General features: G+C 48.8%; 1 protein-coding gene across 1 annotated transcript; it reads left to right on the plus strand.

The window, feature by feature from the left end:
- The first annotated feature begins 40,462 nt into the window (after positions 1–40,462).
- tmie (transmembrane inner ear) lies at positions 40,463–199,562 on the plus strand. The gene is made up of 5 exons (XM_038808461.1): positions 40,463–40,708; positions 97,012–97,126; positions 144,207–144,356; positions 193,774–194,094; positions 199,528–199,562. The coding sequence occupies exons 1-5, from the start codon at positions 40,592–40,594 to the stop codon at positions 199,560–199,562; spliced, it is 738 nt and encodes a 245-aa protein (XP_038664389.1). The 5' UTR covers positions 40,463–40,591.
- The last annotated feature ends 15,718 nt before the right edge of the window (positions 199,563–215,280 follow it).

The raw sequence follows: 215,280 nt of genomic DNA on the forward strand, positions 1-215,280 counted from the left end.
AACCTGAGGGTCAACAAGTCCCCTGGGCTAGATGGGATATATCCTAGGATTCTTTTGGAGGCAAGGGATGAGATTGCAGAGCCTTTGGCTTTGATCCTTGGGTCCTCACTGTCCACGGGGATAGTGCCAGAGGACTGGAGAGTGGCGAATGTTGTTCCTCTGTTCAAGAAAGGGAATAGGAGTGACCCTGGTAGTTATAGGCTGGTTAACTAAGGAGGTAACTAAGTGTGTAGATGAAGGTATAGAACATAGAACATAGAACAGTACAGCACAGAACAGGCCCTTCGGCCCTCAATGTTGTGCCGAGCCATGATCACCCTACTCAAACCCACGTATCCACCCTATACCCGTAACCCAACAACCCCCCCTTAACCTTACTTTTATTAGGACACTACGGGCAATTTAGCATGGCCAATCCACCTAACCCGCACATCTTTGGACTGTGGGAGGAAACCGGAGCACCCGGAGGAAACCCACGCACACAGGGGGAGGACGTGCAGACTCCACACAGACAGTGACCCAGCCGGGAATCGAACCTGGGACCCTGGAGCTGTGAAGCATTTATGCTAACCACCATGCTACCCTGCTGCCCCAAGGTAGAGCAGTTCATGTCGTATACATGGATTTTAGTGAGGCGTTTGATAAGGTTCCCCATGGTCGGCTCATGAAGAAAGTAAGGCAGTGTGGGATAGAGGGAAATTTGGCCAATTGGATAAGTAACTGGCTATCACATAGAAGACAGAGGGTGGTGGTAGATGGAAAATTTTCAGACTGGAGACCAGTTACCAGCGGTGTACCACAGGGATCAGTGCTGGGTCCTCTGCGATTTGTGATTTTTATAAATGATTTAGAGGAGGGGGCTGAAGGGTGGGTCAATAAATTTGCTGATGACACCAAGATTGGTGGAGTAGTGGATGAGGTGGAGGGCTGTTGTACGCTGCAAAGAGACATTGATAGGATGCAGAGCTGGGCTGAAAAATGGCAGATGGAGTTTAACCATGGTAAGTGCGGGGTGATTCATTTTGGTCGGAAAAATTTGAATGCGGATTACAGGGTCAACGGCAGGGTTCTGAGGAATGTGGAGGAACAGAGAGATCTTGGGGTTCATGTCCACAGATCTCTGAACGTTGCCATTCAAGTGGATAGAGCCGTGAAGAAGGCCTATAGTGTGTTAGCATTTATTAACAGGGGGCTTGAGTTTAAGAGCCGTGGGGTTATGCTGCAACTGTACAGGACCCTGGTGAGACCACATTTGGAGTATTGTGTGCAGTTCTGGTCATCTCATTATAGGAAGGATGTGGAAGCATTGGAAAGGGTGCAAAGGCGATTTACCAGGATGCTGCCTAGATTGGAGGGTAGGTCTTATGAGGAAAGGTTGAGGGAGCTAGGGCTTTTCTCATTGGAGCGAAGGAGGATGAGAGGCGACTTTATAGAGGTTTAAAAAATGATGAGGGCGATAGATAGAGTGGACATTCAGAGACTATTTCCTCGGGTGGATGTAGCTGTTACAAAGGGGCATAACTATAAGGTTCGGGGTGGGAGATATAGGAGGGATGTCCGAGGTAGGTTCTTTACTCAGAGAGCGGTTAGAGTGGAAAATGTACAGCCTGCTGTGATAGCGGAGTCGGACACTTTAGGAACTTTCAAGCAGTTATTGAATAGGCACATGGAGCACACCAGAATGACAGGGAGTGGGATAGCTTGATCTTGGTTTCGGACAATGCTCAGCACAACATCGAGGGCTGAAGGACCTGTTCTGTGCTGTACTGTTCTAAGTTCTATCTGTAAAAATTAGTAAGAGTCAATGTGGACTTGCCAAATTTCCTTAATTTCTTGAGGACATTTAGGCGCTGTTTTGCTTTCTTGGTCGTGGCATCGACCAGGACAGATTGTTGGTGATGTGCATACCTACGAATTTGAATCTGTCAACCATATCCACCTCGGCACCATTGATGCAGACTGGGCATAATACTTTGCTTCCTGAAGTCAATGATCAGCTCCTTAGTTTTGCTGAAGTTGCGGGAGGGATTGTTGTTTTTACCCCACTACGGCCGTGTCATCAGAAAATTTATAGATGGAGTTGGAGCTAAGTTTTGCCACGCAGTCGTCTGTACCATGAGTATAGTAGGGGGCTAAGTACACAGCCTTGCGAGACCCAGGTATTGATGACTATCGTAGAGGAAATGTTGTTTTTTATCTTTACTGATTATTGTCTATGGGTTAGGAAGTCGAGAATCCAGTTGCAGATGGGGGAGCCAAGTGCTCGGTTTTGGAGTTTTGATATGAGCTTGGCTGGGATTATGGTGTTGAAGGTGGTGTGTAGTCAATGAATAGGAGTCTGACATACGAGTCCTTGTGGCCATGGCGCTCCAGGGATGAGTGTGGGGCCAGGGAGACAGCATCTGCGGTGGACCATTTGTGGCAGTATGCAAATTGCAGTGGGTCAAAGCATTCTGGGAGTATGGAGTTCATGTGTCTCATGACTAATCTCTCGAACCACTTCAGAATGATAGATGTCATGGCCACTAGATGGCAGTCATTGAGGCACATTGCCTGGTTCATCTTTGGCACCAGTACAATCGTGGTCTTCTTGAAGCAGGTGGGAACCTCAGAATGGAGCTTTATCAATGACCATCCCTCCTTGATGAGCTCAGAATTGAGGATGCCCACTGATGATTGCACAATGTTGAGCACCATTCAGACACCTCAGACACTGAAGCAGCCCATGTCCAAGTGCAATAAGATCTGGGCAATATCCAGGCTTGGCTGACAAGTGGCAAGTAACAATCGTGCCACTCAAGTGTCAGGCAATGAGCATCTCCAAAAGAAAGAATCTGACCATCGTCTCTTGACATTACCATCACTGAATCCCCACAATTAACATACTGGGGGTTACCATTCACCAGAAACCCAACTGGGAGAGCCAATAAATACTGTTGCTGCAAGAGCAGGTCAGAGTCTAGGTTCCGTGCGATGAGTAACTCAGTTCCTGACTCATCAAAGCCCATCCGCAATCTACAAAGCACAGGTTAGGAATGTGATGGAACACCCTTCACTTGCCTGGATGAGTATAGTTCTATCAACACTCAAAATACTTCACACCGTCCAGTATCCGACTTGATCCTAGCTAAGCTCAGAGCAAAGGTCCAAAACCTAGGACTTGGCTCTCCACTCTGCAACTGGATCCTTGACTTTCTGACCAACAGACCACAATCAGTAAGAATGAACACCAACACCTCCTCCACAATAGTCCTCAATACCGGTGCCCCGCAAGGCTGCGTACTTAGCCCCCTACTCTACTCCCTGTACATACACGACTGCGTGGCAAAACTTGGTTCCAACTCCATCTACAAGTTTGCTGACGATACGACCATAGTGGGCCGGATCTCGAATAACGACGAGTCCGAATACAGGAGGGAGATACAGAACCTGATGGAGTGGTGCAGCGACAACAATTTCTCCCTCAGTGCCAGCAAAACTAAAGAGCTGGTCATCGACTTCCGGAAGCAAAATACTGTACACACCCCTGTCAGCATCAACGGGGCCAAGGTGGAGATGGTTAGCAGTTTCAAATTTCTAGGGGTGCACATCACCAAAAATCTGTCCTGGTCCACTCACGTCGACGCTATCACCAAGAACGCACAACAGCGCCTATGCTTCCTCAGGAAACTAAGGAAATTCAGCATGTCCACATTAACCCTTACCAACTTTTACAGATGCACAATAGAAAGCATCCTATCGGGCTGCATCACAGCCTGGTATGGCAACTGCTCGGCCCAGGACCGCAAGGAACTTCAGAGAGTCGTGAATACCGCCCAGTCCATCACACAAACCTGCCTCCCATCCATGGACTCCATCTACACCTCCCGCTGCCGGGGGAAAGCGGGCAGCATAATCAAGGATCCCTCCCACCCGGCTTACTCACTTTTCCAACTTCTTCCATCGGGCAGGAGATTCAGAAGTCTGAGAACACGCACGAACAGACTCAAAAACAGCTTCTTCTCCACTGTCACCAGACTCCTAAATGACCCTCTTATTGACTGACCTCATTAACACTGCACCCTGTATGCTTCAACCGATGCCAATGCTTATGTAGTTACATTGTATACCTTGTGTTGCCCTATTATGTATTCTCATGTATTTTCTTGTATTTTCTTGAATTTTGTTTAATTCCCTTTTCTTCCATGTACTGAATGATCTGTTGAGCTGCTTGCAGAAAAATACTTTTCACTGTACCTCGGTACACGTGACAATAAACAAATCCAATCCAATCCAATCCAATTGCTAGTCATACCTTCACAAACATTCACCCTTCCATCACCAACGCGCTGTGGCAACATTGTGTACCATCTGCAAGACACACCGTAGGGCACCAAGGTTCCTTAGGCAGCACCTTCCAAACCCATGATTACTACCTTCTAGAAGGACAAGGGCGGCAGATACATGGGAACACCACCACCTAGAAGTTCACCTCCAAGTCACTCTCCATCCTGAATTGCAAATACATCACTGTTCCTTCACTGACTCTGGATCAAAACCTTGGAACCCTCTCCCTAACAGCCTTGTGGGTGTACCTACACCATATGGACTGCAATTATTCAAGAAGGCAGAAAACCACCTCTTTCTCAAGGACAATTAGTGATGGACAATCAAAGCTGATTTTGTCAACGAAGCCCACATCCGAATAAAAACAAAGTACTTATATGGCTAGTCCAGTTCACTTTCTGGTCAATGATAACCCCCATGATCATTCAACAAAAAGGAAGGATAACTTTGGACATCTTAGGACTTCCAATATCTGTAATGATAAGAAAGTTAGCATTAAGGCACTTTACCTGAATGCTCGTAGCATTTGTAACAAAGTAGACAAACTAATGGCACAGATCATCGTGAATGATTATGATGTGGTAGGCATCACAGAGACATGGCTGCAGGGGGTTCAGGACTGGCAGTTAAACATCCAAGGATATACAACCTATCGAAAAGACAGAGAGGTGGGCCGAGGGGGTGGGGTTGCCTTGTTAGTTAAGAACAAAATTAAATCTATGGCACTAAACGACATAGGGTCGGATGATGTGGAGTCTGTGTGGGTAGAATTGAGGAACCTCAAAGGCAAAAAAACCATAATGGGAGTTATGTACAGACCTCCTAACAGTGGTCAGGACCAGGGGCGCAACATGTACCGGGAAATAGAAAAGGCATGTCAGAAAGGCAAGGTCACGGTGATCATGGGGGACTTCAATATGCAGGTGGATTGGGTAAATAACGTAGCCAGTGGATCCAAAGAAAAGGAATTCATGGAATGCTTACAAGATGGCTTTTTGGAACAGCTTGTCATGGAGCCCACAAGGGAGCAGGCTATTCTGGACCTAGTGCTATGTAATGAACCAGACTTTATAAAAGATCTTAAAGTAAGGGAACACTTAGGAAGCAGCGATCATAATATGGTTGAGTTCAGTCTGCAGTTTGAAAGAGAGAAGGCAAAATCGGATGTAATGGTGTTACAGTTAAATAAAGGTAATTACGAGGGCATGAGAGAGGAACTGGCGAAAATCGACTGGAAGCAGACCCTAGTGGGGAAGACAGTAGAGCAAAAATGGCAGGAGTTTGTATGCATAATTGAGGACACTGTACAGAGGTTCATCCCCAAGAAAAGAAAGATTATCCGGGGAGGGATTAGACAGCCATGGCTGACAAAGGAGGTCAGGAAATGTATCAAAGAAAAAGAGAGATCCTATAAAGTGGCCAAAAGCACTGGGAAATCAGAAGATTGGGAAGGCTACAAAAACAAACAGAGGTTAACAAAGAGACAAATAAGGAAGGAGAGGATCAAATATGAAGGCAGGCTAGCCAGTAATATAAGAAATGATAGTAAAAGTTTCTTTCAATACATAAGAAACAAACGACAGGCCAAAGTAGACATTGGGCCAATTCAAACTGATTCCGGAAGGCTAGTGATGGGAGACGAGGAAATGGCTGGAGAACTTAATAAGTACTTTGCGTCTGTCTTCACAGTGGAAGACATGAGTAATATCCCAAAAATTATAGAGGGTCAGTGGGCTGAGTTGAGTATGGTTGCCATTACAAAAGAGATGGTGCTAAAAAAGCTAAAAGGCCTTAAAATTGACAAATCTCCTGGCCCCGATGGGCTACACCCTAGAGTTCTGAGAGAGGTGGCTGAAGAAATAGCGGAAGCGTTGGTTGAGATCTTTCAAAAATCACTGGAGTCAGGGAAAGTCCCGGACGATTGGAAGATCGCTGTTGTAACCCCCTTGTTCAAGAAAGGATCAAGACAAAAGATGGAAAATTATAGGCCAATTAGCCTAACCTCGGTTGTTGGTAAAATTCTAGAATCGATCGTTAAGGATGAGATTTCTAAATTCTTGGAAGAGCAGGGTCGGATTAGAACAAGTCAACATGGATTTAGTAAGGGGAGGTCGTGCCTGACGAACCTGTTAGAATTCTTTGAGGAGGTGACAAGTAGGTTAGACCAGGGAAACCCAGTGGATGTGGTCTATCTGGATTTCCAAAAGGCCTTTGATAAGGTGCCACACAGGAGGCTGCTGAGTAAGGTGAGGGCCCATGGTGTTCAAGGTGAGCTACTGGCATGGGTTGAGGATTGGCTGTCTGACAGAAGGCAGAGAGTTGGGATAAAAGGTTCTTTTTCAGAATGGCAGCCGGTGACCAGCGGTGTCCCACAGGGTTCAGTGTTGGGGCCGCAGCTGTTCACCATATATATTAATGATCTGGATGAAGGGACTGGGGGCATTCTAGTGAAGTTTGCCGATGATACGAAGTTAGGTGGTCAGGCAGGTAGTGCTGAGGAAGTGGGGAGGCTGCAGAAGGATCTAGACAGTTTGGGAGAGTGGTGCAGGAAATGGCTGATGCAATTCAACGTGAGAAAATGTGAGGTCTTGCACTTTGGAAAAAAGAATCCAAGCATAGACTACTTTCTAAACGGTGAGAAAATTCATAATGCCAAAGTACAAAGGGATCTGGGAGTGCTAGTCAAGGATTCCCTAAAGGTAAACATGCAGGTTGAATCTGTGATTAAGAAAGCGAATGCAATGTTGTCATTTATCTCAAGAGGGTTGGAATATAAAAGCAGCGATGTGCTACTGAGCCTTTGTAAGGCTCTGGTTAGGCCCCATTTGGAGTACTGTGTCCAGTTTTGGGCCCCACATCTCAGGAAGGACATACTGGCACTGGAGCGTGTCCAGCGGAGATTCACACGGATGATCCCTGGAATGGCGGGTCTAACATATGATGAACGGCTGAGGATCCTGGGATTGTATTCATTGGAGTTTAGAAGGTTAAGGGGAGATCTAATAGAAACTTACAAGATAATACATGGCTTAGAAAGGGTGGACGCAAAGAAACTGTTTCCGTTAGGCGAGGAGACGAGGACCCGTGGGCACAGCCTTAGAATTAGAGGGGGTAAATTCAGAACAGAAATGCGGAGACATTTCTTCAGCCAGAGAGTGGTGGGCCTGTGGAATTCATTGCCGCGGAGTGCAGTGGAGGCCGGGACGCTAAATGGCTTCAAGGCAGAGATAGATAAATTCTTGATGTCACGAGGAATTAAGGGCTACGGGGAGAATGCTGGCAGGTGGAGTTGAAATGCCCATCAGCCATGATTGAATGGCGGAGTGGACTCGATGGGCCGAATGGCCTTACTTCCACTCCTATGTCTTATGGTCTTATGGTCTTATGATGTTGACAGTGGGGAATTCAGTGATGGTAATGCCATTGAATGTCAAAGCTCGATGGTTGGATTCACTCTTGTTGGAGTTGGTGTTTGCCTCTGTCAGAGTCCTTCCTGATACTCCCTTTGTTCTCATTTCTTTTCTTTTATTATTTTGGTCTGTGGATCCATAATCAGGATGTGCCTTTAAGCAGAAGATACTAAGTTGAAGGAGTTTGCTTGCCACGAGATTTCATGTTTCGGAGAGAAGAAGCCAAACTCTTCGGCCCCGGGTGTATCTTAGAAACCGGTTGTGGAGGGAGTCAGTTGAATTGGGGAACTGGCAACCAGTGAGTTGGCCTGGGACAGTATTCAGCTTGACAACGGTCAATGATTGGTTCCTACGTGATGCTTTCTGAGAGAACGTAGCAGAAGTGTTTAGACCTTGGAAGTGAAAGGAATTCTCTCTCGAAGAACTGCTGATTGCTGTGAAAGCAGTGGGTGCCTGGAACATCTTTTGCTATAAACCTGAAGTGATGCTGAGCCTACAGAGAAAGTAGACAGCCTTGCCAACGAAAACCATCTCAAGCCTAGAAAGAAGAAGTACCAAAATAAAGGCCTGAACTTCAGAAAGATATTGACTGGAAATCATCTCTGTGCATCAACAAATCTTATTCTTTTAGTTTTATTGATAATTCCTTTCCTTTTTCACCACCCTTTCCCCACTGTGCTGTTTTTCTGAGTAGAAAGTGGGGCAAGTGGCAACACAGTAAACAGTGGTTAGCACTGTTGCTTCACAGCGCAAAGATCCCAGGTTTAATTCCCAGCTTGGACCATTGTCTGTGCGGAGTGTGCACGTTCTCCCTGTGTCTGCGTGGGTTACCTCAGGGTGCTCCGGTTTCCCCCCACAAGTCCCGAAAGATGTGCTGTTAGGTAATTTGGACATTCTGAATTCTCCCTCCGTGTACTCAACAGGCGACAGAATGTGGGGACTAGGGTCTTTTCACAGTCACTTTATTCCACTGTTAATGTAAGCCTACTTGTGACAATAATAAATATTCTTAACAATTAGATAGGAAGGGGCATGTTGGGGTATAGAATAGAGTGGTAGATAGGTACACTTTCCCTTCATTTAATTATAACACCATACACAATAAATATATGTTTTAAAGTTACCTGATTCCTGACACATGTACGGTGGGAATGCTACTTTTCACTTGCCAGTCCAAGTCTGAATGCTGTACAGGTCTCGCTGCATCTGGACACGGACTGTTTCAGTATCTGAGGAGTCGGGAATGGTGCTGAACACTGTGGTATGATCAGCGAACATCCCCACTTCCGACCTTATGATGGGGGGAGAAGACGATTGATGAAGCAGCAAAAGATGTTTGGATATCCGCACTACCCTGAAGAACTTCTGTGGCCGTATCCTGGAATTGAGATTATTGATCTCCATCAGCCACAACCATCTTCCTCTGTGTTATGTATGCACTCTGGACAGCGGCCAGTTCAAACAGCACTCATTTGTCCTGATATCACCTTTCTATAAACAGAAATCGGACCTGGAATACCTGACCATGAAGTGCCGCCTGTACTTCCTTCCACGTGAGTTCACTTCAGCCATTATCACAGTGCTCTACATCTCTTCCCAGGCAGAAGTGAAGAAGGCGCTGGACGAACTGTACAGAGTTATAAACAATAATGAAACAGAACACCCGGAGGCCTTGTTCATCGTAGCCAGGGACTTCAACAAGACCAACCTAAAGAGTGTACATCCAAAATTCCACCAGCATATCTCCTGTCGCGCGAGGGACGACAACACTCTCGATCACTGCTACACGAGAATCAAGGAAGCCAACTGATCCATCTCCCGACCGCACTTCGGAAAATCGGACCATAAGACGGTGCTCCTTGTCCCGGCATAGAAGCAGAAACTTAAGGGGGAGAATCCAGCTAAGAAGGCCGTGCAGTGCTGGTCCGAGGAAACAGAAGAGCTCCTACGTGACTGCTTGGAGTCAGTAGACTGGTCCATATTTAAGAACTCAGCGACCAACCCAAACGAGTATGCCACCACCGTCACAGACTTCATCAGCAAATTAGTGGACGACTGCGTGCCAAAGAAAGTAATACATATGTTGCCCAACAGGAAACTATGGCTTAATTGGGAGAATGACTCCCTACTGAAGGACAGGTCTGAGGCGTTCAAGTCAGGCGACCCTGACCTATACAAGAAATCCTGGAGCTGTGAAGCAATTGTGCTAAACACCATGGTACCGTGCTGACCTACTGTACCTCTCCCTACTCTGTTCCGAGGTCCCCACCTGCTTCAAGAAGACCACCATCATACTGGTGCCAAAGAAGAACCAGGCAACGTGCCTCAATGACTACTGTCCGGTGGCCCTAACATCAGTCGTAATTAAGTGCTTCACGAAACTGAAGCACATCACCTCCATACTCCCAAAACGCCTTGATCCACTGTCAGAACCGGTCCACAGCAGATGCCATGTCCCTGGCCCTACACTCATCCCTGGAGCACCTCAACAACAAGGACTCCTACATCAGACTCCTATTTATTGACTACAGCTCCACCTTCAACACCATAATTCCAAACAAGCTCATATCAAAGTTTCAGAGCCTAGGGCTTGGCTTCTCACTCTGCAACTGCATCCTCAACTTTCTGACCCATAGACCAAAATCTGTACGAATAAACAACTCTAATGAGTTGTTTCATTGTCCACCACCATTTATGACTGGATTTGGCAGGACCGCAGACTTTGGCGGGATTCTCCATTTGACGTTGATGCAGGGTTCGTAGATTTTCATGACAGCAAAACTGACGCCGAACCTGGATCGATTCAGCAACTGTTAAGGGGCTAGCACTGGCGCCACGTGGAACACAATCGGTTCCAACGAAAAATGAATTGACACTCGGGAGGCTGACAAGCTGCAGCCACATGGACATATTTCACTCCCCACACACACCATTCCAGCCAACAAGATGGCACTGGTATGCTACAGTGCGCCCATACGGCTGATGGGACGGCTGGGGCTAGAGGATACCTAGGAGGGTGGCCTGGGGGACACCCATACGACCTGTGGCCCTACGTTCACATTGGGCAGTTTGCAGCGTGCATAGCTGTATGGCTGCCTTGTCGGCTGCAGCAATCGTGTTCCGTGCCTGTCCACCCCATCCCACAGTCCACCTCCTGACCAACCCCCCAGCCCTGGCAAAAGCTTCCCTGGCCAGCGGCACACTGTCAGCACGCTATGGCAATGTTGGACACTTTCCTTACCCCCTCTCCCTCCGTCAGCAGCCACAGCGCCGGTTTCACAATTCCTAAAAGCACAAGTGAACCTTGCCATCAGGAACTTGGCCCATCAGAGATGGAGGATCGCAGAGGCCGCAGAGAATACCAGGTCAGGCTCACTAATGACAGACAAAGGCGTTTACTGTACATGCGTTCTGGACCGCATTGATGCCGCTATCAAGGTGACGAAGAATTGTGAGTTGGTATCAAATCGGCGGCAGCTGTGATTTGGGCGTCGGAACCTATTCTCCGCCCAATCGCATTTCCCAATTTCGCCGTCAGCCAACTAAGAGCTATAGAATCATAGAATTTACAGTGCAGAAGGAGGCCATTCGGCCCATCGAGTCTGCACCGGCTCTTGGAATGAACGCCCCACGTAAGCCCACATCTCCATCCTAACATCGTAGCCCAGTAACCCTGCCTAATCTTTATTGGACACTATGGGCAATTTAGCATGGTCAATCCACCTAACCTGCACATCGTTGTACTGTGGGAGGAAACCACAGCACCCGGAGGAAACCCACGCACACACGGGGAGAACATGCAGACTCCACACAGACAGTGACCCAAGCCAAGAATCAACCTGGGACCTTGGAGCTGTGAAGCAACAATGCTAACCACTGTGTTATCATCCCGCCCCAGATCTGTTGGTTGTGGGCTCACTTTGCTCTGTCTATCGCATGATGCTTCTGCTACATAGCATGCAAGCTGTCCTGTGATGTGGCTCCGCCAGGTTGACACATAATTTTTAGGTATGTCTGAAACTGTTACATTTGTAACATGTTACATTTTACAATATTGCATATTGTATCTTCTCCATTTTTCACCCATGAGTGAATAGAGAATGGGGTTTCTTTCCTCTGTTAGGGGAACTGTAAAATGGCCCCTTAATAAGGTCAACTTCTAAACATGTCAAATGTTTTGAAATTGAATTATTTTTGGTGGGAGAGTGGGGGAGAACCACTGCACAGTATTGAGGCCTGACGTCAACTAACTCACCAGAATTCTATGTTATACAAAGAACAATGCACATTGGATGTAAAGTACCATTAACCTAAGGTGACCCACGATAATTGGCGGATTTTGAGAAGCATCTGGACCTTTCCAAATTGTTTATCTCCTGAACTGCCACTTTCTTTTTGCCTAAAAATAGGATTGGTATATTTTAACCCAACATTTACTGAGAAGGACTTCCTGTGGTTTGAATTTTGTGCCAAGTGGTGAGGGAGGAGGGAGGGTGGGATGATTAAATTGCAGGTCAGCTGAACATCTATATTTGAACTATGTTTTAATTTTCAGCTTCAATGTACAGAAAGCAACAGATGATTTTTGGGGTGGGGATGATTGTCCCTGGATACTTCATGTTCTCAAGTGCCTTCGAAGTGGCCAAAATCAATTCTCACACAAGATAATACCTTGGTCATAGAGCTAAAGCTTGGCTCGAAACGGGAACCTATTATGCCACTCAAATTGCCTTCCAGCACTTGTTAAGGAGGCTATATGGCATTTTACTCCATAACTCTTGTCATAACTCTCCTCACAGAGACCAGCTAATTGGGAATAAACAGGCTCGATCGAAAGGCCACGCTGCACCAGAAAATCAGCGCACTGAGGCACAATATGGCCGCTAGTAGCCGGGAGATCCCGCTCTAACTCGATCCCGCCCATAATGGCATTTTTCCATATTTGGCAAATTTTCATATTAGAGCAAGACAGCTGGTCTCACGCTAGTATGTAGCTTACTGAGGTACCTGAGGCATTGGGATCTGTCCCCTTTGCCTTGGAGACTTCGGGCGAGCTCCGTATCTAGTCTTCACAAATGGGGACCACATGGAATGGCCCTCTTGGGGGTTTCCCAAAGGTTTGGAGGCTCCCAGGTGCATGCTTTTTTCGCAGGGTGGTATCCTGGCACTGCTAAGTGCTACCTGGGCAATGCCAAGATGCCACGCTGGCATTTTCTGCGTGTGTGTGATCAGGCCGGGGGTGCCTTGCGTGGGTGTTAGGGAGAGGTGCAGGGCCACCCAGGGACCCCTCATAGCGAGTTGGGGCTTTGGGAGAGTCAGAGGTCATGTCAGGGACTCCAGAGATCGGGACAACATTTTAAAATCAGGTCCTGCTCCCTTGCTACACTGAGGCGTTCTAGCAAGCGGAACTTCTCAGTACAGAAAACAGAACTATGTATGAACTCGGATGTACTTTCGCCACTGAGGCCCCTTAACTAACCTAAGAGGCGTTTGATAGAGTTGTGTTTCTCGGCGCTGTGAGAACCGGAAAACACACATGGAGGAGTGGGGGGGTTTAGCACAGTGGGCTAAACAGCTGGCTTGTAATACAGAAGCAGCAGTGCGGGTTTAATTCCCGTACTGGCCTCCCTGAACAGGCGCCGGAATGTGGTGACTAGGGGCTTTTCACAGTAACTTCATTGAAGCCTACTTGTGACAATAAGCAATTATTATTATTATTAAACATGCTGGATGTGGGACTTTGTTCCCATTTAGTTAAATCGCAACCCAGATTATTGCTGAGGTGTTTGAATGCAATTTAAAGGTGCACCACCTTTTACTGGTCACGCGGCTGGAGGTTTGAAGAGAGCTGTTGAAAGACATTGGGAGACTTTCCGAGACACTGTATCAAAGCATCACCTCTAGCAGGAAGCTAATGAAAAAGAAATCTTCCAACACTTGTGACTTCTGGAATGTGAAAGTAATGGACAGAACTCGAGCAACATTTGTTCTGGAAATTCTCTGAGGACTTCACCAAAAAGGTAAGTTCTGTCCATTACTTTCACATTCTAGAAGACACAAGTTTTGGAGGATTTCTTTTTCATTATCTTCTTGCTAGTGGTCCCCTTTAATGTGCAGGAGCAATGGAAGGAGGACACGAGGCCAGGCAGAGCAGTACCAGTTATTGCAGGAGAGAGGGACAGGAAGACGAGGTGGACATTTTCCATCAGTTGGGTACAGGATATTCAAATGGTCCTTAATCTATCCTGAAATATCCCACTGTGGGTCAGCCAACACACTCATAATACCTTAAGTGGAAGTGGGCACGAGGAGCCCATATTTCTTTCCAAAAATTGGCCTAAATAGCACTTCAATGCTAAACCTGTATAATAATCTTAATAATAACAGAAGGTGCTTGTTTTAGTATCTCCAAGCAAATTCAAATTATGATCATCATCAGTTAGCACCAAAATTGTGTGCTAAAGTTAGATTTTCATCCCTTCACTTGTAAGACCACATCAAATGTTATTTGCCAAGCAAGCGAGGTCCCAGAGGGAGACGTGTCTTGCTAATCAGAACCCTTAGAACATAGAACATAGAACATTACAGCGCAGTACAGGCCCTTAGGCCCTCGATGTTGCGCCAACCTGTGAAACCCCTCTAAAGTCCACCTACACTATTCCCTTATCGTCCATATGTCTATCCAATGACCATTTGACTGCGTTTAGTGTTGGCGAGTCCACTATTGTTGCAGGCAGGCCATTCCACGCCCTTACTACTCTCTGAGTAAAGAACCTACCCCGGACATCTGTCCTATATCTATCTCCCCTCAATTTAAAGCTATGTCCCCTCGTGCGAGACATCATCATCCGAGGAAAAAGGCTCTCACTGTCCACCCTATCTAATCCTCTGATCATCTTGCATGCCTCAATTAAGTCACCTCTTAACCTTCTTCTCTCTAATGAAAACAGCCTTTCCTCCTAAGATCTTCCCTCCATACCAGACAACATCCTGGTAAATCTCCTCTGCACCCTTTCCAATGCTTCCACATCCTTCCTATAATACGGCGACCAGAACTGCACGCAATTCTCCAAATGCGGCCGCACCAGAGTTTTGTACAACATGACCTCATGGCTCCGAAACTCAATTCCTTGACCAATAAAAGCTAACACAATGTACGCCTTCTTAACAACCCTCTCAACCTGGGTGGCAACTTTCAGGGATCTATGTACATGGACACCGAGATCTCTCTGCTCATCCACACTACCAAGAATCTTACCATTAGCCCAGTACTCCGTCTTCCTGTTATTCCTTCCAAAATGAATCACCTCACACTTTTAGATTTAGATTTAGAACAGTACAGCACAGAACAGGCCCTTCGGCCCTCGATATTGTGCCGAGCAATGATCACCCTACTGAAGCCAACGTATCCACCCTATCCCAGTAACCCCCCCCCCCCATTAACCTTATTTTTTTTTAGGACACTAAGGGCAATTTAGCATGGCCAATCCACCTAACCCGCACATCTTTGGACTGTGGGAGGAAACCGGAGCACCCGGAGGAAACCCACGCACACACGGGGAAGACGTGCAGACTCCGCACAGACAGTGATCCAGCCGGGAACTGAACCTGGGACCCTGGAGCTGCATTCTGAATGTTTTCTGCATTAAACTCCATTTGCCACCTGTCAGCCCAGCTCTGCAGCTTATCTATGTCCCTCTATAACTTGTAACATCCTTCTGCACTGTCCACAACTCCACCGACTTTAGTGTCATCTGCAAATTTACTCACCCATCCTTCTACACCCTCCTCCAGGTCATTTATAAAAATGACAAACAACAGTGACCCCAAAACAGATCCTTGAGGTACACCACTAATAACTGGACTCCAGTCTGAACATTTCCCATCAACCACCACCCTTTGTCTTCTTCCAGTTAGCCAATTTCTGATCCAAACTGCTAAATCACCCTGAATCCCATGCCTCTGTATTTTCTGCAATAGCCTACCGTGGGGAACCTTATCAAACGCTTTACTAAAATCCATATACACCACATCAACTGCTTTACCCTCATCCACCTGTTTGGTCACCTTCTCAATTAAGTCAATAAGGTTTGTGAGGCACAACCTACCCTTCAAAAAACTATGTTGACTATCTCTAATCAAATTATTCCTTTCCAGATGATTATACATCCTATCTCTGATAAACCTTTCCAAGACTTTTCCCACAACAGAAGTAAGGCTCACTGGTCTATAGTTACCGTGGTTGTCTCTACTCCCCTTCTTGAACAAGGGGACAACATTTGCTATCCTCCAGTCTTCCGGCACTATTCCTGTCGACAAAGGTGACTTAAAGATCAAAGCCAAAGGCTCAGCAATCTCCTCCCTAACTTCCTAGAGAATCCTAGGTTAAATCCCATCCGGCCCAGGGGACTTATTTGTAGTTTGAAAACAAAGAGGAAAAACTGTTGATCCCAGAAGCATCTAGTAACATTTTAGGATTGTAAAAATGTAAACATTATTAACAAGAAGAAAAAAAATGAAGCACATAAGAATACAATTGCATCATTAAAACAGTCTTACAGAACATCCGAAAAATGCATTTGGTCAGAATATACAATTATTACCTTCTTGGTAGCATCTCCCTCACAGATTTTAGCTATAAAAATCCAGTAATGTTACCAAAGACAAAAACTACTGTTACCGTAATAAAGATTTCCCACGTGACTCCTAAAACACTTCCACTCAGCTGTGGAAATCCAAGATGACTTTTTTGGCATGGCTGTATGCCTGTTACAACTTCCACACCTTCCCCCAACACAGAGCTGATCTTAGGACCTCTCCCCAACAGCCACCATAACTCAGCTCAAACTCTTTCCTAAATATCCTTTTCTCCTTTCAGCTCTGATTCCATTGCCCTCAGGCACCTCTCTAAACTCAAATTTTCCAAATATTTCATATTTTCCTCTTGCCTTTCCTTTTGGGTCGATAACATTTTGGTAACCTTTCCCTGTTTAATTATGAAACTTTTGTATGTTTTAAAAGTCCCTTGTCATTTCCAAACACCCCGTTGAAATTTAACAGCTGAACATTTAACAGCTGAAAACCCAAGTCCCCAACTATCTTCTAATGAAAATTCTAAAACCAAATTATTTACTTATAAATCCAATCTCACCATAGCCTCTCATTACAAATGCATGCCCCGAGGCCTTCCCCGTTATCTCTCAGCCCTTACAGATGTTAAACGTATTCGATGCTGTGGTATGAAGAGGCAAAAGTTCTGCTCCTTTTTCATCAAACCACTTTTATTCGTTCCAACTGACTCTACACAGAACTCTGCACATCACCGGATCCAGAGGCCACCTGAAGCCCCTTTACATATCAGTGTCAATCATTGAACACTTAACATAAATGAGACAATCATTGAACACTTAACATAAATGAGACAACTAATTGCAATGTCTCTTAACCCACTACTTAACAGTCTCCCCTTCCTTGGAGAAAAAAAACAATTAGGTGAAAACAAAATTTCAAGAAACTAAAATTTCAAGAAACTAAAACACACACGTGATTCCCCCCTTCTTTTTTTTTCTCAGTAGAAGAAAAACAGCATTCACAGAAACAGGCGCCCTTCATTCACAATATCCAAAAGTTTCTGTGAACTAGCCCCTCTTTTCATAAAACAGTCTGATAGTTGATAGCTACTGTCAACCCATTTAATTTTTGTTTTTTTCCCTCTGTCCAACATCTGCTTCAAACTTGCGATGTCTATCCGTAACCTCTTTTCATTGACACTTTTTGTAGAGTGCACATTTTCCCACAGGGATTTATTGTCAATGTGACAGTCAATAGGTATATTAGCCAAATCCCCTAATCCCAAAATTTCTGTCAATATATGACTTAAATAAAAGGCCATATCCACCGCTTCCACTAAGCTTAATGTCTCAGCAGCCAAAGTGCTTTTGACCACTCTCCTTATTTTCTTTGTTTCCCACACAAGAGGGCAACATTTACCATTGTTCCCTAAAAGGAAAATTATAAAACCTCCTGCTCTTGAAACTCCATCACATAAATTTGCATAGGAAGCATCACTATAAACTATGAGTTTCAAATGCCTAAGATAACTTAAAACCGGGAACTTCAAAACACACTCCTGCATTTTTAGTTTGGCCAACACTTTATTTGCTCTTATTATGTCTTCCACTTTGGGATCATTCATATTTGTACTCAACTCTAAGACATCAAAACTCACGTCCGGTCTAGTCTGTCTTCCTAACCAGTTCAGTTGCCCAATTAAACTTCGCAGTTGCTCTTTTTTTATCTTCAAAACCATTGCGTCTTTTTGTGAAACCCGGCCACGACTAATTGCTATTGGGCTGATGCTTTCCAAATAAGATTGCTGATATAAAGTTACCCCTAACGTAGTCTGCTCGATTTCCAGTCCAATATATTTAAAAGCACCGGAAGCCTGACTTCCAACCCTGAATTCTTTTCTCAAACCAGAGATTACAATAGCTTCAAAATCACTAGTCCCACCCCACAAAAAATCATCGACATGCATCATAAAGATGCCAGCAAGATTTCCTCTATAGTGCCAGTAAAACATTGCAGGATCTGCTTTCAACTGGCAACAGCCTAACTTTAACAAGACTGACCTTACCGAAAAGTACCACACTCTAGATGTGTCATTTAATCCATATACACATTTGTTCAACTTCCAGAGTACCCCTTCTGTGTTAGCTGCTTCTTTAGGAGGACGGAGAAAAATGTCTCTCTGGAGCTGATGCCCCTGCAAAAAGGCAGCTTTTATATCTATAGATTTGCATTCCATGCCTTTCTGGCTAATAGAGCCAAGAAGATCTTTAAAATAACCTTTCCTGCTGTAGGCAAATCTACCCTTAAGTCCTGATCTAACTTTTCTTCAAATCCCCTTTCCACAAGCCTGGCCTTTACCTTATATGTTACATCTGGAAGAACCTTTTCTGTACAAATCCATCTGTGGGATAGTTTTTTTTGTCCCCTTTCCGGTACTTCCGTGTATACCCCAAATTCACTCCAACTATGCAATTATTGCTGTTTAGCATCTCTGATAACTTTTTCATCTAATTTATTTGAAGCCACCAAAATCTCACGTGCATGTGGGCTTCTACTTCTATTAGTATTCGTAGTCTTACTCCTGTTCCGAGATCTTGATAAACTACGTCCCCTCTCCTGCCTGGTATCTCGTTCTGTACTGCTACTGCTTGATCTTTCTCTTCTGTAGCGGGATGTCCTTTCAATAGTTCTCGACATTTTCCTGCGAACCTGTTCATTATCTGATGTACTATCTGAACTGGCACTGCGTTTCTGTGCCCTCCATTTTTGAACTTCGTTTTCCCAATCCATTGTCTTAACTTCTTCCCCTGAATGCTGTACATTCAACCAATATTTATACTTTCCAGTGGCCTTCCCTGTTCTACTAATAACAGTTGCATCCTTCCATTGACTAGACCCTTCTGGCAAGTATGTCACTTTTGTACCAACTTTTGGCAGTTGCCCTTTCGGAAAAATGGCCTGATCTAATTTATCAGAAGTGTCGTCTTCCTCTACAGAAACCCTGCCTATATCAGTTAACTGGTCCTCATAGTTCTGTAACACATGCATACCAAATGCTCTGGTTCCTCGTCTTGTCTGTCTGCTCTGTCTAAATTTGAAAATTTGTAATCGGTACCCATTATCCTTGATGAATGTACCCTAACAGTTTGATTACAATGTTGCAAAATAAATGTTTGTCATCTATGCCTATGATCTTCCCTAGGCATTTCCATTCATTAGAATTGTCTCTCTTATAGTATACCATTTCTCTTTGTTGAAAAACGGCATCTGGTGGCCGGCCATTATGTCTTAAAGCTCTGCAAATTCTTTCAGAGACTTCTGCTTCCAAAAAAGCTTTTCTACTGCTATGCAACGCGTTTAAATGTTCAGCAAAACCTGAGCTAATCGTAGTCCCTTCCCAAGCTAGAGGCTGGTCATCCAAAATGGAGGGAATTTTAGGATTTCTACCAAACACTAATTGATAAGGACTATAGCCCCCAACCATCTGCAATGAATACTTTGCATGTACCGCCCATGCTAAAGCTGAATTTAGCGTGCAGTTTGGTCGATCTCCCAAAATTTTCCGAAGCATGTCATCGATAACAGCATGATTTCTTTTGCAGACACCATTACTAAACGGGCTTTCGGCAGCCGTGTTCATAACCCTGATATTCATGTTTTCACACATATCCCTAAACTCATTATTAGCAAATTCTCCCCCATTGTCCGTAAGGATTTTGCTGGTGGACCCATTCCTGTCCCGATCCATTTTTCCACAATTTTGTCCAAAATTACTCTCTTTTCTTTACTTCGTACAATCGTTGATTGACTAAATCTGGTAGCTAAATCTACAAAATGCTAAATAAATATATTATTTGCTTTATCCCATATCTTAAGGTCCATGGCCACAATGTCATTAAAATCCCTGGCCAAAGGTAGGGTTACTATCGGTCGTGCTAGTGTCCTTCTGTACTTCCTGCAAACTTCACAGCGATCACTAACCTGTCCTATCAGCTTAGAATAGTCATCATCCCTTACCCCTGCATCCTTTAATAAATTTTTCAGCCTCCGAGGAGACGGATGTGCAAATTGCCTATGCAGTTTTACTACGATAAGCTTTTTACCAGCTAAAGTCGCATTATCAACTGTCATTAATACATCCTTAACCACTCTACTTGAAACATTATATGTCAATAATGGAATACAATAATGTCCCGACTGTGTAAATTGTAACTCCAGTGTCTTTCCAAAAACTGTTGCCTTATCCTGTTCCATATCCAGCTTCATGTGTGCTTTCTTCATCGACGGTCTGCTCAGAAGAAAAGGTATCTCACTTGATACAACATCCGTGCTAATAAAATTATTCACTCCAGCAATATTGCAAGAGATCACCACTCTTTTCAGCGACTTCAGAGTATTATCATCCCCAAACCTGAAACTTGTGGAACCTTTAAATTCCTTAACCTTGTTACGATTTTCAGCATCCAAGGAGTCCAGATAACATTTTAACCAATCGATCCCACACACAGTAGATGTGCAGCCACTGTCCAATACAGCACAGTTGAAGGATTCTGCAACCAACACCCTCATTACCGGCATAAAACAGCTTGTTAATAGGACAATGCCTTCTTTCTGGTCACTATCTTTTTCCTCTTCTGACTCTTCCGTGTCATGTGTCGCTTCAATACTCTATCACAACGAGTTGGACAGTTGAAAGCATAATGATATTGAGACTCACATCGAAAACATCGATTTATCATGCCCCGTGCATTTCTGAGGTTCATCCTCCTACTGTAGGTTCTAACTAGGTTTCTGTCTTCATAATTTCCTTGTCTCGGTCTCCTTTTATAGTCTTGAGGCCTGTTCGTAGCCATACGATTTCGCCATCCTGTTAGTAGTGTATCTTCCATATTCTGCCTTATTGCAGGCTGACCTATTTGGGTCATCAGAGCCATTGGAATCGAATGTTTACCCAGAAATTGTTTTAAAGCTGTTGTCATCTGTTCGAATAAGGTATCGTCATCTGTAAACTGAACTCCTGTCAAAACCAGGAGCCTATCCATGTTGCTCACTCTAGCACAGTCAAGTAATTTAAAGGCCAACACAGACTGTGGAAATTCCAGCCTGTGTTTCTGCAGTGTTTTATATAGTCTGCCAAATTCCATTATATAGTCTTCCATAGATAAATCCTCCATTTTCCAGAACTTATCAAAATCCGACCATGCTTCATACGCACTTAACAAGTCATCTTTCTTATAAATCTTATCCATATAAAGTAATAAAGTCACCAGACCTTCTTCTGAGTCTAACTCTTCCACCTCCAGCTCAGAAAGCACTTTGTTTCGGATTTTACTGCCATACGGTAAAGAAAGAGCCAATGCCATACCTTGCTTTCTCTTTCCTAAAGCAGTCACCTTAGTCCACATAACTACCGCACTTCTCCATTGGTCGTATGATTCCTTTCAGAAAATAAGGGAGGATAGTCATATCCAGCCATCTTTGTCCTGGGTTCAGCCATATATCCCTTTTTCTTTACTCCTCGGTTTGATTTGGAAAAATTGTATCTTTCAACCCTTCACATTTACACAGCAACCATCCTCTGCTACCAATTGTTAGACGTATTCAATGCTGTGGTATGAAGAGGCATAAGTTCTGCTCCTTTTTCATCAAACCACTTTTATTCGTTCCAACTGACTCTGCACAGAACTCTGCACATCACCTGATCCAGAGGCCACCTGAAGCCCATTTACGTATCAGTGTCAATCATTGAACACTTAACATAAATGAGACAATCATTGAACACTTAACATAAATGAGACAACTAATTGCAATGTCTCTTAACCCATTACTTAACAACAGACACACTCTGCGGGATTCTTCCCTAACCGGTGGGGCAGGTTGTACCGGTGCCGAGGAGTGGCGTGAACCACTCCAGCGTCGGGCTGCCCAGAAGGTGCAGAATTTTCCACACCTTCAGGGGCTAGGCCAGCGGGGATGGCTCTGTGCCAACCGGCGCTGAAGGGCTGAGCGCCGTGCCAACCGGCGCCGAAGGGCCTCCGCCAGCCGGCGCGAGTTGGTGCATGTGCGGGAGCGCCAGTGTGTGCTAGCGTGATCCCAGCGCATGCGCAAGGGAGTCTTTTCCGCGCCAGCCATGGTGGACCGTTACAGCTGTCAGCGCAGAGGGAAAGAGTGCCCCACGACACAGGCCCACTCGCGGATCGATGGGCCCTTATCGTGGGCCGGGCCACCGTGGGAAAACCCCCCCTGGGCCAGATCCCCGTGTGCCCCCCCCACCCCGAGAACTCCGCAGGCCCCCCGCAGAGCCAGGTCCCGCCAGTAAAGACCTTGTTTGATTTATTCGGCGGGACTGGCAGAATATGGGCGGCCACTCGGCCCATCATGGAGCGGAGTATCGGCGGGGGGGGCCACTGCCAATGTCCCCTGACCGGCGCGACGCGATTCCCACCCCCGTCGACAAACTGTCACTGGAGAATCCGGCAGCTGGCATCAGGGCGGCGGGGCGGGATTCACACCGCCCTCCGGCAATTCTCCGGCCCGCCGGGGGGGTCGGAGAATCCCGCCCACTGTCTCTATTAACCTTTCCTCAGTTTAATTAATCATGGACACACATATACAGACACACATATTTCTTTGCACCTTCGCATCATCACGCACAGTGGTTATCACTGTTGCTTCATAACACCAAGGACCCAGGTTCGATTCCCGGTTTGGGTCACTGTCTGTGCGGAGTCTGCACGTTCTCCCTGTATCTACATGGGTTTCCTCCGGGTGCTCCGGTTTCCTCCCACAAAGTCCCGAAAGACGTGCTTGTTAGATGTATTGGACATTCTGAATTCCCCATCAGTGTACCCAGACTGGTGCTGGAGTGTGGGAACTTCATTGCAGTGTTAATGTAAGCCTATTTGTGACACTAATAAAGATTATTATTATTATTATAAGAAACTTCAACTTTTGATATATTTTTCACCCCGCTAAAGGACTATGTAGCTGAAAAATTAATAATTATTTTCAGCAGCACAAAGATGCTGCACGGATAATCATTTTTAATAATATAAATGGGACTGAATGAAGATCATCTTCATATCCTGAAGTGTGAGATTTGAAACTGTAGTGTGCCATAAGCAGATTTCTGAAATGAGCCAGATATTACACGACAGCAGAAAAATCTTTGCGCAAAAAGAGACTGGCATTCTTTGGTAATTATAATTGCCTAGTGGCAGCCTTCTTTTAAGATGCCTCAGCCTGTTTTGAGGCGTTAAAATGAATCAGGTCCAAATACTGGAGCACCAATTCCAGAGGTTCACCACAAACCAGCAATGATTAGACTTGGTAAGCCATCATTTCTAAAGCAGCCCAAAAAAACCCTGCACCCTGCCTGACAGTAACGCATTTAATCATAGGCTGGGCCTCTGCTCGCTTGGGACAACTTTCCAAATGCGTCCTTGATTTTCAGAAAGGAACACTAATTTGCTGGATCAGCTACACATTAAATGTCCATGACACTTTTTTCAAAGAAGAACAGCAGAAATGTCCTGGCCAACAATTCTTCCTCATCCCAAATTATCAGACTAACCAGATATTCATCTCATTTGCTGTTTGTGTAACCTTGCTGTGCACAAAATGACCTCCCACAATTATCTGCAAAGCAGCAGTGACTGCACTGACAGGTCATAAGATCATAGAATTTACAGTGCAGAAGGAGGCCATTCGACCCATCGAGTCTTCACCGGCTCTTTGAAAGAGCACTCTATCCAAGCTCACACCTCCACCCTATCCCCATAACCCAGTAACCCCACCCAACACTAAGGGCAATTTTGAACACTAAGGGGCAATTTGGCATGGACAATCCACCTAACCTGCACATCTTTGGACTGTGGGAGGAAACCCACGCAGACACGGGAAGAATGCGCAGACTCCGCACAGACAGTGACCCAAGCCGGGAATCGAACCTGGGACCCTGGAGCTGTGAAGCAATTGTGCTAACCACTGTGCTACTGTGCTACCCGGTAGGTCATTCATGAGGTGCTAGCTCGTGCTTAGGTGCTATGTAAATGCAAGTCCGACAGTGTAAAATCGGCACATTGTTGTTTTAAAGATGCGTATTTCAGACCAAAGTTTTTATGAACTGTTTAGAATTCAATCCCAGCTTTCTTTAGGAAACAGAAAGACACAGAGACTTGAGTATCGGCCGGCAGTCCAGTGAAGTACTGAGGAAGCACTGCACTTCTGGAGGTGCTCATTTTTGGATGAGGCATTAAATCTGTGACCCATCTGCCCGAACAGATGATCCTATGACATCAAGCACCTATTTACTCTAATCCCATTTTCCAGCATTTGGTCCGTTGCCTTGTATGCAATGATGTTTCAAATGCTCATCTAAATACTTCTTAAATATTGTGAGGGTTTTTGCCTGGGACCCAGCACCGATCCCTGTGGAACACTACTGTCACAAAAACAACCTTCGACCATCACTCTCTATCTCCTGTCACTAAACCAATTTTGGATCCAATTTGCCAAATTGCCCTGGATCCCATGGGCTCTTACCAACTTGACAAGCTTCCCACACAAGGCCCGGAGCTGGATTCTCTGATTTTGAGGCTAAGTGCTGATGCTGGCGTGGGAACAGTGGTGTTTAACAACAGCAAAAACGGTGCAACAGGTGCACCGATTCAGCAACTCTAAATGGGCTCGCACCATCGCCACATGGAACACAACCGCTTTGAAGTAAAACGGCGACGGATTCGCCGGGTCCGTGATTGCTGCACAAAGGAATGATCCTTTCCCCCACACACCATCCCAGTCAACAAGATGGCTGGAAAGAGAGCAGCGCCACAGTTCAGGGATGCCGAGCTGGACACCTTCCTGGACGCCGTGGAAGAGAGAAGGATGACCTTGTACCACGGCCCGGGAGGAAGGCCGTCAGGCACCGTTGTTCGCTGTGCCAGGTTGCAGGTGGCAGAGGTGGTCAGCGCTGTTGGCTACATCGTCTGGACTGGCATCCACTGCAGGAAGAAACTGCACAACCTCCTCAGGGCGCCAGGGTGAGTAGGCAGCGCTCTGCCCCTGGTACCAACTGCACTCCTCCAACACACACAAGGCCCGGAACCCCCCCCCCCCCCCCCCCAGGGGATGGCCGAACCCCCATACTGCCCCACATGCCGACACCCATGCCAGCCGCAATGGCTGCACCCTGATGCCACCATATACCCAACCCCAGGGGTGGATGCGTTGGAACGTCTAACAGTGCCGTTGTTTGTGTGCACCCGCCCAACCCCAAGAAAAGGCTGCGCACAACCGCCGGGAACGGGAGAAGACTGGAGGGGGGGTCACCAGACCTGCGTTCCCTCACCATGCCCGAGCAGAGGGCACTGGACGTGGTCGGTAGCCCGGAGGAAAGGGAGGTCGCCAACGCGAAGGTCGGCAGCAGACGAGCAAGTGAGACCCCCCCTGGGCAGCACGGTGGCGCAGTGGGCTAGCACTGCGGACTCACGGCGCTGAGGTCCCAGGTTCGATCCCGGGCCTGGGTCACTGTCCGTGTGGAGTTTGCAAATTCTCCCCGTGTTTGCGCGGGCTTCGCTCCACAACCCAAAGATGTGCAGGCTAGGTGGATTGGCCACACTAAATTGCTACTTAATTGGAAAAAATGAATTGGGTACTCTAAATTTTTTTTAAAAGTGAGACCCCCCTGCTTGGTTCCGGATCCCCACGAACCCCCCTCACCCCCCCCCCCCCCCCACACCCGCTCATCCCCCCACACCTCACAATCCACCCCCTTACCCCCCCACCACCCCTGCATTCCCCCCACCCACCCCTCACCGCTCATTCTTCACCCCTTCTCCCCACCCCCAACTCCCTACCCCCCATGCCCCCAGTCCTGCTGTCTAACCATACATGTTGTCTTGTGTCTGACAGGACCTTCCAGAGATGGGCCCGGTCCATTCAGAGACCTCTCCGCCCAGCCAGTGGCAGAGCCATTGCCCCCAGGCGGCCAAACACTGACAGGGAGAGCAAACGCTCTGCCCAAGACTCAGGAGACCCTGGAGGTTCAGGTCGGAGGAGGACACTGACTTTCAGTCACAATTGTGTCCAACACCCTGCGTCATCTCAGAGACTTATCACATTGGTTGGACACATTAGTGAAGAGGCTCCTGGGACACTATCTGGTGCACACCACACAGTCAGTCCAGCACAGCAGGTGGAGGTAGGAGCAGCCGAGGGGCCGGACAGTCAGCCCCAGGAACCAGCTGCCGCCCAAACGGGTCCTGGGCTCCTGGAAAATCATAGCTGGGATCTGGGTCGAGAGCAGGGGTCGTCTCGGTCATGCGTTCCACCCAGGATGACACCGCATGGGTGGCGTCCGCAGTGGAGGCAATGGGGGCGACAGTGTCGGATATGGGTCAGTGTGTGCAAGACCTGGGGCATTCTGTGCAGTCGGGGGTCATGGCCCAGGATAGGGCTGTCCTCTCACAGGCAGCCATGTGCTCGAGCCATCTGGACATCGCAGCGGCGCTCTTCAGCGTGGCCATGCTGAGAGCGTCGATGGGCATTGCCCAGATGCTGGCCAGCGTGGTATAGACTCAGGAGGAACAAAGAATAAAGAACAAAGCAAAGTACAGCACAGGAACAGGCCCTTCAGCCCTCCAAGCCCACGCCGACCATGCTGCACGTCTAAACTAAAACCTTCTTCACTTCCTGGGTCCGTATCCCTCTATTCCGATCCTATTCATGTATTTGTCAAGATGCCCCTTAAATATCACTAGTTCCTGCTTCCACCACCTCCTCCGGTAGCGAATTCCAGGCACCCACTACCCTCTGTGTAAAAAACTTGCCTCGTATATCTCTAAACCTTATCCCTCGCACCTTAAACCTATGCCCCCCAGTAATTTACCCCTCTACCCTTGGAAAAAGCCGCTGACTATCCACTCTGTCTATGCCCCCCAGAGCAACGTCATCCACACCCAGAGCGATGTGGCCCGGACACTGGCTGATGTGGCACAGACCTTCAATGTGGTGGCACAGTCCCAGACGGAGAAGGGCCGCTCCCCATGCTCCACGACCGCGAACAAGCAGACCCTTGTTGAGACCAGAACGGGCCTCCAGCACTGGCAACGCCAGGTGGCGAGCCTCAGGGGGCGGCCCTACTCGCACCCCATCCCATGGAGTATCCCAGGGCCATCGGGCACCCCGAGGGAGGAGAAGGTGCTGGGGCCCATGCCTGAACAGTGCAGCACTTCGGACTCCCCCCCCCCCCCACCTTTTATCCCTGGTGCATCTGGTGGGCAGCGGGCAGAACAGGGCGGCACCACGCCACACGGGACACCTAATCAGCAGCCAGGCCCATCCAGGCTGGATCGCCCCAGGAGACGTGTGCCATGTCGCAGGGCAGGAGTCACAGAAGGCCATCTCTACTTTTGCTGTACCGTCTGGGGAACCACCTGGGTGTAGTGTCAGGGCCCTTAAGGCCAGAAAGTTAGACACCAGTTAAGTTGGCATGGGTGCAGGGCACAGTTAAATTATAGGGGCGAGGGCACAGACTGTATATATGTGTTCACAATAAACACGTTAACACCATTCAAACCTGCCTTGGTGCTCCGTCTGATGGGTATAGGGGTGGGGTGGTCAGTGCTGGCCAGTGGGAGTGGGGGTGGGGGACTAGTGAAGGCCCCGTAGGTGGACCGTGCTCCCCCCACACCCCACCTCCCGCCCCAACCGTCCCCAGCTCCCCGACCGCAGGGACTCGACGGGACCGTGTGATGGACTGGCCAGCTCGCATGCAGGGATCACCCAGGTGGAAGGTGCTACTGTGGGCATGAGTCAGACATTGTAGAAGGCAAATTTACCTATTCACCCTATAGTGCCTTACCCCATTTCCTTGTTGCTTCTCTGACCAACTTCTCTATCAACCGCCTTCCGATGTTTCCTATCAAAATTCATTCTGGCACTGACTTCTGCTGGGACACAAGGCCATGTGTGTTTTCAGCTGTCTGGTAACAGTAACCATTCTTCAGTAACCACTCTTCGTATCTGAGACAAAATCACAAGTGTCAGCTTACATCAGTTCCTGGCATTTTATTGATCATAGATCATAGAATTTACAGGGCAGAAGGAGGCCATTCGACCCATCGAGTCTGCACCGGCTCTTGGAAAGAGCACCCTACCCAAGGTCAACACCTCACCCCATCCCCATAACCCAGTAACCCCACCCAACACTAAGGGCAATTTTGGACACTAAGGGCAATTTATCATGGCCAATCCACCTAACCTGCACATCTTTGGACTGTGGGAGGAAACTGGAGCACCCGGAGGAAACCCACGCACACACGGGGAGGATGTGCAGACTCCACACAGACAGTGACCCAAGCCGGAATCGAACCTGGGACCCTGGAGCTGTGAAGCCATTGTGCTATCCACAATGCTACCGTGCTGCCCTGAGTTAATAGATAGATAGAGAAATACAGCACAGAACAGGCCCTTCGGCCCACGATGTTGCGCCGAACTTTTGTCCTAGGTTAATCATAGAATTTTGGACAATTTGTCATGGCCAATCCACCCAACCTGCACATCTTTGGACTGTGGGAGGAAACCGGAGTACCCGGAGGAAACCCACGCAGTCACGGGGAGGATGTGCAGACTCCACACAGACAGTGACCCAAGTCGAAATCGAACTTGGGACCCTGGAGCTGTGAAGCAATTGTGCTATCCACAATGCTACCGTGCTGCCCTTAAGAAGTTAACCTACACTCCCTTATTCTACCCTAATCCAAGTACCTATCCAATAGCCGTTTGAAGGTCCATAAATTTTCCGACTCAACTACTACCACAGGCAGTGCATTCCATGCCCCCACTACTCTCTGGGTAAAGAACCTACCTCTGACATCCCCTCTATATCTTCCACCATTTATCTTAAATTTATGTCCCCTTGTAATGGTGTGTTCCACCCGGGGAAAAAGTCTCTGACTATCTACTCTATCTATTCCCCTGATCATCTTATAAACCTCTATCAAGTCGCCCCTCATCCTTCTCCGTTCCAATGAGAAAAGGCCCAGCACCCTCAATCTTTCCTCGTATGACCTACTCTCCATTCCAGGCAACATCCTGGTAAATCTCCTCTGCACCTTTTCCAAAGCTTCCACATCCTTCCTAAAATGAGGTGACCAGAACTGCACACAGTACTCCAAATGTGGCCTGACCAAGGTTTTGTACAGCTGCATCATCACCTCACGGCTCTTAAATTCAATCCCTCTGCTAATGAACGCTAGCACACCATAGGCCTTCTTCACAGCTCTATCCATATCTAAAGGTTATGAAAGCCGCTGTACAAATTCTTTCGAGCTTTTCCAGTGTACATCACAGCCAAGCCTGATCCTATTGAAAATTACTCTCTAGGAAGCCAATTATATACTTTTCATATTCATATTAATTACTGGAATGTGAGCAGCACTGGCAATTCTGATATTTCTAGTTGCTCTGAGGTGGTGGTGGTGTGCCTGCGCCTTGAACCAGATGGTGAAAATATTCCCACAATGTTGTTAGTGAGGGAGTTCCAGAATGTTGGCTCAATGACACTGATATGGCAATTCAAGTCCAATTCAGGATGGTGTGTGACTGAGAGACGTATTGCACAAGTACAGCTGCCGACATTGAGACACACGCAGGGGTCATCCAGTACCAGATGGGAAGTAAACATTGCCTTTTATCTGCAGTGCACCATACAGGAGGTTACATTAAGATACACGTGCAAAGTATCAAATGGGACTGAATTGTCCTAGTTTACCATTCCAATTTTGTACAGTGTACCTTTCAGGGTGTGTTATAAAATGCAGCCAAGACGAACATTGTGGAAAAGTTAAAGGCTGGATAGTCAGAAGCTTTTTCCCAGGGAGGAAGAGTTAATTACTAGGGGGCATACGTTCAAGGTGCGAGGGGCAAGGTTTAAAGGAGATGTACGGGGCAAGTCTTTTACACAGAGGATGGTGGGAGCCTGGAACTCGCTGCCGGGGGAGGTGGTGGAAGCAGATACGATAGTGACTTTTAAGGGGCGTCTTGACAAATACATGAATAGACTGGGAATAAAGGGATATGGTCCCCGGAAGGGGATGGGTTTTAGTTCAGACGGGCAGCAATGTCGGTGCAGGCTTGGAGGGCCGAAGGGCCTGTTCCTGTGCTGTATTTTCTTTTTTGTTTGTTCTATACCCTGCCAGCGCATGTAACCCTTGCTAGTCACACAGAAAGCAAATTAATAGCGAGAGCACAGATCAGGCACCAGATTGGTATCAGTTCACTGGTTCTGCTGCACATATACTTAGACCAAGGGCAGGATTCTCTGCTTCTGAGACTAAGGGCTGGATTCCCCGATTGCCGACGCCAAAATCACATTCGGCGATTGGCCGGAGAGTCTGTTTTGACAGCGAAATGGGGAATGCCGCCGTTTTTCAGATGCACTGCCCCCTCAAAAACAGCATCATCGGTGAATACGCCGCACGCCGTTGGGATGGCCTCAGGACGTCACCGGAGGCTCCCCCCCGATGCTCTGCCCCCGATAGGCCTACTTCCTGACGGCGTGGGGCACGTGAGCTCACAGTTTCAGGGACCTCGCATGGCAGCTGCTGAATGCGTCCAGTGCCGCCACAGCTGGGGAGGGGGGGGGGCTGTTCCGCTGGCCGTGGGGGGCTTTGGCGGGAGCTAGGGGGATTGGCGGGGGGTGGCGAGGGGTGTTACAGGGGGGCACTATCTGGCAGGCCAGGTCTGCACGCGGCCGTGCCATGGTGTACGGCGCGACCGCTGCAGGTCACCGCCGTGCCAAGATGTGGCCATAAACCCGGCAATTCTCCGTCCGTATCTGCAGGTAAAGCCGGGGCGTAGCGCAGCTGCTAGCCCCCCACCAAGCGGAGCATCGGTGCGGGGATGCCACCGACATTTTGTTCGGGAGACGAGACACATGCTCCGGACATAGCCTGAAAATCGTAGAATCCAGCCCGAAACTTTGACGCCGATGCAGACTTCGTGGACTATCACAACAGTAATACTGCAGCCACACCTGGACTAATTCCGCTACTGTAACAGAGCCAGCCCCGGCGCCGCGTGAAACACGATCGATTCTAATGTAAAACGGTGTTGGATTCGCCAGTTTCGCGATTGACACTCAGGCTGACAAACTGCAGTCGCATATACACACTTCACTCCCCACACACACCATCCCAGCCAATAAGCTGGCAGCTATACACGTGGCCCCAAGACTCACCAACTGAGCTGGAGACCCCCCTTGGACATGGTGAAGGAGCCGCGGATGACCCTGTAACCCGGGACGGGAAGGAGGCAACCAGCCGTCGCCGTTCTCTATGTCTAAGCGCAGATGGCAGAGGCTGTCAGCACCATGGGCAACACTGGACCGGCCAACAGTGCCGAAGAAAACTGCATGATCACAGGTTAAGTGGGCAACACTGTGCCTCTGGCACTAACCCTTGTCCCACACTCCCGTAACACTACCACCCCACTGTGGTAAACACCATTAGTGATATATTGTATGTATTACGGCACTGCCTGCATGTTAAAGGTACTACGGTAAATCCCTGCCTGCTGGATCCTCCCAGCAGGAGGTGTATAAAAGTGTATGCTCTCCTGCGCTGCTCCCATTCTGGTTCCAGCTGCAGGAGGCACAACATCTTGTGCAATAAAGCCTCGATTGTTTCACCATTCTCGGCTCGAGGTAATTGACGGTACATCACCCCGCCCCCCCACCCTCCCCCCCCAACAGAGAGGGCGGCACAACCCCCACCCTTCACCACATGCCAGCACCCATACTGGCTGCCATGGCCGGGTGCCCTGGCCACTGAGGCTACCAGCTACCCACTCCCTAGGCTGCATGGATCACACTGTCTAATATTATTGTTTTATGTTTCCGCCCCCCCCCCCCAAGGAAAAGGCCGCCCACAACCGCAGGGAGCGGGAGAAGACAGGAACCTGCGATCCCTAACCATGGCAGATTGGAGGGCCCTGGATGTGGTCAGCGGCCTGGAGGAACGGGAGGTCGCCGAGGTGGAGTTCAGCCACGGGCGAGGAAGTGAGACCCCAATAAGTTGCGGTTCCCCGTGACACCCGTGTCAGCCCCCTCACCCCTACAGCACCCTCACCCCCCCCACCACCCACACCCCCACACCACCCTCACCGTACACCACCCCCTCACCAACCCCCACCCACATGCTCACCCTTAAGGCTGCCCGGCCCGCAGTCTAATCATGCGTCTTGTTTTATGCCTTGCAGGAGCTGCTGGTGATGGGGCGGGTATATCTGGCATCCCCCACCCTCAGCCAGTGCTACAGCCGAAGCCCCCATGAGCTGAACAGCGACGAGAGCAGCACGGATGGCAGCCCTCCGCCCGAGATTCAGGAGACCTCGGAGCTCAAGTCAGATGATGACACGGATTTCCCGTCACAGCCATCTCCAACAACCCCCACCAACCCAGAAGCACTCACATCGGTTGGGCACTTTAGTGAAGAGGCTCCTGGGACACTATCTGGAGATCACCATACAGTTAACCCGGTACAGCAGGTGGAGGTAGGAACTCCAAAGTGGGAGAACGGTTGAAGGGCAGACCGACCCCGGAGACCAGCTGCCGTCCAGACAGATTTAGGGTTTCTGGAGCAGACAGTCCAATCAATTGTGCAGATCCAGCCGCAGAGCCAGGGACTATACAAGGGGTGTCAGCGAGCATCTGGCACCTGCAGGTGCAGTTGGAGGGGTCCAACCATGTCAGGCAGCAGGAGGTGGTGCCGAACATGCGTGCCATCCAGGCCAACACCGCACGGGTGGCGTCCGCGGTGGAGGCATTGGGGGCGACGGATTCGGCTATGGCTCAGCATGTCCATGGCCTCAGGCAATCTGCGCAGGTGCTGGCTGAGGCCCAGGGCAGGGCTGCCGCCTCCCAGGCAACCAGGTACCACAGCACCCTGAACATCGCAGCAGCGCCCCTGAGCTTGGCCCAGTCACAGCAGACCATGGATAGGAACGTCGGCAGCATTTTCCGGACGCTGGCTGACATGGCGCAGACACAGAGGGAGGTGGCCCAGTCCCAGAGGGAGATGGCGCTGTCACTAGCTGATGTGACACAAACCCATAAGGTGGTCGCATAGTCACAGCGTGATTCAGTGGAGTCCCAGACGGAGATGGTCCCCTCTCTGTGTCCCATGGCTGCGAGCATGTGGACCTTGGCTGAGACCAGAGTGGGCCTCCAGGACTGGCAGGTGGCAGGGGAGCCTCAGGGGATAGCTCCCCTCACACCCCCATCCCATGGAGTAGCTTTGGGGCCATCAGGCACCCGGAGGGAGGATGAGGTGATGGGGCCCATGCCGGTGATTCCTGCAGGGAGGTCCCGGAACACCGCAGCATCCCGGACTCCCCCCCCCCCCCCCCCTCCTTCTGTCCCTGGTGCAACTGCCATGCAGCGGGCAGAACAGGACAGGACCTTGTCAGTTGAGACACTCGAGCAGCAGCCGGGCCCATCCAGGCCCGGTCGCCCCAGAAGACGCCCGCCAACAGGGACCCAGGTACCAGGGCGGGAATCACAGCAGGCCTCCTCCACTCCTGCTGTACAGTCTGGGGACCGATCTAGTCATAGCGTTAGGGCCCGTAAGGCCAAAAAGTTTGACATCAGTTAAGTTGGCATGGGTGCAGAGCACAGTTTAGTTATAGGGGTTAGGGCACATATATATATGCATTTGTGCATATTAAACACCTGGTACCAGTTACAACCTGCCTTAGTGCTCTGTCAGATGGGTGTAAGGGGTTGGCTCATCTTGGGCTGGCCAGAGACGGGATGCGGGGAGGGAATGGGCAGACGTTGTGGGTGGCCTGGGCTCCCCAACCTCCCCCTGACCCTCCCCACCACCCACACCCCAGCAATCCGATGGAACCATGTGATTGAATGGCCAGCTCACATTCAGGGATCACCCAGGTGGATGGTGGATAGTGCTACCATGGGCAGGAGTTAGACATTGTCATAGATGCAGAGCACCAGAGCTCAGCGCAGAGTGGGTTGACATCATTCCCCATCCCATGGACCAGACCCGCTGTTACTGCCAACCCAGGGCCTGCACCCTGTCATGCGGCAGGTATGTATCACGGTGGGAGTTTCAGGCGCGGGAGTGGCCGGCGGAGAAGTGAGGGAGTGTTGTGGAGGACGCAGCAGGCCACCACAACACAGGCGCGACCCTCTCAGCTTCATACTGGAGGACCCATACAGAGTGGTCCAGGCATCTCAACCGCATCTTCAGGAGGTCAAAGCACTATTCAATCATGCACCTGGTTGCTGTATGGTTGTTGTTGTAGCGGGTCTCCGCTGTATTGTTGTTGTTGTAGCGGGTCTCCGCTTCGGTCTGTGGACTCTGGATTGGAGTCATCACCCATGACCACAGTGTATAACCCTTGTCACCCAGGAGCCCACCCCCCAGCAGGGGTGGGGGGGGAGGGGACATCTCAAACATGTCAGGAATTGTCGAGTGTGCAAGGATGAAGACATTGTGCACACTGCCCGGGTATTGGCCGCAGACGTGCATGATGCGCAGCTGATGGTCACATATCAGCTGCACGTTCATCGAGTGGAACCCCTTTCGGGCTGTGAAGGTCAGCCTGCCATCTGCAGGTGCTCGTAGGGCGACATGCATCCTGTCGATCACGGCCTGAACCCAGGGCATTCTGTTGATGGCGGCGAACCCTGCTGCCTGGGCATCCTGGTGGCCTTGGTCCCCATTGAAATTGGTGTATTGAGCCGCCTGGGCAGACAGTGTCTCTGTTACAGTGCAGATGGACCTGTGCACTGAGGTCTGTGAGATCCCGGACAGGTCCCTACTCGGCCTTTGTCTTTTTTATGAACATGAGCTGATATCACTTTGTATTGCTACCGATATGGAACTGTGACATTTCCTTGTTGTTTAAAGTTTTGTATCATATGTGGAATGTTAAATAGTGATTTTCAAATCTTTGTTACTGTTGACTATTTAATAAACAAAATATTCCCAAGTGGATTCCTGTGGGTAGACGTGCCAGATCGTAGGCGGGTGTTGCTGCCTGGCACCCCAATTAGACCGTGGGCACTTTGCCTGAACCCGGGAGGCATCAACATCACAGGGGCGGCTGCCAACAATCAAACAACAAGAGCTGGGCCTCAGTACTCAGGGCATCCCTGCGACCGGAGAGTGGGCAGGTGGATCGGGGAGGGGACCTGAGCTCGGTCCAAATTATGTTCCCGGCAGGAGTCTGGGGTCCGGTGCCCAGGCGCCCCCGCTGTGCTGGGGATGCATGTGCAGGGTGGGTCCCACCAGCAAAACTGGCTTGGTGGGTGGCACTCTGAGAGAAGGCAGGAAGCGTAAGGGTGGGAGAAACTTGGGGGTTTGAAGGCCCCAGAGTGGAAGCCGTAGCCAATTGTCAGTCTTTCACCCTCTCCCATTCCTTACAGATATCACATTATGGAAGATATTGTAGACTCCGCAGCAGCTCCCCTCACTGGCAGACCAGGAGGCCAGATGCCAGAGAAGGCAGCAGCACCAACAGTGGCCCAAGGTGACAGCCCATATGCAGGGGCTCACCCCACGCCCAGAGGACCCGGCTGCCCACCAGGCCAGGGAGGGGCCCAGATGGGAAGTTGGCAATGACCTGAGGTGCACAAGCGTCGTTGTTTGAAGAGATGTTGGACAGCATGTGCCGCAGGAGATTCCGCCTCAACAACGGGATGGTGTGGCACCTGTGCCATGTCCTTCCTTCAAGCATGTCGCTTTGCGTGCACCGGACAGTCCGGGAGCACTCTTCATTAACAGGAAGTGGTTCCATTCTCTGAATATTCAACTAGTGTGCGACCACCACCTCAAGCTCATGCACGTGTGTGCACGCTTCCCAGAGGTGTGCATGACAGCTGCATCCTGGGGCAGTCGGAGATCTTTGGCGTCTTCGCGAGACACCCCAGGGTGACCAGTTGGCTCTGGTGTTTAAGGGATCCTGGATAATGGCACCAGTATAGAGGCCTGAGATTGATGCAGTGACCCGATATACTGAGGCCCATGTGGCCACCAGGGGCTGTCATTGAATGATGCATCAGACTGCTTAAAATGCCAGACCTGCTCTGGTGGTGCCCCGTAGTACACCCCGGAGGGCCACCCACTTTGTGGTCGTCTGCTGTGCGCTCAACAACCTGGTACAGCAACCTGGACATGCTGGAGGTGGGGGAGGAGGAAAATACGACCTCGTCAGAGGAGGACAAGGTTGAGCCAGACCAGGAAGTGCTGGAGGACGAGCCCGGGAAGGACCCAGCTGGAGGCTGGAGGGCAGGTGCGACGGGGAAGTTCCGGCATGTCTGCAACGCCAGGGAGGCTCTCACCCTCGCCCACTTCTCATAGGACGTGGCTGCATCAGTCATCTCACTCCCTGTCCCCTTCCTATTCATTGAGAATAGGGAGGGCAACTGGGAGAGGGGGGTGCAGGCTGGCCCGCAGTGTAGAATATCACGACAGAGGCTTCACATGTCAGCAATCTCATATCTGCTTCGCTCTCTGTCCTCTGCCGCTATGTCTAGGTCTGTCCCCAGGATGCACATCAGAGGTGGAGGCAGCCTGCTGCTTACTGTGCCCTGTGGCACCCCTGGCATGCACCCTCTGGAGGGCCTGGGGCTGGAGCACCCCGGCTGACTTGCTGCTGGCATATGCTTCACCGTGTGACCCTGTTCCGCACGCTGACCCTAAGACGTGCTGTTGTCAGGCGGGGGTGTCTCGGGAGAGCTGGTGACCGCTGTCGTCTCCCTGAAGGGGGCCTCTGGGTTGGCCTCCAGCGCTCCCTCTTCCTAGTCAGTGCCCGTAGGCCTCTGTGGGTCACCTTGGGACGGAGGGGCAGCTGGATTGAGCTGCGGAGGCCCTGCATCATCCACTTCTGCCAGCCCTGGTGGCTCCCCGTTGTCTGTACCATGGTGTCGATGCCCTCAGCAATGGCCACCTGACACTGGGACATGCTCCGAGGTGCCTCGGTAAGGTCCAACTGAGACTGAGACACAGTCCTCAGAGACTGGAATACACTCCGCAATACCTTGGCAGGTTCACCTGCATCAAGGACACATCCCCCAGTGACCGGGATATGCAGTCAGGGGCTCAGCCATGATCGCCATTGGCTGAGCAATGCCTTGGACACCACCACTCATGCTGCTGATGTCTTGACCTCGGTGCCATGCATTGCTGGTGTCATCTCTTGCTCCCATAGTCTTTGGGATTCCACCATAGCTATGGACCTGCTAGACATCTCACGGCCTCTCCCAAGCTTCTACATCAGCTCCGGGATAACCCGGTCCAGAGGCTTGACATCTGACTGGGAGCCAGCATGGTCCTGGACTCCAGCAGACCTCCAACTTCTTAGCGTGGCCCAGTCACAGCAGGCCATGGCTAGTAGCTTCGGCAGCATTGCCCAGGCGCTGGCCAACATGGCACAGACACAGAGGGAGGTAGCCCAGTTCCAGAGGGCGATGGCACAGTCACTAGCTGATGTGACACAAACCCAAAAGGTGGTGGCACAGTCAATGGGTGATATGGCGCAGTCCCAAACGGAGATGGTCCACTCCCTGTGCTCCATGCGAGTGTGCAAAACCTGGTCTAGACCAGAGCGGGCCTCCAGGACTGGCAACACCAGGTAGCAGGGGAGCCTCAGGGGTCAGTTCCTTTTGCAACCTCGACCCATGGAGCAGCCCAGGAACATTGGGCACCCTGAGGGAGGGAGGAGGTGATGGGACCCGTGATGGTGACTCCTGCAGAGGAAGTGTCAAAACACCACAGTGCCGCGGACTACCCCTTTCCTGTCCCTGGAACATCTGATGAGTAGCAGGTAGAACAGGGCAGCACCACACCAGCTGGGACACCCGAGCAGCAGCCAGGCCCATTATGGCCCGGTTGCCTCAGAAGACGGCCGACAACAGGGACCCAGATCGCAGGGTGGGAATCAGAGTAGGCAGCCTCCACTCCCAATGTACCATCGGGGGATCCACCTAGGCGTAGTGGTCGGGCTCGTAAGGCCAGAAAGTTAGACACCACTTAAGTCGGCACACATGCAATGCACAGTTTACTTATAGGGGCTAGGCACAAATCTGCATATACGTTGTCACATTAAACACCTGTTCACACTGTTACAACCTGCCCCGGTGCTCTGTAAGATGGGTGTGAGGGGTGGGCTGGACAGGGCTGGCTGCAGGAGGGGGGAGGGGTGAATGGGCAGACATTGTGGGTGGCCTGGGCTGCCCACACTCCCCTTCCCACACTGTCCCCACCACCGTCACCCCAGGGATGCGTTAGGACTGTGTGATGGAATGGCCAGCTCGCATGCGCCCAGGTGGATGGCAGGAAGTGCTACTGTGGGCAGGAGTCAGATGTTGCCAAACGATATGGAGCACCAGAGCTGATCGCAGAGTGGGTTGTCATCTTCCTCCATCCCATGGACCAGACCTGGTGCTACTGCCAACCCAGGGCCCACACCCTGTAGTACAACAGGTTGAAGTAGGAATACGCGAGGGGGCGGACGGTCGGAGGGCAGGCCAACCCCAGGGACTAGCTACTGTCCAGACGGATTTCGGGTATCACGGAGGGGTTGCTTGTGAGGGGGTGTCTGGAAGTGGGGGTTTGTGGGCTGGGGTGCGGTGTTTGTGCCCCTAGCCAGTTTCCCTCCCCGACCACTGTGGTGAATGTATAACATATAAATCCACACTGTATATCACTGTGTCCCTGTGGGCTCCATCTGTGTTGCCCTTGGCTCCGCCCACAACTGGAAGTGTAAAGTGCTGCGGTCCTGCGAGCCTGTTTCTCTCTTCACAGATGCTGCCAAGCCTGCTGAGTTGATCCAGCATTTTCAGTTTTTATTTCAGCTTTCCAGAATCTACGGTATCTCTTTTCTCAGGAAGGATTATAACGGCCTTGGAGATTGTATATTACAGATTCACCAGAATTAGACGAGGGCCTTGAGTTAAAATATTTAAGTCGCTACAGTCCCAAAGGCCATAGACTGCTTTTCTCTTTGAAGGGGAGCTGACTGGTGGTGATTGAATCTGGGGACCACCTCAGGAGTGAAGCAAGATTGAGAAGGCTGAGGACAACCTGAATAAACTTGGTTCATATGCCCTTGAATTTAGAAGATTTAGGGGTTAGTCCAACAAAGGTGTTTAAAGCACTAAAATAATTTATTGGGGGTAGATTTAGAGAAACGGTACGGCAGCACAATGGTTGGCACTGTTGTTTCACAGCGCCAGGGATTCAGGTTCAATTCCTGACTTGGGCCACTGTCCGTGCAGAGTCTGCACATTCTCCCTGTGTCCACGTGGGTTTCCTCCGGGTGCTCCGGCTTCCTCCCACAGTCCAAAGATGTGTGAGTTAGGTCGATTGGTCACGCTGAATTGCCCCGTAGTGTCCAAATGTTAGGTGGGGGTGCTGGGTTACGGGGATAGGGTGGAGGTGTGGGCTTAGGTAGGGTGTTCTTTCAGGGGCCGTTGTAGACTCGATGGGCTGAATGGCCTCTTTCTGCACTGCAAATTCTTTGACTATGACGAAACTATTTCCTCTGCTGAGGAAAGGACAAATGGAAAAATCTTAAAATTCGAGCTACCTTATTCGGGAGCAAAATCACGGTGCACATATCCACACAATGCATCGTGTAAAACTGAAATACATCGACAAAGAGGATGTCAGTGCTGAATCATTTGAAATTTTCAAGAGAGGTCCATTTTTTAAGGAGTATGGAAAAAACACAGGTAACCTAGTTAAGGTAAGAATTGGCCATGATACAATTGAATGGCAGGACAGGCTGGAGGGGCTAAATAGTCTATCCCTGTCCCTAAATTTCTCTGACCCGAGAGGAACCCGGGCCCACTGTGAAATATTTCTTGTAATGCGGCTGTGTGTATTGTACAATTGTAAAATGCAAGTGAATGTAAAATGTTTTCAGCCATTAAGCAGAGAAAATTGAAACACGTTTGTGTTGAGAGTAAAGATTCCTGCCCCATTCGCCGGTGCTCATGACTTCCTTAACTTGTGTTTGTGTCCAGCCTGTGTGTAAAAGGAGACCCATTTAATTAATTAATGGTTTCCCCCAGGGTGCAGTGCAGGCCCTGTGTACCGTGAAACAAAAAAAAAAGGCAGCTGGTTCAGGGGCAGATGTGAAGTCTGTCAACCCAGCTTCTGCTCATCAATCACTCAGCTCTGTGTCCAGTGTGTGTGCCTGTTTGTAGATGCACAGGCATTGTGACCGCCTCGGAGCCAAGGACAGCGTATGAGGGGATGGCGTGTTTTGAGGACCAGCGTTCTTGCCTTTCAGCCCTCAGTATAACCAGCTCCGTCACCGCCCTGCTTTCTCTCTTTATCGCAGCCGCATCTTCCCAGTTCCTGGATCCAGACGTGAGTTACGCATTTGTTTTCCCTTGTCTGTTCCTCACTGACACCCTATCTTCCTCGTCATTGTAGTATTGAGCTGTCTTGGTTACCACAGGCAGTGCTGTGACTGCTTCAGGAGGCCTGATCCTCTGTTTCCTCTTGCTTCATTCACTTCTTCCTGACACAGTTGCCGGATGTTGCATCGCCAGGAGATTTATTTCTCTCTCTGTTTTCAGTATCTTCCTCAGTGCTTTGGAAGCATGTTACACTCAGCAGCTTGTTAAACATTTCCTTGTGCCACAGGGGAAAGTTTTACAATAGGGCTTTTGTGATGGTCCTTTAATCGGTCGGCAATCAGAAAACATTACTGGGATGAAAGGAGAGGAAACGGGATAGGGGTTGGGTGAAAGGTTATCACAGACATGGAGAGACAATGAGACTGGATTTTCTGTATCGGACCGAGATCACATCTCATCCTGACATCAGGGCACTGAGCCAGCATCGCTTCGGGAATAGTCATCCGACTACCATTTCTGCAGTAATGACCAATTAATGGTCAGAGGGTGTGCTTGCTGCTCAATTAAAGATGCAGGGAGGATTTTCCGAACTGGAATGTCAGTGACGGCAGAGAGTGCAACCGGAGACCCAATACGCCTTTTACGGCGGGGAGATTTCCCGTTGACATTGTCGCTGCCCTCTCCAATGACATAATGGGGTCACCACCATGAAAGGTTGGGAATCCCATTACCATACATCTAAATTACATTAGCGGGCTTACCCGCTGTATTATCCCTTAGGTTTCACGCCCACCCTTGCTGGCGTGACGGCACATCGGCCGGGTTTATAGGTCTGCACAAACAGGGATCTAGCCAGGAGTTCACAGGTAAGTACCGCACCAAGGAGGAGAGGGTCATGCCCAGGTAGTACCCTGGCACTGCCCCCGGGGCAGTGTCAGCGCGCAGTGACAGAAGAAAGTGTCCAGGCAGTGTCAGGGGGCAGTGCGCAGGCTATACTGGGTGGCAGAGCCAGTAGGTGCTTCCATTGGGGAGGGTGGGTTGGTGTTCCTTGGGGGGTGGGGGAGGGAGCTGGAGGGATTCCGATTTCCATTGGAAGTGGGGAATGTGGTGGTATGTTTATGAGCACTGCCATTGGTGCAGAGCACTGGCTTCCCATTGGCTCTGGCTGGTCATGTGCCTCCCGTCCGATTGGTTGGGACTAGTCATGTGACTGCTCTCCAATTGGTCGAGAGGCAAGTAGGCCCCGCCTCCGAGGCGGGGTATAAGTACCCAGAGTTCCTGGCGGTCGGCCATTCTCTGTAGTCGACCACCGGGCTAATAACTAGCTGATTAAAGCCACAGTTCGGACCCTAATTGTGCCTTGAGTCGAATTGATGGTACATCAGGGGTGGAATTTTTTTTTATTTAGATTTTTTCAAACGGCACCCTGACCTGTTAGGGGCCAAGGTTGCTGGTGGGACGGGCTCATTCAGAACTCGCTCTGCCAGCATGATGCTGTGAGTCACGGCCCTTCAATTATTGTTTTTCAAAGTGCTTGAAATGTTAGCACAATAAGCCGACATGGTGGGCTTCCCTCAGCCTTTCCCGTCCGAGGTAAGACTTTGGGTGATTTTGAGCTGGCCTAAACACCCGCGAGAGTGAGGAAAGGAGATTCTCACTGATGAGATCTTGTTTCCCATTTTTCCCCACCCCTCGCCGGTGAAGTAACATTTCGGACGGGAATCTGGTTACAATTTATTTTAATACATTTACATACCATTATGTCCTCTGTGTTTGTGACGGGGTGCTGGAGAGGGCTTATATCAGCGCTGATCAGGAAACCCTTTAATGTTGGCACCTCAATCTCTGTGGAACCAGCCTCCAACAGGCCCCACCCCGCCAGAGTGACACGTAAACCACACACTCAACGCCAGAAAACCTGGCCTGAAAACTCGGCTGGGCATTTGAAGGCATACACGGCAATTTTCAGTCAAACCTGACACTAACAAATACTGGTAAAATTCCGCCCTTTGAAAAAGAAATCATAAATTTCCGCCTGCTGTGGGGGCTCCTGGATCTGGAAGGCAAATAGGCAATGACACACTGGTCGTCCCACTAGCCGCGGAAGTAGGAGCTGTTGATTCCTATAAATACATGACCAAAAAAGGGAGCGAGCCACTTCAAAATGGAGGCACACTCTGAAAACCATCAAAATTGAAAAAATCCACAGCTTCCTGGCTGTGATCAAGTAAGGGCCAAATCTTTCTGTTAGATGACCAGCAGCTGTGGCCTGACAGTAATGGGAGGTATGAGGATGGTTGGTGGGTGGCTAGAATGGGATTAAGAGTTACGCCCCTCCCCAGCCTGTCAGGAGGCTGCCTTGTTTATGTTTCTATTGCTCTTGGGGATAAGGGGATCAAGTGATATGGGGGGAAGGCGGGATCAGGATGTTTAATTTGATGATCAGCCATGATCATAATGAATGGCGGAGCAGGCTCAAAGGGCCGAATGGTTTCCTTCTGCTCCTATTTTCAATGTATGTTTCTTTGTCACTGGCTGTGGTTCAGTTGCAGCATGGAACCCACCTGCTGACTGAAAAATTCCAGTCGTTGTCAAAAGACGTGCAACGGAGTGCTTTTACTGGGTTAATTCTACCTGCCGCTTTCGATGGAACAGCCAATTTGCCCCAAATTGGGTGACTGCTTCGTGGAACATCTCCGCCCAATCCGCCAGCCTGAAACCAAACTTCTGGTTGCTTCCAATTTTGTTCTCAGGCTCACGTTTCTGTCCATGGCCTACTGCACTGTTCCAAGGAAGCTCAACGCAAGCTAGAGGAACACCACCTAATCTTCTGATTCGTGACTTTACAGCCTTCTGGCCTCAACATTGAATTAAAAATTTAAGATAATGAACTCAGTCCGCCCATTACAATTCTGATTTTTTTCCCCCCATGTGATAGTTTTTAATGTTGCCGCCTTTGGACAGAGCTATTCATTATTTTGCCATTCACACCCACTCTGGACGAATGCTTTTATTTCTTCATTACAGCCATTACACTCCCTTTGCCTTTTGCTCCATACTTTTGTCATTGAATCTCTCCTGCCCTGTACACCCCAGACACCCCCCCCCCCCCCCCCCCCTTCCCCCACCTCCCAACTCTGGCCTTATTCAAAATTGCTCCAGGTCAGAACCCTGCCAGTCATCCAGCATGCCGACTGGCGACAGGAAATTCCGACCTACCCGCATTCCCCCTGTCCAACCCCCCATCAGGCATCAGAAAACCAGCCCTTGATCACTGAGACTACCAGAAAAAAAAATTTTTAAAAAAAAATCCAGGGCCGATGGGAAGAGAATAAGGTTAAGAGGATAACCTCGTAGAGGCGTTTAAAAAAATAAAAGCATCTGATAGAACAAGTAAGAAATTTTCCACTGGCAGGAGGATCAATAACAAGAGGACACATTTTTAAGGGAATTGGCAAAAGAATGAGAGGGTACATGAGGGTAATTATATTTTACGAACCGAGTTGTTATGACTTGTAATGCACAGCCTTAAAATATGTTAGAAACAGGTCTGATAGTTATTTTCAAAAGGGAATTGGATGGGGACTGGGTCTAATTGGATGGTTCTTTCAAAAAGACAGCACAGGCTTGGAAGGCTAAATGGCCCCCTTCAGTGTTGTGGGATTCTGTGATTTTATGTCACAGGATAAGACACCACTGCTGTTTTGATGACTAATTCAAAGCTGATAGCTATGGTCCACCTTGTGGTGATATGCCTGTGAATAGTTTTACACATAGTTAGTAATGCGACCTCCAACCAGCTGGTGGTGTCAGACATCGGTCACATGACGTGAGTGATTCGGCAGTTGGTAGTAAGGCATACAACAGGACAGTCACACATCGGGTAACTCCAGGAGAGTTCACCAAACTTACATAGTAACTTTGTCTGTATAGTAATCTGTTTATTGTCTTTCCACATGTTCATCAATAAATCATCATTCTAGTTAAACAACTAGATGTTCTGTGTATTTCATTGCAATGGTAAGATCACAGAACACAACATGGTACCAGGAGTGCAAAACATTTAAAGGTAACAGCAGTAATCTAACGCCATCGATGATCCGTGACCAAAGAGTGTTTAGGATATCGAATTCTAAACTCCGTGAGAGATTGTTACGGGTAGATGACCTGAAATTGGAAAAATGCTATGAAGATCTGCCACGTGAGTGAGCTGACTGCACAGCAAATCTGTACACTCAGTTTGAAACATTTTGGCACCAACAAGGAAGAAGACGCCACGCCATCAGCAGTTCAATAAAAACATGGGGCGGGTTTCTCCCCTACCCGGCGGGGCGAGGGGTCCCGAGTGGTGCCAATCACTCCAGCGTCGGGCCTCCCCAAAGGTGCTGAATTCTCTGCACCCTTGGTGGCTAGGCCCACGCTGGAGCGGTTGGCACCATGTCGACTGGCGCCAAAACCTGCACCAGCGGCCTTTGACGCCCGCCGCCCGGCACCAGGGCTGGCCGAAAGGCCTTTGCCGGTTCATGCACGCGCCGGTGGTGACGTCAGCGGCAGCTGCCGCTGACGTCACCACCGGCGCATGCACGCTGGGGGATTCTCTTCCGCCTCTGCCATGGTGGCGGCAGTGGCGGCAGCGGAAGAAAAAGAGTCCCCACGGCGGGCCCCGATCGCGGGCCTGACCACCGTGGGGGCGCCCTCCGGTGTCCGATCACCCCGCGCCCCCCCCCCCAGGACCCCATGGGCCCGCTCGCGCCGCCGATCCTGCCGCCACCAGAGGTGGTTCAAACCTCCGCGGCGGGAGAGGCCTCCCAGCAGCGGGACTTCGGCCCATCGCGGGGGCTCGCCGATCGGCGGGGGGGTGATTCCCGCCCCCTCCAATTCCCGGGTGGCGGAGAATTTCTGCCACGGCGGGGGCGGGATTTTCGGCGGCTCCGGGCGATTCTCCGACCCTGCGTGGGGTCGGTGAATTTCGCCCCTGGTCTCAGTGTGGGCAGCCATTTTAAGCAGCTGAACGAGTCCGTCATTTTATGCTAGAAATGTGACAATCGACTTGGCCCACAACAATGTCCAGCATATGGAAAAGTATGTTCCAAGTGTGGCCGTACAAATAATTTTGTGAAACAATGCTTTTCGCGTCCGACAGTGGAACAAATAAGATCAGGCTATGCAGTTGATGAGATTCCCGCCTCTGGAACAACAGTTCTTCATTGATCTAATTTAAACCAAGGGCACGATGAGTCCGTCCGTGAAAAGTGATGAAGTTTTACTGCAAAGTTGTGACGACAATAATGACAAACTGATGCCATCGGTAACAGATGGACAACTCTAGTGTTGCTGAACAACACATTGATAAAATGCGAATTCAACATGGGAACGAGGGCCAGCCTCCTCAGCCTATCCTATTTGCATGGACTGCAGGTTAAACCGACAGTTATCAATTAACCGAGACTGCCGATACAGTACAGGGGGAAGGAGATTGAGACACTGGGTGCATGTGAACTTGAATTGTGGGTGCACGACAGAACTCACATAATACCATTTTTCAGTGTGGCATATAAAGTGAGTCCATCATAGGAGCAGATGCGTCTGAGGCCCTGAATTTAGTTGAGTGGCTGTGTGTTCCAAACAGCGAGTGGCCAGACGATTACTGCAACGCTCAATGAGATATGGCGCAGTTGTTCGATGAGAAACAAGTGAAAGTTCAGGAGGAGGTCGGCAAATCAGATAAAGAAATAGAAGAGCCAATGGAGATTCCAGACTTCTGGGCCAGGATTCTCCCCTACCTGGCGGGGCGGGGGGTCCCGGCGTACCGGAATGGTGACGGGCCTCCCCAAGGGTGCGGAATTCTCCGCACCTCTAGGGGCTAGGCCTATGTCGGAGTGGCTCCCGCTCCGCCGACTGGCGCCAACGGCCTTTGGCATCACGCTGACCGGCATCGGGGCTGGTCGCAAGGCCTTCGCCGGTCGGCGCACATGCGCAATCCCGGTGCAATCGCGGTGGAGGGGGTCTCTTCCGCCTCGGCCATGTGGAGGCCGTGGCGGCGGCAGAAGAAAAAGAGTGCCCCCACGGCACAGGCCCGCCCGCCGATCGTTGGGCCCTGATCGCGGGCCAGGCCACTGTGGGGTCACCCCCTGGGGTCAGATCGACCCCCCCAGGACCCCAGGGCCCGCTCGCGCCACCTCATAGCATTTGCTCATTACCGCTGAGAGAAATCTGTGTGTAAGGCTGCCTCATGTTCATAATCTAGGTTAGTGAGCCCCCTTTAGGTATTGTCAAGTACTGACACTGGTAAAGCCACAGAAGGAATTCAGAGACTTGGAACTCTGGCTGGAATTCTCCGGCTGTTGGGATTCTCTTTTCCTGCCCGTGAGTTTCCTGACGGTGTGGGGTGACTTTAATGAGCATTCCCATTGACAAGCGATAGGAAGAGAGAGAATCTCGTCGCCAGCGAGCATCATGCTGCTGAGAAACACGTGGCTGGGGAACCAGAGAATCCCATAACTCTGGGTGCAACTTCCCTCAAAGATTTCTCAGTGTGATCTCTGGTGGGATACGTAGTGTGATTCCCATCGGGTGGGTCACCGTGAAGCCGATCGTATTCTACCCACACTGAAACATTTTTTGGTCAGGGGGCGTGTTTTGCACCGGCATTGAGAGGGGCAGAGTCTAAACAAACCGGCAAGACTGGCTTCACGGAGAACGGAATACCATTTTTAAAGGGCACCCCGATCACAAAATGCAGTTAACCCCCTCTCCACTCCAAGGAGATTATGACGTCCTGCAAACAAGAGGAACACTCCCAAGCCTTGACCACAGAGGGGCAACCTGCCCCCACCACTAAATGTTCGGGGCACAAACTCTCCACGCCACGCAGGCATCAGGGTGACCTACCCCTCTTCCAGCCTCCTCTGCTACCCCTCCCCCACGAGGATCATTGGCATCAACCCCATCACCCCCCCCCCCCCCCCCCCCCCCCCACCTACCCCTCAGTATTTCTGGCATGTGGGCCCTCCCAATAGGTCCAATCTGGCAATGCCAACCAGGCCCCCTGGGAATTAGCACTGCCAGTGTGCCAGGGCCATTAACAGGACACTGCCCTGACCACCAGGGGGCTACTTTGAGCAATGAGCCCCTGGCGTGGTCAACACGTCTGGTCTCCGTTTGAGGAGGCCAGTAGTGATTCGCGCCAGCTCTATGTTGTGCCGGCGGGTGGGGGAATTACAGGAGCCGGGAGGATCTGCCTGAAAACAGATCCTGCCACTTTAAATGATGAGGATGTAAACCAGATTACGGAGGTATTTTTCCACCTTGTTGCACTCGGCGATGGCCCTGTTGTGCCGATTGCCAAAATGTGCATGAGTCACCTGACCCACAGCGCACAACATGACCTGGATCATGCCCTCGCTCAGTATGATTCAGATAATCATATTTAAATCATACTGAGGGCAGGACCTGAAAGGGCCCCAATGTTCACAAGGATAGATGGATGTGAGCAGGGTCATTCAGGAGTCTGGTAACAGCGAGGAAGAATCTGTTTTTGAACCCTGTTAGTACGTATTCTCAGACTTTTCTATCTCCAGCCCGATTGAAGAGGTTGGAAGAGAGAACGAAGAGGGAGGGGTTTCTGATTATGCGGCCCACTTTCCCAAGGCAGCTGCCATGGGAATTAGTACTGCCAGTGTGCCAAGGCAGTGTCCTGTTAATGACCCTGGCACACTGGCAGTACTAATTCCCAGGGGGCCTGGTTGGCATTTGCAGATTGGAAGGCGTGTTTGTGTGATGGCCTGGGCTGTGTTCACAGCTCTCTGTAGTTTCTTACGGCCTTGAGTCGAGTAGTTGCCATACCAGGCTGAGATGCAGCCAGATAGGATGCTTTCTATTGTGCATGTATGTAAAAATTGGTTAGAAACCAATGTGGACATGCCAAATTTCCTTGGTTTCCTGAGGATCATAGCGTTGATCTGGGTGGACCAGGACATTTTGTTGGTGATGTGCACTCCTAGGAATTTGAAGCTGTCAACCATCTCCACCTCTGCACCATTGCTGTATACAGGGGTATGTTTGATATTTTGCTTCCTGAGGTCATTGACCAGCTCCTTAGTTTTGCTGACTTTGATGGAGAAATTGTTGTCGTTACACCATGCCACTAGGTTCTCTATCTCCCTCCTGTAATCTGACTCATCATTATTTGAGATCTGACCCACTACAGTCGTGTCATCAGCAAACTTGTAGATGGAGCTGGAGCCACATTTTGCCACGCAGTCATGTGTGTATAGGGAGTGTATACATAGGCAGCCTTGCAGGGCCTGGTATTGAGAACTATCTTGGAGGACAGCACTTAATAGCACAGACATTGACATGTGGTCCTACCTGTGTCTGAGCCAGCAGGTGTATTACTCAGGTGAGTGTTACAACAGTAACTTTTTTCACAGCCACATTCTGGACTGCTCCCCAGCTTCCAGACAGGTGTCTCTTTTCTGGGCGGCTTCCTGACATAGGGGGTTTGTGGGGGTCTCTTCATTCAGGGGTGCTCGGGGACCTCTCTTTGTTTAGATGATTTCTGGGGGGATAGCGGGGGGGGGGGGGGGGGGGGGGGGTCTAGTGGATGTGGGATAGGTAGGTCTTGCATTGTGGGGGCAGAAGGTGGCTCTCGGATGGACTTTGGGGGAAATTCCCTCAAAGAGTTACCCCCTTGGCCCACGGAGAGGTGCAAAGCGCTGGGGCCACACTGGGAAATACCTGTAGTAAATCCCGACCATGTGATTCCCGGCCCAGAGGACCGGAGAATCACACGGGCCAGGAGAATATGGTGCCTGCCCTCTAAGTGGATTTCGCTGGCAGCAGGGAGGCAGAGCATAGCGTTTGATTCGGTGCCGGTGACCTTGATTTTGTCCAAATGCATGATTTTCCGCCCAATCACGTTTCGCCTTTACGGCGTCGCAAGGCGGAGAATCCCACCGGTAGTTAGGTTTGGTGTGAATTGCATTCTATGTCAGATGGATTGGCTGAGAGCATCAGAAACTGTTCGGCACCCGGCGCAAATCCCGTTTCGGACATCTCCCAGAATTCTCCCGACAGAGTGGGATTTGTACTGGACGCAATGCAGCTGAAGAATCGCCCCTTCTAGTTTCTCTCCCTATCAGTGTTGCCAGAGCTGCTGATGTTTCCAAGCTTTCTATGTTTTCCTTTCAGATTCCAGCAGCCGCAGTATTTTGCTTTTATTTTAGCGAGCAAATTCAGATATTGCGTAGAACTGGATAACATGAGTGGTTCCCAATCTTTCTCTGTGTCCCACCTATTTTGCAGGAATTGTTCGGCAAAATTCTAGGAATATCTAAAATGGTTAAAAATGGTGGTTGGGTTGTCAATCCTTTCTCCAGTCTGGAGTCAGGCTTCCTAATTCGTATGTTTATATGTTTTTAGCGGGTGTTAGAGTTGCACTTAGCTCGACAAGTGGAGAGTATTCCACAACACACCCGCCTGATGCCTTGTTGATGGTGGGCATGCTTTGGGAAGTCAAGAGTTATTCGCTACAAAATTCCCAACCTCTGGCATTGCTTGTAGCCATAGTATTTAAGCGGCATTCCCGAACATTTTGGGTTGATATTTGAAACCTAAATAAAAAGTAACAAATTGAAACGAAGAATATGAAAGGACCATCAGATCTGGCAATTTCTCACCATAAACTTTAGGTGGAGCCACAATCCTGTTTTTGTATGATGGGAAAAGCTCACAATTGGCTTAGTTTTGCTGTTGATTCAATGGCTGCCTGAGAAGCTGAGTGGAGAAATAAAGTGCCTTTGCTAACGGATCTCAGTGGACAGAGTGATGAGATTTTTTCATGGCCTCGAACTCATGGCCATGTTCTCATTTAAGAATGACACAGTGGTTAGCACTGCTGCCTCACAGCACCAGGGACCCGGGTTGAATTCCAGCCTTGGGTCGCAGTTTGTGTGGAGTTTGCATGTGCTCCCCGTGTCTGTGTGGGTTTCCTCCGGGTGCTCTGGTCTCCTCGCACAATCCAAAGATATGCAGGTTAGGTGGATTGGCCATGCTAAATTTCCCCATAGTGTTTTAAGATGTGTAGGTTAGATTAAGAGGTTATTAGGATTGGGCCAGGGTAATGGGCATGGATGGAGAACTCTTTCAGAGGGTTGGTGCATACTCGATGGACTGAATAGCGTCCTTCTGCATTGTAGAGATTCTATGATCGTCTATCGGTTGTAGACAGTTAACTGTCTGCGAAGAAAGTCAAAGTCAAGAACCTCTACTGTTCAGTCAGTAATGAGATGTCAGGTTTTTTTCAATGCTTGTCACACCCACACAGGTATGCCTGCAGAGGAAATGGAAGGGCATTGCCTAAAACAAAAACACTGATAGGCAAAGAAGTAGGGATAGCTATTTACCTACCAACTTGAAGAGCCAAACCTGGGGCTGGATTCTCTGCCCTGCAGCGCCACATTCCTATTTCACCCCACTGGCAGGATGCTCCATTACGCCGGCTGGTCAATGGGATTTCCCATTGTGGGGCAACCCCACACCGTCGGGAAACCCCCGGGCTGCCGGCAAAATGGAGCATCCCACCGGCGGAGAATCCAGCCCCTGATCTTCACTACAGAGGCTTGACAATACTCTGACCCAAACTGATGCGCGATCAATAAGCACAGAAACAAAGGAGTAGTCCAAATCAAAGGTTTTAATCTACAAGTGTGCCCAGCAGCTTGAGTACAGAAAGAACGATGGCTGCTGGGAAACATAGGTTCTTATTCTCCGCCTCATGGGCGGAGCTACCTTCATCTCGACCAATGGGAAAGCAAGACTTGGGCCAATGGGCAGCGAGCCTTCTCCACCAATAGCAGCTCATACTCCCAGGTACCTCTAGTCATACTGCCACACAAACTAAGGCCAGAAACATGCTGTTGCAAGCAGTGAGCCACTACAAATCCATCGCCAGAAACATCCAACCTCCATTTCTTCGGTGAACCAAAAGAGAATCATCAGGCCTTTTTTTTTCTTCGGTCATGGGACCTGGGCATCGCAGGCCGTGCCAGCATGTATTGCCCATCCCTAATAGCCCTTAAGGGGACAGTTAAGAGTCAACCACATTGCTGTGGGTCTGGAGCCACTGTCCCCGGGGACTGACTGTGTGGAGTTTGCACGTTCTCCCCGTGTCTGCGTGGGTCTCACCCCCACAACCCAAAAGGATGGGCAGGTTGGGTGGATTGGCCAGGCTAAATTGCCCCTTGATTGAAAAAGTCATGAATTGGGTACTCTAAATTTACTAAAAAAAAAGGAATGGGCAATAAATACCAGCCTTGTTAGTGAAGGTCAGATCACAAGAATAAATACGTTTGCTCAAGAATCCTAACAGAGAAAGTTGAGCAAACGCAGAAAGAACTAGGCTCATCGACAAGAGCAATGAGCAGACGATGTGGTTGAGCAGAGGTGGAAGAAGCTTCCGGAAAAGGTAACTCATACCATCCTAATGAGATACAATGAAAGTTAAAAGGACAGATGCCTCCCAGTTTGTGTCAGAACAGTTTTCTCAGCACTTGACCACAACGCCTCTGGGTGAATCAACAATGGTGTTTATGTCATTCTCATTGTATTTTAGAAAGATAATAGAAGAAGAACCTGACTTCATTTGGACAACAGAGATACTTTTCTGGATGTAATTTTATATAATAAAAAAGATAATTTTGTCCTCATCTTTTGTTGGTTACAAACAGCAGCTCAGTGCTCCAATAGGACAATAGTCAGTGATGAATGGTTCAACAAATCTAGTGCCATAAACCTGTCAGATTGCTGTATAAAACTAGTTCACTGGGGGGTCATGTGATGTCAGCGTGGGTGTGGCTGCGGTTTTGTGAGTTCTGGTTCTGCTTGCCTACTAGTCATTTATTTTACCATGAGTGCACGTTTCATAATTGTCTTTTTTGGGGGATATATGTCTTGCAGTATGTCCCTGAATGATCCTGATTGGAGCTTTGCAATAAGGAACCAAGTGAAATCATAGTAAAGCCGTGATTGACCGTGGTGATCGGAGTTGGCTGGGGTCAGGCTGTAGCCATCTGAGATGGCCACCTGCAAAGAATGATGGGAATTATAGCCAGGTTTGGGACACAGACAAGCTGCAGCTTGTATCTTTGCAAACGGCAGCCCAGAAATATGTAGGAATTCACACCTGCAAATGGGCCATTCAAGGCGATTAAAATAACAATGGGATCATCAGGCCCATCGCATCATCTTCCAGACTAGGCGGCACCGAGGTCCTGCTCAGAGCCCTTCTAGTATTGGCCACTGATGCCCACCCCAAAAGTGATGTGGCAGCCTGATCAGATGTGACCAATCAGAGGGTGGAGCCCTGAGGAATTGATTGATAGTGACCCAGAAACTGCCCACAAAAGGGGCGAGGAAAACCCAAGCCAGTTAAAAGACAATGCAGCCATGATTTTTGTCTTTTTCTGGACCCGGCCTGCGCCAGCCTTTTTTGGATCCAGCATGTGCAGCCAAACTGCAGCATTATGACCAGACAGCCAAGTTCAAGACCAACGATCGCTACCTGACGGATGAGCCCAGCAGAGACAGAGCCACTTCTTCAAACCAGCCACGTGAGATCAAGATAAAGGCCTCATCCATTTGCACAGTGCCGGTCACCCTGAAGTTAAGTATATGTTATTGTAGCTGATAGGTGTAGTTTAACTTGTAGTATATTGTGCTTGCGTGTCGAAGTAACCCTTGTGTGTAAATAAACCATCTTTTGAACTGACTAACTAGTTGTGTGGTCCTTTGGTCGATATCCAGTAAAGCCTTGTGGTGGTATAATTTGATACCTGGCAACTCTAAAGAGCATCATTATTAGTTGGCAACATTGTTGGTGACTCCGGTGCCAATTGGCAACAAGGCCCAGCTTGCAGTGGCATTGTTGCTGGTGAGGAGGCTGATGCCGCGGTGGTGCTATGTGCATCGAGATGATAGCCGCCATTAAGAATGTTGTTCCAGATGAGGTATCCTTAGTAGAATGATGGAGGTGCAGGAGAGAATCGTTGTATTTTCCCTGGTAAGGGCCTGCCTTCAATTAATTGAGATCCAGCTGCAAGGTGTGTCATCTATCCTGACTGGTTCGAGAGGTAAGCTCCGGACAAGTAGTGTCCATGATTCCGATCCCTGATGAGAAGTGGGAGGTGAGATCCAAATTTAGTTTGAAAATTGGCTGCCTTGCTTTGGTAATCTTGTTCTTGAGGCTGGGTGTATCAGGTCTAATGCAGCACATCCAGTTTTCGAGGCCTGGGGGCAATTGGGCCACCTGACCGCTGGTCCTATATTATCCTTTTCTTGCTGTTCCTCGGGGGCGGGCAGTTGGAGGTAGCTGGTCGTGCTGAGTCATCATGCCCCCCCCCCTCTCCCACCTGGGTCAGCAGCATGGTGGAAGTGAAGATGTTGAGAGAACCTGAGGAATATTTGATGGACCTGTCATGGCTTTAACCTGTTTGGCCATCACAGGTGGTGTTATTAAACTTGTTCTTCAATAATTCTGGATGTAACTTCCTCTTGATTATGTTGTCAATTATTTGCTCGTCTCTGTCTCTCCTGCGAGTGTACAAGATGTGAGCACACGGGTGAGAGTCGCTTATTATCCTGTTCTAGCAAAAGCCATATTGAGTTGCTCATGTATAATGTGGTCTGTGCACAGTTTTACTCCTTTTTTCTGTTATGTGCTGTAAACTAGGTGATAGGTGGTTAGTTGGGGTGGATTTGGGTGGTATGTTTAGTTAAATCCTCATTAAGATTGAGGCTAGCCCTGTTTGTCGTTCTGGGTGAGTGTGCTTAACACTCAATTTGGCTCTGTTTCTTTATTTAGCTCTGGAGTCGCCAGGTATCATTAAGACACCGCCACATGGTCAAGGTGAAGTTCAAAGCAATAAAACCATACACCAATTAGTAAGTCCAAACAACTGAGTTTATTATAATACAATTATAATTAACTACCCATGCACACGCTAAAAGGATTAAACTTATTCCTACCACTAAATAAACTAATACTTATCTCGAAGGAACTGCTGGGTCAGGGAACAAGGCCTCTTGCTCTGCTTTGGTCTGCAGATTTCAGGTTGGTATAAGTTAAAAGGGGTCAGGAGTGCCTATCTCTGGTAGCGATCGTTGTGAGGCACTTACTTGTTGGCGGCTGCTGTCCGAACCCTCTCCTCTCTCTCATAGAACATAGAACATAGAACAGTACAGCACAGAACAGGCCCTTCGGCCCTCGATGTTGTGCCGAGCCATGATCACCCTACTCAAACCCACGTATCCACCCTATACCCGTAACCCAATAACCCCCCCCCCCCTTAACCTTACTTTTTAGGACACTACGGGCAATTTAGCATGGCCAATCCACCTAACCCGCACATCTTTGGACTGTGGGAGGAAACCGGAGCACCCGGAGGAAACCCACGCACACACGGGGAGGACGTGCAGACTCCGCACAGACAGTGACCCAGCCGGGAATCGTACCTGGGACCCTGGAGCTGTGAAGCATTTATGCTAACCACCATGCTACCGTGCTGCCCCTATCTCGTTCAAGATCTTCTTGGCAAAAGCTGGTCGAGGTGCTGCTCCACGGAGGAGTGTTGGTCAAAGAGAGAGAAGGGCTGGAGGGCTGGATCAGAAGACTGAACCATGTGTGGGACCTGTCTTTTATAGGTCCCAGGGGATCCGCGCCCCTTTGGGCGGACTCCCTTACCTGCTTGGAATCGATTGGGTCGCTTCCCAATCGATTATGTTTGAACCCCCCAATCATGGGGCAGTTCCTCGGTCACTGGGGCGGTTCTTGGGACTTATTGTTTTGGGCTTCTCTGGCGCCGAAAGGTCTGGCCTTCCATTCAATGTATCAATCTGTGTTTAACTTGTTTCCATTGTATCTGGGGATCGCCTGGTATCGCCTCATTAGTATGTTAACTGGTTTATTTTCACAGTCCTGTCTGGTTTCTGCAGCAGTCCAAATATACAAGCGCTTTGCAAGCTGCTTGCTTTACAACATGTCCATTTTCCCTGCATTCCTTGCAATCTTCCATTTTGTGTTGGGCAGTGGCCACCCCAGGTGGCTACAAGCCCCCAGTTAGAACTCGCTGTATTTGGTCTTTATTTTGTTTCTTGTTATTTTGAATTTAAGAATCTGTGCTTGTCTCCTTCGATGGCATGGGCAGATTATGTATCCTGGGGAGGATTGGGTTCTTTCCAACTTTTCCTTGAGGATGGAGTGTTTGTTTTTGGGGGGATTTTTTTTTCTGTAGAGCTTTTGGAATAGGAGGAATTGAGTAGCAGAACACATCGAGGTGGACTTTGTCAACCCTAGACTGATTCATTGAAGAGAGAGACTGTTTGCCTCTACATTGTTGGAGCCCGTCCCTCGTGTGGGGGATGTTTGATGGGGAAGGTCAGCCCCCTCCTCCAAGTTGTCTAATATGGTGGTTTCCTGAGTGTCCTCCTCATTGTGGTTGGGTTTCCCATATGGAAGCAGTGTTTGGTCTCTGTTGAAGCAGCGTTGTTGCTTCCCTTATTATCCATCTTCTGATGACGTGCAGTGTCGGCCAATGGATAATATTCCTTGGTCAGCTCGGGCGTTCTTCCCTTCGGGATTTTTTTCTTCTTCTCTTCGCCTGGGTGAGCTGTGTGCTGTTATAAATCCTTGTCTTGTCCAATGGTCTATAGGAGGTTCCTGTGGGTGGCACGGTAGTACTGTGGTGCACTGAGGTGGACCAGGGGCTGGTTTAGCACAGTGGGCTAAACAGCTGGCTTATAATGCAGAACAATCCCAGCAGCGCAGGTTCAATTACCGTACCGGTCTCCCCGAACAGGCGCCAGAATGTGGTGACTGGGGGCTTTTCACAGTAACTTCATCGAAGCCTACTTGTGACAATAAGCGATTATTATTATTATTATGTTGCTTCACAGAGGCAGGGTCACAAGTTTGATTCCTGGCTTGGGTCACTGTCTGTGCGGAGTATGCATGTTCTCCCCGTGTCTGTGTGGGTTTCCTCCGGGTGCTCCAGTTTCCTCCCACAGATCCCGAAAGACGTGGGCCGGGATTCTCCCTTTTGAGGACTAAGTCCCCAAGCCCGCCGGAAAACGGGCGAGAATTACTCCGGACTTTTTCCTCGAAAGTCCACGGTGATTCTCCGTTTTCCAGGGGGCTAGCAAGGCCCCGGCGTGTGTCCCTCAGCTCTGACTGCCGACGGGGCCCTGCTGTCCAGACCGCGCGGCCGCACATGCACATGGCAGCCGCAAGTGGGTCCGCGCATGTGCGCAGCGGCCCGCTTCGGCACGGGCGCCGCCGACATGGTGGAGACACACAACGGGGCCCGTGCGGAGTCAGGTAGGTCCCTCCCAGATCGCGATGTCCCGTCGATCGGTGGCCCCCGATCGCGGGCTTGGCCACCGCTGAGGCCCCCCCCGGAGTCAGATTCCCCCCGCCTCCCCAACAGGACCGCCACTGCGGCTGCGGGTCCGAGCTCCCGTCGGTTGGTACCAGATGTAACCCACGCCGGCGGGAGCTCGGCCGTTCGCCCACGGGGGCCTACTTCAGCAGCATGGACGCGGCGATCGCATGGGTGCGATTGGTGCCGATTCTCCGGTCGCCAGAGAATCGGCGGCCCGGCTTCGGAACGGTGTGGCGGGAATGTCCCCCCCCCCCCCCCCCCCCGGCGATTCTCCGACCCATCGCGGGCTCGGAGAATCCCGGCCATGCTATTTGGAAATTTAAACGTTCTGAATTCTCCCCCCGTGTACCCGAACAGGTGCCGGAATGTGCCCAGGGGCTTTTCACAATAACTTCATTGCAGTATTAATGTCAGCCTACTTGTGACAACAAAGATTATTAATTATTATTATATTACTATTATTATTATAACATCACTCTGGGAGTACCTCCACTGCATTCACAAGAAAGCAGATCACCACCAGCTCCTCAAGGGAAATTAGGGATGGGCAATAAATGTTGGCCTACATAGAGATTCCCACATCCCCTGGAGGAATAAAAAAAACATCTATCAAAGCTTCTTTACTCCAGTGTACACTATGGAATTCATTGGTTCTAGAAATTTTCCATGTGAAAGCAGTGTTTGGTCTCTGTTGAAGCAGCGCTGTTGCTTCCCTTATTATCCTTCTGATGACGTGCAGTGTCGGCCAATGGATAATATTCCTTGGTGTGTAAGTATGATAGCTTGGCATGAGGGGACGTTGAGGTGAGTGGAAGGGCAGAGCCTGGCATAAGGGGCATGAGAAGATATAGGGGTTGGGTGAGGGGCAGGTTGGCATGGATGGGGCATGAGGAGTGTTTGAAGGGTGAAGCGGCTCACGGCAGCAAAATGGACCTTTTTAAAAAAAAATTATTTTTATTCAAGTTTTCAAAAATTTTCACCAACACAAACACAAAGAAATAAGAACAAACCCCACCCCCCTATATACACAAATAATAAATTAACAGAAATAATTAACATGAAGGCAAATATACACACCCAATCAAGAAAAACAAACAAACCTTCACCAGCCCCCCACCCACCACAAACTCCCCCCTACCTCCTCCCCCCTGCCAGAATACCGACCTCCTTCGCCTCCTGCACATCCAGCTCCACTGCCACCCCAAATATTGCGAACCCCCAGCCCGGCTCAACCCTGGAACCAACCACCGTAGACATCGTCTCCGCGACGCCCCTCCAAAAGCCCTCCAGCGCTGGGCATGCCCAGAACATGTGGGTGTGGTTTGCTGAGCTCCCTGAGCACCTGACACACCTGTCCTCTCTCCCAATGAACCGGCTCAGCCTTGCCCCGGTCATGTGCGCCCTATGCAGCACCTTGAATTGTATTAAGCTGAGCCTCGCGCAAGAGTAGGAGGAATTCACCCTCCCCAGGGCATCCGCCCACGTCCACTCGTCGATCTCCTCACCCAACTCCTCCTCCCACTTACCCTTCAGCTCCTCCACCAAGGCCTCCTCCTCCTCCTGCATCACCTGATACGTTGCCGAGACCCCCCCTCTCTCCAACCCACATCCCCGAAAGCAGCCTGTCCTGAACCCCTCGTGGCGGCAACAGTGGGAACTCTACCACCTGCCGCCTAACAAACGCCCTTACCTGCATATATCTGAAGGTGTTCCCCGTGGGGAGGCTGAACCTCCCCTCCAACTCGCCCAGGCTCGCGAACTTCCCGTCCACAAACAGGTCCCCCATCCTTCTACTACCTGCCCTGTGCCAACTTAGAAACCCTCCGTCCATTCTCCCCGGGACAAACCGGTGGTTTCCCGTATCGGGTACCTCACCGAAGCCCCCACCTCCCCCCTATGCCGCCTCCATTGCCCCCAAATTTTGAGGGTAGCCGCCACCACCGGGCTCGTGGTATACCTCGTTGGAGGAAGCAGCAGCGGCACCGTCACCAGCGCCTCGAGGCTCGTGCCCACACAGGACGCCATTTCCAACCTCTTTCATGCCACCCCCTCCATCACCCACTTGCGTATCATCACCACATTGGTGGCCCAATAATACCCACAGAGGTTAGGCAGCGCCAACCCCCCCCTATCCCTGCTCCGCTCCAGGAACACCCTTCACATCCTCGGGGTCTTCTGCACCCGTACAAACCCCATAACGCTCCTGTTGACCCGCCTGAAAAAGGCCTTAGGGATGAGGATAGGGAGGCACTAGAACAAGAAGAAAAACCTCAGGAGCACCGTCATTTTGACTGACTGCACCCAGCCCGCCAGGGAGAGTGGCAGCACATCCACCTCTTAAACTCCTCCTCCATCTGCTCCACCAGCCTGGTGAAGCTAAGCTTATGTATGGCCCCCCCCCCACAGCTCCTAGCCACCTGTACCCCCAGGTACCTAAAACTCCTCTTCGCCTTTTTTAACAGGAGCTCACCAATCCCCCTCTCCTAGTCCCCTGGGTGCGCTACGAACAACTCACTCTTTCCCATATTGAGCTTGTACCCGGAGAAATCCCCAAACTCGCTAAAGATCCTCATCACCTCCGGCATTCCTCCCACCGGGTCCACCACATATAGCAGCAGGTCATCCGCATAAAGCAACAGCCAATGCTCCTCCACCCCCCCTCCGCACCATCCCCCTCCAGTTCCTCGACTCCCTCAGCGCCATGGCCAGGGGTTCAATCGCCAGCGCAAAGAGCGGGGGGGGGGACAGAGGACACCCCCTGCCTTGTCCCCCGGTGCAGCCGGAAATACTCTGACCACCTTCTGTTCGTAGCCACACTCGCCACCGGGGCCTCATATAGCAACCTCACCCACCTGACGAACCCCCCCCCCCAAACCCAAACCTTTTCAACACCTCCCACAGGTACCCCCATTGCACCCTATCAAAGGCCTTCTCCGCATCCATCGCTACCACTATCTCCGCCTCCCCTTCCACCGCCGGCATCATTATAACATTCAAAAGCCTCCGTACATTAGCATTCAACTGCCTCCCTTTCACAAACCCCGTCTGATCCTCATGTATGACCTGTGGCACACAGTCCTCTATCCTCATAGCCAAAATCTTTGCCAGCAACTTTGCATCTACATTTAGAAGTGAGATCGGCCTACATGTCCCACACTGTAGGGGGTCCTTGTCCCGCTTCAGGATCAAGGAGATCAGCGCCCTAGACATCGTTGGGGGCAGAGCCCCCCCTTCCCTTGCCTCGTTGAAGGTCCTTACCAACAGCGGGCCCAGCAGGTCCAAATACTTCTTGTAAAATTCAACCGGGAACCCATCTGGCCCCGGTGCCTTCCCCGTCTGCATGTTCCCTATCGCTTTAACCAGCTCCTCCAGTCCAACCGGCGTCCCCCAATCCCGCCACTGCTCCTCCTCCACTCTTGGGAACCTCAGCCGGTCTAGGAAGCGACCCATCCCTCCCTCCTCCAATGGGGGCTCAGACCGGTACATTACCTCGTAAAAGCTCCTAAAGACCCCACTGATACCCTCCGCACTTCGTACCGTGCTCCCTCTTCCATCCCTAACTCCACCGATCTCCCTAGCTGCCTCCCGCTTCCGAAGCTGATGCGCCAGCATTCGGCTCGCCATTTCTCCGAATTCATATACCGTCCCCTGCGCCCTCCTCCACAGCGCATCCACCTCCCTGGTGGTCAATAAAGCAAACTCAGCCTGGAGGCTATGCCGCTTCCTCAGCAATCCCTCCTCCTGGGCCTCCGCGTACCTCCTGTCCACCCTCACCATCTCCCCACCAACCTCTCCCTCTCTCTCCTCTCCCCCCTCTCCTTGTGTGCCCTAATGGAGATTAGCTCTCCTCCGACCAGCGCCTTCAGCGCCTCCCAGACCACCCCTACCTGCACCTCCCCATTATCATTAGTCTCCAGGTACCTCTCTATACACCTCCGGACCCGCCCGCCCACCTCTTCGTCCGTCAGCAGCCCCACCTCCTCGTCCGCCAGCAGCCCCACCTCTAAACGCCACACCGGGCGTTGGTCCCTCTCCTCCCTCAGTTCGAGGTCCACCCAATGCAGAGCGTGATCAGAAATGGCTATCGCCGAATATTCCGTGTCCTCCGCCCTCGGAATCAGCGCCCTGCTCATAACAAAAAAGTCAATCCGTGAGTAGGCCTTGTGGACATGGGAGAAGAATGAAAATTCCCTGGCCCCCCCGGCCTCGTAAACCTCCATGGGTCCACTCCTCCCATCTGGTCCATAAACCCCCTGAACACCTTAGCCGCCGCTGGCCTCCTACCCGTCCTGGACCTGGATCGATCCAGTGGCGGATCCAGCACCGTGTTGAAATCCCCCCCCCATTATCAGGCACCCTGCCTCCAAATCTGGAATACGGCCCAACACGCACCGCATGAAACCCGCATCGTCCCAATTCGGGACATATACATTGACCAACACCACCCACTCCCCCTGCAGCTTGCCGCTCACCATCACATACCTCCCGCCGCCGTCTGCCACTATATTCAATGCCTCTAAAAACACCCTCTTCCCCACCAGGATCGCCATCCCCGATTTTTTGCATCCAGCCCCGAATGAAACACTTGGCCTACCCATCCCTTCCTCAATCGAACCTGATCCGCCACCTGAAGCATGGCCACATCCGCCTTCAGCCCCTTCAGGTGCACAAACACGCGGGCCCGTTTTACCGGCCATTCACTCCCCTCACATTCCAGGTTATCAGCCGGATCAGGGGGCTATCTGCCCCCCTCCCCCGTCAACTAGCCATTACCCATCCTCAGTCCGGCACGTGCCAGCGCCCCCCGCTGAGCTCGTTCCCCACGGCAACAGACCCCCATCCCGACACCCTCTACATGCTCCAGCTCCTTCTCGGCCATTCCAGCAGCAACCCGGTACCCCTCCCCCCATTCCCCCCCCCCCCCCCAAGCCTCCCCCCCCCCCCCCCCACCCCCGCCCCCCAAGCTAGGGCCCCCTAGCTGCGTAACCCCTTCCATTTTACTTCCGTAAGTCAGCCGACTCCTGCTGACCCCGGCTGCTTCCGCCACCCCAATGACCCTCCCCAGTGCAACACAACCACCCCCCCCCCCCCCCCCACCCAGTGCTGGCCCCGCCCACTGCTCCTCCAGCACGGGAGAAATGCCCGCGCTTCCATCCTGAGCCCCCCCCCCCCCACCCAACACGCGGGAAAAGACGGGCACATGACCCAACAGGACCGCAAACCACTCCCAAACTCTCAACCAGTGAAAAAAAAAAGACATGACAAAACGCCCAAGTAAACAGATAACAGTCCCAAAAAAACGAAAAAGCAGAACAGCAAAAAGACATCATCAAATAGAACCGATAAAAGCGAAAGGATACCAAGGAGGACAAAGCCTCCGGGCTGTGTACACCATTCCCCAGCCCCCAGTCCTCAGTTCAAGTCCAGCTTCTCTGCCTGGACGAAAGCCCAGGCCTCCTCCGGAGAGTCAAAGTAAAGTTGGCGGTCTTTATAAGTGACCCAGAGGCGTGCCGGCTGCAACAGGCCAAACCTGACCCCCTTCTTGTGGAGCACTGCCTTCGTCCAATTAAAACCAGCCCTTCTATTTGCCACCTCCACACTCCAGTCCTGGTAGATCCTGACCTCTGCATTCTCCCACTTACTACTCCTCTCCTTTTTCTTCCATCTCAGCACACACTCACGGTCGACGAAGCGGTGAAAATGGACCAGCACCGCCCGAGGCGGCTAGTTTGGCTTGGGTTTCCTAAGCAACACCCGATGGGTACCCTCCAGCTCCAAGGTTCCCTAGAACGACCCCGCGCCCATTAGCGAGTTCAGCATCATAGTCACATAGGCCCCCAAATCCAAATCTTCCAGCCCCTCTGTGAGGCCTAGAATCCACAGGTTCTTCCTGCGGGAGCAGTTCTCCATCTCCTCCATCCTCGCTGACCACTTCTTGTGGAGCGCCTCGTGCGACTCCACCTTCACTGCCAGGCCCAGGAGTTTGTCCTCGCTCTCCGAGGCCTTTTGCCGAAGCTCTCGGATCTCCGCACCCTGAGCCGTCTGGGTCGCCATGAGATTATCCAGGGAGGCCTTAAGCGGTTCCAGGATCTCTGCCTTCAGCTCCCTGAAGGAGCGCTGAAGCAGCTCCTGCTGCTCCCGCGCCCACTGCTGCCACGCTGCTGATTCCCCGCCCGCCGCCATCTTGCCTTTCCTGCCTCGCACCTTTCTCTGCTCCAAAGCCGATTTTTTGACCGCTCCGCTCCTGGTCCAGGCCATCCACCGGCGGAGAATCTTAGAGGAAGTGTTCCCACACGGGGAAAAGTCCAACCAGTACCGCTGCGGGGCCTTAAAAGAGCCCAAAAGACCGAAAACAGCGGGAGCTGCCGAACGTGTGGCTTAGCTCCGCATCACCGCAACCGGAAGACTCAAAAGGAAACCCTTAACTATTAAAGGCCCACCTTATGTTATGACAATTAGACATGTGCAATCCTTGCAACCTTTGCCAATGTTCCCCACACCCCAAAAACAGTTGCAATATGGTATGAGTAAACCCTGGAAGGTCCCGGGCGGGATTCTCTGTAATCAGCGATCCGTCGGAGAATCCCTTTTTAAGACCGAATCAAGGGCGGCGCCTGTTTTTGGATGCTCCCCCCCTCCAAAATGGCGTAATTGGGGAGTATGCGTCACGCCATTGGGATGGCCTCAGGAGGTCACCTGAAGGCCTTCCCCCGATGTTCCGCCCCTGATTAGCCGAGTGCACGGTAGCCGAGGGCAGCATGGTAGCATGGTGGTTAGCATAAATGCTTCATAGCTCCAGGGTCCCAGGTTCAATTCCCGGCTGGGTCACTGTCTGTGTGGAGTCTGCACATCCTCCCCAGGTGTGCGTGGGTTTCCTCCGGGTGCTCCGGTTTCCTCCCACAGTCCAAAGATGTGCAGGTTAGGTGGATTGGCCATGCTAAATTGCCCGTAGTGTCCTAAAAAGTAAGGTTAAGGGGGGGGGTTGTTGGGTTACGGGTATAGGGTGGATACGTGGGTTTGAGTAGGGTGATCATGGCTCGGCCCAACATCGAGGGCCGAAGGGCCTGTTCTGTGCTGTACTGTTCTATGTTCTATGCACGACGGCGCGAATCACTTGTGCTCTCAGTTTTCGTCAACCTCACGTGGTGGTTGTGGACTGTGTCCAGTATCGCCACAGTCAGGGGGGAGCCGTGCTGCTGGCCGGGGCAGGCTTTGGCGAGGGCTGGGGGAAATGGTGGGGGGTGGCAAGGCTGGGTCCAGGGGGACACTATCTGGCAGGTCGGATCCACGCGCGGCCTGAGCCATGTTGTGCGGCGCGACCTCTGCGCCATTCTCCTGCCACTTTTGGCGTGGGAGCCGGGAGTTTTACCCGGTGCTGCTGCTAGACCCTCACTGGTCCCGGAATCCGTGAAGGTTTGCCGCTGATTTTGGCATCGTAAAACACCACTGTTCCCACACTGGCAACAGCACTTAGCTGCAAAATCGGAGAATCCTGTCCCAGTGTTTGATTTCTGCTCTGGACAGAGTGAGGTGAGGGGTTGGTTTCAGGACAGAGTACTAAAATTAGCTCAGTATCCTAGAGCTAATGAGGACATTCATTTGTCAGGATTCCTGCTCCAGATTGTCATCCAGTGACATTTTTGGGACATACATTTGTGTATGGATTTTCGATGAGGGCTGCATCAGATTGGAATGCAGTGTTGCGTCGGGGATCAGAAAGGTTTCTACTCTGCATTGTCAAAGGCTCACACATGAAGAATAATCATTTGACTGAGATGACAGAGGGTAACCAGATCCTATCATAAGTTACCAGGGAGCATAGATAGAAGAAATACTCGATGGAAAACGGGAGGAAAGAAATTATGTAAAACGACCGCGTGTTCAACTTTGTTTTACCTAAATGTAGACCTTGAATTAGATAACACTTTCATTACCTCAGGCCACAGCTAATTAAGTGTCACAGAGAAACATAGTTAATTAAGAATTGTAGAGAAGCCAATTTGCACGCAGCAAAGTCCACAAATAGCAATGCGATATATTGCTGGGGCAGGATAAATGGTGGCCAGGACACTGGCGAGAAATGTTCGCCTCTTCTGCAAATAGTGCTACAGAATGTTTTACATCCACTCAATGGGAAGGTTTCGATTTAATCTCTCTTCCAAACGATGTACAACATTGGTGTCAGCCTATGCTCGAGTTTCTGGAGTGTAACTAACTCACAACTGTGGTGTTCTTTGTGTTGCTTATTTCAGGATGGTTGGCGTAGTGTCCACAAAGACCACAGTATAGCTTTTACTCAATAATATTTATTGTCACAAGTAGGCATACATTAACACTGCAATGAAGTTACTGTGAAAATCCCCTAGTCGCCACATTCTGGCGCCTGTTCGGATACACAGAAGGAGAATTCAGAATGTCCAAATGACCTAACAGCACGTCTTTCGGGACTTGTGGGAAGAAACTGGAGCACCCGGAGGAAACGGCGCAGACACGGGGAGATCATGCAGACTCCACACAGAGAGTGACCCAAGCCAGGAATCGAACCGGGGACCCTGGAGCTGTAAAGCAACAGAGCAACCCAATGTGCTACAATTTTATTTGCACTATTAAAACTGGGTTCCAACACTTAGTCCATAAGAATACAGAACTGATCAATAACATCTAACTACACACATCTACTGCTAATCTCACTATTGGTATAAACTATAATCTAACCTTGCTCACACTATCTGCTCTTGTGACCTTCATTAGCTATTTTCTGAATACACTCCTCCCTAAGGTCTAGCATCACTGCCTTATATAGTTTTATATGTAGCACCCTCTAGTAGCTACTCTCGAAACTGCATTAACCCTTGTAATGCTGATAGTTATGATGATACCACAACAACCTTGTGAATCGGGAGGTGAGAGTGCTTGCATTTGAGCCAAGGCTCAAACCTTAGTTGAGTATACAAAGGATCAGCCATATTGGCCATCCATAGTTGTCCCAAGAAGGTGGTGTTGTTCCTTCCTCTTGGATCCCTAGTAGTGAAGCTGACCAAAATGGGGGGTTGATATGGGGACATGTCTGTGGGGTATAAGGAGTTTTTTGAAGCTGGGAAAGAAGTGGGAAGAGCAAAGTTGTTTTTTTAACTCTAATTGGGATGTGAGTACCGCAAGCAAAGGCCAGCCATGAATGCTGGAGCAGAGGGAGGGACAGGAATAATAGAGGGTACCAAAATTAAGAAAAGTAGAGTGTATGCTGGTTAATAGAGTGCAAAAAGCTGCAAAATAGAGAAAGGTCACAGGAAACGATTCAGGAACATAAATAGGAACTGCTAGATAAAGAATAACTGGTCACATTGAAGACATATTAATGAAAACATCAACTGCAATTTGTGATGAATAAAACAAATAGCCTCAAATACTTATCAGTGACACCTTCAAGAAGCAACAATATGAAAATAATATTTTCAGTGCAAACATCAGTCTCATCTTCGCAAAAACATGCCATAAAATATTTCTTATTGATTATCAATGTCCTGTCACACGCTATTCCTGCTCAATTTATTTGTCAGTTTATGATCAACCATTCAGTTAAATTTCTAGAGATCGCTGGAGCAGATATGGTTTTATTAAGAAACTCAGTGTCAGGGCCAAAGCACTTGAAGTAGGACATCTGGATTGCAGAGAATAGAAGTCGGATGAATCAAGGCTCAGAGAAATAGAGTTTTACAATTATGAAAGGATGGGACTTGACAGATAAAGGTAGACAATTTCCAGTAGTTGAGAGGTTAAGAAGAATGGATAAGATTAAATACAAGAGATTTAGAACAGAAGGCATGAAAATCTTTTTACACAGAGAACTTTGAGACGCTCCGGTAGTCACTTACAGCATTAGTAATTTTGACAGAAATGCTGCAAGCATCCAAAATTAGATTTTATAGATAGATGAAGGGAAAGAGGTTGAAGGGATATGGGAATATTGTGGATAAATTTGATTAGGATAACGTGTTTATGTGGAAGGCGCTGACCAATATAGTTCAATGGCCTGTTTTCATCTTGTAGCGTATCCGTATGAATTGAGTAATGATGACAGGCGAAGATCATGGGAAGACCTAACTATGTGGTCATTGGCATGATCACCGGTGATAATTCTTAATCTGCTGTTTTTTGAGCAGCTGGCGCACTGGAACTCTTGTTTTGGCGATGCTCTGCTATGTGAATATTCCTTCTATCATCTGCAATTTTCTTCAGCTATCTTGTATCTGTTTGGGTTGAACTTGTAGATCACTTCCCTGGTTGTAGTGCATCAGCTGCCTCTATCGGAAGCCTCCTGCTCCTCTTGAAGCATTGTGAAGTGCGCCACAGTCTCACTTGCTGGCACATAGGTCACCATAAAACAGCATTTTTGGCATTCTGGAATCCTCCGTACATAGCGTATGTCTGGCCCAATGGAATTGGTGTTACAAGAGATTACATACACGATTGGGTAGATTGTCTCAGTTGGCAACTTCATTGATGTAATGTACTCCTGCTGGTTGCAAATCAAAGATAGTATTGATAGAAGGGCACTAATAGTCCCTTTTGCTTTCTATACCTATATAAGAGTCCAAAGATGTGCAGGTTAGGTGGATTGGCCATGATAAACTGCCCTTAGTGTACAAAATTGTCCTTAGTGTTGGGTGGGGTTACTGGGTTATGGGGATAGGGTGGAGGTGTTAACCTTGGGTAGGGTGCTCCAGGAGCCGGTGCAAACGCGATGGGCCGAATGGCCTCCTTCTGCACTGTAAATTCTATGCAAATTCTATGTAAAGAGGGGGGTGATGGCAATTGTTCTCATACTTGAAACTTGGTAGCAACATGTGGTGAAATGGTTACATACATAGATACGTAGAAGATAGAATCAGGAGGAGGCCTTTAGGCCCTTCGAGACTGCTCCGCCATTTATCACGATCATGGCTGATCATCCAACTCAATAGCCTAATCCTGCTTTCTCCCCATAACCTTTAATCCCATTCACCCAGCTTTATCTAGCCACCTCTTGAATATATTCAATATTTTAGCATCAACTGATTCCTGTGGTAATGAATTCCACAGGCTCACCACATTTTGGGTGAAGAAATGTCTCCTCATCTCTGTCCGAAATGGTTTACCCTGAATCCTCAGACTGTGACCCTCATTCTGGACACACTCACCATCGGGAAAATCTTCCCTGCATCTACCCTCTCTAGTCCAGTTAGAATTTTATATGTCTCTATGAGATACCCCCTCATTCTTCTGAACTCCAGCGAGAAAAATCCTAACCTAGTCAATCTCTCCTCATATGACAGACAAACTTTGAGAGGCAGCCCAAAGGAGCTGTTTTCTTTGGATAGTCGATTGTCTATATTAGTGGTGGGCAATCTGTATCCCAGAGGCCACATGCAGCCCATCTGAATTCTGAGTGCGGCCCATGGGACACTTTGCTGACCGCTTCTCACACACAGGGTTGCCACATTCCGCTGATTTCCGTCTGCTTAGTTTTTTTTCCTGCTGGTGTGACTGAAGTGATGTGTATGCAAAGCAAGGGCAAGTGAATTGAGGTACATACTGATTGCACGCAACATTTACTGTGAAATCCTTTGCGTCCAAGGTGTAAATACTTATTTCGTTTTATCACTTGAAGTTGATTGTAGTTCTATCAATATATAAATGATTAAGCATTTTCTATAACTCGGTGAAATATTCAACATGTGTTACATTTATTAATTTTATTCATGGTTAATGAACAAGCCTAATTTCAAACTGGTGACCCACTGAGATGAAGGAGGGCCACTCACGCGGCCCACTCACTAGCTTAGGTTGCCCATGACTGATCTATATCCTTGTTGACAGGGGCATTATTATAATACCTATGATACCCAGATACTGTTAGATAAGATTAGATTAGATTAGATTAGACTATCTTAGATTAGACTAGATTAGATCAAATTAGATTAGGGTTTATTGTCATGTGTACCGAGGTACAGTGAAAAGTATTGTTCTGCGTATAGTCCAGGCAGACCATTCCATACATGAAAACATGGAACATACGATAAATACACGATGTAAATACATAGCCATAGACTCCGGGGGAAACATATAGAATATAGTGCTACAACTGTCGAGAAGATGTGTAGAAAGATCAGTTTAGTCCATAAGAGGGTCATTGAGGAGTCTGGTAACTTGGTGTTTGTCCTCAAACTTTTGTATCTTCTGCCCAATGGAAGAAGTTGGAAGACAGAATAACCTGGGTGGGAGGGGCCTTTGATTATGCTCCCTCCTTACCCTTTTTTAAAATAAATTTTGAGCACCCCTTCTTTTTTTTCCAATTAAGGGGCAATTTAGCGTGACCAATCTACCTACCCGGCACATCTTTGGGTTGTGGGTGAGACCCACGCAGACAAGGGGAGAATGTGCAAACGCCACATGAACAGTGACCTGGGGCCAGAATCGAACGCGGGTCCTCGGCGGCGTGAGGCAGCAATGCTAACCACTGCGCCACAGTGCTGTTCTCTGCCCGCTTTCCCAAGGCAGCGGGAGGTGTAGATAGAATCACCGGTCGGTAGTCATTGAGGCACACTGCCTGGTTCTTCTTTGGCACACTTATGATAGTGGTCTTCTCGGACCAGAATAGGGAGAGGTTAAAGACGTCCGCGAACCCACCCGCCTGTTGATCAGCGTCGGATCTGAGTGCACAAGCAGAGAGTCCGTCAGGATCTCTTGGTTTCCGGGGGTTCAGTTTCGAGAAGGCAGATCTAACTTCTGAGGCTGTGACGGTCGGTAAGGATGTGTCCGAGGCTTTTGGAGCAGTTAACATCGGTTTGTTGGCTTCCTGCTCAAAACAATCATAGAATGCATTGAATTCATCAGGGAGGGGTGTGCTACTGCTAGAGATTCTATTTGATTTTCCTTTGTAGCCCGTAATATTGTTTAAGCCTTGCCACAATTGACAAGAGGTCATATCTCCAGCTTAGTCTGGTATTGTCTCTTGGCATCTCTGTGTTTGCGGAGGTCACACCTAGATTTCTTGTGTAGGTCAAGGTCACCCATCTCAACCGTCTCAGACCTGGAGTTCAGTAGGGAGTGGATCTCCCGATTAAACCATGGTTTCCGGTTGGGGAACGCTCATACTACCTTCTTTGGCACGCAGTCCTAGACACTTACTGATGAATTCTGTGACGGTAATGGTTAACTCGTCTAAATTGGCCGCTGAGGTCTTGAATATGGACCAGTCGACTGACTCCAAGCAGTCGCACAGGAGATCTTCTGTTGCCTCAGACCGGCACTGCACAACCTTCTTAACCAGAACCTCCCGCTTAAGTTTCTGTTTATATTCAAGGAGAAGGAGCACATCTTGTGGTCTGACTTTCTGAAATGTGGTCGGGGGATGGAGCGGTAGGCACTCATAATGTTTGTGTAGCAGCAAGCAAGGATGTTAGGGCCTATGGTGGGACAGATGTGTTGGTGGAATTTTGGCAGTACACTCTTGAGGTCGGCCTAGTTGAAGTCACCGGCCACGATGAACAAGGCCTCTGGTTATTCCGTTTCACGGTTGTTTATAGCTGTGTACAATTCATCAAGCGCCTTCTTCACTTCTGATTGGGGTGCGATATAGACCGCTGTGATGATGGCAGAAGTGAACTTCCCCAAAGGTAGTATGGGTGGCACTTCACAGTCAGGTATTCCAGATCTGGGAGCAGTAGTTCATCAGGGTCGCCATGTCTGAACACCAGGAGGTGCTGATGAGGAGGCAAATGCCTCCACCCTTCGCCTTGCCCAAAGACGCTGTGCAGTCCATCTGGTGAATTGAGAGCCCTCAGGTTGTATGGCACAGTCCGGTTAGGCAGGAGTGAGCCATGTCTCTGTGAAACAGAGCATACAGCAGTTTCTCACTTCCCTCTGAGAGATGCGTCTAGCGTTAAGCTTATCCAGCTTGTTTTTGATCGTTTGAATATTTGCCAGGAGTATGCTGAGGAGAGGAGACTTGAAACCACTTTATTTTAGTCTCACCTGCAGAACACCGGTTTCCCTCACTTCCTAGATTGGGGGGGCATGTTCATGGCCCAGTCAGGCCTGGGGTTCCGCTAAGACGGGTCTTCCTTTCGGCATGTTTGGGTCCCCACGTGGGGCCTTCACTGCTTTGTGGATGGTTAGGTTGTGTTTGGGTTGCTGGCAGGGTGTTTCTGGGTCGGGTCGGGCTGGGTCACACGGTCATATCCAGCACTGCCGGTCGGGTCGGTTGCTCTTGAAATTGGTCCTCTAACTAGGCCTGATCTGGCCGATCCTTCAATCTTCCTCCTCTTCCCCTTCAGGTAGGTCTGAGTGAGCAGACCTCTCCGGGTCGAGTCGGGCTGGTTTGAGTGGCTAGATGCCGGGTCGGACCCTTCAGATGCCGGGTCAGGTACTTCAGATGCAGGGTTGTGAGTCAGGCGAGGTCGGGCCTCCACGTCAAGCCTCTTCCACTTCCAGGTTGAGGTCAGGGTCGGGTCGTCGGTCAAGTCCTGCCGGGTCAGGTCGGGCCTGGTCATGTGGGTTGATCCTCAGGAGTCAAAGAATTCCTGTAATTAAATGTAAAAGCACATGGCTAGTGATTATATAAGTGTTAGAATTTCAATTTTAAACGGTTATAAAAGATATAGGAAGAGGTTCTGTGGGAGAGAGCTCGCAAAGAGTCGCAACGCTCTGGCGCCATCTTGGAAATGATGTTCTACTGCACTGAGATTATTGCTGCCAGTACTAATCTGCAGTGGATTAGTTTTCTCAGGCTGTGATTGGTACAACACTTACGTTTTATTTTGCATTAGAGCAAGGCCAAAGACATTTGCTGTCTTGGAAAAACAGTTTACTATGAACTGAAGTGCCTCTTCTGTGTGTGTCATGCTGCAATCCTGTGGGGGACCATTAGCGTTTAAAGAAACATGAGCATTGAGCAATTAACCAACCTAACTATGCCATGAATTTAACAAACTATATTGTGTATGCAAAGAGAAATTAAACAATGCAAGAATCACAATAATGTGATAGCTTGTGAAGACATTCTATAAACTAAGTTCTACTTTTTACTTCTCCCTTATGAAATTTTGAATGTTAATTCACTTTTTCTGGGACCTCAACCATCTTTCGGCTCAGCAATCCTGCAAGTTTCTTTAAAGGCCTCTTTAACTCCTTGTCCTGATTTTGAACATGCAGACAAAGACTGCTCTTCCCCAGCTTCTGTACAGCTCTTTCTAAGCTAACCATTCAAGCTGATGCTTCCTGCCACAAGGCTCCGTGAGGACAACTGTAGATTGCACACGTGTACAAGCTGGAAGATAAAGAAAATCTTCCTGCTGTTTTTCCACCATGGAATCCAAACTGAACTGTATGCTTCTGTCAACAAACACAAGCAGTTAAAATAAACAAAGAGAGCCTTCTAATCGAGGTGCCGCCCCCAAATTACTATCTTTGGCAATGTCGCATGCTTGGGGCTGATTCAAACAGAAATGCAAATGAATTATTTTATTTTCAACACAGCTCTGATTCTGCAGCCCGCAGGAATAATTGTTATTGCTAACGGAGTTTTGCGACTTTTTCTCTAGAACCCCTGACTTTGTCAAGCTTAGAGACGGATCTTACAAATGTTCAAGCTTTTCCGCCATTAACCCTGATCTTGTAAGAAAAACACAGGCCACCTTTTAAATGTATTAAGCCCAGGCTTGTTTGAGTTGCATTTATTTCAGGAATTTTTATCAGTTTCCCAATCAGTTGCCATAAGACCAGGAGGCCAGAAGACATAGGAGCAGAATTAAGCCACTCGGCCCATCGAGTCTGCTCCGTCATTCAATCATGGCTGATATTTTATCATCCCCATTCTCCTGCCTTCTCCCTATAACCCCTGATCCCCTTATTAATCTACCATTAACATTTTAATTCCTAAAACTAAAAGTTATATTCTAAAATGTATCAACCAGAAATGTATAAAATTCTTGGACGACTGCGTGGAGTTTGCATATTCTCCCCGTGTCTGCGTGGGTTTCCACCGGGTGCTTCAGTTTCCTCCCACAGTGTAAAGATGTGCAGGTTAGATGGATTGGCCATGATAAATTGCCCCTTAGTGTCCAAAAGTTGTGCGGGTTAGGTGGGGTTACGGGGGTTGTGGTTGGGGGAGTGAGCCTGGGTAGGGTGCTCTTTCAGAGGGTCAGTAGAGACTCGATGGGCCGAATGGTCTCCTTCAGCACTGTAGGAATTCTATGGTTCTGTGGACAGCAGATTGCCTCCCCTGAAGGGCAATAGAGAACCAAATGGGTTTTTAAACTGTAGTTTCGTGATCATTATTAATGAGATTAGCATTTTATTCCATTTTTATTGACTCATTGAATATAAATTCCTCCAGCTCCCATGGTGGGATTCAAATTCATATCTCTGGAGCAGTAGCTCCGGCCCTTGGCGTGCCAATCCAATAAAATTTGTACTGTGCGATCATTCCCCAGGAGGCAATTGTCGAATTTTACACTGCCTCCAAGCACTGAGTTTTAGTTGTACAGGAACTGATCCCAGGCTATCAACCCTTCCTCTTACCACCTCTCTGCTCTCAGCCCAGATGCTGCTAAAGAGGGTAGTAGCGGGAAGCTAACGCAGGGTGATGCACTTTATAAATACAAGCTGGAAAGGTGGTGTTCGTTTTACCCATGGCTGAATTTCAGCTTTTATCCAACTCAATTCAATAAATCAGCACTCCCTATTGCATCTGTCATGGAATAGCCAATAAATTTTAATGTCAGGTTTAAATTGCCAATAATCTGTTGAGATAAAGAACATCAAAGCCGCAGCTGGACAAAGATAAGACAAACTGTGGTGACATTTTTTTTTTATTTGTTCTCCTTAATGACTTCTTGCAGCCAATATAATGTCAAAGCTTGGCTGCAGAAAGAGGATATCAGGATCATAAATAAGCATGAGAAAGACACAATCAAGATGAAATGAAAATATGTTTGGATATTAGCCCAAGTAGCTTCTCTGTTTGATCACGTGTCTTCATATGGAGGGGTAGATTACATCGTAATTATTGGATAAGAGGGGTCCATCATCAACATTGTCCTTTCTGGAGCAATTCAAAAAATTCAGCCACAGCAGTTAGAAATTACAGGGGCCAGTTGGGCATGAACTTCCCAGAAAGTGGGGCAGTCTTAGTAAGCCTTGGATGGGATTCCCTATTTGGAAGACTCCCACCAAAGGTGAAGCAATTCACTATTCCTTGTCATGCAAATTTGAACAGGCAGCCCAATAGCGAGGTCCTACGGCTGGCCACCCCCCCCCCCCCCCTCTCCCTCCCCCCCCCCCCCCCCCCCCCCCCATTGCACACTTCCCCCAAGTATGGGGCTGACCTGACGTGCCTGCCGCCAGGGACCCCCTAAATAGGCAGCCCCCCCCAGGGAACCCCGAAATGGGAAGACCCCATCAGGGACCTCCGAAACAGGGAAATCATCCACAGGGACCTCCTAAGTAGGGACCCATCCACAGGGACCGCAAAATAGGGAGATCGCCCCAGGGATTCCCTAAATAGGGAGACCCCCTCAGGAACCCCCTGAATTAGGGACCACCCCTAGGGCCCTCCTAAATAGGGGGACCCCCTACAGGGACCCCTTAACTTAAGGGAATCCCCCAGATACCCACCTAACTAAAGGACCTCCCCCAAGGACCTCCTAACTAAAGGGCCCCTTCCAGAGACTGCTTAAATAAAGGAACCTCACCCCCAGAGATACCCTAAGTAAAGGACCCCCTCTCCCCTCCCCCTCCACACACTGAAAACCCAACATAAGGGCTTCCCAGAGACCCCTCAGAAAGGGGGAATGGGACAACTCATCGCCGCCGACTCATCGCCGCCGACTCATCGCCAGCCCAACTCATCGCCAGCCAACTCATCGCCAGCCCAACTCATCACCAGCCAACTCATCGCCAGCCCAACTCATCGCCAGCCCAATAAAAACAGTACAGTCAACAGACTTCTTAACAGCGCTCAGGAGTGAATGGAATCTATTTAAACTAACAGACTTCTTAACAGCGCTCTGGAGTGAATGGAATCTATTTAAACAATTTAAACCTATAGAAAACAAAGGACATTTTAACATATTTTTCAGTAAATTGACTCTATTTAAAACGTGCCCAATATAAAAACGATTGTATTTAACCAGAGACGGACGGAAAACACAATACAAAAAACAGTAACTTACGATTAACAGCGTCTATTTCAATAGAGCCCTACAGTAAACAGTCAACTGACCAAATCTGAACCTAATCAATTTCACATTTGTCGCTCGCATGTTCCATAACCCTGGTGCTTGTCAATTTCAGCTATTCAGACAAAAAGCACAAAATTATATGTGGCAGGTGCGAATATACATATAATTATGTTGTGTAATGGACATAAGTAAGGACAAGCTTTTTTCTACAAAGCACCGTGAGTATTTCGGCAAACCTTGCAGTGTGACAGAAATCTTTATTAAATTCTACCTCTCAAACCAGAAATTTCTCATTGTATCTGATTTGTATTGGAGTGTCTGTCTCAGCCGACCAGTGGTAAAATGCAGTTTAGATGTATTTTTCCGTCCGTCTCTGGTTAAATACAATCGTTTTTATATTGGGCACTTTTTAAATAAAGTCAATTTACTGAAAAATATGTTAAAATGTCCTTTGTTTTCTATAGGTTTAAATTGTTTAAATAGATTCCATTCACTCCAGAGCGCTGTTAAGAAGTCTGTTGTCTGTACTGTTTTTATTGGGCTGGCGATGAGTTGGGCTGGCGATGAGTTGGGCTGGCGATGAGTCGGCGGCGATGAGTCGGCGGCAATGAGTTGTCCTAGACCCTCAGAAAGGATACCGCTGCCTGGAAGCTGGAGAGCAGTCCAGCCAGGGGCTGTTAAAAAAACTACTGTTGCAACACTCACCTGGAAGAACCACGGGCGCAATTCTCCGCACTCACGACGGTGCGGAGAATAGCGGGGTTCGTAAAATTTTACGGCCACGCTAGTCTGACGCCCTCCCGCTATTCTCCCCCCCCCCACGCCCGACTCCCGATACGAATCGCTGCCGCCGTTTTTTTACGGCCAGCAGCGATTCTCAGCTGGCCGATGGGCCGAAGTCCAAGCCCTTTACGGCTGTTTTTACGAACGGCAAACACACCTGGTCTGGCCGTTCGTAAAAACGGCCGTAAAGTGCCGATTTTTAAAACCATGGCACCGATTGGCACGGCAGTACCACGGCCGTGCCAAGGGTGCCATGGGCCCGCGATCGGTGGGCACCGATCGCGGGCAGCGGGTCCGATACCCGCGCACTCTTTGTCCTTCCGCCGCCCCGCTGTATCACTTCGCGGGGCGGCTGAGGGGCATCCCGGCCCGCGCATGCGCGGGTTTCGCGCAAATGCGCGATGACGTCATCCGCGCATGCACGGGTTGGAGTCTTCCAATCCGCGCATGCGCGGCTGACGTCATGTGACGCGTCAGCCGGCGCAAACTCTGGCAAGCGGGCTTAACAAAAATCGTTAAGCCCGCGATGCCGGAGTTTACGGCGGCGGCATGCTAGCCCCGACCGGGGACCAGAATCGGTTCCCGGTCGGGGAGGGGGAGGCTGGCGTCAAACCCGCCCGGATTTGACGCCAGCCTTACGATTTCTCCCTCTCTGGGAGAATCGCGCCCCACATGTCCATTACTGGAAAGAGAATAACAGTGACCTGTGTTTAAACCCCTCAGATCCTTTAACTGCAAGCAATTCATTCATTTCTCTTCATGGACTGTGATTGACAGTTTCCACAAAAAACTTTGAGCCTTGCTTCATTCTTCTTCCTTCATGAATGAGTAACTCTGTAGTGCTGTAACCACAAAGAGAGTTAAATGTTGTCAATTTCCAACTCAGCACTTCAAAATCACCCGTGCATGAAGGGAAGTGATTTGAATGCAGTTAAAGGATATGAGGGGGTTAAACACAGATCATTACTTTTTTCTTTCTTGGAATGGACACGTGATGCTTTCTGGTGAGTGTTAGAATAGTTGTTTTTTTAACTGCCCCTGTCTGGACTGCTGTCTAGCTTCCAGACAGAGATCTATTTTCTGGGGGGTCTGTGTGGAGGGGGGGGGGGGGGGGGGAGGTTCCTGTAGTTCGGTCTCTGGGAGGTCCTTTGGTTAGGGGTCTCTGAGGAGGTCTTTTAGTTAGGTGTCTCTGGGGGTGCCCTTGAGTTAGCGAATCTTTAGGGTTCCCTTTATTTAGAGGGTCTTTGTGGGGTCTTTAATTTAAGGTCTGGGGGGGCTCTGTTAAGAGAGGGTTGGACAGGTCATGCATTGTGGAACGGAAGGTGGCCCTCAGATGGAATTTGGTGTCAACTCCCTTAAGGAGTTGTCCCTTTGGCCCACCGCGAGCGCCACCACATCAGGGTTACGTTTGGAGATACCTGTCGTAAGCCCGCCCACATGATTCCCGGTCCAGTGGACTGGACAATCGCTTGGGTCCGGAGAATACGGTGCCCGGCCCATTAAGTGGATGCAAATGGGTCCTAATAACATCCTCCCGCTGGCGCGCAGGCGCGAACCCCGAACCCCAGCCAGTGGGGGCCGGAGCATAGCAGTCAGTTTGGCGCTTGGCATGAACCTCGATTTCGGCCAGATACCCGATTCTTCACCCGATCATAATTCGCATTGCCGGCGGTGTGGGGCAGAGAATCAAGCCCCTGATATCTTAATTGATAAAGAAACATTAGGAGCAGAAGATGGCAATTTGGTCCTTCGGGCCAGCTCGTCCATTCAATATGATCATGGCTGAACTTCTATCTCAATGCCGTTCAAAATGGCCCTCTGATCAGCTCACCAGCAGGAAACCGACTAAAGTGTGTCCTTGGCGGGGAGAAACTCCCTGAAGCCCAAATAAACAATAAAGTGCTGGAGAATAGCCGGGTGAATCGTGGCTCTGCCAAATGTGCCCAAAAGCAGACTTTAATTTTTGTTTGCTGAATCACACCCCATGACTTTTATAATGGACTCTAGCATCTTCCACTGTGTTGATGTCAGGCCAACCTGTCTGGGATTCTCATTTTTTCTCTCCCTCCTTTTTTAAATACTGGAGGTACATTTGCCACCCTCTAATCTGTAGGAACTGATCCAGAGTTTTGGAAGATGACCACCAATGCATCCAATATTTCCAGGTCCACTTCCTCTAATACTCTGGAATGTAGGTTATCAGGGCCATGATAATACATCAACCAGAGATCCGGATTGGATTCCAACCTTAGGTGACTGCCTGTGTGGAGTTTTCACATTCACCCTGTGTCTGCTTGGGTTTCCTCCGGATGCTCTGGTTTCCTTCCACAGTCCAAAGATGTGTAGGTTAGGTGGATTGGCCATGCTAAATTGGCCCTTAGTATCAAAAGGTTAGGTGGGGTTATGGGGATAGCATGGGGGTTTGAGCCTAAGAGGGGTGCTCTTTCTGAGGATTGGTGCAGACTTATTCAGCCAAGTGGCCTCCTTCTGGACTGTATGGATTCTATGATTAGTTGTTTGCAATCCATGGTAATTTAAGTAGCTTTTCGTCTGCACATTTTCTTCACAAAATCATCAATCGTATCATCGTCGGCAAAATCTTGAAGGATGCATTGTCAATCATCAGTATTGCTGAACTTGTCAAATGTTCCTGATTCATCATATTTTGCAGATAGTTTTTCACTCTTTTCAATACAGAGAAAAAACATTCACCGGAAGCATTTATGACAAGTATTGTTAAAAACATTTTCAAAATAGTTTCCACATTTGGAAACGTTGCCTGCAAACAATAATATACAATCGTGTACAAATTAGCTGGTGATCCCGAAGGACAAAGCTCATCATTATCAATTAAATGAATGAATTGTTTCACTTCATCTTCAAAACGATTTGTGTCTATGTCCTCCCAGTCAAATTCAATTAATCTCTAACTGCCATGGCCCATTGTAGCTTTTGTCATTCTCATTGTTACTTATGCAGGCAAAATAATTCAACAGTTTTCTTCACGTGGAGGAGGATACCCAGTCCCGGTGGCTGACAAGGTCACCGCAGCGCTGAACGTCTATGCTTTGGGATTATTCAGGGACTTGTGTGGCATGGTCTGCGTTCCATCACTCCAGGGTGATGGGGCTGTGTCGGCACTGTCAGTTGGTCAATATACAAGGCAGAGGGTGGTGATAACCGGTGGTGAGCTGAGCTCTGGCACTCCTCAATGTATGCCATAGTCTGACTCCTATCTGCCTGCTGAGTGCACGCTCACATCCTGCATGTGGTATGTTTTGGAGGGGTTGGGGGGGGGGGTTCCCGCAGGGATGTGTGAGGCAGGTCCCCACTGGTCCACCACCTGTCTGGACCCCCACACCCTTCTGGGACCTCCCCTGTCAGCTGTGTGCCAACGTCTCCTGCAGGGACACAGAGGGAGAATTTTCTCCACGTTTCATGCATCGAGGGGGGTGGGGAGGTCTATGGAGGACAGGTTTGGGCATCAACGCTGGTCATGGGTGGTGTGCGTAGGTGGCTGCCAGTGTGTGCTGGGGCACGTGGCTTTATTGTGCTGGCCGGGGGACAGGCACAGTTTCTTTGGGGGTTCCCCAGGGATGGCAGGTGCCGGGGCTGATGCCAACTCATCCGTGAGGCCCGGTGGAGGTCGTTGAGCATCTTGCAGCACTGATTGCTGGTCCTCCTTGTCACACTCCCAGAGTTGAAGGCCCCTAGCACTGCCTCCCAAGTGGCAATGGCTGTCCTGTATCTGACCCTCCGACCCCTCAGGGGAACAGAGTCTCCCATCTTGACTCCACTTCATGATCAGCAATATCTCTTCCAATTTTTCTCCATGATGTGGAGATGCCGGCGCTGGACTGGGGTGAGCACAGTAAGAAGTCTTACAACACCAGGTTAAAGTCCAACAGGTTTGTTTCAAACACGAGCTTTCGGAGCACTGCTCCTTCCTCAGGTGAATGAAGAGATATGTTCCAGAAACATATATATAGACAAAGTTAAAGATGCATGACAATGGCATGTTTGATTTTGTCTATATATATGTTTCTGGAACATATCTCTTCATTCACCTGAGGACGGACCAGTGCTCCGAAAGCTCGTGTTTGAAACAAACCTGTTGGACTTTAACCTGGTGTTGTAAGACTTCTTACTGATCTTTTCTCCAGTTAGACTACCCGTCAATGAATGATTGTTTCCCTTCACTAGGCTCAGAGAATAATTTGTAAACATAACAGTAGATCAACTTAGAGGTTTCCGAAAAAATCAACTAATTTCTCCGTTCAGTCAAGACATTTCTCTTCACCCTCAGCAAGTGGATTCATGAACACTTCTAAACTGCTTTAGGCCTCGAACCTCCAACTCTCAAATTCTCCATGTAACTTATGTTCTCTGATCTATTTATTATGAAATATTAAATCATACCCAGTGGAACAGATTTTGGCCATTAGGTAATGTCTTCAGTGTAGGTTCCTTCTCTCATTTCAGCGGCAGAACAATGAGCTTGGGCAGTATTCCCATTTCCCATTTCAGAGTCCACATCTTCTTGTTTAAGTTTTTCAGCTGATGTATTGTCTCCAGAAATCAGCAGGTCAAAGTCATCAGGCAAGTCACCAAAAGTTTGGTGGATAGTGTTTGTTGTTGAGGATGAATGTGCAGTTTGGGCACTCCTCAATACTTCAAACTTTTTGAAGTAAAGTGCCAAGCTGTTTTCTTTTTGCCTAACTTCATCCTCTGGCCTTGCCTTCAATTTTTGCATTTTTGACAGCCAGATTCATAGTATCTCTTCATATTGATTGATCTGTATTGATTTCAACGAATATGAATTTTCGGAAATGCTGGCTTCTTTGCAGTTCTCATCCCTGACCTGGGGGTCAAATCACCCCTGCAGTGTTCCCCTCGACGACCTAAGCTGGCATGTGTGCTATTGGTAGCTCACAGGCTGCCTGGCTGCTGCTGGCTACCTCGCCTAGCTTCTGCTCTCGCCCTCGCCGGTCCAGTTGCCGCCCAGCCCTCTCACTCTCAGCCCTTGCCTCTGGCCCTGGTCAAATCGCCCCGCTGGCCCTCACACCTCCCGACTGCTCACTTCTTGCTCGGGTGGCCGGACCTCGAGCCTCGATGACCACGTGTGCTCCTAGGTGACCGCCTGGCTAGCGTGCTGAGGGAGAACGTGGTGAGGTACTTTTGGGTTTTGTCAGCGTGCATATGGAAAATGATGCTGGCTGAGAATCTCCGGCCTCCCAGCCGCATGTTTCCCGGCGGCGAGAGGTGGTGCGTCATTCACTGGTGATGGAATTCTCTGCTCCTGCCATTGAAGCCACCCCACTCCACCGGGAAACCCACGATCAGGGGTGCACTGCTGGCAGGACCAGAGAATCTCTCCGCCAGCCAATAGCCGGCGAATTTAGCGAATTATTATAAAGTGCTAGCTACCTGCCAGAGCTGCAATTAAACCAACAGTTGAGACTTTGTTGGCAGGAGAGTATTGTGAACAAAGCAAAGTATATCACAATCAGTGGTTACTCGAATTTAAGACAGCAGTGATTACAAAGTGGAAGCTTTTGCACTTTAATCTCATTTAATTTTCTTTGCCTCTAGATTTTCTTCATTAAAAGCTGCAAACCCTTCACTCCTCCATTACATATCAAGTATTGGCCAAAGTGCTTAACAGCTGTATTGGCAGCGCCTGTTAGTGAGATTAATGTATATGGAAATCAGAGACAGAAAGGAGAGCAATGAAGCCAGTTATTGTCATGTGTGTTGGGACTCAGGTGTTAAGGTCTTAATCAGCAGTCAATCCATTTTTGTTATTGCGAAAGGCCAAAGTTCAGAGTTCAATATAACACCAAGACTATAAATACCATCAGAGATAAAGTAGGAAGTAGAGGTTAGACAAGGAAAAGCCCAGGAGATTTAACAGGAAGGCTAGATTGAGAAAGGATGGATTGTGAAGAAGAATGAGTTATAGCCGGTATGGTGTGATGAGTCTTTATTTCAACACAATGAGGATGAACTGGGGAAGGAAAAATGTGTGCAATGACACATTTGGAATTAAATGAAATAAGAGAGGAGAGTTAAGAAGATAACTGCTTAATATGGTGCTTTCATCTTGAAAGACCTCCCAACTGAGGCAAAAATATCATATCAAACTTTAATATGGGAAGCGGAAGAGAAGATTGAAATTTAAGCCAGGTCAGAAAGTGAAATAAAACCAGAAAATGCTGGAAACACTCAGGTGCACATGCAGTATCTGTGTGGAGCGAGAGAAACAGAGTTAACCTTTCAGGTCAATGACCTTTCTTCACATCTGGAAAAAGTTGGAAAGGGGTTGTGAGGAACTTAAATGGAGGTCTTTTTGAGGGTGGAGGGAAATAGTCACATGACAAAAGGCAAGGCAAAGGAGATGGTAATGGGACAAGTAGTAAAACGAGAGACGTATCGGAAGGAGGTGTAAAGGGAAAAGCATGATCATCACCAACAGCCCCGATCCAAAAACACTGGGGGGTAGCAGTTATGATCTGAAATTGTTCAACTCAGTATTGAACCTGGGAGGCTGTAAGGTTCCTACCTGAAAGCTGAGGGCCTGTCTCTCTAGCTCCCATCAAACTTCATTGTAATAGTGTTGAGGCTGAGGACAGGGAAGTCAGATTGGGAGTTGGGTAGAGAATTTGCTCATCATTTTAATTCTCCATTCCTGCCTTCCCTGGCACCCACAATGAAAGTAAAAACAGGCCTCAACTTTTCCTTCCACTCTCTTCATCTGATGGGAAAACCACAGCAGTTTTTCGGCTCGAAGCACTGAGCACAAAGGTTGGGGACATGGGGTGGGATTCTCCAACCCCGCCCGGTCGGAGAATTGCCGGGGGTCAGCGCGAATCCCGCCCCCACCGGCTGCCGAATTATTCGGCGCTGGAGATTTGGCAGGGGCGGGAATCGCGCCGCGCTGGCCCGCGATGGGCCGAGTGGTTGCCCGTTTTTTGCCGGTCCCGCCAACGTAAATTGAAGTAGGTCCTTACCGGCGGGACCTGGTGGCACAGGCGGCCTCTGGGGTTCTCGGGGCGGCGTAGGGGGATCTGGCCCCGGGAGGTGCCCCCACAGTGGCCTGGCCTGCGATCGGGCCACCGATCCGCGGGCGGGCCTGTTCCGTGGGGGCACTCTATTCTTCCGCACCGGCGGCTGTACCAGTCCACCATGGCCGGTGCGGAAACGAAGCCCTCTGCGCATGCGCCAACTCGCGTCGGCTGGCGGAGGCCCTTCAGCACTGGATGGCGTGGCGCCAAGCCCCTTCCCGGGGCTGGCCTAGCCCCTGAAGGTGCGGAGGAACTGCACCTTTGAAGTGGCCTGAAGCCGGAGTGGTTCACGCCGCTCCTTCCCGCCGGAGTAGCCCACCCCGCCGATTACGGCAGAATCCCGCCCATGAAAGCTGATCTGCTCATTCTAAAACACTTATGACAGATGTGCTCCGAAGAGAAAGAAAGAACTTGCATTTATGTAGCATCTTTCACTTTAGAACATTCCAAAGCTCTTGACAACCGATTCAGTATTTTTAAAGTAGTCATTGTTGTAAGGCAGGAAACATGGCAGCCAATTTCTACCCAGAAAACTTTCCATACATAACAATGCAATAAATGACCAAATTGTCTCTTTTAGTGATGTTGATTGGGGAATGAACATTGGTGAGGACAGCAGGGAGATTCCCAGGCTTCTGTTCTGAAATAGAGCACGCGATTTTCTTCATCCAATTAAGAGGGCCAGAGAGAGCTCAACATCTCATTCCTCCGACAGCACAGCACTACCTCAGCACTGCACCGGTGTCAGTCTGGCAAGACTCTGGAGTGGGGCTTTGAGCTCATAATCACCGACCTCAAGGATGAGAGTGTGACCACTGAACCAGGCTACTGACTACTCTATACTCCCTCACCGAGCTCTACTTGGATCTTTACATCTTGCTTCTCTTCAAGTGAATTGAGGAATTGGTTAAATGAAAATACCTAACCTTCTGACGTTGCAGCTAGAGGGTTAATGTGATGATAAGCAATATAATTCCCTGCAACATATAATGTTATGAGTGGAATATTTCCTGTTCGAAATCTTCAATAAAACTCCATTTTCAGATCCACCATATCAGTTTAATTTAAATCTGCATGTCGATAAGAGAGGGGTTTAAAAAAAATGTTATCAAAATTGTCAAACTGAAGCACATTTATCCACAGCAGCTGTTGTCAGCTATTAAACATTTGTTTTAGCATGTGCAGTGATTATTAAGTCAGGCAATATCTTACGCTGTGGATAAATGAAGCTCTCTGAACCCTCCTATGAATTTTGTCAGGGGACAGTCTTCAGTGATGTGAGCATTAATTAGTGTGCACTACAACTGCAGACCGGGTTCCCTGCAAGGTCCCACTTGTGCCAATTTGCTGCACAAAGGCCTTGGTCACTGCAGAAATTGTTGAGGAGTGCCCAATATTGGCATAGCGGATTGAAGTCAGGTGGGAGGGGCTGTGGGATCAGTGATGGGGAAGAGTTTTTTAATGGTGGTGTGTTGGTTCCAATACTGCTGCCATAGAGTCTCTGCTGTTATTCCTTGGCACAGTGATCTTAGTCACACAGGCTGGCGTGGTGGAAGGTGAACAGCAGGTAGATTGACAAGTTCTTGTGCAGCGACAGGCTTGAGTTTATATCAACCTTCTCCTGGACCTTCCTTGCTGCAATTTTTGCCTTCTTATGTGAGGAAGTGGGTTGTTGCTCAGGAATGGGAGCCAGGGTAGTTGCAGCTGATTGGAGGGTATCTGAAATGATATGCATTGATGCGTTGAGCTGGCTATCTACAAGACTGGTGTGGGGTGAATTTTACCATTCTGGTGTTCAGTGCTCTGCAGTCAAATAGATAATGGCAAAAGCTGAGGTCCTTAAGGTTTGTGCATCTGCACCACATGAAGAGGCAACAAGTTTGCTGCGGAGGTTGTTTCGCAATTTTGATGTTTGCTGCTGTTTTGCTCAGATGATCTTTGTATGTTAGCGTTCGGTCAAAGGTAACACTGTGATAAACAGATGTTTGTGATTCAGTCTCCTTCCATTCCATGAGATGTTGATTTCCCTCTTGGCACTGGCATGGTGGAGGTGGAAAATACTTGGGACTTTTTTCAGCTGCTGGGCTGAAGGTGCCATGTCTGGCAAGAGTTGGCCAGCTTTGCAATATCATTGTTTAGTGTTTCCTCTAGTTCAGAAAAAGTCCTAGTCCGAGAGGCACAGCAAACATTGTCAGCATTGATGAGCCTCCGAGACAGGGTTAGACACAGATCATTGTTAGAGAGTTTGATTTAAGTGATTTAAGTTGATTTGATTTTATTGTCACATGTACCGAAGTACAGTGAAAAGTATATTTCTGCGGCCAAGGGAACCTACACAGTACGTACATAGTAGACAAAAAGAATAATCAACAGAGTGCATTGACAAATGATACATCGACAAACAGTGATTGGTTACAGTGCAGAACAAGGGGCCAAACAAAGCAAATACATGAGCAAGAGCAGCATAGGGCATCGTGAATACTGCTCTGACAGGTAACAAATCAGTCCGAGGGGGAGTCATTGAGGAGTCTTGTAGCACCTGTATTAGGTGATGTAAGGTAGTACCTGTACGACAGGTTCCCTGGTAGCCCCTGCCTGCTGGTTCCGCCCACTAGGAGGAGTATAAATATGCATGTCCTCTATTCAGCAGCCATTTCGCCAGCTGCTGTGGGAGGCCACACATCTTACTGCAATAAAGCCACAGTTGTATCCAACCTTAGTCTTTGTACAATTGATCGTGCATCACAAGAACATCATAGGGCATCGTGAATAGTGTTCTTACAGGTAACAGATCAGTCCGAGGGGGAGTCATTGAGGAGTCTTGTAGCTGTGGGGAAGAAGCTATTCCTATGCCTGGATGTGCGAGTCTTCAGAATTCTGTACCTTCTGCCTGAACAGTGTTGAGACTAGAACAGATCCCTCGGGAAGCCCATTGGACTGTTTCTCCAGGCATTTGTCTCATCACCCATGTATACCCTGAACCATCTGTCTCAGAGTAATAATTCAATGGCGTCAGTAACCCATGGAAAGAGGACTCTTACGATTATGACAGAGACCAGTTGTCAGACCGTGTCATATGCTGCAGTGAAATTTAAATTGAGGCTTTTTCCAAGCCATTTTCATTGAAGGTAGTTAGGGCAAGGACCTGGTCTCATGCGCTTTGCCCTCATTTAAAGCCAATTCATTCAGCATTCAAGATTTTCTCTACCCCCTGGCTCTATTTGCTAAATTAAACATTTATCTCACCGCATTCTGTTTGCAAAGAAAAATAACCTCTATAGCCGAGAAATTTATTGGTGCTATCACCACTTTATAGATGTAAAATTATGGTGGGTGGTGTAAGATTCACATTCTGTGCTCAAATTGTGCCAGCGGCGATATTGGCAAGATCTAAAGTCTTGGGTGTCCAGGGTCTAAGTCTGAAATAGTCCATTTGATTATGCTAATTCTTGTTTCAGCAACCTTTTCATAAATTGAACGTCCCTGCAGATAGCCAGGGTGGAGTTGGCTGTGATTAGTATGGCCAGGTCTAAATGTAACTTAACTGTCAATTCTTAATGGGAACGCTGGAGAACTGTCAGCAAAAACGTATGTATAAAATGCTTACCTGAATGTAAATTTAGCAACGGTCCAAAGTCGGTTATAAGCTTCTTCTACCAAGTGCTTCCTGAGGGCCACCGGCAGTGGTGCAGCTGGATCACCAGAGAGCTGCCTGGGATGAACAATAAGCATTCCCAGCTCGTCGGACTAGTTAAAATGAGGTCCATTATCAGGCGTACTTCTTGCCTACTTGTTCTGGCACAAGGATCTTGCATTGGCCTCAGTTATTATCAGCAGGTTGGCACCATTGAATTTCAGTGGAGCCTGGAGCAATAGCTGGCTGGCACTCACATATGTGAAGGGACTGGGTGGCCGAGATATGGGATGGGAGCAAGGCCGCTGATGCCCCACCAAGAAGAACCAATATCTTCAGAAGTGGTGAAGAATATCTGAAAGGAATGGAACCCCTTTAGGCTAGGGTGACAAGCAACCTGTAGTACCGCTCAGGCTCACTGGATGGCAGGAGTGAAGCATTTTATAAAACTCACAAGATAGTTTTAAACTAATTTTTCTCCAAGATAATTGAATCATGGCCCAGGATTTCTGATCTCCGAATGGTCCTGCCCTGGAGATACACCTCGGAAGACCACACGTACTGACTACGTGGGAATTGCCAGGAAATTTGGAATTCCAATGGGTAATGACCTTGCATCTGGATCCCTTCGAAGCTTTGAGTTAAAGTTGGTGACTTGGGATGGTTCTAACTTACTAAGTGGAATAGTTACCCAGGAAATGGTAGTGAGATTGAAACCAGTTTTAACTCCTGGATATCTATACTACTGACCACCCCCTGCTCCTCACTGGACCCTTCTCTTGATTACCTCCCTCTGACACCTGACTACCCTTCTTGTCCCATCAACCCATCCTTACCCCAACTACCTTCACCCCCCAAATTTCCCTCAAACCTGACTACCCCACTTGATGCCCCTGATATACACCCAACATGCCGCCTTAATCTCCCTGACTGCTCGACTACCACCCGAGACTCCACGATCTGACTACCCCAAAACCACCAGCCCACCCTAACCCATCAATTACTTACTTACCACGCTATCCTTACACAATTACTTTTTATCCGTAGCTTTGGGACATTTAAGCTTAGCAGACTAAGGCAGCTGGTGTCGTAAAAAGGGGACGTGGTTTGACTCCTCCCCACACTCCTGCACTTTGAAAGGAGGATTCTCAGAACAGGTACAATCCACATTTCTGAGGAAGTCCAAGTGAAAATTGTGGAGCTAGGTAAGTTCAATAAGGTACCACATAAAAGGCTACTTCATAAAATAAGAACCCATGGTGTTGAGGACAGTATATTAGCATTGATAGAGGATTGGCTAATTGATAGAAGACAGAGAGTTGGGATAAGAGGAGCATTTTCAGGGTAACAATCTGTAACTAATGGAGTGTCACATGGCTCCGTGCTGGGGCCAGAATTATTTTCAATGGGCAGGATTCTCCATTTGGGAGACTATGGCTGGAATTCAACAGTTGTTGTAATTCACTTTTCCCTGTTTAAACCCCTCAAATCCTTTAGCTGCAAGCCATTCATTAATTTATCTTAATGGGCTGTGATTGACAGCTCCTGCAAACGCATCTGTGAGCCTTGCTTTATTCATTCTTGTGGTATTATGGATGAGTAACTCTAAAGTGCTGTAACCACAATGTTTACAAACATCAGCCATTTCAAAAAGAGTTAAGTGCATTCCAATCACCCTCCACACTTAAGTGACTTTGAAGTGCTGAGCTGGAAATCAACAGCACTTAACTCTGGAGTCAGTCCAGAGAAGATTCACTAGGTTGATCCTGGGCATGGAGGAATTTTCTGATGAGAAGAGGTTGAGTAGATTGGGCCTGTACTCAATGGGGTTCAGAAGAAAATGAGGTGACTTTATTGAGACATATAGGATTCTAAGGAATCTTGACAGGATAGGTGTTGAGAGGATGTTTCCTCATGTGGAAAGTTCATATGTTCCTATGTTCAAGACTGAGATAGACAGATTTTTAATCAGAAAGGGAATGAAGGATTATGGGGATAAGGTAGGAAAATGGAGCTGAGGATTATCGTATCAGATCAGTCACAATTTCATTGAATGGTGGAGCAGACGTGATGGGCCGAGTGGCCTACTTCTGCTCCTACATCTTGTAGTCTTGTGGTAAGAGACTAGGAGCAAAATGGCAGTCCAACGGTAATAATCTAGAGTGATAACCCGGTACGTCCTGATTCAGAAGGAAACCGACAAATAGTTTCTTAAAAACAAACCTGTCAAGGTTTCTCCCAGTTTTAAATCCAGCTCCTGACATATTCAGTTCAGCAAGGAAGCTATTAGTGCTCCTCTGCCTAGCCAAGCCTCAAAACATCAGAAAGTCTATCTCCTGCCTTTGACATTCAGAGACATTCCCATTATTGAACCCTCCATCAACAGCCTGGAATTACCCATTGACCAAAAACTTAAATGGACCAACCACATAAGTGCCGTGGTTACAAGCATTGGTCAGAGACTTGCTCATAACTCACATCCTGACTCTCCGAAGCTCTTCTATCACCTACAAGACACAAGTCAGGAGTATGATGGAATATTCTCCATTTGCCTTGATGGTGGAGCCCCAACAACATAACATAACAGAACAACAACATAAAAAAAAGCTCAATATCATTCAAAACAAACAGTTCTGTTGTTTAGCAACTGATCAATGTTCTTAAACAATACTACCACCAATGCACAGTGGGAGCAGTGTGTACCATCAATAAGTTGTGTTGCAGACCCCTCCATCGCCCCGACTTGGAAATACATCAAGGTGCCAAAATTCTGCACCTCCCTTCCTGACAGAAGTGGCCCACCACCACCATCTTAAGGATGATTAGGGATGGGCAATAAATGTTGCCCTCAACAGGGATGTAAGTCTCATGAATGAATTTAGAAAGAAACAGATGATGATAACAACATTGGAACCCAATCAGCAAATTACAAGAGAGCTCCAGCAGCTTGGGGCAGACATCCTGGCTGCCTGGAATCTGAAATTATAATAGGTCAAGAAAGGAGGGAGAAAGTCACACTTCTTCTTTTCGACTGCGCCTTGACCTCATTTTGGCCAAGAAGAGGGAATTAAAGTCAGAGATGTGTAGCCCACAAGTTCCAAATTTTTGATTTACCTCATCCACTTTCTTAGGTGGGAAATTTCCTGGGAGCTGCTCATGCCACATTGCCATGGTTTCACTGGTGGAGCCTCAGCAGAAATTCCTGACCTTAGCTTTTATGAAGTCATGGGCCAGGCAATGACCATCTCCAACAAGAGAGAATCTAACCTTCACCTCTTACCATTAACTGGCATTATGATCGCTGAATCCCCCACTATCAACTTCCGGGGGTTATCATTGACCAAAAACTAAACTACATTGAATTAGCTATATAATAACTGTGGCTACAAGAGCAGGTCAAAGGCTAGGAATCCTGTGGCAAGTAATTCACTTCCTGACTCCTCAAAAGCATGTTCACCATCTATAAGGAGCTGATCAGGAATGTGATTGTATATTTTCCAGTTGCCGGGGTGAGTGCAGCTCCAAAAACTCTCAGGAAGCTCGACACCATACAGTACAAAGCAGCCAATTTGACTGATACCCCATCCATAAACATTCATTCCCTCCACCACTGATACACAGTAGCAGCACTGTGTACAATCTACAAGATGCGCAGCAGGAACCCACTGAGCCTTCAAAGCACCTTCCAAATCCATGTCCACTACCATCTACAAGGACAAGATCAGCAGACACATGGAAATACCACATCTGGAAGTTCCCCACTAACCACTCACCAATCTGACTTGAAATATATCGCTATTCTTTCACCGATGTTGGATGATTAAAATCCTGGAACTGTCTCCCTGACAGCACTGTGGGTGTACCTACACCACATGGAGTCCAGCGCTTCAAGAAGGCAGCTCACCACCACCTTCCCAAGGACAATTAGGGTTAGGGCTATAAATCCTGGTCCAGCCAGTGACACCGACATCCTATGAATGAATAAAAGAAAGCATGGACTGCAACAGTCCAGGGAGAAGACCCATTACCACCTTCTCAAGATCAACTAGGAATAGGCACGGAATACTTGCTAGTGACACCCATATTCCAGAAAATGATAAATGAATAAAAGATAAAATGAATAAAAGATAAAATCTCAGTATTTGAAAAACTTCAACAAAAATAAATGGAGCAGGACAGATATGAACCCAAATGGAAATCAATTATTCAGCCTGGCTGAAATCATTATACAATTATTTGCTCATTTCTTAAGTGCTCTGGTTCAGATTGTTATTCAACAGGAATTGGCGAAAAGCATAATTAAATAATAGTCCATGTTCTGTGATTGGCAGTTCGACCACAACTCCTTTTATTCAAGTTCATGCATCTTAGAAATTCAAGTATTTAATAGCTATGATTCATTTTTCCAAATATTGCTTTCAAGAGCTACCAAAACGATCCAGTCCTGTGTCATTGTTCACAACCCTACCTGTATTTTTAAGACAGAGAAGCACATTGATAGCAGAGAAAGCAAAAGCAAAGAGAGAACGTGATAGAAAGCAAATCGAAGTGAGGAGCCAAGATAAAAACAGAACTAGAGAAAGTAGATAAGTCAGGAAGACAGCAAAAAAAATTATTAGACAAAGGGAGAATGACGAGTTGAAAAAAAGGGCAGTTGAGACCGACAGAAGAACCGACGGAGAAATAAAGAGAGACAAAAACATGAAGTGCCAGTGTTTCCAGCAGCATATATTCATAACTGTTCTAAGTCACTGATTTATGAGTGCAAGAGAGCGTGATATTGTAATTGATACTTTTAGTTTATTCCTATTTGGTAGAAGAATAGAAATGAAACTGTGGCCAAACCATGGCTTACAAGGGAAATTAGAGATAGGATTAGATTCAAAGAAGAGGCATACAAATCAGTAAGAAAAAGCAATACACCTGAGGATTGGGAACAGTTTAAAATTCAGCAAAGGCGGACCAAGGGATTGATTAAGAAGGAGAAAATACAATTTGAAAGTAAGCAAGTGGGGAACATAAAAACTGACTGTAAAAGTTTCTATAGGTATGTCAAGAGATAAAGCTTGATTAAAAACAAATTTAGGCCTCTTACGGGGGAAATGGTGGAATTCATAACGGGCAACAAAGAAATGGCTGAGGAATTAAATTCGTACTTTGCTTCTATCTTCGCAAAGGAAGACATGGACAGCCTCCCCGGACAGGCGCTGGAATGTGGCGACTAGGGGCTTTTCACAGTAACTTCATTGAAGCCTACTCGTGACAATAAGCTATTTTCATTTTTTCATGTACCGGAAGTTCTGAGAAATAAGTTTTAGTAAGGAACTGAAGGAAATTAGTATTAGTAAAGAAATGGTTTGGGGGAAATAAATTGGACTGAAGGTGGATAAATCTCCAGGGCCTGATAATCTTCATCCCAGAGTACTGAAGTAAGCGGCCCTAGAAATAGTAGATCCATTGGTGGTCATTTTTCAAAATTCTATGGACTCGGGAATGGTTCCTACAGATTGGTCGGTAGCTAATATAACCCTACTATTCAAAAAGGGAGGGAACTATAGACCAGTGAGCCTAACGTCAGTAGTATGGAAGCGGCTAAAGTCCATTTTCAAGAATTTCATAGCACAGTATTTAGAAAGCAGTGGTATAATCAGACAAAGTCAGCATGGATTTACCAAAGGGAAATCATGCTTGACAAATCGACAGGAATTCTTTGAAGATGTAACTAGTAGAGTTCACCAGGGAGAATGGATGGATGTGGTGTTTTAGACTTTCAGGAGGCTTTCGACAAGGTGTCATATTACATATTACTATGTAAAGTTAAAATGCATGGGATTGCAGGTAGAGTCTTGAGATGGATAGAAAGCTGTTTAGCAGACAGGAACAAAAAGTTGGAATAAATGGGTCTTTTTCTGATTGGCAGGCAATGACTAGTGGGGTATTGCAGGGATCTGTGCTGCAACCCCAACTGTTCACATTATATATTAATGATTTGCATGAGGGAACTAAATGTATTATCTCCAAATTTGCACTTGACACAAGTTGGGTGGGAGGGTGAGCTGTGAGGCGGATGCAGAGATGCTTCAGTGGGATTTGGACAGGCTGAGTGAGTGGACACATGCATGGCAGATGTAGGTAATATGGATAAATGTGAGTTTATCTGTTTCAGTAGCAAAAATAGGAAGACAGATTATTATTTGAATGGGTGTAAATTGAGAGAGTTAGATACTCAGTGAGACCTTGGTGCCCTCGTGCATCAGTCGCTGAAAGTAAGCAAACAGCTACAGCAGGCAGTAAAGAAGGCAATGGTATGTTGGCCTTCATAGTGAGAGGATTTAAGTATAGGAATAAGGATGTTTTATTGCAATTGTATAGGACATTGGTGAGGCCACACCTGCGGCTGCGTATGGCACTGACTGCCCACTGGTAACTTAGTGCTATGGGTCATATAGGTGCCCCCCCCCCCCCCCCAGGTCACCGCTAATACCCTCTGACCCCAGCTGACCTATCAATGGGATGGGCGTGCTCTAGCGCTACCTGTGCCATTATCCTGGCTGGGGTGAGGGTTGGCATGCGTTGGAATTGCATGGGTTCTACGTAGCGCCGGTGCTAGCCCATTAATGGGACCTGAATTGCTCCGGGACTGGTACCTCTTTTATCCACTTAGAACACTCACGATTCAGTCCCAGCGTCGGCGCTTATTCTCTCAAACACAGAACTCGCCCTGTTGCTTTTCACCATCCCCTCAACCTAACAAATCTCTTGCAAAATGCACCGCCAGTTTGGTTGCAGTACCGAAGCATATAAATGTAATTATTGCTCTCAAAATCTCAGTGAGGCGGGGCAGGAAATTACAAAGGGGCATATATCATTTTGATATGCATCAATGACCTGGACTTGTGTATAAATAGCATAGTTTGAAAAAGTATAAATGTCACAATATTCAGAAATACGGTAAATAACGAAGAAGCTAGTAACAGCCTTCAGAGATTGATAGACCAAGGAAATAGGCAGATATATTGTCATGTCATTTTAATGATATTATACCTTGAACCTATTTACTGTACAAGACACAATGAACCAATCACTTATAAGGAAATTAAGTTGTGGGTTCATTTATTAAGATGAGACAAGAGAACAGTCACACATAGGTATAAAGCTTAAAGGACTGCGTGTGTGTGCTCTGCTCAGAGCAAAAGTGAAACTGAGACTGGATCACATGGTGCATCTGCCTTCTAATGATGTCATGCTGATATGCTTTAAAGTCATCTTACAGCACAACTTGTATTATGTACTTAATGTACAGTAAGAAGTCTTACAACACCAGGTTAAAGTTCCGCACGCATAGGTGCGGCCTCAACCGGAATCTTGGATTCATGTCGCATTACATTCACCCCCCACCATCTGGCCTGGACTTGCAAAATCCTACCAACTGTCCTGTCTTGAGACAATTCACACCTCTTTAACCTGGGATTACCTCCTATCTCTGGATCTGTAATGATTTGATTACCCGCAAATGCTTGCATTCCAAGAATTGTGTGGCATCTCTGACTTTGTCTCGATAAATGTTTCTGGAACATATCTCTTCATTCACCTGAGGAAGGAGCAGTGCTCCGAAAGCTCGTATTTGAAACAAACCTGTTGGACTTTAACCTGGTGTAAGACTTCTTACTGTGCTCACCCCAGTCCAACGCCGGCATCTCCACATCACGTACTTAATGTAGTTATTAGCCCTTACCAAGTGCAATATCAGTGGAAATATTATTAACACTGAGCCACAGAAGACATCAGGATAGATGACCATAAACTTGATCAAAGGGGGAGGTTTTAAGAAGCATCTTAAAGGAGATAAATTTTAATGTAAATAAGTGCAAAATGAAATATTTTGGTAGGATGAACGTAGAGAGGCAACGTAAACAATATGGTGCAATTCTGAAGGGGGCACAGGAATCGAGAAATCTAAGGGTTTATGTATCCAAATCTCAGAAAGTAGTTGGTCCTGCTGGAAAGGTTGTTAAAAAAAAGCATCCGTAACCTTTGGCTTTTCTAATAGAAGAATAGATCAGAAAAGATGGGAGATTGCGTTAAACACACAGAAAACACTAGTTGCGTCCCATGAGGTTTGCTGTATTCACTTCTGACCATCACGCTTCAGCAAGGGTGTCAAGGTTTCCGGGAGAGTGCAGAAGAGACTTGCTAGAGTGGGATCATGGATGAAAAGCTTTGGTTATGTGGAGAGACTAGAGATGCTGGATTAGTCTCCTTAGAGCAGAGAAGGTTAACGAAGAGGAGATTTGATAAAATGTTCAAACCCTGAATGTTTTAATAGAAGAAATAAGAAGAAAATGTTTCCACTGTCAGAAGGGTTGACAAGAGGACACATAGATTTAGGGTGTTTGGCAATGAAATCCAATGCGTGTGAGGACATATGTTTTTACACAGTGAGAGGTTGAGAACTGGAATGCATAGGGTGGCGGAAACAGATTCTGTCATAACTTTCAAGAGAATTTGATAAATAATGGAAGGGAAAATAATTACAGGGCTATGAGGAAAGAAAAGGCATGTCGTACACATTGGGTAGCTCCACCAAATAGCTGACAAAGACACAGGCACAATGAGCTGAATGGCTTCACTTCTCTGTTGCATTGCTCTTTGACTCTCTAAGCAGATGAACTGAATTGAAAAAACCATGGCACACAGAGTTCAATGTGAAGAAGTGTGAGTTAATCCACTCGGGAACCTGCAAAAAATGAAAGACGATCAAAGTATTTTTTTTTACCAGGGAGAGGCTATACGAGCTGTAGATGATCAAAGGGATTTGTGTGTCCATGTATATAAATAAAGTGCACAGATGCAAAAAGTAGTCAAAAAGGATAATGGAATATAGGCCTTTATTTCTATGGGGATGGAAGTCAAAGGGGCAGGAGGTTATTCTTCAGTTTTACAGACCCTGTAAAGACCAGACCTGAAGCACTGCACTCAGTTTTAGACATGGAAGCACAGGAAAAACCTATTGGCCAAGGAGCAGGATCTCACCAGAATGATAGCAGGGTTTGGGGTTGTGAAGACATAAATTTGCATAGATTTGTCTCGCATTCATCAGTTTAGATGGTTGAGAGATGACCAGCTGTTTAAAATGATGAAGGAATTAATAATGCAGCTAGAGGAAAACTATAGGATTAGAGGGAATACGAGGAATACCTTTTCCACCCAGACAGTAGTGAGCATCTCTAATTCATTGCCTGAGGTGGTGGTTGAGGCTGAAATTCTCAACTCATTTAAAAGATACCTGGATCTGCACCTGGCTGTGGGCCAGGTGCTGAAAAATGGAATTAAAATGAGCAACTAGTTTCTTTTATCTCTTTTGGCTGGCACAGACAGGTGGGCTGGATGGCCTCTTTTTGCACCTTAACCTTTCTATGGTTCTACTTCATTTGATGGGGGAAACCAGATCAAAGGACATAATCATTAAAGCTAAGCCAGTGAGGAAAGAAATCAGGAAGCATTTTTAATAAAAATTGAGAGAAATCTGGAGCTCAATTCCACAAAAGACTGAGGATGCTATGGTAACTGAAATTCACAGAATCATTTACATTGCAGAAGGCGGCCATTTGGCCCATCGAGTCTGCACTGGCCCTTGGAAAGAGCACCCTACGTAAGCCCACATCTCCACCCTGTCCCTGTAACCCAGTAACCCCACCTAACCTTTTGTACACTAAGGGCAATATGGCATGGTCAATCCACCTAACCTGTACATCTTTGGACTGTGGGAGGAAACCGGAGCACCACGGAGGAAACCCACGCAGACACGGGGAGAAAGTGCAAACTCCACACAGACAGTCACCCGAGACTGGAATTGTACCTGGGTCCCTGGACGTGTGAGGCAGCAGTGCTAACCTAAATTATCGAGAATGAAATCGAAAGAGTTTTATGAGGAAAGAGTATCAAGGGAAATGGAACAAATTGGATAAATGGAATTGAGATACGGATCAGCCATCATTTAATTGAACAGCAGACTATGCTCGGAGGATTGAATAGTCTACCCCTGCTCCCATATTCCCAGTAAATTTGCACCATTTCATAGTCAGTGAATGCAGCTGTTGAAGTTCTTCAGAGGATGGTTTCACATGCTTTTAAACCTGCAAAAGGACCAGTGACACTCTTTTATTTTGCAGTCCACTACAATTCCTCCAAAGAAACCGGACCCTGTGACATCGGAGACTGTGGTTTTCTGGGGACTGCGACTATGGCAGGTGGTGGGAGTCTTCTCCATATTCGTCTTGGCCGTGAGTAAGTTATCGTGCCCAATTTGTTCTTGTTCTTATGGGTCCTCCAGAAATATGGTCCAGGGCTAGCTGTTTGGATATTAACTGAGGTGGGAGTCAATGCCTTTCCGTTTCTTGTTCTTCAGAAAATAAAATGTGTGAATTCTTTTGGAAGATAGTCTTCACAATGAGTGAAAGTGTGTAGTCTGCCTTACAATTAGTGAGTAGAAGTGCCTCTTAAAGTTAGACTATAGGATAAGCCTATTTGCACCATATATTTCCCTCTTTGTTTTATATTTCCCTCTTGTGGTGCGCAAGTGTAAGCTTATAGATGAAAATGGCTGTATAGATGTGTAATGCTTGATGAGACTCACTAAAAGGGAGATCACAGTTCGGAGTTTGAGGCCGATGACTGGATAGTATGCTGTATTTGCCATTCTTGAAGTTGGTTCTTAAGCAAGACTGCAATTATGACTCATATAATATTCCTCCATAGATCGAGGGCGGAATTCTCTGATTGCCGGCGCTGAAATCGCATTTGGCGATCAGCCGGAGAATCCCTTTTTATGCCGGAAACGGGGGCGGTGCCGTGTTTCGATGCTCCACCCCCTCAAAAACGGTGCACTCGAGGAGTAAGCCGCACGCCGTTGGGACAGCCCCAGGATGCCACCTGAGGCCCTCCCCGATGCTCCACCCACACTGGGCCAACTTCCCGACGACGTGGGACGCGTGTCCTCTCAACTTTTGTAAACCAGCCGTGGCGGCTGTGGACTGTGTCCAGCGCTGCCACAGTCGGGGGTGGGGGGGGGCATACAGCTGGCAGCGGGGCTTCGGCAGGGGCTGGGGGGTGGTCCGGGGGTGACAAGGGGAGTTACAGGGGGCAATTTTAGGCAGGGACTGCGCATGGCCAGCGCCATGCTGTCTGGCGCGACCGCCGCAGATTGCTGCCGTGTGCGCGGCCACAGACCAAGCTATTCTGCTTCAGTATCGGAAGGTAAAGCCAGGGGCTTTACGTGGCGAGGTTGCTAGCCCCCCCACTGTGTGGAGCATCGGTGCGAGGGTGACGCCGACGTTTTGGTCGTAAGACCAGATGCATCATAGAACATAGAACAGTACAGCACAGTACAGGCCCTTCAGTCCACAATGTTGTGCCGACCATTTATCCTAATCTAAGATCAACCTAACCTACACCTGTTCAATTTACTGCTGTCCATGTGTCTGTCTACGAGTCGCTTAAATGTCCCTAATGACTCTGACTCCACCACCTCTGCTGGCAGTGCATTCCACACGCCCACCACTCTCTGTGTAAAGAACCTACCTCTGACATCTCCCCTATATCTTCCTCCAATTACCTTAAAATTATGTCCTCTCGTCACAGCTATTTCCATCGGGCAGAAAAGTCTCTGGCTGTCCACTCTATCCATGTCTCTCATCACCTTGTACACCTCTATCAAGTCACCTCTCTGCCTTCTTCGCTCCAGCAATCCTCCGGACATAGCCACAGAATTGGAGAATCCAGCCTTGAGTCCATGCTCCTGAACCTTTCTGTACTTTGATAGTTAATTGTTTTAATGCTCCACTTGTATTTTTTCAAAATTTAATGCATATTTAATGCAAAATACACATTGACAGGTATTCCATCTTTCAAATTATGGTTAAATCAGTGGAGAAGAGCCATTGAGCAGTTTTAATTTTCAAGACTTAAAAAAGGCATATGGTAAGTGTTGGTAAGTGGATTTTGAAGAAGATAAAGGATCTGTAAAGCTAAATTGCATGGGGTTGCAGGTAGTGACTTGAGATGGACAGAAAGCTGGTTAGCAGACAGGACACAAAGAATTGGAATTAATGGGTCTTTTTCCGATTGGCAGTTAGTGACTAATGGGGTACCACAGGGATCTATGCTCGGACCCCAACTGGTCACATTATATAGTAATGATTCGGATGAGGCAACTAAATGTATTCAGTGAGATTTTCCGTTCCTGAGCTGGGGCAGGATTTGTTGAGTTCCACAACAGCAACACTGGTGCTGCACTTGGAGTGATTCTGCCACAGTTAAGGGGCTAGCACTGGTGCCACGTGGAACACAATCGATTCCAGTGAAGAATAAAAGCAAATTACTGCGGATGCTGGAATATGAAACGAATGAGAAAATGCTGGAAAATCTCAGCAAGTCTGGCAGCATCTGTAGGAAGAGAAAAGAGCTAACGTTTCGAGTCCGATGACTCTTTGTCAAAGCAAAGACAGAGCAAGTGGGAAATATTGATACTGTGGAGTGAGAATGAAAGATGAGTCATAGCCACAGAAACCCAGGGAAACCGGGTGTTAATGGCCACAGAAATCAAGGGGAAAGAGTGCTAATGGCAGAGTGTTAAAGGTCAAACAGCAGGGAAACTAACATCAGAGGATGAACTGTAGATGTGGGGGGAGGGGAAGGGGGAAGCAAAGAGGAGAAAGGTGAAGGAAAGGTGGATAAGATTGGGGAGGGGGGGGGAAATTAAATGTATATTAAGAAAGAAAGAAATGGTAAAAGACAGTTAAAATGAAATGAAAACCAATGGGTCAAGGTGGGGCTGATCATCTGAAGTTGTTGAATTCGATGTTCAGGCCGGAAGGCTGTAGCGTGCCTAACCGGAAGATGAGATGTTGTTCCTCCAGTTTGCGTTGCGCTTCACTGGAACATTGCAGCTGGCCAAGAACAGACATGTGGGCATGGGAGCAGGATCTTTTGTTAAAATGGCAAGCAACAGGAAGGTCAGGGTCCTGAATGCGCACAGACCGAAGATGGAATTCTAATGAGGAATTTGCCGGTTTCATGATTGACACTCAGAAGGCTGACAAACTACAGCCATATATACACACTCCACTCCCCACACACAACATCCTAGCTAACGATATTGGCAGAGAGGAGAGCGGCACCTCTTATCACAGACGCTGACCTGGAGACCCTCCTGGATGCGGGGTGGAGGCGAGGCGGGCCAACCTGTACCCCGGCCATGGAAGGAGGCTGCCGGCAGAGGGGGGTGAGCGTCACCAGCAACACCGTCCAGACCAGCCTGCACTGCCGTAAATACAACTAAATAACCTGTTCAGGGAGGCCAGGGTGAGTAGGCAACACTGTGCCCCTAGCACTAACCCTGTCCCACACACCCATCACCCCCCAGACTCCATGTGGATGGCATCTGAACCCCCACCCTACACCACATGCCAGCACCAATACTAGCCGCCATGGCTGGGGGCACTGGCCACTGAGGCTGCCAACTTCCCGCTCCTTGGGTTGCATGCATTGAACTATCTAACACTATTGTTTTCTGATCACCCTCCCCTGAACTCCCCCCCCCCCCCCCTTCACTCCCACCCCCACCCACCCAGGAGAAGGCCGACCATAACTGCCGAGAGGCGGGAGAAAACTGGGGGACTTCCAGATCTGTGACCCATCACCGTGATTGGATGTGCGTGGCAGCTCAGAGGAAGGGGAGGTCAACTGGGTGGATGAAGTGAGACCCCACTTAGTTGCAGTTCTGTATGCCACGTCTGTCCATTCCCACACTATCCTTACCCTCACACGACGTCACCCTCACCTCCACCCTCATACCCACACCACCCTCACCACCACACCCCCACCCTCACCCCTACACCACCCTCACACACCCTAACCCTCACACTACCCTCACCCTCACCTTCACCCCCACATGACCACCACCTCCACACCTCCACTCCCCTCCAGCCCATGTCTTGTGTCTTGCGGGACCTGATGATGATCAGGTGGGCCCATCTGGTGTACCCAACCCCCAGCTAGTGCCAGAGCATGTCCAAGTCCTGGGGCATTCTGTGCAGGCATTGGCTAAGGCCTAGGACAGTGTTGCTGCCTCACAGGCAGCCATATGCCAGAGCCAAATTGCAGCGGTGCTCCTGAGTGTGACCCAGTCATAGCAGGCCCTGACTGGGAACGTCAGCGGCATTGCCCAGGCACTGGCTGTCATTGTGCAGCCACAGAGGGAGGTGGCCCAGTGCCAGAGGGAGATTGCGCAGTCACTGGCTGATGTGACACAGGCCCAGAAGGTGGTGGCACAGTCATCGGGTGATGTGGTGCACAAATGGCGATGGTCCTGAGCTCCATGGCCGCGAGCATGCAGACCCAGGTCGAGACCACAGCAGGCCTCCAGGAATGGCAGCGCCGAGTGATGGGAAAGCCTCAGGGAATAGCTCCGCTCACACACCTGTCCCTTGGAGTAGCCCGGGGGCAACCGGGCACCCAGAGGGAGGAGGAGGTGATGGTGCCTGTGCCGGTGATTCCTGCATGGGAGGTGCCAAAACACCGCAGCATCTCGGACTCCTTCTCTCCTGTCTCTGGCACATCTGGTGGGCAGCGGGCAGTGGGCAGAACAGAGTAGCACCATGCCCCCTGAGACCCCCAAGCAGCAACCGGGCCCATCCAGTCCCAATCGCCCCACAAGACAGCAGCCAATGGGGACCTAGGTTGCAGGGCGGTAATAACAGCACGCTGCCTCTGCGTCTGATTTGCCATCTGTGTATCCAGCTAGACATAGCGTTCGAACCCGTAAGGCCAGAACGTTTTTAAAAATAAATTTAGAGTACCCAATTAATTTCTTTCCAATTAAGGGGCAATGTAGCATGACCAATCCACCTACCCTGCACATCTTTTGGGTTGTGGAGGCGAAACCCACCAAACATGGGGAGAATGTGCAAACTCCACATGGGCTGTGACCCAGAGCCAGGATCGAACATGGGACCTCGGTGCCATGAGGCAGCAATGCTAACCACTTGAGGCCAGAAGGATAGACATCAGTTATGTTGGCACAGGTGCAGGGCACAGTTATTGGGGCTAGGCCATGTTTCTGTAAATATTTGTGCACATTAAACACCCATTAACACTGTTACAACCTGCCTTGGTGCTCTGTCAGATGGGTGTGAGAGGTTCCCCCCAACAGTCCCCACCACCATCATCCCCACATCCAATGGCACCATGTGATGGAATTGCCAGCTCACATGCAGGGATCACCCAGGTGAACGGTCAAAAGTGCGAGAGTGGGCAGGAGTCAGACATCATCAAACAATGTGGAGCGTCAGAGCTCATCGCAGAGCGGGTTGTCATCATCCTCCATCTCATGACCAGACCCAGTGTTGTATCCCACCCAGGGCCTGCACCCTGTAGAGTGGCAGATATGTATGATGGAGGGGTTGCAGGTGGGGGGGAGCAGGGGTGGCGGGGGGTGTCTTGGGGGGGGGGGGGGGGCTAATGCGGTGTCCGTGCCCCTGGCCTGCTCCTCCCCTTCCAGTTGGGAATCTGGAGGCGATCAGAGCATCCATTGGCCCTGGCGCACACGTCGTGCGGCCTCCCGTGCCTGCCTGAGCCCATCCTCGCCCTACCCCGCTTCTTCCTCATTGGACGAGGTCTGGCGTTCCTCTTCCTCCTCCAGCACATCACCCCTCTGCTGCACGATGGTGTGGCGGATGCAGCAGGCTGCCACAATGTGGCCGACACTCTCAGCATCATGGAGGCCCAGGGACCTGAACCACATGTTCAAGAGACCGAAGCACCACTCAATCATGTCCCTGGTCGCTGCATGGCTGTCGTCATTGCGCGTTTCAGCTTTGGTCTGTGGCGTCATCAGCCACGATTGCAGTGGATAACCAATGTCGCCCAGGACCCCCCCCCCCCCCCCCCCCCCCCCCCCCCTCCCCCCCGGCTGGGGGGAGGGTCGTCTCGAACTTTTCGGGAATCGTTGAGTGTGCCAGGATGAAGGCATTGTGCACACCGCCCGGGTATTGGGCGCAGAGATGAATCATGCACATCTAATGGTCGCATAACATATCACCTCACGTTCATTGAGTGGAACCCCTTTCGATTTGTGTAGAATGGCCTGTCATCGGCAGGCTTGGAGGGCGCCATGCATCCCGTCGATCACCTCCTGGACCCGGGGCATGTCGGCGATGGTGGCAACCCTTGCTCCCTGGGTAACCTGGTGGGTTCGGTCCACGTTGAATTGGATGTTTTGTGCCGACCGGGAATATAGGACCTCTGTAACGTAGCAGATGCACCTGTGCATCGAGGTCTGTGAGACAAATGCCCAGTCGGCATCTGGAAGGATCCTGTGGCGTAAAAGCTCAGGCGACCTTCGCCTTGGTAGTCACCGGGAGCAGGTGGCCTCCCCCATTCCCCGGCAATGCCACGTGCACCATGATCTGGCAGATATGTCATACTGTCTCACTGCTCAGCCAGAGTCTTCAACGGCATGCCCAGTCCGCAGGTCCTCGAACGACAGATGCTGCCGGTCCACGCGAGGTCTCATGTGGCGACTACTTTGCTCTCCATCCTGAGCAGCTGCGTCCTATTCCATCTGGGGCACGCTCCGCTGCTGCAGCTTCATCCTCCTCGAGTAGCGTCAGCTCGTACATCCGCAGGGCATACTCCAGGTCTGCGGCGACTAGCAGGAAGGCCGTCATTGCTGGTTGAATTCCAATATCCATTGTCCTCAGGGGTGAAAGGCCAACATGTTAACATGGTGTGTTATCCTGTGCCCAATCAGGTCCACCAGGCTACAGGTGGCCCTGGTTGGCACAGCACGCTCTAACCCTTCATGAGCCCCCCATTCCCACAACCCTGGCCCCATCGGTGCCCGCCTCTGGTGGGGGGGGGGGCTGTGGCGGCCATCCCTGCTGCCAGGGGTACTGTCAGCTGGTGCTGCCCTTGCCAACAGTATGCTTCGTGGCCATCGCCTGGCACCGCCTTAGGGGCTACATTGGGCGTTACCCTCAGTGGGCCGCCTGTTACCCCACTGGCGGGTTGCGGCCGGTGGGTGGTGGTGGGGGGGGGGGTATGATGGAGAGTGGGATTATGTGGGTGGTAGGGTGTGTGAATAAATGTGAGGTTATCCGCTTTGTTAGCAACAATAGAAAGGCAGATCATTATTTGAATGGGTATAAATTGAGAGAGGCGGATACTCAGTGAGTAAGTGTGCAGGTACAGCAGGCAGTAAAGAAGGTAAATGGTATGTTGGCCTTCATAGCGAGATGATTTGTGTATAGGAAAGAGATGTTTTGCTGAAATTTTATAGGGCATTGGTGAGGCCGCACCTGGAATATTGTGTGTAATTACGGTGTCCTTATCAGAGGAAGGATGTTCTTGCTATGGGGGGCGTTTACCAGGCTGAAGGTTTACAAGGCTGATTTCTGGGATGGCAGGACTGTCATATGACAGTCGGATAGGATTATATTCATTGGAGTTTAAAGAGTGAGAGGAAATCTCACAGAAACTTATAAAATTCTAACAGGATTAGACAGGGTACATTCAGAAAGAATGTTCCTGATGGCGGAGGAGTCCAGAACTCATAGTTTGAGGAAAAGGGGTGAATGTTTTAGGACTGAGTTGAGGAGACATTTCTTCACCCAGCGAGTGGTGAATCTGTGCAAATCGTTACCACAGAAAGTAGTTGAGGCCAAAATGTGTGATTTCAAGCAGGAATTTGATGCAGCTCTTGGGGCTAAAGGAATCAAGGGATATGGGGGGAAGACGGGATTAGGGTATTGAACTTGATCAGACATGATCATAATGAGTGGCAGAGCAGGCTTGAAGGGCTGAATGGTCTCCTCCTGCTTCTATTTTCTATCTATATTTCTATGAATGATTGAATTTATGATACACTGGTTAATTTGGTTGGCATTCAAAAATGGGGGACGATAAATGTTGAAATCTTTATCTACCAGGAGAAGCTTGCAATGAATGGCATTTCATAACCTCAGGACATCCCAAAGCACTTTACAGCGAATTAAATATTTCTTGCTGTGCAAAAACTGACTGAGTCATGTCCTATTTTGCAACATGCTTCACAAGTATTTCATTGGTTACAAAGTGCTTTCAGATCTCCTGAGGACATTGAAGGTGTTATATAAATAAAAGCATTTATTGATTAATATATTGGATCTCTAATGGTGTTGTTCATGGTGACTTGCAGGATATGACTCCTCCTTTGTCCTCTCTGCAGTTTTTGGCATGGTTGACAACACCGTTTTCCTCCAAAGCTTTGCCTTAATAACACCATTTAAAAATGTCCCAATTTCTTCCTGCTTGAGAAGTTCCAGAGAGCAGAGCTGCTCCGTGCAGGAACTGGGACTATGTACGGCCTCATCGGGCCGTTCCCTGCTGAGGCCATGAATTGCTACAAATCCTGGTGTCCTGATAACCTGGTGTTTCTCAGCGTTGCGAGCGGCAGGAAATACCCGGCTAAATGCGCTCGTCACGGGACTCTGTTGCATTTCTGTTAGATCGCGCCATTATCGATGGTTGTGCTTCCTCATAATCTGATTATTTGCACAGCTATGTTCGCTGCTGGATGTCGCTGGAAAAATAACACACAGTGTCCGCTGGCACGATCAAGGCCTTCCATGCCTGATGGCTACCGTGGGGCATTTAATCGACCCTTTAATCACATTTTGGGTGTAATTTTCTCTTCTTTTTTTTGAAGTCTCCGCTTGGGTGGAAAAAGCGGTGTGTTGTCCACCGGCTCTGCTGTTGGGTCTTGCCGCCGGATTTTTGGAAAGAAAATCCAGGAGGCGGGTCTCACGACATCGGCTTTCAAAAGATTGGGGCACCCTTATAAAGTGAGGGAGAGGGCAAGAAGGAAGGGGGAGTTTGATGCCAGAAGGGCTGATCATGATCAGCAAAGGCCAGCCCCCAAAGTATGACTCCCCCTCCACGTTCCTTCCCAGGGATAAAAACCCGCTCTTGCCCAGCTGCCCGTGCCAATGCGGTTCCGATGCCTCGACCACTCTGGTGGTGCACTTCCCTGCACAGTACACTACACTCGCCTACTTTGCGGCGGTCTGCTGTGCCCTCCACAAGTTGGCACAACAGCGGAGCAAAGTGCTGAATGTTGAGGGGGAGGAATATGTTGCCTCCTCCAAGGTGGAAGACGAGGAGGCACCGGATCAGGAGGGGCTGGAGGACGAGCCCGGGTCAGTCCCACAGGACCAGCGGAGGATCGAGGACAGGACCTTATAATGAGGGTCTGGCAAGCCCGGAGGGCCAGGGAGGCTTCCATTCTTGCCCGCTTCACATAGAGCATGGCTTCGTCTGTCATGCCACCCCCTCTTCTACCTCACACCCCCTCCCCTCCATGCCCGGAGGGCTGGGGCAGGGGATTGGTGGTCAACCTGCTATGCAGAAGGAAGTGCCAGAGCCATCATATTTCTTGAGTGCAACTTTTTTTAATGTTGTGCATCTGTGTTCCACTACTGCCTCTGGCCCCCAATGGTGCTTCCTCGCCCCTCCCAACTCTTACCCTTCTGCCTTCCGACCCATCACGCCCTCCTCCCCCTACCCCCCTTCCTGCCCAATGCCTGTAGATGTCACCAGTGGAAAGAGGCGGAGTGTGAGTGCCTTTTGCCTCTTATAGTGGGAAACCACCCCCAAGTGTTCTGCCTGCTGATTTGTTATGTCCTGTTCTCTGTATTCATTGGCTGCCTGTTTGTATCATCCATATCATGTCATCTCCCCTTTTGAAATGTTTTTCTATGGCCTATGTGAAAGTATTTACATGTGTAGGCCGAAAGGCTAACTTATTTACATACAGTAGTAGATGGGAACATATGCACATGTAAAAACATGTGTCTAAGGTGCAAAAACAGAACATAGCAAACAAAACAAGTGTTCATAAGTCCAGTCTCTGGGGCTTGAGTCTGATCTTGGTCGACCGCTGGAGAGGTGGTGGTGGGGACAACGGCTCCTTGATAGGCGGGATTGAAGCCTAACTGGTGGACTCGTGATTCGAGGCATCAGGAGGTGGCACAATAACGGATGGAAACAATGAAGAGTGTGGTTGCGGGTGGGCAACTGTGCGCAGTGCCCGTCTGTTGCGCCGCACAACAGAGCCATCAGCCATACGCACAACATACGATCGGGGAGCAGCCTGTCGAACAACAACAGCTGGAGCTGACCAGCCTCCATCAGGTAGCTTGATCCGAACAGCATCCGCTGGGAGTAGCACCGGCAAATCAGTGGCATGAGCATCATAGCTCTGCTTTTGCCGGTCCCTGGGTTTCTGCACCTTCTGTAGAACCGGGAGGTGATCCAGGTCAGGCAAGTGTATGGCTGGAAGAGTCGTCCGCAGGTCCCTGTTCATCAGGAGTTGAGCCGGTGACATGCCGGTAGACAGAGTGGTTGCCCTGTATGCAAGCAGCGCAAGGTTGACATCAGAAGCAGAATCCGCAGCCTTGCAGATGAGCTGCTTCACTATGTGCACCCCTTTCTCAACCTTCCCGTTGGACTGCGGGCAATGCGGGCTGGAAGTGACGTGATGAAACTGATATACCTGGGCAAATCCTGACCACTCTTGGCTCCTGAAGCAAGGACATTGTCACTCATGCCTGGAGAACGTCTCCTTACAGGCCTTGATGAAGGTCCTGGATGTGAGGTCCAAGAGCTTCACAACTTCTGGGTAGTTAGAAAAATAATCAATGATCAACACATAATCACGACCATTGGCATGAAAGAGGTCGATGCCCACCTTGGACCATGGGGGGGTTACGATCTTGTGGAGCTGAAGCGTCTCCTTGCCCTGTGCTGGCTGGAAGCGTTGATAGGTCGGACAGTTGAGGACCATATTCGAGATATCCTGACTAATCCCAGGCCAGTAGACAGCTTGCCTGGCTCTGCACCTGCACTTCTTGACACCCAGATGCCCCTCGTGGATTTGCCAGAGCACCAAGCTCTGGAGACTGAGTGGAATGACAATGCGGTCCAGCTTGAGGAGGATGCCATCAACTACCGTCAAGTCGTCCTTCACATTGAAGAATTGAGGGCACTGCCCTTTTTGCCAGCCATTGGCAAGGCGGCGCATGACACGCTGCAGAAAAGGATATTTGGCTGTCCTCTCGCGAATGCGAATCATCTTTTCATCTGACGCCGGGAGGTTGCTGGCCCACAGCTGCATCTGTGATTCGATCTGTTGGACGAATGCCGGCTGGTCAGCCGACAAGGTTATGGAGCGGGACAAGGCATCCGCAATAATGAGCTCCTTGCCAGGCGTGTACACGAGCTCAAAGTCGTATCTCCGGAGTCTGAGGAGGATGCGCTGCAGCCGGGGCGTCATGTCGTTCAGGTCCTTGTGGATAATGTGGACCAGAGGCTTGTCCAGGATGGTCTGAAACTTTGTCTTGTCCTGGCCTTCGGTGAAGTTCAGCGAGTTGAAGGGTTGGATGGCTTGATCCCCCGCAGTTGAGAGGAAAAGCACAAACTTCCTTGTATCAGACGCAACCTTGAGTTCTGAGGCTTCAATGTACAGCAGAAACCTTTGCTTGAAAGTCCGCTGTTGTATTCTATATTTTCCCCGCGTTTGTCTGTGATAGAGAAATTCAAACAGCATTCATTAGATAAGCAAAACTGAACTTTATTCACTAATTAGAACTGCTAGCAGAAATGGCAGAAACTTGGAGTCGGAAGGCAGTCAATTACAAACTGCTGAGTCCGTCCCAAGTCTGCGGTATTACAGAAAAAGAAGGCGATTCTTATACATTATAGGATCAAGATAACATGAATACAACTTGGTTAGGAATTTGATCGAAAGTAAAACATAAGTAATAATCGTTACAATGGCGTCACCTTGCTGACCTTTAGGGGACTTGAGTTTCATATCATTATCTTGTCTTTGTTTTAAGAAAGGGAAGAAGTTGTTTAGGAACAGGAAGAAATAGTTGTTCAGCTTGTTATGTGTTAAGACTACTTCTAGTTTCAAGCCTTATCTAGACTCTCAGAGTCACCCAGTTCCCAGGACATGCTGTCTCTGTGTATTCTGTGCCTTAGGTTATATGAAATCAGTTTAAATTCACTTGTACCAAGAAAACTTGACTACTTTTCCCATCATGCCATTATTTGCTTCACACAATACCGCACCGCCAGTTGGCACTGAGATTGCCGGAGGTCCGCAACTGATGAGGAGGTTGGATCTTCTCCATGGTGCTAGTCGTCACGGAACAGATTGAGTTAAATCATCTAGGGATTGCAGTCTCCTGGTATCATGTCATGTACATCATATCAAGCACAGTAAGATAATACGGGCTGCAACTGGTGCAGCTTTACCTGAGAGAGACTCCACACCTTGAAGTTAGTTCAATATGATTTATTGAACCTGTCACACAGTTAGCTCAATCCTCTGTGAGTTCGACTCTCTGCTGACCTAGTGTGATTAATCTGTCTGACTGAACCAAACCAGCTCTTAGCCACGTGCTGCAGCAGTTATATGATACATACACCCTGACTCACACTGTAGATGTCACCAGTGGAAAGAGGCGGAGTATGAGTGCCTTGTGCCTTTTATAGTGGAAAACCACCCCCAAGTGTTCTGCCTGCTGATTGGTTATGTCCTGTTCTCTGTATTCATTGGCTGCCTGTTTGTATCTCATTATGTGCATGTCTGCATATCATGACAACTTCAATAAACAGAGAGAGAAGGTGAGACTTCAATAAAGAGCGTGGAGAGAGAGAGGTCGAGACTTCAGTAAAGAGCGCGGAGAGAGAGAGGGCGAGACTTCAATAAAGAGCGCAGAGAGAGAGAGGGCGTGACTTCAATAACGAGCACAGAGAGAGAGAGGCATGACTTCAATAAAGAGCGCAGAGAGAGAGAGAGGGTGTGACTTCAATAACGAGCGCAGAGAGAGAGAGGCATGACTTCAATAAAGAGCGCAGAGAGAGAGAGGCATGACTTCAATAAAGAGCGCAGAGAGAGAGAGGGCGTGACTTCAATAACAAGCGCTCTTGGGTGAGACGGCTGTTTGTTTCAAAATTGAAAAAAACCCATTAATGTGACATCACACGAGACTGCGACCTGATTGGCTGAAAGGCAGACTGGGCTAAATTTGAATATCTGGAGTTACTGATTTAAATACTAGTTTTGATTTGACTTAGATTATCATTTTTAAGTTGATTTGAATTACTATTTTTTCATTTTTGAAATTTGACTTAAATAACTATTTTGGGTTGATTTAAATTACTATTTTTAAGTTGATTTAAATAATTTTTTAAATTTCAATTAAATAACTATTTTTAATTTGTTGTCAGATCAAGAGGGATAAGTACTCAGTTTTTAAAAAAATCTAATTAAATAGTATACGGGGATTGGATTTAATCTGACACAAAAACATCTTTCTAAAGTTCAATTTCAAAGGTTTGATTTAAAGGAATAAATCATGGCAGAGAAGCTCCAAGGTGTGGTCTGCTCCTCTTGCTCCATGTGGCAGGCTGGGGACAGTTCCAGTCCCTAGGGTCAGCATGTGTGCAGGAAGTGTCTGCAGTTACATCTCCTGGAAGCTCGGGTTTCAGAGCTGGAGCGGCGGCTGTAGACACTGTGGAGCACCGTGAGTCAGAGAGTATAGTGGATAGCACGTACAGAGAGGTGATCACACCGCAGGCCCAGACTCCGCAGGCAGGAAGGGAATGGGTGACCACCAGACAGAGCAAGAGAGCGAGGCAGGTAGTGCAGGAATCTCCTGTGGCCATTCCCCTGCAGAACAGATATACCGTTGTGGATACTGTTGATGGGACTGGCCTCTCAGGGGAAAACAGCAACAGCCAAACCCATGGTACCATGGTTGGTTCTGCTGCAGAGGGGAGGAGTAATAAATGTGAGAGTGTAATAGTTATAGGGGATTCAATTGTAAGGGGAATAAACGAGACTCCAGGATGGTATATTGCCTCCCTGGTGCCGGGGTCAAGGATGTCTCGGACCGGGTACAGCACATTCTGGAGGGGGAGGGTGAACAGCCAGTGTCATGGTACACATCGGTACAAATGACATAGGTAAAAAAAGGGATGAGGTCCTAAAGACAGAAAAGAGGGCGTCAAAGGTAGTGATCTCAGGATTACTACCGGTGCCACGTGCTAGTCAGAGTAGAAATGACAGGATATATAGGATGAATACATGGCGGAAGAGATGGTGTCAGGGGGAGGGTTTCAGATTCCTGGGGCATTGGGACCTGTTCTGGGGAGGTGGGACCTGTACAAACTGGATGGGTTACACCTGGGCAGGACTGGAACTGATGTGCTCGGGGGGCTATTTGCCAGTGCGGTTGGGGAGGGTTTAAACTAATATGCCGGGGGATGGGAACCTACGCAAGTAGTCAGAGAAAGAGGGAGCAAGGACAAAAGCAAAAGGTAGAAAAGTGAATAATAAAAGTGATAGGTGGAGAGACCACGGACAAAATTCAAACAGGGCAGTAGAGAAAAATATTGGGAGCAAGACGAGCATTGTGAAAAATACAACCTTAAAGGCTCTGTGCCTTAATGCATGGAGCATTTGCAATAAAGTGGATGAACTAATCGTGCAGATAGATATAAATGGGTATGATATAAATGGGATTACGGAGACATGGCTGCAGGGTGAACAGTGATGGGAACTGAATGTCCCAGAGTTCTCAGTATTTAGGAAGGACAGGCATAAAAGAAAAGGTGGTGGTGTGGCACTGCTGGTTAAAAAGGAAATTAACACAATAGTGAGAAAGGATATTAGCTCTGACGAAGTCGAATCTGTATGGGTAGAGTTGAGAAATACCAAGGGACAAAAAACATTCGTGGGTGTCATATATAGACCCTCAAACTGCACTGGTGAGGTTGGGAATGGCATTAAACAAGACATTAGTGATGCATGTAAAAAGGGAATATCGGTGATCATGGATGATTTTAACCTTCACATAGATTGGGCAAATCAAATTAGCCACAATACCACAGAGGAGGAATTCCTGGAGTGTATACGGGATGGTTTTCTTGACTAATATGTGGAGGAACCAACTAGAGAGCAGGCCATCTTAGACTGGGTACTGTGTAATGAGAAGGGAGTCATTGCCAATCTGGTTGTACGAGATCCCTTGGGGATGAGCGACCATAACATGATATAATTTTTTATCAAGATGGAGAGTGAAGTAGTTGATTCGGAGACTAGGGTGCTGAATCTTAATAAAGGGAACTATGAGTATATGAGGCGTGAGTTGACCTTGATAGATTGGGGAGTTACTTAAAGGGATGACAGTGGATAGACAATGGCAAACATTCAAGGAACACATGGAGGAACTACAGCAACTGTTCATTCCTGTCTGGCACAAAAGCAAAGGGGGTAAGAGGGCCAATCCATGGCTTACAAAGAAAATTAGAAATAGTATCCGATCCAAGGAAGAAGCAGACAAATTGGGCAAGAAAAATAATAGGTCTGAGGATTGGGAGCAGTTTAGAATTCAGCAAAGAAGGACGAAGGGATTGATTAAGAAGGGGAAAGTATAGCATGAAAGGAAGTTTACAGGGAACATAAAGACTGACACTCAGAGTTTCTACAGATATGTGAAGAGAAAGAGATTGGTAAAGAGAAATGTTGGTCCTCTGCAGACAGAAACAGGGGAATGCATAATAAGGGACAAAGAAATGGCTGAGCAATTAAATACATACTTTGGCTCTGTCTTCACAAATGAGGACACAAATCAGATCCCAGAAATGTTGGAGAATGAAAGGTTTAGTGAGAGGGAAGAACTGAGGGAGATCAACATTAGTAGAGAAAAGGTGCTGGGAAAACTGATGGGATTGAAGGCGGATAAATCCCCAGGGCCTGAGAATCTGCATCCCAGAGTGCTTAAGGAGGTGGCTCTGGAATTAGTGGATGCATTGATGGCCATCTTCCAGGATTCTATAGACTCTGGAACTGTCCCTGCAGATTGAAGGGTAGCTCACATCACTCTGATATTCAAAAAGGGAGGTAGAGAGTAAAACAGGGAATTATAGACCAGTAAGCCTAACATTGGTAGTGGGAAAACAGCTTCAATCCATTATCGAGGACTTTATAGCAGAACATTTAGAAAGTAGTGGCAGGATCAGTCAGAGTCAGCATAGTTTTATGAAGGGAAAATCATGCTTGACAAATCTGTCGGAATTCTTTGACGAGGTAACCAGTACAGTTGACAAGGGGAGCCAGTCGATGTGGTATATTTAGACTTTCAGAAGGCGTTTGACAAAGACCCACATAAGAGATTATTGGACACAATTAAAGCACATGGGATTGGGGGAAATGTATTGAGGTGGATAGAAAACTGATTGGCTGAGAGGAAACAAAGAGTAGGGATTAATGGGTCCTTTTCAAATTGGCAGGCAGTAACCAGTGGGGTACCACAGGGATTGGTGCTGGGACCCCAGCTATTCACAATATATATTAATGATTTGGATGAGGGAACAAAATGTAACATCTCAAAGTTTGCAGATGATACCAAATTAGGTGGGAGGGTGAATTGTGATGAGGATGCAGCGATCCTACAGCATGATCTGGACAGGTTGGGTGAGTGGGCAAACCAATGGCAGATGCAGTATAATCTGGATAAGTGTGAGGTTATTCAATTTGGAAGCAAAAACAGGAAAGCAAATTACGACCTGAATGGTTGTAAATTGGGAGAGGGGAGTGTACAGCAGGACCTAGGTGTCTTTGTGCACCATTTTCTGAAGGTAAGCATGCAGTTGCAGCAGGCGGTAAAGAAGGCTAATGGTATGTTGGCCTTCATTGCAAAAGGTTTCGAGTATAGAAGCAGGGATGTGTTGCTGCAATTGTACAGTGCCTTGATGAGGCCATACTTGGAGTATTGTGTGCAGTGTTGGTCTCCTTCTCCGAGGAAGGATGTTCTTGCTCTTGAGGGAGTGCAGCAAAGGTTTACCAGACTGATTCCAGGGATGGCGGGACTGTCATATGAGGAGAGATTGACTAAGTTGGGCTTGTTCTCGCTGGAGTTCAGAAGAATGAGGGGGGATCTCACAGACTTATAAAATTCTAACTGGACTAAACAGGGTAGATGCAGGGAAGATGTTACCAATGATAGTTGTGTCCAGAACCAGGGATCACAGCCTGAGGATTCAGGGTAAACCATTTCAGACAGAGATAAGGAGACACTTCTTCACACAAAGAGTGGTGAGCCTATGGAATTTATTACCATCGGAAGTAGTTGATGCTAAAACTTTGAATATATTCAAGAGGCGTCTGGATATAGCACTTGGGGAGAATGGGATCAAAGGCTATGGGGAGAAAGCAGGATTAGGCTATTGAGTTGGATGATTAGCCATGATTGTGATGAATGGCGGAGCAGGCTCGAAGAGCCAAAAGGGCTCCTCCTGCTCCTATCTTCTATGTATCTATGTATCTGGCTCGGAAGTCCCTGGCGGCTCCCAATATCTGCAGCATGGAGTAAACGCCCTCAGTGATGCTCCACAGTGAATGGGACATGCTCTGAAGCGCCTTTGCAATGCCCACCTGCAACTGGGACACATCCCTCAGCGACCAGGTCATGCTCTGAAGCGACCTGGCAATCCCCACCTGTGACTGGGACACATCCCTCAACGACCAGGGATTGCTCTGGAGTGTCTTGGCAATGCCCACCTGAAACCAGGACATGCTCCACAGCGCCTCATCGAAGTCCATCTGGGTCTGGAACATATCCCCCAGCGACTGTCGAGTCACTCTGCCATGCCGTGGACACCACCCACTCATGCTGCTGACGTTGTGCACCAGGATCACCACTGCGGTCGCCACCATAGCAGTGTTGGCCTCAGTAACACGCATTGGCGGTGCTATCTCCTGCGCCCGTAGCCTCTGGGACTCCTCCAATTGGCTATGGACTTACTGGAGTGTTGTTGACGTCCCCCTCTGAATATCACTGCTGCGTCCTATCAACTGCATCAGATTCGGGTAAACCTGGTCCAGAGGCTCAGCATTTGACTGGGACCCCATCTGACCCCTGAGCATTCCTGCCTCCACTTGATGTGCATCAACTGCTGTGAGGTGCTCACCAGAATGTGCCCCTGAAGCCTGACCATTACTGTTGCCCACCAAAGTATGTGTTTCTGCACTGGTGCAGTGTGGGGATGACAGCTGTGCCAAAAGTGTGGTGGTCTCCTCAGTGTTCCCCTCTTGTGATTTTATCATGGGAGGCAGTTGGGGGAGGGGGTGCAGCACCTGGGGAGGCGGGGTGGGGGGGGGGGGGGGGCTGGGGGGGGGGGGGGAATCCCCCAGATGGGCCGGCACCATCAAGTGGTGATCCTGCGGAAGAATGGACATGTAGTCAGAGTGACGGATGGGTCTTACTGTATGGCATTAATAATTCACGTTTGACAGGTCATCTGGGTGGAGCCCGGTGGATCCTCATCTCTGCGCTTTATACCAACCTCTACATCATGACAGATCTGTCTTCAACCACTTACGTGACCTGTAGGGCCCATTCCTAGTGGGGGTGAGGACTCTAATGTCTGCCGCCCTGCCACCTGTCTGGGCCTTCTCCCGTCTGTTGTGGCCCAACAGAGGGAGCGAGGGGCATTGTGAGCTGCACGCGCCGTTCATCGCAGGCGTGAAGGGGATTGCAATGGGGGCATATGGGGATACGGGGAGTATGGATGGAAATGTGAAGTGTTGGGGGGAAATGGGGGGGGGTGCGGTGTGGTTGGTACTGCTGGACATGGTTGAGCCAGGGCACGGTACGGTGCTGGGTGGGGGTGGTGGCATTGCCAGGCTCATGCTTGTGGGGTGGCGGGGTAGTGCCAGGGAGCCGGAGCCCACTCACCTGTGTGACCCGATGGAAGTAATTGATCTTCTTTTGGCACTGGGTGCAGGTCCTCCTGGTGATGCTCCCCGAGCTGACGGCTGCTGCCACTTCCTCCCAGGTAGCACTGGCTGCCCTGTGGCTGACTCCCCGAGTCCCTCAAGGGAACAAGGCATCCCGTCTGGTCTTGAGCGCGTGCAACTATCTGGCCAGGTAGGTATCCCCGAATCGTGGGACTAGTCTCCTCGGTTGCATGGCTGCGAGCTGTGTGGGGTTCGCTCTGCAGGATCGGTTTCAGTGCTGCTCCGCTTGTCAGCGGCGAGCTGGCAGGCGCAGTCCAGGCGAACCAGCCAGCGGGACCATCCTTTGCCTCGTTAAATGATCCAATTAACGTTTGATACTGGGGACGGTCTCACCGGGCTGAGCGTCGGGAAGCTCACGGCAGTTCCCGCTCACTACCACACTTAGAAACCTTTCCATTAAATCACGGCCTTTAACTTGAGTGAGCTCTTATCCCTGATTCAATATTAGTTTGTTGGCATTTCCGGTAAGCTAACCACTTCTTCTATGGGAAGCATTGCTGCAAAGCAATGACTCGGCATGCCTGTCATTTCCCAATGATCCAATTTCCTCTGAGGGGCTGGCTTAGCACACAGCTGAATCGCTGGCTTTCAAGGCAGGTCAGCAGCACGGTTCAATTCCTATACCAGCCTCCCCGAACAGGCGCTGGAATGTGGCAACTAGGGGCTTTTCACAGTAACTTCATTGAAGCCTACTTGTGACAATAAGCAATTTTCATTTCATTTCGATCGGAAATTTGTGTCGATTTTAATATCCCTTGCAAGTTTCTTTTCAAACTCCCTTTTTGTGGCTGTTGCTTTCTATTTTGTCACTCTTTGCATTGATCTGGTCAATAGATAGAAAAACAAAGAGCATCAGATCTTTTGCATTTTGGTTTTATGTAAGTAGAGCTCTTGCACTTAGAATTTGATTTGATTTGATTTATTATTGTCACATGTATTAGTATACAATGAAAAGTATTGTTTCTTGCATGCTGTACAAACAATGCATACCGTATACAGGGAAGGAAGGAGAGACTGCAGAATATAATCTTACAGTTATAGCAAGGTGTAGAGAAAAGATCAACTTAATACAAGATCACTCCATTCAAAAGTCTGATGGCAGGGCGGAAGAAGCTGTTCTTGAGTCGGTTCGTACGTAACCTCAAACTTTGGTATCTTTTTCCTGACGGAAGAAGGTGGAAGAGTATATTTCCGGGGTGCATGGGGTCCTTAATTATGCTGGCTGAGGCAGCGGGAATTATAGATAGAGTCAATGGATGGGAGGCTGGTTTGCGTGATGGATTGGGCTACATTCACGACCTTTTGGAGTTTCCTGCAGTCTTGGGCAGAGTAGGCTCCATACCAAGCTGTGATACAACCAGAAAGAATGCTTTCTATGGTGCATCTGTAGAAGTTGTTGAGGGTCGTAGCTGACATGCCAAATTTCCTTAGTCTTCTGAGAAGGTAGAGTCGTTGGTGGGCTTTCCTAACTATAGTGTCGGCGTGGGGGACCAGGACAGGCTGTTGGTGATCTGTACACCTAAAAACTTGAAGCTCTCGACCCTTTCTACTTAATTCCCATTAATGTAGACAGGGGCATGTTCTCCACTACGCTTCCTGAAGTCGATGACAATCTCCTTTGTTTTGTTGGCATTGAGGGAGAGATTACTATCGTCGCACCAGTTCACCAGATTCTCTATCTCATTCCTGTACTCTGTCTCATTATTGTTTGAAATCCGACCCACTACGGTGGTGTCATCGGCAAATGTGAAAATCGAGTTGGAGGGGAATTTGGCCAAACAGTCATAGGTGTATAAGGAGTATAGTAGGGGGCTGAGGACAAAGCTTTGTGGGGCACCGGTGTTGAGGATGATCGTGGAGGAGGTGTTGTTGCCTATCTTTACTGATTGTGGCCTGTGGGTTTGAAAGTTCAGGATCCAGTTGCAGAGGGAGGAGCCGAGGCCATGGCCATGGAGTTTGAAGATGGGTTTTGTAGGAATGATGGTGTTGAAGGCTGAGCTGTAGTCGATAAATAGGAGTCTGACATAGGTGTCTTTGTTATCTAGGTGTTCCAGGGTAGAGTGCAGGGCCATGGAGATGGCGTCTGCTATGGACCTGTTGCAGCGGTAGGCAAACTGTAGTGGATCAAGGCAATCCGGGAGGCTGGAGTTGATTCGTGCCATGACTAACCTTTCGAAGCATTTCACGATGATGGATGTCAGAGCCACTGGACGGTAGTCATTAAGACACATTGCTTGACTTTTTTTTGGTACAGGGATGATGGTCGTCTTCTTGAAGCAGATGGGGACCTCAGATTGTTGTAAAGAGAGGTTGAAGATGTCTGCGAATACCCCCGCCAGCTGATCCACACAAGACCTGAGTGCTCGTCCTGGTACCCCATTCGGGCCAGTGGCTTTCCGTGGGTTGACCTTCGAGAAGGCTGCTCTGACGTCTGCAGTGGTGATCTCAGATACAAATTCATCCGCGGCTTCTAGGGTGGAGGGCTGGCTCTTGCTGACCTCTTGCTCAAAATGGGCATAGAATGCGTTGAGCTCATCAGGGAGGGGTGCATTGGAGCTGACGATTTTACATGCCTTCATCTTGTTGCCCGTTATGTCTTGCAGACATTGCCATAGATGGCGGGGGTCCGTGTGGCTAGTCTGGGACTCGAGCTTGGTTCGTTACTGTCTTTTAGCATCTTTGATGGATTTCTTTAGATCATATCTGGCTTTCTTGTAGAGGTCAGTGTCGCCTGACTTGAACGTCTCAGACCTAGACTTCAGCAAGCAGTGGATATCCCTGTTCATCCAGGGTTTCCGGTTGGGAAACACGCGGATTTGCTTCTTTGGCACACAGTCTTCTACACGCTTACTAATGAAGTCAGTTACTGTAGTGGCGTACTCATTCAGGCTGGTCGCAGAGTTTTTAAATACTGACCAGTCCACTGACTCTAAGCAGTCCCGTAGGAGATCATCCGATTCCTCAGACCAACAATGTACAACTTTCTTTGACAGATTCTCAGTTTTTGCTTATAAGCCAGGAGCAGGAACACAGCCTTGTGGTCAGATTTGCCAAAGTGTGGGCAGGCGATAGAGCGGGAGGCATGTACCACAGACCTGAGGGTTCTCAAGTGTTTGTGTTCAATTTGTTTTTGAACACCTCCCACGGATCTTATCCAAATCCAGCTTCTCAATAACTGTTTTGCGTTCCTTCCCTTCACACACTATTGATTATATTATGTTCACAATTGGAGAAATATGCATGCAACATAACTAAATGTAACTCATTTGAGCCAGAAGATGAATTGAAAGTCATTTTATCCCTTTCTGTTTATTTTTCCTGATCAGTTAAGATTCCACAGATGCAGACGAAGATAAAATTTGCAACCTGTGGAATTTTCTTATCCCTCTGGCCTCTGTTTCTAATGCAAAGCATTTCACTGTACAAGCAGAACAAATTCACAATGACATGACACGATTAGAGACAAGTCTGGGATAGCTGATGCATGTTTTTTTGGTGTATTATGGGCCCTGTGCATGATTACATTGCAGCCTGGAGTACAACAGTTCCAGAGCAACAGCGCTCCAGGGAACTACCGAAGGAGTTTATAAACTCTCTGACTAATTCCTAATGGAGGCCACTTCTATTTTAAGTTGATCTGCACAGTTATGTTCGACGTAACCTTACATTGTGACAGAAGCACTATCAAATCCAAGGACTTCATGTGTGCCTCACCTGAAATGGCTTCTTCAGTATTTCCGCTCTCTTGGGTGTGTAATGGGACAGTTAAGAGGGCGATTTAGTCTATCTAACTCTAACTCATGCTGCATCTGAGTGTTTATCATAGAATCATAGAATTTACAGTGCAGAAGGAGGTCATTCGGCCCATCTAATCTGAACCAGCCCTTGGAAAGAGCACTCTACTCAAGTCCACACCTCCACCCTATCCCCGTAACCCAGTAACTCCACCTAACCTTTTTTGGACACTAAGGACAATTTAGCATGGCCAATCCACCTAACCTGCACATCTTTGCCCTGTGGGAGGAAACCGGAGCACCTGGAGGAAACCCACACAGACATGGGGAGAACATGCAGAGTCTGCACAGACAGTGACCCAGGCCGGGAATCGAACCTGGGACCCTGGAGCTGTGAAGTAATAGTGCTAATCTCTGTGCTACCGTGCCACCCTATTATTAGGCTAGTGTAGAAGGATATTATTCTGTTCTTGTCCTATGCTCTATAGGAAGTGTAAGGTGTGAATATCAAATGTGAACTAATGGATAGCCTTAGTCCTTCAATACCCATTTATTTGATCTTTGTTGAAATAGAACATAATTGTTACTGTAGAAGTGAAGCTTCTTATGAAGTTAGCACAGCTCAGTAGATTGTCATTCTGCTTCATTGACGATTCCTTAGCAGAGATATAGGGCAAGATTTAAAGGAAAAGAAACAGAGTCCAGTTTTGGGCACATTTAGCAGGGTGTTTCTCAGTGCTTGCAGTGCCAAGAACAACCCCGCTATTAAAAGGGACTCCGCTTCATGTTTAGGCCTCCTCAAAGAATGCCTCGCTGAGGCCGCATTTAGGCTTATTCCCTGCACTAATGACCTCAGCTCGCCAGTGCAGGAAGAGATTAGTGTGGCATTTTTTAGTGGTGTCCTATCTCTGGGTCCCCCCGCCCCACGCTGAACTCTGGACCTCCCAAATGCTCCAACTTACAAATAAGGGGTACATCGACCTCCTCCTCCCCTGCACCCCACAGGGAAGGGCTGATTCCCAGCATGGGCAATATGCCACCTGGGTACATTGGCACTGCTCCTGCCAGCCTGGCAGTGCAACTAGGCATCCTGGCATTGCCAGGGTGGCATACAGGTGGCACTGCCAGGGTGGCAGGCTGGTAGTGCCCAGGTGGCATTGGGAGTGCCAGGGTACCACCCTGCCCAGAACCCGAAAACCCTGGGGCCCCCGATCTCCTGGGAGCCCACCCAAGTGCCAGTACGCCTGGTCCACGTTTGTGAAAACCAGTGTTAAGCGCCGCCCGGTCAAAGTCGCCGAGGCAAAGCCATTAGTATAGAATCAGTGACAACCACTGGAAGGAGTTAGCATTTCAGGTTGCGAGCTCCCAGCTCTCAGTGTCTCCCATGATAGAAAAATCATAATTGCTGGAAACAAAAACATGATTTTATTTCTGCGATGTGGCAACTTGTGACCTGTAGCAAACTTTGAGGATGTGATAGGCCATATGTCACCCACAGTTCACTGCACTAATGTGATGCAATTTGAACGTAGGAAGATGAGCAAGCTATTCAGCCACACACACCTATTCCATCTTTCAATTCATTCAGACTGGTCTGCATATCAACATTATTTTGCAACCTTTGTTCCATGTCGCTTTAATGCTAATTGTCAGCTGTAGCTCTCTGAATCAAACAGAGATGAGTTCAAGACCTACTCCAGAGTATTCAACTCAAAAAACTATGCTGATGCTGCACAGCCAGATCACATGTTAAACTGATTTCATGTTCTCTGGGTGATTATTCCGGCAATATAGCCACTTTAGAACTTTTTCATGATTGCCCAATTGCCGTCATACCTGTACTGCTGAAACATCTAAGATTTTATCACTTCCAGAACATGCAGTACGCTGCCCACTGACTAAGGGGATCTGTTGAAAAATATCATACCCCCTGCTAGGCTTGCCCTTTTGCAGGTAGATGAGGCGGCCACCAGAAGCAGGTAAATAACAAAAGGGTGACAAGGATTCCGATGTTTATTTCAGAAGTGTCCGAGCTGTGATTTTGCCCTAGTATTCATGTCAGGCTGGACCAGGTATGTAGCTGCTCTGAAGTCACAGCAAGCCTAGTCTTCTGGTGCGGAAGTCCTTTCTTTACAGGGCAGGAAGAGTATGATATCTCCCAAGGACCGTGTAAGAATGTCATGACCATCCCCTGCTGCAGAATCTCCTCCTATTGTAGACATTCTCAAACCCTTCCCTCCGACCTGTAAGTCAGCAAGCAGCCAAGGGCCTCTGACACTCAGCTGCTAGCAGAGAGCATGGCCCTCTACCTGGACAGGAAGAAGACCGGCTGGATTTAAATAAAATCCTGATAGTTAACACCATGCTCCCTCTGCCGGCTTCAGCTTGCTAGAATGGATTCTCACCGGAAACCGGCTCCAAATTAAAGCCCATCCCTGTTGTTCATATCTGTGGTCTGTGATGTGTTGGCTTGTGTAGGCTTGAGAGATGAACAGACACTTTCAACACAGATGAAGGTTCAACTCAATTTTATTAACTACTTCTAACTAACACACGATGACTGTGGGTCTAAATAATGCTAACTTGTACCTAAGCCTTGTACGAACCAGTCGATTCTCTCAGTGTGGTGATATGAGTGGGAGCACTGCCATTGGTGCAGAGCATTGGTTCCCCATTGGCTCTGGCGGGTCATGTGCCTCTCGTCTGATTGGCTGGGACTAGTCATGTGACTGCTCACCAATTGGTTGAGAGGCAAGTAGACCCCGCCTCCGAGGCAGGGTATAAGTACCCAGGTTTCCCAGCGGTCGGCCTTTCTCTGTAGTCGACCACCGGGCTAACAACTAGCTGATTAAAGCCACAGTTTGGATCTTCATCGTGTCTCGCGTCCAATTGATGGTACATCAATTAAATCAGCTAGAATTTTGGAATGGAGCTACGCATCAAGCCTGACTGCCTCCACACCAACCCTCATGCCTCAAATGCGCCTGCAATCTTTAAACATTGGCAGGCATGCTTCAACAGTTACCTGACAACTCCAGCCAGCAAACCCTCCAAGGAGCAGAAACTCCACAACCCCCACTCGTGCTTGGGCATGGCGGTATATTCAATGATTGAGGACGAACGCGATCATGATGCGGCCATGGATATCCTGAAAGGACACTTTCTCCGGCCAGTCAATGAAGCATACGCACGACTAGACAGCAGTTCCCTGGTGAGTCACTCGACGAATTCTACCAGGCCCTCACAGCTCTAGGGAGAATGTGCGCCTGTCCCCAAGTTTCGGCGACCGAGCACATGGAACTTTTAATCAGAGATGCTTACGTTGCCGGCATGCAGTCCCCTTCTATCCGCCAACGATTGCTGGAGAAGAACGCCCTCAGCCTAGCTGAGGCACGGACCCTTGCAACCTCCCTGGAGGTTGCTGACCTGAACGCCCGCACAGACGCCCCCGGCCGCGCAGCAACCTCCTGAACTTCATGGCACGCGCCACCCCCGTCCTCCGCTGACCCCCCCCCCCCCTCTCCCCCCCCCCCCCCCCCCCCCCCAGGCCTGCGCTGGGACGCTCTGACAAGCTAGCGGGGCCCCGTTGCTATTTCTGTGGCCTCTCAAAACACCCCCGCCCACGCTGCCTGGCCCGCTCCGCTCTGTGTAAGAGCTGCGGGAAGAAGGGCCACTACGCGGTGGTCTGCCAGACCACGTCGGTCGCTGCTGTTCCGCGCAGCGACCGCGGATCGCCCCCCCGGGCTCCCCCAGGACCCCGCACCACGCACCGACCTCTCCGGCCTGCCTCCCAGCCCCCGCAACAGGCCCACGGTCCTCCCGACCCCCGCTCCCGGCTCCCCGACCGGCCCGCAGATGCCACTGACACTGCCCCTAGCTGCCACGAGGTTCCCACGGGCGCCGCCATCTTGGGCCCCGGCTCCACGTGCGGGTCCTGGGCGCCGCCATCTTGGGCCCCGGCTCCACGTGCGGATCCTGGGCACCGCCATCTTGGGCCAACACGGAAGGCCCTGCCAGCGATTACTCTGCCACCGAGGAAGACCTGGAACTCTCGCCATGACTTGCTTCCATCACTCTCGCTCGCCAAGATTACGACAACGATCCAGCTCAACGGACACAAGACAAAATGCCTACTGGACTCCGGGAACACGGAAAGTTTCGTCTACCCCGACACGGTAAGACGCTGCGCGCTCCCCATCCACCCAATTAAGCATAAAATCGAATTGGCCTCGGGTTCGCACTCCGTCCAAATCACCGGGTGCTGCATAGCGGACCTCACGGTCCAGGGGAGGGTTTTCAAAAACTTCAAACTCCTCATTCTCCCCCGCCTATGCGCTCCAGCACTTTTGGGCCTGGATTTCCAGTGCAACCTGCAGAGCTTAACCTTCCAATTCAGCGGTTCTATTCCCCCTCTTACTGTCTGCAGCCTCGCGTCCCTCAGAGTGGACCCCCCTTCCTTGTTTGCTAATCTCACCCCAGATTGTAAACCTGTCGCCACTCGGAGCAGACGCTACAGCGCCCAGGACCGGACCTTCGTTGGGTCCGAGGTCCAGAGGCTCCTTAAGGAAGGAGATATCGAGGCCAGCAACAGTCCCTGGCGAGCCCAAGTGCTGGTAGTTCGGACTGGGGAGAAAAACCGGATGGTCATTGATTACAGTCAGACCATCAACAGGTTTACGCAGCTGGACGCGTATCCTCTCCCCCGTATTTCCGACCTGGTTAACAGGATCGCAAAGTACAAAGTCTTCTCCACGGTGGACCTTAAGTCCGCCTACCACCAGCTCCCATCCACGCGAGTGACCGCAAGTACACCGCGTTTGAGGCAGATGGGCGCCTCTACCACTTCCTCAGGGTTCCATTCGGTGTCACAAATGGGGTCTCGGTCTTCCAATGGGAGATGGACCGAATGGTCGACAAGCATGGGTTACGGACTACCTTCCCGTACCTCAATAACGTCACCATCTGCAGCCACGATCAGCGGGACCATGACATCAACCTTCAAAAATTCCTCCCAACCACGAAACTCCATAATTTGGGTTTGGTACGTTTCGGCGTGGCCAGTTCGGCGTGGCCGATTCGACGGAGGAATTTTTCGGCGGAGGGACGTTTCGGCGTCAAATTAGTTATAGTCACAAAAACTTAAAAGTTGGATTGGAGGGAGAGAGCAGCCGGCAGTGTCAATTTCAGCGGCCGGCTCACTTTGATGCGGAGAGAGAAGCTGCTCTCTCACTGAAGCAATCAGCCGGCCGCTGAAATTGACACTGCCCGCTGCTCTCTCCCTCCAATCAGAAACATTAAAACTTAAAAGTTGGATTGGAGGGAGAGAGCAGCCGGCAGTGTCAATTTCAGCGGCCGCTGATTGCTTCAGTGAGAGAGCAGCTTCCCTCTCCGGCCGCTGAAATTGACACTGTTTTAATTAGATCCACGATGGGGGTTTTAAATGTATTTAAAAATCTATGCTAGCGCTTCCCATTGTGAGTCTACGGGGGTCTGACCTCTCCCCCCGCCCCCAGTAGACTCTCAATGGGAAGCGCTAGCATAGATTTTTAAATAAATTTAAAACCCCCATCTTGACGTCTTGACGTCCCTCCGCCGAAAAACTCCTCCGCCGAATCGGCCACGCCGAAACGTCCCATTCCAATCGGCTACGCCGAACTGGCCCCGCCGAATTGGCCACGCCGAACTGGCCACGCCGAAACGTCCCATCCCCCCCATAATTTAACCTACAATAAGGATAAGTACATGTTTAGCACCGACCGTCTAGCCATCCTCGGCTATGTAGTGTGTAACGGAGTGATAGGCCCCGACCACGAACGCATGCACCCCCTGATGGAAGTCCCTCTCCCCAATACCCTCAAATCCCTCAAATGCTGCCTGGGCTTCTTCTATTATGCCCAGTGGGTCCCCAATTACGCCGACAAAGCCCGCCCCCTCATCCAGTCCACCTCTTTTCTCCTGTCGATGGAGGCCCGCCAGGCCTTTAGCCGCATCAAAGCGGATATCGCAAAGGCCATGATGCGCGCTATCGACGAGTCCCTCCCATTCCAGGTCGAGAGCGACACGTCTGACGTAGCTCTGGGGGCCACCCTGAACCAAGCGGGCAGACCCGTGGCCTTCTTCTCCCGGACCCTCCACGCTTCCGAACTCCGCCATTCCTCAGTGGAAAAGGAGGCACAGGCCATAGTCGAAGCTGTACGATATTGGAGGCACTATCTGGCTGGCAGGAGGTTCACCCTCCTCACAGACCAACGGTCAGTAGCTTTCATGCTCGATAATGCACAGAGGGGCAAGATCAAGAACGACAAGATCTTGCGGTGCCGGATCAGTTGTCCACGTACAACTACGATATCTTGTATCGTCCTGGGAAGCTCAACGAGCCTCCTGATGCCCTATCCCACGGTACCTGCGCCAGCGCGCAGATTGACCACCTCCGCTCCCTCCACACGGACCTCTGCCATCCAGGGGTCACTCATTATTACCATTTTATTAAGACCCGCAACCTGCCCTACTCCGTTGAGGAAGTCAGGACGGTCACTAGGGACTGCCACGTCTGCGGCGAGTGCAAACCGCACTTCTACCGCCCCGAACGAGCGCATCTGATCAAGGCATCCCACCCCTTTGAACGTCTCAGTATAGACTTCAAGGGTCCCCTCCCCTCCAACAACCGTAACACATATTTCTTGAGTGTTATCGACGAATACTCTCGATTCCCTTTCGCCATTCCCTGTCCCGACATGACCACAACAACCGTCATAAAGGCCCTTCTATCCATCTTCTCCCTGTTCGGTTACCCCGCGTACATCCACAGCGACCGGGGGTCCTTCTTTATGAGTGATGAACTGTGTCAGTTCCTGCTCAGCAGGGGCATCGCCTCTAGCAGGACGACCAGTTATAACCCCCCGGGGTAACGGTCAGGTCGAGCGGGAGAATGGCACCATTTGGAAGACCATCCTGCTGGCCCTACGGTCCAGAGATCTCCCTATTCCCCGTTGGCAAGAGGCCATCCCCGACGCCCTTCACTCAATCCGGTCTCTCCTCGACCACTAATCAAACACCTCATGAACGTCTTCTTGTTTTCCCTAGGAAGTCGTCCTCAGGATCCCCTCTGCCAACCTGGCTGGCCACTCCCGGGCCCACCTTGCTCTGGAAGCATGTGCGGGTCTAAAAGTCCGACCCGTTGGTTGAGCGAGTCCAGTTACTCCACGCCAACTCGCAGTATGCGTACGTGGAGTATCCCGACGGTCGGCAGGATACGGTCTCGCTTCGGGACCTGGCACCCGCCGGCGTGCGGCCCTCTCCTCTTCCGTCAACACCCCTCCCCCCAACCTCAATTCCCCCCAGCGCCACCCGCGCCCCCACGACCCAGCGCATATACCTCCCCATCCCCGATTACAGAGTCTCCACCACCGGCCCGGGATACGGAGAAACATCAACGACCGACGCTCCCGGAGGCAAGGACGACCATCGCCCCGACGTTACCGGCTCCACTGCGACGGTCCACCAGAACATCATGGGTACCCGACAGGCTGATCGTGACCATCTGATGCAACCATGGGACTTTATTGGACTCTATTGTAATTTGTTTTTGCATCCTAATGTAGTATGTAGTATTGTTTATTTTGCCACGAGCCAGTGGGCAGCCCATATCTTTGATTATCTCTACTCATATCACCAGTCCTCGGACCCCCCCATCTCTTCCCCTCACACACACCACCCTCCCCCCCGCCTTCTTTCTCCACAAGGGGTGAATGTGGTGATATGAGTGGGAGCACTGCCATTGGTGCAGAGCATTGGTTCCCCATTGGCTCTGGCTGGTCATGTGCCTCTCATCTGATTGGCTGGGACTAGTCATGTGACTGCTCACCAATTGGTCGAGAGGCAAATAGACCCCGCCTCCGAGGCAGGGTATAAGTACCCAGGTTTCCCAGCGGTCGGCCTTTCTCTGTAGTCGACCACCGGGCTAACAACTAGCTGATTAAAGCCACAGTTTGGATCTTCATTGTGTCTCACGTCCAATTGATGGTACATCACTCAGCACGTGGTGTGAGTCTGTGCTGTGCAGGATAAGTTCTTGTTACACTGAGAGGCAGCACCCAGAATGAGCAGGAACCGTGGTGCCCTCTGCCTTTATAGTGTGTGTATTCTAACTGGTGATTGGCTGCGGTGTTTGTACATGTTGATTGGTCCCTGTGTGTATCCATCAGTGTGTGTCTGCACCATGATATATTGGTACATATTATGACATCCCCCTTTTATAAAAAAATGTTGATCTCGGCATGTGATAATAAATAGTGTGGGTGTGTGGAGAATGTACCTAGCTATGTGTGAGGTGCGAAGACATATGTACAAAGCTATATACAGGGAACAAGACTATTTACAGAGGAAGGTGCCTGGTGCAGATGACTACCATGAACTGGAACAACCAACGAATCTATTTACAAATCACTGGATAACGAATGCAACAACAAAGAATATGGGAAGAAGAAAATTTCAGAAAGTCCACATGTGTGCAGAGTTCATAAGTTCAGTCTCTGAGGTGGGCGACGAACTCTGGTTGACTGCCTCAAGGGTGGGGCAATGGCTGGTGCCTCAGGAGCCGGGAGGGCTGCAGCACTGTCAGGGGCAGGCAGAGCGTCCAGAAGCGCCACACAGTCCATGGCGGTATCAGTAGAAGAGCTGGTCGGAGGATCCCGTGACGACCCTGGAACCAGGCGAAGAGCACGCCTGTTGCGGCGCTGAATTGATCCATCCGGCAAGCGGACCAGGAAGGCGCAGACCAGCCACCATCCGGGAGGTGGATGTGAACCTTGCCGCGTGGATGGATGTCAGGAAGGTCAGCAGCCCGTGAGTCGTATGAAGTTTTCTGCTGCAGTCGAGACATGTGCATGCGGTGGAGCACGGGGACATGGTCGAGGTTGGGAGCAAGAATTGATGGCACCGTCGTTCTGAGGGTGCGGTTCATAAGCAGCTGAGCAGGCGACAGGCCGGTGGAGAGCAGGGCGAAGCGATATGCCAGCAGAGCAAGATGGAAATCTGAGCCGGCATCGGCGGCCTTGCTGAGGAGCCGCTTTACGATGTGGACTTCCTTTTCCGCCCTCCCATTGGATTGAGGGTATAGGGGACTGGACGTAACATGCTGGAAATTGTCGTGTCGGGCGAAGCCGGCCCATTCCTGGCTCGCGAATCAGGGGCCATTGTCTGACATGACCGTCAGCGGAATGCCATGTTGGGCAAATGTCTCCTCGGCCCTGATCACAGCCGAGGATGTGAGGCCGTGCAGCCTGATGACCTCCGGGTAACTGGAGAAGTAGTTGATGATGATGACGTAGTCCCTGCCCAATGCATGGAACCAGTCGATGCCCACTTTGGTCCAAGGAATGTGACGAGCTCATGGGGCATCAGGGTCTCCCGTGGTTGGGCAGGCTGAAAACGCTGGCAGGTGGAGCAGTTGAGCACTACATTGGCGATGTCATGAATGAAAAATGAAAATGAAAATCGCTTATTGTCACGAGTAGGCTTCAATGAAGTTACTGTGAAAAGCCCCTAGTCGCCACATTCCGGCGCCTGTCCGGGGAGGCTGGTACGGGAATCGAACCGTGCTGCTGGCCTGCTTGGTCTGCTTTAAAAGCCAGCGATTTAGCCTTGTGAGCTAAACCAGCCCCTATCATTGATGTCATCATTGATGACCGGCCAGTAGACGGCTTGTCTGGCCCTGCAGCGGCACTTCTCGATCCCTAAGTGCCCTTCATGGAGTTGCTCCAACACCAGCTGGCACATGCTTTGTGGGAAGACGATGCGATCCAATTTCAGGAGCACCCCATCGACAACCGCCAGGTCATCGTGGACGTTGTAAAATTGCGGGCATTGGCCTTTGAGCCACCCGTCCTACATTAGGCGCATCACCCGCTGCAGAAGTGGATCAGCCGCTGTCTCGCGGCGAATGTGCATCAGTCGTGCATCCGTAGCTGGCAAATGGGAGGCTGAAAACTGGACGTGAGCCTCTATTTGGCAAATGAAGCCGTCATGATCACATGGAGTTGTGATCGACCTTGAGAGAGCATCGGCAACGCCAAGATCTTTGCCCGGGGTATAGATCAGTTGAAAGTCATACCTGAGTAAGATACGCTGGAGGCGAGGCGTCATATCATTCAAGTCTTTCTTGATAATATTTACAAGGGGGCGGTGGTCTGTTTCAACCGTGAACTGCGGCAGTCCATAGACTCCAGTGAGAAGGCCATGACACTCTTTCTCGATTTGCGCATAGCGCTACTCTGTGGGAGTCATCGCCCGCGACGCATAGCAACGGGGGCCCATGACGAGACCTCGTCTCGTTGCAGGAGCACGGCGCCAATGCCCGACTGACTGGCATCAGTAGAGATTTTGGTCTCTTTGGTCGGGTCGAAAAAGGCCAACACTGGGGCCGTGGAAAGCTTGGCCTTCAGCTCCTGCCATTCACGCTCGTGAGCAGGGAGTCATTGGAAATCTGTGGTTTTGCGAATCAGGTCTCTGAGGACCGTGGTGTGTGAGGCAGGATTCGGGGTGAACTTCCGGAGGACCGCTTTCTTGTCCTCGGGCGTCTTCATGGACGTGATTGCTGCAATCGTGTCCTCGTCCGGACGCACCCCCCTGGTGGGAGATGTGATCCCCAGAAACGTGATACTTGACTGGCTGAAGGAGCATTTGGCCCTATTGAGGCAGAGGCCGTGTTCGTGGATGCGCCTGAAAACACGCTGAAGGCGCGCAATGTGTTCCTGCTGGGTGGTCGACCAGATGATAATGTCGGCGACATATACCCGGACGCCGTCGATCCCCTCCATCACCTGCGCATGATCCGGTGGAAAACATCGGACGCAGAGATGATGCCGAATGGCACCCGGTTGTAGCAGAACCTGCTAAAGGGTGTGTTGAACGTACACAGCTTCCTGCTTGACTCATCTAGTTGGATCTGCCAGAAACCCTTCGAGGCATCCAGTTTTGAGAATAGTTTGGCGTGGGCCATCTCGGACGTGAGCTCCTCACGTATCGGAATCGGGTAGTGCTCCCGCATGATATTCTGATTCAGATTTTTAGGATCAATACAGATCCGCAGCTCGCCGGACGGCTTCTTGACACAGACCATGGAGCTTACCCAGTCTGTGGGTTCTGTGACCCTAGAGATGACTCCTTGGTCCTGGAGGTCCTGGAGCTGTTGCTTGAGGCAGTCCCTGAGGGGCGCTGGGACTGCGAGGTGCGTGAACGACAGGCGTGGCGTTGGGCTTGAGTAAAATTTTGTACGTGCGGGGGAGCGTGCCCATGCCTTTGAAAACATCATGGTATTGCTGGATGATGGAGTCGAGCGGCGCCCTGAAGCCTGTGTCAGAGGATGCAGACAAATTGCTTGAAGAGAGAGTGTGTACTCTGCACTAAGTGGAACAGCTTGCATGCCTGCGCACCAAGCAGGGAGGCTTTTGATGCAGCAACAATCTCAAACGGGAGAATGACTGTGTGAGCACGATGTGTCACCTCAAGGCGGCAGGAGCCGCTGGCAGCGATGGCATTGCCATTGTAGTCCAGCAATTTACACGCGGATGGCAGGACAGCAGGCTGTGCGCAGAGCTTGCGAAAATCAGACGACGCGATGAGATTGGCAGAAGTGCCAGTGTCCAGGCGGAACCTGACAGAGGACCGGTTGACCGTAAGGGTGGCACATCACTCATCATCCTGGCTGACACTGTGGACGTGGATAGGTTCAATGCCACGCTTGGGGGACATCCTGTTGGTAGTAATGACGGCGATTTGGAACGTGACCTGTGGGTCATGGCAGGCATAGTCGGCATCACGGTCTAGAGTAGGTTCATTGATGGCAGGCTGGATAGCCCTGACGTCTCTGTGGGGCTGGGTGGATCTTTGAAAAGCAGCAGGCATGGAAGATCTGCACATTGCAGCGTAGTGGCCTCATTTGCCACACTGCAGGCAGCGTCGGGACTTCGCGGGACATTGCCGCTTTAAGTGGGCGGAGCTGTAGTTGCCGCACGCCGGAGCGTCGGGACGTTCTTCACGCCACTGCGCACGCGCGGGGCGATACAGCGTAGCACGCACCTGCACGAAGCAGCCCGTGACGTCAGCGCGCTCGCTGCGTGTGGGCACGGGACTCCGTGAAAAACGGGCGTAAAGGCCGCCATCATTCAGGTCCAGAGCCTGAAGAGATTTTATCATCTGGACCCGTTCTGCCTCGTAGGGGGCTTGCCGCGCTGTTTCAGCAGCCTGGATGCAGAAGTAGCGCGTAGAGGCATGTTCATGAAGTACACAGGTCTCAATGGCCGTGGAGAGAGTGAGCTGCTTTACTTTTAGTAGCTGCTGGCGCAGGGGCTCTGATTGAACACCAAAAGCAATCTGGTCACGTAGCATGGAGTCAGAGGTGGACCCGTAGTTGCAGGACTGCGCAAGGACGCGGAGGTGGGTAATGGACTGGAAAGGCTCGTCCTTACCCTGAGTTCGCTGCTGAAACATGTATCTCTCTAAGCTCTTGTTGACCTTGACCGCGCAGTGGCTGTCGAACTTCAGAATTATGGTCTTGAACTTCGATTTGTCCTCCCCCTCATCGAAGGCGAGCGAGTTGTAAATGTGCAGAGCACGGTCACCGGCTGTGAAGAGGAAGAGAGCAATCTTACGTGCGTCCGAGGCAGCTTCCAGGTCCCTGGCTTCGAGGTACAGCTGGAAGCGCTGTTTGAAAAGTTTCCAGTTCGAGCCCAGATTCCCTGCAATGCGGAGAGGCGGCGGCGGGCGAACGGAGTCCATTCTGTAGGCTGGCTGGAGACTGGTGGAAGACAGATCACTGAATGGTAGATCTCAGAAGTGCCGCATCCCTCAATTCCTGGTATCATGTTGTGTTGGCTTGTGTAGGCTTGAGAGATGAACAGACACTTCCAACACAGATGAAGGTTCAACTCAATTTTAAATTTTATTAACTACTTCTAACTAACTAATACACGATGACTGTGGGTCTAAATAATGCTAACTTGAACTAGAGACCTAAGCCTTGTCCGAACCAGTTGATTCTCTCAGCACGTGTTGTGAGTCCGTGCTGGGCTGAATAAGTTCCTGTTACACTCAGAGGCAGCACCCAGAATGAGCGGGAACCATGGTGCCCTCTGCCTTTGTAGTGTGTGTATTCTAACTGGTGATTGGCTGCGGTGTTTGTACATGTTGATTGGTCCCTGTGTGTGTCCATCAGTGTGTGTCTGCACCATGATATATTGGTATATATTATGACAGTGTTTGATTGTTCCCAGCCAGAAACAAGTTCACGGGTTGTCAGTTTAACACAGAGTCCATGTGTTGTTATTTTCCAACTGCTCCAACGCAACAATGCCTGCCACAGATATAAGCTTGATGGTTTCTGTGGTGCTATGACTTTCAGAGATTATCAGCGTGCACATTGAGGATCAGTGTACTTTGTTTGTAGACGCCTCTTCATTGGGAATAGTTGGAGCTTTATCGCAAGTGGAGAAAGATTCAGGCAAGGATGGTAAAACAGTATACTGCAGATGCTGGAAATCTGAAACATTAACAGGGAATGTTGAAAATACACAGCAGGTCGGGTAGCATCTGTGAAGCGAGAAACAGAGCTTCAGGAGACCCCACTACTAACCGCCAAAATGCCGCACATAGGAAAGCTGGTACAGACGATTAGGGGCAATATGTAGAACGCTGATCTATTTTTTTCCGAACAAATGCGATTACCAGTGATGAGAGACAAACTGATATTAATAACGACTTATGGAGGACCCACCTGCAGTGTGATAAGGAGCCTGACTCACTCAGATCCCCCACATATCGAGTCGTTCACTGCCCTATTGGTCCTAGTTGGGGAGCACTTTGGCCCAAAACCACTGCTCATCGGATGCCATTTCCGGTTCCACACAGTTGCCCAGGCAACTACCAGCAGCTATACTGCATGGCTGTGCCAAGAGTAGCACCCATTCGGATCTCCCTGAAAATTAATGGGCACCCAATCTGCATCGAACCTGACACTGGGGCAGCAGTATCGATAGTCAGTCGGCGTACATTCGACCGCATTCAGTCTGGCCTTCTATCGCTGACCCTGTCAGACACAATGCACAGCTGGCCACTTATTAGGGGAACCACTGGCAATAGCGGGCACTTCAACTGCTCCAGTCGAGCATGGTCAACAATCTGCAAACCTTCCTCTGGTGGCGGTCCACGGGAGCAGTCCAAGCTTTTTGGGGCGGAAGTGGTTATGCCACCTGCTGTTAGATTGGCAGCGGGTGCGCCGCATGCACCCACACTTCCCCGACGGGGTTCTGACAAGGTTTCCATTGGTATTCCAGATTTGGGCACCATAAAAGGGGACGTGGCCCGAATAAACTTGGGCCCAATGGCTCAACCACATTACTTCCGTGCCCAACCTGTCCTGTACACCTTAGGACCCAAGGTGGACGCTGAATTGGACTGGATGGAGAATTTGGGCATCATACCCTTGTGCATATCTAGATGATGTCCTGATCACAGGAGCACCTACAAAACCTGGCCATGGTGCTGAGGAAGTCGGTGTCCGCCTCCAGCAGGAGAATGTGTCTTCAATGCAGCCAAGTAAGGTACCGTGGATACCACGTGAGGACCGCCCCATGCCACCCAGCTTCAAATCAGTTGGCTGAACCGGCGGTGCAAACCTTTCAGCCCAGAATGAAAAAGCAAATATCGGCATCCTGGGAGACCCACTTGGCAAAGTTCTAATTCTACTACCGGACGACCCGCAGTCAAAAGGCCCAGTTCACCTATGCATGGATTTGGACGTTGCTCCGGACCTAAGTTGGGAAGGGTGTTATAATCCTAATGGAGGCCCCGGGATCAGGACCATACAGTTTCCCATGACCTCCCCAGAATATTAACTTCTGCTTCAAGGATTTTCCTTAACAAAGAGATCTCCAGCTGTATAAAAATCCCGGCCTGGTTGCAGGTCCAGGGAGGAGACCCTTAGGGGAGTTGAAGAGTATTGTAAAATTGTATTGAAATAAACCTTGTTCATAACAAGACTATCTCTCTTACTATAATGAGGAGAGACTGTTTCATCCCCATTCCATCTTCCTCACTTTGATTCAACCATAAGCCAACGCCAAAATCGCGGTGGGTGCCGATTGAACACCAAATCGCAATTCACTGTTGCCTCGACAACAGCGTAAATGCATTCCAGAGTGCACGTACAGTAAATGTCGTTTGCATATCATTAGCAGGCCCAACCCGGTATTCTTTGGGGCCTCTGTGATTCTCCGCCTCCGATGGACCGAGTTTCCGATGGCGAGGTTCACTTGTGCTTTTAAAAATCGTGAAAAAGAGCTGATGAGGGAGAGAGAGGAGATGAGACATGGAGAGGCGCGACCGTGGGCTGCTGGGCCAGACACCAGCAAGGCTGGCTGGTGTGGGGGGGCCCTGCCAGGGCCAAGGGAGTGGGTGACAAGGGAACGGGCTGTGTGGCCGGGGTGACCCCCCATGGGATTGGGGCCATCTCCAGGCACGGACCGCCATTGCCGTGGCCTGCAAGGCAGCCACCTTGCTGCGCACCCTACTGACCATCCACCTTGGTCCCTGGTTCTGCAGTGACATCATCCATATAGGTGTCCCCACCCGACAATGCTGCATCCCAGCCCCACCCTCCACCCCACCTCTGTCAGACCACCACCCATCCCCTGGGCTCCCGCCGATGGGGCATCAGGCGGCCCACCGAAGGACAACGCCCACTGTAACAACTACGGGTGTGCTGGGTGGAGGCCGTAGAACATACTGCTGGTAACGGCAGTGCCAGCCAATGGTACCCATGGTAACGGGTCGGGCATCAGGACAAGAGGCCCCCATGATGCCGTGCACCGATGGGGCCATGGGTGCGGGGATGGGGGAGGGAGGGGACATGCGTGGTTCGTAGTGCCAACCGGTGGCACCATGTAGCCCATTGGACCTGGTTGGGCAGAGGGGTATGCACCATGCTAACATGTCAGCCTTTCACACCCTGCAGACAATGGATATTGGAATGAAACCAGCAATGGAGGCCTTCCTCCTAGTCGCCGCAGCCCTGGGAGATGCACTGCGGCTGAACGAGCTGGAACTGCTCGAGGAGGAGGAAGCTGAGCAGCCGAGCCTGTTCCAGAGGAACAGGAGGCAGCCACTCAGAATGGAGAGCCGGCCGCCCAACAGGCCTACGAGAAGGAGGTACAAAGGCGGCTTCGCATGAGGCTTCGCGTGTACCGGCAGCTGCTGACATTCGAGAACCTCCCGGACCAGGCATGATGTCGAAGACTCCGGCTGAGCATAGAGACAGTGCGACATATCTGTCAGATCATGGCACACCTAGCACTGCAAGGTAATGGTGGACGACACCCGCTCCTGGTGGCCGTCAAGGTGACGGTCACCCTGAACCTTTACACCAGGGCTCCTTCCAAACGGCGAGTGTGGATCTGTCACAGAGCACGGTGCACAGGTGCGTCCGCGCCATCCCGGAATCCCAAAATACCCATTCAGCTCAATATAGCAATTCCAATGTGATCTGAGCCCACTAGGATCCCAGGCAGTGGGATTCGCCACCATCACAGCCATGCCCAGCCCAGGGGTGATCGATAGGATGCCCTATGAGCAGCTGCAGATGACAGCCCACTCTAATTAAACCAAAAGGGGTTCCACTCGATGAACGTGGAGCACATATGAGACGATTAGCTGTGCATCATGCATGACTGCACCAATACCCGGGCAGTGTGCATGGCGCCTTCATCCTGGCACACTTGACGATTCCTGACCTCTTCGAAACACTCCATTTGCTGGGGGTTGGCTCCTGGGTGACAGGGGTTATCCACTGCGGTCATGGCTGGTGATGCCTATCTGGAGGCCACCGACCGACAGCAAGACCTGCCTATGCAGCAACCAGGAGCATGATCAAGCAGTGCTTCGGCCCCCTGAAGATGCGGTTCAGAAGCCTGGAGGGGCCCTCCAGTATGAGGCTGACAAGGCCGCCCGCATTGTCGTGGCCTGCTGCATCCTCCAGAACATCGCTCAGCAATCAGGTGCTGTCCTGGAAGAGGAGGATGAATGCCAGGCCTCCTCCAACAAGGAGGATGCAGAGTAGGGTGAGGATGAGTAGGCCATGGGGCCCAGGCAGGCATGGCAGGCTGCATGACATGTAAGTCATTGGCCAACGTGCACGGGACGCTATGATTTCCTCCAGGTTCACCAACTGGAGGGGCAGGAAGAACTGGCCAGGGGCACGAACACTGCGTCCCACTCCCACACCACCCCCCCCCATCTCTCCCCGGCCATCCACTTGCCTGCAACCCCTCCGTGATACATACCTGCAGCACTAGGAGGGGAGAGGGGTGCAGGCCCTGGGTTGACAGTAACAGCGGGTATTGTCCATGGGATGAAGGATGATGACAGCCCACTCAGCGATAAGCTCTGGTGCTGCAGATCATTTGACAACGTCTGACCTGCCCATGGTAGCACTTTCCACCATCCACCTGGGTGATCCCTACATGCGAGCTGGGCCACTTCATCAAATGGTGCCATCGGATCCCTAGGGCTCCGGTGGTGGGGATGGTCAGGGGTGGACATTGGTAAGCACAGTCCACCTATAACGTCCGCACATTCCCCCCCTGCCACACACCCTCTCTGGCCCAGACCAGACCAGCCCACCCTTCTGAAAGAGCACCGAAGGGTTGGAACAGTGTGAACAGGCATCTATTGCGCATAAATATATACCTATACGTGCCCGAGCTCCTTTAGCTAAACTGTGCCCTGCACCCATCCCAACTTAACTGGTTGTTTTCATTTTTGGCCTTGCGGGCCAAACGCTCCATCTCGGTCGATCCCCAGATATTACATCAGGAGTGGAGGCAGCCTTCTGTGATTCCCACCCTGTGACCTGGATCCCCGTTGGCGGCCGTCTTCTGCCGCGACGGGTACAGATGGGCCAGGCTCCTGCTCGGGTGTCCCAGGTGGCATGGTGCCACCCTGTTCTGCCTGATGCCCACCAGATGCGCCAGGGACAGGAGGAGGGAGTCCGAGGTGCTGCGCTGCTCCAGCACCTCCCCTGCGGGAGTCACCAGCACATGCCACATTACCTCCTTCTCCCTCGGGCTGCCCTATGGCCCCCCGGACTACTCCATGCGATGGGGGGATGAGCGGAGCTATCCCCTGAGGCACCCCTGCCACCTGGTGCTGCCAGTCCTGGAGACCTGCTCTGGTCCCGACCAGGGTCTGCATGCTAGCACCCATGGAGCATAGGGAGTGGACCATTTCTTTCTGGGACTGTGCCACATCATGCTGCAGCAGTGCCACCACCTTCTGGGTGTTTGACACATGAACTAGTGACTGCGTTACCTCCCTCTGGGCCTGAGCCACCTCATTCTGTGTCTGCGCCACGTTGGTCAGCGTCTGGGCAATGCTGCCGAAGTTCTCAGCCATGGCCCACTGTGGACTGGGCCATGCTCAGAAGCGCTGCTGCAATGTCTAGGTGGCTCTGGCACATGGCTCTCTGTGAGAGGGCACCCTATCCTCGGCTTTGGCCAGTGCCTGCACAGTGTGCCCCAGGCCTTGGACATGCTGATCCATAGCCACAACCCTCGGTCCCAATGCCTCGACCACAGACGCCACCCATGTGGTGTTGCCCTGGGTTACACGCATCGTCGGCAACACCTCCTGCTCCTGCATGCAGTTGGACTCCTCCAACTGCACCTCCAGGTGCTGGATGCTCGCTGACAACCCCTCATGTAGTCCCTGGCTCTGCGGCTGGATCTCCACTATAGATGGGACGGTCCATTACAGAAGCCTAAAGTCCATCTGGACGGCAGCTAGTCCCTGCGGTCAGCCCGTCCTCTGACCATCCGCCCCCTTGGGAGTTCCTACCTCCACCTGATGTACTGAAGCATGTGTGTGGTACACACACAGGGTGACCCAGGAGCCTCTTCATTAAAGTGCCCAACCGAGGTGAGTGTCTCTGGGATGGTGTTGGCTATTGGAGATAGCTGTGACAGGAGATCTGTGACAGGATAGGAGCTCCGGGGTGTCCTGTATTTCGGGACGAGGGCTCCAGTCGGTGCTGCTGTCCTCGTCGCTGGTTGGCACATGTGGGAACTCAGGCTGTGGCACTGGCTGGGGACAAGGCACACCAGAAGGAGCCACCCCATCACCCGCAGGTCCTGCAAGACACAAGACAAGATGCATGATTAGACCACGGGGGGAGTGGTGGTGGTGGGGGTGAGGGTGGTGTGGGCGTGAAGGTGGTGTTGGGGAGCGGGAGGTTCACACACACGCCATAGGGAACCGCAACTAAGTTGGGTCTCCTTCCATCGCTCGCAGTCAATCTCCATTTCCCTTTCTTCTGGCCCGCCGACCACGTCCAGCCGCCTGTTTCTCGGCCACGCGCCATTCGCTTGTGGCAGGATTCCATCTTCCTGCCGCTTGTCAATGTGAGCAATCCTCACCTCCAGAATTCCACAGGCCTGGAAAAAACAGCGAGCCAGATTGGGTGCTAAAAGGACTTCAGACGTGATTGGTGATAAAATTGGAAAAATCCCGACAAAGAGATTGCATCCTGGTCTTCAACCTTTGTGATTAACTACTGTTTATCTGAAAATAGATGTGCAGCATAGATTATTGGGCACATGTAAAAAAAATTTTTGAAGTACCCAATTCTTTTTTCCAATTAAGGGGCAATCTAGCATGGCCAATCCACCTCCTCTGCACACCTTTGGGTTGTGGGGAGTGTGACCCTCGCAGACACGGGGAGAATGTGCAGACTCCACACAGACAAAGACCCGGAGCCAAGATCAAACCCGGGTCCTCAATGTCGTGAGGCAGCAGTGCTAACCACCGTCCCACCCTATTATTGGGAAAGTTTTAAAGAGAATCGCCTCTCTCCCACAGTGCATAATTAGGTAATTGTACTTAAGAGAGCAAGCTGAGGTCTGTTAGTGCTGGGAGTTTCAAGGACATTGGTAGGCAACCTGTGGCCCATGAATGATTAAGCATTTTCCATAACTCATCATTAAATATTCGGCGTGTACTAAATATATTCAATCTTACTCGTGGAGTCATGGTAAATGAACCTGCCCGATTTTAATCTTGCAGCCCGCTGAGATGAAGGAAGGCCACTCATGAGGCCCACTTTGTCTAGGTTGCCTATCACTGGTCAAGAAGATCAGCAATAGTGCAGGCAATTGCCTCACAGCACCAGGGACCTGGGTTAGATTCTGGCCTTGGGTGACTGTCTGTATGGAGCTTGCACTTTCTCCCTATGTCTACGTGTGTTTCCTCTGGGTGCTCAGGTTTCCTCCCACGCTCCAAAGCTGTGCAGGTTAGGTGGATTGACGATGCTAAACTGCCCCTTAGTGTCCACGATGTGCAGGTTAGGTGAGGTTATGTGGTTGCTGGGATAGGGCGGGGGTGTGGGCCCAGATAGGGTGCTCTTTCGGAGGGTTGGTGAAGACTCAAGGTGCCAATGGCCTCTTTCTGCAGTGTAGGGATTCTATGGATGAAGAATCTTTAATTTGGCCCTGCAGATATTGACAGGATTAAGAATGTGCAAATCCTGGCATGAAGACTTAATCGAGTCCAAGAACAAGAAAAACGTGAAAAACAATAAAGTAAAAGGAAAAGTCCAAGCTACCAAAGTGTTAGTTCAATAGCACAATTACTCTCGCTTTTATTTTAATAGAATCGTTTGAATAGAATTATCCCGAAACCCTATGCACTCTCAGAAAGAAAGTACTTGGAAATCCCGGGACCAGGGCATGCCGGCAGTGGAGAAAAAGGGAATGGAAAAAAAATTGGGAGGAAGAGAGAAAAGAGAATGATCGAGAATAAGAGGAAGGGAGAAGGGGCCGGGAATATATCATTGTCAATGATCAGTCCCCTTTCACTTTACAGACAGAATTGTTGGTTTCAGACATGCTCCTGTTTCACTGTGCATCACCACTTCAGGGTGCCTGGCTCCCAGTGGAAGATCTCTCAACTTGGATTTGCCGATGTTGACAGCTGTGACAATAGATTAGAATCGAAGGTCTAGTTGCAGTGTACAGAGGGAATGTTAGGACAGGCCTGTTCGAATCAATGAGCCAGCAACTGTACATGACAGGCACGGAAACTCCATAAAAAGCATGTGTACTGAACTATTAGCAGAGATGATATGATGGATGAAATATCAAAAAGTGGAGTTGGCAATTCTGAAAGTTATCACTCTACACTCCATTTATATGTTGTGGTGCACCCTAGGCAGACAAGTAGAGCCTAGTCTTCTCTACTGGAGACTTAGTCCAGTGGTGGGCAGGAAAGTCTGAATAATTCCCGCTGGGCGGCGGGACAGCTGAACAAGCGATCTTCTGCCGTTCAGCTCATTAATTATGCATCTGCAAGGAGCTCGGAAAATCTCAAGGAACCATCCACTTTTACCGCATGTGGGTGGCAGTCCTGGTACCATATTAAAACTGTACCTGGGCAGTCTTTCACCCTTCACCAGACAGCATTTGAAACATGACCCATGGCTCTTCCCTTCCCCTCTTCCTGCCCCCATTTCACATTTTGGTTATTTCCCTCCCCCACCCCAACCCCAAGTCTTACCTCTGTCTCAGCAGTTGCAATGGCTCCCCTAGTTGATCTGTAGGAAGTTTTTCTTTGAGATAAACTTGAAGCTGGAACGGAGTAATGGGGAGATTAGAGGTACTTTATTGTTCTTTCAAGGATCTTCAGCATGGCCCTTTTTTGAGCCTGGATATTTCAAGCAGTTTGATGGCTGTGCTCATCCCCTGATCCCTCACCCTCTGTGTTCAGGCAGGGGGTGGTCGGCCTGGGTGGGAGGGGGGGGGGGTGGGGTGGGGAGGGTGTGGTGTGGGGATGGGATGCGATGTCCGTGCCCTTGGCAAATCCTCCCCAACCCCCACCGGTGAATCTGGAAGAGATCAGATCGACCTGTGCGCTTTGGCCCTAGTGCACATGTTGTGCAGCCTCCTGTCTACTCGAGCCCCATGTCCTGCCCATCCTCACCCTCCCCGCATCCTCCTCATCAGACGAGGACTGATGTTCATCCTCCTCCTCTAGCACATCACCCCGATGTTGTGGAGGACGCAGCCTGTTGCCACGACGTGGACAACCCTCCCAGCATTATACTGGAGGGCCCCTCCAGAGCGCTCAGTGCACCTGAATCACATCCTCAGGAAGGCAAAGTACTGCTCAATCACACCCCTGGTTCCGCATGGGCCTCGTTGTAGCGGGTCTCCACGTCGGTTTGTGGCCTCCGGGTAGGTGTAACCTACGGATAACCCCTGTCACCCAGGAGCCATCAGTCCAGCCGGGCTTCATTAACGTATTGTAGCTCTGTCTCCAGACTATAGCTGCCAACCGAATGGGAAGTCTGGAAAATGGGCAACATGGACCCTTGACACAAATTGCAGCAATCTGGAACTTTCTCCCCAAAAGGTTTGTGGGTGCTGGGTCAAATGACGTTTTCAAGCCTGACTTCAATGTGACCCCAGCAATACTCCTGCAACTAGAAGCTTGAACGCTGGTAGGAATTTACGGCAAATCTCCCGATGTAGCACATAAGGGCTATGAAAACAAGAAACCAGATGAACGCTGGTATTAACTGGAAGCTGGGGGGCTTGGGAGACTGAATTATGTAGAGAGGTCACATACTACCCACAGGAGGATAAAAACTACTCGAATGGTATTATTCAAATTGGTTGCCCTCCAATTCCTTGCTTGACATATATTCTTGATTTACTTGTTTTCATTCAGTTCTTTGCTCATACCCAGGGGAACAGTGCCAACATGAATTCACATTAGAGGAAGGAAAACATGTTTTTTTTGGCAAGATGTGACTTTTCAATTATGGGAATTACTGAAAATGTCCCCACCTGAAAGTGCTCAAAATCCTCCCTGTGCCAGGCTCCAGATTCCCAGACGAACCACAGGCAGGGAGATAATAATTAGCATCACTCTGTCCCATGCTGCCATCAATCTTCTTGCTGTGCCAGGGGATGAAGCCTCAGAGTTCTGTCACTGAATATTTGTGTTTGACACAAATATGACGCTACCTGGACAAAGTGTGGCCTGATTCTAAGGCAAGCTTATGTGATGAGGGCCCTGGACACTGATCGATTCCTTGCCCTGCATCTCTGAGAGAGCAGCAAAATGCCAAAAGTGTTTTTTTTTTCTGCAACAGTTAAGTCTGGGTTGATCAATGAGGCAGAGTGACAATCTCTCGAGCTGTCCTGAAATTCTGTACTAAAAAAACAAAATTCCTGCAAAGATCATAGGCGCTGCCTGTTCCCGCTCACCTGATCTCTCCAGGTGAGAGAAGCGCACTGTAATTTTCCACAGCAATCATGGCCTCCCTTGATGGAAAGGAGAGGCTAATGTGTGGCTAAAGAGCCACCCGTTTGGGGGTGTGTGAGTGACTTTGCATAGTGAAGCAGGAGGCTCATTAACATTTTTGAATTGGGTTCCTCCAATGCAACTTGAAGCCGAATTTTAAAGTTAACTCGTTCTGAGTAGATTTCCCCGGAGTCAGGAAGCTTAACTGTGAAATTAGGTCAGGGGTTGACAGTGTTGCAACTTAAGTGGCTGCTTCAGCGTTCCTTGTGGGCCAGGAGATGCTGGAATGCTCTCCCTGGCCTTTTCAAGAAGGCTGTCAGCCTCTTCCTTTCCCATAACTGATTGTCTTACCCAACCCCAACTACCAGCCTTACGCCACTTTATAAAGGCAAAAGAGTTGGTTGAGTAAAATAAAGTACTGGTTTATTCACAACAAAAGCGTATGCACACAGGACCTGGTTAGGCTTAACTGGTCCTTTCTCTCTGGAGGCTTGCTCTAGTCAGGCTGACTTTATATACAACAGTCCCCATGCCAAAGTTCACAGGGGAGTGCATATTCCTCGAGCCACACAGGGACTATCATCAATTCTGTCCCATGCGCCCCATGCAGGATACCACACTCACCATCCAGATTACCGACCTATTTCCCTCCTCCCAATTGCTGACTTCTTGCCATCTCTCCCGATTGCTGGGGTCTTTCCCAAGGGTCCATTTTACCTATTTCCCAGACTTTCCAATTGGTTGGCAGCTATAGTCTGGAGACTGAGCCACAATATGTTAATGAAGCCCGGCCGATAAGTTCAGCAGGACCTCCATTTACCTAAACTTACCAGGTTCTTCAACTCTTTGTAGCCTCCCCTACACACCTTCCCATAAATATCAGGTGTGATTCATTTGGACAGGAAATTGAATTTTCAGATGGGGAAGTGGGAATACTGGTTACCCCCACCTGCTTGTGAATTTTACTTCCATTGCCCAAATCTTTTGGTCCTGACAAGTTCTTGCTGCAATTGCTTCATCATTGGTGGCCGTGCCTTCAATTGCCTCAGGCCTAAGCTCTGAAATTCCTTCCCGACACCTCCCCTCCTCTTTAACTCACTTTCTTCCTTTAAGACACTTCTTAAACCTTTTCCCGTGAGATCTTTCACATCCACTTGAGAAGACAGACAAGTCTTCAGTTTAAGGTCTCATCAGAAACCCTGACAGTGCAGCACTTCCTCAGTGCTGCACTGGGCTGGCCACCTAGATACTGTGCTTGTCTCTGGAGTCGGACTTGAATCCATGACCTTCTGATTCAGAGGTGAGACTATGACCACTCGAGGATGACCAAGTTGCTTTGCCCAGATAGTCATGAGACCTTTCTGTTTCTTTTCAGTAATTGTACTGTGTTGCATCTTCAAATGCCGAATACCCAGGACAAAAAAGGAGATCGAAGCACGTTATGCTCAGCGTCAAGCTGCAAAGAAGTATGCCAACACCTTGGATAATGTCCCACCACTGAATGAGCTGACAGAGATGCCTGGAGGTGAGCAATGAGTCTCCAAACTATCCGAAAACCATTTAAAAAACAAGTTTCAGCAAATAAACCCTTGTATTAGTACTGTTGCCTCACAGCCTCAGGGACCCATGTTGGGTGACGGTCTGTGCGGATTTCCCCCTATGTCTGCGTGGGTTTTCTCCGGCTGCTCCGGTTTCCTCCCACAGTCCATAGATGGGCAGGTTAGTTGGATTGGCCATGCAAAATTTCCATTTAGTGTCTAAAGATGTGTAAGGCAGGTTAAGGGGTATTGAGATAGGGCTGGGGAATGGGCTTGGGTGGAATGCTCTTTCAGAGGATCGGTGCAGACTTGATGGGTCGAATGGTCTCCTCCTGCACTGTAGGGATTCTATGATCCAATAACTATGTCCTATTATTTTTAGGTTATGTCAGGATAAGCATAGATGCAGATACAATTAAATGAAATCAAACACTGAAATCTTAGAGTACAGGAGCTCTGGAACTGATGAGTATTAGCTTGTAATGGGTGTCCTGTACCATCATTTTAGGTGTGGAATTCTGGGATGTTTTAAATTATTTTTTCAGGAATGAGGAACAAATGATGCAGAAACTTTCTTCAGTACATGAAATGGGGAGTCCATGATGGAATAGATTAAAATCGACTATGGTTTGAAAAGGAATGGGTTTGACGAGCCAAATGTAGTTGTCCCATTCTTTCCACTTACAACTCCTTGTGTGTTAGCAGACAACAACATTGAGGCAAGAACATTGAGATTCTAAATTTGTATGAAATCTTTTTCAAGAAAGCACATTTTCCCAAACTAGTGTGTTTATTCTATCATATATTCCCATCCCTTTCTTTCCTAGTCCCTAATTTTGGGAATACTGAATTGCTTCCCAAAACACTTGAAATAAAGTTTATTAATATCTACTTAACAGATTGCAATCCAGCTGCTTTTAAAGAGATCCCTTGACTCTAAATCACTGCTATCAAAAACCTCAGGAAACACCCACAAGACTATCAGCATCAGTACACTAATCAGAAAGATATGTTGTTAACTGATGATTGCACAATTTTCAGCTTTATTTGAAGTTTCTCAGATAAAGAAATAGTCCATGTCTGCATGCAACAAGACTTGGACAAAATCCAGGCTTGGTCTGGTAAGTAGCAAATGACAGGCATAGCGCTCCAAAACCAGGCCAAGATTATCTCCACTGGAGATTTTCTAACATTATCAGCAACAAAATAAATGTGCACTTGGAAAGCTTATATTAAGGAGAACCAGCAAGGATTTGTTAAAGGCGAATCATGCCCTGCTAACCCCACAGAATTATTTGATGAGGCACCTCACCAGAGAAGCTTGATCAATGTACTGCAGTAGGAACTTTAAAAGACATTCGACAAAGCACCACACCAGAGGTTGTTAAGAAGATGGTAATTCAGAGGGGGGTGTGCAACAAGACCTGGGTGTCCTCATACGCCAGTCACTGAAGGTCAGCATGCAGGTGCAGCAGGCGCTAAAGAAAGATTTGTTGGCCTTCATTGTGAGGGGTTTTGAGTACAGGAGCAGGGATGTCTTGCTGCAACTATACAGGGCCTTGGTGAGGCCACACCTGGAGTATTGTGTGTAGTTTTGGTCTCCTTATCTGAGGAAGGATGTTCTTGCTATAGTGCCAGTGTAACAAAGGTTTACCAGACTGATCCCTGGGATGGCAGGACTGACATATGAGGAGAGATTGAGTCAGTTAGTATTGTATTTTCTGGAGTTCAGAAGAATGAGGGAGGATCTCATTGAAACCTATAAAATTCTAACAGGACTAAACAGGGGTAGATGTAAGAAGGATGTTCCTGATGGTGGGGGTGCCCAGGTTAAGGGGTCACAGTGTGAGGATACGGGATAGACAATTCAGGACAGAGATGAGGAGAAATTTCCTCACCCAGACAGTGGTGAGCCTGTGAAATTTGTTACCACAGGAAGTAGTTGAGGCCAAAAAAGAAGCAGTTAGATATAATACTTGGTGAAGGGGATCAAAGGATATGGGGGGAAAACAGGATTAGGCTATTGAGTTGGATGATCAGCTATGATCAGAATGAATGGCGGAACAGGCTTGAAGGGCCGAATGGCCTCCTCCTGCTCCACTTTCCAGGTTTTAGAACATAGAACATAGAACAGTACAGCACAGAACAGGCCCTTCGGCCCTCGATGTTGTGCCGAGCAATGATCACCCTACTCAAATCCACGTATCCACCCTATACCCGTAACTCAACAACCCCCCGCTTAACCTTACTTTTTAGGACACTACGGGCAATTTAGCATGGCCAATCCACCTAACCCGCACATCTTTGGACTGTGGGAGGAAACCAGAGCACCCGGTGGAAACCCACGCACACACGGGGAGGACGTGCAGACTCCACACAGACAGTGACCCAGCCGGGTTAAATTGGTGATATGGATAAAAAATTAGTTCAATGACAGGAAGTAAAAGATGGTGATGGATGGATGTTCTCAGACAGGAAGATGCTTTGCAGTGGTGTTCCCCAAGTTTTGCATTTATTACTCTTTTTATTTTTTATAAATGCCCTCATATCAGGTATAGAAAGCAATATTACGTTTGCAGATGATAGAAAACTTGGCAAAGTAAGAAGAAGAATATTTCCAAGCTTTAAGATGGCACAGACAGAATGGTGGAATCAACAAAAGCATTTCAACGCATAGATGTGTGATTAACCTTTGGCAAGTCTAATATGGAAAGTGTGCTTTATGCATAGAATGATTTGTAGAAGTGTAGATGAGCACAGAGAAAAACCCTTAAAGTTGGCAAGACAAATTGATATATTGGTTAAAGAAGTGTTTCTGCCTGTGACTTGTTAAAGAATAGAATAGAAAAATAAAGAGATCTTGCTAGAATTTTATAAATCACTAATTAGGCCTCAAATGGAATATTGTGGACAATTCTGGCTACCGAACTTCAGGAAGGATGTAAAGAGCATGGACACCAGGATGTCAGCAATGTTGAAAGACACCAGTTATGAGAACAAGACGACTCCCTCAGTACTGACTATCTGACAGTGAAGTATTTCCTCAGTAATAACACTCCAACAGTGCAGCAGTCCCTCAGTGCAGACCCTCCAAGAGTACAGTGCTCTCTCAATAGTGTCCCTCACTACTGACCCTCCGATGGTGCAGGACTCACTCAGTACTGACCCTCCGACAATGCTGCACTCCCTCAGTACTGATCGTTGAACAGTGTAGCACTCCCTCATTATTGACCCTCCAACAGTGCAACTCCCTCCATACCAATCCTCTGACAGTGCAACACTTCCTCAGTACTGACCCTCCAACAGTGCTGTACTCCCCCAGTACTCCGGCAGTGCAGCATTCCCTCAGGAATGACTCTCTGATAGTGCGGTACACCCTCAGTACTAACCTTCCGACAGTGCAGCACTCCCTCAGCACTTGCCCAGCAACAGTGCAGCATGCCCTCAGTACTGACTCTCTGACAGTGCAGTATTGACTGATTAGAACATAGAACATACAGTGCAGAAGGAGGCCATTCGGCCCATCGAGTCTGCACCGATCCACTTAAGGTGATTGATTGAAATTTATTGTCACATGTAACGAAGCACAGTGAAAGATATTTTTCTGCGGCTAAGGGAACTTACACGGTACGTACATAGTAGACAAAAGAATAAGCAACAGAGTACATTGAGAATAACATCATTAGTAATCCAGTACTGACGCTCCGACAATGCGGCATTGCCTTAGAACTGATCCTCCAAAAGTGCAGCACTTCTTCAGGACTGACCCTTTGACAGTGAGACTCCTGCCCAGTACTGACCCTCTGACTGTACAGCGTTCCCTCAGTATAGTGACACAGTGGTTAGAACTGCCGTGGTGGGATATGAACCCATGTCCCCAGAGCATTAACCTGAGCCTTTGGATTACTAGTCGAGTGACATGACCACTACACCACCTTCTCTCCACCAGCCCCTACCCACCTTCCTCTTTCCAATTTATGACATATAATAATTAGTATAATAATAGTTGGTTTTCTGCAAGTTGTGTTATCATCTTAGTCATTAGATCGTATAGAAATAATTTCCCAGAATTTGCATGGACCACCATTGCAGCAGTTATGCAATGCCAACTGCAGCAGGAATGCATCACATTAGAGAGGGGCACTAAAGTAGATGTAAGCCCAGCGCTTCAATCACATCTCTCGTGTCTACTTTCCTCCATGTTGATCAATGAATTAACTAAACCTCCCTCGGCTTCTTGGGAAGAGAAATATTCCGCTCTGCACTTGAGCCTGTTCTGCCATTTTACATAGTCATTCATATATTATTAGAACTAGGTAGTCACCACAGTCCCAGATGACCAGAGGCTGCTTTCTCCTTTGAGGGGGAGAGCTGACTGGTGGAGGTTTAATCTGAGATCACCACACCTCCAGGCGAGGGGAAAGGTTGAGAAGGCAGGGCCTTCATGAATAACCTCCATCACCGACTTCAAATGGTAAAAAAAAAGTAAGTCTAATTTGATTGGACGCAGGGCTCTCACAGTCAATGTTGTGTAGAATCAGTATGCACCTCACTTCACTTGCCCTAGCTTTACTTACGTATTACTTCAGTCATTCTGGGAGGAAAAGAAGACGGGCGGTATTATCCCCCCCCCCCCCCCCCCCCCCCCCCCCCCGCCCCCCCCCCCCCCCCCCCCCCCCCACACCAGGTGGGAGAATCACTGGAGCGCCGCGCGAGTCGCACCACGCCGCACCAACACCCGCAAACGATTCTACCATCCCTCTGAAGCGCCGCGAGATTCGCGGCGGGCCGCTCGGAGAATCGCCGCAAATGGCGAGCGGTGATTCTCCGGCCCGGATAGGTCGAGCGGCCGCCGACACGACAGAGTCCCGCCGGCGCCGTCCACCCCTGTTCGCTGCCGGTGGTAACGTTGGAGGGGGGTGGCCTGTGGGGGGTGGGGGGAGGGGGGCTCCTTCACGGGGGGGGGGGGGGGGGCTCCCACAGGGTATGGCCTGCGATCGGGGCCCATCGATCGGCGGGCTAGCCTTTTGCCCCCCAGGCCTACCTCCTTCCGCGGCCTGCCCCAGAATACCGGCGCCATGTTGGTGAGGGGCCGGCGTGCTTAAGAAGTTCCCCGCGCATGCGCAGGATGGCGCGGCCCAACTGCGCATGTGCAGGAATGAGCTGCACCAGCTGCGCATGCGCGGGTTGGCACGGCACCCATTTGGCACCGCATAAGGAGGCTGGAGCGGCGTGAACCGCTCCAACGCCGTGCTGGCCCCCTGTGGGGGCCAGAATAGGTCATGCCCGGACCCTGTTCGCGCCGTCATGAAACGCAACGGCGTTCACGACGGCACGGGCACTTAGTCCCGGGAGCGGAGAATACTGCCCGACACATATGGAAACCAGTGGTATCTGGGCAGCCCTGCATGTGAGCAACAGTCAGCAAAATGTCTCACGGGCCGCACTCCGAACCCTGACGGGTCACATGTGACCCACAGGCAGCAAGTTGCCAATTACTGAATTAGATCATGACTGATCTGGGCTCATTGAGCTTCACCCAGCATGGTTTCAGAGATTAGTTGGCCAGATGTTAGAGATTAAATCAAAGATTTCATTAAACTGATTCTAACCCAATTAAAGGTGACAGGCTAAATGTAATCCTCTTGCTGTGAAGTGCTTTGCAACATGGGCACCAGATAAATGCAGTGTTTGCTGCTGTTATTTTGATTAATGCACTTTGTAATTAGATCAGTGTCACGTCAGTGTTTATCTTCCTCCTCTGTGGTGTTGTAGCTAATTGAAATGTTTCTGTTCGAGATGCTCTGGGGGTTCTGATTCCATTTGAATTTCTGAGCTTTCTCTCAGTTCATTTGTAGTTATTTGATCTCAGCTGAGTCAGCATATAGAGCAACTGGAACTGATGTTCTGTAAGAGATTTGAAAAAAATACAGGCAGTGGTCTTGTTCCAAGTTGTTTACATGTGTGTAAGTTTATGTATGTTTGTGTATATGTGTATGTTTATGAGTGTGCATGTTTGTTGCTTGTGTTTGTGTATGTGTGGTGAATGAGATTCACATGGTATTATAAGTTAACAATGTCACTCTGTTCCCAGTATATATATGTACCGATATTGTAAGTGCAGTTGCACTACCTGACCAGCAGGGGGAGTAGCTCTGGGAGTACTCAAGAGTTTGTACTGGGCTCCCCCCTTGGCTCCGCCCAGAACTCCTCCCCCTGGAGCTGCTGTATAAAGATCCGTGCCACAGAGTCAGCCAGCCAGTTCACCGAAAGTTCAACAGCTAACAGGCTGGCTCTGTTGTAAGTATATTAAAACCATTATTCTAATCCTACAAGCACGTGTCCGTAGAAATACACATTCCATCAGTATGTGTGTATGTTTGTATGCTTCTTGACACACGTGAGTGTGCACCTTTGTGCATATGTAAGTTTATATGTGTCTTATCTGCAGATGCATGTGTGCAGGCATTGTGTGTGTGTGTCCAGGCGTGACATACTTGTGTCCGCGCATCTGTGTGCATGTGTGTGTGCCCTCGTGTGTGTGCCCTCACAACCATGTGGGTGTGCACAACTGGAAAGTAGAGAAACTGGCCAGAAAATGGTGCCCTCAAGTCATATAACCAGACAGGTAAAATAATGTAAGGCTAACAGTGCTCGTGAATCTGTATTTCAGCTTCAGGAAATCAGGGAGAAACGTATCTCCAGGGGCAAAAAAAAACATTCTGCCTTGCCTTCCTTGTTCTGATCTGATTTCTTTTTTCTCTCCCTTTCTCTCCCTCTCTATTTTCCCTGAATCCTAGATTCCTCTGACACTATCCCTCTGCAAACTGTCTCTGGTCAGCTCCAACACAGATCTGTCCACTCTCTACCTGTCCTTCACGAGGAAGATGAAATGGCGCCTCTCTGAATTCAAGACAACCATCCACTGGGTCAACACCTTTCCTTTCATTTTAACGTGTCCGCCGCCGACAGGAATATCTAACTGAAGACACAAGTCTCTCCTATCTTTCAGTCTCTGCGTTCTCCAACTTAATTCAAAGGGCTTAATTCAATGGATTTGCCATTTTAAGTAAATTGTAGATTTTGACAATTGCATGCTATAAAAGCCTGATTTGCAACATTTTTGTTTCGTAAGAATGCTACATTCAGTTCTCACGCAGTTCCTGAGCTGAGGTGGGGATTTCAGGGCTGGCCTCTCCATCAATCCGTACAACTTGCTTATGAAGGTGCTATGAGAGGCATAATGTATCATTGATGAAACGTGGGTACAATGCACCTCCATTCCTGTACCTCAACGAATCAGCACTAAGTGACCTTTCCATTCAATTATCAGATTCACTCCAGGCCATGAGTGAAGGTAAATAAATAAATAACCATTCATTAAAAAAAGCAAAATACTTTGGGCATTGAAGCTCTGGAATAAAAACGAAAAATGCTGGAAATATTCAGCAGGTCAGGCAGCATCAGTGAAGAGAGAAATAGTTATGTTTCAGGTTGGTAAACTGTCACCTGAACTGAAACAGGTTAGATATGTAACAGGTTTGAAGAAAGTAGAGGCCTGGAAAGTGGGACCAGAGGAACAAATAAAAGAGAAAGATATGTGATAGGAAGAAAGGCAGTAAAGATTAAGTGACAAAATCAGCACCATTGCAAGGCAAAATGGTATGCTAAAGTAAACAAAGGTTGGGTTGAGAGGGAAGACAGTGAAAAGCCCAGAAGCTGCCAAATCTGCTGAATATTTCCAGCATTTTCCATTTTTATTAAATAAGTAATCAATGTGGTGCTATCACTGATCTACAGGCAACAGTTACACTGAATAGATACGATCACAGACACCCTGGCACTGGGGTTTTACTATGCATTATATCAAATAGGATTCACCCCTCCTGAATAATGAAATGTTTCCCTGTAGTTACCATTGTTTTAACTTCTGATTGTTTAATTTCAATTACCTCAAGTTTCCAGCAAGTGCAGGTAGAAGCCAATATAACTGGAATATAATCTACAGCCATGAGTCCTGTGGATGACTCGATCTAAAACTATCCTCTGCCATCAGATCTAAAACGCTGAGACCTTCTTGTTTCTACTCCCCAAAGCCTACACGTCTTGCTTGTCACTTCGACTCAATACCTGACTCCAATTGATTGCCCACGCTGAATCCTAACTCCCATTGGTTGCCAAAACAGAGGCCTGTTACCATTAGTTGCCCATACTAATCCCTGACTCCCATTGATTGCCAACACCGAACAAGGACTCCCATTAATTGTCCACACTGTGCTCTAAGTACCATTGGTTTCCCAGACTGTACCCTGATTCCCAGTGGTTGCCCACACTAAGCCATGACTCCAACTCAGTGTTGTCACTAAGTTCTGACTGCCATTGGTTGTTCGCACAGAGTCCTGACTCTTGTGATTTTCTGTCTGGGATCGTTGATTGGAGAAAAATTTTCTTGGTTTCATATTGGGTCTGTTGGTTCTCAGCCTGAATCAGCAGTTACAGTGTAGTTGATGTGGGAGAGAAACATGGAAATTACGACATAAAAAAAGAGCAAAGTCGTCCTACTTCATCATCCAGACATAAAACTGAATCTACATCTCCAATAATTTTCATATATTTTAAGTAGATTTTTCAAAAGAGTGCTAACGTGCCTTTGTTATGTTACTGGAACAGTAATTACACAATTTGAATTCAGTTTTAAAAACTTGGAAATAAAAAGTTGTCATCAATAAAATTAATGATGAAGTTGTCAGATTATCATAAAAATAAAAGCCAATTACTGCGGATGCTGGAATCTGGAACCAAAGAGAAAATGTTGGCAAATCTCAGCAGGCCTGGCAGCAACTGTACGGAGAGAAAAGAGCTAGCATTTCAAATCCAGATGACCTGCTTAGACAAAGGATCATCTGGACTTGAAACGTTAGCTCTTTTCTCTCCCTACAGATGCTGCCAGACCTGCTGAAATTTTCCAACATTTTTTCTTTGGTGTCAGATTATCATAAATCATCAACTGGTTGATTCGAGTATTTTAGGGAGAAAAATGTGCTGTCCCGGCTGCATTTGGTCTGTGTTTTTGGTCACAAAAACTATTAAGCACCTTTGAAAGTGATCTAGCAAAGCACTTTGTTGCATTAAATCACCAGAACCAACAGTTTCTCCGGGCAATTAAGAATAGGACATAAATGCAGGTCCTGCCAGTGACACCAACATCGGGAAAACAAATAATAAAATATATCAAAATATAGTTTGAATCAGAAAAGTTTAGAGATGTCAAGCCATCCAGGTATTTGGAAAAATTGAAGTTCTAGTTCTTTCAAAGTCCATCTTTGAATGGGAAGGACTGTGGGAGGACAGACTGGTGTTCTATCACCAAACCTGACTTACAAATTGAATAACCATACGTATACAATCATTTTGAGTAATACATTGTGACCTTGCAGAATGTATTCTGGTCACTGTCCTATTTTTTCTGTAGCTTTAATACTCTTTCATCTGTTTCGTCTTTATTCATGTTTCATATTCAGGAGAAATATTGAACTGGTGTGAATGGGGCTGCAATATTGTGACTGTTTAATCTAACTTTTTTTTCTCTCTTTCATATATTTCTTCCTTCTTGCAGTCTGTCCTTCACTAGGTATCCCTTACTCATTGTCTCGGCCTCTGTTGCTACCTCTCACTCACATCCTCAGCCCACAGTGCAGAAGGAGACCATTTGGCCCATTAAGTCTGCACCAACCCTCCGAAAGAGCACCATACTTAGGCCCAATTCTCGCCTGATGCCCATAACCCCACCTGATCTTTGGACACTTGGGAGCAATTTAGCATGGCAATTGACCGCGAGACGAGTTGCGGTACAAAAGTATGGCTTTAATCAGCTAGATGTTAGCCCTGCGGTCGATTACAGTAAATGGACGACCGCCGGGAGTACTGGGTATTTATACCCTGCCCTGGAGGCGGGGTTAACTCAGCCTCTCGACCAACGGGGAGCCATTACATGACTGGTCTCAACCAATCGGTCGAGAGGCACATGACCGACCAGGGCCAATGGAAAGCCGGTGTTCTGCACTAATGGCAGGCAGCTATGCTAATCATACCACCACATTCACCCCTTGCGGAGAAAGAAGCCGGGTTGGGGGGGGGGGGTGTGTCAACGAGAGCTGGGGGGGGGGGGGAAGAACTGGTGGTATGAGTAGTAGTGAGAGAAGGAAAAAAATGTATCCTTGGCTTCCCACTGGCCCAGACATTTAACAACAGTACATACTGTCCATACAAAGGTCCATGGTGGTGTTGAAAGTTAAATGGACTCAATCAGCCTTTTCGTTGCCCGTGACGTCCTGGCAGACCGCTGCAGTGGAGTTGGTGATGCTGGTTCAGCCGATGGTGGTGGTTCCGCTGATGTCCTGGAGTCCGGGAGCAATGATGCCCATAACCCCACCTGATCTTTGGACACTTGGGAGCAATTTAGCATGGCCGGTCCACCTAACCTGCACATATTTGGACTGTGGGAGGAAACTGGAACACCTGGAGAAAACCCACGCAGACACGGAGAGAAAGTGCAACTCCACACAGACAGTAGCCCGATGTTCGAATTGAACCCAGGTCCCTGGAGCTGTGAGACAGCAATGCTAAGCACTGTGCCATTGTGCCACCCAAATCCAAACAAATGACTAGTTCTCATTTGACTCAGCTACAATTATCATTCCCCAAAATAACTCCAACAGCTTTGTCAAACATGATTTCCCTTTCATAAAACCATACTGCCTTGGCCCAATTTTATCATTATTTTCTAAATGTCTGGTTATCACATCCTTTAGAATGGATTCTAACATCATCCTGAACATTGACATCAAACTAACAGGTCTGTATTCTCTATTCTCCCTCTCCTTCCCTTCTTAAACATTACCCTTATCAACCCTCTCTGTTACCTCATCAAAAAACTCAGCCAAGATTGACAAACACAATTTTCCCTTAAGAAATCTATACGGGGAGCAGCACGGTGGTGCAGTGGTTAGCACTGCTGCTTCACGGCGCCGAGCACCTAGGTTCCATCCCAGCCCCGGGTCACTGTCCCTGTGGAGTTTGTACATTCTCCCTGTTTCTGCATGAGTCTCACCCCCACAACCCAAAGATGTGCAGGGTAGGTGGATTGGCCACGCTAAATTGTCCAGTAATTGGAAAAAAAAATTTAAATCATGAATTAGCCCATTTTTTGTCCAAGTGACTATTCAAAGATTATCGCTTCCAAAAGCTTCTGCAGCACTGAAATTTAACTGACTGGCTTGTAGTTGTTGGCCTTATCTTTACACCCTTTTGGTTGTAACATTTGTAATTCTCCTGTTCTCTGGCATCACCCTGCGTCTAACGCAGACTGAAAAATTATGGCCAGTAGCTCTGCAAGTTGCACTCTCACTTTCCTCAGTATGCTCGGAGCTATCTCATCTAGCCTGGTGCCTTTTCAACATTCCCTTCTCCTTATCAATTTTAAACTTTCCAAGTGTCTGAGCTACCTTCTATTTTACCATGGGGAGGATCTTCTTTAGTATAGGGATGCAAAATATGAATTTAATGCCTCAGTCATGTGCCCTGCCTCCAAGAATAAGTCCTCGTTTTGACCTGCTTTATATCCTCCCGGTCTGCTTCACACTGATCCTGACCTGCTTTACATCCTACTGATCTGCTTCTCACAGAGACCCTGACCTGCTTCACACTCCTCCCGGTCTGCTTCACAGGGATCCTGACCTGCTTCATACTCCACCTGGTCTGCTTCACAGTGATCCTGACCTGTTTCACACTCCTCCCGGTCTGCTTCACAGTGATACTGACCTGTTTCACACTCCTCCCGGTCTGCTTCACAGTGATCCTGACCTGTTCCACACTCCTCCCGGTCTGCTTCACAGTGATACTGACCTGTTTTACACTCCTCCCGGTCTGCTTCACAGTGATCCTGACCTGTTCCACACTCCTCCCGGTCTGCTTCACAGTGTTACTGACCTGTTTCACACTCCACCCGGTCTGCTTCTCAATGATCCTGGCCTGTTTTACACTCTTCCGGGCTTCCTTCACGGTGACCCTGACCTGCTGCATGCTGCTCCTGGTCTGCTTCACAGTGACCCTGACCTACTCCACAATCCTACCGGTGTCTTAGCAGTGATCCTGACCTGCTGGACACTCCTCGTGATTTGTTCACAGTGATCCTGACCTCCTTCATATCCATCCAGGTCTCTTCACAGTGATCATGACCTACTGATATGGCAATTTAAGTCCAATTCAGGATGGTATGTAACTGAGAGACTTATTGCACATGTACAGCTGCTGACATTGAGACACACACAGGGGTCATCCAGTAGATGGGAAGTTAACATTGCCTTTTATCTGCAGTGCACCATACAGGAGGTTACATTAAGATACACGTGCAAAGTATCAAATGGGACTGAATTGTCCTAGTTTACCATTCCAATTTTGTACAGTGTACCTTTCAGGGTGTGTTATAAAATGCAGCCAAGAGGAACATTGTGGAAAAATTAAAGGCTGGATCGTCAGAAGCTTTTTCCCAGGGTGGAAGAGTCAATTGCTAGGGGGCATACGTTCAAGGTGCGAGGGGCAAGGTTTAAAGGAGATGTACGGGGCAAGTCTTTTACACAGAGGATGGTGGGAGCCTGGAACTCGCTGCCGGGGGAGGTGGTGGAAGCAGATACGATAGTGACTTTTAAGGGGCTTTTTGACAAATACTGTACATGAATAGACTGTGAATAGAGGGACATGGTCCCCGGAAGGGGAGGGGGTTTTAGTTCAGATAGGCAGCATGGTCGGTGCAAGCTTGGAAGGCCTAAGGGCCCGTTCCTGTGCTGTAATTTTCTTTGTTCTTTGTACTTCACAGTGATACTGACATGCTTTACATTGATCATGATCTGCTGCACATGCTTCCCGGTCTCCTTCAAAATGATCCCGACCTGCTTCACACTCCGATCGGTCTGTTTCACAGCTATCTGGATCTGTTCACACTCCTCCCGGTCTGCTTCACAGCTATCTGGATCTGTTCACACTCCTCCCGGTCTGCTTCACAGCTATCTGGATCTGTTCACACTCCTCCCGGTCTGCTTCACAGCTATCTGGATCTGTTCACACTCCTCCCGGTCTGCTACACAGCTATCCTGATCTATTTCACACTCCTCTCAGGCAGCTTCACAATGATTCTGACCTGTTTTACACTCCACCTGCTCAGCTTCACAATGATCCTGATGTGCTGCATGGTGCTTCCGGTTTGCTTCAAAATATTCCTGACCTGCTGGATGCTCCTCACAGCAGTGATCCTGTCCTCCTTTACACTGACCCGGGTCTCTTCACAGTGATCCTTACCTGCTTCACAGTGATCCTGATCTGCTTTACATTGATCCCGACCTGCTTCGCACTCCTACAAGTCTGCTACACAGTGACACCAACCTGTTTCACATTCCTCCCAGTCTGCTTTACAGTCAGCTGACCTGCTGTACACGCCTCCACGTCTCCTTCACAGTGATTCTGACCTCCTTCACGCTCCTCCCAGTCTCCGTCACAGTGATCTAGACCTGCTGCACCCTGCTCCCTTTCTGCTCCACAATGATCCTGATCTGCTGCACACTCCTCCTAGTCTGTTTCAGAGTGATTCTGACCTGTTTATCACTCCTCCCGGTGTCATTCACAGTGATCCTGACCTGCTACACACTCCTCCCCGTCCCTGCTTCACACTGATCCTGGTCTGCTCCATAATGATCCTGACCTACTGCACACTCTACCCAGGGTGCAACATAGTCTGACTGGGCGGAACCGAGTACAGACTGTCTAACTGGACTGAAACTAGTACCCAGACTGTCTGACTAGACTGAAATCCAGTACTCACACTGTCTGAATGGACTGAATCCCGAGCCCACACTGTCTGACTGGACTGAATCCAGAGTGCAGTCTGTCTGACTGGACTGAATCCAGAGTCCAGATTTCTGGCTGGACATAATCCAGAGTTCATACTGTGTGACTAGACTGAAACCAGAGTTCAGACAGTGTGACTGGACTGAATCCAGAGTTCAGACGGTGTGACTGGACTGAATCCAGAGCCCAGACTGTCATACTGGACTGAATCCAGAGATTGGAGGCAGGATTCTCGATGGCGTCAACATGGCCTCAGGATCAGCAATTCTGGCACCTACAGGGGGCCAGCACGGCACTGGAGCGGACCACGCTGCTCCAGCTGCTGATTCTGGCATGAATTGGGCTCCACGGGGTCCGCGCATGCGCAGTGGCTCCCTTCAATGTGCTGGCCCCAACACAACATGATGCAGGGCTACAGGGGACAGCGCGGAAGAAAGGAGGGTTTTAGTTCAGATAGGCAGCATGGTCGGTGCAGGCTTGGAAGGCCAAAGGGCCCGTTCCTGTGCTGTAATTTTCTTTGTTCTTTGTACTTCACAGTGATACTGACATGCTTTACATTGATCATGATCTGATGCACATGCTTCCCGGTCTCCTTCAAAATGATCCCGACCTGCTTCACACTCCGATCGGTCTGTTTCACAGCTATCTGGATCTGTTCACACTCCTCCCGGTCTGCTTCACAGCTATCTGGATCTGTTCACACTCCTCCCGGTCTGCTACACAGCTATCCTGATCTGAATACTGGACTGAATCCAGAGATTGGAGGCAGGATTCTCGATGGCGTCAACATGGCCTCAGGATCAGCAATTCTGGCACCTACAGGGGGCCAGCACGGCACTGGAGCGGACCACGCTGCTCCAGCTGCGGATTCTGGCATGAATTGGGCTCCACGGGGTCCGCGCATGCGCAGTGGCTCCCTTCAATGTGCTGGCCCCAACACAACATGATGCAGGGCTACAGGGGACAGCGCGGAAGAAAGGAGGCCCCCAGCCAGAGAGGCTGGCCCACCGATGGGTGGGCCCCGATCGCGGGCCAGGCCACATCGGAGGCCTCCCTCCGGGGTCGGACCCCCCCCCCCCCCCCCCCCCCCCCCCCCCCCCCCCCCCCACAGGCCGCCCCCCGACCATTCAACGCCGAGGTCCCGCCGGCTGAGAGCAGGTGTGAACGGCGCCGGCGGGACTCGGGATTGTTACGACTGCTGCTCGGCCAATCCCGGGCTGAGAATCGGTGGGGGGGGGGGGGGGGCGCTTGTGCAGCGCTAACCACGCCGGCGCCAATGGCGCCGATTCTCCACAGAGCGGAGAATCACGTCCCACCGGCAGGGCGGCGTGGCGCGATTCGCGCAGATCGCGGGGATTCTCCGGCCCGGTCCTGGGCTGAGAGAATCCCACCCCTGACCTTTTGGCTGAACTGAACCAAGAGCATGAACTGTCTAACTGGAATTTCTGTACCCCACAGTTCAGATACCAGTAGTGGGGGATGGTTATGACTGCTGCTGTTGAGTGTCCGGAGACTATTGTTCAGATGTTCTCTTGAAGAACGTGATCACCGTGCTTACTCATACTTTGTGTAATGGTTGTTGCCGGTCCAGGTACGGATTCCAGCCAGCTCCAGCTTTAGGCTGGCACGGGAGGTTTGAAAACAGACATTTGAAAAAATGCCCATAGGTTCGAACACAGAGGAAACTAATTATCTGAGAATGTCAGCCGGCCCAAAGAGATTACAGCCTCCTGTGTGTTTGTAAGCTTTCAGCCGACACACACGGTGATATGGAAACTGGCCTGGGTGTTATGTTAACATAAACTCCGCAATGAGATTAAAGTGGCTTCAACATTTTGGTGACCAGTCACTGCACAACCATTTTAACATTTGAAATTCTTTTGAAACTTTATTTTCTTTGTTTTGTAAATTTAGAGTACCCAATTCATTTTTTCCAATTAAGGGGCAATTTAGCATGGCCAATCCACCTACCCTGCACATCTTTGGGTTGTGGGGTGAAACCCACGCAAACACGGGGAGAATGTGCAAACCCCACACGAACAGTGACCCAGAGCCGGGATCGAACCTGGGACCTCGGCACCACGAGGCAGCAATGCTAACCACTGTGCCACCGCATTGCCCTAAAGACTTTCCTTTCTAAGCTTCTCGGATACGCCCTTCCATTTTGAAGAGGGTGCAGATAAGAAGTAATAGCATTCCGCCAGGAATGAGAGACCTCAGTTAAGTGGAACGACTAGAGGAGATGCAGTCGATCTTGCAACAGAGAATGTCACTGTGGTGAATCATAATAGCATAATTCACACTGTTATCACACATGTTGTACCATGCCTCTGTAACCTCGGCACACGAGCAGCTGCGCGGCTCTGCCCCTAGGAGGAGGTGTACTGGGAATGTACGGAAGTTTGTACTGGGCTCCACCCTTGGCTCCGCCCATGACTCCTCCCCCCCCACTGGTTGTATAAAGCTTGGCAGTTGGAGCCTTCCTGCCAGTTCATCTAGAGTTCATCTCATCACAGGCAGGCTCTGTTGTAAGACGATTAAAACCACTGTTCACTTCTAACCACGTGTCGCGTGAATTGATGGTCACATCAGTCACAAGGAGATTTTATAGGAGCTGTTGAAAATTAAGCGATGGGATAGTTCTGAAGAAATAAGTTCCACTGTCAGGAAGGTTGGTAACCAGAAGAAGCAGATTTAAGGTAAAGAGCCTCAGTGAAATAAGGGGAAAGGTATTACACAGTGAATTGTCATGATCTGGAATGCACTGATTGGAAAAGGTGATAGGAGCTGATTCCAAGTTAACTTCCAAAAGGGAACAGGACTATGGAAACGATCATGTGAATGGGTCTAATTGCATACTAGCTCAAAGACTCAGCGCAGGCACCCTGGGCTGAACATCCTCTTTTTATGCTGTAAGACTATGTAATTTTATGAAGATACCACTCTCAGTACTGCAAAGCATCAGCCTAGATTATTTGCACAAATCTTTGGAGCAAGACTTGAACCCACAACAAACAGTCATGGGGCGTCCAAAAAATATCCACCTCTCCTACAAAGTTGTTGAGAATGACATTCAGACCCAGATATTTCAGGGGCGCAGCCTTACCAAGTGGTGAGGAGGAGTTCGAGTCGGGAAGATCAGAGATGGAGTGTTGACTCTAAAGAGTGCATGGTTATTTTTTAAACAAGGTCCCCACTTGGGAGCCAACTTGATTGATTGACAGCATGGTGGCACAGTGGCTAGCATTGCTGCCTCACAGCGCCAGAGACCCAGGTTCAATTGCGGCCTTGGGTGACTGTGTGGAGTTTACACTTTCTCCCTATGTCTGGGTGGGTTTCCTGCGGGTGCTCCGGTTTCCTCCCACAGTCCAAAGATGTGCAGGTCAGGTGGATTGGCCATGCTAAGTTGCACCCTAGTGTCTAGGACAATTTACGGGGATAGAGCGGGGAGTGGACCTTGGTGGAGTACTCTTTCGATAGGTCAGTGCAAGCTCGATGGGCTGAATGGTCTCCTTCTGCACTGTTGGGATTCTATGATAGGCTCTGCTTGTTCTCAGGCAGGGTATGTTGCAGCAGAAGTTGCAGCCTGGGAGCAGATATGTTTGTGCGTCTGGGGTAAAGAGTGGATACAGGGCAGCGAGCAAGGTCAAGGGATAACCTCACAGTAACAGAGACAGCTGGGAGTCAGTGGCCGCAGGGAGGATTAGTAATCAAGCGGGGGTGTTATGAAGGATTGATGATATCAGGGTGGGGATATCCAAATTTAGGGTGGGGAGGGGAGCAGATTAGCTCAGGGTGAGGGGGGGTCCGAGTGGGAAGAACTCCTATTCCTTCTGCAGCACAGGAGGTTCTGGGAAGACTGTTACTTTAATTGTACAGAAGGCTTTGCCTCCTTTTAACTGCCAGGTTTCCTGAAGGTGGAGGAGGTTAACCATCAAAGGTTAAATTTAAATTGGAGAGTAAATCTCAAGCCTCATTAAAATAGCTGACCAATAAGTCTCCTGGGAGCAAACTTGAGGTGAGTTAACATTTTTACTTCCCACCCAACCCATGTCAAAACCTAATCTTGTCAGAGTCACAAAATTGGCACTTTATTGTTGCAGTAGAAACCTGACTGTGTCTCTGGGTTCATACACCAAAACAAGTCACCAAGGAGAAGCAAATGGAATGAACAAAATGACAGACGGCATCAGCGGTCAATCCAGAGAATCCTGAGAATCCCGACTGTGCAGAAGGAGGTCATTCGGCCCATCAGGTCTGCACCAACCCTCCAAAAGGGCACCCTACCCAGGTCCACCCCCACACCCACACCACCCTATTCCTGTAACTTCATAACCTGACCTGCACATCTTTGGACTGTGGGAGGAAACTCGAACACCCGGAGGAATTCATACAGACACGGGGAGAACGTGCAAACTCCACACAGACAAGTCACCCAAGGCTGGAATCGAACCCGAGTCCCTGGCGCTGTGAGGCTGCAGTGCGAACCACTGTGCTCCTGTGCTGCCCTTAAATTCTCTGAGCAGGTTTGCTTACTGGCTGCATCGCAATCAAGCTAAGGAAATGAGCAGCTAATTCATGGGTTGATAATTAGAAGCCACAATTGTTCAGCAATCACACATAAATCTCAGTAGATTGCTGTTCAAAATTGCAGTTGACCTCTATGTCTTCTTTTCAGTGATTCACTTCTGACCAGATTTAATTAGAAGCTGACTTAATTGTTTGGCCGATAAGAAGATGTGCGATTTGACAGGTGATAATTATATTTGAGCTACACAGAGCATCAAAGTACAAATTAGACCTGTTTCTTCACACACTGGAAACTGAAAGAATTCTATTTCATTCTTCCAGTTTCTCCACCTCCATCACATCTCTTCAGATGGTGCAACACTCCACACAAGCCCTTCTGAAAATGTAATCCTTTTCCCTCCACTGAGGATTCTGCCCACTGTGATTGACAGGGCCCTCGACTATGTTCATTTTATTTCATGCACCTCTGCTCTTAGCAACTCCCCCCCCCCCCCCCCCCCCCCCCCCCCCACCATCCTCAGAACTACAATAGGGTCCCTCTTGTCCCCACCTTCCACTCCACCAACCCTCATATTCAACACATCATTCTCTGTCATTACTGCCACCACTAAAAACATCTCCCATCTTCATTTTCAGCACTCTGAAAAGAGCATTCCCTCCTTCAACAAAATCTTCCAAATGCGCAACCTCTATCAACTAGAAGGTTAAGGGCAGCAAAAGTTAGAACACGACCAAATGCAAGTTCCTCTCCAAGCCAAACACCATCCTGATTTGGAACTATATCGCTGTTCCTTTATTGTTACGGGATCAAAATCCTGGAATTTCCTTCCTTACAACACAGTGGGTTTACCTAGGTTATGTCCGTTCAAGAATGTGACTCCAGCACCACTTTTTCATTGACAATTAGGGATGAGCAACGAATATTCACATCCCCTGAAATAATTTTTAAAAATCTACCCTGATCCACTCCTCACTCACCCTCAACATTCCTTCCCTCTCCATTCAATTGCTCTGTTGTATAGTTTGTTTATCAGAACAATGCAGATATTACACTAATTTATTTGTGTGTAACAGGTTTTATTCACAGTGCTTTAAAATGTCCATGCTTCTGCTGTAGCATTCAGCTCCGCTTTGTTTGCTGTTCCCTAAGTCCACACCCAGGCTTAACCAATCAAGCATGGATCGGTTATCAGTCTCACTTAATACAATCTAGAACAATTGAACACTCCATCCAGGAAATGCAACAACTGCCCTCTTAATAATAATAATCTTTATTGTCACAAGTAGGCTTACATTAACACTGCAATGAAGTTACTGTAAAAATCCCCGAGTCGCCACGTTCTATTAATATACTGTATGCACAACTCTCCTCTACTTTGGGGAGCCCAAGCACAGGCTGAGTGACCATTTTGTGGAGCCTTAGGTAAGTCCCCAATATGACCCTAAATTACCACTCACCTGTCAATTCAATCCTCTTCCTTTCTCCCACTCTGACCTTTGCTCGCTGCACTGTTCCACTGAAGTTGGGATGTTCCAGTGGGCAGCACGGTAGCACAGTGGTTGGCACAGTTGCTTCACAGCTCCAGGGTCCCAGGTTCGATTCCCGGCTTGGGTCAGTGTCAGTACGGAGTCTGCACGTTCTCCCTGTGTCTGTGTGGGTTTGCTCCAGGTGCTCCAGTTTTTTTTGGAATCAATACTGAGTTCAAGAATTTTAGATCAGGACCTCTGCCGTTATTTTATTTTGTGCTTTTTGATGAATTTATTTTCTCTCATTGCCCTCTTAATTCCTTACTTTGCTGCCAGTGAATGTCCTGCCATGTTCCTGAGCACTCGGGAGCTAAACTGTCTTCCATGCCCTCGGCTTTGTAATCACGACTGCTGGAGAGAGCAATAGTGAGTCACGCCGGGGTGGAGGAACATATGGCATCCCCGGAAGATACGTTGTAATGCCATTTGGGCATACTTGAATTAATGCAAATGAAAGGTAATCAAGTTCACACCTTCACTGGATGTGAACCTGATTACGTCACCGGCGACAGGGGGTGGAAGGAGATCTCAGAATGGGGGAGGGTTGCGGAGCGATCGCTCACTGCATTCCAATCGCGGGAGAAGTGTCCAATGGCCGCGACCAGCTTTTAAATGGAACAATGTAGTCTTCCAGCCAGAAGCAGCGGCAGAGAGCAGGTCACACGCCCGGTATGTACATTGACGTCACACACCCCGTACATCCGTGCTTTTGGTGCAAAATCACAGAGGAGAAATTGCTCCATTTTCTAGCTGCCAGCAAACAAGGACTGTGAAGAACTGAAGAGGGATTGTTTTGTTATAAGGAAGAGACGGCCACAGACACAAACTGACCAGGATCTCACAACTGAATCTGCTGGAGACAGCTGCTCAGAAGAGTCCACAGCAGGACAAAGCAATGCCAGTGTTAGCTCTACATAGAGCTCCAGGGCTTCTGGTGAACAGCCATCAACAAAAAAAATGAAATCGGTAATAAAACAGTATAAAGATGATTTTTTTACAGTATGACTTTGTTAATTGTGCCAATGCAAATCAGGATGATAGGATGTGTGTTATATGCAGGGAGGTACTGGAAAATGAAAGTTTAAAACCCTCAACACTTCAAAGGCATTTGAAGAATAAGCATCCTCTTGATTTTTTTCAAAAATGCAGTGAGAACCTAAATCATCAGCTGAAGTCCTGAGCAACAATGCACCATTGAATGGCAAAGCAACTGAGATTATGGGGACCAAGTAGGCTCACCTGTCACATCAAAGGAAAGCAAAAATGGTGTGTCACGAAGGTCAGCCGGCGCGGCTCGCGAAGGTTGGCCAGTTGGGTCCCAGGAAAAAAAGTTTGAAAAACACTTTTCGGCGATGGAAAGGATTTGGAGAGTGAGGTGGTGAGTTACAGTCCCTGACCCACTCTAGTATCCACAATATTAATGTTGGTGGTAAGAAATTTGATGATGGCAAAAACCTTCTCTTGGAGTCGGTACCATTGCGTGGCATAAATGTAACACGTCACTCTCAGCTAACAGCTAGGCTTTCTGTACGTGGTCACAGACTGCTTCATAACCTGAGGAATCAAGAATGGAACAGAGCACTATGCAATTATCAGCAATCATTTTCACTTTGAATCTTATTGTGGAGGGAAAACATTGATCAGCAATCATCCCAATTCCCTGGGTGTTGTTTCTAGATGTATTGGCACTGGATCCTGCTACCATTTGTTCGACAAGTTGGCACTAATTTCATATTCAGCAAATGGCCAGAACATTCTTCACAGATGAGCGTCAAGGGCTGAAACAAAAACAGAAAATGCTGGACAAACTCGGCACATCTGACAGCATCTGTGGCGAGAGAAGGGAGCTAATGGTTCGAGACTGGATGACGCTTGGTCAGAGCTAGGAGTCAAGGATTATTTGATTATGAATCAAATGATTCCTTCATCTGAACTCCATTTCCAGCAGAGGTTATCAGATTATGATCAGGAGTAGCAACATTGGTTATTTCTTTCCTTCTCTCTAGTGCAGTACACAAGGGCCAATTGCAGATCCCCTACAGCCGGTCCCACCCAGGTGAGCTAATTGACTACTGACTTAGAATAATACATAACGTCCCATGGATGACTCAATGCTGAGTCATGTGGAAAGTGACAGATTGCTGTGAAATTAAAAGAAGTGTCATGCTGAGCTCTCAATGAAGAAGTCTCAGGCTCATTGAAATGGTCTGTGATCCAGTCAGTTCTTGATTCCTCAAGTAGTCTGTGACCACGTACAGAAAGCCTAGCTGTTAGGATGAATGGGAAATGCATTTGGAGTCTCCTCAGTGCAAACTCATAGCTCAGAAAAGGTTTGAATTTCCATTTCATAGCACTTTATGAAGCAAATAATTATTCTATTGCAAAACCACATCCTCACTAAAGCATCGGTGTAAATTGACTTGAAAGCCCCTCCTTTATATGTGCATCATGTTGTTGCACTGAACTTTCCCAAAGGTTAGATGGACATAAATCAATGTACATCATTTAACAATTCAAATGGAAAGCTATGCCAGTTATACTCTCAAAAGAATAATTTGAGTAACTACTTCCTTTACCCCTTATCAGCATTTTAATACCCTAAGAACGCTGGGAGGAGGAAAATGCAAAAATTTGCATTTATATTAGACCTTTAATATTGTTTTAAAAGTTCCCGAGATGCCTCACGGGAGCATTACCAAACAACATTTTGTAGGTTGTAAGGAGTATCTGAAAGGAGGGTAGAGAGGGAGAGAGGCGGAAGACATTTAAGAAAGAAATTCCAGAGCTTAGGACCATGGCAGCTAAGGGCTTGATGACAAATTCTGATGGTGGCAGATTCCTCATAGGATCATCTTATCTCTGTGATAGCTCACATGATCACTGGTGACTGAACAGACTAATTCTTCATCTGCAGACTTTTGAGGAGTTTGGGCACAGGAAACCCTGGTTTGACATAGCACTGGTATATGCAAATTGCTTCCATTGTCTGCACCCTTCTTCAGCAGTCTCGTATCTGTTTCGAGCTTGTAGGCTGCTTTCCTGGTTGTGTATGCCAGCTGTTTCTGTCAGCAGCCTCCTGCTCTCACATTCACTTGTCAATGTTACCAGAGAGCTGTTTTTTTAGCTGGTCTTTGAAGCATTTACGAGGTGTATTTGACTCTCATTCTCATATGGAGCATCGTTCACTAAGCACTGTACTTAGCATGTGAGAGGTAGTGGGATCGATGCCCACATTTTCCACTTTCAAGGGCAGCACGGTAGCACAGTGGTTAGCACTGTTGCTTCACAGCTCCAGGGTCCCAGGTTCAATTCCCTGCTGGGTCACTTTCTGTGCGGAGTCTGCACGGTCTCTCCGTGTCTGCGTGGGTTTCCTCCGGGTGCTCCGGTTTCCTCCCACAGTCCAAAGATGTGCGGGTTAGGTGGATTGGCCATGATAAATTGTCCTGAGTGTCCAAAAAAGTTAGGTGGGGTTATTGGGTTACGGGGATAGGGTGGAGACGTGAGCTTAAGTCGGTGCTCTTTCCAAGAGCCGGTGCAGACGTGATGGGCCGAATGGCCTCCTTCTGCACTGTAAATTCTATGATTCTATGATTCCATGGTTTTGACCTTCTCTGTGCGTGATACATGGCAACCCAGCACAACTGGTGTTGCATGAGATTGCTTCGCAGATTGGCTCTGTTGTGGACTTCATTTTTTCGATGTAGTCCTGCCATCTGATGTTCTTGATAGACTGAAGGCAGAATTGTTTGAAGTATTACATTTGTTTTCTGTACAAATTCTGACCCATACAAAGGGCAATGGTGACAGCCGCTCTGTATACTTGAACCTTGGTAGAGATTATCATGAATGGTTTTGCCAGGCACATTTTGAGAAATGGCTCAAAGGACCTGCTGGCCTTGGACAGTCAATTGTCTATATTCTTCTTGGTAGTGGCATTATTATAATAATTCTCCTTAGATAGGTAAACTTTTCTGCTGTATTGAGGCTGCTGCTGCCAGTGTTGATTAGCAGGGGATTATAATTTCCTCAGACTGTGTGGTACAACACTTTTAGTTTTTTTAGGTGAATTGTCAGGCAAAGACATTTACTGTCTCAGAGAAACAGTTTACAATGAGCTGAAATGTCTCCACTTTGTGTGCCAGAGGTCACAATCATCAGACAGAAAGCTCCATAACAAGCTTTGCTGTGATTTTTCCATGTGCTGGTCATCATCACAGGTTGAAGAAACTGTTGACTATTCAGAAACAATATATCCCCTTTGTCAAGCCTGCCTTTGCTTCCTGAAGCATTACACTGAAGAAAATACAGAATACATCTTTGCTAAACAACATTGGAAAAGTTCACTGATAGACTCCATTCTATTTGAACTGATCTTTCTGCCCTTCATCCAGTCGGCCTCTTGAGACCATAAGAAATCGGAACAAGAGTCGGCCATTTGGCCCCTTGAACCTGCTCCGCCATACAATAGGGCCTTGTCTGATCCAACATTCCACACATCCACTTTCCTGCTCTTTCCCCATAACCCTTGATTCCCTTACTAATCAAGAATCTATCTACCGCAACCTTAAATATACACAAGGACTCTACTCCCACAGCTCTCCGTGGCAAGGAAGGGTTCCAAAGACTTACACGCCTCTAAAAGAAGAAATTCCTCCTCATCTCAAATCTTAAATTGGCACCCTTTTATTCTGAGACTATACACTCTGGTCCTTGACCCTCCCATGCGGCACAGTAGCACAGTGGTTAGCACTGTTGCTTCACAGCGCCAAGGACCCGGGTTCGATTTCAGACTTGGGTCACTGTCTGTGAGGAGTCTGCACATTCTCCCCCTGTCTGCGTGGGTTTCCTCCGGGTGCTCCTGTTTCCTCCCACAAGTCCTGAAAGACATGCTATGAGGTAATTTGGACATTCCGAATTCTCCCTCTATAAATACCTGTCACTGCTTGTTTACTGTCTTTCCTGCTTATTTATCTACCCAGTTTACTTTAGCTATACTCATTTCATTTTAATTCCCTTTATTTAAATTGAACACAGTTGTTTCCGACCCATGTTTCTCAATCTCAAACTGAATATTAAATTCTATTGTGTTATGGTCACTACTTCCTAGGCGACCTTTTACTCCAAGGTAATTTATTAAACCTGTCTCATTACCCATTAGAACCCATTACCAGATCCAAGACAGCCTGGTACTTGGTTGGCTCCATGATATATTGTCTGCAGGAAACTATCCCTAATGCACTCTATGAATCCATTGTCATAGCTACCCTTATCAACTTGATTAGCCCAATCAACATGAAGATTAAAGCCACCCATAATTCTTGCTCTATTCTTTTTACATGTTCCTATTATTTGTTGATTTATACCCGTTCCTTCAGTGTGGCTACTGTTTGGTGGTCTATGCACTACTCCTACAATGTCTGCTTTCTTGACTGCCAATTGTGGAGGAATCAAAATCAGGGGTACTCAGGACTCACGAGGACTGAAGATATCTTAGGGCATTGTGGAGCTGAAGGACATTCCAGTGCTAGGGGACAAGGCCATGGTGGGATTTGAAAACAGGGATGAGTATCTTAAAATTATTTATCTTATGTTCATCCAGCCTTGACAGAATGAAGTAATATGACATGGTATAGAACAAAGTGAACAAAGAACAATACAGCACAGGAACAGGCCCTTCAGCCCTCCTAGCCTGTATCGGTCACGATACCAACCTTGGCCAAAACCCTCAGCAGTTCCTTGTGCCGTATCACTCCATACCCATCCTATCCATGATGGGATATTTGAATGCTGTTAATGTATCTGCTCCCACAACCATCCCTGGCAACGCGTTTCAGGTGCTCATCACCCTCTGTGTAAAAAACCTGCCTCGCACAATTCCTCTAAACTTTGCCCCATGGACCTTAAACCTATGCCCCCTGGTGACTGACCCATCAACCCTGGGAAAGAGTGTCTGCCCATCCATTCTATCCATGCCCCTCATAATCTTGTAGACCTCTATCAGGTCACCCCTCAACCTCTGGCGTTCTAATGAAAACAGTCCCAGTCTATCCAGCCTCTCCGTAAAGAAGAGTAATCTGTGGCAATTTGTACAGAAGTCAGTGAGCAGGTGATGTATATTAGAGTGAGTGCTTTATTTAATAAAGTCCTATGAATTTGAACTTCTGACCATGTATTTTCTTTGCTTTGAGCTTTTACTGAGGAGACTATGTATTTCCAGTTCATGCTACATTGCAGACCACTTAAAGCAGCTTGAGACGCAGTGTGACTTCTAATACCACTGCAGTACGGCCAACTGGCTTGAACAGGTTGCTTAACCTGGACCAAATTTAGATGAGTGAACACAGGAGTGGCATGAACAGAACTCGGTATGATTCAGGTAACGAGCAGCAGAGTTTTGGATGACCTCAGGTTTATGGAGGGTAGAACATGTGAAGCTGGCTAGAGGTGCATTTAACTTCCCAAGACTAGCGATAACCAACTGCCTGGATGAGGATTTCACTAGCAGATGAGTTGAGACAGGAGTGAAGTGGTGCAATGTTATGGAGATGGAAATCGGTGGGCTTACCAATATTTGGCTTGGTAAAATTTCTGCTCATCCATTACTGGATGTCGGTTAAACGATTTTAAAATAAAGAGACTGTGCAGGAGTCAAAAGAGATAGTGGTTCTGGGTGTCAGTTTCTTTCCCTTTATTCTCTCACGGGATGGGTGCATCACTGACAAAGCCAGCATTTGTTATCCATTGAACTGAAGATTCCAGAAGACAATTAAGAGTCAAATGCATTGCCTTTCATCTGGAATCACCATGCAGGACAGACCAGACCAGGTAACGGTGACAGATTTCCTTCCCTAAAGGGCATTAGTGAACCAGATGGGTTTCTGCAACAATCAATGATAGTTCCATGGTCTACATTACTAAGACTAGCTTTTTATGTTACAGAATTATCAATTGAATTCAAATTCCACCAGTTGCCACAGTTGGAGCTTGAACCCATGTCCCCAAACCATACGTCTGGACTCTGGATCAGTAGTCGAATGACATTACAACTTTGCGACCATCTCCCCATCTTACATTTCGAAGATGGTGTTACATTTTTGGATCATGCAGACAAGAAGAAGCAGGTAGAAGTGAAGTAGGAGGTGCTCAGTATAGATCCATAGGGGACTCCAGAGGTAACAGTGTTGAAGCAGGAAGATAAACGATAGCAGCAGATTCTCTGGCTATGACTGGATAGGTAAGAATGGAACCAGATTATTATGACAGTGACATAAACAGAAAGTGTTGGAAATATTTGGCAGGCCTGGTAGTATCTGTAGAGAGGGAAATGGAGTTAATGTTTCAAGTTGAATATGCCTGTTCTTCAGAACTGAAGGAAGGTAGAAATCTGCTGTCTTTTATGCCCTTGAAAGATGGAAGCAGGATGCAGAACAAAAGGTACAGGTAGAGAGCAAGAGAGATTAAATGACAAAAACGTCACTGAGCAAAAGGCTGAAGGATAGCAATGGTTGCAGCAAAGAAACAAGGCAATTGTGCAAAGTGAATGTGAATATCAGAATAATGACCAGGAGCTCCTCGGGTTAGTGTCCTAGGCCCAAACTTATTCAGCTGCTTCATCAATGACCTTCCTTCCATCATAAGGTCAGAAGTGGGGATGTTCACTAATAACTGCACAATGTACAGCACCATTTGTGACTCCTCATATACAGAAGTAGCCCATGTCCAAATGCAACAAGACCTGGACAATATCCAGGCTTAGCTTAGGCTAACAAATGGCAAGTCACATTGGCACCCCAAAAGTGCAAGGAAATGAACATCTCCAAATGAATGTCATTGAAATTCATTGACATTACTATCACCTAATCCCCCACTATCAACTTCCTGGGGGATACCATTCATCAGAAACTGAACTGGGCTAGCCATATTAATACTGTGCCTACCAGGGCAGGTCAAAGGCTCAGAAACCTATGATGAATAACTCACCTCCTGATCCCCTAAAGCCTGGCAACCATCTACAAGGCACAAGTCAGGGATGTAATGGCATACTCTTCACCAGCCTGGATGAGTGCAGCTCCAACAACACTCAACAAGCTCGATACCATCCAAGACAAAGTAGCTAACTTTATTGCTCCGCTTCCATAAACATTCAGACCCTCCACCACCGACAAGCAGTGGGAGCCGTGTGTACTATATACAAGATGCACTGTAGTAACGTGCCGAGGTTCCTTCGACAGAGCCCATGACCATTACCACCTAGAAGGACAAGAGCTGCATATGCCTGGGAAGCCCACCTGGAAGTTGCCCTCCAAGTCACTCACCACACTGACCTGGAAATATATCGCCGTTCCTTTACTGTTGCTGGGGCAACGTCCTAGAACCCCCACCCTAACAGTACTGTGGTGTACCCACACCTGAAGGACTACAGCAGTTCAAGACTACAGCTCACCACCACCTTCTGATGGGCAACTAGGGATGGGCAATAAATGCTGGTCTAACCAGCGATACCCAAGTCTGTAAAATAATTTTGTTTGAAAAAGGCTTCAGTGGAGCAGTGAGGTCCTTTTGGAGAAGTGAGGCCCCTGCGGAGCAGTGAGGTCCCTGTGGAGCAGTGAGGTCAATGTGGAGCAGTGAGGTCAATGTGGAGCAGTGAGGTCAATGTGGAGCAGTGAGGTCAATGTGGAGCAGTGAGGTCAATGTGGAGCAGTGAGGTCAATGTGGAGCAGTGAGGTCAATGTGGAGCAGGGAGGTCAATGTGGAGCAGTGAGGTCAATGTGGAGCAGTGAGGTCCCTGTGGAGCAGTGAGGTCCCTGTGGAGCAGTGAGGTCAATGTGGAGCAGTGAGGTCAATGTGGAGCAGTGAGGTCAATGTGGAGCAGGGAGGTCAATGTGGTGCAGGGAGGTCAATGTGGAGCAGTGAGGTCAATGTGGAGCAGGGAGGTCAATGTGGAGCAGTGAGGTCAATGTGGAGCAGTGAGGTCAATGTGGAGCAGGGAGGTCAATGTGGTGCAGGGAGGTCAATGTGGAGCAGTGAGGTCAATGTGGAGCAGTGAGGTCAATGTGGAGCAGTGAGGTCAATGTGGAGCAGTGAGGTCAATGTGGAGCAGTGAGGTCAATGTGGAGCAGTGAGGTCAATGTGGAGCAGTGAGGTCAATGTGTAGCAGTGAGGTCAATGTGGAGCAGTGAGGTCAATGTGGAGCAGTGAGGTCAATGTGGAGCAGTGAGGTCAATGTGGAGCAGTGAGGTCAATGTGGAGCAGTGAGGTCAATGTGGAGCAGGGAGGTCAATGTGGAGCAGTGAGGTCAATGTGGAGCAGGGAGGTCAATGTGGAGCAGTGAGGTCAATGTGGAGCAGTGAGGTCAATGTGGAGCAATGAGGTCAATGTGGTGCAGTGAGGTCAATGTGGAGCAGTGAGATCAATGTGGAGCAGTGAGGTCAATGTGGTGCAGGGAGGTCAATGTGGAGCAATGAGGTCAATGTGGAGCAGTGAGGTCAATGTGGAGCAGTGAGGTCAATGTGGAGCAGTGAGGTCAATGTGGAGCAGTGAGGTCAATGTGGAGCAGTGAGGTCAATGTGGAGCAGTGAGGTCAATGTGGAGCAGTGAGGTCAATGTGGAGCAGTGAGGTCAATGTGGAGCAGTGAGGTCAATGTGGAGCAGTGAGATCAATGTGGAGCAGTGAGGTTAATGTGGAGCAGTGAGATCAATGTGGAGCAGGGAGGTCAATGTGGTGCAGGGAGGTCAATGTGGAGCAGGGAGGTCAATGTGGAGCAGTGAGATCAATGTGGAGCAGGGAGGTCAATGTGGAGCAGTGAGATCAATGTGAAGCAGTGAGGTCAATGTGGAGCAGGGAGGTCAATATGGAGCAGTGAGATCAATGTGGAGCAGGGAGGTCAATGTGGAGCAGTGAGGTCCCTGTGGAGCAGTGAGGTCCCTGTGGAGCAGTGAGGTCAATGTGGAGCAGGGAGGTCAATGTGGAGCAGGGAGGTCAATGTGGAGCAGGGAGGTCAATGTGGAACAGTGAGGTCAATGTGGAGCAGTGAGGTCAATGTGGAGAAGTGAGGTCAATGTGGAGCAGTGAGATCAATGTGGAGCAGTGAGGTCAATGTGGTGCAGTGAGGTCAATGCGGAGCAGTGAGGTCCCTGTGGAGCAGTGAGGTCAATGTGGAGCAGTGAGATCAATGTGGAGCAGTGAGGTCAATGTGGAGCAGTGAGGTCCCTGTGGAGCAGTGAGGTCAATGTGGAGTAGTGAGGTCAATGTGGAGCAGTGAGGTCAATGTGGAGCAGGGAGGTCAATGTGGAGCAGTGAGGTCAATGTGGAGCAGTGAGGTCAATGTGGAACAGTGAGGTCAATGTGGAGCAGTGAGGTCAATGTGGAGCAGTGAGGTCAATGTGGAGCAGTGAGGTCAATGTGGAGCAGTGAGGTTAATTTGGAGCAGTGAGGTCAATGTGGAGCAGTGAGGTCCCTGTGGAGCAGTGAGATCAATGTGGTGCAGTGAGGTCAATGTGGAGCAGTGAGGTCAATGTGGGGCAGTGAGGTCAATGTGGAGCAGTGAGGTCAATGTGGAGCAGTGAGGTCAATGTGGAGCAGTGAGGTCAATGTGGAGCAGTGAGGTCAATGTGGAGCAGGGAGGTCAATGTGGAGCAGGGAGGTCAATGTGGAGCAGTGAGGTCAACGTGGAGCAGGGAGGTCAATGTGGAGCAGGGAGGTCAATGTGGAGCAGTGAGGTCAATGTGGAGCAGGGAGGTCAATGTGGAGCAGGGAGGTCAATGTGGAGCAGTGAGGTCAATGTGGAGCAGGGAGGTCAATGTGGAGCAGGGAGGTCAATGTGGAGCAGTGAGATCAATGTGGAGCAGGGAGGTCAATGTGGAGCAGGGAGGTCAATGTGGAGCAGTGAGATCAATGTGGAGCGGTGAGGTCAATGTGGAGCAGTGAGGTCAATGTGGAGCAGGGAGGTCAATGTGGAGCAGTGAGGTCAATGTGGAGCAGTGAAATCAATGTGGAGCAGGGAGGTCAATGTGGATCAGTGAGATCAATGTGGAGCAGTGAGGTCAATGTGGAGCAGTGAGGTCAATGCGGAGCAGTGAGGTCAATGTGGAGCAGTGAGGTCAATGCGGAGCAGGGAGGTCAATGTGGAGCAGTGAGGTCAATGTGGAGCAGTGAGGTCAATGTGGTGCAGGGAGGTCAATGTGGAGCAGTGAGGCCCCTGCGGAGCAGTGAGGTCAATGTGGAGCAGTGAGGTCAATGTGGAGCAGTGAGGTCAATGTGGAGCAGTGAGGTCAATGTGGAGCAGTGAGGTCAATGTGGAGCAGGGAGGTCAATGTGGAGCAGTGAGGTCAATGTGGAGCAGTGAGGTCAATGTGGAGCAGGGAGGTCAATGTGGAGCAGGGAGGTCAATGTGGAGCAGTGAGATCAATGTGGAGCAGTGAGGTCAATGTGGAGCAGTGAGGTCAATGTGGAGCGGTGAGGTCAATGTGGAGCAGTGAGGTCAATGTGGAGCAGGGAGGTCAATGTGGAGCAGGGAGGTCAATGTGGAGCAGTGAGATCAATGTGGAGCAGGGAGGTCAATGTGGAGCAGGGAGGTCAATGTGGAGCAGTGAGATCAATGTGGAGCAGGGAGGTCAATGTGGAGCAGTGAGATCAATGTGGAGCAGGGAGGTCAATGTGGAGCAGGGAGGTCAATGTGGAGCAGTGAGGTCAATGTGGAGCAGTGAGGTCAATGTGGAGCAGTGAGGTCAATGTGGAGCAGTGAGGTCAATGTGGAGCAGTGAGATCAATGTGGAGCAGGGAGGTCAATGTGGAGCAGTGAGATCAATGTGGAGCAGTGAGGTCAATGTGGAGCAGTGAGGTCAATGTGGAGCAGTGAGGTCAATGTGGAGCAGTGAGGTCAATGTGGAGCAGTGAGGTCAATGTGGAGCAGGGAGGTCAATGTGGAGCAGTGAGGTCAATGTGGAGCAGTGAGGTCAATGTGGAGCAGTGAGGTCAATGTGGAGCAGTGAGGTCAATGTGGAGCAGTGAGGTCAATGTGGAGCAGTGAGGTCAATGTGGAGCAGTGAGGTCAATGTGGAGCAGGGAGGTCAATGTGGAGCAGGGAGGTCAATGTGGAGCAGTGAGGTCAATGTGGAGCAGTGAGGTCAATGTGGAGCAGTGAGGTCAATGTGGAGCAGTGAGGTCAATGTGGAGCAGGGAGGTCAATGTGGTGCAGGGAGGTCAATGTGGAGCAGTGAGGTCAATGTGGAGCAGTGAGATCAATGTGGAGCAGGGAGGTCAATGTGGAGCAGTGAGATCAATGTGGAGCAGGGAGGTCAATATGGAGCAGTGAGGTCAATGTGGAGCAGTGAGGTCAATGTGGAGCAGTGAGATCAATGTGGAGCAGTGAGGTCAATGTGGAGCAGTGAGGTCAATGTGGAGCAGTGAGGTCAATGTGGAGCAGTGAGGTCAATGTGAAGCAGTGAGATCAATGTGGAGCAGTGAGGTCAATGTGGAGCAGTGAGGTCAATGTGGAGCAGTGAGGTCAATGTGAAGCAGTGAGGTCAATGTGGAGCAGTGAGATCAATGTGGAGCAGTGAGGTCAATGTGGAGCAGTGAGGTCAATGTGGAGCAGGGAGGTCAATGTGGAGCAGGGAGGTCAATGTGGAGCAGTGAGGTCCCTGTGGAGCAGTGAGATCAATGTGGAGCAGGGAGGTCAATATGGAGCAGTGAGGTCAATGTGGAGGAATGAGGTCCCTGTGGAGCAGTGAGGTCAATGTGGAGCAGGGAGGTCAATGTGGAGCAGTGAGGTCAATGTGGAGCAGTGAGGTCAATGTGGGGCAGTGAGGTCAATGTGGAGCAGTGAGGTCAATGTGGAGCAGGGAGGTCAATGTGGAGCAGGGAGGTCAATGTGGAGCAGTGAGGTCAATGTGGAGCAGGGAGGTCAATGTGGAGCAGTGAGGTCAATGTGGAGCAGTGAGGTCCCTGTGGAGCAGTGAGGTCCCTGTGGAGCAGGGAGGTCAATGTGGAGCAGTGAGGTCAATGTGGAGCAGTGAGATCAATGTGGAGCAGTGAGGTCAATGTGGAGCAGTGAGATCAAAGTGGAAAGGTGAGGTCAATATGGAGCTGTGAGGTCAATCTGGAAAAGTGAGGTCAATGTAGAGCAGTGAGACCAATGTGGATCAGTGAGATCAATGTGGAGCAGTAAGGTCAATTTGGAGCAGTGAGGTCAATGTGGAGCAGTGAGGTCAATGTGGAGCAGTGAGATCAATGTGTAGCAGTGAGGTCAATGTGGAGCAGTAAGGTCAATGTGGAGCAGTGAGGTCAATGTGGTGCAGGGAGGTCAATGTGGAGCAGTGAGGTCAATGTGGAGCAGGGCGGTCAATGTGGTGCAGGGAGGTCAATGTGGAGCAGTGAGGTCAATGTGGAGCAGTGAGGTCAATGTGGATCACTGAGGCCGCTGTGGAGCAGTGAGATCAAAGTGGAAAGGTGAGGTCAATATGGAGCTGTGAGGTCAATCTGGAAAAGTGAGGTAAATGTAGAGCAGTGAGACCAATGTGGATCAGTGAGATCAATGTGGAGCAGTAAGGTCAATGTGGAGCAGTGAGATCAATGTGTAGCAGTGAGGTCCCTGTGGAGCAGGGAGGTCAATGCGGAGCAGGGAGGTCAATGTGGAGCAGTGAGGTCAATGTGGAGCAGGGAGGTCAATGTGGAGCAGTGAGGTCAATGTGGAGCAGTGAGGTCAATGTGGAGCAGGGAGGTCAATGTGGAGCAGTGAGGTCAATGTGGAGCAGTGAGATCAATGTGGAGCAGTAAGGTCAATGTGGAGCAGTGAGGTCAATGTGGAGCAGGGAGGTCAATGTGGAGCAGGGAGGTCAATGTGGAGCAGTGAGATCAATGTGGAGCAGTGAGGTCCCTGTGGAGCAGTGAGGTCCCTGTGGAGCAGGGAGGTCAATGTGGAGCAGGGAGGTCAATGTGGAGCAGTGAGATCAATGTGGAGCAGTGAGGTCAATGTGGAGCAGTGAGGTCAATGTGGAGCAGTGAGGTCAATGTGGAGCAGGGAGGTCAATGTGGAGCAGTGAGGTCAATGTGGAGCAATGAGGTCAATGTGGAGCAGGGAGGTCAATGTGGAGCAGTGAGGTCAATGTGGAGCAGTGAGATCAATGTGGAGCAGTGAGGTCCCTGTGGAGCAGGGAGGTCAATGTGGAGCAGTGAGGTCAATGTGGAGCAGTGAGGTCAATGTGGAGCAGTGAGGTCAATGTGGAGCAGGGAGGTCAATGTGGAGCAGTGAGGTCAATGTGGAGCAATGAGGTCAATGTGGAGCAGTGAGGTCAATGTGGAGCAGTGAGGTCAATGTGGAGCAGTGAGGTCAATGTGGAGCAGGGAAGTCAATGTGGAGCAGTGAGGTCAATGTGGAGCAGTGAGGTCAATGTGGTGCAGTGAGGTCAATGTGGAGCAGTGAGGTCAATGTGGAGCTGTGAGGTCAATGTGGAGCAGTAAGGTCAATGTGGTGCAGTGAGGTCAATGTGGAGCAGTGAGGTCAATGTGGAGCTGTGAGGTCAATGTGGAGCAGTGAGATCAATGTGGAGCAGTGAGGTCAATGTGGTGCAGGGAGGTCAATGTGGAGCAGTGAGGTCCCTGTGGAGCAGTGAGGTCCCTGTGGAGCAGTGAGGTCAATGTGGAGCAGTGAGGTCAATGTGGTGCAGGGAGGTCAATGTGGAGCAGTGAGGTCAATGTGGAGCAGTGAGGTCAATGTGGAGCAGTGAGGTCAATGTGGAGCAGTGAGGTCAATGTGGAGCAGTGAGGACAATGTGGAGCAGTGAGGTCAATTTGGAGCAGTGAGGTCAATGTGGAGCAGTGAGGTCAATGTGGAGCAGTGAGGTCAATGTGGAGCAGTGAGGCCCCTGCGGAGCAGTGAGGTCAATGTGGAGCAGTGAGGTCAATGTGGAGCAGTGAGGTCAATGTGGAGCAGTGAGGTCAATGTGGAGCAGTGAGGTCAATGTGGAGCAGTGAGGTCAATGTGGAGCAGGGAGGTCAATGTGGAGCAGTGAGGTCAATGTGGAGCAGTGAGATCAATGTGGAGCAGGGAGGTCAATGTGGAGCAGTGAGATCAATGTGGAGCAGTGAGGTCAATGTGGAGCAGTGAGGTCAATGTGGAGCAGTGAGATCAATGTGGAGCAGGGAGGTCAATGTGGAGCAGTGAGATCAATGTGGAGCAGGGAGGTCAATGTGGAGCAGGGAGGTCAATGTGGAGCAGTGAGGTCAATGTGGAGCAGGGAGGTCAATGTGGAGCAGTGAGGTCAATGTGGAGCAGTGAGGTCAATGTGGAGCAGTGAGGTCAATGTGGAGCAGTGAGGTCAATGTGGAGCAGTGAGGTCAATGTGGAGCAGTGAGGTCAATGTGGAGCAGTGAGGTCCCTGTGGAGCAGTGAGGTCAATGTGGAGCAGTGAGGTCAATGTGGAGCAGTGAGGTTAATGTGGAGCAGTGAGGTCAATGTGGAGCAGTGAGGTCAATGTGGAGCAGTGAGGTCAATGTGGAGCAGTGAGGTCAATGTGGAGCAGTGAGGTCAATGTGGAGCAGTGAGGTCAATGTGGAGCAGTGAGGTCAATGTGGAGCAGGGAGGTCAATGTGGAGCAGGGAGGTCAATGTGGAGCAGTGAGATCAATGTGGAGCAAGGAGGTCAATGTGGAGCAGTGAGATCAATGTGGAGCAGGGAGGTCAATATGGAGCAGTGAGGTCAATGTGGAGCAGTGAGGTCAATGTGGAGCAGTGAGATCAATGTGGAGCAGTGAGGTCAATGTGGAGCAGGGAGGTCAATGTGGAGCAGGGAGGTCAATGTGGAGCAGTGAGGTCCCTGTGGAGCAGTGAGATCAATGTGGAGGAATGAGGTCAATGTGGAGCAGTGAGATCAAAGTGGAAAGGTGAGGTCAATATGGAGCTGTGAGGTCAATCTGGAAAAGTGAGGTCAATGTAGAGCAGTGAGACCAATGTGGATCAGTGAGATCAATGTGGAGTAGTAAGGTCAATTTGGAGCAGTGAGGTCAATGTGGAGCAGTGAGGTCAATGTGGAGCAGTGAGGTCAATGCGTAGCAGTGAGGTCAATGTGGAGCAGTAAGGTCAATGTGGAGCAGTGAGGTCAATGTGGTGCAGGGAGGTCAATGTGGAGCAGTGAGGTCAATGTGGAGCAGGGCGGTCAATGTGGTGCAGGGAGGTCAATGTGGAGCAGTGAAGACAATGTGGAGCAGTGAGGTCAATGTGGATCACTGAGGCCGCTGTGGAGCAGTGAGATCAAAGTGGAAAGGTGAGGTCAATATGGAGCTGTGAGGTCAATCTGGAAAAGTGAGGTCAATGTAGAGCAGTGAGACCAATGTGGATCAGTGAGATCAATGTGGAGCAGTGAGGTCAATGTGGAGCAGTGAGATCAATGTGTAGCAGTGAGGTCAATGTGGAGCAGTGAGATCAATGTGTAGCAGTGAGGTCCCTGTGGAGCAGGGAGGTCAATGTGGAGCAGTGAGGTCAATGTGGAGCAGTGAGGTCAATGTGGAGCAGGGAGGTCAATGTGGAGCAGTGAGGTCAATGTGGAGCAGTGAGGTCAATGTGGAGCAGTAAGGTCAATGTGGAGCAGTGAGGTCAATGTGGAGCAGGGAGGTCAATGTGGAGCAGTGAGGTCAATGTGGAGCAGTGAGATCAATGTGGAGCAGTGAGGTCCCTGTGGAGCAGTGAGGTCCCTGTGGAGCAGGGAGGTCAATGTGGAGCAGTGAGGTCAATGTGGAGCAGTGAGGTCAATGTGGAGCAGGGAGGTCAATGTGGAGCAGTGAGGTCAATGTGGAGCAATGAGGTCAATGTGGAGCAGTGAGGTCAATGTGGAGCAGTGAGGTCAATGTGGAGCAGTGAGGTCAATGTGGAGCAGTGAGGTCAATGTGGAGCAGTGAGGTCAATGTGGAGCTGTGAGGTCAATGTGGAGCAGTGAGGTCAATGTGGAGCAGTGAGGTCAATGTGGAGCAGGGAGGTCAATGTGGAGCAGTGAGGTCAATGTGGAGCTGTGAGGTCAATGTGGAGCAGTGAGGTCAATGTAGAGCAGTGAGGTCAATGTGGAGCAGTGAGGTCAATGTGGAGCAATGAGGTCAATGTGGAGCAGTGAGGTCAATGTGGAGCAGGGAAGTCAATGTGGAGCAGTGAGGTCAATGTGGAGCAGTGAGGTCAATGTGGAGCAGTGAGATCAATGTGGAGCAGTGAGGTCAATGTGGTGCAGGGAGGTCAATGTGGAGCAGTGAGGTCCCTGTGGAGCAGTGAGGTCCCTGTGGAGCAGTGAGGTCAATGTGGAGCAGTGAGGTCAATGTGGTGCAGGGAGGTCAATGTGGAGCAGTGAGGTCCCTGTGGAGCAGTGAGGTCCCTGTGGAGCAGTGAGGTCAATGTGGAGCAGTGAGGTCAATGTGGTGCAGGGAGGTCAATGTGGAGCAGTGAGGTCAATGTGGAGCAGTGAGGTCAATGTGGAGAAGTGAGGTCAATGTGGAGCAGGGAGGTCAATGTGGAGCAGTGAGGTCAATGTGGAGCAGTGAGGTCAATATGGAGCAGTGAGGTCAATGTGGAGCAGTGAGGTCAATGTGGAGCAGTGAGGTCAATGTGGAGCAGTGAGGTCAATGTGGAGCAGTGAGGTCAATGTGGAGCAGTGAGGACAATGTGGAGCAGTGAGGTCAATGTGGAGCAGTGAGGTCAATGTGGAGCAGTGAGGTCAATGTGGTGCAGGGAGGTCAATGTGGAGCAGTGAGGTCAATGTGGAGCAGTGAGGTCAATGTGGAGCAGGGAGGTCAATGTGGAGCAGGGAGGTCAATGTGGAGCAGTGAGGTCAATGTGGTGCAGTGAGGTTAATGTGGAGCAGTGAATTCAAAATGGAGCAGTGAAGTCAATGTGGAGCAGGGAGGTCAATGTGGTGCAGGGAGGTCAATGTGGAGCAGTGAGGTCAATGTGGAGCAGTGAGGTCAATGTGGAGCAGTGAGGTCAATGTGGAGCAGTGAGGTCAATGTGGAGCAGTGAGGTCAATGTGAAGCAGTGAGGTCAATATGGAGCAGTGAGGTCAATGTGGAGCAGGGAGGTCAATGTGGAGCAGGGAGGTCAATGTGGAGCAGTGAGGTCAATGTGGAGCAGTGAGGTCAATGTGGAGCAGTGAGGTCAATGTGGAGCAGTGAGGTCAATGTGGAGCAGTGAGGTCAATGTGGAGCAGTGAGGTCAATGTGGAGCTGTGAGGTCAATGTGGAGCAGTGAGGTCAATGTGGAGCAGTGAGGTCAATGTGGAGCAGGGAGGTCAATGTGGAGCAGTGAGGTCAATGTGGAGCTGTGAGGTCAATGTGGAGCAGTGAGGTCAATGTAGAGCAGTGAGGTCAATGTGGAGCAGTGAGGTCAATGTGGAGCAATGAGGTCAATGTGGAGCAGTGAGGTCAATGTGGAGCAGGGAAGTCAATGTGGAGCAGTGAGGTCAATGTGGAGCAGTGAGGTCAATGTGGAGCAGTGAGATCAATGTGGAGCAGTGAGGTCAATGTGGTGCAGGGAGGTCAATGTGGAGCAGTGAGGTCCCTGTGGAGCAGTGAGGTCCCTGTGGAGCAGTGAGGTCAATGTGGAGCAGTGAGGTCAATGTGGTGCAGGGAGGTCAATGTGGAGCAGTGAGGTCCCTGTGGAGCAGTGAGGTCCCTGTGGAGCAGTGAGGTCAATGTGGAGCAGTGAGGTCAATGTGGTGCAGGGAGGTCAATGTGGAGCAGTGAGGTCAATGTGGAGCAGTGAGGTCAATGTGGAGAAGTGAGGTCAATGTGGAGCAGGGAGGTCAATGTGGAGCAGTGAGGTCAATGTGGAGCAGTGAGGTCAATATGGAGCAGTGAGGTCAATGTGGAGCAGTGAGGTCAATGTGGAGCAGTGAGGTCAATGTGGAGCAGTGAGGTCAATGTGGAGCAGTGAGGTCAATGTGGAGCAGTGAGGTCAATGTGGAGCAGTGAGGTCAATGTGGAGCAGTGAGGTCAATGTGGAGCAGTGAGGTCAATGTGGTGCAGGGAGGTCAATGTGGAGCAGTGAGGTCAATGTGGAGCAGTGAGGTCAATGTGGAGCAGGGAGGTCAATGTGGAGCAGGGAGGTCAATGTGGAGCAGTGAGGTCAATGTGGTGCAGTGAGGTTAATGTGGAGCAGTGAATTCAAAATGGAGCAGTGAAGTCAATGTGGAGCAGGGAGGTCAATGTGGTGCAGGGAGGTCAATGTGGAGCAGTGAGGTCAATGTGGAGCAGTGAGGTCAATGTGGAGCAGTGAGGTCAATGTGGAGCAGTGAGGTCAATGTGGAGCAGTGAGGTCAATGTGAAGCAGTGAGGTCAATATGGAGCAGTGAGGTCAATGTGGAGCAGGGAGGTCAATGTGGAGCAGGGAGGTCAATGTGGAGCAGTGAGGTCAATGTGGAGCAGTGAGGTCAATGTGGAGCAGTGAGGTCAATGTGGAGCAGTGAGGTCAATGTGGAGCAGTGAGGTCAATGTGGAGCAGTGAGGTCAATGTGGAGCAGTGAGGTCAATGTGGAGCAGTGAGATCAATGTGGAGCAGGGAGGTCAATATGGAGCAGTGAGGTCAATGTGGTGCAGGGAGGTCAATGTGGAGCAGTGAGGTCAATGTGGAGCAGTGAGGTCAATGTGGAGCAGTGAGGTCAATGTGGAGCAGTGAGGTCAATGTGGAGCAGTGAGGTCAATGTGGAGCAGTGAGGTCAATGTGGAGCAGTGAGGTCAATGTGGAGCAGTGAGATCAATGTGGAGCAGGGAGGTCAATATGGAGCAGTGAGGTCAATGTGGTGCAGGGAGGTCAATGTGGAGCAGGGAGGTCAATGTGGAGCAGGGAGGTCAATATGGAGCAGTGAGGTCAATGTGGAGCAGTGAATTCAAAATGGAGCAGTGAGGTGAATGCAGTAGTGAGTTCAATGTGGAGCTGTGAGTTAATGCGGAGCAATGAGATCCTTGTGGAGCAGGGAGGTCAATGTGGAGCTGTACCTATACAATTCATCTGAAGGTCGAAGCGGAACTACTGAGACTTGTGGAAACAGGAGTCCTAGAACCCGTTACTATGAGTGACTGGGCAACCCGTATTGTACCTGTCATGAAACAGATTAGTACAATTCATATCTGCGGAAATTTTAAGACAACAATCAATTTGGTTCGACGTGCGGATCAATACCCACTACCATTAATTGAAGATTTATTCACAGGCCTAGCAGGAGGACAGAAGTTCAGCAAGATTGACCTATCGCAGGCCTACCTGCAAATGAATGTGGCAGCTGAATTTCAGCATATGCTCATCATCATTCATCAGAAAGGCTTGATCCGCTACAAGAGATTACCTTTTAGGCTAACATCAGCACCTACTTTATTTCAACACTCCAAATCCAAATCCTTAGTGGCTTACAGGGGGTACAGTGTTACCTTGATAATATATTGATCACCTGTGATTGGAGAGTAACTGGAAATGGTATTATAGAGGGGTTAGCAGGAAAACATCCTGAATTAAATCTATGAGTGACTGGGCAACCCCTATTGTACCTGTCATGAAACAGAATAGTACAATTCATATCTGCGGAAATTTTAAGACAACAATCAATCTGGTTCGACGTGCGGATCAATACCCACTACCATTAATTGAAGATTTTTTTCACAGGCCTAGCAGGAGGACAGAAGTTCAGCAAGATTGACCAAGATTAACAGCACAGGTGGATATCTGTTGTGCAGGATGAGAGTAATTATTCCTCCAAATTTAAGACAAAACATTTGTAGCAGTTAGACGAAGGACACCCAGGCATAGTGCGAATAAAGGAACCAGCACAAAGTTGCTTTTGGAGGCCAGGAATCTATGCCCAAATAGCAGGACTGTGATGTGACATGTGTGACATCATCGGCTGCTTCGTGGGCTTTTGGGAGTCTGGTGCAATGAAAAACTGTTCAATAAACCTCTGTTAATCTTGCATCAAACACACATGGATCTGCAAGCCAATTTCTTTTGTACTGATAGTCTACAGGTACAACAGTAGCCCCAACAGATTCAAATAGATGTTCAGGAACGTCTAGCAACACGGACACACATTGTCTTTGTGTAGTATAATGTAGTAACTGCACACAATTATGTTGCATCTTCCTATTTACTTTATTAGGTGTGTGCATTGCTACCCAAAAATAATAGAAGCACCTGGTAAATACAATTCTGAATTCTTCAGTCCAGACACTTATTCTGATACTCTCTGCTTTTGACTGTCCACGTGATCATTTTCTTTCAGCAAGGGCAGAATCAGAGTATTGTTCGGTTCCCAGTTTTGAAGGAATGGTCCATTGTGCAATATGAGTCACCATGTTTCACTGTATGGTATACAGTGTCACTTCAATAAGAGACATCTTTTCTGCCTCCAAATAAACTTTTGGTGATGAGAAATGCTTCATCACTCTCAGCCCGCTATAACTTTTTGAGAAACTTGGAAAAAGTAGTGAGTTTCATGCATACTCCTCCCAGTGTAGGGTTTCAGTCAGCACATACAGTACGATTCATCCCTCAACACGCACATTTTATCAAGTGGGCAGGATGGTTCTGGGGAAGGACCAGAACATCTTGAAGGAAAGTGAGGAAAAGTCATTGTGGATGTCACTCAGAATAAAATCAGAAAATGCTGTAAATGCTCAGTAGATCTAACAGCATCTGTGCAGAGACCTCAGGTTGGTGACCTTTCACAGGAGGTAAATCTCTTGCTTTTCTTCACAAAATCAGTGGGAAAGTCAGGCCAAGGACAGGCCACCCTTGCATTATGAAGCCTGAAATAGCATTGTCCCTGTCACTTTTTTAACATCATGGTGATCCCTTGTTTTACCATATCAAGTATTGAAAAATTCACTCCAAATCGGATCTAATTACAGACAAATTTTCACAGAATTCTGGATGTTTTTCTGTATAACCTATTTTCATTGCTTTAGCTGTCCTTTTAAGTGCAGATTTATGAGCGTGATTTAAAAGAACAACCACGTTCCTAAAGAAATATTTCTAAGTGCGACAAAGCCCATTTGATTTGTCGCCTTCCTTGACCGGCACTCAAAAAGGTTAAGTCAGAGACAGATAGAGAGAGAGACTTCACTCTCGCATGTGTACCAAATTCTCCATTCCCAAATCTTTCTCATGAGTCACCAGAAATAACAGAGATAAGAACACACAGTGTTGTCTCGGCATTAGTTTGACCTTGGACTTAGGATGCTGCTATTGATATTAGTTGAGTCTTGCACTAAACTGTAGTATTGCAGCTGGATCGGTTTCTTATTGTTTTATACGCTACTGATTAAAATCAATTGTCTTGAAATAATGAAGATCATGAATGACTTTACTGGTGTAACATTTACCTAAATTCTATTTACACCATCCATGCTTCAGAGTAATCGCATTTATCAGATAAATAATGCTAACCATTTCTCAGTACCAGAGAAGTTAATTAGAGGCATCATTTGAAATGTGTTAAACACGATGATTAATTTAAGCAATCTATAAAGCTTTCACATCTTGTAAGTCCCTTTGTTTACCGATTTATTGATTGTTTCGCAACATGCCTGTGTATGTGTATTTTGATTTGTTTTGATTTGATTTATTGCCACATACAGTGAAAAGGTACAGTAAAAAGTATTGTTCTGCGTACAGTCCAGACAGATCGTTCCATACATGAAAAAGCATACGACATACATAAATACACAATGTAAAAACACAGGCATACGGAGTGTAGTACTATAACAATAATAATCTTTATTATTGTCGCAAGTAGGCTGACATTAACACTGCAATGAAGCTACTGTGAAAATCCCTTAGTCGGCACACTCCGGTGCCTGTTCGGATACACAGAGAGAATTCAGAATGTCCAATTCACCTAACGAGCACCTCTTTCGGGAGTTGTGGGAGGAAACCAGAGCTCCCAGAGGAAACCCATGCAGACACAGGGAGAGCATGCAGACTCCGCACAGACAGCGACCCAAGCGGGAATCGAACCCGGTCCCTGGCGCTGTGAAGCAACAGTGCTAACCACTGTGCTACCGTGTCGCCCTAACTCCATACTCAGTAGAGAAGATGTATCAAGAGATCAGTTCAGTCCATAAGAGTGTAATTTAGGAGTCTGGTAACCATGGAGAAGAAGTTGTTTTTGAGCCTGTTAGTGCGTGCTCTCAGACTTTTGTATCTCCTGATGGAAGAAGTTGGAAAAGAGAATAACTCAGGTGGGATGGGTCTTTGATTATGCTGACCGCTTTCCCAAGGCAGTGGGAGGTGTAGACAGAGTCAATGGATGGGAGGTGAGTTCACTTGATGAACTGGGCTGTGTTCACGACTCTCTAGTTTCTTACAGTCTTGGGCTGAGCAGTTGCCATACCAGGCTGTGGTGCAGCCAGTTAGGATGCTTTCTATGGTGCATCTGTAAAACTTTGTAAGAGTCAATGTGGGCCTGCCGAATGTCCTTAGTTTCCTGAGGAAGTATAAGCACTGTTGTGCATTCTTGGTCGTAGCATCGACATGGGTGGACTAGGACAAGTTGCTGGTGATGTGCACACCTAGGAATTTGAAGCTGTCAACCATCTCCACCTCAACACCATTCTTGCTGCAACAGCGTGCACGATACTTTGCTTCCTGAAGTCAATGACCAGCTTTTTATTTTTGCTGACATTGAGGAAGAGATTGTTGCAGTTACACCACACCACTAGGTTTTCTATCTCCCTCCTATACTCTGACTCACCGTTTTTCGAGATCTGACCCACTACGGCCGTGTCATCAGCAAACTTGTAGATGGAGTTGGAGCCAAACTTTGCCACACAATTGTGTGTGTATAGGGAGTACAATAGGGAGTTAAGTACACAGGCTCTGGTATTGAGGACTATTATCGAGGAGGTGTTTTGTTTATCCTTACTGATTGTGGTCTATGGGTCAGGAAGCCGAGGAACCAATTGCAGAGGGAGGAGCCAAGTCCTAGGTTTTAGAGTTTTGATGTGAGCTTGGCTGGGATTATGGTGTTGAAGGCAAAGCTGTAGTCAATGAATAGGAGTTTGATGTAGGAGTCCTTGTTGTCGAGATACTCCATGGGAGTATGGCATCTGCTGTGGACCAGTTGTGGTGATATGCGAATTGCACTGGATCAAGGCATTCTGGGAGTATGGAGTTGATGTCTCTCATGACCAACCTCTTAGAGCACTTCATAATGATAGATGTCGAGGCCACTGGCATGTTGCCCGGTTCTTCTTTGGCAGCACTATGATGTGGGCTTCTTGAAGCAGATGGGAACCTCAGAACGGAGTAGGGAGAGGCTAAAGATGTCGGCAAACACACCCACTAGTTTGTCCGTGCAGGATCTGAGTGCACAACCAGAGATCCCGTCTGGACCCGTTGCTTTCCGAGGGTTCACTTTCAAGAAGGCTGATCTGACTTTGGATGCTGTTGACGCTAGGTATTGGTGTGTCCGAGGCTGCTGGGGCAGTTGACAACGATTTGATGGTTTTATGCTCCAACTGAGTATAGAATGCATTGAGTTCATCAGGGAGGAGCATGCTGCTGCCAGAGATTCTGCTCATCTTTGCTTTGCAGCCCTTTATGTTGTTTAAGCCTTGCCACAACTGATGAGAGTCCATGTCATTAGTCTGTGACTCTAGCCTGGTATTGTCCCTTGGCATCCCTGATGGCCTTTCAGAGATCGTACCTGGATTTCTTGTATATGTCAGGGTCACCTGTCTTGAACGCCTGAGATCTGGACTTCAGTAGGGAGTGAATCTCCCGATTAAACCGTGGTTTCCGTTTGGAGAAACATGCATACTATCTTCTTTGGCACACAATCTTCTCCGCACTTGCTGATGAAGTCTGTGACACTGGTGACATACTCGTTTAGGTTGTCTGTTGAGTTCTTGAATATGGACCAGTCTATTGACTCCAAGCAATCGCGGAGGAGCTCTTCTGTTGCCTTGGACCAACAATGCCCAACCTTCTTATCTGGATTCTCCCGCTTAAGTTTCTGCTTGGATGCTGGGAGAAAGAGCACTGTCTTATGATCTGATTTTCCAAAGTGTGCTCGGGGGATGGATCGGCCCTTGATTTTTGTGTAGCAGTGGCCGAGGATGTTGGCGCCCCTGGCGGGACAGGCGAAGTGTTGGTGGAATTTTGGCAGGACACTCTTGAAGTCGCCTGGTTGAAGTCCCTGGCCATGATGAACAAGGCCTCCGGATATTCTGTTGCGCTGTTATTTATATAGCACTGTACAATTTATCAAGCGCCTTCTTCACTTCCACCTGGGGTGGGATATAGACCGTTGTGATAATGGCTGAAGTGAACTCACATGGAAGGTAGTATGGGCGGCACTTCACAATCGGGTATTCCAGATCCGGCAGCAGTAGTTTGCCACGTCTGAGCACCAGGAGGCAAACCCCTCTACCTTTCGCTTTGCCCAATGACACCGTGCAATCCATCTGGTGTATTGAGAAGCCTTCAGGTGAGGCAGGGGTGAGATATGTTGAATCAAATGCAATGTTAGCATTCATGTCGAGAGGGCTAGAACACAAGACCAGGGATGTACTTCTAAGGTATATAAGGCTCTGGTCAGACCCCATTTGGAGTATTGTGAGCAGTTTTGGGCCCTGGAAGGATGTGCTGGCCTTGGAAATGGCCCAGAGGAGGTTCACAAGAATGATTCCTGGAACAAAGTGCTTGTTATATGAGGAACGGTTGAGGACTCTGGGTCGGTACTCATTGGAGTTTAGAAGGATGAGCGGGGATCTTATGGAAACTTACAGGATACTGTGAGGTCTGGATAGAGTGGACGTGGAGAGGATGTTTCCACTTGTAGGAAAACCTAGAAGCAAATGACACAATCTCAGACTAAAGGGACAGAGATGAGGAGGAATTTCTTCAGCCAAAGGGTGGTGAATCTGTGGAACTCTTTATTGCAGAAGGCTGTGGAGGCCAAATCATTGAGTGTCTTTAAGACAGAAATAGATAAGTTCTTGATTAATAAGGGGATCAGGGGCTGTGGGGAGAAGGCAGGAGAATGGGGATGAGAAAAATATCAGTCATGATTGAGTGGCGGAGCAGACTCGATAGGCCGAGTGGTCTAATTCTGCTCCTATGTCTTATGGTCTTATGCCTCCGTCAAACAGAGCACACAGCAGTCCCTTACTTCCGTCTGAGAGATAAGTCTGGAGTTAAGCTCGTCCAGCTTGTTCTCGATCACTTGGACGTTTGCCGTGTGTATGCTGGGGAGAGGAGATTTAAAACTGCGTTGCTTTAGTCTCACCTGCAGACCGCTGCGATCCCTCGCTTCCAGGCTGCTTCTGGATGGTCCTGCTTTTTAGATACTGGAGATTTCTGACAAACTATACAACTACTGTTAAACGTGATCAGTTGCATGAACGAAGATATCATGGATTCATGTAAGGAACTGGCAAGTTACAAAAGCCAGACTGTACTTTGTGGATGAAAGCACATGAAATGAAATGAATACCCTGAGATGGTGATGTTGTGGTATTGATGTTGGACAAGTAAGTCAGTGACCCAGGGTAATGCTGTCGAGATCGTGATTCGATTCCCACCATAGCAGATGGTAAAATTTTATTCAATAAAAAAAATTTGTAATTTAAAGTCTAATGATGTTCATGAAACCAGTGTCGTTAAAAAAATCATCTAGTTCACTAATGTCCTTTCGGGAAGGAAATCTGCTATCGTTGCCTGATCTGTCCTAAATATGACTCCAGACCCACAGCAATACCCTCGGAAATGGACCCGCAAGCCACTCAGTTCAAGGATAATAAAATATGGGCAATGAATGCTGGCCCAGTCAGCGACACCCACATCCCTTCAATTATTTTTTTAAAAGTTTGCTTAACTGGCTTATAATAAGATGCATGAAGATGGAGGAAGATATTTCAGTGTTTTAAGTTGGCATGGTATAAAACTATACATCAAATATACAGCATTAAAACAGGCCATTCAGCCCAGCTAGCCTGTGCTAGTATTTACAGGCTGCATGAATGCCCTCCCATTCCATCTGTCTCCCATCCAAACATAAAACTTCCCATCAAAGCAACAAAGAGAATTTCTTATTGTAGTATAAATGTGCAGCTGCTGTTTTCGATTCCCCCAACCCTCGTTTTAAGTGAAAGTGACATTTTTTAGCAGGAAAGAAATCACACGTTCACTCAGTTGATGCATGAAGGCCAACTGGCCAAGGAATGTGTCAGAAAAATAAAGACTGAAATAACTGCACAAATCTAAATATAAGGAACTGAAGTAACTTGGGACTATTAGACCTGAATCCTGTAGGTGTCCTTCTGTTCTAAACTGCTCTCTGGGATAATGCATTGTGTGCTTTTTGCGCCTAAAAAAATTGTCAGTGACAATTAAGGAACAAAAGACACACAGAATAAAGCAGCCAATTCCTAATCATTCTCAGAGAAGCTCGCGAACCAGGCATCTTTTTAACAGCTTGTTTGGCATTTAGACTGCCTTTTATCATTACATCAAATTAGCAAAACTGATGGACAATGATAGCCGATTTATACATAATATTAGGTGAGCCTATCAGTTTGTATTCTTTATTGCAAAGCTGGTTCACTGACTGTGAGCCAGATCCAGGGGGGAAAAACACTCAGTGGCATTTTCCGTTCCCTCCTGTGGTGGGCATTGGGTCAGGCAGGAGTGAGAATATCGCGGGAGCAAAAAACATCAGTTTTCTGTCAACAGGAAAACAGACTGAGATTGTCCATGCCAGACCTCAATGGCGGTGCACGTTCCCCACCGTGCCGTGCTGGGAACACGATTTAAATAGATTTCAATCTGATGAATGATCATTAATAAAGCTGCTCACCAGAATCACTCCCCATCCATGCTGAATCAATAGGCCACTCGGGCATCTCATTGGGCCAGTATGTTTCACAACCACATATAACAAACATACACTTGGTTTGTTCCTTAACCTGGTGGCACCTCAGCCTCAGCGCCAGGCTTCGCAGGCAGTTCTGCATCACTTTCAGGGGACTTGCTTTCAGAGACAAGACTCTAAGTACCTGGCCAGCGATAAGGCCAGGGTAGATTGTAATATGCTGCCTGTCGAAAGCTCAACACAAGGAAAGGTGCTGCAAGGCAAAACCTTGACTGGGGGGGGGGGGGGGGGGGGGAGAGAGAGAGAGAGAGAGAGAGAGAGAGAGAGAGAGAGAGAGAGAGAGAGAGAGAGAGAGAGACTGGGGAAGGTTTCACTCAGATGCATGACTTTGAGGTAGGCGGGGGTTGCCAAGAGGAAGCTTCTTCTGAGCCACAATTGGGAGAGAGTCTTTTGCAGAATGGGAGGTTCACGGAGTGAAGAAACACTGACCTTGCAAAGATTGTCCTTGTGCCAGTTCAGGGATAGGGAAGGCATATCACTCCACTGTCAGTCTTGCCCAGCATGTTGTTACAGGGCATGGTCATAACATCACGTCCAGGCAGTCTCTGGCATAATAATGTACTAAATTCCCAACTATACTTCCTATTATACTCCTTATACACACACGACTGTGCGTTCAGGCTGTATAAGGCTCCAGTCAGACCCCATTTGTAATATTGTGAGCAGTTTTGGGCCCATATCTAAGGAAGGATGTGTTAGCCTTAGAGGGGGTCAAGAAGAAGTTCATAAGAATGATCACCGGAATGCGGACTTGTCACTTGAGGAGCGGTTGAGGACTCTAGGTCTGTACTCATTGGAGTTTAGAAAGATGAGGGGTGGTCTTATTCAAACTTACAAAACACTAAGAGGCCTAGATAGAGTGGATGTGGAGAGGATGTTTCCACGAGTAGGAGAAACTGGAATCCGAGGGCACAGACTCAGACTGAAGGGATGGTCCTTTAAAACAGAGATGAGGAGGAATTTCTTCAGCCAGGGGGTGGTGAATCTGTGGAACTCTATGCTGCAGAAGGCTGTGAAGGCCAAGTCACTGAGTGTCTTTAAGACAGAGATAGGTAGGTTATTGATTAATAAAGGGATCAGGGGTTATGGGGAGAATGCAGGAGAATGGAGATGAGAAACATATCGGCCATGATTAAATGGTGGAGCGGACCCGATGGATCAAATGGCCTAATTATGCTCCTATGTCTTATGGTCTGGATATTTAAGAGCCAATCCTGCCCTTCTTTTGAGCCAGGTTTTCATTCTTATCACCGTATCATATTCCCATCCAACTGTATCTGCAGCTCATCAACCCTTCTAATTGCACGTTGCCTATTTACATATATGCATTTTAAATCTAATTTAGACCTTATTACATTCCCTTTTCATTTGACCCCACCTAATACCTTTTTATTTCTTACTTCAGTGACATGGATCCTGCAGGTCCTTTGGAGATACAGGAATTCCTGAGGAAGTTCAGGAGTAGTGCTAAACATGCTTCCAGGACTGATAATTGCTCGGTTTTGAGCTGTAATGGAGCAATCTTTAATCAGTGTCTTTTTGTATTTTGTAGCTGCAGCAGAAGTGGAGAAAAAGGATGAGATCCCTACTGTCTCTGCAAAAGTTCCCGCTGATGGATCCAAAAAAGAGGTCAAGAAGAAGGAGGAGCAAAAGAAGAATGGAGTTAAAGGGGAAAAGGATGGATCAAAGGATGAATCAAAGAATGAAGCCAATAAAAAAGGAGCTGGACAGAGAGGGTTAGCACAGAAAGGAGCTGGACAGAAAGGACAAGGAGCAAAAGGTGGTGGGAAGGCCAATGCTAAGGGAGCTGGTAATGCCAAAGCTGGTGGGAAGGCAGGAGTGAATGCCAAGGGCGGACCAAAGAAAGCTCCTGGTAAAAGGTCTTCCTAGTTTCTTGATACTGGACATTTGAACCTCTAGACCTTGGCTCCAAATCCAACCCCAGAAAAAGGGAGCAAATGTCAGCTCTCCATGTCAGCTCTGAAAGAATGTGAACTTTGACATAAACTTGTGGGAAAACAGTGAAGTAAACATATTGACACTTGTGCAGAAGGTATGAGAGATGTGCTAAGGTTGAGCTCTGCGGTAAATATTCAGGGAAATGTCAAGGGAGCACACTTCTCCGCCAGGTCAGCAATGTGCAAACAAGCTAGGGTAATTCATCTAGATTATCTCTTGAGAGGGTTGGTATGGGTCTAATATAACTGAGCAGTTCTTCCATGCAGCTTTCAGTGAGAGAGGGTATTCATTGAGTAGATGGAAACCTTCACGTTTTCTGCCTTTTCTAAATATTTTCAAAGTTTGTTATTAATTGAGTTGCACTTTCCATGACTGTCAATAACCACTGAATCTTCACAAGCATCAGGTTCTGTTTCATTCTGGGTATAATTAAGGGAAGGATGTTGCCTGAACAGTCACAGTCTTGACTTCAACAGATGAATTGGGTTCAAACTTTGCAAAAAAGAAAATGGTACAGTACCTCCTTGTTTATAATTTAGTCCCAGATATAAACATGTAAAAATAAAGAAGCAGGCACAGCCAATTCATCAGGTTTGAGCAGTTCCAAACAACTTGCATTTATAATTTGCAGAGGAACGAGAGGTTGGAAATAGAGGCATTGATAAAGTGACTAATGAGATCATGAGTAGGCTCTTTATTAAAACAGGAGCAAAGTAGGGACCTGAACAGTGAAAGCAGTTGACACTGCGGGCGGCCATAGGATGCAGAAGCCACGTTTGATAGGTTTCTACCGGAGATGGGACCAGGCTGGGTCTGGGCAAAGACAGTCAAGAGAATGGGGCCCGATGGAAGTGATGACTCTGCTGAGGGCTCTAAGAGAAATGGAGAAGAACTATAAAGGGGTCAGAATTGGAAAAGGGAATGGACTAGGGCTGGAGGAAATTGAGGGAGGTGAACAGTTTTTAGTGACAAAGATATTCAGCATCAGATGTGAGAGTGGTGGAGGGAACCTTGAAGAGGCAATTTGAATTGGAGAAAGGGAGCTTTTTTATGACTGTCAACTCTAAATGATGACCTCGGAGTAAAAGAATAACTTGCCTCTAGAGAGTAACAATGCCAATATTTTTGATGATTTTTTTTAACCTGATTTGCAAGTCTAATTCAGGCACCTAGAGGGCCACTAAGCTGGAAGAATGCCTCCTGTCATATTAATCCTGTTTGAGCCTGTGATTGATGATAGCCCATTTTGCATGAAAATTGGTGATCAGATGTTTGTTTCAGACCCCTTTGGCCAGATTAGTCTGTGAGTGACAGTGGTATGTAATGGGCACACTGTGGGCAGTTTCTTAAGGATTTCAGTAATCGAATCAGAAATCCTTAAAGGGTTCTCTCGGGACTCCCATTTGAAAGGTAAATTTGCGTCTGTCACTTACTTTAATGGGGAGGCTGGAGAATCAGGTCCTCCTCCCCCTAGATTCTTACAGATCTCTCAGCTGGCATCCAATCCAGTTGGTTTTTCTGCCTCCTCCATGATCAGCTAGATACCTTTGGGATGATGAATGGTGCTACAACTCATCGGCACTATCCTAATGCACAGGCATGACAGAGATGAGAACATCGGAATGTCAGAAAGGAGCAATTGAGCGGGTAGATAGAGGCAGCAGCAGAGTGGCATGTGGAGATAGGAAAAGAGGGAACTGGAAGCTGAGTGCAAGCCATGAGGTAATCCTCAGGGTGGGAGGATGTATGCTGCATGGATCACCTTGGCAGCCAAGTCAATTCCAAGGTGGTTTAACTCGCAAGATTGAAGCTGAATGGAACTCTGTGTTGGATTTAATTCCTTAAGGCACGCTGATATATACAATATTCCAAATCTCGGTTAACAATTGGTCAGTGAGCCTGGTTCATTTGCTCTCCAGTAAAATGAATGGATGACAAATCACAGCCTGTGGAAGTTGACATTGTGATGTGGGTTTTGTAATGGATGGGGAATCACCCTTTATATTTGTCTCTGACTTTCTCAACCATCAATGTGCTTTTCTTTAAATGTTGTTGAAAAACAGCCTCATTGTTTTGCTGCTATGTTGCTTCTTTTTGTTTACTTGTAATGATGAATTGTTAAATTTGCCTTCATCTGTAACTCAGGTCTTGATGTCTTGGGCCCAGGAGGTAGGCCCAGTGAGTTTTATAAGTGCACTAATAAATGTAGAACTAACTGTAAATAAGTACCAATAGTTAGAATCACTGTCAAATCATTGCCTTTTCTACATACAGTACGGACAATGCTACCTACAAATAAGGCTCTTCCAAGCATTTTAGATGATATAGAGAGTTGTAGATTTCCCAACAACTCTTCAGCTGTGTCAACGGTTTATATTAATGAATATTGTGAATGAGGGTTTATAAACCTTCCATTACTTCAGTGATTGACCAGTAATACAAACTGCAGAGTTTATCGGCATTGGCACATCTGTCTATCCCACAGGAGCAGCTTTCCAGTCACCAGAAGCCAATGAAGGGCTCCCAGGTACTTGCGTGCCTGGCCATTGGTGTAATGAGATAGAGGTGGGGATTTTCCCACCTCCCAGCCACGTGTTTCTTGACGGAGGGAGGCAGCCGGAAAATCCCGCTGCCAGTGAACAGCCGGAGAATTCCGGCCAGAGAAATTGCTGGGAATACTCAGTAGGACTGGTAGCCTCTGTGGGGAGAGAAGCCACATTAACTTTTCCGGTCAGTGACCTTTCTACACTTCTAAAACGTTAATTCTGTTCCTCTCTCCATGGAGGTTGCCAGACCAGCCGAGTGTTTCCAGCACATTCTCTTTCTATTTCAGGTTTCCAGGATGACCATTTGCATTTTGGATGAGGGTAAAGGAGCAAGGAGCAGCAACTGGATGTTAAAGGAACAATGGGCAGGGATTCCATGAGCTCAATACCAGCTGATGCTCATTGGGGTTAGATGCAAAGAGTTCAACTCGCTGGAGTGCAGTCAGGAATCTGGTGATGTTTTGAAATAATTGAGTAGGCTTTGAAATCAAGATGGATGGGCTCTGAAATCATCAGGAGGGGCCCTAAAATCACCAAAAAGGGCTTTAGAATAATCTGGGGGCTCACAAATCACCGGAGTGAGAGGTCTCAAATCACTGAGGGGCTCTGAAATCATTGATGGGTTTCTGAAATGATTGGGGGGCTCTGAAGTCATCGGGAGGCTCTGCATGCTTCACAAATTTCATTATTTACTTGCATCGCCAATGTGCTGGAATCCTTTATGAAGAAAGTCTTAACAATGCACTGAGAAAATCATAAGGACCAGAACTTGCAAGGTGTAGCGATCACAGACAGGAGCTGCATATTGAGTGTGCAATCTTCCGAGTCAAACCTCCTCAGAAAAGTGCAGTACATTAGGCTCCTGAGGTTTTCAATCCCGGACAGCAGGTAGAACATCCCTTTATTTACAGCAACATCTCGGGAAGTTGGAGGTTGGGGGGTAGTTGCATTGTTGGTAGGGTACTCAGGGGAGTAGGGTGGTAATGGGGGGGGGGGGGGGAAATGGAGGGTAGTGAGGGGGGCAGGAGTAGTAGCAGGTTGGGGGAGTAATTGATGATAGTTGGGGGGGTGTCAGGCAGTGGTCAGGGAGTCAGGAGGGTATCTGGAAGTTTGGGGGTTTGTCCAAGGATCTGGAGGATAGCCAGGGGCTGGAGTTGTAGTGAGGGGGGGGGGGGGGGGGTGCATGGGTAGGTAGTCGGGGGTGGACAAGAGAGTTGGGGGGGGGGGGGGTGATTATAGGGAGCAAGTTGGATAGGCAGGGTAATTGGAAGATCAGTTGGAGGATCTGGGCAAAGGCAAGGGTTTGGGAGGGATGTTGAGGAGGTGGGTTGTAGTGGGGATATGGGGAGATAGTCGGGCAGCAGTTTGAGGCATTGGGGAGTAGTAGGGTGTTGGAGTAATAGTCGGGGCGGCTAGTGGAGTTGTCAGGGGGTTGATATATTAGTCAGAGGTCCAATAGAGGGGTGGGGGTCATAGTTGGGCGTCAGTGCTACAGTCATCCCTAAGTTAGAAGTGGTTTTAATTCTTCCAACTTTCCTTGAGTAACTATGCAATTGAAACTATCCAAAGTCTCTAATTTAAATTGGGGTTTCCAAGGGGAGTTGAGGATGCCCGCAGTGCATCTTCCAGACGCAACTTAGATTTAAAAATGTTATTCTATGAGATGTCACACAAAAGGATGCAAACGGTACAACAAGAAGTTAAGAGGACAAATGGCAAATACTTGTATTGTAGGCAGTTCAGCAGTGGCTTGCAAGATTGTTTCCTGCAAGAGAGCGTCATCCTATGATCAGAGGCTAAATAAATTGCACCTATGTTCTCTGGAGTTTAGAAGAATGAAAGGTGATCTCATTGAAACACACATCATATTGATGGGGCATGTCAGGCTAGGCACAAGAAATTGTTTCCCCTGCTTGACAACCTATAACACGAGGGAGCAGCCCCAGGATAATGGACTGATCATTTAGGAATGCGATGAGGAGAAAGTTCATTCAAAGGGTGGTGAATCTTTTGAATTATTAAAGCCAGAGGTTTGTGTCATCAAGTATATTTAAGGCTGAGATAAATTGATTTTTGATCACTGAGGGAATCAAAGGACATGAGGAGGGGGTGGGAAAATGGAGTTGAGGTCAGAGGTCAGTCATGATTGTATTTGATGGCGAAGTAAGGCTAGAGGTGCCATGTAGTCTACTCCCACCCTTATTTCTTATGCTTTATATTCTTATTCTTTCATTGTCACTGAGTCAAAATCCTGGAACTTGCTAACAGCACTATGTGAGCACCTTCACCACATGAAATACAGTAGTTCAAGAACAAGTCCCTCCAGCCGCTTCTCAATGGACAATAATTGCGTGGTCTTGCTTGTAATATCCTTATGCCAAGAGAGTATTTCAAAAAATCACTGAGGGAATCAAAGGACATGAGGAGGGGGTGGGAAAATGGAGTTGAGGTCAGAGGTCAGTCATGATTGTATTTGATGGCGAAGTAAGGCTAGAGGTGCCATGTAGTCTACTCCCACCCTTATTTCTTATGCTTTATATTCTTATTCTTTCATTGTCACTGAGTCAAAATCCTGGAACTTGCTAACAGCACTATGTGAGCACCTTCACCACATGAAATACAGTAGTTCAAGAACAAGTCCCTCCAGCCGCTTCTCAATGGACAATAATTGCGTGGTCTTGCTTGTAATATCCTTATGCCAAGAGAGTATTTCAAAAAATCTTCCATCAACCAGTGGGGTATGACCTTTCTGCTTGCTTCAAGAATTTTTTGTCTTTTAACACTTTTTAACTGTTTTCCAGCTGATTCTCTCGCACTCCTGACAAATTTCACATGAGTCTCCAATCGGCTCTGAGACGCAGATGTCTCCTTCTGTCAAGATGTGATACACAGTTACAGCCTATGGACAGACATCAGTCCCAGCCATATACATGCGAGGCCAAACCAGTCAGTTTATCCACACTTCAGTGTGACAAAGTGAACATTGCGAGGAGACAAGCACAGCCTGAAAGAGGCGGCACAAAGCAACGATTGCAAATATTTCACAATATTGAGTTAAAACACATTCCTCTGTAAATAGCAGTGTCTGTTCAATGCTTACAATCTCTTGGAGTTATTTAATTAACTCTTGAGGTGCTATGATCCTGTTCGTGTCAAAAGTCTCAACAAAGTCCACCTAATGGCTCAATCACTTTTTAAAAAATAAATTTAGAGTACCCAATTCATTTTTTCCAATTAAGGGGCAATTTACCGTGTCCAATCCACCTACCCAGCGCATCTTTTGGGTTGTGGGAGCGAAACCCGCGCAAACACCGGGAGAATGTGCAAACCCCACACAGACAGTGACCAAGAGCCGGGATCGAACATGGGACCTCGGCGCCGTGAGACTGCAGTGCTAACCACTGCGCCACCGTGCTGCCCTATGGCTCAATCATAATAAACCAAAATAAATGAATAAATGAAAGTCTGGCATTCATATAACACCTGCCATGATTTCTGAGGCCGAGGTATCCAATAGTGCTTTACAGCCATGGCTGCCAATTTACCCACCAACAGCAATGAAGCTGTCCGGGTGTTGGCATCAATGTTGCCCAGAACACCTTACTGTTCTTTGAATAGTGCCTCAGGAATTGTTATGTCCATCTGAGATGAAGCATCAATTTAATGACTCACCTGAGTGATGGGATCTCTGACAATGCAATTCAGCATTGTACTGGAGTGTCTGCAAATCTATGAATCCAAGACATTCTAACTCAAGAGGTTAGAACACCACCACTGAGTTGATACCTGAAAAAATGTAAGGTTCCATTTGAAGAAGAGCAGGGATTGCTCCGGTTCTCCTTGCAAACATTGTTACCACATCACAAAAAGCAGGTTAATCTCATTGCTGTCGGTGGGATTTTGCTGTGCACAAATTGAAAGCTGCATTTGTCAGCATAACGTCCATGAATAAAGCATATGAACGCATTGGAGAGTGCAGAATAGGTTGACAAGAATGGTTGCAGGGATGAGAAACTTCAGTTATGGGAATAGATTGGAGATGTTGGGACTGGACTCCTTGTAGAACAGATGGCTACAAGAAGATTTGATAGGGATGTTCAAAATCATGAGCGGACTGGACATCGTAGATAGGAAGAAACTGTTCCTGCTTGTGGAGGGGTTCGGACGTTGAGGGGGGGCAGCGGTGGGATTGGATTTCGGGGGATGGGAGGTGGTCAGACATCAGGGGTTAAGGGAAAGCCAAGAGGCTGGTAGATGGACTGGCAGGGTGGGGATGGGGGGGGGGGGGGGGGGAGGGGTTGGTAGAAGGAGGGCAAGGTGGTGGTTGGAGTTTGGGGTGGGTCGGAGATCGGATGTCAGAAATCAGGAGGGTGGCTGAGTGTCATGCCGTGGGAGATCGGAGGTCGGGGTCGGGTGGGGTCTCGGAGGTCAGGGTGCAGAGTGAGTCAGAGGGTGGGGGCGCGGCGGTGGAGGGTCAGAGGTTTGGAGATTGGGGGTGTTGGGGGTGATTGGAGGTCAGGGTGGTGGGGAGTGGGGGAAGTCAGGGGAATGGGTCAGGTGGCAGGGGGTGGGGGGGGGTTGGAGTATTGTGGGGGAGGTGGTTAATCAAGGAGGTGGTGAGGGAATCCCGTGCGAGGATCGGTCTGGTATTTAAAATGATTTCTTACATTTCTTACACCATTAACCTGGCGGAACCCGTTGATAAGGTTCATCATGGGAGACTGATCAAGAACGTAGAGCCTATCGGATCCAGGGAAATTTGGCAATTCGGACCTGAAATTGGCTTAGTGGCAGGAGGCACAGGGTATTTGGTCAAAGATTGTTCTTGTGCCTGGAAGCCAGTGTTCAGTGTTGTACCAAAGGTACTACTGCTGGGTCACTTGCTGTTTGTAGTGTACATTAATGAATGTGGGTGGTATGATCAGTAAGCCCGCAGATGACACAAAAATTGATGGGGTGGTAAATGGCCTTAGATTACAGGACGATATGGATCGGTTGGTCAGATGGGCCGAACAAATGGAAATGGCATTAAATCCTGAAATGTGGGAGGTGATGCATTTTAGGAGGATTGACAAGGTAAGGGAATATACAATGAATGGTAGGACTCTAGGAAGGACCTCGGGTTCATGTCCGTAGGTCCATGAATTAAGTAGGACAGGCAGATAAGGTGGTTAAGAAGGCAGATGGGATATTTGCCTTTATTAGCCTAGATGTAGAATATAAGAGCAGATAAGTTCTGATAGAACTGTATAAAATGCCCGTTAGGCCACAGCTAGAGTGCTATGTGCAGTTTTGGTCACCACGCTGTAGGACGTAATTGATTGCACTAGAGTTGCTGCAGAGGAGATTCACCAGGATGTTGCCTGGGCTGGAACGTTTCAGCTATGAAGAGAATCTGGTTAGGTTGGAGCTGTTCTCCTTAGAACAGAGAAGGCTCAGGAGGGGACCTGCTTGAGGGGTATAGAATTATGAAGGGTAGATAGGAAGAAACCTTTCCCCTTATGTTCAGGGTTAAATAACTAGGAGACAGAGATTTAAAGTAATGGGCAGGAGATTTAGAGGGGGTTTGAGGAAAATCCTTTTCACCCAGAGGCTGGTGGGAATCTACAACTCACTGCCTGAAAGGGTGGTAGAGGTGGGAACCCTCACAACATTTAAGAAGCATTTAGATGACCAGTTGAAACACCATAGCATGCAAGGCTACGGACCAAGTGCTGGAAAATGGTATTAAAATTGACAGGTGCTTGATGGCCAGCACAGATACGATGGGCCAAAGGGCCTCTTTCTGTTCCATAAGAACTATTACTCAATCACACTAGGACCATCCGAAGGTAGACATTTAACTTGTTTTGTCGGCTGGTTCCCAGGGCAGTGTGATTATCCAGGGGATGTTTGCGCCTCTGGATAATTGCAGTGCAAATGCTTACCTGGGAAGATCCGAGAGTGATTCTCCAGTGTAACTTTGGGTACCCCCCAAAATAAAATCTGACACTGAGGAGCCCGGAAGGCACGTGCCTAAGTTAGATCAAAGAGGAAAAAAAGCAGCAAATGCTGCTCCTGGATCAGGAGCATTCTGGATTTCACCCAGAAGCATTGCTTATGTGAAAACTGGGTGCATAATCCTGACGGCGTAGCAACTGAGCAAACAATTGGAATCAAATCAGCGCCAGTCTTTCTGCAAGAGAAACTTTCAAGCTCTAAGTGACAGTATTTAAATTTGAGACTCTGACAATGTATCACTCAATGCTATAGAACTTAAAAAAACTGTCCAAAACGTAAAAGAAACACATGTACCTGCCAAACATTATTTCTTTGAAGGCCCCATGACGTTAAGTTACTGTGGGAGGATGTCAAATTTACTGGTGTTCCTCAGGAAGAGAAAGCTAGTGTTAAACTATGTCTGCAAGCTTTTTCTGAAGGATATGTGTGATTGACCTTCAGAGATCCTGCAACTAAGACCAACTATAACATTACATCAGATTTCTTGCTAGGTGACTCAAGATGTGTGTGTGTGTGTGTGCGTGGTGCGAGTAGGAGGGGAGTGGAGGCTTGGGGGATGGAGATGAAGCAAAATATACTTCAGCTCCTCAAATGTATTGCAGAGTGCGGTAAGAAACAAAGGTGGGTTGTATTGTTTTTTAACTTATTTTTTCCTCTGGTAAATGTATGAGTTAGAACAAGGCGCAAATGCATAACCCTTTCAACCCTTTCAAGCATCAACATTCACTCAACACCAGCAAAGATGCAGAGAAAGGTACCCTTTAAGGTTCAGAAATGGGGGCATTACTATCCATGCTAACATTTGCTGCCGAAAGCTGGTTGCTCTGAAAAGGTGGCATTCCCTTTGAAGTACTGCCGTCGGTGTGATGATAGACATTCCACGATACTAGAGAAACTGAACTCCTCAACTAAGCTCATTGCCCCTGGTTATTAATAATATGCCGTTAATATCAACAAGATAGACGTGTTAAGGCACAAGGGAAGATGGCAAGGCTAGATGGCATTTATTTTAATACAACGGTAAGGTCAACGAAACTGAGGATGTTGATTAACACACGGAAGAATGATATTATTCCTATCACAGCAACAATGCTGAGGGAGGGGCAGGATTAGCAGCTCAATATTCCAGGGTATGGAATCTTGAGGCGAGACAGTGGGGGGGGGGGGGGGGGGGGGGGGGGAGCGGGCTGCAGACGGTGAAAAAGAGGCGTTGGTGTTGCAATTTTGATCAAGGAGTCAATTACTGAAGTGAGGAGGGATGATATGTCAGCAGGCTCCTCAATTGAGCTCATATGTGTAATGACCAAGTGCTGGCAAGTGGGATTAGTTGGGCGGGTCAGGGCTGTTCATGTGTTGGTGCAGACCCGATGGGCTGAAGGGCCTCTTCTGCACTGTAGCTTTTAGAGCCAGCACAAGAGAGGAGGGTATTACATGACCTAGTTTTAAGGAATGAAGCTGGGCAAGTGGCACAAGTGACCGTAGGGGAGAATTTTGGTGATGGTGACCATAACTCAATAAGATTTAAGGTAGTTGCAGGATCTCTGAGGTGTACACAATTATGAAGGACATAGATAGTAAGAAATTGTTCCTCTTAGTAGAGGATTAAATAACTAGTGGGCATAGATTTAAGATAACGGGCAAGAGGTTTAGATGGGATTTGAGGAAATCCTTTTCACCCAGAGGATGGTGGGAATCTGGTACTCACTGCCTGAAAGGGTGGTAGTCGTAGGAACCTTCAGAACATTTAAGAAGCATTGAAATGAGCACTTGAAATGCCATAGCATTTGGGTTGGATAGGCTTGGGTTGTTTTCGCTGGAGCAGAGCAGTCTGAGGGTTGACCTAATCGTGGAGTCCAAGATCATGAGGGGCATAGGCAGGGTGGATAAGGAACAGCTGATCACCTTAGTTGAAGCGTCAGTTACGAGGGGACACAAGTTCAAGTTGAGGGGTGGGAGGTTCAGGGGGAATTTAAGGGAAAACCTTTTAACCCAGAGGGTGGTACCTGGATGAGTACTTGGCACGTCTTAACATTCAAAGCTATGGGCCAAGTGCTGGCAAATGGGATTAGGATTGGCAGATCAGGTGCCTTTCATGCAGCGGTGCAGAATCGTTGGACCTAAGGGCCTTTAATGCACTGTATTTTTGTGTGATTCTGTGATATTCTTAAGAGTCAGCCAAATATTGAGGAACTGGCGTGACATCTAAACCCAGGCCAGTTTGTAGTGGCAGATTCCACCCTGCAGTGGATTTGACATCTTTAGTTTAATGTTAAATTACTTTCCCTGCAGACTGAAAAACATTAAATGCACCTAAGGGGGAGAATTAGAATATATGTGTAACCCCTGTGTGTGTGTGGGAAGATTCAAAGGAGCTATAGTCTATCTAATCTGCAGTGTATTTGCTCTGGAAATGTTTCATGGTACAGTGTAAAAGACAGTGGAAGCAGGGTCGTTGAATATTTTTAAGGTGGAGGTAGATAGATTCTTGTTGGGCAAGGCAATCAGCGGATATCAGGGGTAGATGGGAAATGTGAAATCAACGCAATCAGAACAGGCATGATCTTATTGAATGGCTCGAAGGGCCTGATTGAGGTCTACAAAATTATGAGAGGTATGGACGGGGTGGATAGCAACAAGCTTTTTCCAAGTGTGGGGGTGTCAATTACAAGGGGTCACGATTTCAAGGTGAGAGGGGGAAAGTTTAAGGGAGATGTGCGTGGAAAGTTTTTTACGCAGAGGGTGGTGGGTGCCTGGAACGCTTTGCCATCGGAGGTGGTAGAGGCATTTAAGATGCATCTAAACAGATATATGAATGGGCGGGGAACAGAGGGAAGTAGTTCCTTTGAAAATAGGAGACAGGTTTAGATAAAGGATCTGGATCGGCGCAGGCTGGGAGGGCCGAAGGGCCTGTTCCTGTGCTGTAATTTTCTTTGTTCTTTGTTCTTTGTCGAATGGCCTGCTTCTGCTCCTAATTGTCTGCTCGTGTGTTCGTGGGAGCTTTTTTCTGAATATAATTACCTGTCCTGGGAACTTTTGACAGGGCAGTGTAAAGGAACTCACAAATGGAAGGAAGCTTTGATCAGCCTTGATGTGAATCCAGTTTTACACCAATTTGGTTGACCTTGAACGCCCCTCTGAAGTAGCGTAGCTGGACATTCAATTGTATCAAACTGCAACAAAAAATAGCAAGTTCATATGCACTGAAATGATTCATCCAGAAATCTAGCACCACTTTATTGTGAAAACTAATATTGCAAGAAATGACAGTTTGAAAAAATGCCCACGCCCTGGGAATGAATTTTTAAAAATTAAGCACGTACAAATACTATTTGATAATGAAGGTTCTGCATATTTTCCCAAATCTGGTGCTCCCACATGTTGCAGTACCTGTGGTTTCAATATGGATGTTGTTATGATGAGGACACTGGGGATATTGGTGGCATTCAATCTTCAATAATGTGATGCACGATAGGGGCTTGCTGTGGACTGCCGCACCTCAGCTGCTGCCTTTGAATAGGGATAAGACATTTCAGAAAGTGCAACCATCAGTGAGATTAGGAAAATAATACAGAGTTGTTTTTGAAGCAGCAGCAAACATGAGTGTGATGAGTGTAAGAAATTGGTTATATATTTTATATTTGTGGCAGTAAAGTTATTAAAAGACTGGATTAAGGTATATATTTGTTTCAGTAATTTTATTAAAGACCTAGGTTAAGATATTCAGGCTGTTTTTCTGGTAAAACTGTAATTAAGAAGCTGGAAAAGGATGAGGTCATGATTAGTACTAACCATTTACTTGTTTACATATGGAACGCAAATGGTACATTATTATGTTTGCTAGAGATTCCCCGAAGAGTAGATAATTTAAGAGAGTTTTCATTTAGTAATGTGACATCTTAGTGGGTTACACATGATGTAATTAATTGGAAGAGCCAGGTCTGTCTGCAGTTTTGCAGTTTGGCGTAGGATTTTAAGGACTTTGAATTGAACCGAATTGCCAAACGCTGCTAGATTAAGCAGAGATGTACTGGTGCTTCTCCTGATAGGGGCCGGGGTTCTCGATCCTGCACCGGGTCAGAGAATTGGCCAGGGGGGGTGCCGAGAATTGCGCCACGCCGCACCGATGCCGGGCCACCGATTCTCCGGTAACCGGAGAATCGGTGCCAATCGCGCCCGCGTGGTCGCCACCGTGCCGGTCGGGTGCCGTTGAAAACGTGTCCTGCGGTGATTCTCCGTGCTCGACGGGCCAAGTGCCTGCCGAGTTCTGCCGAGTTACCTATGGTCCCACCTGGCGGGACCTCGGAGTCCTGGCTGCGGGGGCCATCCTGGTGGGAGGGGTAGGGGGATACGACTCTGGGGGGGGGGGGGCCTCCACAGTGGCCAGGCCCAGGATCGGGGTCTACCATTTGGCGGGCGGGCTAATTCCAGGCGTCCCTCCATGTCAGACCCCCGTAGGACTCTGGCATATTGCTCAGGGACCGGTGCAGAGACGGCAACCCACGTGCATGCGTGGACTCGCGCCGGCCGTGGCGCGCATGTGCGGACTCGCACCGCCCATTGCGCACCAGCTTTCGAACGCATAGCACTCCAGTGCCGTACTAGCGTCTGAAGAAGGGGTGAGTGCCTGGGCCTGGAGGCCCGTTGACGACGGCGACGCTCGCGCCGGTTTTGACGCCGGCATCAACACTTGGCCAGGATTTCAGAGAATCCGGGCCAGGGTCTTTCTCCAAAGGTCTCTGTGGTATTGAACCATATTGTGTTCTTCAATTGGAGTTAGTAGCAGGTGCAGATGGTAAATTTAAGTGTTTTCTTTTGTTTCAGAACTGTTTAACTGATAATTGTAAAATTGTTTCTTTGATGTCAACGTGGTTAATTCTGTATTTAAATTAAAGTTTGTTTTTAACATCAAAGTTACCTATTGGTCAGAATTATTACTCCTGGATGACGAACTCTTTCCTCACACTTCTACAAATTAAAATAAATTGTTTGGGGTCTCGTCCAGTATCACAACAAATGTTGGGGTCTGGTACGAATCCTAACATGAGAGAAACAGAATATGTGAGGAGCTGCTCCTCCAATCACAGATTTTCTCTCTCCCATGCTCGCTGCTCCAGCTTTTCCAGTACAGATTCTCTCTCTCTTGCTATTCCTCCAGAGACATCTATGATTGAAGGAAGAACAAGGGCGGGAGGGTGGAAACCCGTGTTTCGAGGTCAAGGAATAGTTATTCTGACTGATACTGCTGCAACCATGCAGGAGACTTTTGTTGTGCCATTGCCAATCACGTGACTAAATGCTTGACAATCCGTTTGACCTGTTTGACATCCTCCATAACAACAAAGGTGAGACGGACAAAGAACAAAGAACAAAGAAAAGTACAGCACCAGAAAAGGCCCTTCGACCCTCCAAGCCTGCGCCGACCATACTGCCCGTCTAAACTAAAATCTTCGATATTTCCGGGGTCCGTATCCCTCTATTTCCATCCTATTCATGTATTTGTCAAGATTCCCCTTAAACGTCACTATTGTCCCTGCTTCTACCACCTCATCCAGAGAGATGTAAAGAATATGTGAAGTGCTGCATGTATAAAAGAGAGAAAGACAATGGGTTAGATTCTCCTATTTTGTGGCTAAGTGCCAACGCCAGCTTGGGATCTGTGGCGTTCTGTGACACCAAACTCGGCGCCGAACCCTCACTGATTCAGGGACCGGTGAGGGGCTAGCGGCGGCGCCAGGTAAAATTCCCGACTCCCTTGCCAAAAATGGCAGAGAATGGCAGGGTCCGTGGCCGCACATGCACGCAGCGATGACCTGCGGCAGTCGTGATGTACAACATGGGGCCAGCTGCGCACGGATCCGACATGCCAGATAGTGCCCCACTGGACACCACTGATGCACGAGCAATCACTACTGAAGCGAGATTGTAGTCCAATTGAAGGCTTTAATGAACAAGTAGTTACCCCAGCAACTCCGGTACAGAATGACTGCTGTGGGTGAAACACAGACTCTTATGCTCCGCTTGCTGGGCGGAACCAGCAGACAGGTTCTACCACTCATATTACAGTATAAGGTACATTCCACCTACGTACCGCGATACCCCTAATATAGTCTGCCGCAACCACCTCGCCACCCCTGGACCACCCACCACCAGACCCCCCAGCCCTCGCAGAAGCCTCCCCAGCCATCTGCACAGCTCCCCCACCCCCACCCCCAGGCCACTGTGGCAGCACTGGACACAGTCCACAGCCACCACACTACATTGACGAAAGCTGAGAGCACAAGTGATCTGTGCCATCAGCCCGTCGGGGCGGAGCATCGGAGAGGGACTTCAGATGACGTGCTTAGGCTGTCCCAACGGCGTGTGGCGTACTCCCCGATGATGCTGTTTTGGAGGGGTCGTAAAAAGGCATTCTCCCCCCGATCGCCGATTACGATATCGGCGTCGGACAATGGCGAATCCCACCCAACATGTCTACGTGGTGGTGAAGTAACTAAGGAAGAAACAGAAAGAGACCTTGTAGATTAAACATTCCACATGTCCAGCCAACACATAGCAACTGAAGTAAATCATTGGGGGTCAAATACATAATACGAAGAGTAGAATATAAGCCAAATCAGGTAACAGCCAGGCTCTGCGGGCCTGTGGTCAGACTGAACCTTGAGTACTTCTCCAGTCATAAAAAAAAGAGAATTATTCAACCACTCGAGGCAGTGCAGTGAGGAATCTGAGACTGATCGAGTTTCAGCGGTCTGAAATATGAGGAAAGACTCGAGCAACATTCAGCCTGGGTAAGGAGCATCTACATGTTTCCTTATCGAGGGTTATGAACTTGTTAAAGTTACAGAGACAAAGGTACAGTCCTTGAAAATTATTCTAGTTTTAACCTGGGGAGTTGAACAAGTGGAACAAGATTCATACAAGAGAGATCATTTTAATCAGGAAATTCTTTGATTAATCAATGACCAAAACATCCCTCGATTGACTAAGTAAACTATTGGATGTGACAATATGAGGCTGGATTCCTGTTTTTGGGACTAAGTTCCCTTGCCATCGGGAAAACTGTGGTCTTTCACACCAGGAAAACTGGCGTCAAAGGCCACAGATTCACCGTTTTTCTGGGGCTAGCATGCTCTATCGAGCCCAACACTTCCAGATCAGAGGCCGTGCATGCGCACGGCTGCAGCCTGTAGCAGCTGCGCCGTGCTCCATGGCGAACTCAGCCCGGTCGGGGATGGAGCATCGCAGGGCGGGCCTCAGGCAAAGGCCTAAAGTGGTGGACACTCAGTGTAGCATACGCCACGAGTACGCCGATTTTCGGGAGGTCTGAGAATTTAAAAACTGACGGACCATCAATTCACACGAGTCGAGTTGTAGAAGAGAACAGTGGTTTTAATAAGCTAAGAAGTATGCCAGCCTGCTGCTGCTCCCGCACTGAGAGTTGGCCACAGGTCTGTCAGTTATATACCTCCCCTGAGGGGCGGAGCCACAGGCGGAGCCAACAGAAGCATCAACACAACAACAGTAAGTAACAGTGAACAAGACCAACAGTGAACATATATACAGTGGTGGATAACAGTAGGATGAATAACGAATAACGGTAAGTATACATATAATAGCAATACATGGTTCACCACATTCTCACCCAGTTAACAAAAAGTCTAGCGGGGGTGAAGTGGACTCACAGGTTGAGTCTGACGGGGCCTTGATCCTCCGCCGTGATCGCCTCAACCCCAGTTGCAGTGTGGGTACGGGTGTCGGGACCTTCGACTCCAGGGGGGTGTCGTCTGCAGCTTCATCGCGATGTGTTGACGGAGATGGAGACGGTGTAGGGGCCTCAGGGAGGGCTGCCAGTGCCAGGTCCAGCCACATTCGAGTGAGGGTGATATGCGGTGTAGGAGTGGGCGCGTTGGTGATGGTTACTGGGGAAGTTACGGGTGCCAAATCCCAGAGGGAGACTGCGTCCTGCCGTCCATCGTGGTGTGTGTTATAATATCCACTCATGTATATAATGAGGTGCAGACAGGCAGTGATTGACACACAGGATGACCAGTAAGCGTACAACACGTTACAGCCAATCACCAGACAGGACACTACCACTATAAAGCCAGAGGGCACTAGGTTTCCCGTTCTCTCTGGATCCAGCCACTGAGACAGTCAGAGTCCACGAGCTAGCCAGTGCAAATACCATGCGGTAGCTAGTAAGTCTGGTCAGGCTAGTACTAGGTCTCCAGTCAGTTCAGTATAGTGTCGACCTACAGCTGAATATGTTTATCAGTTCTATCGTTGAATAAAACAGTGTTGGATCTTCTCCAGTGTTAGACGTCAGTTTCTAGCTTCCCTGCATCGAGTGCAGTCCACACCGAACCAACCTGCCTAACACATCATGGTACCAGAGTCATACTGATCTTGACGGACCTACCTCGAGTGAATCAGCATTGACCAGCAAGCAGCCATCCGGTGAAATGGAAAACATCCAGCCTCCTCCGCAGCTCCGCATCTCCGGCAACCTCAGCGCCAATTGGAAGACCTTCAAGCAAAAGTTCCCCTTGCACATCGAGGCCTCCGACCTCGAAGCAGCATCGGATGCCAGGAAGATCGCACTACTTCTCTCCACCGTGGGGGACCACGCCATCCACATCTACAAGTCCCTTACGTTCGCTGAAGGCGAAGACAAAATGAAATTCAAAACAGTCCTGATGAAGTTCGACAGCCACTGCGACATTGAGATGAATGAGAGCTTTAAACGGTACATTTCCACAAGAGGCTTCAAGGTAAGGATGAACATTTTCAGTCCTTCTTGACCCATCTCCGCCTCCTTGCGCAGTCATGTAACTATGACTCGACGGCTGATTCCATGATCCGGGATCAGATCATTTTCGGGGTCCACAACGACTTCTTTGACAGCAGTTAACCCTCCCTGTCGCTATCGAGACGTGCGTTGTCCATGAGCATGCTAAGAATCGTTACTCCCACATCAAGGCGGCAGAGACTGCAAAGCTGGCCTCCCACGAGTTGGAACGGGTGCAGGCTATCGCACAGATGCAGGGCCTGAGCATCGACGAGAGTGGCCGTTTTGCGCGCTTTTCCCGGGCCCCTGCGCATGAGCGCCATGACCGAGTGGACGACGAGACCGACAACCCGACTGCGCAGGTGCGTACGTTGACCGACCGCACTGCGCTTGCACGATGGCGCACGGAACGCGCTGACGTCGGCGTCATGACGTGTCCGAATTGTGGCTCCGCCCACTTAAAGCGGCAATGTCCGGTAAAAGGGCGCCGGTGTCTATAGTGTGGCAAGCTTGGCCACGACGCAGCCCTTTGCAGATCTGCTCCACCGCTCAGCAGCCAGCGGTCCCAGCTGCGGCGCAGAAGTGTCCGCTCAATACAACAAGGCATGCCAGATTCCGATTTCGACAGCCCAACAGACCCTGATGCTGAGTGCCTCAAGTCCCCATACCAGGAGGCATCATAACTACACATGCACTGCCTTCCACCACAACAGCGAAACGCCTCTCGATCCTCAGTGTGGATCCCGATGACGAGTGGTGTGCTGTCCTCACAGTTAACAAGGCTCGCATCCGATTTAAACTGGACACCGGCGCATTGGCGAACCTCATCTCAAAACCCGACCTCAACACCATCCGCGCCAGACCAAACATTCTTCCACCGGCCTGCCAGCTCCTTGACTACAATGGCAATGCCATAGCTGCCAGTGGCTCGTGTCAACTAGGGGTATCCAATAAGGCGATCAAGGCAACACTGCGGTTTGAAATCGTCGGGCCTGACAGAGCATCCCTGCTCGGTGCTCGAGCCTGCAAGGTCCTGAACCTGGTTCAGCGAGTCCACACCATGTCATCATCACCGGCGACGGCCTCGCCTGATGGAAACTTGCAAGCCGACATAGATGACATTATCACGCAGTACCACAGTGTACTGTGGTACTGCGCAGTACTGGGCAGCACGGTAGCATGGTGGTTAGCATAAATGCTTCACAGCTCCAGGGTCCCAGGTTCGATTCCCGGCTGGGTCACTGTCTGTGCGGAGTCTGCACGTCCTCCCCGTGTGTGCGTGGGTTTCCTCCGGGTGCTCCGGTTTCCTCCCACAGTCCAAAGATGTGCGGGTTAGGTGGATTGGCCATGCTAAATTGCCCGTAGTGTCCTAAAAAGTAAGGTTAAGGGGGGGGTTGTTGGGTTACGGGTATAGGGTGGATATGTGGGTTTGAGTAGGGTGATCATTGCTCGGCACAACATCGAGGGCCGAAGGGCCTGTTCTGTGCTGTACTGTTCTATGTTCTATGTATTCAATGGAATGGGCACGCTCCCATATCGATATAAAATCCTGCTCAAGCCGAACGCCATCCATGTCATTCATGCACCATGCCGGGTGCCGGCACCCCTCAAGGATCGTCTGAAGAAGCAATTACAGGACCTCCAAGACCAGGGCAACATATCGAAGGTCACAGAGCCAACAGACTGCGTCAGCTCCATGGTCTGCGTAAAGAAGCTGTCAGGGGAGCTTTGCATTTGCATTGACCCTAAGGATCTAAACCACAACATCATGCGGGAGCATTACCCGATACCAAAACGTGAAGAGTTGACCAGTGAGAGGGCTCATGCAAAATTCTTTACTAAGCTGGACGCCTCCAAGGGTTTTTGGTAAATACAGCTGGACGCGTCCAGTCGCAAGCTCTGCATGTTCAACACCCAGTTCAGTCGCTACTGCTACAACTGGATGCCTTTTGGTATCATATCTGCCTCCGAAGTATTTCACCACGCTTGGAGCAGATGAGGGGGTGCGAATATACGTTGATGACGTAATTATCTGATTCACAACGCCCCAGGAACACAACGCTCGCCTCAAGAAGATATTCCAGAGAAATCATGAACATGGTCTCCAGCTCAACAGGGCCAAGTGCTCATTTGGTCAATTGGATATTAAGTTCCTAGGTGACCACATCTCGCAGCAGGGCATGCGGCCAGATGCCGACAAGGTCTCGGCGATCAACGCCACGAAGACCCCGGAGGACAAGAAGGCGGCCCTCCGCTTCCTCGGGATGGTCAACTTCCTCGGGAAATTCATTCCCAAGATGGCATCCCACACCACGGCCCTCCGCCATCTCGTCAAGAAGTCGACGGAATTCCAGTGGCTGCCCACACATGAAGAGGAATGGGGTGAGCTGAAAGCAAAGCTCACCACAGGCCCGGTTCTAGCGTTCTTCGACCCAACCAAGGAAACCAAGATATCAACTGATGCAAGCTAGGACGGCATTGGGGCAGTGCTCCTCCAGCAAGATGACTCCTTGCCCTAGGCTCCAGTGGCATATGCCTCCAGGGCCATGACGCCCACTGAGCAACGGTACGCCAGCAATGGCTGGCGGAAGGGGCAGTGTCCCCAGTTCTATAACGTAAAAGACGACCTGACGGTGGTGGAGGGAATCCTTCTGAAACTCGACAGGATCGTAATTCCTCAGAGCATGTGGGCTATGGTGCTGGGCCAACTCCATGAGGGTCACCTTGGGGTCGAGAAATGGCGACGCAGAGCTTGGGAGGCGGTCTATTGGCTGTGCATCAGCCAGGACATTGCTGATACAGTCCTCAACTGCCCCACCTGTCAGATTGAGAAGGAGTGTCTGGGCCTCCTGACAGGGATAGTCAAGTTTCACGACTACGTTTATGGCCTGCCAAAATTCACTGTAGAAACGGACCACAGGCCTCTAGTCCACATAATCCAGAAGGATTTAAATGACATAACACCTCGCTTACAGCGAATTCTTCTTCAGCTACGCCGCTACGACTTCGAACTTGTCTACACGCCAGGCAAATAGCTGATTGTTGCAGATGCCCTATCTAGGTCCATGACCACACCGTGTGAACAAAGTGACTTCATCTGCCAGATAGAAGCGCAAGTGCAGTTGTGTGCCACCAACCTTCCGGCCTCTGACGAACGAGTGGTCCAAATTCGAGAGGAGACGGCCAAGGATCCTCTGCTGCAGGATGTGATGCAGCACCTTAACAATGGCTGGCGGAAGGGACAGTGTCCCCAGTTCTATAACGTAAAAGACGACCTGACGGTGGTGGAGGGAATCCTTCTGAAACTCGACAGGATCGTAATTCCTCAGAGCATGTGGGCTATGGTGCTGGGCCAACTCCATGAGGGTCACCTTGGGGTCGAGAAATGGCGACGCAGAGCTTGGGAGGCGGTCTATTGGCTGTGCATCAGCCAGGACATTGCTGATACAGTCCTCAACTGCCCCACCTGTCAGAAGTTTCAACCAGCTCAATCCAAGGAAACGCTGCAACAGCACGAGATCGTGACCTCTCCGTGGTCCAAAATAGGTGTAGACCTTTTCCACGCCAAGGGGCGTGACTACGTACTCCTGGTCAACTACTTCTCCAGTTACCCAGAAGTGGTGAAACTGTCTGACCTCACGTCAAAGGCAGTCATCAAAGCCTGCAAAGAAATGTTCACCAGACATGGGATACCGCTCACGGTAATGAGCGACAATGGTCCTTGCTTTTACAGCCAGGAATGGTCTGATTTTGTATAGTCCTACAA

Source organism: Scyliorhinus canicula, chromosome 10 (assembly GCF_902713615.1).
Source record: "Scyliorhinus canicula chromosome 10, sScyCan1.1, whole genome shotgun sequence".
Classification (NCBI taxonomy): domain Eukaryota; kingdom Metazoa; phylum Chordata; class Chondrichthyes; order Carcharhiniformes; family Scyliorhinidae; genus Scyliorhinus; species Scyliorhinus canicula.

Bases quoted from the DNA above. Each gene is read 5' to 3' on its own strand.
- tmie (XM_038808461.1), top strand. From the start codon at position 40,592: ATGGCGTGTTTTGAGGACCAGCGTTCTTGCCTTTCAGCCCTCAGTATA. The intron at 40,709-97,011 runs GTGAGTTACGCA...TTTATTTTGCAG, and splicing joins CCCAGTTCCTGGATCCAGAC to TCCACTACAATTCCTCCAAA. The intron at 194,095-199,527 runs GTAAAAGGTCTT...ACTGTTTTCCAG, and splicing joins CGGACCAAAGAAAGCTCCTG to CTGATTCTCTCGCACTCCTG.